The 274,632-nt window shown below is 56.1% G+C and overlaps 15 protein-coding genes across 24 annotated transcripts; 10 read left to right on the top strand and 5 right to left on the bottom strand.

Annotated features, from left to right (window-relative positions):
* Positions 1–20,076: 20,076 nt before the first annotated feature.
* On the top strand, positions 20,077–22,148 carry S1PR5 (sphingosine-1-phosphate receptor 5). The gene has a single exon (XM_075536417.1). It carries the CDS (start codon positions 20,090–20,092, stop codon positions 21,275–21,277), a length of 1,188 nt encoding a protein of 395 aa, XP_075392532.1. The 5' UTR covers positions 20,077–20,089; the 3' UTR covers positions 21,278–22,148.
* A 2,133-nt stretch (positions 22,149–24,281) lies between these two features.
* Positions 24,282–32,206, top strand: KEAP1 (kelch like ECH associated protein 1). 2 transcript variants are annotated; one of them, XM_075546930.1, is made up of 6 exons: positions 24,282–24,467; positions 26,592–27,277; positions 29,029–29,714; positions 30,731–30,936; positions 31,211–31,387; positions 31,529–32,206. In XM_075546930.1, the coding sequence occupies exons 2-6, from the start codon at positions 26,639–26,641 to the stop codon at positions 31,693–31,695; spliced, it is 1,875 nt and encodes a 624-aa protein (XP_075403045.1). In that variant the 5' UTR covers positions 24,282–24,467; positions 26,592–26,638; the 3' UTR covers positions 31,696–32,206. The 2 variants fall into 2 exon arrangements, with proteins under 2 accessions (XP_075403045.1, XP_075403037.1); XM_075546922.1 differs by lacking the exon at positions 24,282–24,467 and adding an exon at positions 24,715–24,829.
* Positions 32,207–57,353: 25,147 nt separating this feature from the next.
* PDE4A (phosphodiesterase 4A) lies at positions 57,354–97,601 on the bottom strand. 2 transcript variants are annotated; one of them, XM_075546902.1, is made up of 15 exons: positions 97,076–97,601; positions 76,870–77,064; positions 76,136–76,172; positions 75,976–76,046; positions 74,578–74,627; positions 74,284–74,396; positions 70,032–70,125; positions 66,898–67,124; positions 65,215–65,313; positions 64,961–65,125; positions 64,602–64,701; positions 64,352–64,506; positions 64,040–64,162; positions 63,532–63,714; positions 57,354–59,890 (listed from the first exon to the last, which is right to left on the bottom strand). In XM_075546902.1, exons 1-15 carry the CDS (start codon positions 97,387–97,389, stop codon positions 59,258–59,260), a joined length of 2,559 nt encoding a protein of 852 aa, XP_075403017.1. In that variant the 5' UTR covers positions 97,390–97,601; the 3' UTR covers positions 57,354–59,257. The 2 variants fall into 2 exon arrangements, with proteins under 2 accessions (XP_075403017.1, XP_075403024.1); XM_075546909.1 differs by lacking the exon at positions 97,076–97,601 and adding an exon at positions 87,502–87,794.
* An 11,515-nt stretch (positions 97,602–109,116) lies between these two features.
* On the top strand, positions 109,117–119,293 carry CDC37 (cell division cycle 37, HSP90 cochaperone). The gene is made up of 8 exons (XM_075546888.1): positions 109,117–109,284; positions 115,734–116,015; positions 116,283–116,391; positions 116,498–116,613; positions 116,694–116,816; positions 116,982–117,164; positions 117,248–117,319; positions 118,724–119,293. Exons 1-8 carry the CDS (start codon positions 109,183–109,185, stop codon positions 118,877–118,879), a joined length of 1,143 nt encoding a protein of 380 aa, XP_075403003.1. The 5' UTR covers positions 109,117–109,182; the 3' UTR covers positions 118,880–119,293.
* Positions 119,294–133,281: 13,988 nt separating this feature from the next.
* Positions 133,282–158,323, top strand: TYK2 (tyrosine kinase 2). Of its 6 annotated transcripts, none has more exons than XM_075546806.1 (26): positions 133,282–133,346; positions 135,253–135,391; positions 135,882–136,091; positions 142,032–142,155; positions 142,245–142,392; positions 142,690–142,853; positions 145,578–145,944; positions 146,371–146,544; positions 146,620–146,777; positions 149,010–149,118; positions 149,200–149,389; positions 149,473–149,576; positions 149,701–149,856; positions 149,943–150,030; positions 151,157–151,284; positions 151,924–152,059; positions 152,147–152,301; positions 152,731–152,881; positions 153,313–153,410; positions 154,226–154,418; positions 154,612–154,730; positions 155,005–155,177; positions 155,367–155,484; positions 155,931–156,041; positions 156,140–156,302; positions 158,243–158,323. In XM_075546806.1, exons 3-25 carry the CDS (start codon positions 135,896–135,898, stop codon positions 156,272–156,274), a joined length of 3,495 nt encoding a protein of 1,164 aa, XP_075402921.1. In that variant the 5' UTR covers positions 133,282–133,346; positions 135,253–135,391; positions 135,882–135,895; the 3' UTR covers positions 156,275–156,302; positions 158,243–158,323. The 6 variants fall into 6 exon arrangements, 5 of the variants coding, with proteins under 5 accessions (XP_075402921.1, XP_075402898.1, XP_075402912.1 ...); XM_075546783.1 differs by lacking the exon at positions 158,243–158,323 and adding an exon at positions 156,449–156,904; XM_075546790.1 differs by lacking the exons at positions 133,282–133,346; positions 158,243–158,323 and adding exons at positions 133,744–134,866; positions 156,449–156,904.
* A 5,479-nt stretch (positions 158,324–163,802) lies between these two features.
* On the top strand, positions 163,803–174,298 carry ICAM3 (intercellular adhesion molecule 3). Its single transcript, XM_075546853.1, has 7 exons — positions 163,803–163,884; positions 164,394–164,660; positions 171,725–172,036; positions 172,517–172,801; positions 173,096–173,350; positions 173,479–173,727; positions 173,812–174,298. The coding sequence occupies exons 1-7, from the start codon at positions 163,803–163,805 to the stop codon at positions 174,003–174,005; spliced, it is 1,644 nt and encodes a 547-aa protein (XP_075402968.1). The 3' UTR covers positions 174,006–174,298.
* Positions 174,299–174,322: 24 nt separating this feature from the next.
* Positions 174,323–184,780, top strand: RAVER1 (ribonucleoprotein, PTB binding 1). Of its 2 annotated transcripts, none has more exons than XM_075546841.1 (13): positions 174,323–174,581; positions 176,111–176,177; positions 177,987–178,456; positions 180,048–180,239; positions 180,319–180,439; positions 180,560–180,654; positions 181,246–181,330; positions 181,514–181,719; positions 181,809–182,087; positions 182,640–182,714; positions 183,051–183,182; positions 183,387–183,470; positions 183,560–184,780. In XM_075546841.1, the coding sequence occupies exons 1-13, from the start codon at positions 174,363–174,365 to the stop codon at positions 183,704–183,706; spliced, it is 2,172 nt and encodes a 723-aa protein (XP_075402956.1). In that variant the 5' UTR covers positions 174,323–174,362; the 3' UTR covers positions 183,707–184,780. The 2 variants fall into 2 exon arrangements, with proteins under 2 accessions (XP_075402956.1, XP_075402948.1); XM_075546833.1 differs by having other exon boundaries at positions 181,243–181,330.
* Positions 184,781–184,978: 198 nt separating this feature from the next.
* FDX2 (ferredoxin 2) lies at positions 184,979–190,153 on the top strand. Of its 2 annotated transcripts, none has more exons than XM_075546867.1 (5): positions 184,979–185,154; positions 185,247–185,304; positions 185,398–185,440; positions 189,403–189,490; positions 189,606–190,153. In XM_075546867.1, the coding sequence occupies exons 1-5, from the start codon at positions 185,019–185,021 to the stop codon at positions 190,058–190,060; spliced, it is 780 nt and encodes a 259-aa protein (XP_075402982.1). In that variant the 5' UTR covers positions 184,979–185,018; the 3' UTR covers positions 190,061–190,153. The 2 variants fall into 2 exon arrangements, with proteins under 2 accessions (XP_075402982.1, XP_075402990.1); XM_075546875.1 differs by having other exon boundaries at positions 184,990–185,154; positions 185,398–185,504; positions 189,569–189,956.
* Positions 190,154–190,321: 168 nt separating this feature from the next.
* Positions 190,322–194,129, top strand: ZGLP1 (zinc finger GATA like protein 1). Its single transcript, XM_075544219.1, has 6 exons — positions 190,322–190,760; positions 190,825–191,394; positions 192,985–193,058; positions 193,387–193,480; positions 193,655–193,780; positions 193,934–194,129. The coding sequence occupies exons 1-6, from the start codon at positions 190,354–190,356 to the stop codon at positions 194,091–194,093; spliced, it is 1,431 nt and encodes a 476-aa protein (XP_075400334.1). The 5' UTR covers positions 190,322–190,353; the 3' UTR covers positions 194,094–194,129.
* Positions 194,130–199,729: 5,600 nt separating this feature from the next.
* On the bottom strand, positions 199,730–205,687 carry ICAM5 (intercellular adhesion molecule 5). The gene is made up of 11 exons (XM_075546769.1): positions 205,612–205,687; positions 204,374–204,643; positions 203,880–204,200; positions 203,384–203,671; positions 202,837–203,091; positions 202,443–202,691; positions 201,898–202,143; positions 201,531–201,809; positions 201,195–201,440; positions 200,429–200,695; positions 199,730–200,159 (listed from the first exon to the last, which is right to left on the bottom strand). Exons 1-11 carry the CDS (start codon positions 205,685–205,687, stop codon positions 199,897–199,899), a joined length of 2,760 nt encoding a protein of 919 aa, XP_075402884.1. The 3' UTR covers positions 199,730–199,896.
* Positions 205,688–207,036: 1,349 nt separating this feature from the next.
* Positions 207,037–208,372, bottom strand: ICAM4 (intercellular adhesion molecule 4 (Landsteiner-Wiener blood group)). Its single transcript, XM_075546756.1, has 3 exons — positions 207,808–208,372; positions 207,382–207,687; positions 207,037–207,232 (listed from the first exon to the last, which is right to left on the bottom strand). Exons 1-3 carry the CDS (start codon positions 208,199–208,201, stop codon positions 207,114–207,116), a joined length of 819 nt encoding a protein of 272 aa, XP_075402871.1. The 5' UTR covers positions 208,202–208,372; the 3' UTR covers positions 207,037–207,113.
* Positions 208,373–208,592: 220 nt separating this feature from the next.
* ICAM1 (intercellular adhesion molecule 1) lies at positions 208,593–220,476 on the bottom strand. The gene is made up of 7 exons (XM_075546742.1): positions 220,255–220,476; positions 218,357–218,617; positions 211,733–212,044; positions 210,960–211,247; positions 210,278–210,544; positions 209,877–210,125; positions 208,593–209,789 (listed from the first exon to the last, which is right to left on the bottom strand). Exons 1-7 carry the CDS (start codon positions 220,304–220,306, stop codon positions 209,617–209,619), a joined length of 1,602 nt encoding a protein of 533 aa, XP_075402857.1. The 5' UTR covers positions 220,307–220,476; the 3' UTR covers positions 208,593–209,616.
* A 12,586-nt stretch (positions 220,477–233,062) lies between these two features.
* MRPL4 (mitochondrial ribosomal protein L4) lies at positions 233,063–239,713 on the bottom strand. Its single transcript, XM_075546730.1, has 9 exons — positions 239,443–239,713; positions 239,260–239,344; positions 239,024–239,174; positions 236,755–236,806; positions 235,454–235,571; positions 234,552–234,658; positions 234,363–234,472; positions 234,213–234,289; positions 233,063–233,276 (listed from the first exon to the last, which is right to left on the bottom strand). The coding sequence occupies exons 1-9, from the start codon at positions 239,503–239,505 to the stop codon at positions 233,077–233,079; spliced, it is 963 nt and encodes a 320-aa protein (XP_075402845.1). The 5' UTR covers positions 239,506–239,713; the 3' UTR covers positions 233,063–233,076.
* Positions 239,714–241,212: 1,499 nt separating this feature from the next.
* Positions 241,213–241,577, top strand: LOC142431457 (cytochrome c oxidase subunit 7B, mitochondrial). The gene has a single exon (XM_075536403.1). The coding sequence runs from the start codon at positions 241,295–241,297 to the stop codon at positions 241,532–241,534; it is 240 nt and encodes a 79-aa protein (XP_075392518.1). The 5' UTR covers positions 241,213–241,294; the 3' UTR covers positions 241,535–241,577.
* Positions 241,578–252,559: 10,982 nt separating this feature from the next.
* S1PR2 (sphingosine-1-phosphate receptor 2) lies at positions 252,560–260,913 on the top strand. Its single transcript, XM_075546719.1, has 2 exons — positions 252,560–252,778; positions 258,206–260,913. The coding sequence occupies exon 2, from the start codon at positions 258,248–258,250 to the stop codon at positions 259,304–259,306; it is 1,059 nt and encodes a 352-aa protein (XP_075402834.1). The 5' UTR covers positions 252,560–252,778; positions 258,206–258,247; the 3' UTR covers positions 259,307–260,913.
* The last annotated feature ends 13,719 nt before the right edge of the window (positions 260,914–274,632 follow it).

Below are 274,632 nucleotides of genomic sequence, written 5' to 3'. Positions count from 1 at the left end.
CAGGTCATCGAATCGAGAAAGCTAAGTGCCACAAGCAGGAGGATGGCTGGCTGAGTGGGAATCCCTTCAGGCATTTGTCCGGAGAGCTAGGTTTGCTGGCACAGTTAGAACTGAGACTAGTCAGGTCAAAGCTTCCTACTAGTGGAGTGGGATGCCTTTGAAGCCATACAACTAAAAGAGCTTCGTAACACTTTAAGGCAGGGCCAGACTGGGGACCCAGGGCTGGAGAGAGGTGTGTCTACAGGCATGGATGGCCAAGAAGGGGCTGTCCTGATTAAAGAACTGTATTCTGAGTGTTTCCGATCCTGAACTGTGGCCAGTTACTTCCCTAGCAAACCCCAGAGCTATGACAATGGTCTGTGAGGCCCGTGTGGCCGTTGCTATGAATCATGAAACAGTAGAGAGTGCTACAGGAGGACGTTTGGGATTAGGACTGGAAACAAACGTTTGTGGGTAACGCTCATCTCCTAGGAATGGGTCCTCCCCTGTGGATCTTGGTCCTTCTCCCCTCTTGTGATGTTAGAGGAGGTCAGAAGTCAGCCCTCCATCCTTTCTGCAAAAAGATGTCAAAGAAGGTGCATTCCAGAGCAGGTAACGGTGCTCAGGGGGACCCTGTCGACAGACCAAGACACAGAACCGTGAGCAGAACAAGGGAGTGTTGTGTGGCTTAAAATCAGGAAAGGCTGGATCTTATCATTGTCTTTACTCCATCTGTGTGCCGCGAAAATAACTCAAGAAACAGACCGAACGAAGAGGAATGCGGCAAGGGGGTTGGGGAGGGCTCCTTAACCGCCTGCAATCCCAGCTTGCTTGCTGAGTGCCAGGAGGATGGAAGGCACTTCCTGGTGAAGATCAAAAACTACAGCCTTCAGTGTGGCTTGCACCTCAACATAAAGAAAACAAAGAATCCTCAAGAAGACCACCGGATACGAGGAGAAAAAGATGCAAGTGGTGGAGGACTTCCTTTGACTTGGATCCACAATCAGCGCCCACGGAAGCAGCAGTCAAGCCATCAAACAGCACACTGCACTGGGCAAACCCGGTGTCGAAGATCTCTTTAACGTATTAAACAGCAAGGACGTAGCTTCGAAGACGAAGTGGCCTGAGCCAGGCCATTTTCTTTTCTTTAAATACTTTTATTGGGGGCTCTTACGTCTCTTATCGCAATCCAAACATTCATCCCGTGTGTCGAGCACATTGGCACATATGCCGCCATCATCATTTTCAAAGCATTCTCTTCCCACTTGAAGCCCTGATATCAGCTCCCCATTTCTTCCCCCTCCCTCCTCCGCCTGCTCTCCCTCTCAAGCCCTTGATAGGTTATCGATTATAATTTTCATATTTTACATCGTCCTCTGTCACCCCTCATCCACTTTTTCATTGTTTGTCCCCCTGGGAAGGTTGATCCTTGTGATCAATTCCCCCTTTCTCCCCGCACCCTCCCCTAATCCTCCTGGTATCTCTACTCTCCGTGTTGGCCCTGAGGGGTTTATCTATCCTGGATTCCCTGTGTTGCAGGCTCTTATCTGTAGCAGTGGGCATGCTCTGGTCTACTCTGATTTGTAAGGTAGAATGGAGGTCATGATAGTGGGGGGAAGGAAGCACCAAAGAAAGAGGGAAGTTGTGTGTTTCATTGGTGCTATGCTGCACCCCACTAGCTCATCTCCTCCCCATGACCCTTCTGTGAGGGGATGTCCAACTGTCTACAGATGGGCATTGGGTCTCCACTCCATGCTTCCCCCATTCACATCAGGAATGGTTTCATTCTGGGTCTTAGATGCCTGACACCTGATCCCATTGACAGAGCCATGTTATTCTCAATGGCCTCACACACATATGCGAGCCGGACAAAGAATGAAGGAGATGGAGGAGGAATCGATGCCCTGGAGTTGTGGTGCTGGTTAAGATTATTACACATAGCCACCAATAAAATGATTTACAAAAAAGAATATTTCATACACTACGGCTTACTAGAAGAACAAGCAAAACTGTGTTGAAAGAGGCATGGCCAGACCAGTCCTTAGACGTGGGATAAATGAGACCTTAGCTCATGGGCTTTGTACATGTTGTCACACGGGCCTCCTGAAGTTCTCAGCCTCCCTCACGCCGCGACCCTTTCACGTAGTTCCTCGTGTGGTGGTGACCCCCAACCATAACATTATTTTCGTTGCCGTTGCTGCTTCCTCACTGTCATTTTGCTACTGTGATGAATCGTCATGTAAGTCTCTGATAGGCAGGATGTATTTTCTTTTTTTTTTTTAACATTTTATTAGGGGCTCATACAATTCTTATCACAATCCATACATATACATACATCAATTGTATAAAGCACATCTATACATTCTTTGCCCTAATCATTTTCTTTTCTTTTTTTTTTTAACATTTTATTAGGGGCTCATACAACTCTTATCACAATCCATACATATACATACATCAATTCTATAAAGGACATCCATACATTCCCTGCCCCAATAATTCTCAAAGCATTTGCTCTCCACTTAAGCCCTTTGCATCAGGTCCTCTTTTTTTTTCCCCTCCCTCCCCGCTACCCCCTCCCTCATGTGCCCTTGGTAATTTATACATCATTATTTTGTCATATCTTGCCCTATCTGGAGTCTCCCTTCCCCCCCTTCCCTGCAGTCCCTCTCCCAGGAAGGAGGTCACATGTGGGTCCTTATAATCAGTTCCCCCTTTCCAACCCACCCGCCCTCCACTCTCCCAGCATCACCCCTCACACCCTTGGTCCTGAAGGTATCATCCATCCTAGATTCCCTGTGCCTCCAGCTACCATATGTACCAGTGTACAACCTCTGCCCTATCCAGCCCTGCAAGGTAGAATTCGGATCATGGTAGTTGGGGGAGGAAGCATCCAGGATCTGGGGGAAAGCTGTGTTCTTCATTGGTACTACCTCGCACCCTAATTGACCCATCTCCTCTCCTGAACCCCTCTGTGAGGGGATCTCCATTGGCCGACACTTGGGCCTTGGGTCTCCACTCTGCACTTCCCCCTTCATTCAATATGGTATATATATACACACATACATATACACATATATACATATACATACACACACATATATACATATACACACATATATCTTTTTTTTTTTGCATGATGCCTTATACCTAGTCCCTTTGGCACCTCGTGATCGCACTGGCCGGTGTGCTTCTTCCATGTGGGCTTTTTTGCTTCTGAGCTACATGGTCGCTTGTTCACCTTCAAGCTTTTAAGACCCCAGACACTATCTCTTTTGATAGCCGGGCACCATCAGCTTATGCACCCATTTGTCTGGCAGGACATATTTTCATTGTTACAAATTGGACGTCATGAAAGCATAGTGATTCATCACAAAAACAACATGTCATTAGATATTGTGCAATATTTATTTCTAATGACAAACAAAGGAAATGTTGTCTCGAAGCATGGTGTAGCATGAGTAACAGTCTTCACGCTGGAAGGACCTGTGTGGAGATGGAGAGAGGAGCGGTGTCTCAGTTCCTAAGACCATCGGAAGTAAGTGTTTTCCGGTGGTCTTAGGAGACCCCTGTGAAAGGGTTTTCCAATCCCCTGGGGGTCGCGACCCCCGGGTTGAGAAGCGCCGCTGTAGCAGGCCCTCCTGCTCGGTGAAGCAGAGAGTTACTGTCATCAGAGAAAGGCTCTCATCGGGCTGGACTGACCCGGGGGCTGCAACCCTGGCTTCAAACCGAGGGAGGCCAGTGAGGAGGCCCAGGCCTGGGTTGTGCTCCGCTCTGTTGGACGTAAGGCAGCTATGACTCAGCACAAGCTCCATGGCCCTGGCCAGCGACAGACTTGATGAAGCCGACTGCCATGTCTGCAGGGAGGCCGGTGAGTTCGAACCCCCTAACCTTTCGGTCAGCAGCTGAGCCCTTGACCTACCACAACATGGATGAGTTTTAACAGCATGGTGGTACATAGAAGAAACCAGTGACAAGAGATGACGCAGTCTACAATTCTATCCATACAGAATACCCCCAAATGCCCAAATAACCAAATTCACTGTCGTCGAGTCGATGCCTGACCCCCAGCGACCCTGTGGGACAGGGTAGAACAGACCCTGTCAGTTCCATTTCTGAGTCTGTCACTGTCTGCTTACAGGAGTGGAAAGCCCTTCCTTGCTCCCGAGGATCGGCTCGTGGACCGGCACTGCTGCCCTCGAGGATCATGTCAGGGAGTGGACCACAGTCCTCTTGTGACGTGTTGTCAACTCTGTCCACGAGGCCTGTGACCACAGTCCCATTCTGGAGGGAGCTCTTGAGACAGGATGAAGGTGGAGGGAACCGCTATGCCTCCAGGGCACCGATGAAGCACACAGACGAGGAAAACCTTAACAAACATCAAGGAAGTAGATTCGTCTTTTTCCAAGGCTGAGGGATTAGGAGAGAAGGGGAGTGGATGCTAATTGGTACCAGGTGTCTTTGTAAAAACATTTTTTTTTAAACATATCGTTTTCGTGTGGTTCAGAAAGCAGCATGATGAGGGTGTATCTGACTTCCTCCAGCTTCTCCGTTGCCACGAGGCAGAGGGCAGACCTGCCTCCACCTTCCATCTTTCTGTACCTCTTCGGACACCAGCCGTCCCTCCCATGACATGCTGCTTCTTTCCTGGGTTGGATCCTTCGTGGTGACGGCAACACAGAACTCACAGATCAAAGTCACAGTGACGGGGGCTGGGTGGCTAACGGTTTCCCACAAGCCAGGATCCGTAAGGACACTGATCCAGTAAGATAGTAAGAATATAGTCACTTATCCATAACAGCACCTGTGATCTCTTGGCTTCTCCCTCTGTAGGTCAGGAAGCCAGCCCACTCCTCTGGCCCCTCCTCTCCGCGCTGTTTCTCGACAGTGTCTCATGGTCAAGTCTTGGCCTGGCTCCTTTGCTCTGTCTCATGGTCTCCACGTCTCAGCCTCTGGTCTCGGCCTCCACTGCCACTTCAGGTCTGGAACAGGCTCCACCGGTGGCTCTTCTTCTGATGCTCCTGGGCTTTGCCGCCTGTTTCTGAGATGGCACTTACGCTCAGAGGCAAGTCTTTGATGGAGGTGGGGTTGTCTGCCAGCAGACTACAAACGGAAAAAAACGCACTGCCATCGAGTTGGCAGACTATACCTCCCCTAGGAAAACAAAAGGGTGGTTGCCTGAGTCCTGTCCTCTAGGAAGGTGGAGACGAAGGACACATTTCACCTTCACCTTGTGACCGAGAGCTCCCTCCGAAATGCAATTACAGCCACAGGCATAGGGGCCAGGGTTTACAATACATCACAAGAGGGACGATGGTTTACTCACTGTCACGGAGTCCTTTATGACTCATAGTAGTGGCCCTCGAGGACAGAGTAGAACTGTCCCCGTGGGTTTCCAAAGACTAACTCTTCCTTCTGTTGTGCAGAAGGTCGAGATGGGGGGAAGTGCAGAGTGGAGACCCAAGGCCCAAGTGTCGACCAATGGAGATCCCCTCATAGAGGGGTTTAGGAGAGGAGATGGGTTAATTAGGGTGTGAGGTAGTATCGATGAAGAACACAGCTTTCCCCCGGATCCTGGATGCTTCCTCCCCCCAACTACCATGATCCGAATTCTACCTTGCAGGGCTGGATAGGACAGAGGCTGTACACTGGTGCATATGAGGGTTGGAGGTACAGGGAATCCAGGGTGGATGATACCTTCAGGACCAAGGGTGTGAGGGACGATGCTGGGAGAGTGGAGGGTGAGTGGGTTGGAAAGGGGGAACTGATTACAAGGATCCACATGTGACCTCTTCCCTGGGAGAGGGACAGCAGAGAAGGGGGGAAGGGAGACTCCGGATAGGGCAAGATATGACAAAACAACGATGTATAAATTACCAAGGGCATATGAGGGAGGGGGGAAGGGGGAGGGAGGAGGGGAAAAAAAAGAGGACCTGATGCAAGGGGCTTAAGTGGAGAGCAAATGCCTTGAGAATGATTGGGGCAGGGAATGTATGGATGTGCTTTATACAATTGATGTATGTATATGTATGGATTGTGGTAAGAGTTGTATGAGTCCCTAATAAAATGTAAAAGAAGAAAAGAGAAAAAAATGATTAGGGCAAAGACTGTACAGATGTGCTTTATACAATTGATGTATGTATATATATGAACTGTGAAAAGAATTGTATGAGCCCCAATAAATTGTTAAAATTAAAAAAAAAAAAAAAAGAAGGTCGAGATGGGTCAGAACCGACTTGGTATCCTAGCCACAAACAGCAGCCGCTCTTTACCGGAATAGGAAGTCTCACCTGCGAACGCGACGCTGCAGTGGAGAATGACGAGGAATCCGCGAAACGTCTCACCACATGGATGAATGGTGGGGTGGGGAGCGGGGGGAACATTTTGCTGAGTGAAACAAGGCACTCACAGAAGGGCAAAAATTGTATGAGGGCACTATCATAAACCCTTAAGAACAGGTCTCTGTGCTCAGAAAGAAGCATTCTTGGATGGTTTGGGGGGGGTGTCGGGGAGAGGGAGATCACTTAGTAGAGAGTAGACATGGATTCACTTGGGGGGACGGCAGAGGCAATATACAATCAGGGGGAGGCCAATGCAACATGGCCAAGGCAAAGGAAGGTACTGGGAGGGCCCCAGGAGTCAAAGACAGTCACAGAAAACACTTATACAGGAGCCTGTCATGCAGGACGAACCCCACTGTACAGATGCATGCTTAGTTTTATATGTATGCTGAACCAGTAGGGGTGGTACATGGTAGCACCTGCCCTAGCCTGTGTTGGTTTGGGAGGAAAGTTCTACATACATATGTGTGTGTCCTGCAGAATATATATATATATATATATATATACATACACACGCACGCACACATACATATACATATATACATATATATGTTTATATGTATACACACACATAGATAGTATACCTTGACTTTCTTTTATATCAGGTGGTGGCCACAAGCAATCCCCCTTAAGAAAGTTGACAATTGGCTTCTCAGAACATTAAAAATAATATATATTTGATAATATATATTCATCTGATAAGTTCTTCTGCAATCCAAATATGCAATTGCTTGGAAAACAACAGTTAGGAAGGAAAAAGACAGGTTCCAACAAGGAGAACAGCACAGGGTGGATTATGGTTCGGATTTTACAGTTTTCCTAGTGTATCACCCATGTCAGAAATCTGCTCCTCGGCCAGTTGGCTGCTCGGAGCTTAAAGAAGTTCCTTCTCTTCCCTGGTTTCATTTCACCTGCTTTTTATTTTAATAGACAGCCTATTAGTGGTTACCAGAGTCAGTATAGAGAAAGTCAGGGCTGGAGGATAGGGGTGATGGAGAAACCACATGGATCATGGAACGGGAACTTGCAAACAGATTCTTGTCATTGCTGCCACTGAGGCTTAAGCCTGTAAATAACTGAACAGGCAAAAGTTGTACAGGGGGATGTGCAAGGGGACTTCAGAGTTTGTGGGAAACTTCCATCACTTTAAAACGTATCTGCCGTCATCCCTGGGGCCATTTCTAGCTGCTGATCCGTTTGCTGGGCAGCTCTTCCTCCTGCATGACCGGGACCAGGCCCTTCAGGAACCCTTATAGGGCTGAGAAGGGCTTGATAAGCTTGGCGAGGTGGGTCCTGCTTGGCTCTCTGTGGTCTCCAGGTCGTAGTCTGGCTGCTTGGTCATCTCAGGAGAGCTTAAGTCAGGTTGGCTCTGGCTTTGAGCTGAGGAGGTGCCAGGCGTCTTGGGCAGAAGACACCGCTGTATGGAAGGAAAGGAAACAAGGGGGGGGGGGTGTTTCTCATGTCACCTTCTTGATCCGTCCAATATGCTCTAATATCAACGAGGCCGTTCCCTTGGTGATCCCGAACACTGGCGTACCGCGTTTCCCCAGTCTGGATCCCGGCACCGTGTCTGCGCCTGCTGCTCGGCTGCAGGGAGGTGGGGGATGGGGGGGTGGGGGGGCAGGGCTCAGGGAGTTTCCCCCAGCCTTTTGCTTCTTTGCAGGTGTTTTGTCTGGGGCAACACGCTTTTTCCTCTGTTAGTTGACTTCACTCTCTAAATCCCTGCCAGGTGAGCTTGAAGAAACAGGTCCCCTTGAGTCAGGCATCGCTTTGTTCCTGCAGCCGCGCGGCCTCCTGCTTGCCGGCTCTTGACTCTGTCTGGCAGATTGTATCTAGCTACAGAGGAGCCCACAAATGGGGCAGAGTTGTGCCAACTGCTCCATCATCACCAAGCGAACCACTTGAGGGGATGGCCCCCTGGGTGGCGGGTGGAGGACCGCAGTCTTGGCACTCGGGGGGGACATCTGGGTCAACCGGCATAGCATAACCCGTGAAGACAATGTTCGCCATCCTACTTTGGCGAGTGCCAACTGGATTTGGGGGTTGTAGATTGGGCAGAGGGTTGACATTTCAGACCATCAAGTCTGTATGCAGCAGTTGGAATCCCTCATCAGCCTCCCCTCCTGTATTCCATCCCAGGGTCCCCACCTGACTTCCCTTCTCCCCCCAATGGATCTCCCTTTCACGCCAGTCTATCCATGCTTTTAAGGGAGCCCCAGCGGCTCTGGTTCCCATTGGGTTGCTAACCTCCAGTCTTGTCACCCTGGTAATCCATTGCTTCCTCTTCCCATCCTTGCCGCCTCTCCTCGGGAGCCTCCGAGCCTGGTGTGCAAGCCTTTGTCTTGACCTTTATCTTTCTAGTGGTGGAATCATGCAATACTTGAACTTTTGGTCGTTGACTGATTCCACCCAGCCTAGGGATCCGCACGTCCGTCCACGGGAAGAGGGGCTCCGTGGGTTCCTCGTGGTTTTTCAGGGAAGATGTTATTCCCCTACACAGTAGAATGGCCCAAACGTGATCTCTTTTTCTACTGATGGGGGGGCCCTTTCCAACGTCTTGCTCCTCGGAGCAGGGCAGCCATGACCACGGGAGTGCTTATCTCTGTCCATGTTCGGGCTCTTACCTCCTGAGAGTATACACCCAGCAGAGAGGTTGCTGGCTTGTGGGGAATTTCTATTCCCAGTTGTCTGAGGTAGCACCTTATCACGCTCCACCATCATGTGGCAGCTGGATCTTGAAAGCTTGGGAGGAACCATCTCCTCACACCAAGCTTCTTCTCAGAGCCCAGGAGAACCTTGCAGTGCACCGAGCCTGCACTCACACCACCTCCTCTGCCAGGCACACCCTTCCTGCCGCCTTTCTCATCATCTGGCCCCACCTTACTTCTGGCTCAAAACAAACCCAAACCCCAGGACTGTGAAGTCAGACCCTGCAGGGAAGAGTAGAATTGCCCTATGGAAGCAGGCAGCCATGCCTTCCTCCCACCTGATCGAAAACTGTCCCGGCCACTCCTGTGGGTCACTGCCGTGTCCTGTTTCCACCCCGCACCACGAGGGAGGGGAAAGCAGCCTCTTGCTTACAGCACTCAGTGACCTGCACTAGAATGTGAGTGTCCGTGGGCAGGCGGACAGCGAGTCCCCATTTCCAGGTGAGGAAACAGACTTCGAGAAATCACCCTGCCATCTTTGTTTCTGGTTCTCTCAGTCAGAGGTCTCGAGGGCTAGGCTGACCGTTTGATGTCCAAAGCCGCCTGGTGAGTTGTGGGCAAAGGTTAAAACAGGGCTTTGAGCCAGTTCAGTCCTGGCCAATGACGTGAAACTGGAACAGACTGTTAAAAACTGTGAGTGACCCAGAATCTAACTGGAACGGAGGAATGACAGATGGGAGCCACAGACTGGGGGACACGGCAGAGGCGTAGTGAGCGAGCCCTTCCAGGAGACCAACACATCCTGACCTTGCACTGCTGCCCGGACTGAGAAGAGCAACACACAAAAAGCAGCGCGGTAGACACTCATCTTTGAGCTGGGCGCCGTTGCTCTTGACTCAGTCAGGCAAGAGAGTTGGGTGCTACACAGTGAACACAGTGCCCTTGCTGGCACCGAGGAAGGTTTCGTTTCTAGCAGGGCTTTGACCTGTCATGTGTCCTGCTCTTTTTATGATGATTTGGGAATCCATACATATATCCTATCATTCCATAGTTCAGGCACGTCCATAGTTCAGGCAGCAGGATTGTCCATTTGCTACCACTGTTGTCAAACACTTATTTTCTACATGGACTCCTTGACATTGTCTCCCCTTCACCCTGCCGCCACCACTGTACCCACAATCCCTTATTCTATTTGTATCTCTATAGGTTCATCAGTCCTGAGTTTCAGAAACAGCAAGTCAAGAGGGTGACCCCCAATGGCCTAACCCCTCTGAGATAACCCCCTAATACGTACAACCAAACACCAAACAAAACAATATACCCAAAATACAGGACATTTTGGAAACCAGATCAGGTCCAGCATGATCTGGCGGTGGGGTGGTGGTGGTGGTTGTCGGAGAGTTTTAATTGTTCAAGTAAACTTTATACTTCTAATTCACTCTGTTTAGTAACCACTTTGCTCCCATCCCTCAATTGTGGATGGAGGGAATTCCCTGGAGGCATAGTTCCTATGTAGTTCTGCAAATGGACCTTGGGCTTCCACTGCCATGCACAGCCTTCTGCAAACCAGAGTCTACACTGTAGTCCCTCCTTCAACTTCCGCTTGTACGCTTCACAATCCCTCTGTGACTGAAGGTGGTGTGCTTCTTCCACGGGGACTTAGTTGACAGCTCACTTAGATGACTGCTTGTTTGGAGACAAGTCTTTAAGACACCAGATGCTCTTTTAACTAATAGCCAGACACCACCCAAGTTCTTCACCACATTTTGCTACAGCGCCCATATCTCCTGTGCTCCCTTCCCAAGAGCGAGTATCGAGCGAGGCCATGATGTAAAAACTAATAGTTCTTAAGTTGGAGTTAGTGTAAGTTAGTGTAAGCCCCAAACCCATCCCTGGATCTCTGTTTTTTGTTTGTTTGTTTTTTGTAATGTTTCTTGTTCTGTTAGCTTTCTGACTCACCCACATTTTAAAAAATGTGGACTCGCCTTGTTGTCACTTTCTCAGCCATGGCTGAACTGGGCAGAACCAATTTGAAGTCTTGGATTAAAACTACCCACAAAACCCACGGCGATCAAGCCAATTCTGACTTATCGCCACCCTCCACCCGTCTTCTGAGATGACACCTTTTTAAGCAGGGGAAGACAGCCTCATCTTTCTCCCCTGGAGCAGCTGGTGAGTTCGAACCATCAACCACGCAGGGAGCAGCCCAACACCCAGCCCACATCGCCCCCGGGGATCCTTCAACCCACTGGCAACAAGGACCGCATCGTTTGAGGGAGAGGCTTGGAGACAATGGGTACCTCCTGTTTCTCCTTCCAGTTCTGCCCACTCATTGACACGCCTGCCCGGGTCCTGCCTGGGCATCTTATGACTCTGGTGGTTTTTCGATTTCATCATTTCTTCTGTGCTTATTCACTGGGATTCTTCTGTACGAGAGACGTGTCCCTTGATTCCCGATTAATGATTTGTTTATTCAGCATCGACTTACATCAGTTAAGTATGGGCTCTTCCATAAGTAGTTGACTCTTTGGCTGAATTTCCAAAATGATGACTGTGTGTGTGTGTGTGTGTCACATTGTTCCGGTGTGGTCCTGTATGTGTGTGTGTGTCACATTGTTCTGGTGTGGTCCTGTGTGTGTGTGTCACATTGTTCCGGTGTGGTCCTGTGTGTGTGTGTGTGTATCACATTGTTCCGGTGTGGTCCCGTGTGTGTGTGTCACATTGTTCCGGTGTGGTCCTGTGTGTGTGTGTGTCACATTGTTCCGGTGTGGTCCTGTGTGTGTGTGTCACATTGTTCCGGTGTGGTCCTGTGTGTGTGTGTGTGTGTGTCACATTGTTCCGGTGTGGTCCTGTGTGTGTGTGTGTGTGTGTGTCACATTGTTCCGGTGTGGTCCTGTGTGTGTGTGTCACATTGTTCCGGTGTGGTCCTGTGTGTGTGTGTGTGTGTCACATTGTTCCGGTGTGGTCCTGTGTGTGTGTGTCACATTGTTCCGGTGTGGTCCTGTGTGTGTGTGTGTGTCACATTGTTCTGGTGTGGTCCTGTGTGTGTGTGTGTGTGTGTGTGTGTGTGTGTCACATTGTTCTGGTGTGGTCCCATGGGTGTTCTTCCCACAGGTCGGCTCCTGTGTCCCTTGGACATTTTTGCTTTGTTTCGAGCATGCTCCGACACCACAAGATGATCCCATCCTGCACGTTCATGTCGTGTTTGCCCTGCCCCAGCCCTAGGGGGTTAGCCACTTGCCCAGGGAGTCCTGGTTCCTTGAAGGGACACGGTATTTAAGAACCAAGATCTGGGTGTGCTCATTGCTGCGGGAGTGCCGTGGCTTCCGGCCCTCCATAGACGGCCACGGGAAATAGGTATGAAACCACGATGTCTCAGAAGAAAGGGGCTGGCAACACACTTCCCCAAAACCAGTCATGACAAACCTTTTACCCATAGTGCACCGTTCTATGCGGACACATGAGGCTGCCAGGGGTGGGAACCAACAGGATGCCAGCCCGTGTTTCCATGCACATCTCTGTCCTCTTTGTTTCTAGCTACCGTGACACAGGTGAGAGACGAAACTCAAAGGGACTCTTCTGGGGCTCTCGAGCTTGCTGCCTTTCACGGGCTTGGGCCTGGTCACTTCTTGCGTGCTGGTTTCAGCGAAAAGCACTTGAACTTTCCTTCTCTAGCAGATGTCTGGCCTTACCCAGGTTCTCCAGCATTTGCATCAAAACCCAACCAAACCAAACCGACTGTGGTCAAGTTCACTCTACGGCCTGCGGTGTTGAACCTCTGGCCTTTGGGTCAGTAGCTAAGCACCTAACCATTGCTGTCACCATGGCTCCTCTAGCTACACAAGCAGCAGGTGGCAATAAGTGAGTTCACACTGATAACTCAAGTAATCAAACAACCAAACTCACGGCCATCCAGTGGATTCCAACTCGTAGTGACCTTCGAGGACGGGTGGAGCCTCCCCTGTGGGTGACTGTGTTGGACAGGGTTCTCTAGAGAGACAAACCAGATTGCTAGTAATTATAAATAAATATATTTATAAAGATAGATATATAATACAAGAAATGAACCATTAAATTATATACAGATAGATAATACAAGAAATTAACAGTTAAATTATAAAGCAGTGAGACACTAGCAGTCCTTTAAGGCTTGAGAGCCGCCAGTTGCCAGTCCCCTTCTATAGAGAGAGCTGGGCATATATCCAGGCAGCAAACAGCAAGGCAAATCACCAACTGTCGGTCCCCAGCTACAGAGACGAACATTTCAATCATGTGGGATTAAAGGGATCTCAACTTACAGCGACACAGTCCACAGGCTAGGCATCCCACAGGTAGTGTACCCCTTTAAACTGAGGCACAGAACAACCAAGGTGAGGCTCACCGAGCCATTTATCCCTCTGCCCTTCAGTTAATCCTACTTGTGTTTATCAGCCAGGCTGGCACAATAAACTATAGCAGTGACTGAGACTGTAACCCTTGAAGGGAGAAGAAAGCCTCATCTTTCTCCTGTGAAGCAGCTGGCAGGTTTGAACTGATGACCTTGCAGTTAGCAGCCCAATAAGTAGCCACTACACCACTAAGGCTCCAGTCAGCCCCACAGTACTGAGTCTTTGCTTATCTGTAGCTTGCTCCTTCAATAGGGACTCACTTTCTCTACAGTCTTTACCTATTAAGTAATTGTGTACTTATTTGTTGTTGTTAGGTGCCATGGGATCCACTCTGACCCATGGAGACCCGCTTTGCAACAGAACCAAACTCTGTCCGGTCCTGCGCCAGCCCGGTTCCTCTGCCTGAGCCCATTGGTGCAGCCGCTGTGCCCATCCATCCGGTCAACGAGATTGCCCAAAGTCTGTAAGACAAGATCTCTCCATCCTTGCCTCTCAGGAGCGCTCTGGCCGTACTTCTTCCAACGCAGGTCGGTTTGTCCTTCCAGCAGCCCGCGGTACTTCTGATGTTCTTCGCCAGCACCACAATTCGAATGCGTCGATTCTTCTATGGTCTTCCTTATTCAATGTCCAACTGCCACATGCCTTTGAGGCCATGACCATGCTTGCTCTTCAAGGCTCTAAAGAGGTCTTGTACAGCAGAGTTACTTATTTACAACGTGCTTACGGATTTTCTTGTTGGCTCCATCCTAGAGCATAAGTGCTTTCAGAATTAACTTATATCCGCAGGGAGGGAGCCGTGGTGGCCCTGCGGGTTAAGATTGGAACTCATCAGCTCTGAGGGAGCAAGATGAAAGCGTGTGTGTGTGTGTGTGTGTGTGTGTGTGTGTGTGTGGCGGTTACATAATTGCGGGTCGACTTGAGGGTGTTAGGAGTGAAGGGCTGGAGTCAGCTTGTCAACGAGGTCGTAGCTTGATTGGAGGGCTACTGAGATAAATGACTCTCTGAAGGGGGCCTCCCTCTCTCTCTGTCTGCACCTTCCTGTGGACAAGCCACACTTGATGAGCTGGAGGAGCCGCGTGGAGACCCACGCCAGCGCCGAGATGCTTCCACCACCATTGGATCCACAAGACGGCCCCCACAGGACTGTGATCTTCCTGCCTTTTACATCACTGCAAGTGACTGCCTGCGTCTGAAGAGGGATTAATGGACTAGTATCGGACTTACGGACTTGATCTGGACCAGGCTGGGCTGTTTTCTCAATATACGATTGCTCTTTGATAGTCAGCTCTCTCTGACACACATTTCAGTGTCTCTGGCTTCGTATCTCTTGTCAGCCCAGGCTAACGCGGTTTGCTTCTGCAAAGATGTACAGTCTGGGAAGCCCTTTGTGGGTCAGTTCTACTCTGTCCCGAGCGCTTGCTGCTGCGGAGCCCATGCTGATTCATCGAGACTCCCTGGGGGGTTTCCAAGACTGTAGCTGTTGGCAGGAGCAGCCACCTCAGGGTTTCTCTCAAGGAGCTGCTGGTGGTTTCAGCCTGGTACAAACAAACCTGTGCGTGTGCATGTGCGTGTGTGCGTGTGTGTGTGTGTGTGGTGAGGGGAGCATGGAATTGGCCTTTGGGCACCACTTTGAGACCTGCCTGCTCTGGGACAGCTGTCAGAGAACCCACTTGCTGATAGGGAGGGGGCCCGTAGGAGGTTCCGGGTCAGACCTCTGGGTGGGGGTAGGGGAGGGGGCGTGGGAAGTATTGCTCTTGCAGGGGTGCGGACCCATTCGCTGAGAGTGGGCCCAGACTGGGCGGGAGGGCTCCTGTGGGCGGGGGCCCTTGGCAGCCGAACCTGCTGGGCAGGTGTGCTGGCCCAGGCATGCAGCGAGGGCAGGTAGTGGCAGGAGTGGGGAGGCTGCAGGCACACTTGGCCTCCAGATGGGACCAAGCTTGGTTGGAGGAGGGGGGGGGGCAGGGCTGGCTGGGCCTGAACTTCAAACTCAACAAAACTCAAGCTCATTGTCATCGAGTGAATTCCAAGTCAATGCCACCCTATCGGACAAGGTTAGAACTGCCCCTGAGAGTTTCCAAGACTCAACTGATTACAGGAGTAGAAAGCCTGGTCTTTCTCCCATGGAGCAGCTGGTGGTTTTGAACTGCCGACTTTTCGGTTAGCAACCTAATGCGTGACCACGAAAAAACAAAGAACAAAAACTCCATTGTCACCAAATAGTTTCTGACTCACGACGACCTTACAGGCCAGGGAAGAACTGCCCCCTGTGGGGTCTGAGACTGTCACTCCTTATGAGAGTAGAAAACATTATCTTGATCCAGCGTAGCGGTGGGTGGTTTGGAACTGCCAGCTGTCCGACTCATAACCACTGTGCGGCCAGGGCTCCTCAGACCTGAGCCTCGCTCCCCTGACTTCGGCCGGGGACACTGTGGTGGCCAATAGTGCCACACCTAACCGTGGCTGAGCTCTCGCTGTGTGCCAGATTCTGTGCGTCCTCAACTCACAGCTTAGGCCTGGGGGGGGGAGGGGTTAAGCCCATTTTACCAATGACCTGGCGCTGTTTGACAAAAAACAAACAACAACCGAAAATCCCTTATGCTAACAAACTGAAGTGCATTCTCTCCATTTCTATTACATTCAAAACAACAAACACTGCCATCCAGGCAATTCCAACCAAGTAGAATTGCCCCATGTGGATATCTGCGGGTGTAACACTTCAAGGGAACAGAAAGCAACATCTTTCTTCCAAGGAGCAGCTGGTGGCTTTGAACAGCAGACCTGGTGGTTAGCAGCCCTGCTGGGAACCCACAGTGGCCCCAGGGCTCCTATCCAGGGTTTATGGTTATTTTCAGGTGTCATCCACCGAGTCGGTTCCGAGCACAGCAACCCCCTTGTACAGCAGAAGGAAACACTGCCTGGTCCTGAGCCACCGGGACCATTGTCTTTGTGTCGGAGCCCATGGCTGCAGCTGTGGTGTCCCTCCGTCTCCTTCAGGGTCTTCCCCTTTTTTGCTGCCCCTCTACTTGACCAAGCATGATGTCCTTCTCCAGGGACTGGTCTCTCCGGGCAACATGTCGAAAGTACGTGCATGAGCAGTCTCGCCGTCCTGGCCTCTAAGGAGCACTCTGGCTGTCCTTCTTCCAAGACAGAATTGTTTGTTCTTTTGGCAGCCCGTGGTCCTTTCAATCGTCTTCACCAGCACCAAAATTCACATGCATCGATTCTTCTTCCATCTCCATAATTCAATAGGAATAATCACATCGTGATGTAACTGTCAGGTTGCACCGTTACAGGACTGCTGATCACAGAGAATCAAGGCCTAGCCAAGTCAGGATGCTTGAGGAGACACCATTCAGTCCATGGAAAGGCCAGGGAGGCTCACAAAGAGCATAGCTTGTCAGGGACAGTCGATGGCGAAGTGTCCGAGCAGGGATTTGAACCAAGGGCACCTGGCTTCAGAGTCTGCCCATCTCTGTACAAAGGAAGAGAGCACTCCTATCTTCCAGGAGAGGATGGCTAGTGCAGGGTCCCCCCTCTCCCCCCTGCATAGGGAGCCACAGGAAGGTTAGCAGCAGGGTAGAAGGCTGGTCTGACATTTCAGAAATATCCTGCTGCTGCCAGTGGGGAGGGATGGAGCTGGGAGATCTTCCGGAGACAGCTGAAGTATTCCCGAAAGGGGTGCTGGGGCCTGAGTCCCCAGGGGCCCAGTTCATGGGAAAGACTGGGAGGCAGTGCGGGTGATGGGCACTGGGCCCTGGGCACTGGGCCCTGGGCACATGGCAGGAAGAGGGGCCAGGAGGTGAGAATGCTGCCGCCTGGGAGGTGTGAAGGAGCTATCTCCCACAGTTGGGTGTGACTTCCCCATGAAGGAGGAGGGGAAGAAGGGTGACCTTTGTCCAGTGCCCCCTTGAATGGGGATCCTTCTTCATCAGGGAGGGCTTGGTGTGTGTGTGTGTGTGTGTGTGTGTGTGTGGTTGTTCTGAGGGTCCCTCTAAGCACTAAAGCTTTAACAACCATCCCCCAACTTTCTGGTGGGGGTGTCTTGGTCAAGCCTCATTGGCTGCGCTGCTCCCACAAGCATCTCTGATTGGTTGAAGCAAGGCTCCTCCTCCCCCCTCCCCCAGGGAGCCTTCAGCACTGGGCCTAAGGGGCATCCTAGAGAGACTACACAGGACATGACTGGCCCTAGGTGTCCCTCGAGGTCCCTCATCACGAGAGTCTCACAGTACCCACCCCCCAGCCCCCTGACACCCTCAGGTTCATCGCCCCTGGGGCACCCTCTCCCCACCCACTGCCACAGGGCCAAGATCGACAGGACCAAAGGTCACTGTCCCAGTGAAGGTTGTAACACCCAGGTCTTGCCCCACCTGCAGCCTGTGGACTTCTGGGCTCTGGATGAGGGAGCTGGACCTGGCCCGGGGCCCTGGGACCTGGTGGGTGGGCCATTCAGGATCAGCAGGACTGGCCATTTCCTAGGAGCGAGGCTGCTGGGACAGGCGTTGGACAAAGACTGGAGACAACTGTGGGAGAAAGACCAGAGCCGACCGCAGGCTAGAGAGACAGTGACCGTGAGACAGCCACAGAGACTGAGAGTTCGCATGAAGGAGATACAGATCTGACACTCACAATCTCTCTGCCTCTTGCTCAGCGGACACCTATTGGGCACCAACGGCAAATGCCAACTCCTGTCCCCATGTGGCTGACAGTCTGGTTCGATCACAGCCTAGAAACAGGAAAAATGCGTAAATCACATTGTCCAGTGCGACAAGGGTGGGAGAGACCTGGGACCTGACCCCAGGGGGTGAGATGAACCTCACCCGCCTTCTCTCGGGGCTGGAGGTTCCTGCCCGCCTTCGTCCGCCCTTCCCCCCATGGGTCCCAGGCCAAGGCCCTGGGCTAGGGGTCTCTGGCCACAGAGGCTCCCGATGCAGACCCCTGGTTCCCCGCGCTGTCCCAGCTTTCCCTCGGGGGGACGTACTTGGGTACTTGGAACTGAGGTGGGCGGTAGGTGGGGAGCGGCCAGAGGCCAGGCGCGGAGGACAGCGGGACCGCTGGTGGGGAGGGGCTGGAGAACCCTCCTCTCCTCGTGTCCCCAGGTCTCCCCAACTGCGAGGGCAGCCCAGGACTGGAGGAGGAGGCGCGGACTCGCCAGTGCCAGTCGCCGCCGGGGCGCGCTCCGCTGCCGCGGCGGGTGGCACAGGCTGGCAGCCTCGGGCTGGGTGCCCGGTCCCCGAGGGGAGGGGGCATTTGCTGCCGCCCGCGAAGTCCCGGCCGCGTCGGGCCCGCCCCGAGCCTCCCGCCTGCAGCCCCGCCCCCTCGCAGCAGCCGCTCTTTTTGCTCTGGGCTGCGCGGCGGCGGCGGCTGGGGCGCCCCGCGGAGCGCTAGGGTGAGTAGGACGCAGCGGGGCCAGGGGGCGCGGGGCTCGGGCTGGCCGGGGCGGAGGGTGCCCCTGGGTGCCCTCGTGGTCGGCCAGAACAACACCCCTTGCTGTGGGCTCCCGGGTCTTTCCCGAAGGCCTCCAGCGCGCGGGAAGCCGGCAGCGCTGGGCTGAGTGCGGGCCCCCGGGTGAGGGGAGTCGGGAGCCCGGAGCGCGTGGACCTCACCTTTCTGGGCAGCGCTACGGCCAGTTTCACTGCTTCAGTCCGGCCACCGGGCGAGTGGGCCGTGGGGTCCAGGCCGGAGCCGAGCGCTCGGCGCTGAGTCTCCAGCCGAGCTCGGGTCTGAGAGGTTTGGTGTCTCACCTCCCCACCCCCAGCGCGTGGAGCCCTGGACTCCTTGTCTGTCTGTCTATACGTGCGTGCCGTTCCCAGTGTGTGACTGAATCTGCCTTGCTTCCATGTGTCGTCGCGGGAACGGAGACTGGTCCCCTCCCTCCTTACTTCTGGGCCTCTCCTAGCTGTTCAGAGGGGCTTGCTCCGTGTCCGCTCTGAGCGGCACCTCGGGTTCTCAGAAGTAAAGTGGGAGTAAGGGGAGTCGTCCGGAGATGAAAGGGTGCGGACGCAGGTGGGAGGTGTCATTATGCTTTAATGACCTGTGTGCCCCTTCGGTGCGCCGTGGATGCTGCCGGCTGCCCTCTGGCACTGTCTGACAGCGTGGGCATCGGGAATGGATGAAGGGGCTTGGTCCCGCGCAGAGCCCTGCAGAGTGTGAGTTGCTGGGTGAGGTGGTGTGGGTGGAGGTGGGGAAATGTGGTTGTGTGCCCCCATTCGCAAGCGGCTGGATTTGTGTTTCTGTGTTGCTGGGCCGTGTGAGTGCATTTTCTTGCTTCCTCTGTGATTGGTAGGGCCCTGGTGGTGGCGTCGCAGTGGGTAAATGGTCAGGGACACCAGCCGCTCTGGGGTAGAATCTGGGTTGAGTTGGGTGGTGGGAGGCTCTTGACCTTTCTCTGTGTCTGTGCGTGTGAATCACTGAATTTGTGTGTAGCATCTGAGAATGATGGACTATGCCGCTGGGTATCCGGCTTGTGGGTGAGTTTTGGGTGTCCCTTTTGTGTGTCGCCCCAACCCCTTGTGTATGTCTATCTCTATGGGCACCCTGCTTCCATCTCCAGCACGCCCTTGGCCCCAGTGTGCATGTAGAAAGCGCGAGGGTTAGGATCCTTTCCCTGGGACGGGAAGCTGTGCGCTGTTCTGTGTCCAATTCCTAAGGCCGCGGGGATGGGGTGGGGTGGGGGGGCAGGAGGGCGATCAGCCTGACTCTGGGCCTGGCCTCTCCGCAGACTTGGGGTGGGCAGCCCATGGAGCCTGGGCTGCTGCGGCCGGCGCCGGTCAGCGAAGTCATCGTCCTGCACTACAACTACACTGGCAAGCTACGTGGCGCTCGCTACCAGCCGGGCGCGGGGCTGCGCGCCGACGCCGTCGTGTGCCTGGCCGTGTGCGCATTCATCGTATTGGAGAACTTGGCCGTGTTGGTCGTGCTGGGGCGCCACTCGCGCTTCCACGCGCCCATGTTCCTGCTCTTGGGCAGCCTCACGCTGTCTGACATGCTGGCCGGCGCGGCCTACGCCGCCAACATCCTCCTGTCCGGGCCGCTCACGCTACGCCTCTCGCCGGCGCTTTGGTTCGCGCGCGAGGGAGGAGTCTTCGTGGCGCTCGCCGCGTCGGTACTGAGTCTCCTGGCCATCGCGCTCGAGCGCCGCCTCACCATGGCGCGCCGGGGACCAGCTCCCGCCGCCCGTCGGGGTCGCACGTTAGCGCTGGCGGCCGCTGCTTGGGGCGTATCGCTGCTCATCGGACTGCTGCCGGCCTTCGGGTGGAACTGCCTGGGCCACCTGGAGTCCTGCTCCACTGTGCTGCCGCTCTACGCCAAGGCCTACGTGCTCTTCTGCGTGCTCGCCTTCGTCTGCATCCTGGCCGCCATCTGTGCGCTCTACGCGCGCATCTACTGCCAGGTGCACGCCAACGCGCGGCGCCTACGCGCGAGGCCCGGGGCTGGCGGAGGCTCCCTGCACCGAGCACGCGGCACGCCTCGCACGCTGGCGCTGCTGCGCACACTCAGCGTGGTGCTCCTGGCCTTTGTGGTGTGCTGGAGTCCCCTCTTCCTGCTGCTGCTGCTCGACGTGGCGTGCCCGGCGCGCGCCTGCCCGGTTCTCCTGCAGGCCGACCCCTTCTTGGGCCTGGCCATGGCCAATTCGCTTCTGAACCCCATTATTTACACGCTTACCAACCGCGACCTGCGCCATGCGCTCCTACGCCTGGTCTGCTGTGGCCGTCGCCCCTGTGGTCTAGGTCCCGGAGATTCCCAGATGCCCGGGAGTGCGGTGGGGGTTTCGGGCGGTCTGCGCCACTGGCTGCCTTCTGGCAGCTCCAGCCGTTCTGAGCGCTCGCTGCCCCGTCGGGATGGACTGGACACTAGCGGCTCCACTGGCAGCCCGGGCGCACCCACAGCCGCCCAGACCCTGGTGCCCGCGCCCTCTGCAGACTGACGCACGCAGGCCCACCACGCCTCCTCCCCGCGTGCAGACTTTTTCTTTTTAGGTAAAGGATGGAGTCGGCAAGGCAGCAGAAGGACGCAGACAGGGTAAATGTCAATGGAAGCAAAACCCCATTTCCTGCGAACTTATATGTACCAAGCATCACATCAGGCCCTAGGGACGCAACAGTGCACAAAACAGACAACGGGGTGCCTGAAGAAATACAGCAGACACGTCCGTCCGTGACAATGTGAAGGTGGTGTCCGTGATGAAGGACCTGAAGGAAGAGCCTTCTGGGTGGAAGGAACAGCAGGTGTGAAGCCCCCCCCCCTCCAGGCTGGTGTGTTTGGTGAAAACAAGGATCCTGGTGTGTGGGGATCAGTTCCCCAGTGGGGGGAGCAGCCAGAGACAATGGTAGGGAGGTGATCACATGTGTAGGGAGGAGGGCCTTGTGTATGTGTGGTTGGGGGAGGGGTGAGCAAGGGTGGTCTTGGGACTTGCTCAGTGACATGGGACATCAAAGGTTCTGGGCAGATAGAGGCTCCAGGTAACCAGGCTCAGGTGTTCACAGACTCCCCCTGGCCATCATGGAGACAGGTTATGGAGGGCCCAGGACTTGCGCTGGCCCAAGGAAACCATAACGCAGACCAGGCCCATACTGGATCCATTGTGGCAGCAGCTGAGAGACTTTCTGAGGAGTTGGGCAACATGGGGTGAGGGGAAGCAAAGAGTCAAGAGTGGCTCCCCCAGTTTGGAGGCCAGGAGCCAGGGACGGGCACCCCTTTGTTGTATCCATTCTGCCCAATCCTGCCTGAGCTTCTTAGTTCTTGGAGTACAGTGTCAGCTCCTTTGTTGTATGAAATAATACAAATAAACTTCAAATCCAGAGCAATTACAATGTATTGTACCAGCTAGTCACCTCCATTTGACAGATGATGTGACTGAGGTTCCAAGCCCTCAGTGGCCTCCCCGAGGGTTTGAGCAGGATTCCAGGCCTAGGGTGTCAAGCTCCCAGGCACAGGAGGCTGCACGTCTAGGTCTGGTTCCACTGGATGCTTTCCAATTTGCCATTCCCAGCCCCCTCCCCTGCCAAGGGCTGTATTCACAGCCTGGGGCACTGCCAGGCCCCTTTGTGCCCATAAAAGGCTTCAAGCAGTCTAGCAATGTCCCCAGACACATTCCTGACCCCTGAGCCACAGTGAAGCTCGTTGATCTGGCCCAGGGAAAGGTGGGGTTATTGGATCAACATTGCGGTGTGCCACCTGGCGGAGCAGTCTCAGAACTACAGGTGGCCAGACAAAGGTGATTCAGGCTGGGGTCCGGCTCTGAGGAGGGCCATCTCAGGTCTGGCCTACAGACTACACATCTGAAACAAACAACCTATTTCCTGAAACACATGCCCACACAAGCTTGGTGCCAAGGTGCTTTCAGGACTGGACCCAGTTCCTGAACTTCCAAGGGAACCTGGAATCTTGCACAAAGCACCTTGCCCCAATTGTCTGACCCAAACCCACTGAGTCCATTTCGACTCAGGGTGACCCTATAGGGAAGAACTGAAATGCTCCCTAAGCTTGCCAAGGCTGCAAATCTTGACAGGAGCAGAGTTTCAACTTTCAACCGGGGAGCCCGGTGGGTTCAAACTCTTGACCCTGTGGTGAGCAACCCAATGCATAACCAATTCGGCCGCCAGGACTCCTTTGATGGCGTGATGGTAAAGGCTGTACAGATTTTATCCACATGTCACAACAAACCCACCCCTGTTCCTGGGCACCTTCTAGATCCTCTGAGTAAATGAGCTGAGATGAACTTACTCCTGGTCTCATAACTTGGACATTGTTGCATGTTTTTTCACATGTCGTGTTCCTCTGTTCTTCTGTTTCTCAGTTGAGATGGATGGACACTTGCTCTTTCTAACTGGTAGCGGAGTATTTCATAGTGGCTGGGCCACTTCCTCCCCCCTAGGGAGAGTCCAATTCTCAGGGAGCAGTGACTAGCGTGCCACCTGCGGCAGGTGTGCCAGTGTATCTTGGGGGGCGACGAGGAGGGGTGGAACCCCACAAGGGGCACCGCTGGGTCACCGGGCGTGTATGTTTGCTTTTAGCATAAGCGAGCTTGCCGTGGGGCGAGCGCGAGGAGGCTGCGCTTGTCTCCGCCTAGGAAACAGCGCCCACTCTGGAGGGCTCCGGAAAAGCCGGTCGGGGCGAAGAGGGTGGAGGAAGCCCCCGCCCCTTGACTCCAGGTTCCGGTTTAATCCCAACCCAAACAAAACAGAACTCCCTGCCCTTGAGTCCATTCCAACTCGTGGACATCTCAGACCTCGGAAATTCGTAGACTCCTTTCTTAGATCAACAGCTCAGCTCAGCGTTTCCCCAACCTCCGTCCCTTCCTACCCTTTAGGTATGGCACGCAATGGATTCCAATTAGGCTAAACTTTAAAAAAATAATAAATACAAATAACATTTATTTAAAAGTTAACTCTATATCCTCTACGGCTTAACTTGCAACTCAGTACCCCTTGTCTTAAAAAAAGGGTGGGGAATATTCTAGATGGCTTGCTAAGCCTTCGCAAGGAGTATCCCCAAAAACCTAGCAGGGCGATGCTGTTGCTTTTCCTGGGAGGCCGTTTAGGAGCTGGGGAGAGGAGGGCCCGCAGGCTGGACCAGCTGCAGGCCAACTCCAGGAGCCTCTTAATAAACAGAAAATCGAGCTAAAGACAGACGACGCAGGTCGTGGTGGCGGGATCCTGCGCGCAGCACACAGCGCTGGCGTCGCGCTCTGTGCAGTTACGGGAAGGGGAGCGGGTCCCGGGGAGCGGGTCCCGGGGAGCTGCCGCGTGCGGAGAAGCGCGGACGATGACTCTTGCAGCATGGAGCACGGAGCGCGCCCGCTGCCCTCCGACGGGCATCCTACACCTGCGGGAAGGGCGGGGAATCGCCGCTCCTCCCCCGCCCTCTCCCCGCCTCCTTCCCGGGCGTCCCTAGGCAGCTCCCCACGCGACGCGGCCGGGACCCCCGAGCTGCACTGCCCCAGAGCCCAGGCCCCGCGACGGTGGCCGAACGCCCGCGGACCCCCGACGGCGGAGGTCTGCGGAGAAGGAGACGCCGCGGCCCCGCCGCTGCCCCTCTGGCTCCCGGAAGCGCCGCGGCGCCCCGGGCACCCCCCACCCTTCCGCGAGAGCTCCGGAGGCGACACGGGAGCCGGGGTGAGCGCGGGGAAGGGTGGTCGCGGGTTCCCGGGGCGGGGGCCGGGCACGCCAGGTGTCCCACTCCGCGCAGGACCTGCGCCGGGCGGCGGCGCGCCGTAATGGCGGGCGCTGCGGTCTGCACGCAGGGGCCGCGCGGCTGGCGACCGCAGGCGGGCGGGGGCGGGGGCGGGGGGCGGCCCTGGTCGCGTGCCCGGGGCGCCGCCGGAGGCCCCAGCCGCGGGGACTTTTATTCTGACACGGCGGGCCCCGCTCTGCTTAGTCATGGTGACCTGCGCGCTCCGCGCCTCCCCCCGGCGCGCGGCCATGGAGGCGCCCGAGCCCAGGCGGCGGAGGCGGAGCCCGAGCGCGGCCATGGCGGGGTGAGTGTGGCGGCCTGCGCCCGGGCTGCGGGCACAGCGGGCCCGAGCGCCCCGGCGACCGTACCCCAGGCCCGGGGAGCTGGGCAGCGCGGGCCCCCGCGCCTCGGGGTTCCCCGCGGGTCCGGATGGCCAGGGAGCGCGGCCCGGGACCAACCCCTTTGTTGGACGGCGCGCCCCGCGGGGTTTCCCTGGAGAGACCGGAGCGGGGTGGGAGGCCCGGGGAGCGCCACCCGCCCGGGGGCACGGGAACCCCGGGGTGGGTGCGGGCAGCGCCGAGTCTGTGCTCCGGGGCTGCTTGGCGAGAGGCCGCGACAGGGCCACTTCCTGCCTTCTCCAAGCCTTGGTGGCGACCCATGCGGGGCATGCGCAGTCCCCACTTGTCGCTTTGTCGGGGGAGTGCCTGGTGACCAGGGGGCACCAAAGGCTGAGAGGCTGCAGCGGGACCTCAGTTTGGGTCCTACCTAGATCCCAGCCGCACCCTGGTTTCCAAGAAAGAGGGTGCAGTTGGGTGGGCAGTCAGCCAGCCTCGCATTAACAGAGCCTGGCGCAGTGCCCGGCCCTGGACAGGAGGTGAGGGAGACACCAGGAAAGGGGGAGGGGGAAGATGGACAGGGGCTGAGATTTTAAGTGAACAGGATGGCCAGCTCACCAAAAAATCAAGGGGACCCCCTCCCTGACCTGTACTGTAAGGAAAGAGAAGGGAGGGGGAAGAGGGCCGAGGGAGTCCCTACAGGTGCCCCTTCCTCCCAACCAGCTGTTGTAGGCACCTTCCAAGATGCCTCTCAGACCTGACTCTCCAAGGCCCAGGGGCTTCTTCATTCATGCCCACCCTCCTCTTTGTTTGTCTCCCACTACATGCTCCCTCCTCCCCTTATTTATTCCTGGACCTTTCCAAGAAAGGAGCTTCGAGGACTAGAGGCTTTTTGTTGGGCCAGCAGTTCAAAACCACCGGTCACTCAGAGGGAGAAAGATGAGACTTTCTACTCCTGTAAAGGGTTACAGTCACGAAACCCCGCAAGGGCAGTTCCACACTGTTCTTCTGTAGGGTTGCTAGAGTCAGGATCCACTCAATGGCCAGCCTTTTGTTGTTGTTGGTTACTCCCCTCAAACCCCCCCCCAAACATCAGCTGCTGGAGGGCAGGATAGTGTGTCTCTTGCTCAGTGCTGGGTCCCTGTTGCCTAGAACAGCACCCAACATCTAGTAGGTCCTCCTGGCGTCGGAGGTGGATGCAGGGAGATTTGCGCGCCTCTAGGAAGAGCACTGCGCCCTGGGTGCTGGCGTAGGATGGGTTAGGCATTGGGCTGTGGACCACAAAGTCAGTCAGCAGTTCGAATCCAGCAGCTCGTGGGGTGGGGGTGAGGTAGAGGTGAATCTGTCTGCTCCTGCAAAGATTGACCGCCTTGGAAACCCACGGGGCAGTTCTCCATCCTCTAGAGTCGCTATGAGTCAGAATCGCCTTGATGGCAGTTTGGTTTTGAGTTTGAGGAAGAGCCGAGCCCCACGAAGGAAAGGGGGGCGGAGGCTGGCTGGGCAGGCACTCACAGGCTTCCGAGATCAGTTTCGCTCCTAGTGCCTCGGGGAGGCATCAGAGGATTCTGGGCAGGAAGGGACATAGAGGGCCGGTGTTTGAAGTCGGGGCTCCGGGGCTGGTCGGGCTGGGTTGGACACTGGTTGACTTGGGAAAGAAATTTATCCGGGCAGGGCTTTGTCTTACAAAGGGAGCTCTGGCCCGGCCCCCAGCCCTGTGCTCTCCTCCTCCAGGCCCCTGAGTGCCAGCACTGGTGGTGCCCTTCGTCTCCAAGAGGCCCATGCATCCGGCACCCGGGCGTAGCCGGGCTGGGGCCCCCAGCCGATTCCTGCCCCTGCAGCCACAGCGCCCCCAGGGGGCAGGGGACGTGGTGATGTACGCCTCCACTGAGTGCAAAGCCGAGGTGACGCCCTCCCAGCATGGCAACCGCACCTTCAGCTACACGCTGGAGGACCACACCAAGCAGGCCTTCGGCATCATGAACGAGCTGCGGCTCAGCCAGCAGCTGTGTGACGTCACACTGCAGGTCAAGTACGAGGACGCGCCGGCCGCCCAGTTCATGGCCCACAAGGTGGTGTTGGCCTCGTCCAGCCCCGTCTTCAAGGCCATGTTCACCAACGGGCTCCGGGAGCAGGGCATGGAGGTGGTGTCCATCGAGGGCATCCACCCCAAGGTCATGGAGCGCCTCATCGAGTTCGCCTACACGGCCTCCATCTCCATGGGCGAGAAGTGCGTCCTGCATGTCATGAACGGCGCCGTCATGTACCAGATCGACAGCGTCGTGCGCGCCTGCAGCGACTTCCTGGTGCAGCAGCTGGACCCCAGCAACGCCATCGGCATCGCCAACTTCGCCGAGCAGATCGGCTGTGCCGAGCTGCACCAGCGCGCCCGAGAATACATCCACATGCACTTCGGGGAGGTGAGCACGGGGCAGGCGGGCTGGAGGGCCTCCTCCAGATGCGAAGGGCTCAGAAGCCGGGTTCTGTCTGAACTTCTAGTCCCCACATCTGGGAGACTGGACGAGGGCCAGGGGGAAGTGGTTTGTATGTTGTGCTGCTAACTGCAAGGTCAGCAGTTCAAAACCACCAGCTGCTCCTTGAGAAAAAGACAAAGCTTTCTTACTCCTGTAAAGAGCTACAGCCCCAGAAGCCTTGGGGGATGTCCTACCCCATCCTGTAGCGTCGCTATGAGTCGGCCTCGACTTGGTGGCTGTGTTTGGTTTCTGTGCTCTGTGGTGTTTCAGAAACGGCGGGTGGAGGCAGGGGGCACGTCTGCAGTACCAGCCCGCAGGGAAGGAGAGATGCTGAGCAGCCTGCCCCAGCGGGTATTTCTTGAACCCCCAGGACGTGCAAACTGCAAGCCTGACCCCGAGCCCTGCTTCCCTGGGTCCCATCTGCGCTGTTCTTGGTGCACCAGTGGTGTAGCAGCTTAAAGCTCTCGGTCACCAACGCAAAGGTTGGCAGTTCAAACTCACCACCTCCAGAAAGATATGCAGCCTTAAAAACTGGCCCTGAGGGTCTTTCCGGCCATGGGTGAGTGGTGTCCCGAAGGCTGGTTTCTGGTTCCATTTTCATTTTCAAGCACAGGAAGTTCTCAGCAGACACTGGTTCCGGCGTGGCTGGCGACACCTGACATGACACACGCTTGAGTGACAGTGATAATGGCAGTGTGTTGGGCGCTTAGTGTGTGTGCCAGCCCCTCCTTACAGCCTTTAAGGCGCTGGCTCTGCCCACCTCTGGGGGTGAGGAAGTACTCCGGGCAGGCGGGAATTGCTCAATATGCCATGCCTTAGGGTGCCCAGGTTCTGCACCGCCCACCTCGGGGTCTTCTAAGCCCTCCTCTGATGCCTGGGCCAACCAAAGTCCAGGACATCGCCTATACAGGGTGGGCCAGACACTTGCCCAGGGTCACAGCCAGAAAGTGGGCAGGGAGGCAGAATGGCAGCTCCGGCAGGCACCTTCAAGAGCCTTCCCTTTCCCCGGGAACATTCTTTCCCATTTTTCTACACTCTGCCCTTTTCCTAACGTGGGATTGTGTTAGGAGACAAGAGGGCTCTCGGGGCATCTACTTCAAAAACCAGTGACACAAAAAGGCACAGGGCACGCTGTCACTTTGTGCGCACACACTATGTACCTGGCGAATAAAAGTAAAACATGTTTTATTTGAGCGGAGTCCCTGGCGACGGCACACATTACAGGACAGGATGGCTCCATGGGGTTTCTTGCAGCGGAGCTGGGCTGCCGACCACAAGGTCAGCAGTTCGAGCCCACCAGCCGCTCCGCGGGAGAAACATGAGACCTTCTGCTCCTCGGGGCGCCTGCAGCCTCAGAAGCTACAGGGGCAGTTCGGCCCTGCCCTATCGTGAGGCCACTAGGAGTCAGAGTTGATTGGAAATACTCTACTGAAACGGATCACCAGTCTTTTCTTCCTTGGTGCCACCCAGTCAGTCAGAGCTGCCACCTCTTGGTTAGCAGCTGCGCGCACTGTTCACGGCGCCTGCCACACCCGACACATGTCACGAACCCCTGTCCTCCCCACACCGTTTGGCTCCGGGTTACCCAGACGGGGAAATGGAGCCTGGGTCCGAGGCAAGCTGAGTGCCAGGTCCGAGGTGGTGGCGAGGGCCTGGAGGAGAGCCTGTGACGTCATGCCCCCCTCCCCCCCCCACAGGTGGCCAAGCAGGAGGAGTTCTTCAACCTGTCCCACTGCCAGCTGGTGACGCTCATCAGCAGGGATGACCTGAACGTGCGCTGCGAGTCTGAGGTCTTCCACGCCTGCATCAACTGGGTCAAGTACGACTGCGAGCAGCGGCGCTTCTACGTGCAGGCCCTGCTGCGAGCTGTGCGCTGCCACTCCCTCACGCCCCAATTCCTGCAGATGCAGCTGCAGAAGTGCGAGATCCTGCAGTCGGACTCGCGCTGCAAGGACTACCTGGTCCAGATCTTCCAGGAGCTGACGCTGCATAAGCCCACGCAGGTGATGCCCTGCCGGGCGCCCAAGGTGGGCCGGCTCATCTACACAGCCGGCGGCTACTTCCGCCAGTCGCTCAGCTACCTGGAGGCCTACAACCCCAGCGACGGCTCGTGGCTGCGGCTGGCCGACCTGCAGGTGCCGCGCAGCGGGCTGGCCGGCTGCGTGGTGGGCGGGCTACTGTACGCCGTGGGCGGCCGGAACAACTCGCCCGACGGCAACACGGACTCCAATGCTCTGGACTGCTACAATCCCATGACCAACCAGTGGTCCCCCTGCACCTCCATGACTGTGCCACGCAACCGCATCGGGGTCGGGGTCATCGATGGCCACATCTACGCCGTCGGCGGCTCCCACGGCTGCATCCACCACAACAGCGTGGAGAGGTGAGGCGGCCCAGGACTCCGAGGGGGGCCCAGGAGCCTCCCTATTGTCTGTCCGAGCGGCCTCTCTGCTCTGGGAGAGGGATCTTCCGGGCAGAAGTGGCACCCCACCGGAAGCTTTATGGCCAGTGACCTGGGATGGTGTGTTTGGGGCTGAGCGTTGCCCATTGGGCACGGCAGGTGGGAAAAGGAGTCTACCCACCTGGTAGGTAATGTGCAGATGTTGAGCGTGACCTTTCACAGTCGTCTGTCCAAATATTGTCACAGCCCACAGACAGGTGAGGTTCTCCATCTCCTGAGTGCAGGCTGCCATCCGCCCCACTGTGCCTGTGTTTGCCTGGCACAGCCTGGCCCCCTGCCTCCTCCTCCCTGGAGCGTGGCTGTGGGTGCAGTGCTTACCTGGAGAGCCTGTGAGGGGGAAGGCCCTCCACTGGTGATGCCTGCGATGTGGGGGAGAGGGGTTTCACACCAACACCCCAGGGGCTTCTGACATCAATGAGGATGAGTCACCCTAAGCAGACCGCTCTGGAGAAGGACAGGGACATGAGGGACAATTGCACTCCAAGCACAAGTGTGCCTGCTGACCCGGGCACCGCCTGGTTATTACAGTTGAAGTTCTGGGCACCTAGAGGGCTGGACCACTGTTTATTCCATGACACCGGGCACACCGCCTTACCTCTCTGATGTCCCATCTCCTGGTCGGTAAGGTGTGGGGCGATAATAGGGTCCATCTGTCCACTGGGCTGTCGGCACAGGGGAGCTGGGGGCACGATTCCATTGACACCGTGCCAGTGTACTGAGCCTCTGGGGTCGACCAGACATGGGGCGGGGGGCGGGGTAGCCTCCAGCAGACAATGGCTGTCAGCTTCAGTGGTCTCCTCCTGAGTAAGGGCTCTTGACCAGCCACCTTGTAGAACATTCGGAGGAGTAAAGGGTTGGCTGGTGTAGAGAGCCAGGAGCAGGAGGGGGCGATACTGTGCTGCAGTCTTCACCGCCTCGTGCGCCCTCTGCCTTTACAGGTATGAGCCCGAGCGGGACGAGTGGCACTTGGTGGCCCCCATGCTGACGCGGAGGATTGGCGTGGGCGTGGCTGTGCTCAACCGACTGCTCTATGCCATCGGGGGCTTTGACGGCACCAACCGCCTCAATTCGGCCGAGTGCTACTACCCGGAGAGGGACGAGTGGAGGATGACCACACCCATGAACACCATCCGGAGCGGGGCAGGTAGGAGGGGCCTGCGGGGAGGGTGCGGGCCACCAGGAAGACCACTCCCCAACCCCACCTCTCCCCTCCACACCCTCAGATGACAGCCATGCCTGAACTCTGCTGTTCATGCAGGAGAGCTACAGACCCCAAATTCCGGGTGCCCGTCCCACCCTCCCCCCAACCTTTCTGAAAAGTCTCCCCAAAGAGGTGTGGGTGGGCCCACCAGGGAAGGTGCTGGCCCCCGAGTCATGCCCTCACCCTACCCCCCACCCCCAATGTTGGTGTCATGTAGGTGTCTGCGTCCTGCACAACTGTATTTATGCTGCGGGGGGCTACAACGGCCAGGACCAGTTGAACAGCGTGGAACGCTATGACGTGGAGACGGAGACCTGGTCCTTTGTGGCTCCCATGATGCACCGGCGGAGCGCCTTGGGAATTACCGTGCACCAGGGGCGGATCTACGTCCTAGGTGAGACCCATGGGCAGGACTGCAGCATGGCACGCCCCCTCTGCCTGGCCCACCTCCTTCCATGCTCCCTGCCCCGTCCCTGGGGGAGGGGAAGGGAGGGACTCAGTGACTGTGACTGGCGGCCCCCTGCTCTCCCTATAGGAGGCTACGACGGCCACACCTTTCTGGACAGTGTGGAGTGTTACGACCCGGACACGGACACCTGGAGTGAAGTGACCCGCATGACATCAGGCCGGAGCGGGGTGGGGGTCGCCGTCACCATGGAACCTTGCCGAAAGCAGATCAGCCAGCAGAACTGCACATGTTGAGGCTGCCCACCCCGTTTACCCCCCTTAATTCTTGGGCGCGAAAAAAAAAAGGGGGAAAAAAGTCCAATTGAGAGTATTGTTTTCATATAAAAACAGACACAAGTCGAGGCAAGAGAGGGAAACCTCCTTATGCCCACCCGGAAGGCCGAGGCCCTCCGTGTTCCAAGGACAACGTGACAGGAAGGAGCCCACGCAGGAAGCCACCCAATCAAAGACTTCCATGAAGGCGCGAGGAAGCCGCCCACCGAGAAGCCCCTGCGAGCTGCCTCTGTCTCCCTCTGAGGCCCAAGCAGGTGCCCAGGCCAGTTGGGTGGCCCCCCCAGCGCCGGTGTGATTAGCCTGGTCGGGGCTCACCCACTGAGGTGTGGGGTATGAACCCCAGGGATGAACCTGTACATAGAACCGCGGGCTGTCTCCACGCAGGTCAGTCATTTTGTCAATAAACACCCTGTAACTTTCCCTTGAAATAAAGAACAAACTAACCAGTGTCTGCCACCGCTTCTCGGCTGGAGGCCTTCGACCCAGGGAACACAAAGGTCTCGGATTTCAGGCTGGTCTCTAAACCCGGTTTGAGCTTGGGCCACCATGCCCTGCTATGTAGGGCACCTCTTGGCCTGCTGGCTGCCACACAGGCCTCCCTTGTTTCAAGGACAGGTGTCTCCAAAGGCAATGGGGCCTCACGCTCATTTCTTTTATTTTTTTTATTTTAACAATTTATTGGGGCTGATACAATTCTTTTCACAGTTCATACATATACATACATCAATTGTATAAAGCACATCTGTACAGTCATTTCTTTTATTTTAAATATAAGTCAGCGGGATCTGATAATATGCCTGTCGAAGTCCTTCAGGCATCACCAGAAGGCATTCATTCATATTCGGGTGCTGTCAGTCCAGCCCCCCGTGTGTCAGTGTCACCGTGCTCTGGGCTGTTCACAGCTGGGACCTGCCAGGGGCCTTTCACATGCACCACACAGTCTCGTGTTCAAAGGCGGGTCATTCCCCCCCAGCCTGCCTTTCCAACCTGGTGGGACCCCGTCTAGACATTTGTTCATGTGCTCCAGTTACACCGACTGGACTTCTGTTGTATTTGGATCCTTGGGGATTCAGCCAGAAGTGTTCCCAAGAGAGAATCCTCAGGAATTGTTTTCAGCAAGGGGATTGCAGACACGGGTCTCTGAACAACATAGGCAGAAGCAGCTCATGGCCCAATCTTCCACCCATCAGCCAAGGGTGGCCACAAGGAGCAAACGAGATCCAGTCTGCCAGTAGCTTATGGAGACTTGGAGGCGCTGTCCGGTAAGCATTGAACTGGTATGGTGGGCGGTTCAAACCCGCCAGCTGCTCCTTGGGAGAAAGAAGAGGTGATCTACTCTGGAAAAGATTTACAGCTGCAGAAGCCACCGAGACGTTATGCGTCAGAACCAGCTCCGTGGGAGAGGGTTCCCGTTGGTTTGGTTTTCCAGGAGCAGAGAGAGGAAACACGGGATTCCCTCCGTCAGGTACCTCCCACCTCTGCACCGATCCTCAGCTCTGGAAGACTTAGAGAGTCTTGCCTCTGGTTCTCTGGCCCTTATCTTAAAAGTGTCTATGGAATAGGAAAAGATGTCCATGTCGACTGCGTGTCTGAGTCTGGGGAAGGACGGATTATAAATATACTATCGTTTCAAAGCGCATCTGCACATACTGTCTGTCACAGTCACACTGTGGGCCAAGAGAGGCAGACATGAACTACCCCTACCCCCACCCCCATCCCCCACAGAGAAGCAGAGGCTCAGGGAAGTGACTAGCCCAAGGCCATACAGCCAGGAAATACAGGGGTCCACATTTGACCTTCAGAGCCTGGCACCAAAGCCACCATTCGGGGGGATATTGGGTGGGGCCTGCTGGGTCAGCAAGGATCCCTGGCTGTGGCATGGGTTAAGGGTTGGGTTGCTACCAGCAAGGTCAGCACTTTGAACCCACCAGCTGCTTCAGGGGAGAAAGGGGAGGCTTTCTGCTCCTGTGAAGAGTTCCGGCCTGGGAAACCGGAAGGGACAGTTCTGCTCTGCCCTGTAGGGTCTCTCTGAGTCAGAAGCGAATCAATGGCAGAGTCTTTGGGCTTGAATTGGGTCAGTGAAGGATCCCTGGTGGTGCAGCAGTTAAGCACTCCACTGTTCACTGACCGGTCAGCCGATTTGCATCCACCAGCAAAATGAGGCAGTTGCCATCTGCTCAGAAACCTTACGGGGCAGTTCTGTCCTATAGGGCCACTGTAAATTAAGAATTGGCTCAATGACAGTGGGTTTGGTTTTGTGGGGTCTGCAGGCATAGTGAAAGTTCTGGAATCGGTGCTTTCCAGTTGCTCTTGGGGGTGTCACCCCTCTCCCAGTCAGGTTCTGCTGGGTGAGGGAAGCAGGTAGAAGACAGCAGTCCGTGAGTCAGCAGTCTGTGAGTCAGGCCTCTGCAGTTCCTCAAAAAGGTGGGCCCGACACCACGGCCGGACCTCACTGTTAAACTCCGCAAAAGAATCGTCCAAACTATGGGTCCTCGCTCTCCTAGCCACTGGAGCCGTGGCCGTGAATAAGACAGAAAGTCCCTCCCCTCCTGGGAATCTCAGCCCAGGAGGGCAGGGAGAAGCCTGACCAACACCCAAGGGTGCCTCAGGCCCTGCCAGATTGCGATCCCACACAGGCCCTGTGGGTTTCCCAGACTGCTAGTCTTTCCGAGCAGAAAGCCTCATCTTGTTCTCAGAGTGGCTGGTGGTCTAACTGCTGATCTTGTGGTTTGTAGCCTAATGGATAACGTACTGTGTTAGTCATGATAGACGAGAGAAACAAATCCACGGACACTCATCTGTGTGTAAGAAAGAACAATTGGCTATTGAGAAAACATCCCAGCCCCATCCAGATCAAGTCCATAAGTTTGATATTAGCCCATATGTCTGATCCCAATCTATAAAGTCTTCAGACTCATGAAACACATGCAGTGATGCCGAATGCAGAAAGAGCACAGGCCAATGGGTGGGAAGTTTTGTGGATCCAGTGGTGGTGTAAGCATGTCAGTGCTGGCAGGGGTCTCTACGTGACTTCTCCAGCCCAAGGCACTAGCTTAGCTCCATGTGTCTTGTCAGCTGCAATGTCTCCCAGGGAGTGAGCCGAGAGAGAGTGTGTCCCACCTCCAGGGAGGAATACGGGAGTTCCCAGAATCCTCAGGAGAAGGCCATGTCCAACAGAGGGGACTCATTGGCTATGACCTGATTGACAAGCTAAACTCCACCCCTTCCCTCTTAATCTTCTCAAACTGACACCAGATTATGTAACTCCCACACCCACTGTAACTCCTCTGCATGGAAGTGTGAGGTTGAAACAGTAACTACAGAGAGCAGGAGATGTACCAGGGTGCATTGCTCCACCACACTGTCTAGACATGGTTGTGGGAGCTAGGTGGAGAGTGACTCAGCAGGGACACAATGGATCAAGGATGATGAATAAATAAAACAGCGTTGATTGGACTGCTCATCAGCCGCTCCTTGGAGGAAAGATGTGACAGTCAGCTTCCATAAACAGTTACAGCCTCAGAAGCCCCATAGGGCAGTTTTACCCTGTGCTGTCGGGTCACTGTGAGCCACTGGGTCAGAATCCACTTGATGGCAGTGGGGATGGGTTTTGCTGTCGCTCAGAGTAGAGATAAGGGCAGTCTGGATTAGATAGGCGGCGGTGGGACTGGACTGGAGAAGCTCCTACAGGCGGAGAGACTGGATATGAAGAGTGGGGACTAGAGACATCCAGCAGCAGGAGGAAGCCTTGGCTGCAGTTAGAAGGGAAGGGAAATGGAGGTCCGTTTTAGGAGTGTGTTAGCCTGCATAGACTAGAGAAACAAATCCACAGAAACTCACATGTATATGAGTTTTAGACAAAGAGTAAGTGTGCATTCAAACCCCCTCCAGTCCAAGCCCATAAGTCCGACTTAGTCCATATGTCTGACACCGATCTACAAAGTCCTCCTCAAACTCACAAAATACACGTAATGATACCGAATGCAGGAGGAGATCACAGGCCAGTGGGTATAAAGTCTTTGGATCCAGTGGTGGTGTAAGCATCTCAGCGCTGGCAGGGGTGCTCCATGCGGCTGCTCCAGCACCCAGGGCTGCATCAGGGTAGGTCCATGTGGCTTCTCCTCAGTGATGTCTCACAGGAAGTGGAGCCTTGCCAGCTGAGGCAGACAACTAGCTAAGGCAGCCACACACCGGTCCAACCATCAGAGAGGAGGAGACAAGAGAACTAGAAAGGTGAAGCTCACCAAGCCATTTCTCTCTCCGCCCTTCAATTAATCCCACATGTGTTTATCGGCCAGGTTGGCAAAATAGACCTTAACTATCTCAAGGAGGGATGAACTTGAGACCCCAAGGCTTTAGGAAGGTGCCATGGGCCTTCAACATTTCCAACAAATGGTTCCCACAGGCTGTTCTTCATGTTCCAGGCAGAGAGAGTGGGGACCGGCTGCTGTGACTGTCTCATGGACCAGGAAGTCATGATCACATGTCCTGTGTAGCGGCAATCCCGGGGGGAGGCGGGGAGCATAGGAGCTTGATATGAGCCAGAGGCCCTGAGAAGGCTTCCTGAAGGACTGACATTGAGACGGGAATCCAAAGGACTTGTAAGTTGATAAGTTGTGTAAACCAGGTGAGAAAAGAGATGATTCTGCATAGATGGAGAGAGGTGTGTGTGGCATGGTCTGGGGACAGTTGAGGCTCAGAGGGAGGAAGGGCAGGAGGTGAGATGAGACTGAACAAAGGGATGCTTTGTGGTTAGGTGCCCTCCAGTCGGCCCTGGCCCGGAACAGCCTCTCTGCACGACAGAATGAAGCACTGCCCAGTCCTGGGCCACCTGCCTGTTGTTGCAGCCACTGTGTCTCTGTCACTGCCCCCCTGCTTCAGAAAGCATAATGTCCTTCTCCAGGGACTGCTCTCTCCGGTGGCATGTCCACAGTAAGCGAGAAGGAGGCTTGCCAACCTTGTCTCTACGGAGTATTCTGGCTGTCCTTTGTCCAAGACAGATCTGTTGGTTCTTTTGTTAGGCTAGTGCAATGGTTCTCAACCTGTGGGTTGCGACCCCTTTGGGGGTCAAATGACCGGTTCACAGGGATCGCTCGATTCATCACAGTAGCAAAATGACAGTTATGAAGTAGCAATGGAAATAATTTTATGGTTGGGGGTCCACCACCACATGAGGAACTGGGTTAAAGGGTCACAGCATGAGGAAGGGTGAGACGCACTGCTCTAGGGTACTTTCAGTGTTTTTTGCCAGACTATAGTTCAATACATCGATTCGTCTTCCGTCTTCTTTATCCAATGTTTACCTTGTTTATCCAATGCCATGTGTTCTTTGAGCGCTTGACTACTGTTTCCATGAGCACTGATTGTGGAGCCAAGCAAGACAAAAGCCTTGACCACTTCAATCTCTTCTCCATTTTCATCAGGATGTTACCTGTTGGTCCATTTGTGAGGATTTTGGTTTTGTTTGCATGGAGTTGAAATCCACACCGAAGGCTGCCATCCTTCATCTTCATCAGCAAGTGCTTCAGGTCCACCTCACTTTCAGCAAGCAAGGGAACAAAGAGATCGTTGGGCCAGCTTAGGTAAAGTCTCCGGGGACGTAGGCTTTTTTGTTTTAATTTTCAATTGTACATTATCTTTTTCGTAATATAATCTTTTCCTTTTTTAAAAATTCCCAAGTAAAATGGAAATCTGACTCCCCATTCAGGCCTCCTCCCCATCTGAAAATAAAATAAAATAAAATAAAATAAAAAGAATGCAGTCATGTTCTGTGGATGTGTTAGTCTGGGTACTTTAGAGAAACAAATCCACAGAAACTCATGTATAAGAGAGAGTTTTATATAAAGGTTAAGTACACATCAAGAAAACACCCCAACCCAGTGCTGCCCAAGCCCACAAGTCCAACATTAGCCCATATGTCCAACACCAATCCACAAAGTCCTCCTCCATCTCACAAACACACATTATGACACCGACTGCAGGAGGAAAGTCGAATCAGTGAACATGTAAGCATCTCAGCACTGTCAGGAGTCTCCACATGGCTGCTCCAGCACCCAAGGCTGCATCGAGGTAGGTCCATGTGGCTTCTCCTCAGGGATGTCTTGCAGGAAGTGAGCCTTGCCAGCTGAAGCAGGGAACTGGCTAAGGCAGCTGCACCCTGGTCCCACCATCACGAACAAGAGACCCGAGAACTAGAAAGGCGAGGCTCACGGAGCCATTTAGCCCTCCGCCCTTCAATTAACCGCACATGTGTTTATCGGCCAGGTTGGCACAATAAACTTTATCAGTGGGTTTCCTCCCAGCCATGACATCATATCACACACGAGTCCACCACGCACACTCTCCCTTGCAGTGGGTCTTGGGGATCCACCGACCGTGTCCCCTTCTCTTTGGCAGAGACACAATGTCCTGCTTCTCTCTTTTACACTGCGTGACTCTGGGTCTCCCTGTCACCAGCCAGCCTGCACCACCCACTCATAGTCATGTCTTTGAAGACCCAAGTGTTTCTCCCGGTGGCTTCTGAGAGGTGGCCCTCGCTCCAGGTGGAGCAGGCACGGCGCGTAGTTTTCGGATCACCTTCTGAGATGGTGTTCTCTAATTTCTTCCCAGCTGTTTGTTGAGACGTCTTGACGCACGTAGACACAGCCTCATTCCCAGTCCCCTGCCCTCGGTGCCGGTTCTGGGTCAGATTGCAGGTGAACTTCCGGCGTGTGGCTTCTGGAACCTTCCCCGTCCACTGGTTGAGGCTCCTGGATCTCCTGCCCTTAAATCCCACGTCTGCCTGAGTTGACCGTGGGTCTTGGTTGGCCAGAACCTGGAATTGTGACGGGTGGGATTTAAAAAGGCAGGTGTTCTCCTCAGACTTTGTGTTTTAACTCTCTTCCTGCCTCCATCTGGGCTGTGTGGTGTGTTCTATGAAGTAAGGACTTTGATTTGTTTTCAGATGGATGGCTGCCCAGCCCTTTATTTGCTTATTTTAGATGTTACTAGAGTTTTCATTTATTTGTGGAACATTGTTTGCTTTGAATAGCTTAGTTTCCTCCCACCTCACCCCCTTCCCCAGTAGTTATAGGGTTACACTTGCTACTTGTGTAGCAAGTGCAAAGTTTCCGGATGCTCCCACCGGGGCCTCAGCACAGCTTCTCCCATCTCCTATCAGTCAAGTAGTAGCAGGACTGCGGTACCTTTGCTACAAATGGCGAGTCGGTGGACACATTGTTACTAAAGACTGCAGGTTATAGCAGGACGAACCTTTCGGCTCGTACAGGTCCATGGCTATTGACAAATGCAAACTGTCTTGGACCGTGGTACCAATAGCAGACACATCATTTCACGGTTCCTCATACGCCCTGTGTTCCACCGGCTTATCCGTCCGCCCCTCCAGAACCATCGGCAAATGCTGGTCTCTTCTCTGTCTCTCCAGCTGAGGCTCTTTCAGAAGGTTAGGTATCGGTGGTATATAGATGGAATCGGTGGTGTATAGTCTTTCTAGACCGGCCTCACCCACGTCACCGTATCAACCATTTCCCTCGTCAGCCCAGCTCTTAAGGAGCAGCGCATCCTCTCACCGTGGCTTTGACATGCCATCCTGGAGGAAATAGGACACTAGATCCCCACATAGGCACGTGATTCAGTCATCTGTTTTTCTATTCCATTTGATGGCTCTGTTCCTTTTCGCGCCAATTCCATTGTTCTCCCTACTACAACGTTAGGATGTGTCTTCATATCAGCATAACAACCCCACCTCTCTCTCTCTTTCTTTTCCCACCTCCCCAAAATAGTCTTGGTGATTGTTGCTCTTCCCCAGGAGACGGGAAAGCCTTTGAGCAGTCTCCCGATGATGACTGGGTGGCGTGAAGATGCTCCAATCAGGAAGACGTGCTAGTTCTACGATATGAGGTCTCTCCACGCCAAAGCCTCAAATACCAGAACAGCTGTGAGGGGGACCCCCGGATGGGGTGGGTTGTCATTCTGTTGTTCACAGGTGGTGATGAGTCAGAACCATCTGGACTGTACCCCACAACAACAGAACCCCCACCCAAAACAACAACAACAATAAAACCAGGACATTTATCTATTAAATGAAGTCTTCTTTCATGTTGTCAGGAAAAAGCGTCGCTTCCGCAAAGAGCCTGCACAGGAGTTGGCTTGTGAGGGCTTTCTGGTTTTGTGGCTCTGGTCCGTGGGAACTTGACCCTCGGTCAAGAGGACAACTGTCGGCACAGAGATCGGTCTCCCTCTGGCCTGTCTGCTGAGTTATCTTGCTTCATTCCTCTCCTGTCCGTGCGTTCTGCAGGCGGTCAATCCACCCGCGAAGCGTGATAGCTGGCACGGCTTCATCCCTTTGGATCACGTGTTGGTGGCGGGTGCTTCCCAGAACGCACTAGAACCTCCTTACAATCAACGGTTCTTACTGGTAAGAGTGGCGATTGCTTCTAATGATCCATCGTTAACTCTGATGTTGGCTGAAAGATGTTCCGATTGGTCTAGTTGTGAGGAGCTGGGGCTTCTCCGCCCGGAAGGCTGCCATCCTTGATCTTCATCAGCAAGTGCGGCAAGTCTCCTGACTTTCAGCCAGCGAGGTTGTGTCATCCGCATCCCGTGGGTTGTTAGTAAGCCTTCCTCCACGTGTCTGTCCATCTGTCATCCTGTGAGAGTTTGATGCTGGAAGCCATCCATGTCTCTGGGTTTCAGATGCCAGCAGGGTCACCCACAATGAACAGGTTTCAGCACAGCTTCCAGATGAGAAACAGACAACGGAAGGACTTGGCTCCCCACTTTGGAGGAAGGAGCCGCTGAAAATCTATGCGTCCCTTCGAAATCATAAACAGGTGTTGGATTTTGTAGACTCTCACTTCGTAGGTGGGTAGGTAGATGACTGCCTTTGCATCGACTCCAAAGCAGTGACTGAAGTGCAGCAGAAGGAAGCGTTTCGGGTTCTGTGTTATCTTCATGGTGACTGAGGTGAATTGTTATGGCTAAGGTGTTGAGACAGTTAAAGTTTATTGTGCCAACCTGGCCGATAAGCACAGGTGGGGTTAATTGAAGGGCGGAGAGATAAATGGCTCCGTGAACCTCGCCTTTCTAGTTCTCGGGTCTCTTGCGTTGTGGTGGTTGGACCAGGGTGCAGCTGCCTTAGCCAGTTCCCTGCTTCCGCTGGCAAGGCTCACTTCCTGCAAGACATCCCCAAGGAGAAGCCGCATGGACCTATCCTGATGCAGCCCTTGGTGCTGGAGCAGCCATGTGGAGACCCCTGACAGTGCTCAGATGCTTACACATTCACTGATTCGGCTTTCCTCCTGCAGTGGGAGTCATTGCATCTGTTTTGTGAGATGGAGGACGACTTTGTGGATTGGCGTTGAACATATGGGTTAATGTTGGACTTGTGGGCTTGGGCAGCACTGGGTTGGGATGTTTTCTTGATGTGCACTTAACCTTTATATAAAACTCTCTCTTATACATGAGTTTCTGTGTATTTGTTTCTCTAAAGTACCCAGACTCACACAGGTGTCTAGCCATCTCACCAGCTAATGGTGTCACCAGCTAATGTGTCAAGCCATCTCCCTCACCCACACTAGCTCCCGACGTCTTCCTCAGACAAGGAGTGTGTCTCCAGACAGCCATTCTTCCCCATGACATGGCCAAAGCCAGCAAGTGGATGTTGTTCTGATTGATTCATCAGGTTGTTATTGGCTAATTGTTAGAAGGAGATTGCCAGGCCTTTCTTCCTAGTTGTCTGAGTCTGAAAATTCGTGGGAAACTCCCCCTAGGTGGGTGACCCTACTGGTATTTGAAATACTAGTGGCACAGCTTCCACCTCACAGCAGCCTGCAGGTCACCACAGTCGCACTAACTCACAGCCAACTGGTAGCACTCGTGGGCACCCACTGCTGTCTAGTCAGTTCTGACCCTCGGCGACCCTATAGAGAGAATAGAACTGGCTCCTTAGGGGTCCAGAGGCTGTCAATGTTGACAGAAACAGATTTCCTAAGAGCAGCTGGTGGGTTCAGATGACTGGCCTTGGGGTTAGCAGCCCGCTCGCTGCTCAACCCGCTGCGCCACCAGGGCCCCTTTTCCTCAGTAAAGAGGCTCCAGGGAGCTGCATGCCTCACAAGTTGCCAGGGGAGGCCGGGCCTGTGGTCCAGAGGCCACACATCGGAGGCTCACCGGTGTCCAGCAAGAACAGAGGAGGACAGGCGACATGGGAGAGACCCCACTAAAGCGGGAGGTGGCAGGAAGAGAGCCTCGGGGCCAGCGGCAATGGGAGAGGATAAACAAAGAACGGTCTCACAGGAGCCCAGTGGAGGGGAGGGAAACAAAGGAACAGCGAGCATTTTAAAGAGCACCATGATTCAAAGTACAGCGGTCCAGGAAGACATCGAACTCACGGCCATGGAGTCCATCCTGGCTCGCGGCGATCCTGTAGGACAGGGTAGAACTGCCCGGAGACCGTCGCTCTTCCAAAGAGCAGCTGGTGGATTTGAATCACTGACCTTGTGGTTAGCAGCCCAACACAGACCCCACTCCACCTCCGGGGCTCCTTCCAGGAACATAGATGTTCACATGCCCGCTGCATTTGCTGACTGGGAAGCAGTGAGCTTTTGGAGAACATTCCAGTAGACTTGGGGAGGTAAAGTGTTGGCTTCTTTTGCTCTGTATTTGCGCTGGCCTTCGAGCCGGCGCTGCTCCCGAAAGGCTGGGAGGCGGTGAAGGAAGCAGAGGAAGGGACCTCTGGTTTGAGGCAGTCGGCTGGAAACGGAGAAGGTAGGAGCGGAGAGAAGGGTTCAGGTAGAGCTTGGGTTTGACTTGTAGGAGTCTGAAGTGTGGAGAGTGTGTTTTGTAAACGGAAAGGGAATCCGGGTGGAGGGAGAGATACGGCCGGCGAAGGGAAGAGAGGGTGGGCTCCTGATGACCACGAGGAAGCAGCTTCTCTCCCACGGTGAGCTGGGTAATCGGCCCAGGCGACTTCCAGCTCTGTGCTTCCGCCTGTGTCGCACTGCGGGCGACAGACTCTGCCTTCAATGAAGGGAACCCTTTCTCCCTTGGGAGTTTTGAACGTATAAATATTGGTGGAAATACACACGGCAGGAGATGGACTTGAAGAAGAAATGTCATGGAGCCATTTCTCAAACTTGCTGCCTCGGAGCGGGCTCTGGCTCACAGGACAGGCTGGAACCGCCGCTGTGGGTTGCCGAGACTGCCACCCTGGTAGGAGTTAGGAAATGTCGTCTTTCTCCAGAAGGGCAGCTAGTGGTGTCCAGCCACCGACCTTGTCGTTAGCAGGCCAATGCGGAACCGCGACGCCCATAGGGCTCCTTCTTGACAGATGTCGAAAGGAATCGGAGTTTAGCCTCAAGCGAGCCCCATCTCTGGCTCCTACCACTGAGTCACTCCACCTTGGGCATCTGCTTCCTCACCTGTAAAACGGGATGGCACAGATCTTAGTACCAGGTGCTCAGTGGATGCACATTTGGTTGAATGGGAATGTGTACGTTCTGGAACATTCAGATGCCAGCGGTCTGATTGATCAAGGTTGTTGAAGTCAGAACCAGCATGGTGGTTACGGGTTCTGGGGTGAGCCCACTGGGCACTCTGGAGAAGAGAGATGAGGCAGTCCGCTTTTTTAAAGACTGCGCGGCCTTGGAAATCAGTATGAGTTGGAATTGATTTGATGGTAGTGGCTATGGGTTACAGTTAAAGCTAAAATAATAATGACAACGTCTCTTGAAAGTAGAGCTTTTGACTTGTGTTGTCTTGTTTGAAATTCCTTGCTGGCTCTCAGTACCTCTGAGAAGCAGGTGGTTTGGTGGCACCCATGACCTGGGATCTATACACAAAGTGAGTCTAGAACAGTGTTTCTCAACCTTCCTAAGGCCACGACTCTTTCATATAGTTCCTCATGTGGTGGTGACCCCCAAGCATAACATTCTTTTCTTTTTTTTTTCTTTTTAAACATTTTATTAGGGGCTCATACAATGTTTATCACAATGCATACATATATCAATTGTGTATAGCACATCTGCACATTCATTGTCCTCATCATTTTCTTTTTTTTTCTTTTTTTACATTTTATTAGGGACTCACACAACTCTTATCACAATCCATATATATACATACATCAATTGTATAAAGCACATCCATACATTCCCCGCCCCAATCATTCTCAAAGCATTCGCTCTCCACTTAAGCCCTTTGCATCAGGTCCTCTTTTTTTTTTCCCCTCCCTCCCCGCTCCCCCCTCCCAATGTGCCCTTGGTAATTTATACATCGTTATTTTGTCATATCTTGCCCTATCCGGAGTCTCCCTCCCCCCCCCTTCTCTGCTGTCCCTCTCCCAGTGAGGAGGTCACATGTGGACCCCTGTAATCAGTTCCCCATTTCCAACCCACTCGCCCTCCGCTCTCCCAGCATCGCCCCTCACACCCCTGGTCCTGAAGGTATCATCCACCCTGGATTCCCTGTGCCTCCAGCCCCCATATGCACCAGTGTACAACCTCTGCTCTATCCAGCCCTGCAAGGTAGAATTCGGATCATGGTAGTTGGGGGGAGGAAGCATCCAGGACCTGGGGGAAAGCTGTGTTCTTCATCGGTACTACCTCGCACCCTCATTGACCCATCTCCTCTCCTGAACCCCTCTGTGAGGGGATCTCCATTGGCCAACACTTGGGCCTTGGGTCTCCACTCTGCACTTCCCCCTTCATTCAATATGGTATATATATACATATATAGACACACACACATATATATATACACACATATATTTTTTTTGCATGATGCCTTTATACCTGGTCCCTTTGGCACCTTGTGATCACACTGGCTGGTGTGCTTCTTCCATGTGGGCTTTTTTGCTTCTGAGCTAGATGGCCGCTTGTTCACCTTCATGTCTTTAAGACCCCAGACACTATCTCTTTTGATAGCCGGGCACCATCAGCTTTCTAGCATAACATTATTTTCGTTGCTACTCCATAACTGTAGTTTTGTCATATAACTGTCTGATATGCAGAATATAGTTTCATGGTTACCAATTGAACATCATGAAAGCATAGTGATGAATCACCAAAACAATATGTCATTATATATTGCGAAATGTTTATTTCTAATGACAAATAAATGAAATTTTGTCTTGAAGCATGGTGTAACATGGGTAACAGTCTTCACGCCAGGTATTCATCTGTGGGCCTATCTGCATGTGGGCAGACCCGCCTGGAGATGGATAGAGGCACCGTGTCTTGGTTCCTGAGACCATCTGAAATATGTGTTTTCCGGTGCTCTTAGGCAACCCCTGTGAGAGCCGTTTGACCTCCGCCCCCCAGGGGTCGCGACCCACAGGTTGAGAACCACTGGTCTAGAAGGAGTTGGGCACCCTCTTGTGGACGTCTGGGCAAAACCAGGGGCTATTTCCAGAAGAGGAAGGAGAAGCCTCGGGGTGTGGAGAACGCCCTGATCTCGGCTTACTGCTTCTCCAAAGTGAGCCTCCTTCAAAAGCTGTGATAAATGACATCTCTTATCCATTTTCGACATCAAACAAAACGTCAAGTGCATCGTTTAAAGGCCACTTCCTCCTGCCAGCCCGAGCACCTCTTCCAGACCCTTTGGCTGCTCTGGGTCACAACGTGGAGTTTTAGGACGCCACCGTTTCAGCCGGGTCACCCGGGAACACGTTTTCGGACTACGGATCCCAGGAGCCTCTGGGATCGAACAGCCAGAGCCTGACAGCTGGGGTAGGAAGTTTGAAAGTGGGCAGTGGATGCTGACTTCACTTGCTGTCAGCTCCAGGGTCAGGAAAGAAGGAAGTGTTAGCAAGGGCGTGGTCCTTTTACTCCTCAACTCCCGGATTTTGTGTCTAGAGAGTCTTCTTATAATTCATCGCCTAGGTTCTCCCCTGACTCAGGCCGCTTCATCCTTCTCGTGGCCATCTCTCAGCTCCTCTGAAATATTCAGCGTTTTTCCTTTCTTACCTCTATGCCCACCTGCAATGTTTATCCGCCTGCTCTCTTTCTTAACATGTCAGAACACACTCGGGTACAACTGACATCCAGGCACCTACCCCGGGGAGTTCCCTCCCGCGCTCCCCAAACCGCAGCTCTGCGAAACCCTTCATCTGCGATCGCTGCAGACTAGGTTGCTTTTTCTAGTTTTCTACCAAGGAAACCATACGCTGTGGTATCCTTAGATAGGTAGGTTCGGGTGCGGAGCGCATCCGCTGACCCTATCAGAGAGGATGACCCTTAAATGGCCCCGAGGTCCAAGGTTATGGAGGCGGGGGGGAGCAGTGTCGCAGAGGAGGGGCTGCCAAGGCAGAGGCATTACTGAGATTTTTGTCACCTGTCACCCAGTGGTAACTTATTCCCTCACCCACAGCCATTGGGCAGACAGGGGGCTTGGTCTGTCTCAGCCAATGGGAGGGGGGGCGGGTCCTCGAGGGGCGGGCCTGGACCAGGAAGCTCCGCCCACCAGGGAAGTTCCACCCACATGGGGTGGGGGGGTGGGAGTATGTGACATCATGAATTATGGTGACATCAGCCCTAAGGGGGACACTGCCCCGCTCAAACCCATGGAAGGCGCTCTCAGGCTTTGCACATCCCTGTGGCCTGGGTGCTTATTAACACACAACTTGTCTGGCTCCACCTTCCTGATTCTGAGTCTGTGGGTCTGGGGAGGAGCCGCAAGCTGTTTTCTCCAGCACCCTTCATTCTGATGTGGGCGACTCTTGGAACAGAATTCCAGAAGCTCTCCCCTTTGCCTTTCTGGGATGGGCTGGTTTTCCGGGAACCCAGACCCTCTGGTTAACCCTGGGTCAGGATTTCATGACCTGAGAGCATCATGCCCCTTCACTCCCCCAAGCTCCTGCAGTGAATGGTACTGGGTGGATGCACCCTAGTGAAAATCTCACTCTTCTGTTCAAACCCCCCACCGGTGCGCATGTGCAGTCTGTCTGAGAAAGGCACGGATCCTTTCCAATCACTTACACTCCCCAAACAGGCTCTTGAGGAGGGAGCACTAGAGGGAGGCACTGGCTAGGTGGTTTAGATGGCCTGCTTAGAGGCTCCAGACACCTGCTTACCTTCCATCCAGCCAACGGTCCTTGAGAACCGCGGGTGAGACAGGCAGGCCCTAAGCTAGGTACTAAGGAGGCAATAGAGGCCAAGCTCCTAAGCCATGATCCACCCAGAACTTTAGACTTGGTACTCCAATTGGCCAGGGGAGGCCAGGTGTAACCCACACAAGGTGACACTGTCGGGGGTGGGGTGGGGATGACTCCAAAATGACCCTCTACAACATTTGTTTGTAAGGTGAAATCTTTTTAATAAACGAGCTCAGTGTTTGTTTACAAGGTGCTCTGGGGAGTTAGTGGGTTACACTCTGGACAGCCGAGCAGGTAGCTCTAGGAAACCACCAGTCAGTGGCTGCTGGGAGGAAGAGGAGCTTTCCGCTCCTGTGGAGTCCTGCCTGGGAAAGCTACAGGAGCAGCTCCACGCTGGCCGTTAGGGTTGTTGTGTGAGTTAGAATCAACTAGACGGCAGTGATTTTTTGAGTTCACAGGCAGTTACGGCCACATTGTGGTAAGGCCAGCTTCCAAGTCTCCCTATTCCTACATGGTGGAAAACTCTGGGTTCGTTCACTTTCCGAACCCCTCACTGCGCTCTGGGACTCAAGGCAATGCCTCCAATCATCATGGCTTTGTCTGCGCACACTACAAACGTGTGCTGTTGTCTGGGGTGCTGTCAATCAGTGTGTTTATAGTGGCGGGTTTTGTTAAAATTGCTGGCGTTTTAGCCACCACGTTGTAGTAATTCATATGTGTGAGCCCGTATCAATAACTTTTTTTTTGAGAATGAAACAGCCACTAAGGGAAGAGGAGAAAAATGACACAACGCGGTGTCTATTCAATGATTGTGTTGCGCCAACAATGTTGTAATTCAATGTGGAAATTTCATATAATTGAGAAATAATACATTAAGCAATTTATAATGAGATCCCAGATTAGTCTATGATTACTACAGATAACCAACATTAAGAATTTTGTCCACCACTGGAGTGTCATGGTCTTGTACTGAGCTGGCGTGTGTGTTGCTGTGAGCCTGGAAGCTAGGCCACGGGTCTCTTAAGGACCAGCAGGACCCATCTCTGAGGATGAGCTCCTTCTGATAACACGTGTGAAGTGAGTGAGGTGGATTCTTGCCTCTCACTTCTGAAGAGCCTTTTGGCTGTGGCGTCAGGATGGGAGGAAGGTGTGCATACGATACCATCTGGGTTGCTGAAAGTGGGGAGGTCTTGAAGAACGGACTGAAGAAGATCAAAGACTGTAGTCTTCAGTATGGATTACACCTCAACATAAAAAGCAAAAAAGAAAAATAAAAGAAAAAATTTTTAAAAAAAGAAAAACCAAAAAAAAAAAAGAAAAACCTTCACAACTGGTCCAATGAGCAACATCATGACAGATTGGCATTGCCACAGATTTCATTTTGCTTGGATATACCATCAATAGCCCTGGAAGCAGCAGTCAAACTACCGTATATCCTCAAGTATAAACCAAGTTTTAAAGCAAATTTTATGCCGTTTTCTGGTAAAATTAGTCGCCTTGGCTGATATTTGGGTCGGCTTATACTCGAGTATATACGGTACATATTGCATTGGGCAAATCTGCTGCAAAAGTTGTCTTTAAAGTGTTAAGAGACAAAGATGTTACTTTAAGCATTAAGTGATATTTTTTATTCCTTCCTATGCATACAAAAACTGGGTAAGGCAGACTGAGGAGGAATTGGTACTTTTGAACTACGGTGTTGGTGATGAATATTGAATATACCATGGTTGCCAGGAGAATCACCTTAAGCTTCACTTTAACAAGACCCAGGGCTATTCTCGTTTATTATCTGATTCAGGGGCAGGAACAACAATGACTTCGGGGTGCCATGTTCCAGACGCCGTACAGTACCACCGGGAGTGCAGCACACTGCTTCTGTCCTCCTGGAGTGGGATAAGCATTGGGCTGCTCATTGCAAGGCCCACTATTGAAACCCAGCAGTAGCTGTGAGGTAGAAGGAGGTCTGTCCGCTCCCGTAACAATTTACAGTCTTGAAAACCCTGTGGAGTGTGTTCTTTGGGCTTGCGCCGAGTTGAAATCAACTTGATGGCAGTGGGTTTGTTTGTTTGATCTTAGGGGAGGTAGACAGTCACATGATTATCCATTCATGTACTGCCATAAACCCTGACAAATGCTCAAGGAAGAACATAGTTTGCAAAGGTCACAAGCAACGTATGTTTCAGCCTTATTTATAAGCTATTTTTCTCCCCTGATTCTGCCTTGCTTAGCATTGGAGTTCCATGCCTGGAAGATCAACGCACAGTGGGACCTTCACAAACATTTGAATGCTGAGTAGACTAATTCACGGTCACAACGGATATGCAATAGCTCAGTGGCTGGATTCAAGTGGGTTGACCTGATGTTCTCAGATGCTTCAGCAAGTGTGGATTTTGCCAATACCGTGGAAGAGCAGTCGGTCAGGCAGGATTTCAGTGAAACATTCCGAAACCTCTTCTAGCTCCTTGTCACGGTGATCTTGAGACTTCATGAAGCAAAGTATCTGTGCATATCCAGTCATTCAATAAGTAGTTACTAAGGTTGTTGAGAACTTTGAGATACATACATGATTATATATATACTCATGTTATATACAATCAGCTTTAGAACCTTCCTGCAGCTGCTGTTTAGTGAGGAGGAATGGCTCTGGTTCCTGAAAGGACTGCTCATGGGACACCGTGAGTTCCTTTATTCGGCTACTTTCACTACCCCCCACCCCACTTTGAGGGGCGTGAGCTGAGTCTTGCATTCCAACTTCCCCGGCGGTGGACGTCACCACGGCCACCACCACTGGAGCTTTGGGACAAGTCAGTCTGGAATGGGGACGACAGGGACGTCCTCAGAACGAGCATATGAAGGGGGTGGGGGTGGGGTGCAGGCCGGGGCTCCTTCTGGGAAAGGGGAGGGGGCGCCTGGGTCCCTCCTCCGGAAGCGGGAACAGCAGGTGGGGAGCCCTTGAGAACTGAACGTCTGGGGTGGGGTTGCGGGGCCTGGCGGGGGTCTCCTTACGAAAGAAAGGGCAGTCTAGAACGTCCGTCCTCGGCAGGGTACCCTGGCACCCCGCCTGAGAAGGGACCCCGAGGAAGCTGGGGCTCCGTCAGGATGGGCACGAATCTCGGGAAGGAAGGGTCCACTCGGGTGTGACTCTCAAGAAAATGAGACGATGCCAGGGGTCCCCCTCGGGGAGGAGGCAGCATGCCAGGAAGCCCCTCGCAAAGGTGACAGGACCCCAGGGCCCCTCCTCAGGAGAGGGGACGACGCTGAGGTCGCCACGACGCTGGGCTCGCTCTCAGGAAGGGGCGTTATGCCGGCGCGCTCACTCGTCCACGGGCGCTCGCACCTCCCAGCTCCCGGGCTCCCACGGCGAAGCGGCCGCACATTTCATTGGCTGCTCCCTCGACTACTGGCCAATCACCGCGCGAGACGAAAGCGCCCGCCCTGGCCACGCCCCCATCCGGTCTGCGCGCGCCTTCCTGGTCCTGCTGTACTTCCGCAGCCCCGCTCTAGGGGGCGCGCCGGGACTGGCGCTCCCAGGTAAGGGATGGGCTGTGTTTAAAGGGTCGGCAGTTTGAAACCACCCGCAGCCCCGCGGGAGAGAGACTGGGCTTTCTACTCCCTTAAGCAGGAACATGCTCAGAAACCCACGAGCGGTCGCTATGAGGCTGCATGGACTGATAGCAGTTCTTTGGTCTGCTTTTTTGGTACCCGCCATACAGGTATGTGAGACGTGAGTGCCTAGCACACCTGGAGAGGGGAAAGCAACCTGCTGAGATCCAGATTCACTGCCATCAAATTCTGACTCACAGCCAGTGAGTCGCCCCTGTGAGCTTCCCAGACTAACTCTTTACAAGAGAGTCTGAGGAGTGGCTGGCGGTTTCGAACTGCTGACCTCGCGGTGAATAACCACCCTGACCCATAATCTCTGAGTCACAAGGCCTCGGCTGAGCTCGTCTTGAAGGACAGTGTTAACCAGAATCCAGAGTCGTGTGTGCTTATCCACCTTACTGTGCGCTGCCCAGGTAACAAGTGCCACCTGGTTATTTTTTCCCCAGTTATCAAATAACTTCTCTCTGATTGTTGAGGTAGTACTCACTCACTGTCTTGCACAATTTGGTCATGCTGTCAGGAGCGACCAGTCCCTGGAGAAGGACATCATGTTTGGTCAAGTGGAGGGGCAGTGAGGAAGGAGGCCTTCAACCAGGTGGGCCCACATGGTGGCTGCAACTATGGGCTCAGGCCGGGGAACCATGGAGAGGCTGGCGCAGGACCGGGTAGCGTTTTGTTCTGTTGTGCATGGGATCGCTATGGGTTGGAACCAATTCGGAAGAATGCAGAACACAAAAAACAAATCTCTTTAAGAACAACCACTAGAACAGTGGTTCTCAACCTTCCTCACGCCGAGACCTTTAAATATAGTTCTAACTCTGGTTCCTTTCCAGAATGTACTCGTCTTTGGTCCTTTACCAAGGGCGTCCTGGACATGGAGCTGTTTTGAGTTATAAATATAGTTCCTCATGCGGTGGTGACCCCCCCCAACCATAACATTATTTTTGTTGCTACTTCATCACTGTCATTTTGCTACTGTGATGAATTGGGTGACCTCTGTGAAAGTGTCGTTCGACCCCCATAGGGGTCGCGACCCACAGATCGAGACCCGCCGCACCAGAGAGATCCATTGTAAACATCCGACAGACAAGCTGCCTTTTCTATGCGCCTTTTGTTGAGTGCTATGTACTACGAAACTTGTGTAAATGTCTTCACTGTGAGCATCCTGTCCCATCAGTAGAAAGAGACCTGGCATGTTTGGGTTGCTGCTTCACTCAGGTGTCGCATCATGTAATGGCTCTCTGATACTGTTGGACATTCCACAATGCTCTGCCTGTGGTGGTGTAGTGCATTACGCGGGTGGGAGCTGTTAACCATGAGGCCGGCAGTTTGAACCCCTGTCCCCTCTGAAGGAGAAAGATGAGGTTTGATGGTGCTTTGAAGGTTTCCAGCCTCAGAAATCTTCAGGGCTGTTCTAGCCTGTCCAATAGGGTTGTTATGAGTCAGAATCAACTCGTTGGCAGTGAGTTTGTTTTTTTGGAATTTAATGTTGGACGTCTGGGATCTTTTAATAATTCTTCCCCATTCTGACCGAACTAGAGGAGGGACGTTTTTATTTCTGTATCTGATTGTTCCTTATTTATTTATTTATTTTTGATTGTTTCTTTAGGCTAAACAATTTTTTAAAAGGCAATGCCTTGTGAAAGAATGCCATTGAATTGTATACTGAAAAATGAGTTAAAAGAGCAAGTTTTGTTATATATTTTAAAAGAAACAAACAAAAAAAAAAAGGAAAAAAAATTCCATGACTGGGTCAAAGTCCGCACACACAATGGTTATGCTTTTGATCAATATTGCCAGATTGGTGGTGTGTACCAGCTTCTACCAATATCAGTGACGTATAGGAGTCAACCATTTGCTTAAAAAAAAAAATAGTGCCTGTGGCAGTTACATAATCTCATGTCAACTTGAGTTGACATTAAGAGTAAAGGGGTGGAATCTAGACTGTCAATCAGGTCACAGCCTGATGATGCTCATTGTGGGCGTGGCCTTCTCCTGAGGATTCTGGGAACTTTCTTTCTTCCTCCCTGGAAGCAGGCCACCCACACTCTCTCTCTGCTTTATCTTCCTATTGACAAGCCACATGGAGCCATGCTGAATGCAGCCAGAGCCCTGGAGATGCATCTACCACCAGTGGATCCACAAGACTTTGCACCCACCGGACCTGTGAGCTTCCTGCATTTCGCATCATTGCATGTGCTGCCTGAGTCTGAAGACTGATTATTGGACTGCTATTGGACTTAGCGACTTGATCTAGGCTGGACGGGGATGTTTTCTTAATAGTCAGTTACTCTTTAATATAAAGCTCTCTCACACACATAATGTGAGTGCCAGGGAGTTTGTTTCTCTGGACGACTGGGACTAACGCGGTACCTGATTTCATTTCCACTGCCCTTCTAAAAATAAGTGTTGAAGAGCCACCTAGTTGGGCAGAACAGAACCATCCGATAGGGTCTTCTTGCTCTTTGTTTTCCCATACGGTTTCTTAAGCTGTAAAGCTTTGGGGCCCTATGGCACGGGCTCTTCTTCCTCGGAGCAGCTGGTGGGTTTGAACCTCAGACCTTTAAGGTTAGCAGCTGAGCACTTGAGCTATTCTACCACTAGGGCTCCTTCCATAAGGGAACGTCTAGGGGGTGGGGGTAGGGTTTTCCTCTGGGTTCAAATCCACTCAAAGGCACGCACAGCCATCAGATCGATGCCGACTCACAGCACCCCTATAGGCTCGGGCCGACCTCCCCCTGAGAACATTGTCTTCTCTGCCAAATGGAACCGATGCCAGAACATTCCGAAAAGGCAGCCGGAGAGGCTGAGACCACCGTCTGGCACAGGTTCCCAAACTCCTTGGGTTCGCTCGCTCGCTGCTGACTCGGTGCCCCCGTGGGACAGGGCAGCTGCCCCTGTGGTTTCTGAACCTCACTCTTCTAGGATTGGAAGGTCTCTTCTTTCTTCGTATGAGCCGCTGGTGGTCTCCAACTGCTGATATTCTGATTGCAGCCCGATCAGTAACACTCTGCCACAAGGGTTCCTTAAGTGTCCTGCTGTCCCCTCTTAGGGGGAAAAAGTAAATGACTCACCACCCTCTGACAATTAAAAAAATTCACACTGCAGCCTGCAATCCAGGATAAAGTGTAGTTGTTGGCTTTCAGCGCCCCTGGGATTGTTCCAGCGCCCCAGGGATCTCCCACTTTGGTTAAAAAAAAAAAAAAAAAGACCATGTAATCGTTCCCAGCAGGCCTGGTCTTCTAAAGGCCAAAGGTTGGGGTGGGGGAGGGGAACGGGAACATTTGCCCAGGGCCTCACAGCCTGCAAGTGGCTGGTGTCAATTTCAGAGAATGAACCCACTCCACCCCTTCCCCAGCTCCCTTTGGTCTGTTCAGATTACAGGCCCTTCTGCTCTGGGTCACCTTCGCCTGAGGAAAGATGAACACCCCGCCGGGGGAATTTTCAACAGCCTGCCTAGGGTCACCCGCTGGCCCCCACCCTTTGACCCACATTCTCAGGCTGTCGCCACAGCCCCAAGCTGCTGTGGAGCTCTTCCAGAGCCGGAGGGTGTTTGGCGCATTTTGCACACCTATCTGTTCTTCTACCCTGGGGAAACTGAGGCCCGGAGCAAGAAGGTTGTCCAAGAACACACCACTACTCCCTGCACCCCACCCCCACCTTCGAGCCCTTTGCCCCTGACTCTGCTTCCCCGTCGTGGAACCACGTCCATGTCTCCCCTGGGCTCCCAGCGCAAAGTTCAGCTTCCCTAGAAACTTCCACCTAGTTTTCTAGAACCCTCTGTGTCCATGCTGGCCCGGGGCCCTCATCTGCGAGGAGTTTTATAACCACAGGCTGTGCCAAGTCCTCGACATTCGCTCTCCCACTGGACTGGCCAAGACCAAAGCCATGGGCAACACCACGCCGGTCGTCCTGTAAAGTCAAATGCAAAGCCCAGTCCCCCTGTTGCACTTCGCACATTTCAAGTACCTCCGCGCCGGCCAACACAGATATGAACGCTCCATGGTCACAGGACATTCCGAACCACGCTGGACATCTGAACGCAGGCTAACCCTACTTTAGCAATCATGCAACCGAGGAGCAGAAAGGTCAAGTTCAAAGTCACACAGCTAGCGCTGGGGTCCAAACCCAGAGGCCTTGGAAGCTAGGGCCCGATGGCACAGTTGGCGAGCCCATGACCCTTTTGTGGCTCCAGGCAAGCTGCCCTGGCTGTGTCCCAAACGCCTGCTCTGACCCTACAGGCTGCATTCCGCCCCTTCAGCACCTGCCTGTCTTTCACTCCTCGAAAGGGGTACACCCGGGAGGCAGCCAATATTCTAATCAGGAAACCCATAGTCAAAACACTTCGGTGCTTTGCGCATGCCCACCCTGGGTCAAGGGCAGGGTTGCCCGACTGAGCATTAAAGTGCACAAGCCTCTTTGGAGTCTGGAAGAGCAGGAAGTCACGTCGAGGCAGAAGGCGCGTCTGACTCGAACCACGGTCGTCCCATTCGTGTCCTTTGCATGTGAAAGTCGCACCGTGACTAAGACCAGAGAGGAATCGATGGGCTTGAACGGTGCTGCCAGAGAACACTGAGAAGTCCCGCGGACCACCAAAAGGACAGACACTTGTCTCGGACAGACAGACAGCATGCTCCTTAGAAGCCAGGGTGGCGAGACTGGGTCTCAAGTTGCTTAGGCTATGTCTACCAGGAGAGGCCAGTCCCTGGAAAGTAGAGGGGCAGCCCACAAGAGGCCCACCCTGGGTGAGATGGGCCTACCCAGTGGCCGTGACCGTGGGCACACCAACAGTCCTGAGGCTGGCACAGGGCCAGGCAGGGATTTCCTCTGGCACTCGGGGTCACCACTCAACAGGACTAACGCCACCAACATCTGTTTTTATCCACCGGGAACCCTGGTGGCTACTGGGCTACCTCATGAGCTGCTAACCACAAGGTCAGTGGTTCTAACCCCCCAGCGGGTCCTCTGTGGAAGATGAGGCTGGCTGCACCTATAAAAATAGGAGGTTTGGGAAACCCAAAAAGGGCAGTTCTCCTCGGTCCTGTTGGGTTGTGGTTCCAAGGTCAGAATCAACTAGAGGGCAGTAAGGGTTTAAATCTTCACCCCGCATTAGTGGCTTGGTTCCAGTAACGGTTGTCAGAAGTGTTTTATTGGTGAACTTGATAGTTTGTGAATTAGGCTACCCGTGGGGTTCGTGCCAGCCCATGGCTTCCCTATAGGACAGAGCAGAGCTGCCCCAAGGGGGTTCTGAGTCTGCCATCTCCTCGGAAGCAGACTGCTTCACAGAGCGTCAGGCGTGCTCGAACCAATCCTTTTGGTTGTCAGTCATGTGTTTTAACCACTGTACACCAGGGCTCCTTAATTAGCCCGATATGATTTTTTAAAAAAGGCTTCCAGGGATGGAATTAATGGCCTTCAAATAGGTGACCTGGCTGCGACTCACTTTCCAACCTTGTATAAACACACTAGAAACAGCTTGAACCCTGAGTGATCGGCGTCTAGCTAATACCCGAGAGCAGTGTGTCCCAAAGTGGGCCATAACCCCCGCTGAGGGGCGCCGGAACAATCCCGTGGGGCTGCAGAAGCAGATACCCACACTGTAACCTGGATCATGAGCTAGATTACAAAAGTTTACAATTGCAAGGGGGGGCACTGGATTTTAGTTTGTGTTTTCGGGAGCGGAGCGAGCTAGGCCAAATACGCTCGAGAACCTATGCTTTCTGGATTCCGGCTGCCTGATAGCCGTAAAGCTGAAGACCCAGGAGGAGTTGGTTTTACCTCACAGCAAGAAGCTAAGGCCACGTGGCGCTGTCCCCGAGGACACACCCCCTCCCCGCCCCAGCTGTGGCCCTCACAGAGCCAGACAGCCACATCTTTCTTCCCTGGAGCAGCTGGTGGGTCCTAAGTGCCCTCCCTCCTGTTTGCAGCAAAGCACCCCACCACTGCCACATCAAGGTTTCTTCCATGGCCTCAAGGCTCGAAACTACCCAGAATTCAAAAACACACACCAAGAAACCCTGCCACTGAGTCGACCCGGCTCACCGTGACCTTGCAGAATGGAGCAGGCTTGCCCTGTGCGTTGCTTAGACTGTCAGTCTTCACAGCAGTGACGTGTCCATCCTTCTCATGCAGCGCGGCTAGTGGTTCCCAACAGCCGACCCTCTGGTTAGCGGCCCCGGCCGTATCCCACTACCACACCCAGAATCCTTTCAACAGTTTAACAAACAGCCTGCCTCTGGGAAACTTCTTTTTTTTAAGCATGCAGGGTGACAGTTTCAACACGTGAGGGCTACAGGCCAGAAACCCAGAGTCTAAAGTAGTCTGCACCCTGCCCGGTCCTGTGAGGACCTTCAGGGGGTTCAGTCTCTCACGGCAAGCACCCAGTCAGCTCTCCCTCCGGGGGACTGTCAGGCAGGGTAGAACTGACCCTGTGGGTTTCTGAGACGGGAACTCTTTTATGGGAGGCCGAAGCCACCTTTCTCCCAAGGAGTGGCTGGTGGTTTCAAACGTGGGACCTTGTGGCTAGCAGCCCAGCAGGTACCCAACTCCCCCACTAGGGTTTCATAAACAGCACTCGCAGGTCTGCGTGCTTCTTTCTGTGACCGCATTCTTCCAATGTAATGTCGGCCCAAGACCTTTTATTCTAACCCGGCATGTTTCTAAGCCCAGACGCAGAGTGGTGTCAGGCTGCCAGACTGGCTCCCGCAGCCTCTGCATCAGGATATAGGGTCCAGACCCTCCCCTCCACCCACCCCATATCGTCAAAATTCCACCTGTTGGGCAGGGGAAGAGAGGATACAGGCACCCCCTCCCACACTCCCTCCCCCCTACCAAAAGGCGGTCTCCATTGGAGGGTTTCCCAGAAACGAGGTGGGGGGGTGGTGGAGGCGCAGGGGGCAAGAATGAAGCCATGTGAGCCAGGAAGGTCGGTGAAAGCCTCGGTTTAATCAGAGACATGATCGAAGGATTGGTTACCGATCAACAACACGCCGACTGATCGTCAAGTGGACAACACACACACACACACACACACACACACACGGCTCCCTGCACCCACCCTGGGAAGAGGGGGCCCTGGAAAGGGACTGTGGGCCCATCTTGCCCCACTCCCCGTCCCACCAGCTCCTGGGGGAGGGGGGCCTCCACGGGCTCTGCCCCCTGTGGGGGGGCTTGCCTTCCTGGGGTGGTCTGTGGGACAGTTCATGTAATTCAGCAGAACAGAAGGCTTCCTTCCGGAGGCCCTGCCTTCGTTCCCAGCCAGGTCTGGGGAGCAGCCAGGGAAGGGCACATTCTGATTTCCCTTTATGCATAAACCAACCTGACAGCAGGTGTAAAAGAACCAGAGAAAACACCGCCAACAAACGACCCACGGGGGCGCTGCGGAGACAGAAACTGCTTGTGCTACACAAATAAACCCTGTACAGCATTAAGGGGCTGGGTGCCCTCACCTCGGCGGGAGGGGGGCAAGGGGCGTAACAGATGGAAGTCTAGGCTGGAGGGGTGCGGGCTCAGGGCTACAGTACCGTATGCTCAGAAGTAAGGGGAGAGGGCAATACAAGAGTTCGCCCTGCCTTGCCAACCTGTAGAGCCAGGCTAGGGGGCATGAGAGAGAGAGAGGGGGCTGTGTTTTCTTCTAAGCAATCTTCATGGCTTGGGGGAAGAGCCAGGATGAGTAGGGCCGAGGGGGCACAGGGGAGGAAAGGCTGAGAAAAGACTCCGGTGCCAGGGTGGGAAGGAGTGCCCAGGAAGGGGAATGTGGGTATACATCTTTATTGCTTCCTCCCAGGGCGAAGGGATGGGCTACAGTCAGTCCCGAGGGGGCTGGGAGAATGAGGGGGGAGGCACCCCCAGGAGGGGAGCTCCTGACACCCCACCTTCACTCCAGATGTAGCTGGGAGCCACTGTAACACGCCCCTCTCCTATGGCCACAGGGTGGGGTGGGGGGGTCATTAAGGCAGAAACAAGAGGAGAAGCAGCTGGAAAGGGAGGGTGCAGGCCAGAGCTGCTGCTCCTCCCTCCCCCCAAAACGGAAACCATTCCAAATAAACTGGAAGGGGAAGAAAGGTGGTAAGTGGAGGGGGGGGGCAAGCCTTCCCCAAACCTCAGGCTCAAGGCTAGCCAGTGGGAATGACCCCTCCCCACCTTAAAATGAGCAGTACTCACCCCCCCACGCCCCCCCAGGCAGCGTAGCCTGGTTTGTGCAAAATGAAACGGAAGACTTAGTTGGGGAAGTCAGGTAGGGGCTGGGGCTGGGGCCTCCCACAGAGACCCCCCAACTCCGCCCAGAATGGCTATTCCTGACTAGGTTCCAAAGACCCTCCCCAATTCAGGAGAAAAGCGGGGTAGGGGTAATGGGCTGAGGGGTGGCGGGGACTCCACACCCCAGCTTGGGCCTGGGCTGTGAGGCCGGAAGACTAGAACCTGGGGTGAGGGGTGGGGAATTCAGGGAGCAGGGAACCTGGGTGCGGGACGGGGGAGAGCCTGGAGCAGGAGCATCTACAGTTGCTGTGTTTCATTCTTTTTTTGTTTTTTTCTTTTTTCTAAAAATGTTAACCCTTAAAATTAAAAAATAAAATAAAATCCCTTCCCAGACCTCAGCACCTCGTTCCCCAGTCCCACCACCTCCCCAAACCAATCATCCAAACTAACCAACAAAAAAAAGTCCCCATGGGTAGGGGTGCGGAGGAGAGGGGACAAAAAAAAAAGAGGAAAAAAAAAGTTACTTTTCCGTCTTCTTTTTTCTCAGGCCCGCGAGTTTCTGAGGCATAGGAGGCGGCGCTCGGGGAGTGCCGAGGGAGACCACCGTGGGGGGGGACAGGGTCTGGGGGCTGGGGTTCAGGGAGGGTCTCCATTTGAGCTCTGCCCGTTGGAGGCTGTAAGTGTGGCTGGGTCCCTTGGACACATCCCTGTGCACGGATGACACGCTCTCTTGGCAGCCTGGTGCTCCCTTCGGGACCCCCCCTCGGCCGCCATGGAGGGGAGGCCCTTGAAGCCCGGGGCCTCCTCTTCAGGGAGCGGGGTCCTCAAGGCAGGCTGAAAGGTGCATCCAAGGGACAGGGCCTGGGCGCTGCTGCAGCTTACGTCTTGGGTCTGGGCCTGGGCCGTCCTCTTCTCGGCTGGGGGGACTGGCGGGGCCATGTGCACTTCCTCCAGCTGGTAGCCCTGGGCCAGGGCCAGTTCTTGCACTGTGGATGCATCTTGGCTTGGGGCTGCCAGCTGGGCCTTCGTCACCTCCTCCTCCTCTTCCTCCTCCAGAGTCAGCTCAAACTGGAACTTGTCGGGGGCTGGCGGGTGGCCTGGGCCCCCGGGCTCGTCCTCCTCGGGGGGTGGCGAGGGACTCTGGCGAATGGCACTGTAGTACCAATCCCGGTTGTCTTCCAATGTGTCCAGGATCCCCTGGGCATCGGGGTGGACCAGGTCTGCCCACGTCTCCCACAGCGGGTGCACAATGTAGTCGATGAAGCCCACCTGCAGGGGCAGGGGTGGGGGAGAGGCAGAGGGAAGCATCACCAGGTGGTCTGCTGCGGCGGACAGGACAGCAGCACCTCCCCCACCCCCACCCCCCAGGTGGTGGCAGGTGGAGGAGGATGAAAAAGATGGCAGATACCAGCTGACCCAGGCATTTCACTTCTCCAGCTCCACCCTGGGAAAGCTCCGGTACAAGTGAGAGCGCGTGCGAGACAGAGAAATCACGTGTGAAAGTAAACAAAAACAACACAGTGTGCATCCGCGGGGGCTCGGTTTGTTTCCATCCCAGCAAGGAGACCTGGTGGAGCAGCGGGTGCCCCGCTGGGCTGCTAACCACCACAGTCACCAGCCGCCGAGGAAGAGAGAGGAGGCCTTTTACTCCCATACAGAATTAGAGTCCTGGTGGGGCCGGGAACTTTTTTTTATATATAAATTTTCAAGGGTTCATGAGGGAGGGAAAAACAAGGAGCTGATCCCAAGGGCTCAAGTCGAAAGAAAATGTTTTGAAAATGACGGTGGCAATGTATGTACAACTACGCTTGACACAGCGGATGGAGGGGTTAACTTTTTTTAAAAAAGATGGATGGGTGGATGGCGATAAGAGCTGTAAGAGCCCCCAATAAAATGACTTATTAAAAAGAATGACAGTGTCCAAAACCCACGGGGGCCCTTCTAGCCTGTGCTCTAGGGTCCCTTGGAGTAAGGATCGACTCGGTGGCAGTGAGAGACACCACAGGACCCATTCCAGGTGATGGTGACGAAGAAACCAGCGCGCGCGGTCACACCCTGGCACTCCATGGGCCTGTCTAGCTAACCACCCTGACTTCTTGTTCTCTCTTGCTTTCTTTAAAAAAACAGCCAACTAAATGAAATTTAAACCAACCAACCAGCCGTCCTCACTGCATGGAGCTGATTCTGGCTCAGGGAGAGGGACTGACGCAGCGGCTGCAACCATGGACTTGGACAGACTCGGGGTGGTGTGTGGTCCAAGGTGGAGCAGTGTTTCATTCTGCTACACAGCACAGTGGGTCGCCGTGAGTCGGAACTAACTCAAAGGCACTGCACACCACCACCACCGCCAGCACCACCACCAGCACCAGCAGCACCCGGTCGAGTGGTGTTAGGCTTTGAGCTGGTAGGCGTTTGCAGTAGCTTGCACAGGATACGCCTTGATTAATTTTTGTCCTCTCCTGTCCGTTAGTTTCCGTCAAGTTTATCCCAATGGCTGGCTACCTCCTGGCTGCAGAGCTGCTGCCGAGCCTGTTCCAGGCAGGTCAGAACCCTTCGGGGAGCAGATGACCAGGCCCGCTGTCCAAGGTGCCACTGGCACCGTCAACCTTTCAGCTAGGAGTCAAGTCTTGAGAGTTAGGCTGCTTTCTTTTTTTTAAGTTCTGTAGGATCTTAGGATTTCTCTGGATTCACACAGTGGCTGCAGCAGGGGGTTCAGCCCCGAGAACAATGGAGGATGGAGCAGAATCGGGTACCATTCTGTTCTGTTGTCCGTGGGGCCGCTTGCTCCGAGTCAGAAGCAAGTCCTCAATGCCCCCCTCCTTTCTTTCTTTTTTTTGTTGCTGCCCCTCTACTTTACCAAGCAGGGACTGGTTTCCCCTGAGAATGCAGTCAAAGTATGCGAGACAAAATCTCGCCACCTGGCTTGTAAGGAGCTTGCTGGCTCTGCCTCTTCCAGGACAGACGTGTCTGTTCTTCTGGCAGCCCACGACCCCGCCCATCTTCTTTGCCAGGACCATAACTCAGGTGCATCAATACTTCTCCCGTCTTCCGTATTCAATGGCCAACTTTCACATGCATAGGAGATGACTGAAAATGCACCCAGACAGTGACTAAATAGTACACCCGCTACTTTTATCCTCTGGGATGCTGAGTCCCGAGAAGGAAACGGAGGAACCACCCCGTGACCCTCGAAACATCCCCAGAAAAGTCGATAGCGGAAAACGAAGCACACGCGAAAGACACGCTCCGTAGAGTAAGTGGCTCACAACCACAATTGTAGAACTCACGCAGTGGCTCTCCAAAGGGTGGGAGTGAGGGCTATGGGCTTGGTCTTCTCCCTGTGTCGTTTGCAATCCCCTCAACACGCAAACCGAAGCTGTACAAGGCTGGTTCCTTCGGAAAACCAAGACTTCACTTCCCTGGGGACCCGTGATCAGAAGGGGCCAGTCCCCGGAGAAGGACATCAAACTTGGTCAAGGACGGGGGCCCTCGGGAGGAAGGACTGATACAGGGCCATGGGTTCATGTGCGGCCGGAACCGGGCAGTGTTTCCCTCTGTTGTATCTTGGTGAGCTCAGAGTTGGAACAGACTCACTGACACCTAACAACCCCAACGCGGACATGCGGCAATGCCTGGAGGTCATTGTGGCTGTCGCCGCTTGGTGGTGCAGCGCGGTGTTCCAGATATCTAGTGGGTGGAGCACAGAGAGGCTGCATCGACACCCTCCCCTGAGCAGGTGGCCCTGCCTGCAAGAACAAGGGAGCTTCCGATGTCGGCAGGGCTGAGGCTGAGAAACCTGGTCTGCCCGGGCAGACACGCCAAAGCCAGAGGGTGACGTTCACCCACTAGCAGCCTGGAAGAAGGGGCGGGAAAGACACCGGCACGTTTGCTCTTTCCAGATGAGTCTTTTACAACTAGGACGGCGTTCCTGCGTCGCCTGGCGCACGCACCAGTCACTGTGCCTCATTCTGAAATCTGCTGAAAACCAAGCAACTCGTCCCTGGGTGGTGCGAATGCTTCACACGCTCGGCAGCCAACCGGGAGGTTGGTGGTTCGAATCCACCCACAGGCACCTCGGAGGACGACAGTTCTGGGGACCTACTTACAAATCACCCACCCCGGATGGACACCCCTCTACATCAAACTCCTCTTTGGACCCTCGTGGAGTCACTATGAGTCAGCTGACTTGGCAGTAACTAGTTCAGGGTGGGATTTTTTTAAAATAATTTTTTAAGCGAGTAGTTACCACCATGGTGGAGGCCTGCAGGCTGCCATGCTGCTGAACAAGTGACAGCAGAGATTCCAGGTGAAGAACGAGGAAGAGAGGCCTGGGGATCCCCATGCTCCGCCCCCCACCTTATTTCTTATTCAAAAAAACCTGGAAAACTCTTTGAACCACACTGGTCCATCAATCCCTGCGGCTGTGCATGCGGCTGCCCTGGGTTAGCAGTGACTCGATGGCACCTAGCAACGGCTGACGTGTGACTGGGCTTACCAGCTGAACCACTCACTGCCATCATCGGGAGCTAGTGAGGCAGGGTGGTTGCAGTCTGACTCTTAATGACACTGGGGCAGGATACAATTGCTCCTGTGGGATTCTGAGACCGTAACTCTCTGCAGGAGTAGAAAGCCTTGTCTTTCTCCTACAGAGTGACCCGTGGTTTTGAACTGGTGACCTTGAGGTAGCGGCCCAAAAGTTAACCAGGAGGCCACCAGGGCTCCTAAAACGACATCAAGCTCTGTAACGAAGACTCGAAGGTGGGTCCTTATAGATATTCGTCTATCGGGTTCTCTCCACATTTGAGCCCCCAGAAAACCTGGCTGTATTTTTCCATCGAGAGAGGGCATGGTGCTGAGAAAGTGGGGGGGCTGGGCGGGCGCTCTGGGGCCAGGCCAGGTGGGTGGCGTACCTGGGACTTCTCCACGGAGGCCGTGTGCTTGTCGCACATGGGGCTGATCTCCATGCCGCGCTCCCGCTCGCGGTCGCCCTGCTGGAAGAACTCGGCCATGATGCGGTCCGTCCACTGCCGGTACAGCTCCAGCGGCTTGGTGGGGTTGCTGAGGTCAGCACAGTGCACCATGTTCCGGAGGACCTGCCAGGCGAGAGCCGGGGGCCTTCAGAGGCCGGTCCTGGGCCTCCTTATCAACCATCTGGGGGTCATCAAGGGGGGAGAAGCAGCGGGTGGCGCAGTAGGGAGCAGTGGGTAGGAGGGACAGGGGTGGAGGAGGGGGAGAGAGGTGGGAGCAGGGTGGGAGATGCAAAGGGACTGCAGGGAGGGGAGGGCAGGGGCATTGGGAGATGAGAGAAGATGGGGGCGGGAATGGGGGAGCCGGCATAGAGACGAGGAGGGGCAGCAGGCCAGGTGCTGAGGGACACGGAAAGGGTACAATCTCTCTATGGACTGCGGGGGACGCCACCTGGATTCGGTCAGCGTAGTTGTCCAACAGGAGGACCCCCGAGCTGGTCACTTTCTTGGTCTCCACCATGGTCTTCAGGTCAGCCAGCAGCGACATGTGCTTGGACATGTCTGTGGCCAGCACCTGGGGGGCAGGGGCTGGCTCATACACCCTTGAAGTCTTCGTGCCCGCAGCCCCCGCACACCCTCACTGGTCCCGCCTCTCCAAAGGACAGGGGCTCCTCTGGCCTTCAGAGGCTCATGGACCCTCTCCAGACTCCGCCCTGCCCCCCCGCAGCCCCGCCCTTCCTCCCTCAGGCCCCGCCCCGCCCACCATGTCGATGACCATCTTGCGCAGGCTCTGCCGCTGGCGCTTGCTGAGGTTCTGGAAGATGTCGCAGTTGTCGTCCTGCAGCAGCTTGAAGCCCACGGCCAGGTGGTGGTTCTCGAGCACCGACTCGTCGTTGTACATGAGGGCTAGCTCTGAATCTGCGGCCCGGGTCAAGGTCAGGGGCGGCGGCCAGGAGCCCTGACCATCCCCGCCGCCCCACCCCCATCGGTTCTGGCAGCCCCGGCCCACTCACTGGTGTTGATGAGGAATTGGTTGGAAACCCCAGGGTGGTCCACGTCGTGGATGGCAGCCGCAAAGAGGGCGGCCAGAATCTCCAGGTCCGTGAACACGGCCTGGGAGTGGAGAGGGGGGCAGAGAGAACTTGAGTTCAGGCAGGGAAGTAGGGATCAGAGAGGTGGGGTTCAGAGAGCATGACAAGAGGAGGAGGGGCTGGAGAGATGAAGGGGGGCCAGGGAGGAAGGAGGGCTCAGAGAGATGGGGGAGCCCCTGAGGGTATGAGAGAGGGGGCAGGGGCCAAGAGATACAGGGCATCGGAGCTGGGTGCTCAGGGAGGGCAAGGGGGTAGAGAGACATGGGGTGGGCGGGGCTCACGTCCAGCGCAGGTGTGGCCAGGAGCACATGGGTGGACTGCAGGACGTCGGCCGCGTGCAGGCTGTTGTGGTAGGCCACATCCCCGTGGTAGTGATCCTCCAGCGTCAGCATGTACGTCACCATGGTGTTCACAGGGATGTGGAACTTCTTCAGCAGATCCCGCTCCTGTGGGCAGGCCGGGGTGACCCTGAGCCCTCTCCCCGGCCCCCACCCCCACCACACCCCACCTCCACCCTGCCCCATTCAGCGCCCACCTGAAATATCGTGTACATGATGCAGCCCAGAGATCGGCCTCCGGCGTAATCTGACACGCAAAAGATGTTCAAGCCCCACTTGTTCAGGTTCTCCAGTTCCTGGTGGGGGCAGAGGGCACAGGGCAGAGGTCAGGAGCCTCCAAGCTGCAGAGAAGGCACCCTGGCCTTCCAGACCCTGCCCTGCGGCTTTGGAGCTCCTGAAACAGATGCTGGTGTGGGTAGCATGGTAGGGCTTTCTCAGAACTGACCTCCTGTGTCCTACTTGGGCTGACCACCCCGTGGCCCCAGCTGCCATCCATGATGTGTGACAACCGGTCAAGCACTGGGCTAAGCACCCGGTTGCACCTGGTTGTGAGGGGACAAAGGCCCAAAGAAGGAAATCGACCCACCAGTGGCAATGCTGGGAGGTGATGCCCCCACTGCCCCCACCCCCCAGCATAGCAGTTCCCCATGTTTCCCCAAATCCAGGCGCCCTGGTGGCAGGCACAGTGGGTATGCGTCGGGCTGCTGGACCGCAAGGTCAGCAGTTGATAACCACCAGCCGCTCCTTGGGAGAAAGACAGGGGGCAGTTCTACCCTGTCCTCCAGGGTCAGTAAGTTTTTGCTCTTCCTCAGTCCAGGGTCCACTCCAAATCATGGCGACCTCATGTGGCCAGATGTCCTCCACAAAGTTCTCAGGGACTAGATTTTCAGCAGCAGACCGCCAGGGTGGACCGCAGCACCTCTGGGTGGACTGGAACCACCAGCTGTTCAGGTCGTGGTGAGGTGCTGTCGAGTCCATTTGGACTCCGACTGACCCTGTCTGACTCATCCGTTTTCCTAGACTGTCATCTCGATAGGCTCAGAAGGCCAGGTCTTTCTTCCTACTGACACCGAACGGGTTCAAACACCCAGCCTTTCTGTATGTGCTCGGTGCTTAGCACCTTTCCTAGCACCCTGTAGGTGCACAAGGTGACTGAACAGAGGACGCACCAGTCCCTGGCATACAGAGATCTATAGTACAAAGCGGGGAGGAGTGGGGGGCACACACTTCAAAATGTGTGCACAAATATTTATTGCTTTATACATAAACCAGACCAGCACTTGCAGTTTTCTACACAAACGAAATCTGTGTGGAAACATAGACTGAAAAGATAACAACTTTCCCTGCACATGTTGAAGCTCCCTCGATGTGTCAGCTGAGTGAGCCACCGTGCTGAGACCCACACACTCCCCATTCCCCATCATCCAGGCCGTTCTGCATTCTGACTCGCAGCGACCCTACAGGACAGGGTAGAACTGACCCTCTGGGTGTCCAAGACTATCTTTTTACGGGGAGTCGAAAGCCTCAACTTTCTCCCACAGAGGGGTTGGCGGCTTCAAACTGGTGACCTTGAGTTAGCAGCCCAAAGAGCAATCACTAGACTCCCCAGGATTCCTTCTAAGACCCACAGTCGCTTCCTCTTCCAGAAGACATGGAGTGGGTGATGCCATCCACCCCTGGAGTCCCCCCAGCTCCAGGGCAGCCACGGCGGGTTCAACTCTCAGGCAAGAGAAGCCTGTGGGGTCTGGCTGTGGCCAGGGTCTGGCTGAGCCCACGCCCTTGCTCTGCGACCTGCCCCCACACCCGGACTTCTTTAGAATTCCAGGAAACCCTGACTCCTCTGCCCCCCTGACCCCCACCCCCCACCCGGCACCACCCACTTGAGCCAGGAGGTCCTCTTGATCGCTCTTCACGCCGAAGCGGGGGATGCTGGAGTTGTTCCGGCTGCTGCCGTGCCTCAGCTTCTTGACTCCGGTGATCTGCGACATGGGCTGGAGGTGCGCGGGGGGCGAGAGCTGCTGAGAGGGCTGGCGCTGCCACTCCGGTTGCTTCTTCTCATGATGGGCCTTCATCGTGGGGGATGGGATCTCCACTTCGTTCTGCTTGTCTGCACCAGCGGGGAGCCAGAGACAAGCATGAGCACCGGCGGTGGGGCAGCGGGGGTGGGGGGTGTGAGGTGAGGGGGCTCCCCTGATCCTCCGTGTCCACCACGACCAGAGGCCGGGGTGGAGGGGCTGCCTCACCAACTAGGGAAGACCTCTTCCGCCGGCTACTGGGATGGAAGCCAAAGGCAGGGTTCATGTTCTTCTGGGAGGTTGTGGGTTCTGAGGCCGGCCCGGCGCCCTGGGGAGACCCCCGTCCGATGGATAGGCTTGGAAGGGGGGTGGTGTGGGTGGTCAGGAAGCGGGGGGCCGTGATCAGGGACTGCCGAGGCTTGCTCCGGATGCCCCGAAGACCCTCTCGGGCTGGGAGGGTGTTCCCGGAGGTGGAGGGTGGCAGTGCTATATGGAGGGGCAGGGGAGGGGTGGTCTCGGGCTCCATTTCCCCTCCCCTGGGCTCCTGGCACAGCCTGCCTGGGGGCCAGCCCCGGCAGCACCTTTCTTGAGCTCGCCAGAGCCGCCAGAGCCCAGCCAGGGCCACCCATTGTGACCTGTGGTGGCCAGTCAATGGCAGTGGCTTAAGGGAGGACATTTGCATGCCCTTCTCCTATTGGCTGGACCCTCAGAATTCTGGACAACCACACCCTCTTGGGGGGAGGGCACTGAAACACTAAACCCTCCTCTAGAACTTTGACCACCCGTGGTGGTGGTGGTGATGGTGGTGGTGTGGTGGTGGTGGTGGTGGTGGTGGTGGGTGAAATCTCCCCAACCTGGGTGCTTTGGGGATCCAATTACAGAGGCCCTTGTAGCACAGTGGTTCAGTGGTCAGCTGTTCAAGTCCACCAGCCAGGGGCAGTTCTTGCTCTGCCTCTACAGGGCAGCTGAATCGGGACTCACTTGGAATGACCTCCAAGACACAGGGCTTGGATCTCCGGGGATGAGCTTAGGGACAGACGTGAGAGTGACTTTGAGGTCGCCTTGCACTCAGGGGTCCCCATGAATTTGGGGTAGCTGACTCTAGGCCCAAAGGGCCCTGGTGGCATAGTGGTGACATGGTGGGCTGCTAAGCTAACCTCAGGGTCAGCAGTGTGAAACCAACGACTTTCTACTCCCCTGAAGAGCTATAGTCTCAGAGACCACACGGGCAGGTCCTATAGGGTTGTTATGAGTCAGTATTGACTCAAGAGCCATTCTGTACCTAGGTACAGAGAGTGAGTAAAAAATCCTGAGTTAGGGCATTAAGAATGTCAGGGTCTCTAAACTGGGGATATCACTCCTAGCTTGGGAATGCTTGAGTTTGCAGGCTTGGAGCCAGGAGCCCTGGTGGCACAGTGGGTTAGGCACCCAACTACTCCGGGGAAGGTCGGCAGTTCAAAGCCGCCAGCTTGCTTCTGATGGCCACCTGGGAAGCTCAGGGGGACAGTTCTACTCTGTCCTTTGGTGTCTGTGAGCTGGCGTCGACTCCACAGCACCGGGGTTGGTTCTTTTCAGGGACTGAACTTGTTACTGTTAGGGGCCATCGGGTTGGTTTGGGCCCATAGCGACCCTATGCACAGCATAACCCTCTGCACAAACATGACCCGGCCCCACAGCATTCCCACAGCTGTCCCCCTGCTTCAGCCAAGTGTTGCAGCCTCTGTGTCTATTCATCTCCTGGAGGGCTTTCCACTTTGTTTTGTTTTTTAGTGATGGGCGCATGGGGGTGTTTGTCGTCTCTCAAGAGCCCAGGTGGCATCGTGTTTTAGCCATCGGGCTGCTCATCCCTAGGTCAACAGTTCGAACCTAGCAGCGGCTCCACAGGAGAAAGAGGAAGCTTTCTTCTCCCGTCCAAATGCGCAGCCTCAGGAACTCACTAGGGTCCGGTAGGGTTGCTGTGGGTTGCGATCAAGCCCATGGCAGTGAGCAGGTTTTGTGTTGAAGTTTGAGAACCTTCCTTATGGAGGTCGGGCATCCTTTTTGAATTTAGAAGGTTTTGCAACTTGAGGGAAGCAACTGAAGTTTGGAGAATGGATTGAATTTGGGGTTCTAGGGGGTTTCCCATTGAGCTGTAACCCGCAAGCTCCGCAGGTCAAAACCACCAGCCTCTCTATGACGTTGAGGGATTTTCTACCCTTGTAATGAGTTGCCGTCTCGGAAACCACCCTGTCCGGTAGGGTCACTATGAGTCGGTATTGACTCAAGCGCAGTGAGACTGAGTTTGGGGGACTTTTTGAGTTGAGGGGGTCTTGGTTGAGGTGAGCAGTGCCTTCTCTCTCTCCCTGACACAGAGTCGGCTCTGACTCTCAGTGACCCTATAGGACAGGGTAGAACTGTCCCTGTGGGATTCCGACATGGTAACTCTACGGGAGTAGAAAACCTCATCTTTCTGGTGCAGAGGGACTGGTGCTTTCAAACTACTGACTTGGCAGTTAAAAGCCAAAGCATAACCAATTATGCCACGAGGGCTCAAGAGTCTCGTAAGGTCTTCAAAAGCGCCCCAGTGGCACTTTAGGATAAGCAATGGGCTCCTAACCACAGGCCAGCTGTTTGAGCCCACTTGCTGCTCTGTGGGACAAAAGTGAGGCTCTCTGCTGCTGTATAGCTTGAAACCCTCTACAGGAAACCATCCTTGGTAGAATCCATACAAATGGGGAGCAACCTGTTGGCAATGGGTTTGGTGGGCGGCGATATAAAGAGCTCCGTTTAGTTCGGGGTCCTACAGAGGCTGGATGGGCCTTTCCACTTGGACGTGGTTTTTCATGTAAGCGTCCCACTGAGTTTGAGAGCTCTCTTGTTTGGTGACCTTGACCTTTGGGGAGGTCCGAGTTGGGGCTCCTGGGTAAATCTATGTGGGAGGGTGCAGGCTCTGGGGCAGCGCTCTCTGGCCCACCATGTGCCCCCCCCCGTGTACCCCCCACCTCAGGCCCAGCACTCACCCAGGAAGGTGGTAGAGATGTACTCAGAGACCTGGTTTCCTGACCTACTCATTTCAGACAGGTGTGTAAGCTCTCGGTTTAGCATCCTCTTGAACTGCAGTGAAGGAGCAAGGAGGGAGGGGATGAGGAGGGGGCTGGGGCGGGATATATGAGGGGGACCAGCCCTCCCTGCCAGGACATTCCTTCCTGAGGACCTCATGAACTCCTCTGGTTTTTCTGTATGGCTAGCAGAACACAGCCCCCTCTTGAGGCAGCCAGAGGGGAGGGGCCGGCCCATCCTCTTCTCCCCAGCTCTGGATGGGGTTTCCAGCAAACCACCCCCTCTCCATGCCTGAGGGAAGAAGAGCTCCCCCACCCACAAGGAGGAGCCAGAGGGGCACCTGTGGAGAGGAGGGACTCCTGGCTACCAAGAAGCCAATGGGTATCAGGAGAACATCATCACCATGGTGATGGGAGTCTCCTTAGCAACTCCCCTACCAACCAGCTGCTGAGTTGGGGAGGGGTGGGGGAGCCAGGAGGGAGGACTGAAGGCCAGGGCCTCTTAACCCTTGCTTTCCCAGAGCTACCCCTGACCCAGGGCTTCCCAGACATGCACCCCCAATCCCTGGGGGTCCTGGCTGGCTCCCACCCCCCACCTTCCTGTAGAGAGGATTGTAGTGTCTGAGCTCTGGTGAGAGATCTGGCCTGAGCAGGTTTGAATAGTGGGCTGAGAAAATGCTACATTGGCCAGTCAGGGGGGTCCCCACCCTGGCTTCCTCTCCCCCAACTTCAGGGAGGTGAACTGATGTACAGATCAGTGGAATCTACCCCACGCCGGGCATGGGGGCCACTGCTGGGCCCCCAGTGACATTCCACACAAGTCTCTTCTGTGACATTGTGCGGAGAGGAGAAAGGGCATTGGTTCCCTGTCCCCCAAGCTCAATCAAAGCACCCCCAAAGCAGGAGCACACTGCTCTCTTGCAATCAGGTGGGGTACTCGGCAGGAAGGTTGCCCCCCAGTAAGATGGGGTGCTCACTGCTCACAGTACTGCCTGGAGACCCTGGATAGACAGGCAGGCAGACACACAGCGGCACACAGCCACAGCCTCCCCCCGCCCCCTCCCCCGCCCCGTGTCGCACAGCCCCACACAGCCACAGGCGCTCACACCCACCAGGGTGCACAGACCCAGGCACTCACTGACACTTGGGGGTCACATGCCCCAGGAAAACCAGGCAGCTGTGGGCAAACAGATGGCCCAGCACAGCCTCCTGGTCCCAGTCCCAGCTCAGGCCACGCCAGCCAGACCCAGGCCATTGCAGACACAAGCATCTGGGACTGACCCAGTCACGCCAGCCAGGCAGCCAGGGATCCACACACCCACCCACCCCCACCCCCAGCAGGGCGGCCACACACCCCCAAGCGGCCTGCCAGCCACCACCAGCAATGCCCAGCCCTGGACCACACACAGACCCGTCACCAGGCTTCATTGCCAGGCCACACACGTGCACAGCTGCACACACAAGCCCAGATGGGGCCTGGAGAGACCCGAGCAGGAGGGCCTGGGAGCGCCTCTCTCTGCCCTCCCTCCCACCCCCTGCAGTCCCCTACCTGGTCCCACCAGCCCACCAGCCACGGCTTGGAGCAGGTCTCGCAGAAGAAATTGACCAAGGGCATGTTGGAGCCTTAGCCCTGCTTGGGACTGCCGCACACAGAGACTGGGCTTGGGGAATCCCGGGGCTAGTGGGGGGGGGGACGGGGGAGCGGGGTGCTGGGCAGGTGGGCAGTGGACAGGGAGCCGCGGAGGGGCCTGGGCCGGCCCAGCGGGGCTGGGGGCTCCCTTCCCCTCCGCGCTCCCAGTGGCAGCTCCGGTTACATGGTCTGCCAGTCCCTGGCCCTGGTGGGCCCCCCCACAGGAGCAGCTGGAGGCGCCCGGGGGTCCCTGCCCATGGGGGGGGAGGTGGGGGTCCCGGGAGGGAGGCTGCAGAGGCCCAGAGCTCCGTGTGTGCGTCTGTGTGTGTGTGTGCGTGCTCACTGCAGTACTGGCAGGCTGCATGCAGTGTCAGGTGGTGCTGAGAGGGGGGGGCATTAAAGGGGCATCAGAGCCCATGGCTGTGGCCCGGAGTCAGGTGGGCCGACGGGAGGTGGGTGGGGGGCACAGACAGGCCCTTTCCATGGACACACCCAGACTCCCCCACCCCGGCTCCCCTCCCCTCCCTCCAAAGACTCAGACACACAGACTTGGCTTCTGTGAAAACAGGCACACACCCAGATACTTAACACACACACACACACACACACACAGAGTCAACAACCCAACATGTTTATAGTCACACTCGCAAGCAGAGACACAGCGCCTTCGGACACACCCCTTCCAAGACACAGACACGTGTGGAGAAGCAAGCCTAGGGGCAAACAGCCAGACACTGGACACCAGACAGACACCCGCCCCCAGACACAGTCTCAGAGAAAGAAGCCCAGCTCCTCATGGTCCCTTGGAGGCAAGCTCAAAAGACACCAAAATCTCCTGCCCCCGAGCCTGCCCTGACTCGTGGTGACCTAGAGGACAGAGAAGAGGTGCCCCTTTGGGTTGTCAAGACTGTGGAGCCCTGCAGGACTAGACAGTCTCCTCTTTCTCCCTCAGTGCGGCTGGCCGGTTTGAACCGCTGATCTAGCACTTAGCAGCGCGTAGCCCGCTCACCACCGGGGTCCTTCGCTCTGACAGGACGCACAAGTGCACACACACAGACGCACCCTCAGATCCACGCCCAGAGGTGCAGTCACGCCTAGGGGCACACAATCTCCCTCAGGCTCGCATACCCTAAGTCTCCACCTGCACGTGAACACAGCCCAAAGACAAATACCCGCCTCCATTCACAGACATATGCACCCCCAACACAGGCACCCCAATTTCCTGATAGGCCACCCACGAGGTCTGCCACCGCAAGTCCAAGAAGTCTCATGCGCCCTGCCAGCTCTGAGTGAGTGGTGCCCCTGGACTTGTGCAGTGCGCAGTCTGCACAGGTGTCGGGGTGGGGGGCCCTCACGCCCTCTCCCGCAGCCTGGCAAAGACCCACACAGAGGTAGACCCATGCTAAAATTCATACCTGGGCCAACTCATACCCTCACACAAACCAAGGGCACACCTGACATGCTACCTCTCCGGGGCAAAGGCAGGCCTCTCCAGGGCAAAGGCAGGCGTCAGAGACCACAGTCACAGGTACACCCCCGCTGTCTCCACCAGCATAGGGCCCCACTGATCATGGGCTCCACGGACAGACACCCCAGTACAGTTCCCAGGTGTGGGGTGTCTGAACACACTTCTGGACTTGGGAGAAGTCAGTATCTGAAGAAGCCTTGGTGGCGCTGTGGGTTAGGTGTTGGGCTGCAAACTGCAAAGTCAGGGGTTCAAACCCACCAGCTGCTTCTCCAGAGAAAGACGAGGCTGGCTGATCACTGAGTCAGAATTGGGAGAAAGATGGAGTTTTCTACTCCCATAAAGAGTGATAGGCTCAGAAACCCACAGGGGCAGCCCCCTAGGGCCAGTATGCGTCCTCATTGACCCCATGGCACTGAGGTTCTTAAGAATCAGAACTGACAGAGGGACCAGACTGCACCCCAGTGCTCCAAGATGTGAATGCTAGGGAACCAGTGGAGAGGTCTGAGGGGCTGGCCCCAATCCCAACTATGTAGACAACTGCCCCTCCCCCCAGAAGAATTCACTTCAGAGGACAGCATTGAAGCTGCAGCTCCGGGAGAGGGACATGTCTGATCAGAGCACACAGGAGCAAACGAAGGGGGAGGAAGAGAGAGTGGAGCACATTCTGTCCCACCAAGCCTTGAGGATGATATCCCTGCTCAGAGCAGCCAATGCAGAGAGGACCATATGACCAGCCCCACTATGAGACACGACATCCCTCACTGACCCGTAGCCCTACAGGGGACAACACTGGAGACACAGCATGGGAATTGCACCCGATCCGATCCCACCACACCGAGGCAAAACACTAAGGGCGTGCACCAGAACAGCAAGGAGAGCAGAGTAATGAAGTCCCCAGGGAATACCAAAAATAGACTTTGGGACCAGGGCTTGGTGCCCCAACAGACTCGACCGAAAACACTCCTAAAGGCCAACAAACAGCCCTGGAACTAACTTTAAAAAAAAGAAAAAATGAATCAGCATTGACAAGGAAGGCAATGGGTTGGGTTGGGTGGGGTGTGGGGAGAAGATGTCCTGAAGCCCTGCCCCTCCAGGCCCCGTCCCCGGCTGCCCACCTTATGAGAGGCCATCTCGCTGACAGAGCGGTGGGTCTGCATGGTCTCCAGCTGCTCCAGGCACCAGTCCAACTCCTCCAACGTTTCCCGTGCCAACTGCTGACAGGTCTCCTCTGGGGGAAGGGCGGCAGGCTGTGGCTGCAGGTCCTGAGGGGTCCTGGCCCACGGGGATGGGGAGCTCAGGGGAGGGAGGTGCCCAGGGAGGAGGAGGTGGGGCAGGCACGCAGTGCAAGGTCCTCCCGCACTGGGATCGCAAGAAGGACGGTTGTCCAGCCCGGGGTTTCGTTTAGCTACCTGACAGCGTGGCCTTGCAGACAGGGGGTGGGCCGCTCAGCGGTGACCGCCTGCAGAGAAATGGGCCCCGGTGTCAGCTGGGGCCCCCCAACAGCCCCACCCTGACAACCCAGGAATAGTGCCCTCTGGAGTAAGCACACAAACGGGCAGCCCCTCCCTGAGCCCAGAACCCATCTTACAAGTGAGGAAACTGAGGCTGGGGAGATGAAGCCATGCGCCCCGATCCCCTCCAAGGCCACACAGCTGACCAGCTGGGCCAGATCTTGTGACTACAAAGTTTCTGTACCCCGGATTGCCACTTCTGGCTATTGGAACCTTCTGAGATTGGCTCTGTCCCCCACCCACCCCAGCCCAGAGGCCAGCCACCACCCCCTAGCTGCCACATAAGATTCCTTATTTATTGAGGAGCCCTGGTGGCGTGCTGGGTTACTGCGTGGGCCACTGACTATGGCTGTGGACTAAGCATCGGGCTACTAACCACAAGGTCGGCGGTTAAGGGCCACCAGCGGCAGCATCTGCTCCCGTTGAGACAGGCAGCTTCAGAAACCTTAGGGAGTCCTCGGGGATCACGAGCAGTGGGAACCAACTCGGCCGCAGTGGGTTCACGCAACTCAAGAACCCAACTCCCCGTCACTGGGCACATTGCCACTCAGAGCCACCTGAGCCTCCTCATTCTCTGCAGAGCGGCCCGTGGTTTCAAACTGCTGACCTTGCGGTTAGCCACGGAAACTCGTAACCCACTGCGCCACCAGGAGGCCGAGCGGGCTCACCACATGCTGGCAATGTGCTAGGGAGGGGGGGCCGTCGTGGGTCACGTGGGTGGGGCTCTAGCCACAGGCCAGCCACTCAGACCCACCAGGGGCTCTGTCTCTGCCACTGTCTCCGAGAAGGAGAGTCTCAGAACCCCCAGGGAGTGCTCTGCAGGCTCACCAACGACGGAATCAACCCAAACGCTGTGGCTTGGGTAATATTCTAGCCCTTTCTAGCCCTTGTCTCCGTGAGTCCTCCAAGCAGCTCTCTCCAGAGCTACTGAAATTCCCATTTTACACAGAGGGCGGAGCGGGGGTGGGGGGGGCTGGAAACAGAGAGGCCCCATGCAGAGCCATCTGCAAGGCAAACGGGCAACAGGGCCAGGAATGGCCTGTTTCTTTCTCTCTCTCTCTCTTTCTCTCTCTCTCTCTCTCTCTCTCTCTCTCTCTCTCTCTCTCTCTCTCTCTCTCTCTCTCTCTCACACACACACACACACCCTGCACACACTGTCCCTGACATTCCGTGGCTCGCTCTTTATAGAAGCTTCCAGCTCTTAAGTTCTGAGCCACGGCGGCTCCCTGCCTCCGAGGGAGGCCTGAACAGAGGCTCAGCAAGGGTGCCCAGGGCCGGGCTCCAGCCTCCACTTACTTGTGGCTGGGAATGGGCACATTGGTCAGGAGGGAGAAGTTGCTGCGGACGCTCCGGAGACTGGCCAGCACCTAAGGCAGAGATGCAATGAGGTGAGGAAGCAGCCCCCACCCCGCACCCTTTTCCCCCCCAGCAGGGGAGAGCTGGGGAAGGGTCTCACCTGGGCAAACGGGGTTACGATGAGGTCTTCGGCATGCCTGCAACCAAGGGCAGACGGTCAGGGCTGCCACAGCAGGGACCCCCGGGGCCCGGGCAGCCAGAGGAACAACTGTGTGTGGTGGATGCCCGAGAGGGGTGGCTGGGGGGCAGGAGAGGGATTGGGGACCTCACCAGGGCTTGGGCGGGGCCTGAAGGAAGGTAGGCAACAGGAGGGGCTGGGAACCTGGGCTTGGGGGTGCAGTGGGTGGGGAAGGGGTTAGGGGCAGGAAGGGCGCTGAGGCCCGGAAGTCGTCTCTATGGGGCAGGATGGAGAGCACCCAGTAGGTATGGTCAGGTGGGGTGGGGCTGTCTTGGAAAAGGCAGGATAAGGAGGGGTGGGGTTGAGTGGGGTGGGGGAGAAATTCAGACCCGGTAGTTGTGATCAGGGAGGGGTCAGAGTCGGGGGCTGCCCTCATTTCTGGGGCCAGAGCAGCCAGTAGGTAGGGACTAGGCTCACAGGGTCCAAACCACAGGGATATCAGTGGGTGGTGGGCCAGACAGAGGGTCCAGGGTGGGTGTTAGGCACAGAGATGGATGGGCACACAGACGACAAAGCAGCTCCTTGGGGGCTGCGGACCTCTCACTGTGGAGGGCAGGCTGTTGGGGAGGAGCTGGGCACCCACAGTCTTTGCCAGGACTGGCAGCTCGGGGAGGGACTTGGGGCACAGGTGGGGGAAGAGGGGAGGGGGTGCTCACGCTTCACTGGTGACCGACGAGTTCCGGGACATGGTCTTGGGCGACATGTCATAGTCGCTGTCCGAGCGGTAGAGGAAGGACTCTCGCCGCTGGCTGGTGGCCCCCCCGGCGTGCAGCACGAGGCCTGGGCTCGCCTGCGAGTCCAGGGGGCTGCGGCCGGGCGATGGTGTCGGCCCATTCTCGGAGGCCTCGAAGCTGCAAGGAGTGGGAAGAGGGGCGGGGAGGCTGAGCTGGTGGTGGGGAGGTCAAGACGGAGGAGGGGGCCAAAGGGAGACAGACCGAGACAGGTGGGGGACAGGGCGTTGTAGAGAGCAGACGGTTACTAAGGGCCTGAGGGTGTCAGGCTCCCTTGCAGGTAACTGGGGATGCAGAGGTGACTGACACAGACCATATCTGTGCCTCAGGGAGATGGCAAGAGGGGTCAGACAGGCTGTGGGACCCTCTTTGGGTCTGCTCTTCACACCCCCAATGAATTCGGAACCGCTCAGCCAGTCAGTTCCTGTCACCTCCTGCCACGACCAGCGTCACTGTCTTCTCCGATGGCCAGAGGAGCCTGTGAATGCTTGTGTCTGACCCCGTCCCTCCTCTGCTCAAACCTTCTCCTGCTCCCACAGCTCCCAGAACAAAAGGCCAAGTTCTCACTGTGACCTCACTTCCTTGCCCTCAGCTCCCCTCTCACCCAGCCACACTGGCCACCTCTATGTTCCAGAAACATCCAGGGCATTCCAGCCCCAGGGCCTTTGCACCTGCAGCATTCTTCCCCACCGATGTCTCCAAAGCTCCTGCCCACCCCACTCCATGTGTCCCACAGGAGAATTCTCTCTCTACAGGGTGGCCGGGCCCTTTGTATCCTGGCTCCGTGTCAGCCTGTTGAATGCAAGGTCAGGAGTTCGAACCACAGCCGCTCCACCACGGGAGAAAGACAAGGCTTCCTACTTCGGTCAAGAATTAGTCTTGGAAACCCACAGGGGCAGTTCCGCCCTGTCCTGTAGGGTCACTGTGAGCCAGAATGGACTCAATGGCAGAGAGTTGGTGTGGTTTGGCATTTTGTTTTTCCCCTTGGTTCTCGTGAAAGGAGGAGATTGCCAGGACTTCCTTCCGAGGGGACCAGGTGGGTCTCCACCAGCCATCTTCCAGTTGCCGGCTGAGTGCAAGCTGCTATCTCCCCACCCCCACCCAGTGCCCCTGTCCCCACCTAGGAACCTGTCTTCCCTGACTGATACACTATTAGAGTCCGGCTGGTGCAGTGGGTTATGAGTCAGGCTGCTAGCTGCAAGGGCTGCAGTTTGCAACCACGGGTCCTCCTGCAGGAGAAAGAGGCGGCTTTCTTCTCCCGTAAAGTTACAGTCTCCCCAAAACCCATCTGCAGAGGAACTAGTTAGATTAAGCCACTGGGAGACCCCCTACTAGCCCCAGGCCAGGGTCTCAAACGGTCTGACTATCAGACAGAGATCATTGTCATCCACAATCGCTGAGGACAAACGGGTGCATAAGCAAATGTGGTGAAGAAAGCTGACGGTGCCCAGCTGTGGAAAGATATAGCGCCTGGGGTCTTAGAGGCTTGAAGATAAACAAGCGGACATCTAGCTGAGAAGCAACAAAAGTTCACGTGGACAAAGCACACCTGCCTGTGTGATCACACAGGGTCAATGGGATCAGGTATCAAGCATCAAAGAACAAAAAAATCTTATCACTGTGAATGAGGGGGAGTACAGGAGTGGGGACCCATGCTCATGTGAAGGCAACTGGACATCCCCTTTTAGAAGGGTCATGGGGAGGAGACAAGCCAGACAGGGTGCAGTGTAGCAACGACATAACGTACAACTTTCCTCTAGTTCTTTAATGCTTCCTCCCCCCACTATCATGAGTCCGATTCTACCTTACAAATCCGGTTAGACCAGAGGATGTACACTGGTACAGATAAGAACTGGAAACACAGGGAATCCAGGACAGATGATCCCTGATCCCCTCAGGACCAGTGAGTGGTGAGAGTGGTGATACCTGGACGGTGGAGGAAGGTGGGGTAGAAAGGGGGAACTGAGCACAAGGATCTACATATAACCCCCTCCCTGGAGAATGGACAACAGAAAAGTTGGTGAAGGGAGACGTCGGACAGTGTAAGATATGACAAAATAATAATAATTTATAAATTATCAAGGGTTCATGAGGTAGCTGATACCAAGGGCTCAAGCAGAAAGCAAATGTTTAGAGAATGATGAAGGCAACAAATGTACAAATGTGCTCAACATGATGGATGTATAAATAAAATGATTTAAAACAATAAAATGATTTAAAACAAAAGAGAGAGAGAGATCATTGTCATTTTGACTATGCTGGATCGAACTTGATACTTGGTTGGTTAACCTCCCTATTGACCCAACCTGAATTTGTCCCAGGTATAAGTGTCTCTTGCGTGTTCCATGACAAAAATTTCTTCCCTGGTTTTTTAAATATTGATGGGGGTCTTTTCTTTCTTAGTCATTTTATATATATACATATATATACATACATACACACATATACATATATATATTTCCTTTTTTAAAAGAACTCAATAGATGCTTATTTAATGTAGAAGCAGCATCCAGAATATCATAATCAAATTATATATATACATATATATACACACCTAAGTACTTAATACATAATTTCTATAATATTAACAGAGAGGGGAATTTGCCAAGCATACCATTACTAAATATCTTGAATATTGGTTCATATTAATATATTTAGACTCATTCAATTTTATTTAAACTGCTGCACAGCTCTGTAATTTATTTAACTTGTTTCTTATTAAGGAAACATTCAGGTTGCTTTTTTGCCTCTAGCTATTATGTATGGGCACTTAGTACTTTTGCTTTCTTTTCAATGATTTTTCATTTATGTCTTTTAAAATCTTTATTTATTATTATTTTATTCTTACCACTTTATTTCTATTTTGTTTTTTATTGTTTCTATTGGGCTTCGCAGTTGGTGAAACACAGAGGAGCGGATGCATAGAGATGATAACGGATACAAGGGTTTATAGGAGTTGTAGGGATGGGGGGTGGGCGGTAGGGAGGGTGAGGGGCTTTTAGGAATAAACAGTGCAGGTGGGAGGGGGCGGGGAGCACTAGAACTGATTGTGATCGTGGAGGGGGGTACGTTCTAAAATGAATTGTAGTAATGACTGTACAATTCTTTTTGCTATGGTTGAACGATCGAGCTATTGAATTGTATGATACGTAGATCAGGTGCCAATGAAACTGTACAACACAGAAAGGGCCAGTCCCAGCCTCAGAGGCCCACGGGGACAGTTCCACTCTGTTCTCTAGGGTCACGATGAAGGAGAGTTGGCAGTGAGGTTTAGTTTGGTTTAAACCCAGCCTTTCGGATTTTCCTCCTCTTTTCTCTCGGTTTCCTTCCCTTCTGTGCAGTCTGCCTGTCTCTCTAACCTGCGCAGGGACTTTTGTGGAGTCCTCGGAGCCTAGAACAGAGCCTGGCAGGTTGGTGGCCTGTAAGTACCCCTGGGATGAGTCATGAAAATCACGGAACGAAAAGTCATCTTGGGAGACTTGAATCCTCAGTTAGGTCCCGGCTCGACTGACCACATCCTAGTGATGGCTTTTGTTTGAAACGTTCCTTTTTCAAAAAGCAAGGGAGGGAATGTCTGTACCGGACTGGGCCTGGAGAGGAATTAACACCGGGCCGAGTGGCAGCAAGGCCCTGAGCGGTGGCTTTAGCTGTGGTGATCGGGGCACGCTGGGGGGTGTCTGAGCAGGGTGTTGGGTTGACATGGACCTGGCTCAAGTCAAGGAACGGGAAGAGCACTCCAGCTACCAGGACTGGCAAGTGCAAAGGGCCTGAGGCAGGCAAAGGCTGGTTTCTGGAGAGCAGCAAAGAACTGGTTGGGGCCAGAGTGGGAATGGAGGTACTCACAGGCCAAGACAGAGGGCATTAGGACCCCTGTCTGGGGCCACTGGTGAGACAGAGGACCGCCCCCCACACACACCCCCAGGATGAGGCAGGGAGCCCCTGGTAGCCCACTGTGTGACTTAGGGCCAATGATAACTTCACTTTCTTCATTTAGCAAACGGGGACAACCACTCCCACCACCATCAGATTTGTCCAGGTGCCAGCCCTCAGACAGGTGAAAGTGTGGGAGCTTGAGGAAGAAATCATTAAAAGCACCAGGGACCATAAAACTCTCAGCAGCCCAGAAAATCTCTCCTTGGGGCGCAAACTCAGCAAGGCATTCGATGCGGGTGGAGAGCTGAGGCGCTATGACCCTGCCCCACGCTGTGGGGTCTCAGGAAGCCACTGCCCCCTCTGGTGTTGGAGAAACTGGCCCAATGGGTCAGGACTTTGGATTTGCTCCGATGGGGAGGGGGAGGGAGCAGGAAACCTCTCTTTCTACTCCCACATGTCAAGGGATTTGAACACTCCATCTGCTGTAAATGAACACCCCGAAGTCTCCTAGCTCCAGACAGAGGCCCCAGTTTCCCAATGTGGAGCCAGTCGGGGGGGGGGGGCTGTCACTGCCATCATTTTCCAGGTGAAGAAACTGAGGCACAGAAGACACCCTGATCGGCTCAGGGTCCCACAGCACAACTGTGGCAGTTAGACACCAGACCCGTCCTCAGCCACCACAATGTGAACTGCTTACCAACAACAGCACCCCCCTCACACACACACACGCCCTGCCCCCTGCTCTGCCTACGGCACCTCCACGTGAGCAGGGCAGCACCCGCAAATGTTCCTAGGGGCAGGGAGCCAAGAAACCGTGCAACTAGATGTTCCAATTTTCCAAGGAAATGCCTACTTTTAGTAGGCAAAAATGCAGACTTCTTAAATCGCTTAAAACAACAACAACCAACACCACCACTGACGACTGTTCTGTTTGGTCAGCAGAACCACATCAGGGCAAGACGGGTCTTTAAATGATTCCGGGGCCTGCAAACCTGCTCTGAAGACTGATGTGGACACGTGGGCAAACCTTTAACCACTGCTCAGTAATGGAGCCTAACTAATAAAACTCCATGTTAAAACAAACTGTGAAGTTTGTGCTGTGCCGAAGATACTGTCGAGTGAATGGAGAAAAAGGGAGATGAGGGAGGAAGAAGAGGAAGAAGAAGAAGAAAATAATAATGGGGAACAGGGGGGGATAAAGCTCCAGATTGAACAAAATGCCCTACAAAGGACATGTATCTAGAATACACTTAAAAAATATTTGAAACTCAATAATGAAACAGCTCAATTAAAATTCTCTTAAAAAAATGAACAAGAGATTTGAACAGATTGTTCACCAAAGAAAAGGAACAGATGGCAAATAAGCACAGGAAATAGAATGTATCCTTTGGGAAATGCAAATTGAAACCAGGAAATACTGTCCCGCCTACGAGACTCACTAAAACAAACAAACAAACAAACTGACGATATCAAGTGCTGGCAGGGCTAGGGAGCAACTGGAACACTCATCAATGACGGCGAGAGTGGAGAGTGTTGACAGCCACTTTCGGAAAACAACAACAACAACAAACGGCCTGGCAGCTTCCATGAAAATAAATACACACTTGCTACATGACCCAACAATCGCACTGCTGGATACTTTCCCAGGATAAATGAAAATATGTGTCCAAGTTAAAAACCCCCGTACACAAATGTGTCTAAGAGCTCTGTTTGTGATCATCAAATCCTAGAAACACCTGGTCCATGGACCAGTGCAGGGAGAGACAGGTACAACCTATACCATGGACTAGTGCTCAGTTCTACAAAAAGGAATGAACGACCTAAATTAGACGGAGGTCAACCTGGGTGCACGTGGGTGGTAACATGGAGGCATGTGTCAAACTGCATGGACATGTAAACGGCACAGCCTGAATTTTCATTCGGAAAATTGGCACTCGTCTGCTTCGTTGACTCTGCAGCGGCCTTTGTGTGAATCAGACAAATGAAGGGTAACACTGAAAGAAGACGGCGTTCCGGAACACTTCTGTGTACACAGAGCGAGACGTCTTCGAGCAAGCACCGCGAGAGTTGCGTGGTTTCAATTCCAGAACGGTGTGCGTCAGGGTTTCATCCTTCCATCAGACTGATTCAGTCTGTCTGCTAAACAACTAATCCAAGAAACCGCATTACAGGAAGGCGACCAGGCCGTCAGGATGGGAGGAAGGCTCACTAACAACCTGCAACAGGCAGCTGACACGACCTTGCTTGCCGAAAGTGAGGAGGATGTGCAGCATCAGGAGATCAAAGACTATCCAGCTAACAAAAATCCTCACCACTGGACCGATGAGCAACTTCACGGTAAATGGATAAACGGGCACAATGGCCAAGGGCTTCATTTAACTTGGATCTACAACCAACCAGGGAAGCAGAAGCCAGGAAATCGGAGCACGAATCACACTGGGCAAACCTGCTGCAAAAGACCTCCTTACAGTGTTAAAGAGGAAAGGGTGTCACTCTGAACCTTTGGGAGCCCCTGACCCAAGCCATGGCGTTTTCGATCGCCGCGCATGCATGTAAAAGCTGGACGAGGAAGAAAGAAGACTTTGATGATGTTGGCGTAGACTAGTAAACGTTTCACAGGCTGCCAGGAGAACAAACACATTTGGGTTGAAAGTAGGACAGCCAGAACGCTCTTTAGAATCAAGCGCGGCGAGACTATTTCATGTACTTTGGACATGTCACCAGACGAGAAAAGTCCGCGGAGGATGTCATGCTTCGGTGCGAAAAAGAGGAAGGATCGGCGTCAAAAAGGAGGACACCGATCCACAAGACGGGCTGACACAGGGACGGCACAGTGGGCTCACACCTAGGACCGACTGTGAAGATGGTGCAAGACGGGGCAGTGTCTCTTTCTGTGGTTACACAGGGTCGCTAGCAGCCGGAACCGACATGACAGCGTCGGACAACAATCCTGAAAAGCAATTTAATGAGCACGCTCATTGTGGACTCAATTAACCACTCCTGGGTCATCTGCTGGAGACGTCGCTGATGATGCCCGTGTACTGAGCACCTGCGGTGTGTGTGAGGTCAGACCCCTTTAGGTATACGATACAGGGAAACTTGTCGCCGCCGGTAGGCATAACCTGGGTCAAAAGGAAGACGCAGATGTTTCCCACTACAATAGCGAAGAGCACAGTGGTCAGGCGGCATCCTGTCAGAGGCGGAAACTGTCCAGCCCTGAACCTGGAACAAGACAGCTCCTCTATGGAGTTTCGGCTCTCCCAGATGTCACTCTAAGGAGACACTTTCTGAGCCCTGGCCGTGGGCTGGCACCACGGAACCCCTTCCTCCCATTTAACTCAGCTTTCCACCCACCCCACGAGGAGGGGTCTGTTACCAGCCCTGTACAATGAGGACACTGACAGGCATGGCGGGGCAGCCACGGGTTGGTGGCCTTGCTGGAGAACCATGGACCTATCTTCCAAAGTCCTGGCCTGGGTTTGGGGGTTCTGTTAGCAGGGACTGGACTGAGGGAGGGCCCCCCTCGGCCCCAGGAACCATAGCTGCCGTTTAGGGAGAATGAGCACCAGGCCCCAAGACGGTGCCCACGGATACGCCAGCCTCAGGGAATTCCACCCTGCGCAAGCAGCAGCCCAGAGGCCAGGATGGAAGAGCCAGCCCAGGGGGCCCTGCTGTGCGTGATGACAGGATCTGATGTCCTGAGACTGAGAAAGAGCAGAGGGAAGGGGGTGAGGGCTGGTGAGCTCGCAGTCCCAGCCAGGCCCCAGAATCAGCACCCTAGTCTATGAGTAGCCTCCCCTCGACTTACCATTGCTCACGGTGACCCAGAGTCACCCTGGAGGCTGCTACAGAGATGTCCCAATAAGACCCAGAGTCAGCCTGCCTGCCAACGAACCCTGACAGCCATCAGCGGGGCCAAATGACCTTCCCAAGACTCCCGGCCCCTGCTCAGGTGAAGCAGCTCCCCAATCCACCCCTTTGGGCCCCTGGGTACGCCCAGCTGGGCAGCAAATTGGGCCTCTGGAGGGAAGTGAACTTCAGGGAGCTCTGCTGCAGGGGCTGATGGGAAACAAACAAGCTGGTGTGGAGGCAGGGAAAGGGGACAAGTCACAGTCGATGATTAGAGAGAGAGAGAGAGAGAGAGACTAGCTGCTGTGGAATGTCACATGGCAGGCACATCTGAACAGCCCATTTTCCAGAGAAGGAAACTGAGGGAGAGAAGGTGATTTGTGATGGAACAAGGATTTGAACCCCAGGCAGCCAGGCTCCAAGCCACATTCTCTATCACTAGGTGTCTGTCTCCCCTGCTCCCTGCCCTCCTCCCACTGAGGAGGTGGCGGGGCAGCCCACATGGAAACGCCTGGCATTTGCCTTGGGAAGGTCACATGGAGGTTGAGGGTGACGTTGGTGTAAGTCTGCCAAGCAGGCATGTGGTGCCAGGTGACATGGCTGCTTATGCGGCTGGGTGTTGAAGGAGGGAGTGTGTGTGTGTGTGTGTGTGTGTGTGTGAGGGGGCTGGTGCCAGGGCATCTGGGTGCCCCCAGGGATTACCGTGGCCATGTGCACCTGTGGGTGTGAGGGAGAAAGGTCAGAGGTGCCTGAGCTGCGGAGAGGGTACCTGTGAGCTGCAAAGGTGGTATGACTGTCCCTAAGTGTCCCTGAATACACATCTATGTATCCTGGGTGCAGGTGGGAGCAGGGGCCAGGCCTGTGGGGACCTGTGGGATCTGGGGTCCAGTGGTGACACAGTGGATGTGAGGGGTCAGCTGGGGCTGCTGTGGTGTCAGCACACTGTGAGTCCATTGTAGGCCCCCCTGCCAGGAGACCCCATTATCCTTGTATGGTATGTGTTGTGCCACATCTGTGCACCCAGGCATCTGGAGGGGCTGGTGCAGGGAAACAGGGACAAAAGTAGGGATCCTTGAAACTTCTAGAAACTTAAAACTTCATCTTAACACTGCCCAGCTGATTCTCAATACACCCTCAGAAGGCCAGGAAGCTCCCCGCCCCACCCCCACCCGGCTTGGTTTTCAGCCTGGCAGCCCCGCAGTGAGGGAGAGGGGCAGGACAGGAAGACCTGGCTCCAGGCCTGAAGCCCAAGTGAGGAGCTGGGCACCCATAGTAACTGACATGGGGAGTGCTGGAGCCCAGGTTTGGGGGCGCTAAGCTGAGGAGACTCACACCTAGGGGAAGCAAAAGGGGGCAGAATTCCAGCATTCAAGCAACCAGTGGGGGCAGCCACCTTCAAGAAGCCCCCTCTTTAGAATCAGGGAAGTGGGGTGGAGCCCCAGCCAGGTCCTAGAATCCACTTGGGTAACCCCCCAGCCAGGTACACTGGGGTTTCCTCCCACCCCACCCCAGCACAGCCAGAGCGCTAATTCAGAAAGGCCCTGGCGACCGGCCACCCACCTGACGGATCTGCGTGGCAGGTGCCGCCGGGTGTCCTCGTCGCTGAAGGAGAAATGGATCAGAGGCTCATGGACCACGGGGGGCAGTGCCAGGGCCGGGGGCCGGGGCCGCGGCCGGGGCGCACCACCTGAGCGCATGGGGACTAGGCGCGCCGCGGGGGCGCACATGGGGCTGGGGTCCGGAGTGCAGCGTGCACTGCTCGCCGGCCGGCAGTGTCTGCGGCCGCTGGCGACAGCGGCGCCTCCGCCCTCCCGGTGACCCCCCCAGGGACAGCCCCCGGGCGTCCAGAGCGCCGGGGCGGGCTCCACGCTGCCCGCCCCGCTCCCTCAGGGCCCGGCAGATCTGGGCACACACCTCCCGCCGCCAGCCTCCGGGCGCCCAGGGCTCCGGTTCCCCAGCTCCGGCCCCCACCCCCACCGGCCCCGCCTTCCCGCTCTGACGTCGAGCTGGGCCGGCTGGAGGGCTCTGAACGCCAGGCGCCCTGGGGGAGCGGGACCTGCAGGGCCCGGTGACAAAACCCGGGGGAGGAGTAGTGCATGGGGGTGGGGGCTGGAAGCACAGAGACACTAAGATACAGAGACTCCCAGAGACGCCGTCCTGCCCACCCTGACTCCCATCTTCTCCCCTGTCCAGGAGCTGACCCTTGTCCTGGGTCATCTCCCCGCCTGCCTCCCTCGTGTCTCCACATTCACAGGTCCCCAACCAGGACATCAGAGGCGAGATGAAGGGGCAGACCGGGCTAGGCCTGCCCAGGTGGGCGAGAAGTCACCCACAAGCTCTCTGGCACCAGCTTGTGCCCTGGCCAGGCTGCCAGCCTGTGCCTTCCAGGATAAACAGACTCTGGGGGAAGCCAGATGGGATGTGTCCCCAGGCCCATCACCCCCAGGCTGTGCGCCCCTGCAGCCTGCACCCCACCCCCTGTTCTGGGCAGGTAGGAAAACAACTTGCCTTGCCCCCGCTTCGGTGAGGGGTGCACCTGGACGGCAACACCCAGAGGTCACAGCTGGCCCACAGACTGGCAAAACCGAACCCTTTCCCAGGTGACCCTGGCTGGCAAGTCCGCCTCACTCCCCGCAAGCCTGGCCAGGGCCGAGTGGCTTCAGATCTGTCGCATGTACTGAGCGCCTACTGCACGCCCTTTCCGACGTGGCCCCAGCACCCCAGCAGGGCAGGGGTGAATTCTGTCGCTGTCATCCAAGGGAGGCTGGGAGGGCGAGCCTCAGACTCCAGGACACGCGTGAGATGCCACGGAGACTCGCCCCTACAGCCACTTACCCTGCCCAGGTCAGACGGCTGAAATCCTGGAAGCTCCGAAGGAGCCGAAGGCGTCTGCGTAAAGTTGGGGACCGGCTGGGGAAAAAGACCGGAGAGGAGGGCGGCGAACGCAGGCGACGGGGCGCCAGCGGGCTCGGGGGCTCGGGCAGGAATGCCTCGTCCTCCGAGGCCGCCGCCGCCACCGAGAAGGCCGCCAGCTGCCGCTCCGGGATGCGACCCAGGCCGCGCGGCCCCGCCATGGCCGCGGAGGGCGCGTGGGGCGGCCCCTGCTGCCGGGCGCTGGGGAGCTGCGCCGCCCGCCCCGCGGCCCAAGCAGGCCGGCCGCCCAGCCCTCTTGGGCCCCGAGCCCCACCCTCTTGGCCGCCTCGGCCCTTCCGGCTTCGCGCTGGGGCCGCCCCCAGGGCGGAGCGGGGCCTGGGCACCCACGGGCTGTTGCGGGTCCCAGAGATGAGCCACCGTCCCTTTGGTGTCCCTACACTTGGCAGAAGTGTCTCTACAAGCACCAGCAACGACCCCCTAAATCGCTGGGGCTGTTCCACAAAGCCCCGTGGTGGAGAGGTCACACCGACCACAGGGAGGCCCCACAGCTCCTCCAACCTTTCCAAGGTCCCCATGTGCACAAACTTTAGGGGTGGTCTGCGAGACCCCCCATAGACTCTGGAGCCCACCCACATACCCCCCTAATTCTAGCACTGTCCTCACTGTGTCTGATAACAGTCCCCACAAGGCCCAGGGACATCCCCAAGAATCCCAGGACAAACCCACAAACCTCCTTGGGAACCCCTTCAAACCCCAGGAGCAATTCCATGGTTCCTTAAGAGCTCCCCCTAAGCTTCCAGGAGCACCCCACCATCCTTGAGACATACAGGGACATCCCCCCAGGTCACCCCTAGAATCCTGCCCAGCTAGAGTCACTTCCACTCACTCCAGGATGGTCCCTAGAATCCCAGAGTCCCTCAGGGGACCCTGGAACACTTCTGTATCCCTCAGGTGTCCCCCAGGACCTAAGCTCCTCCCTAGCACCCCTGAGATATCTCTACCAGTATAGAGACCCCCAACGCAACCCCAGTGATGGCTTTGAACTGTGGCTATGCATCCACCATCATAGAGATGCCACCAAAATCTTGGGGTCCCTCATAGACCGGAGGGGCACAACTAGCTTCTCCATGGCTTTGGAGCACTCTTACAACCGGAGGCCATCCCTAAAACTCAAGATGTACCCGAAATTCTTGGGGATCCCCCATGAATGCTCCAGACATGTTGCCACAGCTCTTGGAAACCTTAAGACACCCCTAAAATCCCCAAGCAGATCCACAGCCCCCGAGGCTCCCTAAGAACCTCCTCACCTCCTGCCAGCCCTGCAACTCCTCAGAATCTGGAGGGCGCCTTAGCGTCGGGGTCCCCAACAGTCAGAGAGGTGGTCCCGAGAATATCAGTGCTCTCCCACACACAGATGGAGGCTATTTGGGGCCCAGCAGTGTCCCCCCCTGCATGCTCCACCTTTTTGAGGTGCAGCCTCTAGAGCAGGGTCTTCCCATCTGTCCACACCCCTCTGTCCCCACATGGGGAAGAGGAGGAGCCTCATTTTAGGGGAGAAAAGGGGTTGAGTCTGCATTTGAAATCAGTATCTGCCTGCTTATCCCTCTCTCTCTGTCGACGGTCCCAGAGCGGGGGCCTGGGCTGGATCTTTCTTGTAATCAATCCTTTTATTGGGGGCTCTTGCAGCTCTCATAACAATCCACACATCAGTTGTATCAAGCACATTTGTACAGATGTTGTCATCATTTCTAAAACAGTTTCTTTCTGTCTGAGCCCTTGGTATCAGCTCCTCCATTTCCCCCCATTGGTCATTTATATGTTATTTATATTTTCATATTTTACACCATCCGCTGTCTCCCATCACCCACATTTATGTTGTTCATCCCCAGGGAGGTGTATGTCGATCATTGCAATCAGTTCCCCTTTTCGCACCCCACCTTCCCCTTCCCCTCCTGGTATGGCTACTCTCATTATTGGTCCTGGGGGGTTTACCTGTCCTGGATTCTGTGTGTCAAGAGTTCATATCTATGCCAGTGTACATGCTCTGGTCTAGCCAGATCTGTAAGATAGAACTGGGGTCATGATGGGGGGGGGAGGCATTAAAGAACTAGAGGGATGACTGCACCCTGACTGGCTCATTCCTTCCTTGTCACCCTTTCTTTGGAGGGGGGGGAGTGGAGACATTTTATTCCAAAAGCCAACAGATCAGTCACTCTCCATGCCCAAGTTCTGTCACCTGTGCTTGGGAGCAGAGCCTATGGTAATTTTCTGGGCTTAAGGTATCAATGGACACAGCGTTCATGAACTCGTCCAGTGGGTAGGGAGGGCACTTCCAGGAATGCTCTTGGCACCTGCTCCTCCCCATGGTAATACAGCTGCACAACCATTCCTTCGAGTCCTTATGCTGGCAGACTTCTATGGCCAGGTCGGCTGCAAATGGGGGCCATTTGTGGTCAAAGATGCCCAGGGCAATTAAGAGAGGTATGAGGGTGACATCATGAGCAGCATAGAGGTACAGCCTTCTGATCCCGCTAGGTGGAATGGCAGGCTTCACGGCTTCCAGTGGGTTGTTCTCCAGCATGTGGAGGAAAGGGCCGACGGTGAACTGAATGCTTTCCCTGTTTTCTTTTTGCAAGATGGACAGAAAAGTGTCGACAGCTCTCAGCTCTATCACCCCTGCAAATCTCTTCAGGGTGGGGCAGCTTGGGAGGCTGTGTACCTGCTCAGCAGACAGACTGTCCAGGAGACTAAGGAAGTCCACCTCGTCACTACTGCTCCTGCCCAACCCTTCCTTCACCTCTTTCAGATCCTCTGCGATTTCCAGCAGCAACGAGGCAGCCTGCCCTTGTGACCCTTTTGTGAAGGATGCCCAATTGTCTACAGATGGGCTTTGGGTCTCCATCCCAAGCCCCCTTGCTCGAATCAAAATGATTGTTTGGGGGTCTTCTGATGCCTGATACCTGATCCCATCAACACCTCGTGATCACACAAGCTGGTGTGCTTCCTCCCTGTGGGCTTTGTTGCTTCTCTGGCCTCTTGTTTAACTTCAAGTCTTTAAGACCCCAGACACTATCTCTTGTAATAGCCAGGCACCATCAGCTTTCTTTACCACATTAGCTTATGCACCCATTTTGTCTTCAGCGTGACATTTCTTGACTAAGTGACCTCGGGCAAGTCACCCAGCCTCAGTGTCCACTGCTGTCAAAGACCCAGCTGGTTGTTAGGCTCAGAGATATACCATACCAAACCCACTGCCACTGAGTGGATGCTAACTACCAAGTGGATGCTGAATTTTTGGGGGGGTTGTGTTTTTTCATAAAAGGGGAAGGTAGGTCAAATAAGTTTGGGAACCTATGTGACCTATAGCACCTTCACGAGTCAGTCAATCAACGAACATGATGGGTTTGGTGGTTTCATCCAATAAAACGCTTCCTGGGCATTCGGGAGCTCTGGGGGCCTAGCGGGTGTGGGTTGGGCTGCTAACCACAAGATTAGCAACAGTTCTGAAGCTAGGAGCCGCTCCGCAGGAGAAAGATGAGGCTTTCTACGCCCATACCGGGTTGTCTCAGACACCCACACACAGTTCTCCCTGTCCTGCAGGGGCCGCTCTAAGTCAGAATCAACTTGGTGGTGGCAGTATTTTATTTTGTTTGAGCCAACGCTCACATTTAACCTTCACAATGCCCCCTCCCAACCAGGTGAGAGGGCTGGCTCCCATGTTGCAGATGGGAAAACTGAGTCTTAGAAAGTAACTCGCTCAAGGTCACACAGCCAGTACATGGTTGAGCCAGATCAGCATTTCTCACCATTGATTGCATCATGCCCCACTCACCCCCACCCCCAAAACCAAACCTGTCACCATAGAGCAGATCTCAGCTCCTGCCAACCCTGGGTACTTCAGAGCAGCTCCACGGGGTTTTCTTAGCTATCATCTCTCTCATGGAAGTGGGGTGCCAGGACTTTCTTCCATGGTGCTGCTGAGTGGAGCTGAACAGCCAGCCGTCTGGGGAGTCGCCAAGAGCAAACCATTTGTGCTACCCAGGGACCTTGCCCCACTCAGGAGCCCCTTTAGATAGCCCCCTTCATCACCTCTCTCATGAACTAAGGCCACCACAGAGATACTATAGATTGCTTTATACATAAAAGTTAATTTGTCCGCGCTCCCCCACCCACTCACCTACAAGAACCAAATGTCTTCCCCTTAGGAAGAGAATGCAAGGTCTTTCAGGCTTGGCACTATTTCCCCCGCCCGCCCCCCCCAGCCTTGGCACTATTGATGTCTGGGACCAGAGAAACCTTTGTCCTGGAGGGCATCCTATGGATTGTAGGATGTTTACCATCATCCTTGCCCTCTACCCACTAGATGTCAGGAGCATCCCTGTTCGTTGTGACAGTTAATGTCTCCAGCTGTTGTTACACACGTTGGTTGCCTGGGAGGCACAGAAGTCCCTGAGTGACCATCATGCTCTAGACCAGCGGTTCTCAACCTGTGGGTCGCGACCCTTTGGGGGGGGGGGTTGAATGATCCTTTCCCAGGGATCACCCAATTCATAACAGCAGCAAAATGACAGTGATGAAGTAGCAACAAAAATAATTTTGTGGTGTGGGGGAGGGGGTCACCACACCATGAGGAACTGTATTAAAGTGTTGAGGCATTAGGAAGGTTGAGAACCACTGTTCTAGACTCACCTAGGCTGACCCCCTGGCCACCCAGACCCTGAGGTCCAGTTACAAACCAAAAGGAAGATCATTTGCCGCCAATAACCCATCCACTCTCTTTTTCGGAATCATCAGTCCAGAGATGAGAAGGGCGACACAGCCAGAGAGAGATGATGGTTCCGAGCTCCTGGCTCCAGAGGCAAGGACCTCAGCAGCTAGGAGCCCTGGTGGCAGAGTGGTTACTGACTGGGCTGCTAGCAGTTCTAAACCACGGGCCACTCTGTGGGAGAAAGACAGGGCTTTCTACTTCCTTAAAGAGTTACGGTCTCATAGGGGCAGTTCGACCCTGTCCTGTTGGGTTGCCAGTGCTTCAATGCCAGTGAGGTTTGCTGGTTGTTTTTAGGAGACACAGAAAGCCCTATGCAATTCAGACCTTGGCCATCACCTACAGGGCCCTACAAAAGCGGCTCCTTCCCCTCCCTAGGAGAGCCTCCTTTCCTTTCAGGCATTCTCTACCCCACCCCCACTCCACTTCCTCTATTCCAGCCCCCCTGGCTCCCTCCTCTCTCCCCGTGTACCAGACACTCTCAGCCCTCAACGCCTTGCCACTGGCTGTTCCTACTCCCTGGGACCTTCACACACACACACACACACACACACACACACACACACACACACACACACACCTTTCTGCTCTCCCTTAAATAGGGTTCTCTGTGCACATGTCAGCTCCTCCTAGAGGCAGGGCCCCTCTCACCTACATACCTTTACTCTCTGCTGGGACTGCCTCACCCACCCCTCTGAGAACTCCAGGATGGATGGTACTGGGTCTACATTGTTTTGCACCCTGGCCTGTAAGATGCCCCCCTCGACATTGGTGTGATGAGCGGATATGGTACAAACAAGGAAACGGGGCTCAGACACCTTAGAGTGCTGGGGAGAGAAGACTCCCGGGAGGAAAATGGCAAAACTTGGATGTGAACTTGTCCTTCCGCTGTCTCACCAAGCACTGCTGTCACCCACCAGTCTGCCCAAAGCCCCAGTTTCCGGCACCTCAGAGGAGCTTGTGGTCTTTTGACACCACGGAGAGATGAAGCGCCCTGGCAGTCACTGGCTTGGATGTGCAGCCTTGGGGACGCCTCCTTCCTCTCTGCGGATGTCACTTGGGGAAGTATGTCTTCAAAAGCAAGCTCTGACTGCCCAGCCCTGTTGCACACTCTCAGCCTTACCATAGTCCTCGAGAGGAGCAGTCTCACAGGAGTGTGTGTGTGAGTGAGGGAGGGGGAGGCCCCTCTTCTACTAAAGACAAAGCTGATGTTGGGCTAGAGCCAGCAGCCAGGGTCAGAAGTGACTCTCACCCAGCAGGTGAATTGCTGGAGTCAGAGATCTGACTTTTGGGGGTCTCAATTTTGCTGTGTGACCTTGGGCAAGTCATTGCGTCTCCGTTTTTGGCAGGTATGAGGAGCCAACGAAACATGTTGGTTGATTTTGGCTCCTGATGAACCCATGTGGGACAGAAGAGTACTGCCGTGGGGCGTTTCCGTGGCTGGAATCTGAACCGAAATAGCTCTCCAGGCCTTTTCTTCAGCGGCGTTCCAAGTGGGTTGTACATCAAGTGCACATCACAGGCTCCCGCCTAGGGACCTTAGATGCTGAGACTCAATAGCCAGACATGGATCCGGGTAAGGGCGCACAGACCCAGAGACACTCCCGCAACCAAGTTGCTCTCCTCTGCGTCCGCCAGGCGGCCCTCTCCGCCACCCAGGGCTGGAAGGGAGTGGAGGGGGATTGGGACAGCGCTCTAGTCCCAGCACAGGGAGGGCAAGCATCTCCCCCCGGAGTCTGCGGCCGGCCGGCCTGGCGCCCGCTCTCCGGGACGCTCAATAACCATGAAATAATAATCCGGGGCGCCGTGGCAGCGGCATCGGCGGCGGCTGCCACTTTGCTCCAAGACGGAACGTCCCAGAGGCTGATCCGGCTTGGGAGCGCACAGCCAGGCTGCGCCTTTCCCATCGTCATCCAGCAGGGTGCGCGCACGGAGACACCCTGAGAGAGGGGCGCGCTGGGGACCAGGGGAGGAGAGGACCGCAATGGAGACAGGGAGCAGGAGCAAGGGCCAAAAAGAGAAAGTCCAGCGCGGCTGCCTCCACCCGTCTCAGGGTCCAGGTTTTGTCAGCGTTCCTCTTGGTGGGGGAGAGTTTGGGGCACCCAGCCGGCGGGGGGCATACCCTGCCCGCGTCCATCCTTCTCTTCCTCATGCTCCATTTGCCTCCCGACCAGACCAAGCGTGGCAGGGCCGTGACTCAGCCCCGCAGGGCGCCAGGAGCCCTGCCTGGTACATCCGCAGGTCTGCAGGGGGCGGGCGGGCAGACGCCATCGAAGCCGGCAGTGTCTTCCTCTATATTCCTGTGATTCAAATCCGGGTGGCTCTGTGGGCCCCTCTTCAAGAGGCTGGGTGGACGCCTGCTTGGGGAGCACTGGGAAGCCCCAGCTTGTGCATTACTGGAGCCCCCTGCGAGAAGAGGTGGCTTGGCCCAAGGCCTATGTGAAGGAGGGGTTTTATCCAGTGGAGGTTTCTCAGTTCCCCCTTCCTCTTCTGTCTGGGGGAAGGCGCTGGCACCAGTGCCCCACCCTCCAGGCCGCCACCCACCCCCACCCCCACCAGGGCCCAGCTGTGGCTGGCACAGTCAGCCAGGGTGGCTCCACAGACCCAGCAAGAAGCAGGAACCTGAACCCCTGCTGGCGAGTGGCCTGGGGGGCTGGAGTTCCTGCTTTTTCCCTCCCTCCCAGAGGAGCACAGAGCATCCCATCTCCTTCCCCTGATGCCAGGTCCCAGAGCAGGGCCCTTGATGTGAAGCCCTTGATACACATTCTGGTGGTTCCTAGAGCTCTCCCCTCCCAGATGAGGGCCAGCCACAGCTTCACTGGACACAAGGGGTAAAACGGAGGCTTCACAGGCACCCTGCTTGCCGCCTCCTGGTGGTGTGAGGTGAGGCAAAAGGGATTTTGACTCTGGGCCTCAGTTTCCCCACATGTGCCAGAGGGACGCCTCCCCAGGCACCAGGGACGAGAATGTCCCTGGCAAGGCGCCCCAGAGTGAGCTATTAGGAGATGGTGCTAACACTGCTCACTCAGCCACTGTCCCCATGGGGTCGGCCCCCCAGGAGGCCGGAGGGAGGTTTCCCTGGGGCCTGCAGAGGGGGTGGGGCCCAGCTTCTAGTGCGTCCCACCCCCATCTTCCCAGTTCCAGGACAGTGACCTGTTTCAGTTTGGCCTGCAGGCCCTGGTCTTGGCATTTCCTGTTGATTCCAGTTTTGCTTTCCTTTAGCTTCTCTGGGAAACAGCAAGCTGCATGTATCGGACCCATCGTTTTTGCTTTCTGGTGGGGGCTGGGGGTGGGTGGGAGGCCTGTGCTGCTTGCTGAAGGATTCCCAAAAGATGTGAGGCCCAGAGAGGCAAAAAGTCCCTTCTCTTCCTCCAAGGAATTGTGGGTCACAGCCTGGAGGAACTCCGGGGGGGTGGGTGGTAAGCGGCTTCCATCACACTGTCATTGTGTTGGCCCATGCAGAGGGGTGGACTCATGGGCGTCAGGCTGAGAGAGCACTTGGACCAGCTTGTCAGTCATGAATCATGAGATCAGTCAGGCCTTAAAGCACCAAGGGAGCAGAGACAGAACCAGAGAACCGGTTTGGGAGGGTGGGAAGGGACATTTGGAGGTCAGAGAGCCCACCCACCTGTCAGCAGGCAGCCAGAGCAGCCATGAGGACATCCTGTAAGCTAGAGCACAGACCCCAGACCTAGGCACCCAGGCATCTGACAGCACGGTCACAGGGTCCCAACCAGTGGTCCAGAGACCACCGACAGTAACATGGACACAATCTCTCACTGGCCCCTACGCACCCCCCACCCCCCAGAGTATGCTGTCACAATGACTGCCCCAGGAATACACAAGGCCACCTTATCACAGTCACAGGGTCCCTGGAGCACACATTCACATTGGCACAATCAGTGTCACTGTGAAAACCAGGGAACCACAGAAGCCCAGGCCAAACACCCAATCAAGTCTGCCACAGCTAACCATCGTACCCATAGTCAGAGCCGAGGGTGGGAGGTGGGCAGACTCAGGTGGGTCAGAGGCCAGACATTCTCTCTCTCTCTCTCTCTCTCTCTCTCTCTCTCTCTCTCTCTCTCTCTCTCTCTCTCTCTCTCTCTCTCTCACACACACACACACACACACACACACACACACACACACACTACTGTCGCCTCAGAGGAGGCAGGAACCTCCCAAATTTTATGGTGGACCTGGGTCCTCTGTGCTGTTCTCTACACCTGGGCAGCTCTTGTCCTTAGAACCTCCAGACCCCAACAGTGAGTCCATGCAAGATGCCCCTTCTGGCCTTCCAATTCCAGCTGCTTCCAGGTGAGTCCACAAATGTCCTTTACCCCACACAGTCAGTCTTGCGCCTCTAGGTTGAGGCCCTCCAGCCTGGAGCAGAAATTGTGGTCCTAGTAGGCATGCCAAGCACAATGAATCTAACCAGGCTCAATTGCCTTCAGGACGACCCCTCCAAGAGCTGCCCTGCCTATCGGTCGCCCTGTACTGCTACCAACTGACCATCACACGTAACCTAGCGCTGCTAAGTTCACCCCTGGACAGGCTGCATGGGAAGCCGCCAGCACAATGCCGCGCCAGGAACTCTGCCCCGGACGCCCCCGCAGTAAATCAACCCCACCCCACCCCCAGCCATCACCCCCTCAATGCCAGGCACAATGACCCCACCCGTGTCACAGCGCCCCCTGCGGTTGGCGGGGCGTATCGCGCCCTGTCTGCGCGCTTCTACGCTCCGCGCGCGTCCCTAGTCCAGGGTCTTACCGCTTGCAGCTGCCTCCACCCGCGCCGCCGCTGCTAGTGCCGTGGAAGGACGAGGGCCAGGACATGCGGGACGTGCGCAAGCCCGGCCGGTCGCTGGTGTCCACGGCGTCGGCGCGCTCTATGGGCCGGTGTGGCGACCATTCGGGCTCCGCGCGCTCTGCGCTGTCGGAGTAGCCCCGCTGCTGGATCCGGATAGGGGTCCGAGGCTGCCTCCACAGGTGCTGGGGGGGCGGCTTCAGGGTAGCCTGGCCTTCCCGGGGCCCGGGCAGGGACAGAGACAAGCTCCTCTCCGAGGGGGCGGCCGGGGGCTCCATAGCGCCGGCCTCCACCTGCGCCCCCGGGGGCCCCGGCCTCTCCAAAATGCACTCCTCTCAGCTGCTCGCGAGCCGTCGCGTCCGGGGCCCCGCGGATGCGCCCGGCCTCGGTGGGGCCATGGCGCCCCGGGGACAGACCCGGGGGCGCAGCGGGCCGATCGCCCCCGGGCCGGGCGCCGCGGCTTCCAGTCGGCAGCCGGCGCTCAGCTCTGTGCTCGGCTGCGCTCTCCGCGTTCGGCGCCCGGCTAGGCGCCAACCCCTGCTCCCCCGCCCCGTCCCGCCCCTCCCCGCCCCCAGCCCGCCGCGGCTGTCAGCGCCGCCCCCCTCCTCCTCCTGGGTCCGGGCCAGTGGGGGGCAGCCACCCAAGAGGGGGCCCCTCCCCTCCCACGCAGAGCCCTGTTCCCGGCGGGGAGGGGCCGCCGGAACTCTGCTCTTTCCAGAGCGCCCAGCCTCGCCGCGGCGCGCACGGGCACTGAGGAGTTAAACGGTTAATCCGACCGGGAAGACGACACGCGACTGGTTGCCGGAGTGTCAGTCAGTCCGTCCATCATGACGGGGGCGGAGCCTAAGCTTGGCGTGTCCTCGCCGCTACCCCTGGTCGGGGGAGGCTGGGGGAGAGTGGGTCTGGGTGCGAATGGCGCGGTGGCCAGTGTGCTGGGAAACTCCTGCTGATGAGTCCGAGGAAAGGCTACGGTGTGTGTGTCCGAGGCGGGGGTTGCACACACGTGGCCCCCTCCGAGGGGTGTCTGTGGGGCTGGAAGTGTGAGTGTGTGTGTGTGAGTGTGTGTGTGTGCGCGCCCGCGCGCGCGCACGTGGTTGGCTGTTGCGGGCCGCCTGTTTCCCGGGATTTCTCGCTGTGTGTGTGTCTGTGTGTGAAGGATGTGTGCGCACGTGTGCTGCTCCTTGGAAGGATGCGCGGCTTTCCGGGATCAGGTTCGGTGGCCGCGGTGGGGGGGGGTCCCGTGCGTGCTCCCACGCGTTTGATGAGCGTTGGAGTCCGTGTGTGTTTGCAGTTGTCAAAACGCGCGCGATTCCGCCTCGAGTCTGTGATGTCCGTGGGCGTCTAAGCGTGTTGGCGGGTGTGTGTGTGTGGGGGGGGTTACCATCGGCCAACCTTGGGGATGGTTCAGAGGTGTGTCCCTTTTGGTCCCCTTGGGGTTCCTGGAGGACACCGCGGCCACTCCCGCCCACCACTCTCTTTATCTCTGTTTCTTGCAAAGTACATCTGCAGGAGGTAAATTGAGGCAGGTCCGCGGCAGTAGCGGGGCGCACCCGCGTGCCCTTTTTAGGCGAGTAAACAGCCGCGCCTCCTCCCCGCGGCCTCCGCCGGCAGAGCCCCCCTTCCGGCACCTAAATCGGGAGATGCCGTGACTCACGCTCCCGCCTCCCCCAGCGCCGCGCCGAGCGAGCTAGCTAGCGAGCAGCAAAGGAGGGGATTCGAGAGCCTCCCTCCCCGCGGGCCCCAGTAGAACTCCGCAGGCTGCTGGGCTGGGGGCGAGGGTACCCCTTCCCAAGGACCAATCAGGGGACGTCGCGAATCCGCTTGCTCGGGTGCTGGCCCCCAGAACTAGGACCCTAGGACCGCGCCCCCAGCGCCCCCTTCCACAGCATCCCGGGCACAGGCCGTGCGGTCTGCCACCGCCCCTCTCCCTCCGGTAATATATATATATATATATATATTTAAAACCTGCGCCTCTTCAACCCCCACAACCGCTTTCTCCTTGCCAGAGGCCCCCCTCCCGCCCTGCCGCCGCCCCGGCGTGGGTGCACGCAGGGCAAAAATATGCCCCCCTGTCCACAGCTGCCGGGTGTCGATGAGACTAGAAATGTGCCCCAAATTCTCGCGGGGACTCCCCCATTAAAGCCACACCAAACGATTTCAGGGAGAATTTGCAAGGACCCCAAGTTCATCGGAGGGGCTCTGCCCTGAGCCAGAATCTTTCAAGGGGTGGTGGTGGTGGACTCTGGAAGGGTTATGGGCACTCTCTGCATGATGTGGGAGGGGAGAGTCGGCCCCTCTCTGAGGCTGCCCAAGAGGAAAGGAGGCTGAAAGTCAGGGCTGTCTGTGGGTATGACCAGGAGGCAGAGTCTGGGGGCTGGGGAGGATGAGTGTCATCACCTCCCCGCATCTGGAAATGGTCCACAGGAGCAAGCAGAGGCCCTGATCTGCGCAGGTAGCAGTGGCTTGGGGAGAACAGTGGTGATGGGTGCAGGCCAGGGGCCTGGACTAGATCAGCTGTCCGCCTTTAAGACTCATTTGGGGCTAGAAGGGGGGTGGGGTCACCCTTGGAGGAAGCAGGTAAGACCAAGCAAGAAAGTATAGGCTGAGTCTGGAAGTGCAGCCCCTCTCAGGCTTCCTCCTCCCCAACAGAGAGAAAAATGGCTCCCAAGACCTCCTCCAGGAGATATGGGAGAAAGCGAACCCTTCCCAGAGGGGATACCCAGCCCTAGTGCCCTGGTCAGCAGCTCAGCTTGGGCAGGCCTGTGCATGTGGGAAGTTACAGGGGTCGGGAAATCAGAGCCCTCTTCCCTTGCTCCTGGCCCTTGCTGACTCAGGCCACTGCAAAATGGAAGAAGGGGTTCTGGGAGCTGGCGAGAGGCGCCTTGGGGGAGGGGTGCCACAAGCGGATGGTCAGGCTTTGGGAGAAGTTTCAGCTGGTTTTGCAAAATCGCAGGGAGCCTGGAGTGCTGGAAGGGCTGGTGGCTGGCTCTAGCCCAGTTGGCCTTGTTCCTCCTCCCTCCCCTGGCCCCTGTCCCTGGGGAGGGGGGCAGGTCCCCCTTGGGCCTACCTGTCGGCCCTGGTGATGGAGATCCTGGGCGGGATCAACAGCGGCAGCGTGGTGGGCCGTGATGGTAGAGTCGCCCCTGGGTCCGAGGGCTCAGTCTGGATCCAGCCCAGGCCAGGGCCAGATGAAAGGCGGCGGCGGGGACGGCGGAGGTCGGCCCCCAGCATGTTGGAGCTACTGAGCTCTGGGGTCTCCCGCAGCCTCTGAGGAGGAACGATGGTGGGATGGGGGCCTGGCCGGCCAATTCTGAACCCCACCCCCTAAGAATATCCCATCCAGCTGTTGGAGGGTGTGGCTGATGGTGGCTGGAGGGGGTGGGGGGATAGAGCTTCTGGACACCTCCCTCCCCATCTGGGGAATCCCTGCTCTGCCATTATATTTGTGGGGTTCCCTCTTGCTGTCCCAGGCCTGGAGTCCTGCATCCTCACATCTGGGCCACTGATGAATGGAATCAAGAGTATAAACTGAGGCACAGAGACCAGCCTCGTAGCTTTCAGACACCACGCTCCGGAAACAGCCCGCCCGGAACAGCAGAGGGCGTTCGTCTTCCCTGAGACCCTGGCTCTGCCCCAGTCAATCGCGGCCCCTCGCACCTCATCCCCTGTCCAAGCCACCGACAGGACACTGCGACTCCTCTTCATGCCGCCAGCCTAGAGCGCCGTAGGGGATGCAGGGGCCATGGCGAGTGGGCTAGCGCCTCCTGCAGGACCAAACCGAATGCATCCACCATTAGCGCCCCAAGGGGGTTCCCCGTACTATTGTGTCACCCCCCCCCATTTTGTTCTTCCAATACCAGACCATACGGAATCTTTAGACATGTTAATGATCCTTTTTAATCATAGGGTAATATGTGATATCGTTGTCAATTGCCTAAATGTAATTTCTCAGATTATATTAATTCCATTGACAAAATTGTTTGGTGGAATCTTTCCACATTGAGTTGCACGTTCTTAATTACATTCTTCGCAACTGAGCAGACCGTCTTTTGACTTTTTTCTCCTCGTCCTTTAATTGTTACTTCATTCTCAAAACAAAAATTTACAGGTTCGCAAATACACAGTACCAGAAGATCGTTGTAGCTAAAACACCAGAGATTTTGACAAACGCGGCGACTGTAAGCAACTGACAGTAATGACAACAGGCTTGTGCCTGGAGCAAAGGAGATCACGTGATTTGAATCCTCGTCGTAATTGGGTCATGACAGCTCTGACCAGAGCACTTTACCCAAAATCAACTTCCATCAAAGTTACTCACTGTAACCCAACAAGGCATAGTAGAATTCCTCCCTAGGGTTTCTGGGCTGTAAAAACTTAGGGAAGCAAACAACCTCAGTCTTTGTTCATCCCAGCAGCTGGTGGATTTGAACCGCTGACCCTGTGGTTAGCAACCCAATGCATACGCCACTAGGGCTCTGCGCGCATTTACGCAAACCGTAAATTAGTATGAATATTTACGCAAACCGTAAATTAGTATGAATGTTTTCATAAGCTGGGCTTATGAAAAATGGCTTGCTGGCTATTTTTAGTTTTAAAAAATCGTTGCCTGCGGACACATTGCACGGAAACTACGGGCATTTTGGCGTCACCTCCTCTGCCACTGTCACCCGGCGCCGTGCACACTGACCTCCCTGGCCCGCCTCCGTGACATCACTGCCTATGGGCCAGTCCGCAACTTGCTTAGACCCCCGAGTTGGTGCCTCTCCCCGGGCGTGACGTCAGCCGGCGGTTGACGCACTGCCCTGCGGTGACGTGGCCAGCCCGTTACCAGGGCTACGGCTGACGCACGGCTGGGCTCCGGGCCGCGTCAATGCCCGGCTCGGCCGCTGGGGGGCCGGAGCCGCGGCCGGGTTGCCCCAGCCCCCACCCGTCTTCCCGCGGGGGCTTCCCCGGCTGGGGATCCCGCCGGGACTGGGAGCTGCCAGAGCTGGCCGCGTGTGGCGCGTGGTCCGAACCGGGGGCCGGAGGAAGCGTCTCCGAGCTGTTGGGCTTTGATGCCTAAACCCGAAATAACTCCGCTGTGCGGGGGCCGGGCGCAGAGAGACGGCGGCTTGGGCACAGATGGGGGCCGCGCAGGCAGAGGCGCGCGGAGACAGACAGGGACGCGTGGAAATAGAAACAGACAGACAAGGATACAGACGCAGCTTGCTGCGATGGGTGCGCGCTGCTGCCGCCTTGGCAATGTCTAAAAGCCAGGCGAAGCTGGGGCCACACGGGTGCCCGCCCTTGCGCCGCAGATGACTCCTGAGGCCATAGGCTAGTGGCTTCGCGCCGAGCCTCAGTTTCTCCTCTGTGGACTGGAATGATCCTCGCTGAGGGAGTCCGTGTGAGAATGCAATGAGATCATATTTGCAGTCTCCCACGATAGTGTCTAGCACTCCGTACTGCAAACAAAACATAATGTAGCTGTGGAGTCACTGTGAACTCAGAAGGGACTCGGTACAGGACAGAGCGGAAGTGCCCCATTGGGATCCCAAACCTGTGATGAATCCTATGACCTCATCTCTCTTCTGCTGAATGGGCTGAGGGGTATGAACCACCCACCTTCTGGACAGCAGCTGAGCGCTTCAGTCACTGCGCCCACGGGCTTCCTGGCATTCAGTAATAATGTACTAGATGTCACAAACGTTATGAGCCTGAGGGAGCCTGTTACAGCTAACGCTCAGTCGTGTGTCTCTTCACTCCAAATCCTCGGTGGCTCCCACTTGCTTGGAAGAAAAGTCAAGTCTATTTTGCTTCACGATTGCATCCCCAGTGCTCAGAACAATGCCTGGAATATAGTAGGTGTTCAATAAGTATTTGTTCAAGGCCGGGTGATTATTTTGAGGACTGGGTAGTATGATATCTATAAGATTCTTAGCAGGTCTATCACAAACTACGGTAGGTGCTTTGCTTCCTTCTTTGATTTTTTTCTCTTTTTCTTGGCTTATTGCACGGCCAGCACCACTATTCAGTGTTAGCTAATAAAAGGGAATGCACACAGCTCTTACACTTATCCCCTATCATGTGGCCCCTTGATAAACACATGTTGAACAAATGGATGCATGTCGAAAGAAAATGGCCACCTCCAAGTTCTCAGCCCAAATGAGGCAGTCCAGTTCTGGGCTCCCCTCCATGGTCTCGAGTATTCTGACAGACTGACCCTGTAGGTTCTATTCCAGAACTGCCCCGAGAGTCTGCACAGCGACAAATCTTCATGGAAACACACGGTCTCTTTCTCAAACGGAGGAGCTGGTGGACTTGAACTGCCAACCTTTCAGTGCCCCCCCCCATGCTGCACCATTAGCAGTCCTGGCACACAGTCTTAACTCATGCTGAAAGATTTAAGGCGGCAGATAATGAGAGAGGCACCCAAGGACATCTACCGAGAGAAACGCCCCCCCCCCCCATAAGAATGACACCATTAGGTCTGCTTTAAATGCTGCCGGCCATGTAGCTGTGCCGCTTTGGGCAAACCACCCAATCTCTCTGGGCCTCACCTTCATCTGTAAAATAGATTGCACACTGGTACCCGCCCCATAGAGCTGTGGCCAGGATGAAGCCACGAGGCATATAATGTTCTGAGCGCCACCACCAGCCGCATGAACACAACAACTGTTGTCGCTGACTCATGTGGAGCCGGACACAAGAAACAGCAGTGCGCACACAGAGACCTCACCTCTTCCCATGCTCCGCCTTGCTCACTCTCCACCAGCCTCACTCCCCTCCTCAATGTCTCTCAAACACTGCAATCAAATGCCCACCCCAGGGCCTTTGCACTTGCGCTTCCCTTTGAATGAGAAACAATCTTCAGATTCCCAATGCTGCCCTGCTCCCACCACAGTCCTTGTTTTAGACTTACAACCTGAACAGATCAAACTCACTGCTGTCCAATCAATCTCGACTCATGGTGACCCTTTAAGACAGTGGTTCTCAACCTTCCTAATGCTGCGACCCTTTAATACAGTTCAATGTGGTGGTGACCCCCCTAACCATAAAATTAGTTTCATTGCTACTTCATCACTGTCATTGTGAAAAGATCGTTCGACCCCCCATGTTGAGAGCAGCTGCTCTAAAACAAGGTAGAACAGCTTCATAGGGCGCCAGAGGCTGTAAATCTGTATGGGAGCAGACAGCCTCATCTTGCTCAGGAAGTGTGGCTAGGGGCTTTGAACACCTACCTTACAGAGAGCAGCCCAACTCTTACCCCCCATGTCCCGCCAGGGCTCCTTTGAACAGTCTAATAAAATATACAACTTATTATTATTATTGTCTGTCCTTTGATGAGGATGCAAAACGGGTGGGAGTCTATTGGCCCCAGTGGGCACCAGGCATGCAGTAGGTGCCCCATAAGTAAATTTTGACTGAATGCATGGGCCAGGGGCCTTCCTTCCTTTGGCCTCTGTACCAACTCAACTCCCTCTAGAAGTCTTTCTGCTGAGGGAAAGCCCCCAGCCTCACTCTCTGACATCCATCTTTTCTGTTCCCCCTCTTTCCAGTACCTCAATTCCAGGAGGGCAGGGAATTTTTTTGGGGGGGAGCCTCCTTCTAGACAGGTGTGGTCATGCAGGCCCCAGCCCTCAGAAGGGCCCTGTCTTTGTTTAATGCTCTGCGCTGGCTGGCTTCTCACAGCGACCCTCAAGAACAGGGTAGAGCAGCCCCCGTGGGGTTTCGAGGCTGGAGCGCATGGTCTTGTCTTTCTCAGATAGAGCAGCTGACCGGAGTCGAATGGAATCAAGCAGATGGAGGTGAGAGAGTGCCTAAGTTTGAACACATTTTCATCTCATCCTGGGCCTTGCAAGCTCTACCAGTGGTCCTGGCTGTATGCCCAGTGCCTACCTGGGCACCAGGCCCATGGTGGTCCTCTAGGATTGGGGGACGCAGGAAAGAGTGGAGAAGTGGCTGTTCAGGGAAAGAGAGAGCAGTAGGGGCAAAGCACATCCCCTTTGCAGACATCAGAAGCCTGGAGTGGGAGGGATGCAGAGCCTGGGGAATTGGCTGGGTGCCCCTGGCGTGGGGGAGGGAGTTGCCTCTAAGCCCTCTTCTTCTCCCCCGGCCAGCTGGCCAACTGGTGAGGGGGGTCCAGATGGCAGAGGAGACTCACTGCACTGGCAGCTGACGCCGAGAGAGGCCTCACCGGCCACCCTGCCCGTGAGCAAGTTGGTTCCAGCTGCCTGGCAGCTCTTACTTTTGGAGGAGACATACAGCTGAATGTCCCCTAAGCGTTTTGTCCTGGGAAGGGACTCTCACCAAGCTCCATGAGCCCTTGGAGCTCCAGCCAGCTTGGGAAGGACCATGGGGACCCCAGGTACATGGGCACATCTGGGGCTTTGGGCATGGCTCCATGGGGGAGGGGGTTGCCATGGGGGAAGGGGTTGCCTTAGGTTTGTGCAAGTGTGCCTGGGTGGGTGGTGCTTTCTAAGAGTGTGAGAGTTATGTGGCCGAAACTGTACCTGCAGGAGCGTGCACAGGTGACGGGTGACACCACGTCAGTCCCTGTGGGTGTGTGACACCACGTCAGTCCCTGTGGGTGTGGGTACGCCCAGTTGGAAGTGAGTTGTGTTAGGGGAAGGGCTGAGAGCAAGCGAGCATGTGGATACCTGGGCAGCAGCATTTCCTGTATTCGAAAGGGAGGCTCTGGGTTAGGCCACCACTCCAAAACCACACGCACTGCCATCGAATTGATTCTGACTCAGAGGGACCCTGGAGGACAGGAGAGAACTGGCCCTGCGGCTTGCTGAGACGGTGTATCTTTAAGGGGCAGACAGCTTCCTCTTTCTCCCTCAGAGCAGCTGGTGGTTTCAAACAGCTGACCTTGCAGTTGGCAAGTTCAATGGGTAGCCCATCACCCCACTGGGGCGCCGAGGGTTCCGGCCAGTGTTTGGTACGAGTTCATCTGATGGCTTGTGTCTGGGTTTGAGTGCGCAAGAGTTATCCAACCCCACACCCACCTGGGAGTTTTTTTCCTGGATCCCACCTGAAGTGCCTCTCCTGTCCCCTCTGTCCCACTTTTCTCTCTCGTTACAGGCCCTTCCGCTCCATCTCAAGTCCCAATCACCACCTGTTAGGCATGTATTTGTTTATGCTGCTTCTGTTTCCTCCATGAGATGACAGCTCCAGGGAGCAGGGAGTCTGGTTCTCAGCACCTGGCACCCAGTAGGTGCTCAGTAAATATCCACTGGATGAATGGAAGCCGAGCTGTAGCTCTGTGGGGGGTGGGGCATGGCTACTGGCCGGGCATCAGGGATGTCTGCTGTGCCCTGCACTTCCTCCTGGCAGCTCGGCTCCTCTTGCCAGCTCTTCACCACTCTTTCCTTGCTGATAGCTACCCTGCAGTCAGCCCATGTGTAATCTGACAAAAATGCTGCCTGCTCCTGTCCCATCCCCATCTTCAGTTGCAGATGGGGCTCTTGTAATTCACAGGGTTTTTGTGTGTGTGGGGTTCCCCTCCCCTCCATTGACTGATTTCCAGAAGATTGTAAAAAAAAAGAAAAAAAATTAAATTAAAATTGAGTCAAAAAAGGAAATAGATCGCCAGTCCTTTCTTCCTAATCTGTCTTCCTCTGGAAGCCCTCCACAGACAAGACCGCTGATAGCTGTGCCTGAATCTATCCCATCTGCCTGCTCTCTTCCCTTCCCTGGGTGGAGGTCATGCTAATCCCCCTTTCCTGATCTAAAGTGCCCTGAACCGAACTTCCCCTTAATTCCCTCAACATTGATGGAGCACTCCGGGGTATCAGGCACTGTGCTGGCCCTGGCCCCAACGTAGCTCCGGACCCCAACATAGCTCAAAGCGGAGGCGCAAAGCAGTCGTGAGCAGGAAATCTCATTGAATCCTGGATGCTCCCTTCCCTGTGCCTTTCTTCCCTCTTTCTGCCGGCTGGGAGTTCAGTCTTCGCGGCCGTGCAGTCGCCTTGGGTATTTCTGTTTACAGAGCCATCTCTGCGCGCCCTCATCAGCCTGACACGTCGTCTGCAGTCTCTGTTTATTATCGCTGCGGCCCCGCAGCGCGGCCAGAGTGCTGGGCACTTGGGGAATCCGTGGGGAAAGGGGAGAAATGATGAAGCGGGGAAAGCTTAGCAAGCCTTCCCTCGCGAATTCCCGGGGTGTCATCACCCACTTCGCCGATGAGGAAACTGAGGTTCTGGAAGGCGAAGCCCTCCAGCGCGGTTCCCACCGCAGCGAGGTGGCTTGTGGCTGTGGGACGCAGCAGGGGAAGCAGGAGCAATGGAGAGGAGTCGGCCCAGCCTCCACCCTGCCCCGCAGGAACCAGACACTCGAGGGGGTGCACTGATGGCGGGGGAGTGGGGGCAGAGCAAAGCGATTCAAGGGGCCGTCTCTTCCAGCCCCCAGAGTGAAAGACGCTGTACTAGAAGATTAGGAAATGTTTGGAGCTGGAGAGGGGAGCTGCCTGGTCAGGTCCAGGGAGCTGGGATGAGGAGACCTGGTTGGTTCCCTGGGGCTCGGCAGCACCAAAGCCAGAGATAGTCCCGTGCATAGCAGGGAATCCCCTGCATCTGGGGGGTCGCCCATCAGCCAGCACACCGGGAGCCTGGAGGCTGGGCCATAGCCGGGAAAGCGCGGATGCTGCGGCCCGGCTTCCCTGCGCGGCTGGGGAACCCCCGCCCCCCACGATGAGAGCCCCCACCCTCCGCGGCGCCGGGTCCCCTCCCGGCCGCAGTTCGCAGCTCCAGGCTTACCTTGCAGGGGGCTGGGGAGAGAGTGTGCATGTGTGTGTGCGCGGTTGTGAGTCCCGCCCGGGTGTGGGTACGTGTGCGCGCGCGTGCCCGGGTCGTGACGGCCGCCGAGATGCTGGACAGCCCGGGCTGGAGGGGGAGGGGAGAGGGGGACTCCCCGCCCCCGCCCGCCTACTCCGGGGTTTGAATGGAAGGCGCGGGGGGGAGGGGCGGCAGCGGGAGGGCGCTTTTGTCTGGCTGGCCCCTCCCCCTCCCAGACGGGGAACCCCCGCCCGCCCACCGACAATCCCGGAGCTGTTTCCACCGATCCCAGTCGTCCTCCAATCACCAGCTGTTGGGAAGCCTGGGAAGAAGCTCCCTTCGCTCCGGGACTGGAGCGCGGCTCATCCCATCCCCCTGCCCCCGGGGCCCAGGCGCCCTTTAATCCGATCCTCTTAGTCCTCAACGGTAACCAGGCCTCTTATCCTGGGTCGGGACACCTGGAAGTCTGCAGCCGGGTCTTCCCAGCTCCGAGTCATGGAGTCGTTGGAGCCCCGGGAGCAGAAGGGGCCGAGACGCAGGGGAAGGAGCGTCGCGCGGCCGCCGAGGTGGGCGCGGAGGGAAGCCCCCCAACCACCTCGCTGCACTTCCCCGCCGGGCGCGGAGCCGGAGGCCTGGGGCCCTGCCGAGGCATTAGTGACACCCAGCGGCCACGCGTGGGGACGTCGCAGGCGCTAGCCCAAGAGGTGATGCCCGAGGGCGGGAAGAAGGAGGGGGGTGTGTTTTCGCGAAGATGTGTGTGTGTGTGTGTGTGTGTTTCCGAGAAGACTACAGCTGGTCTGGGAGCGGGAAACACAAGCCCTCGACGGTCGCACCTTGTCTCCCTCAGACGTCTTCCCAGCGCGGGGCGAACACCCTTCACGAGGGGTAGGGGCGGGGCGACTTGCCGAGGCCCCGCCTCCCGGAGTGGGCTCGTGCTGACGTCACGGGGCGTGGCTAAGGCGACAACCCCCGTCTACACGCCAGGGACCGCTGCAAACGCTCCCTTGGAAGCAGCGGGAAGTAAAGGGCTTTGCAGCTGGGGTGCCGGCCTGTGTGCCCTCAGGGGCGCCCCGTAGATCCCCCAGGCCCATTGAGGCAGGATCTCGGGCGGCGGGGGGGACGGGACTCTCCCGAGACCGAACACGTGCACAGGAGCCTTTAAGGCGCGCTCGGTCTCCAGCGCCGCCGTCGCGGTTGCTAGGAATGTGACGTCACGCGAGCGCGCGCGCCCGGGCGGAAGCGGAAGGGGCGGGGTTCCAGGGGCCGAGTCTCCGTCGCCGCGGGAGCCGGAGCGGGCTGGGCCGCTGAGGCAAGATGGTGGACTACAGCGTGTGGGACCACATCGAGGTGTCGGACGATGAAGACGAGACGCACCCCAACATCGACACAGCCAGCCTCTTCCGCTGGCGGCACCAGGTAGAGAACGCCCCCGCTCCCCCTCACCCCTCGCCGCTTCTGACGCCAAACAGCCAGGGACCTCACCTTTGGCTTTGGGACTCTCTCAGCGCCTGTGATTCTTTTTTTCTTTTAATCATTTTATTGGGGGGGGCTCATACAACTCATCACAATCCGTCCATTGTGTCAAGCACATCTGTACATTCGTTGCCCTCATCGTTCTCAAAACATTTGCTCTCTACTTAAGCCCCTGGCATCAGCTCTTCATTTTGCCCCTCCCTCCCTGCTCCACCCTCTCTCATGAACCCTTGATAATTTATAAATGGTTATTTTGTCATATCTTTCCCTGTCCGGCGTCTCCCTTCACCCACTTTTCTGTTGTGCGATCCCCCCAGGGAGGAGGTTATATGTAGATGCCTGTAATCGGTTCCCCCATTCCACCCCACCCTCTCTCCACCCTTCCGGTAATGCCAATCTCAGCACTGGTCCTGAAGGGATCATCTGCCCTGGATTCCCTGTGTTTCCAGTTGGTATCTGTACCAGTGTACATCCTCTGGTCCAGCCAGATTTGTAAGGTCGAGTTGGGATCATGATAGTGGGGGGGGGGGAGCATTTATTTAGGAATTTGAGGACAGTTGTATGTTTCATCGTTGCTACACTGCACCCTGCGTGGCTCGGCTCCTCCCCAAGACCCTCCTGTAAGGGGAGGTCCAGTTGTCTACAGATGGGCTTTGGGTCCGCACTCCCCCTCATTCACAATTATATGATTGCATCCGTGATTCCTATTAACATCCAAGGGCCTCTGGACTCAACTCCAGGACCACCAGGACCCAGCGGGTCTTCAGGCGATCTCCAAGAACCCGCTCTTAGCTGCGTGGGACTCGCTGTTGACCCTAAAGACGCGTATTGTAGTTTTCATTACCCGAGATCAGACTTGAAATTCCACCCCCCACCCCCAACCCTGTCTATTATCCTTTATTTACGCTTAAAATTCTGCCTCAGCGTCTGGGCCCTCAATTCAGGCAGGAGATCACAGTTGAGTTCCCACTTACCATCTGGGTTCCTGACTTAGGGTCTACCCTTTGATTCTCTTCTGGGACTCACTTGGAGGCTTCTTGACGGGGACCCTCAGTCAGATTGTCTGTTCCTGGCCTGGGTCTTTGAACCCGCACCAAGGCCCCTTCCCTAACAGTTAGATTCCTGACTCATCAGGACTGTCGAATAACGTTCCTAAATTCGACTGTGCAGAGTACACCTGCCCAGTAGGATTTGCAAGGATTTGACCTTTCTGGAGCAGATCGCCAGGCCTTAGTTTCTAGGCATCTCTGGATGGGTTTGAACTGCCAGTCTTTGCGGTAGCAGCCAGCACCTACCCACTGGCACAACCTCTGACCAGGGTCTGGGAACCTACCTAGTTTCACTCTACACTCCCAGCTTCTACAGCCTCCTTTCCCATTACAAGGGGAACCCCGCCCCCCACAGCTCCCTGCCTTGCCAGAGCCCCAGCCTCTGCTGACTGTTGCAGGCCCCTCCACAACAGGCCACTGGGTCCCCTCCAACCCTGAGTGTGCCCAAATGAAAGGGCTGATTTGTAGGCCTGCCAGGACTTTGTGCTGAGGGACCTCTGGGTGAACTGGAACCCTGCCCCTTTGCTTAGCAGCCGTGTGTTAACTGTTTGCACCATCCAGGGACACACCCACCCCCAACAGAATCCCAAGTTGAGACCTCCATCCTGTGGCCTGCCACCCCTCCCTCTCCTTGCCCAATTGGGCAACTTGCATAAGACTTAATGTTTGTGCCCCAAAACCAGAGTTCCCACACCCAACCTCCCATGCCTGTTGAACCCACTCACCCAGGTGGCAACTTCCAGTCATTGATGTAGAAATTTCTCAGATGGCACACCCCCTTCCTTACGGGATACCACAGCAACTTCATTCCCTAAAATGGCTGTAGTACCTGCTGGGCACGCCCCTGGAATGTGAGAAGAAAGTTCTAGCACTTCTGTTTCCTGCTGTGTGCCTCCTTTTACTAAATAGTTAGATTCTCCGCAAAGCTTGCAAGTATCTCCTCGGGAGTATCTATTTTAGTCACATAAAGAGGTTAATCTTTGCTTGCCTGCAGAGGGGATTTGCCTCCCACACCCCAGGGCAGCAAGTTCATGCTGCTGGGCCCTGGCAGCTACACCCTCCTCCCCCTTGGAGCCTTTTCCTGTCTGGCTGCTGAGCTCCGCCTCCTTCCTTATCTAAATAGCCTTGTGGCTGCAATAGAGGCGGGGCTTCCTTGTCCTCAGCCACAGGCTGGACTGGACTCACCTCCCAGTCTGTCCATTGCTGCCTGCCTGGCTGTCCAGTGACCTGAGGACCCTGCTCACCAGCCCCTCTCCCCCAACAGAAATGATGTAGCCTTGACTTTCTTGATGAGATTTTAGTCAGGAGGAGGTCGTGGGGGGAGGGGGGTGGTTAGATGCCTTCCAGTGAGCTTGGACCCATAGTGACTCTGGACTACAGAGGAAAACACTACCCCGCCCAGAGCCACCTTCACAATTGTCACGTTAGAGTCACTGTGTCCGTCCGCCTTGTGGAGGGCCTTCCTCTTGCCCTGCGCTTCCACTCTATCAGCCATGATGTCCTTCTCCGGGACTGGTCTCTCCTGACAACTTGTCAGAAATACATGAGCAGAGGCTCGCTGTCCTTGCCTCAGCCGAGCATCCTGGCTGTACCTCTGCGGAGACGGATTGGTTTATATATATATTTTTTCTGACAGCCCATAGTACTTTGAGCATTCCTCACCAGCACTATGATTTAAATGCATCAGTTCCTCTCCGGCCTTACTCCGTGTCCAACTTTCTCACACGCACATGATGTGATTGCAAATGCTCTGGCTTGGGTCGGGCCTCTAAGTAACTTCCTGGAACTTCAACACCCTGAACATGTCTGTGCAGCAGAGTTACCAGTGCAGTGCGTCACTGATCGCTTGATGGCTGTTTCCACGAGCATTGATTGTCCATCCAAGTGAAACAGAATCCGTGGCAACGCCCATCTCTTTCCTTTCAATCATGATGTTATCTGCTCGTTCCATTGTGCAGAGTCTGGGTTTGGTTTGGGCGAGATTGACAGTCTGTAAAGAGCTCCGCTCAGGCCCTGGGTGAAGCGCCCTTTTCTGGAGCAGAAAGTGGGCTGTGTCAGAAAGTAGCCTGGTGTCTTTTGACTTGGCATCACTGGCGCAGACAGCCTTGGATTCCCCACCTGGGAATCTGCTTAGTATCCACTCCTTGGCCTTGTGGGGACTATCTGATTTTATGGCTGCAGCTGTTCGGGGCAGCGGCTAGCATACTGCAAGCTCTCTATACAGCTTAGCTGTTGCCCTCACCACTGACAGATAGGCAGTTGGCGTCCATGATGAAAACTAGAAGGGATGAGGGGGAGGATTGCTTGCTGCTTTGGCTCCCTCGGTCTTGGGGATCTTTCTAGTAATCTGTACATCAGTGGGCCTCAGACTCCCCTCTGTATGGCAGAAGGACCGTGGTTCTGCCCTGCAGTCCCTGCTCCGTGCAGCCTGCTCTGGGCTTGGCCCCATGGCCACAGGGAGGGTCAGTGCTGACTGCCAGTGACCTAGAGGAGGACTGTTCCCCAGGGTTTCTTGGGCCACCTCCCTTTCCTCCCTCTCAACCTGTGGGGGGTTTGAACCGTCAGCCTGGTAGTTATCAGCCCCCACTGCCTAACCCACAGCGCCACCAGAGCCCCTTCTGTCTGCCTTGGGGGTCACTATTTCACTCTGGTCACACTGGTGGCCGTCCCAGCAGTGACAGCCTGGGCAGCCAGCGCCTGCTGTGCCTTTAGCCGGTGACAGTACTTCAGGTGGCCGGAGAGCTCCAGGGTGATGCAGCCACAGTGGAGAACAAGACAGGGCTCCTGTCTTGCCCGTGTGGAGGCCTGGGCTGCCTCCACCCATTATCCATCTCAGAACGTGAGCCTTCGGGCCTGCTGTGTCCAGTCTGTTGAGCTTGTCTTAACTTCTCACCCACTGTTGGCCCGGCCCTGTGCTAGAACTTTCTCTGCTGCAGCCTCAGAGAAGATTCAGAGGGAGTCAGCATATCACCGTGGAGGTGGTGATGGCCACAGTGGTGACCCGCGGGTGACAGCTCCTGAAAACTTGTGTTGGACGCAGTTTTGTCTTGTAAGCTTCCTTAGCCCTCGTATTGTGTTTTCTTGAATCACGTTCGGTCAGCAACAAAGAGAAGCCAGACGGGTGGGCCTGGTGGCTGCCACAGTGGGTATGGCGATGATGAGGGTGACACAGGCCTGGACAGGGTTTCGTTCTGGTCGCTATGTGTTGGAACCAGCTCCACAGCACGTAGCAACAGTGACTGCCCCCACGACAATCGTGTGAGGTCTCGCTTCCCAGAGGAGGGAGCCAAGGCAGGAACAGGTTTTGGTGTTCTCCAAATCATATTCCCGAGGGCCCCCCGGTTCCTGAGACCCCGCTCTGGGCTGCTGGTGGAGGCGAGCAAGTGAAACCCACAGACTGGCCAGGGTGCTAGGCCAGCCCCCAGAGAGAACATGTCCCCGGGGACAGAAGAGTGACGATGGCAACTCAGGGGGACATGCTCTGTGTGTCCATCCTGGCTCTGGCCTTGGGGCGTGACTAGTTGCCTTGACACCCCACCCCCACCCCCGCCTCCCACAGCCCTGCGAGGTGGGTGCTGTTGTCTGAGTGTGGGAAATGAGACAGAAGTTTGGAGAGTGACACCTTGCCATTGGTCATGGGATAGGACCCCAGTTCTGGGGCCCCACGGCTACCCCAGCACAGGGGATAGTCGTCTGACGAGACTCAGATAGCCAGCTGAGACCTGCACAACCTCTGGGAGGGGGTTCCAGACTGAAGAAGCAGCATGTGCAAGGCAGAGAGGCCACAAAGCTCTGGGCCTTTGGGGACAAGGGCCAGCAGCACCTGCCTAGTTCCCAGCGTTGGGGAGGAGGGCAGGACCCGCTCCGACTGGGAGCTTGAAGAGGAGGACCCTGACTGGACCCCGACAGGACCCTAACACTCCCAGATGGGGCGCTGCTGCCAGGGGGACCCTTTTCAGAGCTCTCCTGTCAGCCTCAGCGCCTGTGTTGGACAGACAACCATGGGGAGTGGCATCCAGGTCTGCCAACCGGGCCAGACGGGTGGGCTGGTCTGAGCAGACTTATTGGAGGCTGGGCAAGGTGTGAGCGTAAGGAGAGAGGAAGATGAGGGGCCGAGAGTCTGAGGAGCTGGGAGAGGGGCGTGGGCAGGATGCAGGTGGGATCTGAGCTGGGCCCATGAGGGCAGTGCTGGGCTGGAGACAGTAGGGCCTTGGGACCAGACTGCTGTGGTTATCAATTGCCACAAGTTGGCCCTGGCTCACAGTGACTGTCTGTGCACAGAGCCAGCTGCCTCCTGCGTTTCCAGGTGGGGACCTTTGGGGAGGAGCTCACCAGGCCTCTCTCCTCTGGCACCATTCGGTTGGCCCATCTGCTGACCTTTCAGCTCACAATCCAGCAAGCCGACCAGAGCCCACTGCCTTTGGGTATCAGAGACTGTTGGTCTGTGGTGGGGGCAGCCAGCCTCCTCTTTCTCTCGTGGAGCAGCTAGTGGGGTTGAACCGCCAGCCCTGTAGTCAGTAGCCGGTGCTTAACCCAGTCTTGCCAGCAGGGCTTCTTCACGCCAGATTAGAGGAACATCTAGAGGTGAAAAGTGTCAGGACCTGGCCGCAGAGCAGGAGGCGATGCCCTCATTGAAGGGGACCCAAGGCAGGACACACAGCCTTTGAGACAGGACATCCAGCCGCAGGTTGCTTGGAGGGGGTGGGGTTGTGGGCAGGGCACAGACTGTAGTGAGGGCAGCTCCAGGGGCACCAGGAAGGGCCCAGTATCTCATGCTTCATCCTGCAAGGGGCTCCTGTACCCCTGCTGTGTGCCCGGCTGGTCCCGGGCTCTGGAGACACAACAGAGCAAATCGCTGCCCGTGGAGAAGGGTCAGTGGCCTGGAGGTGATGCACAGGCCTCACAGCCTATTGACAGGTGCCCAGCAAGGGTGGTGGCAGTTGAACCAGATCTTGGGTTTTGGAGCAGGGGGAAGAAAGCGGAGGTAACGAGGTGGCTCTGGGTGGTAGCAGCCGTTGGTCTTCTAGGTGGACCATCAGGCCTTTCTTCTGTGGGGCCTCGGGGTAGACTTGACTCTCCAGCCCTCCCAACAAGGGAGTACGCTTGTGTGGACACCTGGGGAGGGCGTGACCCTGGCCAAGTGCTCAAGAAAAGGCAAGGCAAAGGCGAAGCAGCCAGCAAGGCTGGAATGGAGAGCCATGGGACCCCGTTTTTGCCCTGGGTGAGGTAGCAGGCCCGGAGCACTGTCAACAGAGAAGGGACGCATCCTGGCTCCAGGCAGGGGGCAGTGGGTGCAGCCCTGCCTGGGCCCTGGTGACAGGCCACTGACCCTTGCTCCTGCAGGCCCGCCTGGAGCGCATGGAGCAGTTCCAGAAGGAGAAGGAGGAGCTGGAGCGGGGCTGCCGCGAGAGCAAGCGCAAGGTGGCTGCGTGCCAGCGGAAGCTAAAGGAGCTGGAGGGGGCCGGGGGCGAGGCCAACCCCGGGGAGCTGGAGCGGCTGCAGTCGGAGGTGCAGCAGCTGCGCAAGGAGGAGCGGAGCTGGGAGCAGAAGCTGGAGGAGATGCGCAAGAAAGAGAAGAATGTGCCCTGGAACGTGGACACGCTCAGCAAGGACGGTTTCAGCAAGGTGTGCGCGCAGCGGGGGCCGGAGGCAGGCAGGGCTGGGGGCCTGCATGGAGGAAGCACCCCATCGGTCCCTCCTTTGATCTGCCAGAAGGCCCTAGTCCGAGGCCACACCTGCCACGGCCAAGTTCCCGCCTCCTTGATGCTCATGGCACCGCCACCACCTCGGGAGCTGATGGGATGGGCGAGGCGGCCGCGACCCGACCGGCTCTGCTCAGGGCTCGGCGGGGCGGCCAGGCCCCAGCCCACTCGCCCTCTCGCCCCACCACAGAGCATGGTCAACACAAAGCCCGAGCCGGCGGCCGAGGACTCGGAGGAGGCGAGGGAGCAGAAACACAAAACCTTCGTGGAGAAATACGAGCAGCAAATTAAACACTTTGGTAAGTTGCGTGTGCATGCGTGCCCGTGCGGATGGCAATGCCCCGGGTACCGGAGGCTGCCTTCCCTCCCAGGCCCCGCCAGCTCCCAGAGGATACCTCCCTGCAGGTATGCTCCACCGCTGGGACGATAGCCAGAAGTACCTGTCAGACAACGTCCACCTGGTGTGCGAGGAAACGGCCAACTACCTGGTCATCTGGTGCATCGACCTGGAGGTGGAGGAGGTGAGTGGTGCAGCTGGGGCTGGGAACCGCGACCAGAGCTGGCAGCCCTCAGGTGAGCATGGCTATCCTTCCTCCTGCAGAAATGCGCCCTCATGGAGCAGGTGGCCCATCAGACCATCGTGATGCAGTTCATCCTGGAGCTGGCCAAGAGCCTCAAGGTGGACCCCCGTGCCTGCTTCCGGCAGTTCTTCACCAAGATCAAGGTGGGGCTCTGCCCGTGCCCCCACAGGCGGGACTGGGGCAACAGGCAGCACGTGGGCCCAGATAGTCAGGAGGCCACCAGGCCCTTGGAGAGGCCATTAGACTAGGGGTGATCGGGGCTTGAGGGGAAACAGCAGGAGGTCCCTGACAGCCGCCCACCCCCACAGACAGCTGACCGGCAGTACATGGAGGGCTTCAACGACGAGCTGGGGGCCTTCAAGGAGCGTGTGCGCGGCCGTGCCAAGCTGCGCATCGAGAAGGCTGTGAAGGAGTACGAGGAGGAGGAGCGCAAGAAGAGGCTGGGCCCCGGCGGCCTGGACCCCGTGGAGGTCTACGAGTCTCTCCCTGAGGTGCGCGCCTGGGGCTGGCTGCGCTGGCTGGGCTGGGCCCCCCAGTCACCACAGACCTTGACCTGGCCCCTCTGCGTTCCCAGGAGCTGCAGAAATGCTTTGACGTGAAGGACGTGCAGATGCTGCAGGATGCCATCAGCAAGATGGACCCCACTGTGAGTCACCCCCAGCGCATGTGCGCACACATGCACCTCCAGGCTCCCCCCTGTGCCACCTGTCTCCTGTGATTGTCCCTGTCACAACGGCCATTTGTAAACACAGGCCCCAGTGACTCAGAGGGCCTGAGGGAGGGCGGGTGGGATGCAGAGTGGGGGCCAAACACACAGTAGGGAGAGTTGAGTGATAGTCTGCAGAGCCGGCAGTGTCCCTGGGTGGCACAGGGTTTGACGCGCTCGGCTGCTAACCAGGAGTTTGACTCCCGACCCAGGGCTCTCTTTGAGAGAAAGCCGAGCAGTGTGCTGCTGGAAAAATCACAGCCGAGTGCACAGTGGGCCACACACGAAGGCCCTGTCACCCGGGATCACTCCCTGGGAGCCGGACTCACTTGACGAACGACAACTGTTGGTTGCTGTTGTCCTCAAGCCAGCTGGTGGAGGAGGCCTCAGACTAGTTTGACCCTAGTTTTGCTACATGGCTTTCTGGTTCCCCATCTGTAAAACGATCTGGTTGTGGGATCTCTAGAAGCTTCCATGGGGATCTGAGTCTAAACCAGGGCGTGGCAGTTTGCCACACACAGGCCCGCTGCCCATTTCTTGTAAATGAAAGGTTTCTCAGCACATAGCCCCGCAGATCTGCTAGTGTGTCGTCTCCGGCTGTTTCCCCTGCTCGGTCTGGCTCAGGCGAGGAGCTACATTGCAGACACTCCGGGGGGGGGGGGGAGTGTGTGTGTGTGTGTGTGTGTGTGTGTGGTCGGAGGTGGTGGGGAGAGGTCAGCTTCTGTTTTCCCATGAACCCTCTTGTCTGGCTCACAAAGCCTAAAATATTCCCCACCCAGCCATTAAAAGAAAATGACCTCTCTGTTTCCAAAACTCCCCAAACTCGCTGCCATCCCGTCAATTTTGACTTACACCGCCTCTGACTTTTTAAGACTTTTTTTGACTATTTAGGACAGTAGAAAGCCAAGTCTTTTTCCGAAGGAGCAGCTGGTGGGTTTGAACTACGGACCTTTTGGTTAGCAGCCCAACGCATAACCACTGTACCAACAAGGCTCCTTTCAGCCTCAGGTTTAGTACCGAATTCAAAAGCGAATTAAAGTCGTCAGGGTGACAGTGGTGTTCCTCGGCCACACTCGCCGCATCCCAGTGCCCCTTAGCCGCCGGGTCAGGCAGCACAGAGCACAGACCATTCCCACCCTCACAGAAAGGCTTTGGGACACTTGCTCCGAGGGAGCGAGATGAGGCTGCGTGCCCCGGGAGCGACTCTGTGGCAGGCGTTGGGAGGTGAGAGGTCAAGGAGAGGAGCATCTCGGAAGAAGGCTTGGACATGTGAACGTGAGCTATCCGCCCCTCAGCGCTCGGGAGCCAGCACCTGCTGCTCATCAGCCCCCCTCCTCCCCACAGGACGCAAAGTACCACATGCAGCGCTGCATCGACTCGGGCCTCTGGGTTCCCAATTCCAAGTCCAGCGAGGCCAAGGAGCAGGAGGAGGCAGGGGCCACGGAGCCCTTGCTGGAAACTGACCCCAAGCCAGATGACGAGAAGGACGCCAGCGCCTAACCCAACTTAGTCACCACCACCCGCTTGCTTGCAGGCCCCCGCGCTCCCTTTATCAGACAGCAGAAATAGACGCCATCTTGCTAGCTCTCGGCTCCCCCCGACTTTCACTGCTCCCCCAGTCTCAAGCTGAGTGGGGAGGGTGGGGGCCCATCCTCCTTCCATCCTGCACTACCCACCCCAACCCCGAGCGTTCATCCAAGTCTGCTTTGAGTTGAGGGGCATCACTGCCTGCAGCTCCCCTCTCTTCCTCCCCTCCCCCATCAGCATTATGCCAAAGGCCTTGGGGTACAGAGAGGGATTCGGGTGGCAGGCCTGTGGGGAGCGACCCTAGTGAGGGGCCTGCTTCAGTCACCAGGAGCGCCTCCTCACTGTGGGCCCACTGTTGAGATCTTCCAATAAAGGATTTCAGATGCTGTGGGGGCTGTCGGCAGCTTTGTGGGGAGTGGCCTCTGGAGATGGCAGGTGGGGTGGGGGGTGTGATATGGAGGAGGTGCTGCCTACTCCTCAGCCATGGGCACCACCATCCCTCCAGGAACAGCGACCTCCACTTGGGGGGCTTAAGGAGACACTGCTTCCCAGACACCTTGAGCATGATCACGCCATGTCACCACGACTCAGCAACCAGAGGGTGCCAGTCATTGAGCCGCAGGGCCTGCCCACATTCCAATCCACTTGTTCCACAAGGACTTGGCATGCTGTCAGTGTGGCCCTGAGCCAGTGACTTCACCTCGGAGTCATCTGTGCCGAGTGACATCAGGGCCTGCCATGATGAGGGCCACGCACGCCGTGTTCCCCAGCAGGACCTTCCCTCCTGGGACTCCAGGGGGTGAAGCAATGGAGTCTTTCAGCCACAAGGCTAAAGATAAAGGGGTGCATGTGTGTCGCTGATGTCCTGTCTCCTACCAGGACAGCCCCCTCTGCAGCAATCCCTGACTCGCCTGATTCGTCATCCGCGGTGCCCAGCGGATCGCAGGCCCTCTGAAAGTAAGCCTGCCACCAGGGCACAAACCAGCCCTGCAGGACATCGTGCTCAGTAATGCGGAGGGGTGGTGAGAAAGAGGGACACTCAATGAGATGGATTGACACTGGGGTCGAGCCAACAGCTGTGCGGATGGCGCAGGGTGGGGTGGGCGTCTCTTCTGTTGTACAACTCAATGGAATATCAAGCAGCCACAGCCCTGTCTCTTAGGGGTCCTGGCACCACAGCCTCACAGTAAAGCTGTTCCAGAGGATTAAATAGCCACACTGGCCGCTGTCTAATCCTGCTGCCCTCTCGTTACAAAGTGGGCCATTGCACAGGGTTTCAGGAATAAATCACCGTGTCTTCCTTCTAAGGTGCTTTTCGGTGGACTTGAACCACCAACCTTTGGGATCGTAAATGGTAGTGTGCTGAGCCCTGGTAGTGTAGGTGTTTTACACTTTGGGTCGGAACTACCAGTCACTGTGGGATAAATACAAGACTACTCCCCTACAGTTACCTTCTTGGAAACTGCCCACGGGGGCAAGTCGCTGTTGGTACCTTGAACCCGGGTCCCAGGACACTCGCGTTGTTCACCACCAGATGGCGGTGGTGAGCCGCACAAACCGAATCCCTCCGCACCTAACAGCCCGTTGCCACGGTATCAAGACGGTCCCCCAGCCACCCCTGCCGGCGGGGATGGGGATCCATTCTCACTCCTAAGGGAGCCTTTGCACAACTGCCCCTTTGGGGTTCCAAGCCTCTCTCCATCGGCGTGTCTGGTGGGGTGGAATGGCTGACCTTGAGGAGCAGCCCAATGCTTAACCCACTGTGTCACCAGGGCGCCTAGAGCGGTGCTAGGGTTTTAAAAACTGGCGCCAGGACAGCAACCAGAGGGAGTGGGGATGTCCAGAGACGATCGCCAACTTGTTCCAAACGCAATCGCTGCCAGGGAGTCAATTCTGCCTCGTGAGAGCCTATAGGACCAGGTAGAACCACCTCTGGGTTTCCAAGGGGAACACTTGACAAGCGTGGACCACCTCATCTTTCTCCCAAGAAGGAACAGCTGGGGGTTTCAAACTGCTGGCCTTGGGTTTAACAACCCAACCGCTAGGCCACCTGGGGTCCCTAGACGGCCACCAGTTCCCAAAATGGGCAATACCGCACCCTGGGGGACAATGCAGCAGTCTGCCAAGCACACCTACACCTCACCCTGGATCATGGGCTACAGTGTAAAGTCTGATTGTCAGGGACGGCGTTCGATCATTCTCTTCCCTGAAAAGTAGGTGATAGGCCAAATGAGTTTGGCAACTATGAGGGGGTACCCTCCAAAAAAGGGGGGAAAGCTGCACTGGGAGGAGCTTTCTTAGTACTCTAGGTGAGCATCCAGCCACTCACTGGGTTAGTGCACCCAGTGGCATCACCTGGGAAGGTTCTCTCTGATCACAGTGAATTTTTTCATGAAAACAATTTCACTCGAACCTCATTTTTTAGCAGAATTGAGATAACGGCATGCAGCTGTGAAATTTTGTTTCCTGCTCAGGAAAGATGCTTCCGAAACTGTTGTGATGTTGAACACAGCTTTACCAGGACAGCGCGATAGGAAATACCCCAGTTTGCAAGTGGTTTTCTCATTTCAAAAGAGGTGAAATGTCGGTCGATTGATGACAAACCTCGTTTCTCGATGTCCGGTCAACTTCCTGAATGAACAAAAATGTCACCTGGTCGTGCATTTGGAGTTTGTTATAGCAGGTCAGACTGTTAATCAAGTTTTCTACTTAGAGATTCTGAAAAGATTGCACAACGGTGTGTGACAAAAAAGGCCCGATCTGTGACAGACGGGGACTGGTTTTACCACCACAGCAATGCACCTGCTCGTGCACCAGTTTTGGGCAAAAAACAGGATGCCTCTCTTGCCCCACGCAATTTATTTGCCTGACCTCGCTCCTTGTGACTTCTTTTTGTTTCCGAAAATGGAGAGGGACTTGAAAGGACAGCGATTTAAAGACCGTAGAAGAGGTGAAGAAGAAAAAAATGAGGGAAATGCTGTCAGTCGTCATCCAAACAGATGAGTTTGAAAAAAAATGTTTCCACGAATGGAATCGCAGATTTGACACATGTATTTAGTGTAATGTCTTTGAAGGCAATCAGGTTGTTTTGTAAAAAAAAAATTTTTTTAAATAAATAGCTTTGAGAAAAATTCCATTTTGGGGGGGAACCCCTCGTATATGAGCCATTTCTTGATACAAATCTCTTCAGACACTTCCCCCCACAATATAAGTATCACTGGTTTCATGTCTCTAGAGAACCCAGCCTAACACAGATGGGAATTCTAGGTGTAATTGTTTGGAGAACTGCCAAACTTTTCCCCAAGAGGCCATAGGTCTGGGGAATGTTTACATTTATCCAGACACCATTTGGGATGCCTGAAGCATTCCCTAGTGAAGCCAGTCCAGAAATCAGACCTCTGTGCAGTAGAAAGGAATAATTGCTTAGAAATTCCATAAAATGAAAGCCACAAGAGCGTTCACTCTGGGCCAGGCTCCTGACGAGGCCCCTGCCAAGTGTTCCCAGCATACCCCTGAGACAAGCATGTTCCACGGTCCGGAGGAGGAAGGCCGAGCCAGATGCATTGAAAGGACTTCTGAGGATCACACAGTGGCCTGAGCTGGGACTTGAACCCAGACCACCTGGCACCAGCCTACTCCCCTCTGTTTCCATTACAGACCAGGAGGATGTCCCATCTGCAACTCCTGAGGTGAGGTCTCCAAACTGTAAGTGCACACCCTCACTGAGGGAGCAGATCCACCGAGAAGCTTCCCTGGGAGAAATGCCCTAGGCACCAAGCTCAGGGCTGTTTGGGGATGAGGGGGGTGGGGGTAGGGGCTGACCAGTCCCTGAACTTGCCCATTCAAAAAGAAAACAAAAGTCTCTTGCTCTGAATGCACCAAGTCTTGGCCTTTCCAGTAGTCCCGTGGGTGGTGGAAAAGGTTTGAGGAAGCCCCACCCTCTTGTACTTTGCAAGTCTCCCTGAGTCCAGGGGAACCCCCACCCCACTCCCACATACACACACCAATGCCAGCTTCCTCTGGAAAACACACAGGCAGAGCAACCCCCGGCTCGCCCAGAACAGTTGGTCTTCACACCCAAAGTCTCATGTCATCAGATATCCCTTGCTCCTGCACAAGTCAGGACAGTGGCTCACTCTGCACTAGGCCCGGAGCCTCCTGGCTGGGCCTCCAAGGAGTCTGGGGAAGGAGACCCTGGCCCTGGGGACCACACTGGAGCCTTCTCAGCAGACAGCCTCTCCTTGGCCTTTGCGTCTTCCTCGTCACAAGGGGTGCTAGCCCTCTTCAGAAGGATCCAGAAGGTTATGGGCGTGGTCTGCACCCAGCAGTTGGCCCAGATACAGTGCTATTGTTCCTTTATTATTATAACTGAGATGATTGCCACTATTGTCCCTAATCACCCCAGCTGATATTTCCTGTGGCTTCCTGGGATGGCAGCCACCAGGCCTCTGTGTTGGCCTGCACTCCCAACGGAAGTTCCCCACCTCTTTCCCAGTCTGGCTATTGAGGAATCTGGCACCCTTGGCTTCCTCCTTCTGTACCCCGGCACCAAGAGGATGCTTTGGCCGGAAGGCTCTGGCCAGCCCCTCTGCAGCAAGCAGGGGGACAGCCTGAGACCCCACTCCTTACAGCCTGACCCATAGAACTCCCCCGTCATTCCCCCTCTCCTGGAGGAGCCCTGGTAGGGTTGGAGGGTCGATGGTGGGCTAATAACTGAAAGGTCAGCTATTCAAACCCACCAGCTGCTCCTTAGGAGAAAAGACGAGGCTGTCTGCTCCTGTAAAAATCGACATCCTTGGAAATCCCATGGGGTAGGTTTATTCTGTCCTATAGAGTTGTCAGGGAGCTAGAGGGAGAAACCAGGGGGTGTCCCTCTCCATGCCAAGGCCTCCCCGCCCCCTTACAGGAAGTAGGGAGCCAGTCAAGGCTAGAGGGCGCGCACAAATTCAGGCCTTTGAGACAGGAGGCCAGTACACTTGGGAGGACCCCAGTCTAGGCCAAGTGAGCTTAATTCAGCCCATGGGGTCAACCAGGACCTCGACCACGCCCCCCAGCGGAGGGCCCTGAAAAGTCGGAGCCAGGAGCCCACTGTGCTCTTTCGTGTTGAGGTTTCTCTGCATGTGGGCCTGAGGAGCCTGAGAGTGCTTGTGTCAAACCTGAAACTACTTCTGGCCTTGCTAAGAACGCACTTGGATCACAAGCCAGGCTTCGGCATGAATTCCTCCAAGAACCGAGGTATTTTGTACCCTAGAATCTAACAGAGTCATCTATAGTCAAGTCTGACACCGTGACTCCACGGCAGTGTGTGTGCCATGCCAGAGGAAGGAGCCCTGCTGGTACTGCAGGTTAAGTGATGGGCTGCTAACTGCAAGGTCAGCGGTTCAAACCCACTGGCCGCTGTGTGGGCGAAGGATGAGGCTGTCTGCTCCTGGCAAGAGTGACAGACTCAGAAACTCAAAGGGGCGTCCTACTTGTCCTTTGAGTCACAGTCAAGTGTGATAGGTGTGACAACCCCAGGGAACCTGGTGGCAGAGACTCAAAGCTGCTTCCGCTGTGAGGTCACAAAACTCAAGCGGGGGTCGTGAGAAGTTTGGCAAGCCAACAAAAAACGAACTCGAAATCAAGCGCAGAATGAACCCGAGGGGGTTCTGGCAATACTGGTCCATGTGGCACATGTCTTGGACGTCAAAGGGCTCCTGAGTGGGCAAAGTCTAAGCGCCCTGAATTCTAAAGTAAGGCAGGCGTGGCCCCCGGGCGCCACTGAGCCGTGTCTAGTCCCCTAGCAGCCTCCAGTCCCAGCTGGGGGAGGTCATTCCACGCGTTTGTTCACAGGAAGACGCGCAGACTTTCCTAGGGGAACGCTGGGACAAAGCAGACCGTGTGACCTTGCTGCCCTGCGTGTAGGAAGAGAAGAAACTGGAAAGACGGAAAACAAGATTTGGAGGACACTGTGTAGACCTGAGAGAACCCCCCCAAAAAAATGACCCGGAGCCTCAATAAATGGGGGAATTGGGATGCTATGTACAAGGACCGCCAAGAGAACAAACATCTGTCTTGGAAGAAGGATGGCCAGCATGCTCCTTAGATGCCACAATGGCAAGACGTCCTCTCATGTCCTCTGGACGTGTCGTCAGGAGAGACCCGTCCCTGCAGAAGGGCATCAGGCTTGGTGAAGCGGGGTGGGGGGTGAGGGGCAGAGAGAAGGAGGAAGGCCCGGGACAAGCCGGACGGACACCTGGCTGCACCAGTGACTCAGACATAAGAACCCTCGTGAGGAGGACGCTGGGGCCCGTTGTGCACAGGGTCACGATGAGCCGGAACCGCCTTCCTGCCACCTAAGCAGCAGCGTCTGGGACAGCCAGTGTCCTCTCCCTCCTGGGCCGGACATTCCAGGACGGAGGGCAGGCCCCCCAGTGCCACTGAAGCGAGCTTCTAGTGGAATGTCAGTGGGTGATGCGAGGTTTGCAGGAAAATGTGAGGACGGGGTGAGAGGGCTGTGCTGATTCAAGAAGCAGAGCTTCTCTTCCAGGAAGTGGGGAGGATACAGTTCTCAGCAAGGGTTGTTTGTCTCAGGCCCGGCTCATCACGGTTGCTCTGGTCCACCTCCTGGCCGCAGATTTCCCCTCATCCTGCATCTGCCTTGTAGCCACCTCCTGGACGCTGGATGAAAGATCATCTGAAGGAGTCGTGACTGGGATGTTGCCGTGGGCCGGTTTGTTCCGAGAAAGGGGATGTGTCAGATCCAAGGAATGTTCTAGAGTCACTTGCATCGTTGTGGGTGAATCGCAAGAATGTCGAGGGACCAGAAAAACAAAAAGTCTCATTGAGTAAATAAAGCTGAGCGACAGAAGGAAATGCTTGTCTAAAGTCTAAAAGCAGACCAAAGCAGCAGGTGAGAAGCTGAGAGTCTCAATAAAATGAAGGAGAAATCTGGGGAAGACTATTCCAGGGGAGGGCCACGGGTAGATTCCCACCTGGGTGGAAGTTTGGCCCATGCAGCTCGTAAGCAGCCACCTTGTGGGAGGCTGTCAGCGGAAGCTGATGTCTGGCTGGGGGGCTGAACGGGTCTCAGGGCAGGTCTTCCAAATTCAGAGCCTAGGAAGAGAGGCCTGGCAATCCACTTGTGAATATCAGCCAACCAAGAGTCTATGGACTAGGCGAATGGGACCTGACTCAGGTATTTGCAGACTCACTCTGGTTGGTTCAAGGTGGACAAACGGTGAGAAATGAGAGCAGGAGTCAGGGGACAGGCCAGAGACCCCTGCACTGGTCCAGGTCCACAAGGAGGGGACTGGACCAGTGGGTTGTGAGCAGCAAGCTGATGTTGAACCCCACAGGACTGACTGCTGAGCCAGAGGTGGGTGGGTGAGAAAGTGGGGAATCAGGAGCCCCCTGACAGAGGTCAAGGATATGTCCATCTTCTGTCTGGATCCCTTCTGGAAAGGAGTAAGCAAACACAAGGACATGTAGAGGGACACACTCAAAAAAAACAAACAAAAAAGAAATACACTGTTTGTGTCCCTCTCCTTTATTCTAAACAAAGGCCTGGAGACACTGGAGATGTCTCCACGTCCGTGGTCGGTGTAGACCAGTGGTTCTCAACCTTCCTCATGCCACAACCCTTTCATACAGTTCCTCATGTGGTGGTGACTCACACCCCCAGAACCATGAAATTATTTTCATTGTTACTTCATCACTATCATTTTGCTACTGTTAGGAATTGGGCGACCCCAAAGGGGTTGCGACCCACAGCTGCGTTTTCCTCCATTGTCCAGAGGAGTCCTTTTAACAACAGACTCCTGGTGTTCCCAATGCTCACCCCTGGCTGGGGACAGACTCCAAAACCAAGCTCACTGCCCTGGAGTCGATGCCAACTCACAGTGAGTCAGGGGGGCAGGGCAGAATTTCCCCAGGCTGGTTTCCGAGATTATATCTCTTTACAGGAGTAGAAAGCCCTATCCTTTTCCCACAGAGTGGCTGGTGGTTTCAAACCGCTGGCCTTATGACTGGCAGACCAAAGACATAGCCAGTACAGCAGCAGGGCTCCTGGAGGGCAGACTGGAAGAGCCGGCCTCTTCACAAAGACCCCGCCCTTCCTGGAAGGACCAGCTCCAGCTCTGGGCCACAAAAGTGACCACTCTGACTCCAGGAACAGCCTGACCTAGCTCTGCCCTGGGAACTCTAGGGCGTATTTGACTTACACATTGGGCTACCACCTTCAAGGTCAGTCCTTAGAACCCATCAGCTGCTCGGTGGTAGAAAGAGGCTTTACTGCTCCTGTGAAGATGTAGTCTCAGAAACCCACAAGGGGCGGTTCGATTCAGTTAATCAGAATTGACTGGATGGCGGTGAGTCTTGTTTTGTTTTTGAGCTCCACACCCCCCAATGTCCTGGGACTCGGTTTCTTCGTGGGCCTCTGTGAAATGGGGTTCAGGAGAGTCCCCAGTCAGAGGGGGGCCAGGATCAAGAGAGAAGTGGGGAAAGAACTCAGCACATAGAGCTCAGTAAATCTCGGAATCTGACGGGACAGACAAGCAGCTGACAAACTTGATCCACACACTGAGCAAATAATCAAGAAGCTGGCCTGATGAAGGAGAATGGCTGGAAGGCTCATTCATCGCCTGGCAACTGCAGGTGACACAGCCGTGCCCGCTGAGAGTCAAGAGGACTTGTTACTGAGGAAGATCAAGAACTGTAGCCTTTGGGATGGATTACACGTCACCATAAAGGGAGCAAAAATCCCCTGTGTGAGTCCAGGTGGACTAGAGAAACAAAGTCATAGACACGCATATGGGTATCAGAAAGAGCTTTACATTAAGAGTCATTGTATATTTAGAAAACATTCCAGCCCAGTCCAGATCAAGTCCATGAATCTGATACTAGCCCATATGTCCAATACCAGTGTGCAATTCCTCTTCAGACTCACGCAACCCATGCAATGACGCTGAGTACAGGAAGATCACAGGTCAGTGGGTGGAAAGTCTTGTGGATCCAGTGACGGTGGAAGCATCTTAGCGCTGGCGTGGGTCTCCACGTGGCTCCTTCAGTTCCAGGGCTCTGGCTCCATCAGTGTAGCTCCATGTGGCTTGTCAACAGGCATATGGAGCTGAGAGAATGTGTTACGCCTCTAAATGAGGTCATCAACCCGTGACCTGATTGACAGACTAAGCTCCACCCCTTCATTCTTCATAGTCTCAAATTGACACCAGATTATGTAACTACCACATCCTACTGGGCCAATAAGCCACAACATGATAAACTGAGAAAAGATGGAAGTTGTCAAGGATTTCAGCTTAGTTGGGCCACAATCGACAGCCATGGGAGGAGAAGTCAAGCAACCACATTAAAAGCTTTAGACCCATATCCCTTTTAAAAAAAATCATTTTATTGGAGGCTCATACAACTCTTATCACAATCCATCCATCCATCCATTGTGTTAAGTGCTTCTCAAAACATCATTCTCAAAACATCATTCTCAAAACATTTTTTTCATCATTCTCAAAACATTTTTTTCTACTTGAACCCTTGGTATCATCATCATTCTCAAAACATTTTTTTCTACTTGAACCCTTGGTATCAGCTCCTTATTTTTCCCCTCCCTTCTTTTCTCCCACCCCCTCAATATCTCTTTTTCTATGACTCCCTGTTTGGTCTGTTTGACTCTGTTACCCTTCTCTCTATCATCAACTTCTTTCAGCTTGCACATTCTGGTCACAAACACAACGTCCCTATTGTAAAGGCTCCTCGATAGGACACTCGGGTCTGAAAGCATTCACAGTCCATACACCGGTGTCTTCCAACTGACCATGGATCCAAAAATCTCCAGAAAGGAGCACATTAGATGGACCCACTGTCCTCCCCGGACCAACTTTCAAATCAAGGGCCACATCTAGAGAACACAACGCCATAGCTAGATCTCTGTCTACGGACAAAGGTAGGTGAGGGGATAGAAAGGGGTAAGAAGAAGTCAGAATCCTGGAAGTCTAAGAGACCAAAGACCCAGATGCCCCCAATGTAGGGAGCCCTGAAGTATTTTGGTCAAGAGACCCCGAACTGTTCCTTGTCGACACAGACACGAAAACCCCTTCCTATTTTTTCTTACACCCAAATTTCTTTCAGTTGACTAACAGGGCAGGACAAGGACCAGAAAACTGAACAGATCTGTTGCCAAAGGACCACTTTAGAGTGTTAGCCAAGAAAGCTAAGATGCGATGTCACTTGGAAGGCGAAGGCGTGTTTGACTCAAGCCGTTGTATTATTCTATGTATTCATTTTTAATCTTTTTTGTTGTTGCTGTGAATTGGCTGAAGACTTACGAAGCAAATCCGCTTTCCATGCAACGATTCAAACACATTCAGGCTCACGGCATTTGTTACAGTTCTCACAAGGTGGTCCCACCTGCCCCACGGCCCCCTGTGTTTCTTACTTCCGCCCCTCCGGCTCGCCCAGAGTTAGTCCTTGGGGAAATGCTGCCTTCTGGATCTCAAAGGGTTGATTATTCTAAGGACACGGTGTATCTCCCTAGGGTTCACGTTTCCCTTGTAGGCCGATTATTTGCCAAGTCATGGTATTTTCTTTCTTTCTTTAAAATCATTTTATTGGGGGCTCTTATAGCTCTTATCACAATCCATACATACATCCATTGTGTCAGGCACACTTGTACATATGTTGTCATCATCATTTTCAAAACATTTTCTATTTGAGCCCTTGGTATCAGCGCATCCCTCCCCCACCATCCCTCCCTCATGAACCCTTGATTTATAATATTTTTTCATGTCTTACACCGACCCATGTCTCCCTTCACCCACTTTTCTGTTGTCTGTCCCCTCGGAGGGGATTATATGCCAATCATTGCGATGGGTGCCCCCTCCCTCTCTTCTCCGTCCCCTCCTGGTGTCACTACTCTTATTGTTGGCCCTGAGGGGTTCATCTGTCCTGGATTCCCTGTGTTTGAGCTCTTATCTGTAACAGTGTACATGCTCTGATCCAGTAAGATTTGTAAGGTAGAATTGGAGTCATGATAGTGGGGGAAAGGAGCATTAAAGAACTAGAGGACAGTTGTATGTTTTTTTGGTGCTATACTGCCCCCTGACTGGCTTCTCTTCCTTGTGACCCTTCTATAAGGGGATGTCCAATTGTCTACAGATGGGCTTTGAGTCTCCACTCCACACTCCCCCTCATTCGCATCGATATGATTTTTTGCTTTGGGTCTTTGATGCCTCATAAGTCAAGGTATTTTCAATAATCTCATCTGCATGCAAAAGCAGGAAGTTGGCAAAGATTAAACATACCATGGATTTCCAGAAGAAAGAACACATTTGTCTTGCAAGAAATACAGCCCAAACACACTTTGTTATTTGTTGTTAGGTGCCTGTAAGTTGGGAGAAAGATGGGGCTTTCTACTCCCGAAAACAATTACAGTCTCAGAAACTCAGCGGGCAATCCTCCCCTTTTCTATAGGGTTGTTACGAATAAGCATTGACTTGCTGGAAGTGCAATTAATTTTCTTTTTTGGCCTTTAAATTGGCCCTGATTTGTTGCAACCCTGAGTACGAGAGAATGAAACATTGCCCAACTGCACGCCATCTTCACCATCTTCGCCACGTGTGAACCCATTGTTGCAGCCACTGTGCCAACCCATCTCACGATAGGTCTGCCTCTGGTTCAGTGATTTTCTACATCACCAACCATGACATCCTTCTCCTGATAACCATCCTCACTTCAGAGGATCGTGCTGGCTGCACCGCCTCCCGGACAGGTTTACTTGTTCTTCTGGCCATGTGGGCTGTCTGCAACAGTCTTTGTCAACAGCGTGATTAAAATGCATCGATTCTGCTCCAGTTTTCCTGATTCTTTGCCCAGCTCTCCCATGTATCTGAAGCGATTGAAAATGCTGAGGTTCTCATGGGGAGCTGATATCAGGGGCTAAGTGGGAAGCGAAGGCTTTGAAAATGAAGATGGCGGCATATGTGCAAAAGTGGTTGACACAGTGAAGGAATGTATGGATTGTGATAAGAGATGTAAGAGCCCTCAATGAAAGTATTTAATAATAATAATTTAAAAATTCACAACATATGGCATTCAGGTCAGATAAACCCCTCAGGAATAGAAACGGGAGTAGAGATATGAGGAGGGTAGGGGAAAGGTGAGAGAAGGGGGGAAGAAACCACAGGGGGAGAGAGCAGTCGGTGTAAAAGATGAAAATAACAATTTATCATTTATCAAGGGGTCATGGTGGGTGGGGGAGAGGAGCTGATAGGAAGGGCTCAAATAGAAAGTAAATGTTTTGAAAATAATGATGGCAACATATGTACAAATATGCTTAATACAATTGATGTATGGATGGTTATGAGCTGTAAGAGCCCCCAGTAAAATGATCTAAAAAAGAAAAAAATGCCGGGGCTCTCACCAGGTACCCCTAGTGTTCCAAGTGACATCTTCGCGCTTTAGCCTGTTAAAGAGACGATTTGCAGTCCATTTGCCCAATACAGCCGTTGGTTTTCCCGACTTCGTTGTGGAGCTAAGTAAAAGGAAATCTCGGACAATTTCCGTTGAGTCTCTGTCTGTCAAGATGCTGCTCGCTGGTCCAGTTGTGAAGTCAATAGCAGTGGAATTCTCCTTAGCTGAGAGGATGGTGCTCACCTGTTTGGGATCTGTTATTAGGAGGGACCACTCCCTAGAGGACATTGTGCTTGGTGCAGAGTCAGTGCAAGACGAAGACCCTTCGTGACTTGGATCGACACAGTAGCTGCCACAGCTCAAATGTAAGTATGGGCCCAAACATGATCATCGTGAGAATGGTGGGGGGACTGGGCAGCTCGTTCTTGTAAATGGGGTCACTATGGGCTGGAAACCCACTGGAGGGGGAGCCTGGAGAAGAATGAGAATTCCAGACACTGCAGTGTGCTCATGTGGAACTGGCACCTGGATCAAGAGGCTGTTGTGGGAACACAAGCAGGGAGACCTGCGTGGTTTAAAATCAAGGAAGTATCCTCTCACTAGACCTATTCAATCTGCATGCTGAGCAAATAATCAGAGAAGGTGGATTCCATGAAGAAGAATGCAGCATCAGGACTGGAGGCAGGCTTATTCATAACCTGCATTATATGCAGATGACACCGCCTTATTTGCTGACAAGTGAGGACCCGAAGCACTTGCGGATGGAGATGAAGGACTGCAGTCTTCAGAATGTATTACAAGTGGATGTAAAGACAGCAATCCCACACAACTGGACAATAGGTACCATCACGGGAAATGGAGAGAAGATTGACATTGCGGAGGATTTTGTCTTGCGTGAATCCATCTTCAATGCTTACAGAAGCAGTAGGCCAAAAGACATGTTGCATTGGGTAAATCTGCTGCACAAGATCTCTTGCCGAGTGTTGAAAAGTAAGGCTGTTACCTGCCCCAAGTCATGGTATCTTCAATCACCTCAATTGCATGTGAAAGTTGGACACTGAATAAGGAAGGCCGCAGAAGAACGGATGCCTTTGAATCGTGGTGTTAGTGAAGAATATTTGAAGTACCGCTGACTCCCAAAAGAACAAATATATCTGTGTTGGAAGACGTGTAGCCAGAATGCTCTTTAGATTTGGACATGTGGTCAGGGGAGCCCAGTCCCTGGAAAAGGCCATCAAGCTTGGTCAGGTGGAGGGGCAGTGAAAAAGAGGAAGATCCTCGAAAGAGGTCTTGACGCAGTGACTGCAGCAATGAGCTCAAACAGAAGAACATTTGTGAATAAGGTGCCGGACCAGGTGTTTCGTCCTGTGGGGTGTGGGGTCTCTGAGTCAGAACCGAGCAGACAGCACCGAACAACGAGGGCACAGAACCACCAGCACCACCATCACCTGGACAACCAGGGCAGGGCTGCAGGTAACTGGAAGAGAAAAGAGGGCAGGTGGGCAAGAATGGTTTCCGAGGCAGGAAGGGGGTCTTAGCCAGCCATGCGGGGCTGGCAGGGCAGACAGGGTGGAGAGGCAGGAAGGGGAGAATGAGGAGCCAGACGACAGAGGGGAAGGCTGCAGCTTTAGACGCCCAGGTGAGAGTCGGGGCGAGGACCGGAAGCCAGACTGCGGAACCGGTGGGCTTCTCGAGAGCCGCCCGCGCGGCACAGACCAGGCTCGGGCCGCCCAGCCCCGCGGGCCAGCCCCTCCTGGAAGCTGCCCGCCCGGCAGCCAATCGATGAGACTGTAGTACTTCCGGGTGCCGGCTCAGCCAATCCTCGCGGAACGAGCAGCGAGCCGGAGAACCAATCAGAGAGTCGTATGGAGGAAGGGGAAGAAAAGAGACCAATGGAAACACGTGAAGGCGGATAACGCAACCAATGAGCGTGCGTATTTCATGCGTCCAATGGGAGGCGGCCTCGGCGGGGGGCGAACGGGCGGTGGCTCCCGCCGAGAGGGGCGGGGACTGAAGTTCCAGCGGAAGTCCCCTGGGCAAGGTGAGTTTGGGGATTGGGCCTCCCGAGGGGCAGTGTCTGGTGGCTCAATGGTTAAGCGCTGGATTTTGGTGACAATCTACCAGTCGCTCGGTGGGAGAAAGATGTAGCGCTGTGCTTCCCTAAGGATGTCAGACTTGGAAATCCCGCGGGGGCAGTGTTCTGCCTTGTGGGGTCGCTTTGAGTAGCCGGCAAGGGATTTTTTTTTGGGGGGGGGTGGGGGATATAGGGAAGGGGTGACCCGGAGGTCATCAAGAAGGGCTTCAGCGGTGGGAGGCAGGGCAGCTGGCTGCGGTTGGGCATCTGCTGCTGTCTAGGCACCCGTTCCCGCCGACTGCCGTCCCAGTTTGAAAAGGTTCATGTCAAGAGCGCATCCCCATATCAGAGCTGGGTCCAAGGTCCAGTGGAGATGATGAAGGAGGGGGCGGCATTCCAGAAGGCCTAGCCCTAGAATCTCCTCTCAAACGCTGATAGACACTAAGACCCTAAAGCAAACCCACTCTCAGCAACCCCACAGGGACTCCATAGAACTGCACCCCAAGGTTTCTGGGACTCACAGTGAGCATGCGTAGACGAGAAGGAAGCACTGCTGGGCCCAGTGCCAATCTTTACTGAAAGCAGACAGCCCGGTCCTGACAGCCGGGCAGGGTTTTTTCTGCTCGAAGTAGAGTCACTGAGTTGGAATCCACTTCTCTGCACTTAACAACCCCATGAGCCAGTTACTGCATCTGGGCCTTGTGCCCAGCCCACTTCCTGCCAGTAGCTCTCCAGAAGAGGCGGAGGCTTCCGGCAACCCTTTTTCACCTTCCCATCATTGTCTGGGAGGAAGGCTTATTAACCTGTGAGATGCAGATGATAAAACTTTGCTTGCTGAAAGTGAGGAGGACTTGAAGCACTTGCTGATGAAGAGCAAGGCTGGCAGCCTTCAGTACAGATGACAGCTCAATGTCAGGAAGACCCGAATCCTCACAACTGGACCAATAGGAAACATCAGGATAAGTGGAGAAAAGATTGAATTCAAGGTTTTTGTTTGGATCCACAATCAATGCTGATGGAAGTCATCAAGAGATCAAAAGATCCATTGCATGAGGTAAATCCGCTGCACAAGACCTTCCTTTGGAGTACTGAAAAACAAGCGTATTACTTTGAGTTCTAAGATAGGCCCGACCCAGTCCATTGTATTTTCCATCGTCTCAGATGCATGTGAAAGGGGTTGGAATTAGTTAAAGCTGACCCAAGAAGAACTGATGTGTTTGAATTGTGGTGCTGGGGAAGAATATCGAAAGTCCCATGGACTGCTGAAAGGACAAACAGATCTGTCTTGGAAGAAGTACGGCCAGAGGGCTCCGTAGAGGCAAGGATGGCGAGACTTCGCCTTACGTACTTCGGACATATTGTCAGGAGACACCAGTTCCTGGAGAAGGACATCATGCTTGGTAGAAGAGCAACGGAAAAGAGGACGGCCCTGGACAAGATGCATTGACCCAGTGGCTGCAGCGATGGGCACAGGCCGAGGAACAATGGTAAGGATGGCCCAGGACTGCGCAGTGTTTCCTTCGGTCGTGCCGAGGGGTCGCTGTGGGTCAGAGCAGACTTGACACCTTAACAACAACATCAACAGCAACATCGTGGCCTTAAATCAGCAACATGGTGGTGGGACCACCCACAGCTCCTCTCTGACCACTCTGGAGGTCTCTGAATCCTTTGGCCCTGGGTCCTGCTCTCTAAAAGTCCTCGGGGCTGGGTTTCCTCGGAGTCAAGAGGGGCTGGGGACACCTTGGAGTTAGCCGTGGGAGGCAGGTGCCTGGGCCTGAAAGGAAACAGCATGAAGCTGAAACCCACCCTCGTGACTCAACCCCTTGCTTTCCTTAAAGTTGGTCTTTAATTTTTCCCCCCATACATGACCCAGTGACGCGATGCAGACAAGGCAGGGCCATCCTGTGATGGAGATATTCTCAGCACCTCCATCCTCCCGAGGGGGACGCTGGGGCCCCGAGTGACCGAGTGACTTGTCGGAGCTGCCACCAGGACCACCAGGACTGGCCCGGGTTAGCGTATACCCCATGGGCTTGGGTATTTGGGGGCCAGAGGGGAGCTTGAGATTGGTGCGAATTATCAGAGAGGGAGTGGGAGGTGGGCTTCTGTGAGCATGACTAGAGGAGGAGACTGGCCCCAGCCCCCTTGACTGGATGGGGAGACCGAGGCTGGGTCATGAAATCAGGCCCCTTAAGCAGCCAGCCACTCACCGAAAGTTCGAGCCCATCACTGGCTCTGCGGGAGGAAGGTAGGGCAGGGTGAGCCTTGGAAGCCGGAAGGGGCAGTTCTGCTCTGTCCTTCAGCGTCTCTGTGACCCAGCATCGACCGGAAAGAAATGGTGAAGGCCCCAGGGGGGCAGGGCCACAGGGTCCTTCTCAGGGCCCCAGCTGGGCAAGCAGAGGTGGAAGCAGGTGGAGGCCCTACACAGTGGGAAAGTTGGGATAGGGTGGAGTCCGGCCAGAATGGGTGAGACCCAACTGACAGGCAACCCTCCTTTTGCAGCCTCGGGGTGCAGCATGCCTCTGTGCCAGTGGGGGGCCACTGCCCGCGGCAGCAGGGCCTCTGGGGACCGAGCTCAGGCCGTGGGCACGGGAGGCAGCTTGCGTGTACTTCTGCACTGGGCCGGGCCGGATGGCGGGGAGCCCTGGGTCACCTTCAGCGAGGGCTCCCTGACAGCCGAGGACATCTGTCTCCACATCGCACACAGACTGGGTGAGTCACGGGCCAGTGGGTCATCAGCCCCATGGTTGAAGGGGACTGGGGGTGGGGAGCAACCCTGTAGCAGGGGAGCCCCGTGCCCATGCATTCACCTGCCTGCCTGTCAGTTTATTCAGCCAGTGCTGCCTTAGCATGCCCCCCCCCCGCCCCAGCCTAGTGGGGAAGCACCATAAATACACAGTGGGAAAGTGTGCAGGAAGCCTGAGGCTTTGCAGAAACTCGGCCACCGAGGAGGGGCCTCGGGGCTCGTCGGAAAAGGCCTCCCTCAGAAGGTGCTATTGGAACCAAAGCGTGGGGCAGGAGGGAGGGCGGGCGCTCTGGCCATATCGCAGGAGAGAGGGAAGAGCCAGTGCAAAGGCCCTGGGGTGGGGGTGAGGGGTCCCCAGAGCAAGAACAGAGCTGGCAAGGGGCAGACGAGAGGAGGGGAGGGTGGAGAGGCTGTACAAGTCGGTTTTTACTCCGAGGGAGCTGGGAGCCTTGGAGGGCACTGCCCTGACTCAAGTGAACAGCGGGGAGGGGGGGGAAGGGAGGAGAATTGAGGGCGGGGGGGGGGAGAGTGGGCAGGGGGAGACGCAGGAGGGGTGGGAGGAGACTCTCTCCTAGGTGGGAGCTGGCTGGGGAGAAGTGGGGGTGGGGACACGGTATCTTAACAGTGCCTTGCTTCAAGGCCAGGGAGAAGAGTTTAGAGTTTCTTTGGTCATTTTCCTTCTTAAGGAAACGTCTCCTTGTGTGGTAGGTGACAGTGCACAGACACTCGGTGTCCATTCCACCCTTCTGACAAAGGCCATTCCTGGCCTCCTCACCATGTGCATTCTCCTGGTTCCCTTTCTTCCGTGGGGCGAATGGCCCCCTCATCTTAGCTTTGGGGGTCAGTGTTGAACGTGTGCCTCATAGGGTCGATTGAGTAAGAGCCTGCCTGCCTGCCTCGTGGTAGTGAGGGTATTGTTTGTCTTAATAAGCCAGCTTATGGTTCGGTAGCAAGGTGAACTTCAGGAGTACCTCAGGGCACCTTGGGACAGTAGCATGGGGGCTTCCTCTCGTTGATCTTGGGTCAGTGGGTGTCTTTGGGGGCTGTGGGGTTGGTTTAGCTTACAGCAACCCTGTGTTCAGCAGCACCAAACCCCTCCCGGCACTGCGCCAGCCTCACGTCCTTAGGCCCGAGTGCCTTGTGGCAGCCCGTGTGTGTTATTCCGTGCTGTGAGGGGGCCTTCCTCCTTTTTGCTGCCCCTCTCCAGGGACTGCCCCTTCCCGATGACCTGTCCAAAAGACTGAGAGTCCACCATGCTCGCTTCCAAGGAGCCTTCCAGCTGGACTTCTCCGGGAACGGATTTGTCCCGTCAGCTGACAGCCCACCGGCACATTCCGCCTCCTAACACCGTCATTCGAATGCCCCCGTCCTTCATGGTCTTCCTCATTCCCTGTCCGGCCCGTGCATGAGGGTGAGGTGATGGACTACGCCAGGGCTTGGGTGTCAGGGGCGCCTTAGTCCACAGAGGCCTGGCCTTCTTTAGGAATTGTGTGAGGAGCCTTATTCCCAAAAGCTTCTCTTGGGTCCCTTGCCCAAAGGGGTTGGTCATGGGAGCCGGACACCATCTAGTTCTTCTGGTCTCAGAGTAGAAGAGGCCATGCTTGATGCCGCCCCTGAGTCCAAGAAACCACCTTCCACTTTCACTCCGATTCCCGTCCTTCCGTCTTGCTCAGATGGGTAGAAACCAAGAGACAAGGAATGTGGGTTTCAGGTTCTCCAGTGGGTCCCAGGTAAACCCGAGGCCCGCAAGGGCTTAGAGCGCCTGAGATGCACTTCATGGGGGTGAGGAGAGGAAGTCCATCCACTTCCACCCCCCTGGAAAGTCCCCTGAGGTCCTACTCACTGCCTCCCATGGGACCCGGGCCCTCCAGGGAGGGGCCGCACGGCCCTGTACTTTCCCATCCATCCGTGGCTGGCTCCTCAGAGACGTGGTGGGATTGCCAGAGGGGAGGAGACATGCTTGGCAGAGGGACCTGCAGGTGCAGGGAGCCCAGAGCACGTGGCCTGTTTGAGGAAGCAGACGACATCCAACCCAGCTGGCACATCGACCGGAGAGTTTCAGGGAAGTGGGAACTGAAACCACAGCGCAGCCGACAGGGGCCGGCTCGGGAGGACGCTCCCGAGGGCGCTGGGCTGGGCCTTCCCAGGGAGCAGGAGGGAGCCCTGGAAGGCTTGAGGAGAGAGAGAGAGAGATGGGTTCTTTAGAACATTCTTGTCACCAGGGAGACATTCTCCTGGGGCTGGTGCAGGGGGTGAGGTGGGGGAGGGCAGGGCAGGACAGGCGGAGGCCCTAACGTTGGGGAGCAATCTGACATTCTCTAAGGACATTGGAAGGAGTCCTGGTGACACCTGGTGAAGTGCTTGACTGGGAACCAAAAGGCGGCAGTTCGAACCCGCCAACCACACCACAGGAAAGGCTGCTGCGGTCTGCTTCGGTGGAAAAGACAGCCGTGGACACCCTAGGGGGCCAGTTCTGGTCTGTCTGACAGGGTCAACTCAATGTCAACAGGTTTGGTGTTTTGATTGCATTCAATTATCATTCTTTAAACTCTCTGCCTTCCAGGCGAGGCCGACTCATAGAGATCCTGTAGGGCAGGGTAGAACTGCCCTATGCATTCCTCAAGGGCAAGAAATTCCACTTCTCAGAATGGCCCCCTGGAGACACTCAGCTTGTGTGACCCAGGAGATGCAGACAAGGGCGTTTAGGACCGCCACGTGTACCTCGTCCATCAACAGGAAGAAGCACGGCATAGTTGAACACTGGAGTACTAAACGGCCAGGAAAAAGGAACAACCCACAGCTCCCCACAATGTGGACGAAGCTTTTAAAGTTTGTAACATTGAAGAAGGCTTCTTTAAAAATGTCCAGAGGCAAGGATGTTTCTTTGAGTACTAGGGCACGTCAGGCCCGGGTCACAGTATTTCAGTGGCCTCCTCCCTCTTCGATGACAGGTGGAAATGGAATAAGGAAGGTTGAAGAGGAATGGATGCATTTGAATTATGGTGCTGGCCAAGTAGGAGATTGAAAGTACCACAGAGTGCCGAAAGAACAGGCAGGTCGGCCCTGGAGGAAGCAAGGCCCAAACGATCCTTAGAAGGGAGGCGGGCGATCCTTTGTCGCCTTTGTCACGTTCTTTGGACGTGTTGTCCAGAGAGGCCAGTTCCTGGAGAAGGACATCCTGCTCGGGGACGTCGGGGGGCAGCAAAAAGGAGAAAGCCCCTAGGCAAGAGGCCCTGGCAGGGTGGCTGCCACACCGGCTGGAGCATCACAATGTGCGGTCGGCGCGGGACCGGCAACGCTTCGTTCTGTTGTGGGTAGGGCCCCGGTGGGTCGGAACCTCCAGCAACATTGAAGACTAGTGTCAATGTTGGCTTCACTAGCTGCCATCGAGCTGGCTCTGACTTACGGTGGCCCCACACTGAACAGAAAACAACCCAGTCCGGTGCCATCCTCACAATCACTGGTCAGCTCGTGTATCTTGAGTTGGGGCTGCTGACCACAAGGTCAGCAGTTCGAAACCAGCAGCCACTCCGAGGGAGAAAGAGGAGGCTGTCCTACCCTTCCCTAGAGGGTCAGCAGGAGACAGAGTTGACTCAGTGGCAGTGAGTGTGAGCTTTTATGTCAGAGTCTGTCGCCCTCTCCCCTAGCTCTTCATCGGCTGCTTTCTGGAAGCAGCTCTCCAGGTCCATGCTCCTGGTCTCCCATCCTGGGGGAGCTCCACTGAAACCTGTCAAACTGGCGGCCGCCACAGCGGGGCCAACTGCCTCGACCTAGAGGAGACAGGAATGAGACGTCTGCGATGGCAACGTGACAGACCTAGGTCTCTGCGGGCCCTTTGGGGAGAAGGAAGGAAGAGCAAGTCAGTTGACTGGATGTGGGTGTTTAGAAGTGATTCTGTCATGGGGAGATGAGCCAGTCAGCATGCAGCATAGCATCAACGAAGCATAAAGCTTTCCTCTAGTTCTTAAACGCTTCTTCCCCGCCACTATCATGATCCCAATTCTACCTCACAAATCTGGCTAGATCAGAGCATGTACACAGGTACAGATAGGAACTGGAAACACAGGGAATCCAGGAGAGATAAACCTCTCAGGACCAGTATTGATACCAGGAGGGGAAGGGGAAGGGGAAGGGGAAGATAAAAGGGGAACTGATCACAGTGATCTCCCCATAACCCCCTCCCAGGGGGACAGACAACAGAAAAGTGGGTGAAGGGAGACATCAGTCAGTGTAAGACATGAAAAAATAATAATTTATAAGTTATCAAGGGTTCATGAGAAAGGGACGGGGGAGGGAGGGGGGGAAAGAAGCTGATACCAAGGACTCGAGTAGAAAGAAAATGCTTTGAAAAAAAAAAAATGAATGAATGAATGAAAACATTTTGAGAATGTTGATGGCAACAAATGTACAAGTGTGCTTGACACAGTGGATGGATGGATGGGTTGTGATGAGTTGTATGAGCCCCCAGTAAAATGATTGGGGGGAAAAAAGTGATTCTGAGTGGACTCTGCTGATAAACCTTTGATACCAAGAAGAATTAAGCCTGTGGCTGGGGTGGGGGTGCTGGACAACCTGGAGACTGCGAGACTCCCGAGGAGGCCGGCGTGGGTAGATCCTAGCCAAGTGGGCGATGCAGACAGAGCAGAACTCGAGCTGATGGAGGGCCTGGAAGGAAGCAAAGGTCATGTTTCCGGCTTGAAGAACTGGCCAGGTTTAGGGACTGCAGATGAGGCCTGTATGGCACAGGGTACATTGAAGGGGGCCTGTGGTGTCCCCGAAGAGACAACTGAGAGGGAGCTGGATGCGGCTTCTGTCGCCGGGAAGAGACCAGGCAACGTGCCAGTGGTTTGCAGAATCGTGAGTCAGCCTAGGATGGGTCTTGCTGCTGTAACAAACTTCCCCATAACCCTCTCAGCTCGAGACAGTCCGTGTGTCCGTCTTAGTGATCAACTGCTGCTGTCACAGAAATGCCACCAAGAAGGGCTTTCATAAGCAGAGTCTTACGTTTCTCACAGTTAGGAGGCGGGGCGTCTGAATTCAAACCCCAAAACCAAACTCCCGGCCATGCAGGGCAGGGCAGCACTGCCCTGTGAGTTTCCAAGGCTGTCACTCTTCGTGGGAGCAGAAAGCCCCATCTTTCTCCTGTGACGGGCAGGTGGTTTCGAACTGCTGGCCTTGCAGTTAGAAGCCCAACCTGTAACCCACTCTGCCCTCAGGGCTCCTCAGCGCTGTACTCAGGGAAGGCTTTCTCTCGGAGTCTCTGAAGGAAGGCCCTGGTCTCGCCACAGCTTCTGTCCCAGCGGTCTTCAGGAAGCTTGGCCTTTGTCTCCCAGGGCCTCGCCCTGCTTTCTTCATCCTGACTTAACCTGCTCTTTTACAAGACTGATTTCAGACCCCCTACACTAACGCCTTTCCCACTGACAGGATAAGAACAGCCCATCCCAAATGGAATACAATCACAAGCACAGGCTCTTCATGTACAGCTCGTGTTGTAGGGGACATTAGACTTGATTGCCCAATCAAATCTCGTGCCTGGCAGGTGGTTCACCCCTCAAAGCTTTGCAACCCAGCCCAAGGGGCCCCCACCATCCCTGGGACCTAGAAGGCGACTGGAGGACGGAGTGGCCAGCCCAGAAATGTGCAGACCCTTTTATGCCCGCATCCCATTGACCAGAAGGCATCCAATGGCTGCATCCTAGCTGCAAGGGAGGCTGGGAAGTGTAGTCTTCCTGTGAAGCTTCAGCCTGGGCATTACACTGAGCTATCTGCTAACCCATGAGCCAGAGAAGAAGAGCCAGCGGGGAAGAGGCCCAGGGAGGGCGTGTGAAGGAGGCAGAGGGGCTGGGGCTCTTGGGGCCGATGGCCACAGGAGGTCTGAGTCCTGGCCTTGTCTTGCCCTGTTCCAGGCATCACCCCTTCCTGCTTCAATCTGTTCGCCCTCTTCAATGCCCAGGCCCACGTCTGGCTGCCCCCAAGCCACATCCTGGAGGTCCCCAGAGACAGCAGCCTCATCCTGCACTTCCGTATGAGGTGGGCCCATGCATGTATACACACACACACACACTCCTGCCCTGGCTCCATTGCAGGGCAGCCCGTGATGCCCCATCTCCTGCCTGCAGGTTTTATTTCCGGAACTGGCATGGCATGAATTCTCAGGAGCCGACTGTGTACCGTTGCGGGCCCCCTGGGGCCCAGGCTTCCTCCCATCCAGCAGAGGGGGGACTGCAGTTCCTAGACCCAGCTTCCTTTGAGTACATCTTTGAGCAGGTGTGAGCAAGGCTGTTTGGGGTGAAGGGAGGGGGAGTATATCCTATCAGTGGGAAACTCGGGTGCGCATGAGGAACCCCCACTTTCCTCCCCAATTCAGTATTGACAGCAGATTTCATGGCCTGCCGTCAGGGATGCTTTGCCTCAGCTGGGACTCCGGGAGTTACAAGGGAATAAGTGCCAGGATTGATTAGTGCTGTCTGTTCTTGCTGTGTGTTGGCTTTGTCCCTTCCCTCTCCAAGGTGTCCTGAAGGCCCTTCAATGCTTTCCTCCCTTCTTTGCCGACCCCACCCCCAGGGCAAGCACGAGTTTGTGAATGATGTGGTCTCCCTGGGGGAGCTGTCCAGCGAGGAGCAGATCCGCCACTTCAAGAATGAGAGCCTGGGCATGGCTTTCCTGCACCTCTGCCACCTGGCTCTCTGCCTCGGTGTCCCCCTGGAGGAGGTGGCCAAGAAGACCAGGTGTCCGGGAATGGGGCAGGGCTGGTGCAGGGGGTGTGACCCGATCTCAGGGGCGACACGTGATAAAAGGAATCACCGAAGGCCCAAGTCCAGGGTTTCAGATGTCCAGACTGTGACGGTTATGCAGGAAGGAGCAGCGGGGCTGGTCAGGGCGGGGATGGGGAGTCAGGGAAGGTGCTTCCAGAGAAGGGGCTCTAAGACCTGAGGCCGGTGAAAGAGGGAGCAGTGACCTGGGGAAGAGCATTCCAAGCAGAGGGAAGAGCCAGTGCAAAGACCCGAGGCTGGGTGGTGCCCCGCCTGTTGGAGGGACAGTGAGGAGGCCAGCACAGCTGGAGCAGAGGGAGCTGGGGGCAGGGCAGGAGGAGAGGGGATTGGGGAAAGCCTCAGAGCCCCTTGGATTTGAGAACTCATTAAAATAAAAGAGCAGGAAGGAGGCGGGAGTCTGGGGAGGTGGAAGCCACTTAGCTCCAGGGACAGACAACCCCAGGGATCCCTGCATTGCCAGGAGGCCTGGGACAATCAGGACAGGCTGCCTGGAGGAGGCAGCCCAAGACTGGGTCAAGGACATAGTTCCCGATCCCTGCATCCACTTGGTGGCAGTCAGGTGTTGTTGTTGTGTTTTGGTTGTGCTGGCAGGGAGTCCCGGTGGCATAGTGGTTAGGTGTTGAGCTGCTAACCGCAAGCAAGGTCAGCAGTTTGAAGCCATCAGCCACTCCTTGGGAGGAAGATGAGGCTTTCTACTCCTGTAAAAACCCACAGGGGCAGTTCTGCCCTGCCTTATAGGAACACCCTGAGTCAGGATTGACTGGGTGGCAGTGATTTGGTTGTGGTTTGGTTGTGCCACCAGGAGTCCTGGTGTCACTGCGGTAAACTCTCTAACACGGGCATCCTCAAACTAGGGCCCGCGGGTCACATGCGGCCCGCCGAGGACATTTATCCGGCCCGCTGGGTGTTTTTGCCCCATTTGTTTTTTCACTTCAAAATAAGATATGTGCAGTGTGCACGGGAATTTGTTCAGTTTTTTTTTTTAACTATAGTCCGTCCCTCTAACGGGCCTGAGGGACAGTGAACTGGCCCCCTGTTTACAAAGTTTGAGGACCCCTGACCTAGAAGGTCAGAGGTTCAAGCCCCCAGACACTCTGTAAGGGGACGCTGCGGCCACCTGCTCCTGTGAAGCTGACAGCTGTGACGTCCCGGTGGGCCAGAATCAACTGGACGGCAACGGGGCCGGTTTGGGGTGTAGGTTTGACTCCTCTGCTGAGACTGGAAGGGAGAGCAGGTGTCATCCAGGTGCAGACAGCCTTGGCCATGGAGGGAACAGGCCCTCCCTTGGCCCAGAGGCAAAGGTGGTAAAGGGCCGGCCTCTCTCTATGGGAACTGAACGTAGAAAGCTATGCCTTCATCACAGGCCTGCCCTCTGAGGGTGCTGGGGAGCCCTGGAAGATTGGGAATAAGGGCAGGAGCCCTGGGCAGTAAGGGACCTGGAGACCATGGTACAGGGACCTGGGATGGAGGCTGGAGGCCAGGGGGAGAAGGGCACACGTGGAGGACCAAGAACAGGGCTATATCGGGGGCCAGAGGGGCCCCGTGGAACTGTGCCTGCCTGTTTTGTTAATGGTGAAACTGTCCACCATCAAAAGTACCCCATCTCAGTGATTGCCTCACGGACACTTCAGAGCCCATCTACAGCCGTCCAGCAGAGCCACCCCACAGAGTGTCCAAGGCTGTCAGTCTCTGTGGGAGCAGGAGCCCAGGTGGCACAGTGGGTACATGTTGGGCTGCCAACTGCAAGATCCGCAGTTCATGTCCACCGGCCGCTCTGCGGGAGAAAGAAGAGGCTTTCTCCTCCAGCAAAGCGTTACAGTCTCAGAGATGCAGAGGTAGCTTTACCCTGCCCTCTAGGGTCACTATGAGCTGGCACAGACTCGATGGCAGCGGGTTTGGGGGTTATAATGAGCCGGAATCGCCTCACAGGCAAGAGGAGAGTCATTCTGATGTCCTGTTTCAAGGAGCCCTCGTGGCATCGTGGTTATGAGTTGGATGGCTAACTGCAAGGTCTGCAGTTCAAGTCCACCGGCCCCTCCGGGAGAAAGACAAAGCTCTCTACTCCCATCTCAGAAACCCACAGGGGCAGATCTACCCTGTCCTACAGGGTCCCTATGCGTCAGAGTCGATGCTGGTCTATCGATAGTTGAAAGATTAGCGACGTCTCCCACCCTGCGGAGTCGATCCAAACAACCCCGTGTGTGTCGGAATGGACTTGTCAGTGGCTGGTTCTCCGGAAGGTCTGCAGGTGCCCTTGAGTCTTCCAGTTGGCAGTCAGGCTAACATGTGCTGGGCAGCAGTGCTGGGCGGCATCTGAAGCACTGTGTGCCAAGACTCCTTTCATTCACCTGCCCTAGGGGTGGGCACTGGGGGGGCTGTTACAGGTGAGGATGGAGGAAGTTGTCTGAGAGCTGCTTACAGCCCAGTCCAGTCCAGCTGTCTGCTCCAGAGACCTGAGCTGCCTCCCTCTCCCCCCAGGCTCCTTGGCCCCTCTCTCTCTACCCTGACAGCCCAGCACCCTGTGTCTGGGCTCTGAGGCCCCATGACCCCTGGAGAAGTCCTGACTAACCCCACATCCTCCAACGAGACCCCTGACCAGTGGCCCCCCCATGTCCCTGAGCCTGGCCCCTAGCCCCCCCACCACCACCAGGCCCTGACAGCCCTGCATCTGCCCCCCAGTTTCAAGGACTGCATCCCGCGCTCCTTCCGGCACCACATCCGGCAGCGGAGCGCGCTGACACGGCTACGTCTGCGCAACATCTTCCGCCGGTTCCTGCGAGCCTTCCAGCCCGGCAGCCTCTCCCAGCAGCTCGTCATGGTCAAGTACCTGGCCACGCTCGAGCAGCTGGCACCCCGCTTTGCCGCCGAGCACGTGCCCGTGTGCCACCTGGAGCTGCTGGCCCAGGCTGAGGGGGCGTCCAGCTGCACCCTGGGCTCCGGGCAGCCCCCTGGGGACCCGGGCCCTGAGCCTGCCACCGGACCCCCTACCCACGAATTGCTGGTGACGGGCACTGCGGGCATTCAGTGGCGGCCAGTACAGGCAGAGGTGAGCAGGGTGCTGGGGGTGGGGGAGGTCCATGTGGGGTGAGCAGGGCCCTCCATGGCAGGCCAGTGTTTGAATCTGTGTGTGGGTATAGCAGGGAGAGCCATCTTCCCCATGTGACTGCTGGAACCTGGCTTTGTGGGGGTGTCGGGGTGTCTGTCCACCCCCTGGGGTCTGTTTCTTAGGGAATGACTGGTTTCTGGACCCCATCCATTCAGAGTGCCCCTTTGCCCGACTCTGGATAGCACACACCTGGGAGGGAGTTAGAGGCCTTCTCTGCCCTGCTGGAAGTCTGGCCCAGGAACATGTATTTGGGGGGAGTGGTCTGCGCTCCTGCCCACCCCGATGGGGCGTGGTCAGTAGGCAGATGACCGAGGAGGCTGCTCAGCGCCCACCCACCCATCCTCTGGCCCATGGGCTGGTTTCCAGGGCTCTGGTTGCAGCAGGGATCCACCAGCCAGCCCTGCCCGGAAGAAGGGCGAGGCCCAAGAGGCGGCTGAGCAGCCAGCACCCTGGGCCTCCTTCTGCAACTTCCAGGACATCAGCCACCTTGTGGTGAAGGAACAACGTGTCAGCGTTTGTCGGCAGGACAACACACGCCTGGTGGGGCCTGGGCAAGGGACGGCGGGGAGGGGGCGGCAGAGCCAGGACACCCCCCTGACAGCCCCCTGCCTGCAGGAGCTGACCCTGCCTTCCCGGGCCGAGGCCCTGTCCTTGGTGTCCCTGGTGGATGGCTACTTTCGCCTGACAGTCGACTCCAGCCACTACCTGTGCCACGAGGTGGCTCCTCCCCGGCTGGTGATGAGCATCCAGGATGGTGTCCATGGCCCCCTGCTGTGAGTGCCCCCCCCCGCACCACGACTGCCAGCCAGACTGAGCTGGAGGGACTGCGTACCCAAAACGTGGTGTGTGCACATGCATGTCTGAGGAAAAGGGTTTGCAGGTGCATGCTCGCGGCTGCATGTCCACATGCACGATGCCACGTGTGGGTATGTGTGGTGTGTGCGGGCATGTGCCACACTCCAGGGTGGCAGGGAGAGCATAGGGGCGACTGCCCTCGAGCATGTGGGTTTGGGCTATCATTATGGATACCGGTTGTTTTTCTGTAGCTTTAAAAATTGGGCAATTTAGACTTATTGGTAGATTTGTATTTTGCATCTTCCACTGTATTGGGGGTAATAGAAGGAGCCCTTAAAATAAATTAAATAAATAAATAAATAAAAGGAGCCCTAGGGGTGCTGTGGGTTAGGTGGTGGACTGCGAAGCCCAAGGCCAGCAGTTCAAACCCACCAGCTGATCTGCAGCAGAAAGAGGAGGCTGGCCTTGCCCATAAAGATTAACATTCGCTCAAACCAAGAAACAACCCACTGCCATGGAGTCGATGCCGACTCATGGTGACCCTCTAGGACAGAGCAGAACTGCCCCTGTGGGTTTCTGAGGCTGTAACCTTTGATGGGAACAGAGAGCCTCATCTTTCTTCTGCAGAGTGGCTGGTGGTTTTGAACTGCAGACCTTGAGGTTAAGCAGCTCACTCGTATCCACTATCCCATTCCAAGAAACCCTCTCTAGGGTCGCCAGGAGTCAGAGCTGACTCGGTGGCCACAGCTTTTGGTTGAGAGCAGCTGTAGCCAGATCCCACACACAGTGGGCCTTTTAAAGACCAGAAAGTGATGACCTCGTGGGCTTGGGGGCCAAGTTCACACCAGGGTGGGTGTCGGCCCTGTCGACGTCTTCTTCCTTGTTGCCGGCCCTGGGGTCTTCCTTGGTCTTCCCCTGGTGTCTGTTGTCCCCCACGTACATCTCTGGGTCCCTTCTGCCCATGTGGTGATGGAGACATGATGACATCTAGGACCCTCCACACACACACGCCAGGTGGCCAGGTGACGTCCTCTGATGCTCCCTGGCTGGTGGTCTGCAGAAACACGTCCTGTGACACGCCTCCATGCCCATAGGAAAGACCTTGTATCAAGAAGCAATCAGGTGGGGAGCAGCTCAGACCCCCAGGTCGGATGCTCGTCCACAGGCCCCTCTTCAGACTCCAGCAGCCCTCGGGGTCAGGGACAGGGTCCCAGTGAGCAGGAAGGTGTAGGAATCAGTGACAAGGGGAGGATCCCAGGCTTCCACACCCCCCAAGGAGGCATCATCAGACTGGGACCTGATTGACAGGACAGATCCCATTCCTACCCAGGAATGTTTGGTCGACACAGAATCATCCAACCACCACACAGGCCCAAGGGACAGGGCTCAGGATGTGTTTGAAAGGACCAGTGGCCAGCGGAGGGCAGGGTGGGTGTGGGCTGGGGGCACTGTGTACTGCAGATCCCCGTGGCTAGTCAGGGAGTGCGTGGGGTCTTGCACCTCTTGCAGCCCTGGCAATGTGCACGTCATCTCTCGGCGGCTCGGTGGCGTGTGTGGCGTGTGTGGCTGCGTGTGAAGGCTCTGATAGTGCTTCTGTCTGTCGTTGATCACCTGGTGTGTGTGGCTGCTGCCAGGCCAGGATCTGTGGTGACCCGCCTGTCCCATCGTGGGCGCTGTTCCTAGGGACCCCCTTCTCCCACTGGGACCCTGGGACTCCACTCCCAGAGGGAGTGCAGGTCTCATGACGCTGGTCCTCAGAGGGAGGCGAAGGCCCATGACTGTCACCACTAGGTGGGGGACATTGCCGCGGGTCTGTGGGCCATGCCAGGGTGGGAACCACTGCTCTGTCTGGCCATACCGATGCACCACATGAGCAGCTGTGGCTGGGGGTGGGTATGTGACCAGCTACCGAGTCTGTGGCCCCCTGGGAGCGGCTGTAGCTGTGGCTGGGGGTGTCAGTCTGGCATCTGTGTGACTTAGCCCGAGGCGGTCTCCCCGTCTCAGAGCAACTGTGACACACAGCTGTTACCTGCGGCGTGTCTGCATCCCTGTGACATGCTACATCCGGATGTGTGTGTGTGTCAGCATCAGCATCACCACGAGTGGCCGTGTCTGACATTTGTCTCCCAGCGGACTCATTCTGAGTACCCAGATGTGGGTCCAGCAGTGACCCCGGGGGACCTGATAGAGCCCCTTTGTCCTCTGCTCAGGGATCCCTTTGTGCTGGCCAAGCTCCGGCCCGAGGACGGTCACTATCTCATCCACTGGAGCACCAGGCACCTCTACCGCTTGATCCTCACGGTGGCCCAGCAAGAGCAGGTGGGCCCGGGCAGGGCCTGGGCTGAGGTGGGCGCACCCATGCCTGGTGCCCCACTCACCAACACCCCTGCTTGCCCCCAGGCACCCAGCTCGGGGAGCGTGCGCCTGCGGAAGTTCACGGTGGAGCTGCAGGCCGGAGCCTTCAGATTGGAGGGCTGGGACCAGGCCTTCCCCAGCATCGGGGCGCTGAGGGCTGCCCTACAAGACTGCTGCTTGAGTGCCGGGGATCACTGCTTCTCTCTGCGCCACTACTGCCTGCCCAGGCCAGGAGGTACCCAGGGACAGGGTAGGGCCGGGGGGCCAGTGGGGGATCTCCACCCAGGAGCCCTCAGTGACACAGTTCCCCACTCCCAGAGCTCTCCAACCTTATCATCATGCGGGGGCCTCAAGCTAACACCCGGCCCCTCAACATCGGCCAGCTCAGCTTCTACCGGGTGCACCCGGACCAGATCACCCAGGTGTGTGGGGGAGGGGAGGGGGCTGCGGCACCAGGGCCAGATCCCCCAGGTGTGTGTAGTGGGGGCTGGGGGGGTGTTGTGGCTAGCTGCCTCCATGGTCCCGTTGTCTACTGCCCCCCCTCAGCTTGCCCACTTGGGCCAGGGCACTAGGACCAACGTGTATGAGGGCCTCCTGCGTGTGGGGGACGGGGACCCCGAGGAGGACCAGGAGCACGGCGGGGCCCAGGAGCTCCGAGTGGTGCTCAAGGTGCTGGAGCCCCAGCACCATGACATGGCCTTGGTGAGTGGGCGTGGCTGAGGGTAGGGGGATGGGGTGGGGTCTGAGGGGGGGGAAATCTTCAGACCCCTTACGGTTCTGTCCCACAGGCCTTCTATGAGATCGCCAGCCTCATGAGCCAGGTCTCCCACACACACCTGGCCTTTGTGCACGGTGTCTGCGTGCAAGGCTCTGAGAGTGAGTGCCTGCCTCTGCCCCCAGTGAGACCCCAACTCCCTGCACCCCTTCCCCTCCACTACACTCCTCCTAAGGACACCCTAACTTTCCCCTGCACCCCTTCCCTGAATATACCCCCATCCTATATGCACTCTTGTTCTCTGACAATACCCTATTCCTCTCCTGCACCCCATACCTGAACCAACTCTCCCCTGTACCCCACTCCCTGATAATACCCCAATTTTCCCTCTGCACCCCTTTCCGCTATGACACCACAACCTTCCCCTGCATGCTTTTCTCTAACAGCACCCCTGCTCTCCCCTGCACCCCATTCCCTCATGATATCCCAACTTTCCCTAGATCCCCATCCCCTGTTGGCACCCCAGTCCTCCCCCTTTCCCCTGAGGTTACTTAGACTCGGTCCCTGTCCCGAGGTACACTGACCATCACCCTCCTGCAGTGCTCCCCGCAGCTGCACCTAGCTTCTTGACTTCATTGAGATCCCCACCTTCTGCCTACAGCAGCGGCTCTCAACCTGTGGGTCGTACGCAGCCCCTTTGGGGGTCAAACGACCCTTTCACAGGGGTCGCCCGATTCATCACAGTAGCGAAATGACAGTGATAAAGTAGCAACGAAAATCATCTTATGGTTGGGGGGGGTCACCATGTGAGGAAGGGTTGAAGCATGATGAGGATGGTTGAGAACCGCTGACCTAAAACAGCTTCTCCAGCTCGCAGCTCCTCCCTGATCCTGGGTCACCCAGCCCCCAGCTCCCCTCTCACCCCAGTGACCTAGCCCTGCAGTGCTACCCAGATAGGAACCCACCACACCTCTACCCCTAATGCAGGCCCCTCAAAGCCCCAGGACCGGGTCCTCCCCCCCGCCCCCAGCACCAACTCTCTCCCTTGCTTCTCACCCCAATTCCGGGCCTCTCAACCTCATTCCAGCCCCACTCTGCCTTTAGGCCCTCCCCCCAGTCACATGCTCTTCTGCACCATTCCTCAGCACCTTCTAGATCAACCCAGCCCAGCCCCCCACCCTGCCCTGCCCAGGCTCTGCCCTGACACCCTCCCCACCCAGTCCCAGCCCAAGCCCCTCCCAGGGTGGGTGCCTGTGGGCAGTCCTTGCAGCAGCTGGGCCTTTGCAGACATCCTGGTAACCGAGTACGTGGAGCACGGCCCCCTGGACGTGTGGCTGTGGCGGGAGAGGGGCCGTGTGCCTGTGGCCTGGAAGGTGGCAGTGGCCCAGCAGCTAGCCAGCGCCCTCAGCTACCTGGTGTGTGGCCTGGGAGTGGCCGAGGGGACCCTTGGGGGGGGGGGGTCCTGGGAGATCTTTGCAGCACCCAGCAGAGTCCCCAAACTGCTCAGCGCACGGCCCTGTGCCTCTCCCAGCTCCCCAGCCTGGCACCTCAGGCCCTGTGCTGCACACTCAAGCCAGTCAGCCCAGCTTCTGAGTGGGACCCCTGGGGTAGGGACGGGGCAGGCCCAATCCTAGGCCCTCAGGATGCAGCAAAACCGTAACCAAACCATCATCTTTGTCCCTGGGGAAACTAGTGTGCTGAGTGACAGCTAAGAAGGTGAGCAGAGCTGGGGGGGGGGGCGTGCGGTGCAGGGAGGAGCTGGCCAGCTGAGGAAGGTGCCGTGAGGGCGGAGCTCCAAGCAGAGGGGGCAGCTGAGCAAGCCGAGGCCCTGGAGAAAACCACTTGGCATGGGTCTGCGGACAGCAGGGACAGGGGTCCTCTGGCCTGCCCTTTCCAATGCTGGCCACCAGCTCTGTCCCCAGTGCTACCTGGTCATCCTGACAATGTACTGATAGTCCAATAATGCCAAGGACTGTCCCTGTGGTAGCTGCCTGGGATGGGGCTTGTACCCACCCCCACCGTGACACCCAAACTGCACCCACCCCATCTCCCAGGAGGACAAGCACCTGGTTCACGGCAGCGTGTGTGGCCGGCACATCCTGCTGGCTCGGCCTGGCCTGGCGGAAGGCAGCAGCCCCTTCATCAAGCTGAGCGACCCCGGCGTGGGCCTGGCCGTGCTCTCCAGAGAGGGTGAGGCCCCGCGCTGGTTGGGCACAGGGCCACAGGGTGGTCTCCCCATGCCCCTCACCCTCAGTGACCTCTGACCCCAACCCCCAGAGCGGGTGGAGCGGATCCCCTGGCTGGCCCCCGAGTGTCTACCTGGTGGGGCTCTGAGCCTGAGCCCTGCGGTCGACAAGTGGGGCTTCGGTGTCACCCTGCTGGAGATCTGCTTTGACGGCGAGGCCCCCCTGCAGGGCCGCAGCCCCTCTGAGGTATGTTGGAGGACCCCCGCCCTCCCCCCAGAGAAGGCCTGGGGCTTCCCTCACTGAGAGGCACTGGGCCCTACGTAGTCCCATCAGCCAGAGGCAATTGTCATTTCTCAAGAGGTGGCCCCAGAGAGCCAGTAAGGGCTGTGGTGCCAAGGGTGCCCTTTGAGGCTCCCCAAGGCCCCACCAGGGCTGCCAGAGATGGTGGTGAGAGGGACAGCGGGCAGGAGCCTCCAGGGGTTGGCCAAAGCTGCAGGCCAGCAGGGCCCCTGCTCTTCGGCTATCTTTGCTCCCAGCCCAGCCTCAGTTGGCTCTTCTGTAAAATGGGAATAAGCAGGGCCTAGACCAGGCCAGTGCAGCCTCCGCCTTGACTCAGGAGAAAGTGGCCACAGCCCAGGAACCGGGCACTGACCCTTGAGAGTCCCCTCCCCGCAGAAAGAGCGCTTCTATCAGAAGCGGCAGCAGCTGCCCGAGCCCTCGAGCCCAGAGCTGGCCACCCTCACCAGGCAGTGCCTGACATACGATCCAGCCCAGCGGCCCTCCTTCCGCACCGTCCTGCGGGACCTCACGAGGCTGCAGCCGCACAGTAAGCCTCACCCATAGCGCCCGGGGAGGGGGGGGGCGGCCCAGCAGGCTGGGTGAAGCAGGGTGCCTTGGGGGCGTGTCCTTTACTAATTCACGCCATGACCAGCAGCTGCTGGGAGCCCGTCCCCAACGTGGGGTGGAGGGTGGAGTTAGATGGGACGGGTGGTGGGGACCCCTCACTCCATGGAAGGCCTGTGCCCTCCAGTCTCGGAATGTTCCAGGTGTGGCCCTGGGTGCAGCGGGCCTGGGCACCTTGGATAGGAATTGGAATTTTCCAGTTGCGGTGGGTGAGGGGCGGAGAAAGGAGGGTCGTTTTACCTCTGGGATGGGATGCTGAGGGAGCATCTTGGGGTTCCCCTGTACCACACACAAACGCGGGTCTGCCAGGAAAGAAAGGCCTGGGCCTGGCCTGACCCCCTGCGTACCTTCCAGATCTTTCTGACGTCTTGGCTGTGAGCCCCAACTCGCTGGCAACCGACCCCACCGTTTTCCACAAGCGCTATTTGAAAAAAATCCGGGATCTGGGTGAGGTGAGGGCGGGGCCTTAGAGCCCGGGGTGGGGTCTGAGCTGGTGGGGGTGGAGTTCGGGGCGTAGTGACTCCAAGTCGCGCCTGCAGGAGGTGCTCCTGGAGTGTGGACGTGGCCTCGAGGTGGGCAGGGCTCCGCCTAGAACAGCCGCTCTCAACCTATGGGTCGGGACCCATTTGGGGGTGGGTCAAAGGACTCTTTCACAGGAGTCGCCTGAGACCATGGGAAAACACAAGTATTTCACTATATACAATTACATATTGCTTGTGATTAATCACTAGGCTTTAATTCGGCTCAATTGGTAACAATGAAAATACATCCTGCATATCTGCTATTTACATGAAGATTCATCACAGTGACAAAATGACAGTGATGAAATGTGAAAGGGTCGCGGCGCGAGGAAGCCTGAAAAGCCCACTGCCATCCAGTTGATCCCTACAAGGCAGAGTAGAATTGCGCCTTCCTGTTTCTAGAACTAAGTCTTGGGAACAGCCAGCCTCCCCGTGCTTCCAAGAAGCAGCAGATGGGTGTGAACAGCGAGCGCCCTTGGCAATTAACAGACACCCCCACCCCCGCTGCCCATTCCAACCTCGCGATTCGGATGGAGTAGAATTGCCCCTTAGGGTTTCCGAGGCTCCTGGAGCGGCCAGTAGGTTTGAACTGCCAGCCTTGTACCTAACAGCCCAGTGCCGATTCCCTCCGCCACCTGAACCCCCCACCCCCGAGTAGAATTGCACACTTGGCAAAATGGGGCGGGCTCCGGGAGCATGGCCCCGGCGGGCCTCGGGATGGGTCTGATGCCCACGCGCCCCGCCAGGGCCACTTCGGTAAGGTGACCTTGTACTGCTACGACCCAACCAACGACGGCACCGGCGAGATGGTCGCCGTGAAGGCCCTGAAGGCGGGCAGCGGCCCCCAGCTCCGCGCCGGCTGGAGGCGCGAGATCGACATTCTGCGCACGCTCTACCACGAGCACGTGGTCAAGTACAAGGGCTGCTGCGAAGACCCAGGTGGGCGGGCCAGCTGGGCCCTTTGGGCGGGTTGAGCTGGCAGGGGGCGGGGTCCAGGATGGGCCTGGCTAGGAGGCCCCGCCCACCCGTGGCTGGGGCGGAGCCTGGGGGCCCAGCGGTGGCGCTGCAGGGCGCAGACTGGCACGGCGGGCCTTCCCTGACATGTCCCCATGGGTGCCCCTCTCGGCTGCAGGCGAGAAGTCCATGCAGCTGGTCATGGAGTATGTGCCTCTGGGCAGCCTCCGGGACTACCTGCCCCGGCACCACGTGGGCCTGGCCCACCTGCTACTCTTCGCCCGGCAGATCTGCGAGGTGGGGCCCGCACCCGCTCGCCCATCTTGCTGCAGGTCTTTTCGCTTAGTCCCTGACCCCTCCCGAGCTCCGCCCACTTACTCTTTCAGCCACGCCTATCGTTCCCTCGCCAGGGCCCGCCCCACCTTCTGGGCCAGGCCCCCTTTCGCTTGGGCCCTTCTGCCAGCCAGCCTGCTCTCCTGGCAGGGCCTCGTGCCCGGCCCCCAGCCGTACTGATCCCTATGTTCAGTGCCTACCCCAGGGCCCTCGCTGACCAGAACCGCCCCACCCCCAGGGCATGGCCTACCTGCACGCCCAGCACTACATCCATCGAGACCTGGCCGCGCGCAACGTACTGCTGGACCACGGCAGGCTGGTCAAGATTGGGGATTTTGGCCTGGCCAAAGCCGTCCCAGAAGGCCACGATTACTACCGCGTGCGCGAGGATGGGGACAGCCCTGCGTTCTGGTGACCAGGAGGGGCGAGGGAGGGTGCCAGGGTCGCCTGCAGCTGGCAGGGTGGAGGAGATCCATGTTGGTCCCAAAGAAACGACTCCCTCCCCGGGTGGGTCTCCAGCAGGGGCCAGGGGAGGCCCTTAACCACAGCCAGAGCCTGTGCTGACCTCTTACCTAGGTACATTCCTGCCCTCTCTCCCAGGTATGCCCCCGAGTGCCTGAAGGAGTCCAAGTTCTACTATGCGTCTGACGTGTGGTCCTTCGGGGTCACCCTCTACGAGCTGCTGACCCGCTGTGACTCCAGCCAGAGCCCTCCTTCGGTTAGCACTGGGCGCCTACCCCCACCGTGGAGTTCATCAGAGGTGTTAGGAAGAAGGACATTGAGATTCCAGGCTCCCACCTGTCTCAGCTCCCTCCCGGCCCCGCCTGACCCGTAAAAACAGGTCACTCCCGATGTTAGTGGCAGAATTCTCACTCCTTCCGGTGAGGCTTTCTACTCCGGAACAGCCAGCTCGCCTCAGACGTCTCTGAATGTTAGTTTCTCAGACTTTCACCATAGGCCCAGCCAATGGAGGCTGTTACCTCCGCGTTATACAGGTGGAGAAATTCCCGAGGCCCAGTGAGGCGAAGTCCTAATCCAAGGCCCTGTAGCTGCGAAGGGGAGTGGGTTAGAACCCACTCACTAATCAGCCCTGCCCACAGTGTGGGCCCTTGACCACTGAGCAGTGCTGCCTCCTGAACTGGATTTGTCGGGTGTCTCCCTTAGAAATTCATGGAACTCATTGGCTTCAACCCGGGCCAGATGACGGTGCTGAGGCTCACGGAGTTACTGGAACAAGGAGAGCGGTTGCCTCGACCAGAGGCATGTCCCTGCGAGGTGAGCCCACCTCCATCCCCTGCCCCGACCTGCCTGCCGGCTGTGGAGGGAGCAGGACCCACGCCACCCCAACCCCTGTCCGGTTTTGCCTTCCCCAGATCTATCACCTCATGAAGCACTGCTGGGAAAAGGAGGCCTCCTTCCGCCCGACCTTCCAGAACCTCATCCCCATCCTCAACACTGTTCAGAAGAAATACCAAGGCCAGGCCCCCTCGGTGTTCAACCTGGGCTGAAGCCCCTTGGCGGCTCCTGTCTCAGGAGGTGGGACCACCATACCTACCCCTGTGCCGGTCTCCTTTCTGGAGACCCTGGCCGCAGGGACTCTCCTGCCTTGGCCCTGAACCTGACGCGGGCCTCGGCCCTAAGTAGGATTGAAGTCAATCCTCTTGCCTTCTTCCCGTTCCCAGCTGACTCAAAGCTCCGTTCTCTGCTGGAGGCTCGGGCCCTGGGAACCCTGGTCCAGCCAGAAGCGCTGGCTGAGGGCTGCTCTGGAGGACAGCAGGCAGCAGGAGGCACTGGCCGAGGCAGCTGGGCTGCTGTTACACCGTATCTTGCCTCGGGGAAACCGGCCAGCACTGAGGCCCGTGCCGGACACGGAAGGCCCTCAGAAACCACTTGTGGAGTGGACGCTCTGAGGTCCCACGTGCCCTGTAGATCCGACTCGACGAGCGTTACCCTTCCTCCCTCTGGGGCCTCCAGTGAATGGCTTCCTCTTTCTGGGCCCCCATTCTCATCTCGTCAATGGGGACCTTCCTGTTTGCTACCTTAAGGGCCGGATGTAAAGCACTAACAAGGTCATGTGTGTGCAATGCTTAGCGAGAGATTGCAGACCGGAAGTGCTCAATAAACATTCCATGTTCTTATCGTGGTGGTGGTTGCCAGCGCTGGAGCTGCTGATATGTCAGCAAACGTGAGAAAGGCAGGCAGTGCCGTCCTCCCCACCCCTCCACCCCCGCCCCCATCCCCACGGCATGCCTGGAGAGACCGCTGCGTACTGCACCCCTTCTCGCCAGACTTACTACTTTAACGGCAGCCACTGTTTAAAAACAGTTTCCAAAATGAACTTTTCACCATCCTTTTTTTTAAAATTATTTTTAAGAGAAAAAAACCTCTTTTTGAGGCAGTTCGAGTTCAGTGGTAGACTCCTCACCCTTCATGCAGACAACCTGGGTTCAGTCCCCAGCCAGGGCACCTCAGGCACAGCCGCCACCACCCCTAACTGTTTGTCCCTGGAGACTTTCGGGTGGCTAAGATGCTGAACGAGTGTCTGCGGAGCTTCTTGGCTAAAAATGGACTAGGAAGAAAGGCCTGGCGACCAATGAAAACCTCGTGGATCGTAGCAGTTTGATCCATTAGCAATCAATCGTGCAGGTAGGGGACAGGCTCACCACGAATCCGAGGGCTGCCTGGATGGAGCTGACAACCAACCACAGTATGGGAACGGAGTCCCCTGGTTCACCGTGGGAAACCATACACAGGGCGATGTGTACCTCCCTATCGGTGCCTATGTTTTTAGTGACCGAGTGTGCATTACGACTTGTTTTCATTCATAATTACATAAGCGAGCCAAAGGTCATGGTCCTTTCCTTTATTGGTTTGCTTAAAAAAAAAAAAGGTTAAATGCAAAAAACTATCTTCATGGTCCAAAGTCGAAAAAGAACAGGCAGTAATACGTCTCCTCCTGTGGTCCTTCAGCCAGCCTCCAGGGAAGAGCCCACTGTCCTCTTCCTGCTTATTTCTTAGATTTGCTTCCAGAGAATTTTCCAGGTACAAGGAAATGTGTATTTGGCTGAGTTCTCTGGAGAAGCAAAACTAGTGGGGAAATTGTATAACTGTAGAAGCAAGGAAGTTGAGTCTAGTTCTAGTCCATGGGTCAGCTGTTACCTGGAAACTTCTCCTGACTCATGTAGCTATGGGGGCCGCTAGTCCAGGACACCCACAGACTGGTGGGTGCAAAGGTGGATGGATCCGCATCCAGCGGATCCGAGGGCTGCAGGCCAGTTGGCAGGCTGCTGAAGGCAGACAATATGGCAGGCAATTTGGCCCAAGTCGAAAGAACCAGTGGAAGTTACATAATGTGGTGTCAACTTGAGCCCATTAAGACTGAAGGGGTGGAGTTTAGCCTGTCAAACAGGCCGCAGCTTGATGACCTAATTCGAAAGCACAACACACTCTCTCTGCTTCACATTCCTGTTGACAAGCCATAAGGAGAGACCCTGATGGAGCCAGAGCCCTGGAGCTGGACGAGCCACATGGAGACCCACACCAGCGCTGAGATGCTTCCACTGCCACTGGATCCACAAGACTTTCCACCCACAGGCTTGTGAGCTTCCTGCATTACGCATCATTGCCTAGCTGCGTGAGTCTAAAGAGGAAATTACAGACTGATATCGGATATAGGGACTGATATTGGACTTAATGCACTTGATCTGGTCTGGGCGGGGATGCTTTCTTAATGTACAATTGCTCTTTGATATAAAGGTTTCTCTTACACACATAAGAGCAGGGGCCCTCAAACTACGGCCCGCGGGGCTACATGCAGCCCACCGAGGACATTTATCCGACCTGCCCAGTATTTTTGCTGCCGCTGCCTGACCTGCTTAGCAGCCAACTCATCCGGGGCCCATAGTAATTTGTTCATAGTTTTTTTTTTAAACTATAGTCCGGCCCTCCAACGGTCTGAGTGACAGTGAACTGGCCCCCTGTTTAAAAAGTTTGAGGAGCCCTGCATAAGAGTCTGCTTGGATTTGTTTCCCTAGTCTACCCAGACTAACACAGAACCAAAGGTCAATGAGCCAGATCCAGCAAGAAGCGCCCCACAGCATCGACATATGGGAAGTGGGTCACTCTCCAAGAAACAGTACCTGAGCCTGAGGACTGTAGTCTGACAGCTGATGGGTGGCTCACGCCCGATCCCATTATGACGCTAATTAGACTGTGTTAGGTCACACCGTGGGGACTACTGGACCTGAACTGCCACACCACTGAGTCCTGGCTCAGCCAAGCTGATACAAACTTAACTCTCACACCTGTACACGGGCCTGCTTTCCCACCCTTTAGAGAGATAGAGCTGCTCTTCTGTAGCTTGCTTTTTTCCCATTTGTTCTGTCATTAAACCTGGCAGCGATCTCCCGGGCTACAGCATCCGAATGACTTCTCTCTAGTTTAGGCTTGTGTAGAAGGCCCCTGTGTGGTACAAACAGTTTGTGCTCAATTGCTAACCCCAAACCTTGCCGGTCCAAGCCCACCCGATAGCACCATGGGACAGAGGCCTGTCCATATCCTTCCGGAAAGATGACAGGAAGCCTTTGGTGTTTTCTCAGTAGCCCATTGGTTAAATGCGATCTGCCTGTGTCCCCCACTGAAGCCCCAGTGACACTGGGGGGAACGCACTGGCCTGTCAACAGCAAGGTGAGGGGTTCAAACTCACCAACCAGACCACGGGAGAAGGATGAAGCTCTGCCCCCACAAAGCTTTACAGGTCACACCCCCAAGGGATGTCTTTTCAAACGATTGACTGCTTGTAGCAGATCGTTTCTTGGAAGTGGTTACAATTAGATTTCATCGTGGGAAATTACTACCTCTTAACGAGTCAAACCACTGAGAACCCAGGCCCAGGCAAGTTGACCCAAAACCTGGTCTACTGCGCCCACCTTATCTTGTCTTTCTCCCTTCCTTTCCACATTTGGCACACCCACTAAGGAAGCCAGGGTGTGGGTCCGCTGGACTTTGCTGCTGTCCTTGCTCAAGTTCCCCTGAACTTCCGATATGTTTCAGTTCCTTCTGAACCGTCTATAAACCCTGGGTCAGATTCATTTTCGCTTTCTGGGCAAGCCCTTTCCTCAGCAGGAGGCCTGCCATACCTGGCTGCCCTTCCTTTGAGAACATCCCTCGGAATGCCATTAGGAGGCAGTTGTTAGCTCCCAGCATTGCACAAACCTCTGGACATCCAAGAAGATGGGAACATTGCACATTAACAACCCCTAGATCAGGGGTCCTCAAGCCACAGCCCGCGGGCCACATGCGGCCCGCCAGGGACATTTATCCGGCCCGCTGGCTGTTTTTGCCCCGTTTTGTTTTTCACTTCAAAATAAGATGTGTGCAGTGTGCATAGGAATTTGTTCATAGCTTAAAAAACAAACAAACTATAGTCCGGCCCTCTGACAGTCTGAGGGACAGTGAACTGGCCCCGTTTAAAAAGTTTGAGGACTCCTGCCTTAGTCTGCCATGAGTCTGCTGCTGGTAGTGCTGTTACGTGAAAAGCCGGAGGTGAGAGTCCATCCTGAGGTGCCTCGGAAGAAAGGCCTGGCGGTCCGCTCCCCCAAACTCAGCCACTGGAAATCCTGTGGGGTGGCAGAGGTCGCCACACTGGCATTGGGGTCAACCGGATAGCAACTGGCCCAGCGTAGTTTGTCAGGCAGGCCGCGTCTCTCCACCTGCCGTCCCTCTGCCTTGGCTCATGTAGTCGGTGTGAATCTGTCTCCCTGGAGAGCGTGCCTTCCCAGTGGACTTTTCCGGGAGCTCTCCTGCTAGAGCTTCACCAGGCTTGCTCTCGGCTGGTCCTTTCCTGGAGCAGTCTCCCCACCGGAAGGAGTCCGGGGGACTTCACAAGAGGAGATTTGTCACTGCCAGGCCTCGTCCCCTTCACCTTCCAGCTCCCTGCGCCTCCTGGGGCAAGTCCTGTCTCGCTTCTGAGCTTGTTTCCTCCGCTGGCAGAGGGAGAAAACCAGGGGCCTCCTGGGCTTCTCGGGAGGGTGCCGTTGGTGTACCAAGCTCTATAGGCATGGCGAAATTCTCAATTCTCACATCCCCCCCTCCCACCGTGGCAGGGCGACATCAGGTTACCACTGAGGAGGTGACTAAGGCAGCTCAGGCTTGAGCCTGGGGACTCCATGGGGCCGCTCCCACCCCCCCCCCTGCTGCGTACACTGGGGTTCAGTCCTGGCCCCTCTAGAAGGTGGTTGTTAGGTATCATAGAGCCAGCCCCAGGGGGACCCCCGCGAACCACGCACGGCATGAAACGTTGCTTGGTCCGGGCCCCATCACCCCGGATAAACCCACGGGTGTAGCCACTGTGGGTATAACTGGTGCCTTCCCAGGGGCCCAGCTCCCAGCCTTGAACTAGACAGCAGCCTCTTGAGACCAACAGGGTGTTCACTCGGCTCCCTTTCAGAGGAAGCGACGCATTTGAATGAAGGGGCTGAAGTTAGGTTCTGACACTGACACTGGGGTTTGACTTCAGGGAAGGCCGTCCTGTGTGTCAAAGAAACGCCGCCCAGGCAGAAGGAACCGTGTGCACAAAGGCTCCGAGGAGGGGACCGGGCCGGCTTGCAGCGCAGCAGAGGGCAGTGTGGCTGCCACCAAGAGAGGAGAGGAGGCTGGGAGGAGCTGGTCGGTCCAAGAAGCAGCTCGACTCAGGCAAGGAGGCGGGCGGGAGGGTTGGAAGCAGAGGGCGTGATGGCATTTGAGCTGTCCTGGAAATGGGTCCTCGGGTGCGGTCAACTGAGCATGTGGACGAGTGTGTTTCGCCTTATTTCTACACTGGCAACCAGGGCCCGGAAACCAGCCTGCGTTTCAGAAAGATCGCCCTGGTTCCCAGAGAGAAAAGTTTCTAATACACATCCTCCAAGGCCGAAAATGTGCACCCCCCCAAAAAAAATATAGTCCTCCATTAAGGAGCAGCTGTAAAGGAGCTACCATCACAGATGAACCATCCCTGTGTCTGGCTACCTCACTATGCCTGAAGGTAATGATTCTATAGCCAGCCCGCTGAGAAACAGTAGCAAACTCTTCTGAGACAGATCAGATGGCTCCCCGGGGGAGGGCCTAGGGTGTTTGAGGTCAACTAGCCAACTAGCACTAGGTCGAGAGGATGACTCCATTCATTGCCCGTTTATGATGTTGCCTGCGTATGATCGTACCCATCGGCTACGTATAGGTTCGCTGTATGACGTGTATGCCTTTCGAACGGTCTGTGAGCCCCTTATAGATTCATTCACCCTCTGGAAAATGCATTCACGCTCTTGGTCCTGACATGGGACAAGGAGCCCCTGTGCCCCGCTGTCTGTCTGCCTTTAATATTTTCCACAATCTTAAAGTCGCTCCTGAGGACCTGTGCCCCGATAATTAAGAACTATGGGAAGGGGACTGTCAGGGGGACAAGCAATGGAGCGGGGAACCACTGGGCAAGGGTGTGTGTGTGTGTATGTGTGTGTGTGTGTGTGTGGCCTCAGGGAAGGGGAAAGTGGATGACTGCAGGGCCCCCGCAAGGTTATAGTGTCGGGGCCGGGGCCAGACCAAGGCAGCCACGTGTCCCAGCTTCTCATGAAGACAGATGACCTGGCTGAACTTCAAAGCACCTGCCTTCAGCATTTCACAGAGCTGAGCTCGCCGCCGGACAGAACACAGCCCCCCCTCTCCCTAGCATTGTTTCCTAGGAACAGCATGATTTACTAACAAAACATCACCTGGCCTGAGACTCACAACCGCAGCACAAAGAAGACCTCCCTTCCCCTTACCAGCCCATACGGCCTTGGCTCAAGCCCTGTATATGTCCCACTGCCCGCTGCCAGGCGCGGTTTCCCTGACCTAAATCACTGGGTATCAAAACCCGCTGGGGGCGGGGGGGCTCATGATGCCCCCGTCCTCCTCTGCTTTCCCTTCTCTCCTGGGAGTTCTTTCCCTGCCTCAATAAAATCTCCACTCCACATTCCTGGCCAAATTCTATGTCTTCTGCACCTCCGTGTTGCCAACCTCTCATACAGATCTGGAATCCGAGGCACAGCAAGCTGGTGGACAGGAGAGATCGGAGAGGAGGGAGAGAAACGGAGGAGAAAAGGCACTTTTCTTGGAGAGCAGAGGCCAGCTGATGGAGGAAGGAGTGGGCCTCCAGTCAGGGGTGAAGACCAGTTACAAGTGGCATCTTCCTCACAGTGACGCGACTCGTTCCTGAACACCCTGGTTTGGCACTGCATGCGGGGAGTGCGGGGCGGGGGTGCTCCCCGAGATCTTCAGCGGTAAAGATACCAGGGCTGAGCACCTGGTACACGGTCCATAAACGCGGCTCAGCAGAGGGCTCGGATGCAGGAGCCATGGTGAAGACGGCACCGCGGACCGGCCACAGTGTTTCCTTCTGTTGGGCATAAGGTGGCCACGGGTCCCCAGCCGAGCTGGTGGCACCTAACAGCAGCAGGCGGTCCTTCACCAACATCCCCAAATCCCTTCTTTGTCCCCCACCCCAGGAATGTCAAGTCGTCTTGAGTCTGTGCTTAGAAATGCCTTCCCGTCACCCCTTTGGAAAATTTGGCCAGAAATCTCACCTTACCCCTTCAAGTGCATAGGTCCCCCAGAACTTCCTCCTGAGAGCCTATCACTGAGGTTGTTACCCAAGTTCAGGAAGGAAGTATCTCATCACCGCCACCCCCTCCCACTGCCAGCTTTGTACTGAGAATAGAGGAAACTGGTTACCGAAACATTTCCTACGGGTTCACTAGGGAGTCAGCCTGCAGTTGAGGTCAGGCCTGGGGGAGTCTTGCCAGTACCCAATGCCCCCCTGGGCCTGACTCCTGCCCAGGGAGTGTCCACTCACCACCATCCGAGCTCAGAGCATATCTCTGCCCTCCCTGGGCCTGGGCACATGTAGCCCTTGATTTCTGCAATCCTAACAGCCACTTCCGTTCCCCGGGGGCCCGCCTCCTCCCTCCCTTCACGACTGCAGGCCCCTCCCCAGGGCACCTTCTTTTCCCCCAAAAGCTGGCTACCATGATGCCCGCTGGGCCCCTGGTTCAAGCCCACCAGTCTCTGCCTGGCCTCCTGCTGCTGGTTTGCTATCTGCTGTCTCCAGGTGAGGGGTGGGGGCTTAGGGGACTGGCAGGTGGGGGCTGGGGGGCAGAGAAAACCCAGGTGCCTGCATCCTGCTGGCTGCTGGCCACAGTGTCCCCTTCCTGGAACCCATATGAGTCTTCGGGAGAAAGTTGGGGCTTCCTAAGCAGGCCTCGAGGCTCTCGGCAGCCTGGTCCCCTCGCGTGACTGGTGCCCCGGGTGCCCACACACACTGTGACCCTTGGGGACCCTGGGCCCTTGCCCGTGCTGTTCCTTCTGCCAAGAACAACCCTTCCCTTCGCCTCGCCCAGCTCTTCTCCCTTCACCACTGCCTGTGGGGATCCCCTCCCCAGGCTGGACCAGGCTGTCCCTCAGGCCTCCTATCCCTGGTCCATCTGTCTTCCCCGTTCTGAGTGCAGGCCCCTACCCTAGCCAGTGGCTTCCTCTCCTCTCCCAGAACAAGGAGGGGGTTAGTAGGGGTGGGCTGGGGGTGACAGGAGCGGGCAGCACAACTTTTCTATGCCCCTGCAGGGAGCCAAGGGCAGTTGTCCCCGCTGCGGGTGGAGCCCCGGGACCCAGTGGTGTTCACCGGGGAGGCGGTCACGGTGAACTGCAGTGCTGACTGCCCGGATGCCAGGAACGTTGTCTTGGAGACGGAGTTGCTGAAGGAGCCTGTGGGCAGAGGTCCGAGCTGGGTAGCCTTCCGCCTGAGCAATGTGACAGCCGACAAAGAGATCCTCTGTGCCGGCTTCTGCAATGGCTCTCAGGTCATCCTTTCGACTAACATCACGGTGTACGGTGAGGGGACAGGGCTGCTGGTCAGGGGGGCGGGATGGGTGGATGGACGGGGAGTTCGCAGGAATGGACCAAGGCTGTGACCTAGGATTGGACCTGAGTGTGTGTGTGTGTGTGTGTGTGTGTGTGTGTGTGAGAGAGAGAGAGAGAGAGAGAGAAAGAGAGAGAGAGAGAGAGAGAGAGAGAGAGAGAGAGAGCAGACTAGAGAGACAGGCACAGAACTAAAACAAGATCAAGCGATGCAGCTTCATTGTTTGGCAGGGTTGGGCCCAGGGACAGCCGTGACATTCATTTTTTGGGCCTCAGGCAGCATTTTTTCTCCTTTTATCTGTTTCTTTTCCTGGCAGGGAGGACTTCATACGATTCAATCCCCCCTCCCCCAAAGTATATAAACCCCACACCAAGCTCACGGCCATCCAGCCCATGCCGACTCACAGTGACCCTAGAGGACAGGGTAGACCTGACTCTAAGTTGCTGAGCCTGGACTGATTACAGGCGTAGAAAGCCCCGGCTTTCTCCCAAGGGGCGGCTGGTGGTTTCGAACTGTGGACCTTGTGTATTGCAGCCCGACTCCTAACCACTCTGCCAGGAGGGCTCCTCCTAAAGTACACACCCTATAAAGCAGAAAGTTCCAGAGACGTGGGCCTCCTGCTGACTGCATACGGGCCCTGTTCTAAGGTCTCCACGTGGATGCGGCGTATTGGCTCAGTCAGGCCTCACAAGAGCACTCTCCCCTGAGTGGGGGGTGCAGAGGAGGAATCTGAGACTCGGAGAGGTGTGAAGCCTCTTACCTGTGTTAGCCAGCATCGCACGGTCTGCTCTTCCCAAGGACTCTTTCTCCCTAGACACCCCTTCCCATCCTGGTTTGTTTCTCTCAGCTGTGAATGGGGAAACAATCGAACAGAGTAGACAGTAGCAGGGGGGAGAGAGACAGGGCTTTCTACTCCCATAGTTACAAGCCCAGAAGCCCACAGCGGCAGTTCTGCCCCATCCTATAGGGTCGCTACCAGGAGCTGGTGGTGTCGTGGTTATGCATTGGGCTGGGATTCGCATGGCTGTCAGTTCAAAAGCACCAGCAGCTCCTTGAGAGAACGACTGGGCTTTCTACTCCTGTAAGGACAGTCCTGGAGCCCAGAGGGGGTCGCTACGAGTCGGCATCCACTTGACGGCCGTGAGTCAGAGGCGTTAACAGAGCAGGTCATATGCGGGCTCAGAGGGTGAGCGTGTGGTGTAGTGCAGGCTGCGTGAGAGTATGCCCCTGGGGACCCGCGTATGTGCACCGTGAGCTAGTTTCTCATGTACTTATGTGTTTGTGCCTAAGCTCGTGTGCCTCAGTGTCTCTGTGTGCCTCAGTGTCGGCCTCGCTTGTGTAGCTGTATGTGCTAGTGTCTGTGCGGGTGGCTGTGTGTGCGTCTGCCTGTGAAGGCTGTACACCAGCATCTGTGTTCGGTGGGTTTCTACATGCAAGTGTATGTGTATATCATGGCAGTATCCATGTGAACGTGTCTGTGTCTAAGTGAACAGGCTTGTCTGAGCCATTATCTGTGTCCACCTACATGTCTTGGTACCAGAAGAAAAAATCAAATCTGTCTCGGAAGAGGTACAGCCAGAATGCTCCTGAGACACAAGGACGGTGGTACTCCCCCCCCCCCCCCCCCCGCACTTTGGACATGTTATCCGAAGCCACCGCTCCCTGGAGCATGGCATCATGCTTGATGACGTGGACTAATGGGCCATGTAAACCCAGTGGTCTCTACATGAGAGTAGAACTAGGTGGTGCCCGGCTACCACCATTTCTGCTCTGAAAAGGACCACATTTGAAAGTCCTGAACAGGGTGGGAGAAAACTATGGAACAAAACTCAAAATCATAAAAGAGACGAAGCCGACTGGTCAGAAAGGAACCGCTGAGACCTTCAAGCCTGTAGCCCTGAGTCACCCCTAAGGCGACCCAAGCCAGAATGTAGGTGTAGAGCTAAACGAACCCCTGTGTTAGAACAAACAACCATTTAAAGGAGAAGAAGGCTGATCCAAGGACAAAGTTAACAGGGTGAGGAAAGGTGGAGGGATGGAAACAGGAAACTCTTGGAGGAAGTGGGAGAGGCCATGACACGTCAATGGATTGCCACCACGCTGAACGGTGTGTAGGCATCGCTGCATGGGAAACTCTGAATTAGGGTGTGTAAGAATGATTTCAGCCACGCGGAGACCCCCGCCAGCGCGAAGATGCTTCCACCACCACCGGATCCACAGGATTGTCCACCCACTGGCCTGTGATCTTCGGCACTCGGCGTCATTGCATGTGTTGTGAGTCTGGAGGAAAATTTATGGTATTGGACATAAGGGCTAATATCTGGCTGATGGCCTTGATCTGGACTGGATTGGGATGTTTTCTTGATGAACAATTACTCTTTATATAAAGCTCTTTCCTATAAGCATAAAAAACAACAACAGAAGAATGTTTTCAAATGGAAAACTAAGATCTGCCCTTGAACCTTGCTGGGGTGACACACGGGCAGCTGCAACAACGAGTTTCACACATGGTCACAATGGTGAGCATGGTACCACACCAAGCAGCGTTTCCTTCCCTGGTACCGGGGGTTCCCAGGAGACGGAACCAACTGAGGACGCCTAGCAACAAAACAAACCACACGCTGGACTGCACTGTGGGGAGGATTACACAACCCTTATGAATGTTTCAACTGTGGAACCATATATGCGTGTTACGTAAAAAAAAAGTTAAATTGTTTTTTAATGTGAAGAAGTTTCAGTAATCCATTTCCTTCTATCTCCTTCAAGTTTGCTAGATTGTTATTTCTCTCCCCACATCCCCGACCTCCAGGAAAATAGAGCAAAGTGCCTGCTTTTCTTTTTCTTTCTTTTTTTCAAAATCATTTTTGTGGATTTGTACAGATCTTATTACAATCCATCCATCCATGTGTCAAGCACATCGCTACATATGTTGCCATTATCATTTTCAAAATGTTTTCTTTCTACTATGTGCCTGGTTTTCTTTCTTTTTTAAGATTTCATATCAATATTAGGTCTTGACATAAAATCTTAATAATATTGACTTAATATCTTTTTTTAAACCATTTTATTGGGGGCTCATACAACTCTTATCACAATCCACACATACATCAATTGTGTAAAGCACATTTGTACATTCACTGCCCTCAAAACTCCAAATACATTTGCTCTACACTTAAGTCCTTGGCATCTGCTCCTCATTTTCCCCTCTCTCCCCACCCCCACCACTTCCTCATGAACCCTTGATAATTTATAAATTATTATTTTGTTATATCTTACACTGTCCGACGTCTCCCTTCACCCACTTTTCTGTTGTCCGTCCCCCAGGGAGGAGGCCATATGTAGATCCTTGCAATCAGTTCCCCCTTTCCACCTCACCTTCTCTCCACCTCCCGCTATCACCACTCTTGGCACTGGTCCCGAAGGGATCATCAGTCCTGGATTCCCTGTGTTCCCAGTTCCCATGCGCACCAGTGTACATCCTCTGATGTGGTATGAGTTTGGGGGGAGCCAGTCCCCCCCACTAATCATGGGTTGAGTAAGCACAATTGTACAGCTGATATATATATTACAGTAAAGTCATCGAGAGCATGAGAGATAGAAGTAATGGAGTCAGACACATTTCATGGTAGCATGCTCACCTCAGCCCCGCTTGATGGTCCACGTGGAAAGAGGGGGAAGGGAAGGGAAGGAGGGCAAGGGGAAAGGGAAACAGGGGAGAAGAGGGAGCCGAGGAGAGGTGGGGGTGGGGAGAGTCTGAGAGATCTCTATTGCTAGCCCAGGCCTCTGTACCTTGGGGCGTGCAAGCTCACTTATTACAGGTAAAGACAAAAGTCACAGGAAGGGGTTGCACTATAGGTTATACAGCAATGAGAGGGGGACAATCTAGGGACATACACCCAATAGGAAGAGGAGGGATTGGGGGTACACATGTGGCAAGATGGGTGGATCCTAGAGTCAGGATGGCAGCTGGATATCCATTAAGGACCATTAGCAGTAGGGTGTAAACCCCACCTACAGGAACCAAGCTAATGGTTGCAAGCTTCAGGGAAAAATAGTCCATTGTCCCCAGGAGCAGGGAGCAGGCCCTCCCTGTGGTGTGGGGAGACAGCAGTCTGGCATGATTGCCTTCAGGGAGGATGTCTGTCTGTAAGCACCTGACCTCCCCCCACACTCTGACCTAGCCAGATTTGTAAGGTAGAATTGGGATCATGATAGTGGGAGGGGAGGAAGCATTAGGAACTAGAGGAAAGTTGTATGTTTCATCATTCTACACTGCACCCTGACTGGCTCGTCTCCTCCTCGCGACCCTTCTGTAAGGGGATGTCTAGTTGCCTACAGATGGGTCTTGGGTCCCCAATCTGCACTCCTCCTCATTCACAATGATTTGATTTTTTGTTCTTTGATGCCTGATACCTCATCCCTTCAACATCTCCTGGTCACACAGGCTGATGTGCTTCTTCCATGTGGGCTTTGTTACTTCTGAACTAGATGGTCACTTGTTTACCTTCAAGCCTTTAAGTCCCCAGATGCTGTATCTTTTGATAGCCGGCCACCATCGGCTTTCTTCACCACATTTGCTTATGCACCTGCTTTGTCTTCAGCGATCATGTTGGGAAGGTGAGCATCATGCAATGCCAGTTTAATAGAACAAAATGTTCTTGCATTGAGGGAGTACTTGAGTGGAGGCCCAATGTCCATCTGCTACCTTAATACTAAGCTTATAATATATGCACATAGATCTATTTCCCCATCCTCATAAATATATTTAAATATGTACATGCCTTTATTTAGAAAGGGCATTATAATGCCCTTTGCCTCCTAGCTCTTTCCTCTATTTCCTTTTCCTTTCCTCTTGTCCCACTATCATGCTCAGCCTTCATTTGGGTTTCAGTAATTCCTCTCTGTTATATTACCCTTGATCATGCCCTACCAGGCCTCCTACATCACTGATTTGGATCCCTTGTTGTTCCCTTGTCCCTGGGTTTGTTAATACCACTTCCTTTTCCCCAACCTCCCCCTCTCCCATGTCCCCTAGACCGTGGAATTCCTTTGTTTCTCCTCCAGATAGTTCATCCAGCCTATCTTATTTAGACAGACCTGCGGAGATAACAACATGCACAAAAACAAGACAGAGCAAAACAAAGCAACAACAACAAAAAGCAAATGACAAAAAAAAAAACAAAAACCACCAACAACAAAAACGAAAAGCCTGTAGATAGTTCAAGGACTGTTTGTTGGCCTTTAGTAGTGTTTTCCAGTCGAGTCTGATGGGGTTCTAAGCCCTGGCCCCAAAGTCTCTTTTTGGTATTCCTTGGGGACTTCATTGCTCTGCTCCCCTTGCTGTTCTGTTGCACGCCCTTAGTGTTTTGCCTTGGTGTGGTGGGATCGGATCAGGCGCAGTGCCAGGTTTTCTAACCAAATGAATATCTGACTTTTCAACTAACAAAGATTCCTATAAACCAAAAAATTCAAACTCACTGCCATCAAGTGGATGCTGACCCATACTCACCCTGTAGGATACAGTGGACCACCCCTGTGGGGTCCCGAAACTGGAACTCTTTACAAGATGAGAAAGCCCCATCGCTCTTCCAAGGAGCAGTGGTTTTGAACTGCTGACCTCGTGGATCAAGAGCAGCCCAACACAAAACCACTGTGCCACCCACCAGAGCTCCTCCTAAAGATGCCTATGGGCACGTAAAAACCAAACACACACCCTGTACAGCTGCACGTGTTTGTCTATGTGTCTGTCCCGTTTCTGGGTGAATGGTCATGTGTGTGTGTCTGTAAGATTGGTCATGATTGTGCCTTGGGAGTGGACCTGCCTGTGTGTGTATGGCCCTCTGCTGACATGGCCTGGGAGGCTTCTGTCCAGTTCTGGGCCCAAAACACTTGTCCTGGCCCGTGAGAACCAACTGACCAAATGCGTACAGCCCTTCCCAACTCTGCATCAGGTGTTAGCTTGAGTTCTGCCACGGTGAGGGTGTTTACACTGCAGCAAATGGAAAACGCATTAAGTCTGGGTTTTCCTTCATCCTACCTCCCTGGGGGTGGGGTGGGGGGTTCCAGTGACCAGCATTTCCCAATTCACAGGAGTCTCAGATTCGTGACTCCTGGGGTTAAGATGGTGGCTGCCTTGTTAAATATTCTAAAATGAGAAATGTCCAGATGTTAACTATTTCCCCATCTCAGTCAGTTCTGGGTCTCTGGGCCAGGGCTCAAGTTATCCAAGGGTGACAGGGGGCTAGGGGCAGGCAGCTGCTGATGGGAGCAGACTGGGCTAGGAGGCCCAACCCCCAGCCCCAAACATTCTGGCCACGTGTGGCATGGAGCAGGTGAACCGAGGCCTGGGTGCCGGGGAACTGAGTGGGGAGGCCTGGGGCCCTGGGGTCAGTGCTTTAAGAAGCATCTGGTTGTGATGGACAGATCCGCTCTAAGAACCCACCGGTAGAGAAGACAGCCTTGGACATGGGGCAGTTCTACTCTGCCATACAGGATACCTTCACTGTGAGTCAGGACTGACTTCGTGGCAGTGGATTTTGGAGCAAGCCCTGGTGGAAGTGGCCACAGCCAAGGACTGGTCCAGGGGCTGGGCCCGAGGCCAAGAGGCGTGACAGCCAAGAAGGCTGGTGGGAAATGCACCTTCCAGCCTGGGTCCAGCCACTTCCTAGTTGTCTCTTGTGGCCATCCTGAAGAGGAAAGAAGAGGGCAGAGGATCCCAGGCTGCAGGCAGGCCACACCTGGCCATTCCAAGGCAAACCCTAAATAGCAACAGGAACCTTTTAGATGCCTCTGCATGTTCTAAGTGGGGACACACGTTCTCCCCCTCTTTCCTCCCTTTTTCTCCTGCACAGAGACCCTTGCCAAGAGGAAATCGCATTTTTATTTAAGGGTTTGGCGAGGCGTCTGACAACTCAGGAAACAATAATAAGGGCACTAAGGATGACAGCAAACAATGCACCAGGTCGCCTGCCGTCTTCCCCCATCCCTGGGCTGGGGGTACAGAGCCCCCTGACAACTGCCTCCCCTTCACCCGCAGAGTTCCCGGAACGCGTGGAGCTGGCGCCCCTGCCCGCCTGGCAGCCGGTCGGAGACAACCTCACCCTGCGCTGCGAGGTGACCGGCGGCGCGCCCCGGGCGCATCTCAGCGTGCTGCTGCTCCGCGGGGAGCAGGAGCTAGGCCGGCAGCCCACCCTCGGCCTCGGGGAGCCCACCCGGGCCTCCTTCACGGTGCGCGCGCGCAGGGAGGACCACGGCGCCAACTTCTCCTGCCGCGCCCAGCTGGACCTGCGCTCCCGAGGCCTGGCTCTCTTCCAGAACAGCTCCACCTCCAGGCAGCTCCGGACCTTCGGTGTGGCCTTGGGGCGGGGTCATGACCATGGGGTGGGAGGGACCCCTGGCTGCAGGGTCCTCTGGGAGGAGCATGCCAGTAGCCCCTGGAGTGGGGTCTCCTGGGGTGGGGCCCTGACAGGGTCTTTTGAGAAGGCTGTGGTCCCGGCCAAAGAGCGAGCCCTTGTAGCATAGTGGTCAGCAGTTTGAAACCACCAGCCCGTCTGAGGCAGAAAGACGAGGCTTTCTACTTCCGGAATGAGTGCTAGTCTCAGCCAGAGGAGGGGCAGTTCCACTCTGCCCCATAGGTTTGCTGAGTCAGATGCACCAGGTAGCAGTGGGTGTGCAACTGGGGGGGAATGACCCCAGCCAAGCGGTGGGTGGGCCCCAGGACCCAGTGATTCACGCTCCTGAACAGTGTGTCCCGAAGAGGACATTCTAAACGCCCAGGAAAGGGCAACAGGTCATGTCTGCCACCCTCACATCCCCCTCTTCTCCCCAGCCTTACCAAGGACTCGGCCGATCCTCACTGGACCCCGGATCCTGGAGGTGGGCAGAGAGTCCACCGTGACCTGTACCTTGGAAGGGGTGTTCCCAGTCTGGGAGGCCCAGGTCTACATGGCGCTGGGGGACCAGATACTGAACCCCAACATCATGAGCCGCGGGGACACGCTTGAGGCCACAGCCACAGCCACAGCACTGGAAGCACAGGAAGACGCCCAGATGGCCTGCAACGTGACCTTGGGGGGCGCGAGCCGAGAGATCCTGGAGAACGTGACCTTGTACAGTAAGAGGGGGGCATGGCAGAAAGAAGGCAGATGAGGTCCAGGTGGCTGCAGAGAGGTCTAAGTTGACCTTTAAAAAAGATGCTGCACGGTGTGGGAACTTGAATAACCTTTAGCAGCGCTTGAGGGCCAAAATTGGGGAAGGGTTCACAGGTGGGTGAAGGCAGGAAGGGAATGGGCCTTAGGGGCTGAAAGACAGGGTCTGAGAACCCTAAGAGGGGCGGAGCTGGTGCGGAAGTGGTTGATCCATTATCAGGGGCACAGTCAACGGACTCCATGACCATGTCCACTCTTAGGTTTCTGGGGGCCCATCCTGAACTTGAGCAACGCTACCGCCCGCGAGGGGACCACGGTGAATGTGACTTGTGTGGCCGGGCACCGAGTTCAAGTTACATTGGATGGGGCTCCGATCCGAGCGATGGGGGTGCCTGCCCAGCTTCGGCTGACCGCCATGGAGAGCGATGATGGGCGCAACTTCTCCTGCCAGGCCAGGCTTCAGGTGGGCGGGGAAACCCTGCTCAAGAACCGGAGTGTCCAGCTGCATGTCCTGTGTGAGTTGGTGACCCTGACCTTTGATCCCTGGGGGTGTGGTCCCTTCCCAACCTAGGTACTTGCTCCCCAACCGGCTATTGTGCTTTGGGTATTGTGGGTGTGTCTGAGGAACATGGTTGTCCCACAGACGGCCCCAAAATTGACGGGACCCAGTGCCCCCAGCACGTGACATGGAAAGTTAGAAGCCGCCAGGTCCTGTGGTGCCAGGCTCGGGGCAACCCAGCTCCTACGCTGCAGTGTTTGCAAGAAAGCTCCAGTCTCCGTGTGCCTGTGGGAATTCCCATCACCGTCAAGTCCAAACATAAAGGCACCTACCAATGCCAGGCTGTCAGCGCCCTGGGCAAAACTACCATGAAGGTGGTGCTAGAAGTTCACGGTAAGCCGAGGCAGGGCTGCGGGTCTGCATGGGCAGGGGCAGGAGGACCTGGGCTCGGTTTTCACTCCTAGCTTCTCTGTACAGATGGGAAGGCCAGTTCAGTCACCATCGCCTTGGTGGTGTTGGTGGTCCTGGGCCTGGTGACCATCTCAGCGGCATTGCTCTACATCTACTGCGGAAAGAAGCAGAGCGGCATCTACCACGTGAGGCAGGGGGGCACTTCGCTGCCCCTCACGTCTAGGCAGCCCCAAAGGCTAGCAGAGGAGGAGACGTCCTGAGCTGCGGGCCTCCTGGATCCCCGAGCCGAAGACCCCCGGGGTGCTGGCTGCGTCGCCCAGAGCACAATCAATAAAAGCCTTCAACTCCTGAGTCAGTAGCTTGATTCCACAGGCGCCCCTGGGGCTCGCCTCACGCGCGGCGCGTTCCCAGCAGCTTTGATTGGCGGATGAGGGCGCGACCTGCGGCGCTCCGCCGGGGCGGGAACGCCGCGAGGTCGGCTGGGCCTCAGCCAATGGGCTGAGGGCTTTGGCCAGGAGGCGGGGCTTCCCTCAGCCAATTGGCGCGCGCGCCCACGTTGCCGCTCTATGCCGCTCCTCCCCGGCTCGCTGGTCCCAGAAGGCGCCGGGCTTCCCAAGATGGCGGCCGACGTGTCCGTTACTCACCGGCCCCCGCTGAGCCCGGAGGCTGAGGCCGAAACGGAGGCCGGCGATGCTTCGGAGCGCCGGGTGCCCGAGGAGGAGCTGCCGCCGCTGGATCCGGACGAGATCCGGAAACGCCTGGAACACACCGAGCGCCAGTTCCGTAACCGCCGCAAGATACTGATCCGGGGCCTCCCCGGGGACGTGACCAACCAGGTAGGGGGGCGGGGGGCACGGGGTGGGAGCGTGGCGGGAAATACCACCCTGCGCGTGCGCGGGGGAGGGGATAGGGCACCGCGAACCCCGGCGTGGGTGGGACTGCCAGCGGGAGGGTCCTAGCGCGGGATCCACGCGGGGGCCGGGAGCGACCAAGTGTGGCTGTGGGGGGCGGTGATGGAGGCAGAAATCCAGACGAGGCGCCCGCGGGGTGTTGCTAAGGCGACCACTGGGCTTGGGCGAGCCTCAACTGAAGGGGGCGGGGAGCTGGTGGGGGCGGGCAGCCTGAGCCAGTTGGGGCGGGGGAGATTGTGAACGGGCAGTTCCGTCTGGAACGCGTGGGAACCCAATGGCTCCCACCGCGGAGTGTGCTTTCCCCCCTCCCCCCGCCACCTTAGCGTGGCGGGACCTGGTCCCTGGAAGTTTCACGTTTCCCTGGATTCTGCCCCTTCCATGTCAAGCATTTACGCACTCCTGTCTGAGCCAGATCCGGAAGTTGGCGGTGGGGGAAGGGGGCTGGCTCCCTTCCCTCCAAGCCTCGGGAATTCTCTTGGAAAAAGGCATTTCCAGTCTCCAGGACCTGCGGGACAGGGGGCCCTGAGTTCTGCAGGGCCCCCTCCCCCAGGCTGATCCCACAGCCAGGAGCGCCCTAAAGCAGGCCTCCCGGGAGCAGGGCGGCTTTATGCTCTTTGGACCCAGAAATGGAATCCAGTTTGCCCTACCCTGGTGAAACAAGTACTTCCTCCCCATGCCGCTCACTTAAGCCCTCCAGCACACCTGCCGCCGGTCCGGCCGCAGGTGGACCTGCCTTTGACTGGTGGAGCTGCAGGCGTGTTGGAGGGGCCTGAAGCGGGGACAGACCTCCGTAGGCACAGGCTGCCTTGTTTCCCGAGCCAGCCCTCCCACTGCCTACCATTTCGGCTGGGAACACGCTGTTTCACTGGCAGGTCTGGCATTAGCGCCTCGCCCTCGCAGCTGGTTATTGAGAGGGCCACCAGTGCCAACGGGCAGCATGTGGCGCCGCAGTGTGTGAGCTTACCAATAGAACAGGGGCTCCCCACTCAGGTAGCCACAGGTGGCATTCCTGCTTCTCTGCCTAGCGCCAGGACCTGCAAGCAAGTTCCTTCACTCACTAGTCTCTGTTTTCTCACCTGCCCAATGGGTTTGTTCATCGCTAACTTGGAGGGACGCTGAGAAAGGTGGAGCATTTTCCCTGCAAGCCGAGGTTCAGCCAACTTAGATGACTTTGCTGGGAGCAACCCTTCCAGCTCAGGCCCAGCTGACTCTTCCCAGTCTGGTCTGGTTAAGTGTGCCCGCACGCCCTGGGCCCGAGCCTGGCCACAGGAGGGCCTGGGCAAGTGGCTGCCCCGAGCTGTTTTCCCATGTGTGAGGGGGTGGAAGTGGAGGCAGGTCACTGTGCTGCCTTCAGAGCAGGTCACGGGGTGCTGGGGTCGCCCGGGAGCACTTAGTTAGCGGCACCCTGCCCCATCCACCCATGATTCCATGTTTGGCTTTTGTCCCCCCTGCAGGAAGTGCATGACCTGCTCAGCGACTATGAGCTCAAGTACTGTTTTGTGGACAAGTACAAAGGGACAGGTTTGTGGGGCTCCGGGGTGGGCGCGTGCTGGGAAGATTACCCCCACCCCAAAGCTGGGAGGGTCCTGGGCCAGCTTTTCCCATCCTGAGATCCAAGCCAGCATCACCCCCAGGTCAGCAGAGAAGGTATCCCTACCTGCCTCTGGTCACATGTCTCCTTGATGTTGGTGCTCCAGGCTCCCCAGCCCGCTCGTGCGGCTCTGAGCTCCGCTGTGCCGGGTCCCTAGTCTTCACCGCAGTAACGCCGCAGTGCTCTCCACCTCTGTTGCACTCCCCCTGCCGTCTCTGCCTGGTTTGCAGTCTCCCATGTAACCCGCTGCCTCCACCAGTGTGCCCCCCCTCATCCACCCCAGCCAGCCCCCATCCAACAGTCAAGCTCCTTCCTTGACCTTGTCTGGTCCGTGATCTCCAGAGAATTCACCTGAGGCACCTCCTGAAGTGACTGTGAGGCTGTGTCCCAGCCTCACCAACTCCGTGTGCCCACAAGGTTCCAGACTGTTACTGTGCCACTGCCTTTAGCTGTTTGTGCCCCATGCAGGCAGGACTCGGTGGCTTCCCACAGCACTCTGGGTGCCCCCTCCCAGGCTGTTGATGCCGGCTCAGCAGACAGGCGCCTGCCCGAGGGCCAGCTCTGCTGAGGAGGGAAGTCCTCTGTGGGCAGGTGCCTGCCTGTATTTGTTGAGATTAGATCTTCCAGCGGCCTTGGTTTTCTGGCGGTCACATGGTGGGAGCCCCTCGAGACCTGGCTGGCTAGGAGGCAGGTTGGGGGAGTGCTTCAAAGGCTGGGCCCCTGGAGGCGATCAGGCCTGGCTTCTCGCCCTAGTCTGGCCTTCTGCGGTGACAGGCGAGTGGTTCCTTTCCTGGGCCTCCGTCCTTCAGCGGTCCCACCTACCTGCTCAGGCGGAAATCGGGCTGCCTGGCACAGAGTAGGTGCTTGGCAGGCTGGGCTGAACACCTATGGCTGTCAGGCACGAGAGACTTCATTCAGCTCGTGTCACTTTTGGACAGATGGGCATTCGTCACGAGCTGAGGTTGGGGATGCGGTGGCCGAATGGTTGCCGGTTGGCCTGCATTTCCAAGCCCAGCAGTCCTTCAGAGAGAGTCGAGGCTTTGTCCTCTCGGAAAGAATAGCCTCTACCCTGTCCTTGGGTTGCTAGTCGGTGTCAACTCAGTGCGTGCTGGGGACACAGCTGTGACCCCAGCAGGTGATCAGGTCAGGGGGCAGGAGGTCATTCAGCTGTCACCATACACGGAGGGGGAGAGGCTACGTATGGGGACCAGAAGCCTCGAGGCCCTGTGGGAGCAGTCAGATCTGAGTCTGCTTTGGATGTCACTTTGGAAGCTCTGGGGGGCTTTGGGGGCAGTGAGGCAGAGACTGAGGCAGGCTCCCAGGGGGCACAGGGGACTCGGTAGCCAGCCTGCCCAGAGTCCAGGTCTTCTGCAACACCCCCCGCCCCCACCAACCCGTGGGAGAGTCATCCAGTGGTCTCAAGGAGTGGCGGGACCGGCTGTTGCATTGCCACTGCGCTCAGCGCGCTACATTGCCAGCAGAGCGGTACGTCAGCTGAGGCCCTTACCTAGGCAAGGGCCGGGGTTTCTTTCAGAGCCACTGGCCACAGGCTCTGAACCTTGATGCCAGTGAGCCCGTGTCACACAGCAGGTACACCTGTGACTCATGGGAACCAGCCAGCGCCTGGCTGTTAAGGGGGTAGGGTCCCTCCCTGGGTGTGTGGTTCTGCCGCGTGTGTGTGTACATTGCTTTCCCCACCCACCCACCCCCCATTGACCCTTGCTCCCCTCCTACCACAGCCTTCGTGACGCTGCTGAATGGGGAGCAGGCTGAGGCGGCCATCAGCGCCTTCCATCAGACTCGCCTGCGGGAGCGGGAGCTGTCTGTGCAGCTGCAACCCACCGACGCGCTGCTCTGCGTGGCCAACCTGCCGCCCAGCCTGACGCAGCAGCAGTTCGAGGAGCTGGTGCGGCCCTTCGGCAGCCTAGAGCGCTGCTTCCTGGTCTACAACGAGCGCTCGGGCCACTCCAAGGGCTACGGCTTCGCCGAGTACATGAAGAAGGACTCCGCCGCCCGCGCCAAGTCCGACCTGCTGGGCAAGCCGCTGGGCCCGCGCACCCTCTATGTGCACTGGACCGACGCCGGGCAGCTGACCCCTGCCCTTCTCCACTCCCGCTGCCTCTGTGTCGACCACCTGCCGCCAGGCTTCAGTGATGTGGACGCCCTGCGCAAGGCGCTCTCCACCATCCACACCCCTACCTTCTGCCAGGTGAGCTCAGTGCCGGGGGTGGGGGTGCGGTGCCGGGTCCAAAGGACCCAAAGGGACTGTTAGGGCATCGTTCACCTACTCTGGCCACCTAGTGCCCTTGTCGGGAAAGCCAGGATATGTTAGTCAAGCCGGATGGCGGGGGTTCTCGCGTAGACCCTGCCAGCCTCAGTCTACCCCCGAGGACTCTGCAGGCGGCACTAGCTGATTGTGAAGCCCAAGGGCACCCTCAGCAGAGGTGGCTAGGCACTCTGGGTCCCGAGGCAGCCCAGGGTGCCTCCCCAGGGTGGACCATCACTCTAGGTGTCCTGGAGGGGTGGGACCAATGGAGACCAGAGCCTCGGTCCCTCTGGTCAAGGTCTGGGTGGCCTTAGACGCCCTCCGACACCTCCAAGTCTCTGGGTCCTTGTGTCCTGTGGGTTTGACTGTTGGTTCTGGTTTGTGCTCCCCCCAGCCTTCCTGTGCTTGTAGAGCAGGGCTGCATCTGCAGAGTTTCCATGGCTGGTGTCTCCAACGGAGGTTGCCAGCCCTTTGTTCCGAGCTGCTCGGGGGGTGTGTGTGTGCTGCAGTATTGTCTGGAGAGACGTTGGTTTTCTCGATGCTCTTAGACGTATGTGAAGAGCTGTCTGTTCAGAAGTAGTTTCTACGGGGAGGCAGCCCAACCCACGTCCATGGATGGGTCCCGTGCTAGCACCTTGTGCACCCTCTCTGGTCTGGCCTTGCCTTGTCGTCCCCACTTGGTTTATGTTGGGGGGTCTTTCCATGGTCAGATGGAAGGGTCCTCGTTTCTACCAGTGAGCAGTTGTGTGCAGTCCGAGCCTGGCCCATGGGGAGAGCGCAGCAGAGGTGGGCTCTGGAGGGCTTCCGTTGGTTGATTTTTCAGTCGATCGCCAGGCCTTTCCTCTAAGGACTGTGGGACAGACCCGAGACACCAGCCTTCGGCGTGCTCACCTGTTTCTGCCACCCACAGACCCCACTGGGCCTCAGCTATAAGGGGTGGAGCCTGGCATGGCTTCCTGTACAGTGCAGAGTAGCCAGGCCAGTCGCTAAGGGTGGCTCGAGGGCCAGGTGTGAATCAGCCTACTGCAGTTGCCAGCAGCTAAGTGTCTAGAAACCCTGAGACCCGTCTCTGAGCCTGTGGTCGACTCACTCGTTACCAAAACAAGACGGGATCTGCCAAGGGGCTTGCTGATCTTTGCCCTAGTGGCTCATGCAGAGCCCTGTCAGCCAAAACAGTCTCAGTTTTGGATGACTTCAGGCCCCGGGCTTCTAGCTCCAGGGCCAGGCTTACCCTCCGAGCCTCTGGCTGAGCCGGTGGCCTGGGGATGTGCTCATGAGATAGGCGAGCTTGGGAATCCCCACCCAAGCCCTTTGTGGCACTAGTGTGAAGGCCTCCGCTCTGCCTTCTCCTAGATGTGGGCCCACTGACCCAGCCTCAGCTTCCTCCCCTGGGAAATGCTCAGGGTGCAGGGTACTAGGGGTGAATGGGGACCAGGGTGAGGGCAGGGCTCAGGACAGTGCCTCTGGGGCTCACTCCCCTGGTGTCCAATCACTGATGACCCCTCACTGGGCCGGGCCCTCTGCCTCCCCACAGTTGGCGTATGGCCAGGACGGGCAGCTGAAGGGCTTCGCTGTGCTGGAGTATGAGACGGCTGAGGTGGCAGAGGAGGTGCAACAGCAGGCCCACGGGCTGGCCCTGGCAGGCAGCCGCCTGCGGGTCTCCTTCTGTGCACCCGGGCCCCCAGGCCGCAGCATGCTGGCTGCACTCATCGCCGCCCAGGCCACAGTGAGTACCCCAAGGGGGGGGTGGGAGGTTGCGTCCCAGCCTAGGTTCTGAACTGTCTCTAACCTCCTGCCTTCTTCAGGCCCTTAATCGGGGCAAGGGGCTCCTCCCTGAGCCCAGCATCCTGCAGCTGCTCCACAATCTGGGCCCATCGGCTTCCCTGCAGCTGCTGCTGAACCCCGTGCTCCATGGTGGCAAACAGGGTAAGGCCCCACACCCTGTCTTGCCCCAGCCTCCTTTCACGCTCTACTGTGCCAAACGGGTGGTGGTAGAGGTCCCTGCCCATCCAGGACCACTGCCCACTTTTCTGGGTCTCCTCCCAGGCCTCCTAGGCGCACCGCCAGCCATGCCGCTGCTGAACGGGCCAGCCCTGTCCACGGCGCTGCTCCAGCTGGCCCTGCAGACCCAGGGTCAGAAGGTAACTGCCCACCTTGGACCCTGGGGCTCCTCCCCCATGCATAGCACCTGGCAGTAGCCACTTGGGGTCTCACGTGCCCTGGCCTGTGGTTCAGCCCTGTTTCAGGATACTCCCCTCGCCACCCCTTAGGGCAGGGCTTCCTTTCCCCTCCCTGAGCATGCTCCTGACCTGGATGACCCAAGCTGGGTCTAAGGACTGACCACCCTACCAGGTGTGGGGCTGTGACCCCTTCTGCCAGACAGACGACAGCTCTGGTTTTCAGCTTTCGGTCTCAGGACAAAAGTACCAACCCCTCAGCCACCCCACCGCACCCACACAACCCTTCCCTGAGGTGGGTGTGTCTGGTTGTAACTGAAACAGGGTGAGTGTGTGTTGTGTGCTCCGTCAAGTGGCTGAAGGTCACTGTCATTGTGTGTGGGATGGCAGACTGACAAAGAGTGACTTTAATCCATATTCCCTGCCCGTGTTACACTCGGGCCAGGGCGGGCCATATAGCAGGCCTGGGCAGCAGTTGGTTGAGCAGACAGGTGTGGCCAGGCATGCTGGACAGTCATCATCCACAATGCCAACTGACTGCTTTGTTCCTAGAAGCCTGGCATCCTAGGCGATTCTCCCCTGGGCCCCCTGCAGCCTGGAGCTCCTCCGGCCCAGCCCCTCCTTGGAGAACTGTCTGCAGGTGAGAGAGCCTCACCGCTCATGTCCCCTGCTCAGCCCCCTTTCTTCCAGGGAGTGTCTTGCTCCCAGTGAGTGGCCTTGGTCCAGGGGTCTCGTCTGTCTGTCGGTGTCCCTGCCTAGCTCTAGGGTACCTGGGAGATGGGACCCTGTGTAACTGGGCCGCTGACCTCGCACCTATATGTAGGAGGGGGGCTGCCCCCTGAGCTGCCGTCCCGGCGAGGGAAGCCACCACCTCTGCTGCCATCGCTGCTGGGCCCCTCTGCAAGTGACCGGGAGGCCCTTGGGCTGGCCCCACCAGCCACCCAGCTCACTCCACCCTCCGCCTCCACGGGGCTCCGGGGCAGTGCCCTCAGAGGCCTCCAGAAAGACCCTCTGCCAACACCCCCAGGGGTAAGGCTCCCGGACCCTTCACCGCCCCCCCAAGCTGGGCCAGCCCCCTCCCCTCTGCTGGAGTCTCACAAATACAACCCCTGCCACAGGTCTCGCTGCTGGGGGAACCCCCTAAGGACTTCCGGATCCCCCTGAATCCCTACCTGAACCTCCACAGTCTACTCCCAGCCAGCAATCTGGCGGGTAAGGAGGCCCGAGGCTGGGGGCCTGCAGGGAGGAGCCGCCGCCCAGATGAGGGCCCCTTGCCTCCCCACCCGGTCCCTGGAGGGGGGGCCAGCAAAGCCTTCCACCTGAAGTCCCGCCTGCTCAGCCCTCGCCTTCCCCCTGAGCCAGGGCTGCCTGATGGCTGCGGCTTCGACTACCCCTCGGTAAGTGCCCTCTCTACCTGCACCAGGCTGGCCACAGCCCCTCCCTCCGAAATCTCCACGGAGTCCGCTCAGCCCTGCCTTCTATCTGCCTGCACCCATCTGCCTGTCTTCCTCTCAAGAAGCCTTATCTTGCTCCCCCAGAGGCTGCGCAGCCTCCTTGCTCGCACCTCCGTTCCTCCATTCCTCTTCCTGAATCAGCTACTGTCCGGGCTTCTAATCTCCAGGTTGGAAGCTGTAAGCCGTCTACTTGTATGCCATCTCTTCCATTCCCCCTTACTATTTATTTAAAATAAAAGTAACCCTCCTGAAACACACGGGACTCACACAGGCGGGGCTCCCAGCTTATATTGCCAGCCCTATGCCTGGCCCTGGCGCCATGCCCTTTGGCATGTGGGTATTATATAGCTTGACTTGGTCGGCCTGGAACATCCTCTCTCGCCCCCATGCTAGGCACTGAGGTGGGGTGGGTGTCCTTGGTGGTAGCCAGGCCCTGGAGCGGGAGGGAGGGGCATGCAGGCCCCAACCCACCATGCTGTCCCCACTTTTGTTCAGGACGTGGGGCCTCGGCGGCTCCTCTCCCTCCCACGAGAACCTGCCCCAGGGCCACATGGGCCCAGTCGACTCAAGGTAAGGGCCACTATGCCCCCCACACCGAGTGTCTCAGCAAGCTCCTGCTACAGAGCTTGTTCCCCTCCCATGTGACTGAAGACTCCAGACATCTTAGTTCCCACCGTGCTCGGGTGGGTGGTTCTCTGCAAGTCCGGTGAACCCCATTCGAGTGGTTAGTAGACTGCTGATGGGGCCTCGGTGGGAAATGGTGCTCAGTCACGTGCCCATGGCCCCAGGGTTCCCTGCAGACAAGGGGCGCCGCTGGCAGCACTGTCCTTTGGTGGAGGCGCTGCAGGGTGTGGCCATGGGCATGGTGAGTGCCGCCTCCCTCACTCGACTCACCCTTCTCTGCAGATGTCCCCCCCACCCAGCAGCTTCAGCGAGCGGAGTGGTGGGGGGCCCCTCTCACACTTCTATTCTGGCTCGCCCACTTCCTACTTCACCAGTGGCTTGCAGGCTGGCCTCAAGCAGAGCCACCTCAGCAAGGTGAGGCACTCCCAGGCCGAGACTGTTGGAACTCCTGCCGGGGGACTGCCCAAGGGGGCGCAGTCTGGGCTCCTTTGCCCCCAGAAGTCCAGTTGGTGGGTGGGAGTGGTGGCAGACGAGAAAGTAGAGGCTCTGACCAGATCTAAATGAACCCCGCCCCTGTTCTTACAGCCACGAGAAATGACATTTCTTTATTTCTCTCAGGCGGTCGGCTCTTCTCCACTGGGCTCTGGAGAAGGGCTCCTGGGCCTGAGCCCCGGGCCCAATGGCCACAGCCACCTGCTGAAGGTACGGGCAGTGGGGCTGGGACCCCCAGGGCTGGAGAGCTGTGGCCCTGGGCAGCCCCTGATCTCCCACCCCCTACCCTCTGTCTCTAGACCCCCCTGGGTGGCCAGAAGCGCAGCTTCTCCCACCTGCTGCCCTCACCGGAGCCCAGCCCAGAAGGCAGCTACGTGGGCCAGCACTCCCAGGGCCTGGGTGGCCACTACGCTGACTCGTACCTGAAGCGGAAGCGAATTTTCTGAGTGGCTGGCCGGCCCCAAGATGGTCATGGCCGGCCCCAAGATGGTCCACTGCTGGGTTTTCTGGTGTCTGTTCTGTTTTCTTTTGGTGATAGAAAATCTCCAAAAGACTTTTCTGACCAATTAGCCAGCGTCTGGGTGCGTGTGTCTGGGGGCCATCCTGCACCTCTGACCTGCTCTGGACACCGAAGCCCTGCAGCCTTAAGAGAGAGCCCCCGTCTGGGCTCTCTCCCCTCCTCTGCCACTGTTGGTCTCTGGGGTCCTCCTGCCTCGTCACTGCCGAGTGCCTTGGTGGTCTCCCTGACCTCCCTTGAAGATCAGAGACTGCCCTTTCTTTTTTTAACTTCAACCATTGACTTTTTTCCTTTTCTAATTTTTAATGTTTTGGGTTTTTAAGGGGGGGAAAAGACAACCCCAGCTTGGACACTCAGTCCCGTGTCCTCACTGTTCGGTTCAAGGCCTGGCTCTTTCCTCCATGTCTTGCAGGCCAGGGCCTGGCCTACACCCCACCCTGGTCCTTGGTTCCCAACTCCTTGCCCCCATCCCCATGCCTTCTGATGCCTTAAAGCCAGGCTCCAGGCCCCACCCACCAGAGCATCTCAGACACCAAGCTGGGAAGCTTGGCTCAGGACCAAACAGCTCTGGCCTGGGGACTGGGCTGCTCTGCCCAGGGTACCCCCAGGGTACCTGCCCCAAGGACAGGAGAGCCAAGCCACCCTCACCTTTGCTCCCAGAGCCAACCCTCACCGACAGCGCTAGTGACACCCCTGCAGTCTGTCTGGGAGTGGCCAGCACTATGCTCACTGAGCCCCGCCTTCCCACAAGACAATTGCTACTTCTGTCCCAGGCCAGATCCCTGGAACTGGCCTCCCCCATTGGCCCAGTGCCCCCAAATTATCAGTTGTATGCAGATAAGCTTGCCTGTCTGCCTGAGGTGACCTGCCCCTGACCAGCTGGCCCACCTCTTCCCACCCTCAGATTCCAGCCACCTCCACTCCAGGGATGTCCTCTTCCCCAACCCCTACACACCTTTGCTGAATTAAAGTTTGTCTAAGTAAATGGTTTTAAAGAAAACAAGGTTACCTGGCTGGTTCTTGGGAGTAAATGGGTGGGTGGGAGGTCTGGGAATGCGTTACAGGTCTCCGGGTGTCCGACTGGCTTGTGCGCCCAACCCCTCCGCACCCATGTAGCCAAGTGTCGGGTGGTCACCCTGCCCGGTGAAGGCAACTGCGCTTGTATTCCGGACATTACGGGGCATTCCGCAGCGCGGGCCGGTTGTGCGCATGCTCAGTCGCTGCGTCACGTGACGCCTGTCATGGCCGCCACCGCGGCCCGGGTGGGCGTGCAAACAGGCATGTTGCTGCGAGCGACCCGGTGGAGCCGACCGGAGCGCTGTGCAGGGGCCCGGGAGGTGGCGACGCCGGCGGCAGCCCGGGAGTTCCGGGCCACAGGTGCTCAGGGTGCCCGGCAGGGTGCCCGGGGTGGGCGGCGCGAGCCGGCTGCTGCGGGCAGGGTGCGACGCACCCGCTCTCCTGTTTTCCAGGCGCCCGCCCCGCGGGGGAGGAGGAAGCGGCCGGTGGCCCCGAGCAGTCCGGGGACGTGTGAGTGCTGGGGGGAGCCCGCCCCGACCCCCGCCCCTACCTCCACGCCGGCCCTTTCCCCAATTGGGCTTCCGCACCCCCGTGTGTCTCCAGGGTGAACGTGGTGTTGATAGACCGGGCAGGCCAACGGATCCCGGTGAGCGGCAGAGTCGGGGACAATGTGCTTCACCTGGCCCAGCGCCACGGGGTCGACCTGGAAGGTGGGAACCTGGCGCAGAGAATTGGGGGGGGGGGGGGACACGTTTCCAAAGGCTGTGTCTTAACTCACTGCTGCGCCTTCCCACCACACGTGGACCACTTTCCAAATGTCCTCTGGGCCTCTACCCAGCCCAGCTCCTGAACGTCTTCATCCGCCCTTAATTACAAGACATAAAACAACCGCTCTCCCGAGCCGGGGGTTTCCCCCTCCCTCCTTCCTTCTTTACTTCCTACCATACTGTTCCTCCATCAGCCAGGCCCATCCCAGCCTCAGGACTTTTGCTCTTGGGTTTCCTTCTCGCCCTGCATGTCTCAGTGTAAATGACGTTTTAACAATTCCATCCCTCTTAAATTTTTTTTAACTCACTGCTACGGAGCCGTAACAACTCATAGTGAGTCTATAGTGTTCTATAGGAATGCCTTGTGAGTTCCCAAGATTGCAATTCTTTACCGGCCCTCAAGCAAGCCCCATCTTTCTTGCTTGAAGTGGCTGGTGGTTTCAAACTGTAGACCTTTCCATTAGCAGCCCAATACAGACCAAATGTGCCGTTTGGGCTCCTTCCCATCCCCCTTAACTTCACTGCCATCAAGTCAAAGCTGACTCATAGTGACATCCGGTGAGTTTCCTAGACTGTAACTGTTGATGGGAACAGAAAAGCCAGTCTTTCTCCTGTGGAGCTGCTGGGGGTTTTGAACTGCCGACCATGAGGAACACAGCCCAACACATAACCATTATGCCACCAGTTAGCCCAGCTAAAATTCTCATACCCTGAGCAGTGTATCATTTGCATGTTTGCCATTCTTGGGGCACTTGTCACATCTGCTGCTTCATCCACCTCCATGCTAAGCAGCAGATTCGCCACTCATCTGTGGTCAGTCCTGGGATGTAAAGAGGCCTGATGGCCCTGCTGGTTAGGTGTTGGGCCGCTCCCCCGCCCTCCCCAGGGTGAGGGGGAAAGATGAGGCAGTCAGCTCTTGAGAAGTCTCACAGGCTTGGAACCCCCATCCAGGGTTGCTGGGAGTCAGAAGCCGCTGGATGGCAGTGGGTTTGGGTTCTTGTCTGAAAGTTCAAACAAAAACCCCGTGGTGTGGAGTCGATTCCTCGTGATTGCATCGGTGGCCCCAGAACGGACCCACCCCACAGGTTCTCCATGGCTGTGAGCTCTGTGGAGGAAGTCTTGCCATCCTTGCCTCTAAGGAGCACTCTGGCCGCACTTCATCCTCTGACATACTTTGGACATGGTAACCTGGAGGAGCAGTGGAAAAGAGGAAGGCCCGCAACAAGACGGACCCACACAGTGGCTGCAACAAGGGCTCAAACAACAATGGGGAGGATGACGCCGTAGGACCAGTCAGAGCTTCGTTCTGTTGCGCATAAGGTCACTGTATGACTCGATGACCCTAACAACTCATCTCTCTGCAAGAAGACGGCTTTCTCCGGTGGAGCAGCCGGTAGGTTCCAATCTCCAGCCTCGTGGTTAGCAGTCATGCACTCTAAGCCCTGTTCAATCATTGGCTGAAGCACTTGCTAACCAAAAGGTGTTTGGTTCTAACATGCGCAATGGCTCTGCAGAGGAAAGCCCTGGTGATGTGTTCCTGCCAAGACTACGGCTAAGATAGCTCATGGAGGAGTTAAACTCTGATCTGTGGGTGTGTGATCGGCTCCATGTCCCCCAATTTGAACATGTTGTCACTATTGTGTGCTGTTGAGTCAGTTCCAATTCATAGTGACTGTACCGTAGAAACCCACCCCACCCCCATCTGCATCAGCCTCAGAACTGCCCTTATGTTGGAGCCTTGTTGCAGGCACTGTGCTGATCCATCTAGGCAAGGACCTTCCTCTTTGTCCACTGCCCTTCTACTTCACCAAGCAAGATGTCCTGCTCCAGGGATTGGTCTCTCCAGAGCAACTTGTCCAAAGTACATAAGTAGGTGAGACCACCGAGGACCATGCTGGCTGGACTTCTTCCCAGACAGGTCTGTTTGTCCTGGCAGTCCGTGGTACTTTATTAGTATTTGTTGCAGCCATGATAGCAGGTACTATTCTAAACATGCTAACACATACTCACGGATTGGGTTTCCTGGAAACTCTGTGACATGGGGGTGGGGGGCTCTTACTTTCCTATTGTAGATTGGGAAACCGAGCCCCAGGCTAAGTGACCCGGCCGAAGGTTAAGTAAGTGGCAAAACTAGATTCAGACCCCATCCATTTTCATGATTCTGTGCTGCCCTTCTTGGAATTGAGCACCTACTGTGTGCCAGGCACTGTGCTGGGAGACAGCGGTACAAAACGGGCAAGACCCCTGTCAGCTTTCACCAATGCCCAATAACCCACTGCCATCAAGTCAATTCCGAACTCCTGGGAGCTCCGGTGTGGGAGTAAACAGCTTCATCTTTCCCCCTCGGAGCAGTTGGTGCCCTTGAACCTCCATGGTTGCAGACAGCAGCCCACTGCGCCGCCCGCCACAGTCCAGTAATTCCCTGAGTAAGGAACCGCAGGAGCAGCTGGGAAGAGCAGCCTGTAGGAGAAGGCACAGGGTGTGGCCCGCAGTGGGGTGGGCACCTGATCTGAGCACTAAAAGATGTCGGGGTGGAGTCCTATGCTGGAACGCACCCAGGCCCTGAACGGCCTCGTATCGCCGGGAAGGCAGACCCTGGCTGGCAGCCCAGGGTGGGCGGCTAGAAGACAAATTTGACAGACATGCTTAGCTTCAAATGTTGCCTCTTGTCAGCTGTGGGGCCCTGGGAGGACTTAGCTTCTCTGGGCCTCGGTGTCCTCGGCTATAAGATGGGATGGTTTTGTGTCTTATCTCATTGGGTGGCGGGAGGAAGAATTGGTCTCGTGCATGTGGTTAGTAGGCAGCAATCAGCCGTGATCACTTTGTGACCCGTGCCTTGTGAGGAGGAGGCCAACCAGCTGAGAAAGGCGCACCATCTAGTCGATGCCGACTCCTAGTATCCCTTTAAGACAGGGTAAAGTACCCTGTGCGTTTCCAGGATTAACTCTGAGGGGAAAGCCTCTTCTTTCTCCCTCGGAGCGACTGGTGGTTTCGAACTACTGACTTGGTGGTTAACAGCCCAATAATGACTATGCCACCAGGACTCCTTTGGAGGAGAGCCCTGGGTACCACTTGGGAGTTTCAAAGTTCAGACATGTCGTCTCCAGGAAGCCAGGCAGATGAGTCACAAGAGCCCCTGGGGTGACCCTTCCAGGCATTGGGGAAGATGCTGCTGGGTCTGGAGGCTGCCCTTCCAGCTCCGTCCTCATTGCAGGCCGTGTCTGGGCAAGGGAGGAGAGTCGGGAGAGCCCAGCAGGGTCCTCGTCACTTCCGGCCAAGGGCCCTTGAACCTCTGCAGTGTGCCAGGCGCAGTGCTTGGGGCACAGAGGAGTAGGCCTATGCAGAACAGGCAAGCCCAGAGGTCACGATGAGCGGGGGCAGGATGGGGAGTGGAGGAACAGCCCGGTCCCCAAACCCAAGTGAGTCGTGGTGGGCAGAGCAGTCCAGGCCCAGGGAACAGGTTCCAAGGCCGCGTGTTGTCAGTAGGGAGGGGTAGGGGTTTTATCTCTGGAGGGTTGTAAGCCAGGAGAGACATCCCCATTGGGCATTGAGCTCCGTGGGCCCAAGGGCAAATGGGCACCAAGAAAGACAAGGGTTCTGTGGACTGAAGTCCACCCCTGGGCCCCACTGCCGGAGCCACTGGGAGTCTGAACAAGAGAGGCCTGAACCTTTATGGAGATGCCTTCCTCCCAGCAACACGGAGGTCAAGTCCATGCCCCGTCACGTACCCAGCCAGGTCCTCACCTCCTGGGGAGCCCTTGGGAAGCGGGACGCCCCTGCAGTGGCCCAGGAGGGAAGCCTGAGCCACCCCCAGTGACGCCCCCGCCCTCGCTCCCCCCAGGGGCCTGTGAGGCCTCGCTGGCCTGCTCCACCTGCCACGTGTACGTCAGCAAGGACCACCTGGATCTTCTGCCTCCGCCCGACGAGAGGTGAGCTGGTGGGCACCCGGGGGCCCCCCTCTTTGCCTGCCCCATCCCAGCCCCGCTCACGCACCCCGCTCCCCGCAGGGAAGACGACATGCTGGACCTGGCCCCCCTCCTGCAGGAGAACTCCCGGCTGGGCTGCCAGATCCTGCTGACGCGCGAGCTGGAGGGGGCCGAGTTCACCCTGCCCAAGATCACCCGCAACTTCTACGTGGACGGCCACGTCCCCAAGCCCCACTGACACGGGCAGCCGCCCGCACGCGGGCCCGGGGCCCGAGCCTGAGGACGCAGAGCCCGCCGCGCCCGGGGCAGGCCGGGAGCCACCGGAACCGGAACCAGGGGCCACAGCCCCAGTGGAGGAGGCGGGGGAGGGGCCCCCACGGGGGCGTCCCCCCCCAAAACCCCCAGCCAGCGGATGGGATGCGCTGGGGGGTGGGAGTCTCTTGCGGCCCCAATAAAGCTGTTGCGCCGACTTGCAGCATCCGCGTGTCCTTGGGGGGCCGCGGGGCGCCCGGCTGGTCGGATGGACAGACGGACGGACGTCCGCAGGCGCAGCCCGGGAGGCGGCCCGCGTGAGGCTGCGTGGCCAAGTCCCGCCCCCGGGCCGCGGAGGGATCCGATCGATCGCAGGGCTCGAGGGCACCTGTGCCCCGAGGGGCTGTGCGGCGAGCCGGAGGCAGGGGCGCGGCGCGGCCACCAGCGCCCACCACGCAAAGCCACCCCGCCACGCACGCCCTTCCTCCACTCAGATGGGGCTCCTGCCATCGCCAGGCCCCCGAACGCGGGCCCCGCGGGCCACGCCCCTCCAGGTGGGGCTCCGAGGGTGGGAGTGAGGGGAACGAGGGACTGCGCCCCCCCCACCGGGCGCCATGGAGGCCCAGCCGTCCCCAGACTTCTCCCTGCTGCTGCTGCTGCTGCGAGAGCTGCTGGCGCCACCCTGTCTGGGACCCGAGCGGCCCCCCACCCCCCTGTCCAAGCAGGAGCCCGTGCCCCCCGGATGTGGATGCAGGTGCGTGAGAAGCAGCCCCCTCCCCCAGCTCTCCGCCCCTCCCCGCCTCGCCCTCGGTGGTCAAGTGGTCTTGGGGTTACCCAGGGGTCATCGTGTTAGTTACCAGGAGTTTCGAAGGGATCACTTGGGGTCATGTAAATCCGAGGTCATGCAAAGCGCGCCGGCCGCCCCCCTCCGCGCCTCGGCTCTCAGGTACATCCAGCCCCCCCACCCCACCCCACTCTCGGCGCACCCCCTTCCCCGCGTCCCCCAGATCACTCAGGGGTGGTAATGCAATCACACTTCTAACAAAAGCCCAGACGCTGTGACCCTCGGTTCAGCCACCCCGCAGCCTTAGGCTGGGCTGGGAACCCTGGCCATCACCTAGCTGCTCTGGGCCGCGGTCTCTTCTCGGTGACATGGCGCTGCCCTTAGACGACTGGAGCGAGGGCGGGTGGACTGTCATCCCCCGGGGGGAGGCCAGGAACAGGGTCCGGCGCACAGGCGGCCCGCTGAGGAGAGATTCCACACAATCTGAGTCCCAGGGAGGGTGGAAACCTGCCCAGAGCACAGCTCCAAACCTGGTGAGGGCACGGGGTGACCCTGCTGTCCCTGTCCTCAGGTCCCCCTCGCCTGTGCGCCCGGCCTCTGTCTCCACCTTGTGTTTCCTCCAGTCCGGGAGGTCCTGCTGGGAGCCCCTGGCTCTGGGGTCCCTGGCTAGGGACATCCAAAAAATGGCCACCCCAGCCAGCCAGGGGCCGCCCAGGACCCCCCCAGCCCCCTCGGCCCTGCCCAAGAGGAGACCTAGGAAGCAGCCGAAGCCCCTCCGGGGCACAGAGAAGGTGGACCCTGCATTCACGGGGGTGACCCTGAAGTTTCAGATAAAGCCGGACTCCAGCCTACAGATCATACCTAGCTACAGGTAGGGACGGCCTCAGGTGAGGTTTGCTTCGTCAGGTGGTAGTAGCAGACAAGATGGGGAGAGGGGTCAAGCAGGTGCTGGGGCAGGTGTGTCCACTCATCTGACCTGAAACTCCATCCCCTTCTAGAAGGTCGAGAGGAGGCCCAGGGGCGTCTTGCCCAGTCACCCCACGGGAGGCCTCAGGCAGCTTCCTGAGCCCCTTCCAAGCCTGTCTCCTGACGTGGTCTTGACCACGGCTCTCAATCTTATGCCTGACTCAGTGCAACCTCGAGGGGGTCACGTAGAATGGCTTTACATTCTACCTTTCTAAGGCTGTACATCTTTCCAGAGGCAGATTACCCGCCCAGCAGCTGGTGGGTTGGAACCAGCCTCTCAGGGAATAGCAGAGCGCCTCCACCACCAGGGCACTTTGATAAGGATCCTGGGCAGCCCGCTGCCACTGTCTCCCCACTAACTCAGCACCACCCAGTGGGCCGGAGTCGAGCTGCTTCCAAGGCTGTAAATCTTTAGGGACGCGGATGTCTCTTGTGGAGCAGCTGGTGGGTTTGAACTGCTCCCCTCGTGGCCAGCAGTCCAGCGCTTAACTCAACACCGCCAGAGCTCGCCGATCTCATGGGCGTGACACAGATTATATCATATGATTTGGTTGATAAATAACAGCCGTAATAATAAGAGGTATCCGCCCGGGTTTTATGTATAAGAACCCTCTGACGCCCATTTTGCAGGTGAGGAAACTGAGGCACAGAGATTGAGATAACTTGCCTCCGGCCCCACCAGGGAACATTAGGATTTGAACCTGGTGGGCAGGATCAGGCCTCAAAAGAAACAGACAAACTCACGTTCATTGAGGGGAGGCAAACCCATAGTGACCCCGTGGGACAGTGTGACCGCCGGAGGCAGTGTTCTGAGAATGTGACTGTTTACGGGAGTGGAAAGCCCCTCTTTCTCCCACAGAGCGCCTGGTGGTTTCAAACGCCCAACTCGTAACCACTGTGCTTCTTAACAACAATGACTCACTAAGTGAGAGTTTAACAGCAGTTCTGCAGCCTCCTCATGCCGCAGCCCTTTCATACAGTTCCTCACGTGGTGGTGACCCCAAGCATGATTTTTGTTGCTACGTCATCACTGTCATTTCACTACTGTTCTGAATCGGGCGACCCCTGTGAAAAGGTCGTTCGACCTCCCAAGGGGTTGCGACCCACAGGTTGAGAACCAACTGTGTTTCCTGGTCTAGTAGCCTAGACTAAAGACACATCGTTCTTACTGCACTGGAGGCTCCTGGGAGGGAGCACACGGTTTGCCCTCGACCACTAACGTCATGACCAGCGGTTCAGACCCACCAGAGGCACAGTGGAAGCAAGGCCTGGCAGTCAGCCCAGAAAACCCTGGGAAGCCCATCTCTGCCCACACAGGCTCGCCATGAGTCAGCGTCCACACCAGGGCAAAGAGCTTTGGGCTGATGAGAATTGGATGCAACCCCTAGGCTGGAGAGATCTTTGGGAGGAGGGGGTGCTATCCTGGGGCAGAGCAAAGAGCCCCCCAACACTGATTGATGTCTTGTTTCCCCCTCCCCCCACACCTGACCTGCAGCCGACCGGCTCAGGAGCCCCCTCCAGGTCCTGCCTGGGGCCCTGAGGTCATGAGGGGAGGCAGTGAGACTCTGGGTGAGTCCTGGGGTTTGCAATGCTATAAATATTTAGGGGACAGATTCCCTGCCCTTGTCTTCATCCTTCCCCTTTCTAACCAATCCCGCTTCTCCATTTAGACCATCCCGAGGTGTCACAGCACCCGCCACCCCCCACCCCCCCACCGCTGAGTCACCCCGCCCCCAGCTTCCTCCACTGAGAGGCTTTGCCATCTGTCTCCATGCCTGCCTTTTCCTCTGCTGGGGATCCAGGGCTGGCACAGAGCTGAAACCCACCCCTTAAGCTGCCCCCACCTCGGGGCTTCCTGTACCCCCTCACATTTGACCTTTGACCTCTGACCCTGCAGGGGCCAGGCGCTGTGCTTCCTGTAAGACCCAGAGGACCCCGCTCTGGAGAGATGCTGAGGATGGGACCCCTCTCTGCAATGCCTGTGGTATCAGGTCCTCAGATTGGAGGCGGGAGGTCCCCCCTGCCTCCCACCCCCTACTTAGCCAGCATGAGACAGTGGGAAGGGAAAACACCTGCCTCTGGGGGGCAAGTGGCTTGCTTGTGGCGGTTTCTGGGGCCCCGCTGCATCCTGAATGGTAGTTTCTTGTTCCCATCCTCCCCCTCAGGTACAAGAAGTATGGTACCCGGTGCTTCACCTGCTGGTTGGTGCCCAGGAAGAGTGTGCAGCCCAAGAAGCTCTGTGGAAGATGTGGGGTGTCCTTGGGCTCCCACCAAGGCCCACCTCAGGAAGGGTGAGACCTTGCCCACCCGGCCAAGCTTCTGTTTCTGCTTCCCCAGGAGAGGCAGCAAAGGAGCCTGGGTGTCCTGAGGGCCATTTCTAGAAGGGGGAGGGGCCAGGGCCCGGCCACAGTTCTGATCAGCTGGCTTCCTCTCTGCTCCTCCAGACACAAGAATCCTAAATGGAAGATTCTGGCCCCAGGCCCCAGAACCCCTCAGGGAGAAGAAAGGACGGAGGCCTCTGTCCCCGGGGAACATGAAACCCCTCCTCAATCCCTGCTCCAATCATTGTGGGCCGCACCCACGCTCCGGAAATGCTCGAAGTAGCAGTCATGGTCTCTGGAACAATAGTGGCAATAAAGAGTTAAGCATCGTTGAGAGGAAGGACAGTCTGACTTGGGCACCCTGTCTGGGTCCCCCACCTTCCTTTTCTCCAGCCCAGGCACACGGCGCAGGTGTGTGCCCACTGGGGCTCTGCAGGAGGGGCTGAGTAGTCACAGGCAGCTTGACCACAAAGTCGAGTCCAGGGAAACGGCTTGCCCACCAGCCACGTGCACAGACACACACAGACTCGAGACAAGCACTGGCAAAATCACAAGACGGGCACAGGGGAGACTGATAGAGACAGACAATGGAGTCATTCCATGTGCCCACAGAGTGCCCCCCACTGGGCAGGCCAGTCCGGTCCTACCAGACCTTTCTTATGCGCACCAACCCCTGCTGAAGGCAGGCCCTAAAGCAGTGGTGGAGAAAGGCCTGGGGCCCAGACCCCCCCCCCTCAGTCCAAGGATTCCTGACTCGTCCCTCCCTTTCTCCTCAGACCGCCTGATGACTGCCACCACCTCATCACTTGCTGAGGCTCAGCTTCACTGTGGCCTCCTCCAAGAAGTCTTCCTGGACCACGCAGTCCATAGCCCCACCCTCAGTTCCGTTCCATCTCTGTGGCAGCCCCTTTGGGCTCCTCCTTGTCAGGACCCATCCCCATCGCGTCAGTCCCATAGCAGCCCTGTGTACACTTAAAGCTAAACACTGCCCGGCCGGGTGTCACCCTCACAGCTGTTAGGTTTGAGCCCATCTGTGCAGTCGCTATATCCGTCCATCTCCTTGAGGGGGGTTTCTTTGGTGGTGGTGGTCTTTTGGTGTTTGGGTTTTTTTGGCTCTCTCCCAAGTGTGCCGCCCTTCTCCAAGGACTTGTCCCTTCTGATGACAACTCCAAAGTCCGTGTGACGAGGGGGTCTCACCACCCCGGCTTCTGAGGAACTAAATTTTCCAACACAGACTTTCCCGTTCTCCCGGCAGGCCAGGGGACAGTTAACATTCTGCACTCCCCCCAGAAGCCAGGTCTATCCATTTTCCTCCGAGCCTCCTTGTCCGGCTGTCCCATGCATGGGAGGGGATTGAAAAATACCGTGGCTTGGTCTTTGAAGTGACGCCTTCGCTCTCTTTAAAATACCTTAAAAAGATCGGCGGCGGTGGCTGCAGACTTGCCCAATGCCACGCACTGGTGGATTTCCTTCCGGAAAAGACGTGAGATTCTGGGGTCGGTGTGCTCTGGTCCAGGGTTATGGCGTTCACATGCAACACCCCCTCTGGACTCTGACCCTCTGTGAGGTGCAGTCCCACCTCCTCTGTGCCCTTGCCCATCACACCCACCGCTAGGCGTCAGCTCCAACTCATGGTGGCTTTGTAGGCCAGAGCAGAACTGCTCCTTAGGGTTTCCAAGGCTTAGTGGGATAAGCACGAGCCAGCGAACTACAAGGTCAGTGGTTCCATTCCTCCAGGTGCTCAGCCACAGGAAGAACGATGTGGCTGTCGGCTCCGGTAAAGATTTCCAACCTGAGCAACCCTGGAGAACAGCTGGACTCCTCTGTCACCCAGGGGGTTAGGGATCAGTGGAGTTTGGCTCGGGGGACTCTGGAAGCAGACTGCCGCATCTTGCTCTAAGGAGCAGCTGGTGGGTTCCAATCATCAACGTTTTGGTTAGCAGCCAAGCGCATCACCACCCTCCCTGCCACCAGGGCGCCTGTCTGAGCATCACAGGCCTTCCCAGGGGTTGGCATAGAGAAGTCTTTCAGGAATACACATGCAAGTCTTCAAGACTGTTGGCTAACTCTTGGCTGTTTGTATCTGTTCATCTAGCCTGTAGAAGCCCTAGTGGCCCAACGGTTAAGTGCTCAGCTGCTCCACACCTGGGCATGGGCAGATGTTTATGACCACGCTGATTTCCCGAGTGATTCCTCAGGCTTGGCTGGTGGCATCGTGAATCCGCATTGGGCTGCTCACCCAAGGGTCTAGCAATTCGAATCCACCAGCCCACCTCTTGAGGGGAAGACATGGCTCTTGACTCCCCACAAAGAATTAGTCTTGAAAACTCACGGGGCAGTCAGTTCTACCGTGTCCTATGGGGTCAACACAAGTCCGTATTGGACCAATGACAGTCTGTTTCTTGGGTGTGCGCACTGTGGTCCAGCGTGGGAAACCAAGAGATCAGGGTGGGAGGGAGAGAGCGCAGGACACGTGCCTTCAAACCCACCTGCGTCTCTATGCAAGACAGAGAATGTGATTCACTTCCACAGAGATTGAACGGACTGGAAAACCCCTGGGGCAGTCCTGTGTCCCACGGGATCCCCGTGAGTTGGAGTCCACTCGATGGCAGTACGTTTGGTGTGGGTTGATTCAACATTGATGGAGCCACTCCTGTCACCAGGGCTTCCGCGGAGAGCCTCTGCAGTGCATGGAACCAAGATCCCCCACTGTAGTGGGGCTGATGCCATAGGCTGGCGACAGAGCGGTTCCACTGCACGTCTACTGGCATTCCGTGTAGTGGTCCACGTTACAGAAAGCAACAAAGCCCGCCAGGAGATACAGGTTTGGCAGGCAGGGCTACCTCAGCCTGGGGGTGGGGTGGGGTGTGGGAATCATTAAGGCCCTCGGAGGAAGTGACCTCTGTGGGTAAAGACCTCATGGGCAGCCCTGAATGGACACTGCATGGACAATGGCCAGAGGCTGGCCAGATTTGGTCACAGTTCAAGGAATGGGGAGGATGCCAGGGGCGGTGCTGGAGTAAATAAAACACGGGATGTGTGAGGCGTAGAGGCTGCAGACCGAACCTCACCCAGCCTCACTGCCTTCTGGACCAGGCCCCAGTGGTGCCTCTGGCAACCTGTGTCTTGTTAAGTTGGGGTTTAAGTGAAGGGATGAGAGCTGGCCGGTCCAGCTTCCTCGGCAGGCCTTTTTGTTCCTGTTTTTGAGGGAGGAAGCAAGCTGGGGGAGGGGACCCAGCTGCTGTCTCCTTATGCTTTTGAGAGGTATTAGAAGAATGGGGGTGTGCAGCAGAGTTAAGATGGGCCAAGTACAGAGACTGGTTAGGTAAACCGAGCCACAATAGCTGGGCGCAGGATGGAGGTATTGAGCGTGGGTCTTGGGTGCAGACCTGAATAAAAAGGACATCTCAGGGTGCCCACCCAGCCCTGCAGCCACTGCCAACATCTACCATCGTGGTAAGCAATTTGGGCCCCACCCATCCTGGCAAGGTGGCCTCAGTTCTGTCCATAGGGGCTCTGTGGAGAAGCCCCTCCCTGAGCCCTCCCCCCACCGCCAGGATTGAGTCCCATCAGGCAGGCGCTAATGAGCATGAACAAGAACGGAAGGAAGAGATAAGGGCCCATGAGGCAGAGGAAGGAGTTAGCCCCCACCCTTGTTCATAGGTCTCTGAGAGCAGGAAACGGGCACTAGAGGTCAAGCAGCAGGTTCCAAGTCACACCAGGAAAGTCCGGCCCTTAAAAATAGAGGTGGGGGAGAGGGACCAGACTTCAACCCGAAGCATGGAACCAGTAGAGAGGTCTGAGGGGCTGGCCCCAGTCCCACCTATGTGGACAGCCGCCCCTTCCCCCAGAGGAATTCACTTCAGAGGACGGCACTGAAGCTACAGCACAGGGAGAAGGACATGTCTGATCAGAGCACACGGGAGCAAACATAGGGGGAGGAAGAGAGAGTGGAGCACATCGTGGCCCACCAAGCCTTGAGGATGATATCCCTGCTCAGAGCAGCCAGTGCACAGAGAAGACCATATGGTTGGCCCACTATGAGACACGACATCCCTCACTGACCCATAGCCCTACAGGGGACAACACTGAAGACACAGCGTGGGAATTGCACCCAATCTGACTTCCACCACACCGAGGCAAAACACAAAGGGTGTGCAACAGAAAAGCAAGGGGAGCAGAGCAAGGAAATCCTGACAGAATACCAAAAATAGACTTTGGGGACAGAATGTGGCACCCCATCAGACTCAACTGAAAACACTCCTAAAGGTCAACAGACTTTGAACTGTTTACAGGGTAGGGTTTTTTGCCATTGGTTTTTTGTTGTTTTATACTGTCTTGTTTTTTGTGCGTATTATTGTCTCTGTGTTGGGATAAACAATCTGGAAGAGAAAACAACGGGACCCACGGTTCCAGGGGGACAGGGGAGAAGAGGGAAGGAAGTGGTGTTAACAAACCCAGGACAAGGGAACAAGTGATCCAAAATCGGTGGCAAGGAGGGTGTGAGGCCTGGTAGGGCTTGATCAAGGACGTGTAACAGGAATTACTGAAACCCAAATGAAGGCTGAGCATGATAGTGGGACAAGAGGAAAGTAAAAGGAAATAGAGGAAAGAACTAGGAGGCAAAGGGCATTTATAGAGGACCAAATACAGGCCTGTATATGTAAATATATTTATATATGAGGATGGGGAACTAGATCTATGTGCATATATTTATAGGTTTAGTATTAAGGTAGCAGATGGACATTGGGCCTCCACTCAAGTGCTCCCTCAATGCAAGAATACTTTGATCTATTAAACTGACATTCCATGATGCTCACCTTCCCAACAAGATTGCTGAAGACAAAGCGGGTCCATAAGCAAATGTGAAGAAAGCTGATGGTGCTCAGCTCCCCAAAGAGATAGCGTCTGGGGTCTTAAAGGCTTGAAGATTAACAAGCGGCCATCTAGCTGAGAAGCAACAAAGCCCACATGGAAGAAGCACACCAGCCTGTGTGATCACAAGGTGTTGATGGAATCAGGTATCAGACATCAGAGAACAAAAAATCACATCACTGTGAATGAGGGGGAGTGCAGAGTGAGAACCCAAAGCCCATCTGTAGACAACTGGACATCCCCTTACAGAAGAGTTGCGGAGAGGAGACTAGCCAGTCAAGGTGCAGTGTAGCAAAGATGAAACATATAACTTTCCTCTTGTTCCTAAATGCTTCCTCCCCCCCCACCCTCCATTATCATGATCCCAATTCTACCTTATAAATCTGGATAGACCATAGGATGTACACTGTTACAGATAGGAACTGGAAACAGGGACTGCAGGTCAGATGACACTGGTGATACCATGAGGGTGGGAAGGTGAGGTAGAAAGGGGGAACCAAGAAGACCTGATGCCAAGGGCTTAAGTGGAGAGCAAATGTTTTGAAAATGATGTGGGCAATGAATGTACAGATGTGATTTACACAATTGATGTATGTATGGATTGTCATGAGAGTTGTATGAGCCCCTAATAAAACCTTTAAAAAAGAAAGGGGGAACCAATTACAAGGATCTACATATAATCCTCTCCCTAAAAAAAATAAATAAATAACCCTCTCCCTGGAGGACAGACAACAGAAAAGTGGATGAAGGTAGACGTTGGACTGTGTAAGACATGACAGTCATAATTTATAAATTATCAAGGGTTCATGAGGGAGGGGGTGCGGTGAGGAAGGGGGGAAATGAGCTGATACCAAGGGCTCGAGTAGAAAGTAAATGTGTTGAGAAAGATGAGGGCAACAAATGTACCAATGTGCTTGACAGAATGGATGGATGGATTGTGCTAAGAGTTGTATGAGCCCCCAGTAACATAATTTTAAAAACCTGCAGGATCGAGATTTGAACAGTGGGCTGGTTTTCACAGGGCAGACACAGAAGCAGGGGTCCTTTATAAAAACTTTATTGGGGGGAGGGGGTTTAGAAAATAGGAGTGTGTCCCCCTAGAGTTCGAATAAATAAATAAATAAATGAGTAAACAAATAGAGCAACAGACAAGCCCCTCTGTCTGTCTGGGAGGCGCGGCGTCCCCGGGCCTGCGGGGAGAGGGGCTGGGCTCAAGCCTCAGTCAGCTGGATGGCGAAGACCTCGCCCCCCGCCGGCGCCTCGGCGGAGCCCGTCCCCTCGGGTCCACCTTCTGCGCCTGGGGCTCCGCCCGCGCCGTTGAGGCACACGGCCTCCCCGGAGCTCTCGGCCTCTTGCACGTTGTACTCGCCCTTCTTGCAGGCCGTGGACTGCACGTAGAAGGCCAGGCCGGCCCCGGCGGCCAGCAGCGCTGCGCCCCCCGCCGCGCCCCCCACGGCGATCCACAGCCACGGACCTGCGGGGAGAGAGCTAGTTGGGGCTCCCCATCTTCCCTGTGCCCTGCTTCCATAGTGGGGGTCCAAGTGTCCATCACACAGACCGGCCCGCCCCCAAAGCCCTGGAGGGCACTTCCAAGCTCCACCCAGCCCGGGCGCACCGACTTCCACCTGGGCTCACTCAGGTCTTGGGGTGAGGGCTGCAAAGGAGGCAGAGGCGTAACCCGACACTCCAAGCCCAGGTCACGCCCCCTGCAGATTCTCCGCCCCCCGGCCAGCCGCCACTCACCCGCCACGCGCACTGTGATGCGCCGCGCGTGGCGCCCGTGGGCGTTGGTGGCCTCGCACTCGTACTCGCCGCCGTGGCTGCCCAGGGCGCCCGCCACGCTCAGCGTGCTATTGTTGCTGGACAGACCGATGTTGGAGGCCCCCGGGGGCGCGCGCCAGCTGATCTGGGCTGGGGGCCACGCCTCGGCGCGGCAGGTCAGCGTGAAGTTCCCGCCAGGCCGCACTCCTCCGGAGGGCGAGGCTGCCAACTCAGCCACCACCGGGCGGTCTGCAGAGAACAGGGCGCTGGAAAGAGGCTCAGCTGCAGGCCAAGCATCCTTCCTCCGCCCACTGCCAGCCGGCTGGAACCCCTCCCCCCTCGGGTGGGGGCGGGGCGAGGAGCCTCTTTCCCCAATAAACTGGCTGGATCCGGACTGTAGTGGGGACTAGAATTCCCACCGACCGGAAGGAAGATGCTTTTCCACCGAATGGGAGATAGGGACCCGCGTCCATATCCTAGCCCGGGATTTAAGGGGAACAGGCTCTTTTGCTTACGTTGGACCCAGTCCTATAGGGTCGCTGACTTGGAATCAACTGGAAGGCAGTGGGTTTGGTTGGGGGGTCCCTGTTCCCTGGAGGTTTTTTATCATCCACGGTTTAGGTGGTGAATCCTTGCCCAGAGAAAAGCCCAGCGGAGATGCCCCATGCACCCCTTGGGGTCCTTCACCACGGAGATTCACTTTTCTGGGGCTTCTGGCCCGCCCGCTGGCACTGCCGCCCATACTCACATTCCACGCCCACAGTGACAGTCCGGGCGTCCGTGCCGTGCGCGTTGGTGGCCACGCAGAGGTAGGTGCCCGCGTCTTTTCGGGACACGCGCTGTCCCTCCGGCCGGGGCCGGGACCTGCCCTCCTTGGAGCACCGCACCAGTGGGGACGGGCGGCCCCGGGAAACACAGTCAAGCGCGACCACCTGGGCCCCTTCCAACCACGTCTGGTTACTCGGGCAGGTGGATTCGTCCATCTCCGGTGGCGCTGCAAAGTAGCAGGGGATGGGTGGTGCTGGTCGAGTCCGGACGCCCCTCCACCCTCTCTCTACCCGCCGCCCTCCTGGGCTCCGCTCACACTCAGCGCTCACGACGACCGTCTTGACCACTGAGCCGTGCGGGTTAGTGGCGTTGCAGATGTAGATGCCCGGTGCCAGGGCACTGGGGGTCCCGGGGGCTCTTGGAGTGGGCGCGGGGGATACCAGCGGCAGCATCAGTCCCTCGCTGGTGCCCCCGGAGCCGACGCACTCCAGACTTGGCTCTGGCTTCCCATCGACCTCACAGGAAAACGGCTGCCCAGACCCTTCCACCCATGTCCAATTGCTGGGGCAGCTCAGCTCCTCAAATCTGGGGCCATCTGGGGGTCAGCGGTGACACAGGGGCAGCAAGTCAGGCCCGGGGTTGTCCTGACAAAGCCCGTCGCGCCCCGTCGCGCCCCCACTCACATTCCACCGTGATAGTCACTGTTTTGGTCGCTGAACCTCGCACGTTGGCGGCTTCACAGCGGTAAGTGCCTGCGTGCTCCCGGGCCACGCGCAGCAGGCCCTCAAAGACCTCTTCCTTCTCATCGGCGCGCACACACATCACAGTGGGCGGCGGGATCCCATGGGCCACACAGCTTAGCGAGGCCTCTGCTCCCTCCAGCCACGTAATGCGTTCTGGGCAGCCCACGACATCCAACGATGGTGCGTCTGCGGGGCGGGAACAGTCCGTATTGGGGGTTGGGAACTGGCATGATGTCCTTAGACCTTTTTCCTTCCCAAGGCCTCAGAGAAGGGAGGGGGCAGGTTGTGTTTCGTAGAGGGACACTAAGCCAAAGGGAGGCTGCACCATCAAACCATGTCCCACAAAGCGCCCACTGGACCCATCCGTGCCTTCTCCAGGGTCTGTCTGTCTCCAACCATCCGCCTAAATCTATGACCCAGATCCCTATGGGCACACCCTAGACCTGAGAACAAGGCTGGCATGCACCAGGCGCACGCCCACTCACACTCCACCATCAACCTCACGTCCTTGACCGCCTCGCCCTGGGCATTGGCCGCTGTGCAGCGGTAGGTGCCGGCGAGTGCTCGAGAGACCGGACCTAGCCGGCCGAGCGCCAGCACCGCCCCGCTGTCCCGCCGGGCGCAGTGCACCGAGGGCGCGGGGTTTCCGCGGGCCTCGCAGCGCAACGTCTGCTCCAGGCCTTCCAGCCACGTCCAGCTCCTGGGACAGTCCGAATCGTCCAACCGGGGTGCATCTGCGAGCAGAAGGGGAAACAGCTAGGCGTGAACCCTGAAGAAAGTCCCCGCCTCCATGCTACCGCTCGGAACTCGGCAGGTCCTGGGAAATGTGTTCGGGTGGGCGGGGCGGGGGCGGAGCCGAGAGGGTAAAGCTCATCTCACAGAGGACTCGGAGCTCTGCGCTCCCGTTCTTGCTCAAGGTCTCCCCGTCCACCTCGAGGGTGGCCTCGCAGAAGAAGGTGCGCTTGTCATCATTCTCGGTGGCGTTTAGCTGGAGCTGGGCAGGATGCCCCGGGGTCACGGCTTGAATTCCATCCAGTGTGACCAAGGCTCGGGTCCCAGCTGTGCAGGTAACCGTCACCGTCGTCCCCTCGGGAGCTAATTGCTCGCTCAGGGTTAGGAGGGGCGCCTGGAAAACTGGGGACCAGACAGAAGCATGGAATCCACCGACCACGCCCCTCCTACCCTTCAATGCCAACCCCCTGACGTCAAAATCCTGGTAGCGCAGCAACCAAATCCACGGCAGCCAACTCGAAGCGCATAGGCTCCGCCCCCATATGCCCCGCCCCTTCTAGGCTCTGGGCCCGCGTCTGCTCCGCAATTCTCCTATGGAGGGCCGCCCCTTATCCTCACGCCCCGCCTTCGCGTTCCCCTGATCCCGCCCCCGAACCGTAGAGGTTCCCGCCCCTCCCTCTCCCCACCCTCTTACGGTAGACGGTCACGTTCTCCCGGGTCTCGCGGCTTTCGCCTCCCAAGATCACGTTGCAGACCAGCTGCCTGGTGCCCTCTTCCTCTGCTTTCGCTGTAACTGTGGCAGTGGCCGTGAGCGCGTCCCCGTCGCGCGTGACTTCAGGATGCAGGGTCTTGTCTCCCAGAGCCAGGTAGACCTGGGCCTCCGAGGCTGGGAAAAGTCTGTCGAAGGCGCAGCTCACTGGCTCTTCCAAGCCCACTTCCAAGAGCCGGGGAGCGGACAGGCGCGGGGGCTCGGGAGACAGGACTGGGGTGGGGGCGGGGAACAGGAGAGTTTGAACTTTACATGTAATTGGGCACAGGATGAGCGCTAAGCGTTTGCATGCACTATTACTTAACCATCACAATCATCCTGCAGGCAGAGACAAATAACTTTCAGCTATTGAAGTCAAGATTAGAATTTAAGTCTCGTCTGTGTGACCCCACTGGGTTTCCCCCTCCCTACACCCACTCACCAAAGATCCGGAGCTGTCTAGGGGCCGAGCTGTTTTCAAACAGTCCCAGCCCGTGTGGCCGCAGGTCCAGCTCCGCGCGGCAAGAGAAATTGGCCTCGTGGTCTTCCCTCCGCGCCAGCACCGTGGCAGCGAGCACCGCGCCCCGCGCTCGGGGCGGTTCCCCTGTGAAACTCCGGCGGATCAGCTCCTGGGAGCCCCGCAGCAGGGTCAGCGTGAGGCTCCCACGGGGTCCCGCACCCGGAACCCTGCAGCTCAGGGTGAAGTTCTCGCCCGCGGGCTGCCACGGGGGCAGCGGCACCAGCTCTACGCGATCCGGTCGCTCTGCAGAGGAACATGCCTTGGATTTAGCGGCCCAAGGTGAGGGGGGGGTGAACCAAGTGGGGCGGAGACCTGGAGGGAGGACCTTGGTGGCGGGGTGGGGGTGGGAGAGAGTGGTACCCAGGAGAAGGAGCCTGGAAGGAGGGAGCAGAGGCTGAACGTGGTGGAGGACTCACGGAAGGTACGGATGAGCCCACGCGCCTGCAAAGTGCGCCGCGCGCATCGGAAGAAGCAGACAGGCTGGGTCTCAGGCTCGCGGATGTCCACTAGCTGCCGTGCCAGCCAACGCAAACCCCTCTGGGTCCCATTCCGGCGCAGCGAGGTCTCCAAGCCACCGCGCTCCGGCCGTGGGCAGTTGGTGCTGCAATTCAGCCACAGCGACCCCCCGCGCTCCACAAGCGCCACGCGGGGCTGCAGGTCAGCCCAGAAGGGCTCCTGCGCGACCGCTGCGCGAGGAAATACAGGACTCAGCCTGGGGGAGCTCCTCTCCGAAATCTGAGCGCCCCTACCGGAATCAGGGATCCCAGGCAAAGGCGCAGAGGCCAAAGTCAGGACTGAGCCGAGAAGTCCCGCGTCCAGCCCAGACCTCAGATTCGGAGACCCCCTTCAGGGTCCGAACCTCCAGGTTGCCTCTGGGACATGGGGACGGAAAGCGCTGGTCTCCAGGGCTCGTAAAGCGGTGGCTAATGGGGGAGGGGAAGAGGGTCGTTGGCACACAGCAACACTCTGGGGGGCGGAGGGAGGGAGAACCCACCGGGTGGGGGGAAGGGGAAAGAATGGGTTCTCAAGAACCCTGGCACATCGCGAGGGGGGGGTGCGGAGACTAAGGTTGGGGCGAGGGCAAAGGAGAACTGAAGCCCAGTCAAGGATAACAGCGGCCCCCAAATCCTGATGAAGAACATGGGAAGAAGGCTCAGGGCTCGACAGGTGCAAGGGACAGCGGGATAGGATAGTCCAAGGGTCCCATTGCCAGGACTGGTGGGGGGGCCGCGGGGATAGCGCCTCTGAGTCACCATAGTAGGACAGCTTGGGTCGTTGTAGACGGCAAGTGAGGAGGATGACAGCCTGTGGACCACGGTGCCTAGCACAGCCCCAAGGAGGTACCCTCGGGAAGGGGCAGGAGAGACCTGGGGGCCTCCAGATTCGAGCTTGGGTGAGGTGAGGAAGAGCATTCGGGATCTCTGGGGGCGGAGAGAGGCAGCACAGAGACTTGGGCACTCGGGGAGCGGGGTCTCAGGTGAGTGCTGGGAGGAGGGATGGGGAGATGGAAGACCTCAGGAAGAAGTGTGGGAGCGAAGAGCAGGCGGAGCCGGGAGTGGCACGCGGCCGCTTCTCAGGTCCGGGAACTCCGCCCTCCGCCCTGTACACAGACACACACACACATACACACCCCCGGGTCGGGATCAGCTCTTACCTGAGAGACGGAGGAGGCTCAGGGCAGCCCAAAGGCCGAGAAGCGCCTGGCGCAGCCCTGGCCAGGGCCCTGGCATCGCCGCCACTGGGGAAGCGCAGGAGGCAAGCGCAGCGCGAGCAAGGAGCTAGGCTAGAGGACGGCGCGGCGCGGCGGGTGGGGTGTGGGGGAGGCAGAGTTGCGCTCGGGGATTGGCTTAACGTTGGTAACTTGGTTTCCAAGGAGGGGGCGGCAGCAGAGGCGGCGGGGGGCGGGAGGGTGAGCGTGCGCCAGGCTTCGGGCCTTGGTGACGGCGAGCCGGCAGAAGCGAGCGACCTCCCGGGTCTACACGGAGGCTCGCGGGAGCGCCGGGAGCCCTCCGGGGGCGGCTGCGCGCTCCCGCGTCATCCCCCGCGGAGATCGGCGACGCTGAGTTGCCCCTTTTCCAAACCCTACCCAGGCTCTACCTTAGATGCTATGCTAATGAGCTGGTCTCCAAGCTCCGCCCCTATGTTTAGTCCCTCCCACCAGCGCCCCTTAGGTGGAGACTGATTTGGGTGCTAGGAGAGGTCCAGGAGGCATAGAATGAGGAGGGGAGAGTTCTAGGTGAGGGCGCGGGGCTGTCCCCTTCACCGATCCTTCCATGGGAAGCTGAGGGTTACAGCCACCTCCTTTAGTCCCTCTCACGCTAGACCCTGCACGCGACAGAGGGGGAGGGGACAAGAGTGCCAGCGAGCCGATGGGGACACGTGTGCATGCGCGCAGCAGCTTCTCGGGCGTCTAAATTAGGGTCGGCTCGGCTCCGGGTCTGTATTTACCCAGCGTGCAGCAGGCACGTGTCTCCGCGGCGTGTGTGAGCATCAGCAGCCCAGGAGGCGCCCCAGGCGGGGGGCTTTGGATCAAGCGGGCTCTGCCCAGCACCCAGAGCAGTCCCGATCTGGGGTCCACAGGAGCCCGAGCGAGCAATTGTAATGATTTTAAACACCGCATCTGAACCCCTAGCCTGGACACCCCCACCCCATGTGCCCACTGTAGCCCAAGGACTCTGAGACACGGGTCTGTAAGCCCCCCATGCAGAACATCTGATGATCGCTTCTCTGGGCTGAAGCCTCTTCGCTGTATCTCTCAATTTGTCCTTGTGACCCCCTACCCATTTGGGTCTCACCTGAACTCTGTGTGTGTTGGGGGGGGAAGGGGGTGGCGGGCCACACCTTTCTGGCTCTACCTTTGTCCTCCAGGAAAGCCCGGGATCTAAAGTGGAGGGGGGAGAGGGAAAGAAGCCACACCACCAATTGCAGCTGAGGCTGGCAAACAGGAAAAGCCAGGCCTCGAACCAGAGCTCTGAGTAATACAGAGAATTTGGAAGAAGTCATGGTGGCCGAGTCAGAGTAGTGGATGCTTCCTCAGAGGGGGTGCACGCGTGGGGGACAACAGCGTTTATTGATCAGGATAGGGTTCCCAAAAAGGCTTTCCAGATTCCCCCTACCCCCTCTTTGGCTCATCTACAGTGGACCACTCCCCGGGCACTACATCTGGGCCCGCATTGCCAGGTACTTGTGCAGGTAGGTGGCTCCCACGATGAGTAGGATCCCCAGAAGGGCTGCGATGGACGCTAAGGACAAGGCTGTGGACTTGGTGTTCCAAGCTGAGGGTGGGGAAGCAGAAATCAGAAACAGAACACTTGGAAGTCCAGGGTACGGCGCACACAAGGATCAGGAGGTGATCCTCTGGGGCCAGGAGGTTCCCCGTTCCCCACCCTCTCTCCAAAGCCACAGGGCTACAGAGGTGCCTCACCAAGGGCGCTCAGCGTGATGGGCGCCGAGCTGCTGCGGACCACCAAGCCACTGAGATTAAGGCGAGCGTGGCAAGTTATGGACTGCCAGAGGTGGCGGACCCCTGGGGACAACTCATAGGTCAGCGTCACATTGGCCAGATTCGGGCCCGTGAAGTCCTTCAGGTTCTCAGAGTAGATGACTCGGCCACCTTGCCGCAGCATCACCACCAGGAAGCCCACAGGAAACACGTGTGTCACGTGGCAGCGTAGCATGTACTTGCTGCCCACTGACACAGGAGGCTCCAGGATCACACTCTTGGGTCGCTCTAAGACAAGAGGAATGCATAACCAGACCTGCCGGAGTCCCCTAGTGCCACCATCCACCCAACCTCCCTTCATCCCCCACCCCCCTAAAGCAGTCCCCGTTGGGCGCCCTTAACCCTCACTGTAGGCGGTGACTCTGGCCGTGGCCCAACGAGTTTCCCCTTCACAGGTGATGAAGCAACGCACGGCTGAGCTCCAGGCCCTCACATCCAGCAGCTGGTAGGCCATCCAGCCGGGCCCGCGGAGTGTCTTGCCCTGCCGCAGCCGGGTGATGAGTCCGGAGCCCTCTGGCAGGGGGCAGCTGCTGCTGCAGTTGAGCCACACGGAGTCCCCAGGTGGCACGGCCACCACCTCGGGACTTAAACGCACCCAGAACTGTGCTGAGGTCCCTGAGGGCAAGGCAGGGCTGCCCTCGGGGCCTTTCGTCCAGGCCGCCCGGCGCCCCAGTGCACTCCCACCTCCCAAGTATGCCGCTGTCAGCAAAAGCAACAGCGAGAGGGCGAGCAGAGACCTCATGGCAGAGAGCCCAAACTGAGGGGCCACAGGCCAGGGAACCACTGCTGGCCCTCAAGATAAGAGAGTCACCAGGCCCGCCTCTCTGCCCCACCCAGAGCAGCAGAGGCCCCCTGGAGGGCCTGGGAACCCTGCAGCCAGCCAATACTGGCCTCCCTCAGCTCAAACATGGATTTCAGAACCCCCATTGCGGACCAAAAGCCAATGGCTCTTCCGGAGCCTGTCTTCTATGAAGGTGGTCAAGAGACTGAGAACTGGAGCGGAGCCCCAGGGCTGGGCCTTGGCTGGAGGCCCTCTCTCAGTGGAAGAAGTGGGAGGGCAGGCCCCCCGAGCGAGTGATTAGAAAAAGTTCCAGCTGGACTGGACGTGACAGCTCCCCTCAAGTCACACAAGGTTTGGACCAGATTAAAACACTTTATTCAATAGTGAGGCTTCCAGGACTGGGTGGGGAGACTTTGAAACTTTGGCCTCCCTTCCCACTGCGGACTGCCACCGCCTCCTTGCCTGGTCCCAGAGATGGAAACCAGAAGGGTAGGCAGGGCAGAGGCATACAGGGTTTGGACATGGCTTGGGGGCAGGGGGACCCCGTGTTTTAGCTGCTAATGAGCACCCTTATTTTGGTGTGGCCTTCAAATGTTATTGGGAACACTCGCAGAGAGGCACTGGGGTGAGGGAGGTGGCTAACAGGTCAGTGTCAGGGCTGGGGGTGCAGGAAGGTAAGGGTTTAGTGGGTCCACTCTGGACATGCCGGCAGGCTGGTTCCGATGGTGCCTTTGTGCAAGGTCACCCCCTGCTCTGGGAGGGGAGAGGAAGCCATCGTGGGACCAGTGGAGTGAAGGATGGCTGTCCGTGTTTACGGCCGGGCACCCTTGTACAGGGCACAGGCAGTACAATTGTCCCTGGCGGCCCTGAATGAGGTCAGACTGAAGGCTCCCTGAGAGCAAGAAGGGACACTGGCCTTCTTCACTATTCTAGCCGACATGAGAGACACAATAAATAGCAGGGAACAAAAAAAGAATAAATATGTCATCAAGAAGTGGGGTCTTCAGTGGACAGGAGTGCAGGGCTGTGTTTCAGAGCCAAGTGTGTCTGTGGCCAGGCCACTTTGCCTGGTGGAATGTGGGCCCTCCCAGGCTAGTGTCACCATTTCCTGGCTGGGTGTCCCCACATTGGGGTGTGTCTTTCACATCCCACCCCACCCCCTGCTAGGTCCGGCATCATCTCTAGTTTAGCTCCCTCCTCTTGGCTCATTCCTGTGGCTACAGGCCAGGTGGGAGGTCTGGGGGAGGGGGGAGGCATGGTCCTTGGTATGCCGGTGCCTGGACACCAAGCACTGTGTGTCAACAGCAGCCAGTCTCCCGTCCTCTGTCCGCCATGCTGGCTAATGAGGTGGTGCAGCCGCCAGGCCTGGCCTGGGCTCAGGGTGGCGTGGCTGGTGTATTCAGCTTCATGGAGGCTGCTTCCTGGGCCTTCTGTAGCCTGTACTTCCTGATCTTTCTCTGACGGTTGTAAAGGTAGGCAGTCGTGAGAGACGTGCCCACGATCACCGCCGTTAATACTGTAAGGATGATAACCAAGTGGTACTTCTGGTCTGCGGGGACAAAATGAGGGCGGTGAGGACGAAGGCTGAGCCCAGCCCCGTGCCCCACCCCGCCCAGGCACCTGTCTGGGTACTCACACAGCACGGTTACTACCACATGCTGGGTGACCTCCCCACGGCTGCTCACGGCTCGGCAGAGATAGGAGCCTGCATAGTCCCTCGTGACAGGCCTCAAGTCCCCGACGGGCAGCAAGAAGTTGTCCCCTTTTCGGCGACAGGTCACTTGGGGACGTGGGTTCCCCCAGGCCTGGCACTTCAGGGTCTGCTCGGAGCCTTCTTGCCACGTCCAGTTGCTTGGACAGTCCCTCTCGTCGATTCGGGGGCCATCTGGAGAAGCCAAGCAAGATGAGGGGTGGGGGCCATCACAGACCGGGGGCCTCCTCGCACCCAGGACTGAAGGGCCCTGGGGTGTCGTGGGGGACTGGCTTTGCAGGACAGGCTCTTGGAAGCCGGGCCTCAGAAGTCATCGTCCTACTCACACAGGACACGGAGCTCCTGGGTCTGGTTCTTGTGCAGCGCCACCCCGGCCACCTCCAGGGCAGCGAAGCAGATGAAGCTGCGGCCGTTGTCCTCGGCGCTGGCATTAAGCCGGAAGTGGGCCCTGTGGTCCGAGGACTGAGTTGGGGTTAGGGCTGGAACCCCACTCAGCGTCACCACGGCTGCCGCATGTGCCTCACACGCCACGTTCACCTCCGTCCCTTCGGAGACCTCTACCTGACTCAATGTCAGGTTGGGCTCCGGGAAGCCTGGGGGTGGAGCATGCCGTGAGACTCAGGCTGTGGTAGGGAGCCCCCCCTCTCCACCTCCTTCGTTCTGCCTTTTACCAGTTCCCTCTTGCAATCATTTGTCTGTTTTTTAACTTTTATTGTATGTGCGGTGAAGGTTGACAGGTCATACCATCCATTTTGCACCCAACAATTCCTACACATTTTGTCGCTCCCCTCCGTAGACCCCCTCACTTATCCCACTGCCTCCCCAGGTTTCCCGTTCCCATGTTAACCCTTTCCGAATTCTCGGACCTGGCCCATGGGTAGATTGCTGCCCTTTTAATCCTAAAGGGTCGATGATGCTAACGTGGGTGGTGTTCCCTTCCAGACCGGAAGAGTGACTAAGGGCCACAGTCTCTACCCGCCCAGGAAGCCTGGCCTTTGCCCTTCTTACTGTAGATGGTCACTGTCTCTCTGGTCTGCTGACTCTGGTTGCCCAAGAATACAGAACAGGTCAGCGGCTGGGTCTCCTGCTCATCGCTGTCCGCCATGACTGAGGCTGTGACCGAGAGTGGGGCCGCATCGGGCACAGTCACAGGGTTCAGTATCTGGTCCCCCAGTGCCATGTAGACCTGGGCCTCCCAGACTGGGAACACCCCTTCCAAGGTGCAGGTCACGGTGGACTCTCTGCCCACCTCCAGGATCCGGGGGGCGGTGAGGATCGGCCGGGTCCCTGGTAAGGCTGGGGAGAAGAGGGGGATGTGAGGGTGGCGGACAGATGACCTGTTGCCCTTTCCTGGGCGTTTAGAATACCCTCTTCGGAGGACACTGCAAGAGCGTGAATCACTGGGTACCGGGGCCGCCCACCGCTTGGCTGGGGTCATTCCCCCCCAGTTGCACACCCACTGCTACCTGGTGCATCTGACTCAGCAACCCTATGGGGCAGAGTGGAACTGCCCCTCCTCTGGCTGAGACTAGCGCTCATTCCGGAAGTAGAAAGCCTCGTCTTTCTGCCTCAGACGGGCTGGTGGTTTCAAACTGCTGACCACTATGCTACGAGGGCTCGCTCTTTGGCCGGGACAACAGCCTTCTCAAAAGACCCTGTGGCTGTCAGGGTCCCACCCCAGGAGACCCCACTCCAGGGGCTACTGGCATGCTCCTCCCAGAGGACCCTGCAGCCAGGGGCCCCTCCCACCCCATGGTCATGACCGAGCCCCAAGGCCGCACCGAAGGTCCGGAGCTGCCTGGAGGTGGAGCTGTTCTGGAAGAGAGCCAGGCCTCGGGAGCGCAGGTCCAGCTGGGCGCGGCAGGAGAAGTTGGCGCCGTGGTCCTCCCTGCGCGGGCGCACCGTGAAGGAGGCCCGGGCGGGCTCCCCGAGGCCCAGGGCGGGCTGCCGGCCTAGCTCCTGCTCCCCGCGGAGCAGCAGCACGCTGAGATGCGCCCGGGGCGCGCCGCCGGTCACCTCGCAGCGCAGGGTGAGGTTGTCTCCGACCGGCTGCCAGGCGGGCAGAGGCAACAGCTCCACGCGCTCCGGGAGCCCTAAGGAGAGAAGGGGTGTGTGTGTGAGCCGGAGGGCGTCCTCTGCCCACAGGAGATGCCAGGGCCCGGGATGCACCAGTCCTGGCATCGCCCCTCCCTCTAAATGCCGCCCTCCCCGTCAACAAGCCCTGCCATCTAGACCAGACAGGAATGCAGAGGCGTGTCTCTAGAAAATCGCGTCTGTGGAGATCTGTCTTCAGTTGCTCAATGATCTCCCACAGCTGGCAATGGAAACAGACGGCTGCAGGGAAACTGCTCATTGGCGCTCCCCCCACCCCCCCAAGAGGCTCCCAGGGCGGGTTCCAGCCCTCCACAACCTTGGGCTGGAATGTGATAGAGCTTCCCAGAGCCAGGGGCGTGGGCCACAGGTGTTTGTCAAGTGGACTAGACATTCTTTATTCATTACAGCATCTTCTACTGAAAAGGGAGCCCCAAGATTCAGGTCATGCCTGGGGCTGCCGTTCAAATCCACACACCAGGCGGGGCCTATGCTCAGACAGAAGGAGAGACTGACACCCTTGGAAACCCCCAGTGGCAGTTCTAGATTGTTCTATCCGCTTACTCAGATGGAATGGACTTAGGGGCAGGTGAGTTTGGTTTGGGCAGAATGAAAAATGGGATGGGGGTGGGACCTGCAAGTTCCACCACCAAGGCATCAGCCTGGTCAGTTAAACCTGAAGCCAGGTCCACTAAGTGTCATCCAAAAAGGTCCTGGCCATCACCCCCCTCCACCTCTGTCCCGATGGCACCCACCATCTTCTCACAGACAGGCGGGCTTCACAAGAGCGTGGAAGAACGGAATGAGAGATAAGGGAGTTGTCCCACAGACTTTTGGAAGCTTCCAGGCACCAGGTAAGGAGCCCGGTGGCGGTGGCGTAGTGGGCTTGGTGTTGGACTATTAACTGCAAAACTGGCTCAGTTCAAACCTACCAGCTGCTCCCAGGGAGAACGATGGAGGCTTTCTGAGCCTGTAAACATTCACACTGCTGGAAAGCCTTCAGAGGGCTGCTTATGAGTTGGAATCGACTCGCTGATAGTGGGTTGTATTGGTTTGGGTTCACATACAACGGATGGCTCGAGAACCACAAAGCCACACAAAATACCATCGAACCTCAAGCCTCTTATCAAAGAGAAGCGCTTCCTGCTGTCAGATTCAAACCAGAACCCAGCTGCTCACTGCCTTTGAGTCCCTAAAGCAGAACCGCTCCTGTAGGCTTTCAAGGCTGTGACTCTTTACAGGAGTTTAAAGCCCCGCTGTCTTTCTTTCTCAGAGTGGCTGGGGGTTTGAACTGCTGGCCTTGTGGTTAGCTGGCTGACCTGTTACCACTAGGCCACCGGGGCACCTAGTCATCACACTGTGGGTGAACTAATTAAATGTTTGTCCAGGATGGCCTTCAGATGATGCCCTAACGATCCAAATGGCCCTTAGCAGGAGAAAGGGTCTCCTACCAACAGAACCGCCTCAGGTCCCTGCCTTCTCCTTTCTCTCCCAGAGAATGCCAGGCTCCAGGAGGGTGGGATTTCTGTCTGTTGTGTTCCCTGCTGGGCCTGGCACACAATCTCACTGACTACCAACAAGGTCACTTCAACTCAGAGCAGCCCTGGAAGGGGGAGGAGAACCCCCCTCCCCCTGTGGGTTTCTGAGGCCAGAAATCCTTAACAAGCTTTCTCTCTCTCTCTCCCACGGAGAGGCCGGTAGGTTCAAACCATTGACCTTGTGGTTCACACACTGGGTAGCCAGGGCTTGTTGTTGTTAGGAGCCATAGAATCGGCTCCGACCCATAGCAACCCGATGCACAACAGAACAAAACACTGCGCGGTCTTGCGCCACCGTTGCAAGTGTTTCTATGGCTGAGCCCACTGATGTAGCCAGGTGTCAATTCATCTCATCCAGAGCCTTCCTCTTTTTTTTCCCGATGCCCCTCTACTTTACCAAACGTGATGTCCTTCTCCAAGGCCTGGTCTCTCCTGCCAGTATGTCCAAAGTCTGTAAGATGAAGTTTTGCCATCCTTGCCCCTAAGGAACGCTCTGGCCTTCTTCCAGGACAGATGGGTTTGTCCTTTCAGCAGTTCCTGGTGCTTTGATTCTTCTCCAGCAGCTCCCTTCAAACGTACCCTACTTCTTCAGTCCTCCTTATTAGTGTCCAATTTCCATATGCGGGAGGCAATGGAGACGACCAGGGCTTGGGTCAGGAGCGCCTCAGTCCTCAAAGCAACATCCTTGCTCTGTAATACTCTAAAGCAGTGGTTCTCAACCTTCCTAATGCCGCGACCCGTTAATACAGTTCCTCATGTGGTGGTGACCCCCAGCCATAAAATTATTTTAGTCGCTACTTCATTACTGTAATGTTGCTGCTGTTATGAATCATCCTGTAAATATCTGATATGCAGGATGTATTTCCATTGTTATAATTGGACATAATTAAAGTGTACTGGTTAATCACAAAATCATATGAAATTATGTATTGTGAAATATTTATGTATTCCGATGGCCTTAGGTGACTCCTGTGAAAGGGTCGTTCGACCCCCAAAGGGGTCATAACCCACAGGTTGAGAACCGCTGCCCTTGACTGCTGCTTCCATCAAGATTGTGAATCCAGGCAAGACAAAATCCTTGACAACTTCATCCTTTTCTCCATTGAGCATGATGTTACCTTTTGGTCCAGTTGTGGAGATTTGGATCTTCTTTACATTGAGTTGTAATCCCTACTGTAGGCTACCGTCTCTGATCTTCATCAGCAAGTGCTTCAGGTTCTCCGCTCTTTCTAGCAAGCAAAATGGTGTCATCTGCATACTGTAGCTTGTTAAGAAGCCTTCCTCCAATCCGGATGCCACATTCTTTTCCATATAATCCAGCCTTTCTGATGATTTCCTCAGCGTGGATTGAACAAGGATGGGAGATAATACAACCTCTCACCATACACTTACCAAGGGTGCACACCTTTCCTGATTTTAAACCATGCCAGGATCCCTTCTTCTGTTCACACAACTGCCTCTTGATCCAGGTAGGAGTCCCTCGTGAGCATCAACGAAGCGCTCTGGAATTCCCATTCTTCTCACAGGTATCCACAATTTATTATGGTCCGCACAGTCGAATGCTCTTACATAGCCAATGAAACGAGTAAAACCTTTCTGGAATTCTCTGTTTTGAATCAAGATTCATCTGACATCAGCTATGATATCTCTTGGTTCACATCCTCCTCTGAATCCGGCCTGAACCTCTGGCAGCTCCCTGTCCATGCTGCAACCGTTGTTGGATGATCTTCAGCAAAATTTTACTTGCATGTGATATTGATGATATTGTTCCATAAAATGAGCATTCTCTTAGGCCACCTTTCTGTGGAATGGCCACAGATATGGATCTCTTCCAGTCAGTTGGGCAACGAGCTGTCTTTCAAATTCCCCGGCAGGGATGAGCTTGCTGAAATATTTCAATTGGCGTTCCATCAATTCCTAGAGCCTTGCTTTCGGGTAACGTATCCAGTGCGGTTTGAACTTCTTCCTTTAGCACCATTAGATTTTGCTCATAGGCTACCTCCAGGGCACAGTCAAACGGAAAAGAAAAAAAAAACCTCACTGCCAATCAGTCGACTCTGACCCACGGCCACTCTATTGGACACAGAAGAACTGTGGGTTTCCAAGGCTGTCAATCAGGAGTGGGGAAGGTCCAACTTGGAGACCACGTAACGTGTAAAACCAATACTAGCTAACTTCACAACCTCACCAAAGAGAAGCAGTTCCAGCCGTCACATTCTCACTCGCTGCCATGGGGTCGATTCTGACCCATAGCGACCCTGTGGGTTTGGTCCCCAGCCCTGCTGACTCTTTAACATGGGCAGACGACATGTGACGTTTGCAGAACCTCAGTTTTCTGAGCTGTGAAAGAGGCTACTCTAGACTCTTGGGGGGACGCTATTCTGAACTCCTGTTGCGGTGGAAGTTTTGTCTGGGGGGGTGCGAAGGAGAAGTGTTCTAAAATTCAATTGTGGCCCCGGCTGTCACATTTTCCTAGCTGTTCCCCCGTCATAGGTGGCTGGGAGGGTAAGCAAATGGCATCTCCCCATAAGGCTGTTGAAAATCAAACCAAGAAAGGGTGGCGAGGCCCCCTAGATTTCTGGCTCTGAGTCCCACAGGCTGCGGCCAATTTCAACTTGTGGAGCCGGAAGGCCCCTCAGGGCTCAGCCCCAGTGGACTCCAGCTATTCCCGAAGGCCAGCCTTGACAACTGGGGCCAGGAACAGGGGGAAGGGCCTCTTCCAAATTACCCCCACCCCTGTAACTCTGCTCTTTCCCCAATTCCTTTGATTCCACTCTGCAAATATTTGTCTGCCCCTCCCTTCCTGCACATGGCCTGGACACGGCACAGGGCCACCGAGTCCCTGGGCCCACGGCCTTCAGCCTTCTAAATCCCCGGCCTGCTGCGGCTCACACACTCTCCTTGGCTCCCCATTGCCCGGAAAGGAAGGTCCTAGCTCCTTGGCCCTAGCCTTCAAGGCCCTGGCAGCCTCAAGTCCTGGCTCCAGCCAACCAACTCTCGCTCATCAACACTGCCCCCGGATGAGGACGTTTCCTCCCTGGGCTGCCCAGGATGCCTGTCTTTACCAGGTCAGGATCACCTGCTGCAGGAACAGCCCCTTGCCCTTTCCAGAAGAGCTGAAACCACCCAGCCAGGCGCCCTCATTTCTCTTTGTGAATTCCTTTTATTGTTGCTGTTGGTTTTTGTTTTTTTTTTTTACAAAACTGTTTCTAATTATTGTTAGGAGTCAGCTGACCTGAGATAGCCTGCTTGGTGACTGCTCTTCTTGCCGGGAGGGGGGCAAACTCACGTGACAGGGTGGCACTGCCCCATCGGGTTTGCTTAGCTGCGTTCTTTAGGGAAATTGCCTGCCAGGCCTTTCTCCTGCGGACCCTCTGGAAGAGCTCAAGCCTCACCCCTTTCTGTTAGCCAGCAGAGTGCTTTGCCTTTGTGCCCAGGAACGGGAGAGCCTCCCTGAAATCCTTCTGAAGTGACCCCCACCCCAACTCCCCACCTTGGCCTCTCTTGCTGTTGGCATGCTGACCCCCCGAGCCCATCTCACAGAGAGGAGCCCATCCCGCAGGCTGAGGCACCAAGGGCGAGGCGTGGGAGCTCCTGGACTCAGCCATCCGGGCTGTGATGCGGAAATTCTGTTCTAGAAGGTCTCCCAGCTCACCGAAGGGGTTTTCAGGGGCTACTGGGAATGTCTGGGGACTTTCCCCTTCTCGGAAGGTGACAGGTTCTATTCAAACACCCCTAAGCCAGAAACAAAACCCCTGTTTGCCCAAAGGCTGGCTCTGCTCAGACACCGTGTCGGGGAGGGCTCCTTCCGCCCCACTGCACTGATACACCCGTTCTGAGAGGTCTCACATGACAGAGAAGGAAACTGAGCAGCTGCATCCCCAAGGTCACCCAGTGGCTAGTGACAACCCAAGGCTACCCAATTCCAAGGCCACTCTCTCCCTCCCTTCCTCGACCCCCTTCACTTTCTCTCTCGGCTTCTTTTTTTTTTCTTTAAAATTTGAATCGTAACTATTTCTTTTTGCCCTTGCTCACAGCTCAAAGCCCCCAAAGGAGACAAGGGGACAGAGAGAACCCACCCCCTGTCTTCTCCCCAGGACCCAGCCAAGGAATACTGCGCCATGTCTCATGCTTCCGCTCAGGACTCTCTCGGTCCTTAAGACAAGAGGGGACCAGTGTGTTCACACTGGACACATGTTGGGCCAGAAACCAAAGCCACTGCCATCGGGTCCATTCTGAATGAGGGCTCCCAGGGGTGTTCTTGGCTGTCATCTCTGTGCATGTGAATGCCAGGCCTTTCTTCCACTCCACCAGGTGGATGAAACCCACCCACTTTCCAGTTAGTCTTTGAGTGCATCATTTTGAGAACCAATGCCAAAACCCCTGCTCCGGGGAGATGATGTGTTTCCTTCCACTCCTGCCAGCCGCGTCCGGAGAGTCCCTGCTCCCCCACAGCGCTGCCAGCATAGCTATTACCCAATCTTTTGTCAATCTGTGCAGAATGGCAGGGCGGGGTGCATTTTCTTTCCCTGACTCCCACCCAGGGCCTTGTCGCTTACATGCTTCACGAGCAAGACCCAGCGAGCCGGCTCTCCCTTCGGTGCCAGATCCCTGCCAAGGTCCCCCGAAGAGGAACCTCCAAGCGACACTGGGCCTCTCCGTCCTAACCCGCCCTTTCATCATGGGCCCCCCAATGCTGCCACCCAAGCGACAAAGCCGCCTCCGCTGCCCACGGCTTTCCCCTGTCCACCCGCCCCTCCGCCACCGCGCACTCACTGTAAACGGTGAGGTTGGTTGAAGCTTCAGACTGCATGGCGTGGCAGTTTGTGAAGCATATCAGGCTGCTGTCTTCCAAGACATTGCTCAGTTCATAGGCCTTCCAGTGGGTCCCATAGCCCACCTCTTTCTTGTTCCACACGGTCTCCAGGCCGAGGGTGTCAGGCTTGTCACAGGTGGTGCTACAATTTACTTGCAAGGAGCCTCCCTGGGGTAGGATGGCCTCCAGAGGATCCACAAATGTTTGGGCACCTCCAGACCCTGGAACAAAAAGGGGGGGGTCATTTGAGGAGAGGGGAGACATGAAGACATGATGAGAGAAGGGGGCCAACTGTGTGCCCGGCTTGGGCTGGGTGCCGCAGAGACACAGCTGTGAAGAAGGCTTATCTTGAGGGAGAGAGAGACGTGGAGTGAGCTAAGCAGAGAGTGAATGACTAATATTAACACGAATTTTGCCACAATGAAAACAAGTCCATAAAGCAGCCAGGACCTTGGTGACAGGCTGATGTCAGCAGTGCTAAGCCATCTCTCCAGAGAAAAGGGAAGTGAGTTCCAAACCAAGGGAACAGCAAGTGCAAAGGCCCGAAGCACAGCGGTGTGACGACCGCCCGCGGAGGCGGAGAGGCAGCTCAGCACGGATGAGCTTGTGGGCAGTGCAGGCAGACCTAAGGGCAAGTTTGCTATTCTGAGATGGATGGGGAGCAGGAGAGGGACAAGCAGTCAGTGTCCCCCTCGCTCTTCCCCCCCAGGAAGAGGATGGGACCCAGCAAGAACAAAACCCACTGACAGGAATCCTCCCCCGGCTGGCTCCCCACTCCCTTGGCAAATGGTGTCCCCTCTCTGGGCCTTCATTTTCCCCATGTGTAAGCTGGGTGAGTACAATCGCCGCCCACCCCTCACTAAGGTCAGGGACTCTTATGTAAGGCTTTGCGTAAGGAAGGGTGTGGGCGTTACTGCCCCTGCCAACTAACCCAGAGGCTACCTCCCTCCCACTGCCCCCCTGCCCTTGTCCCTAAAGGTTGTCAAGCCTTTGTGGCTCCTGTCCCCTTCGGGGGTTGAATGATCCTTTCACAGGGGTCGCCGGATTCATCACAGTAGCAAACTGATAGTGATGAAGTGGCAACAAAAATAATTTTATGGTTGGGGGTGGGGTCACCACCACATGATGGAGGCATTAGGAAGGTTGAGAACCACTGCTTCTAGGCAAAGGTAGAGGTGTGTGGAAACATTGGGCTGTCCCCCGAGGGAATTCTGGGAGCATTCCCGCTTCACCAGAGGCTCCGAGAGGACTTCCTCAGCTGGGAAGTGTTAGCTCCAACTCCAATCTTGTACCTGACAGATCCCAGCATCAAGCTGGTCACCAATCCCATCTCCTCCAGGCCCTAACTCTCCCCTGGCTGCCCAGCCAGCTGGTCCAGCAGTCTGGATGGGAAGGGAAACCGCCCAAAGGCTGCAAGACCTCTCAGCTTTAGCGTCTTGGCCAGCCAGCCCTGGAATTCCCCCAAGCAGAAGCAGGTCTGGACTTCCCCGCAGGGGTGGGGGGATGAGGAACACGACATGGGGTGGGGAGGGGAGAATGAGGGGAGGCAGAGACATGGCCTTGGACTATGTCCTCCCCTGGGTCTGGAGCCAAGGCACCTCGCTGGGTCAGGCACACGCTATGAGGTAGCCCCCAGACCTGTCTCCATTCTATGTTGGGAAATCAGAAAGCAGCCGCAGCTGTAGATTGTGGCTACACCTGGGGAGGTGACTGCAGACCCTCCTGAGTGAGTCCAGTAAAGGTCACCGGGCAACCCACCTGGGGGTCTAAGTACCGATGGAGAGCGGGGGACAGTCCTCTCACCATACCAAAGGTGTAGCCCAGGTCCCCGGAGCTGCCCACCTGCACCCCAACTCACCTGGGAGCAGAGCGCAGAGCAGGGCCAGGAAGGCGGCGCCGCAGGGAGCCATAGCGAGCCGGGCGGTGGCCGGAGACGACTCCCGGGTGCTGGGCGCAGAGTGCTGCGAGCGACTGGGACGCGGAGGGCAGCGCGGGTCCCTTTATAGCGCCGGGTCTCTGGGGGCCTGGGGGCGGTGCTGCCTTCCCGGAAACCTCCCGCCTTCCCCTCCAGACCCAGGGCTCTGGCATTTCCGGACTGGAGGGTGCTCGGCGCGCGCCGGGTCGTCCTCTCCACTGGCCCAGGGAACACCGGAATTTCCAAACTGAAGTAATGAGGGCGGCCACCGCCGTGGCGTCGGCGAGGCGGCGGGCTGGGGGGTCCCCCGACGCCCAGGTATCCGGGCCCCCCTGCGGGGCTAAACTGGACGCCCCCGCTGGCCCCGTTGCTCAGCGCGGACGGCATACCGGAGCCACGCGTGCCCGTTGTACAGATGGGTAAAGCGAGGCTCCGAGCAGAGGGGGCTGGAACCCAGCGCTAATCCCCCAGCGCGTGCACCTCAAAAGGAGCTCCGGGATCCCCGCCAGGTGCCCTCCATTCGAGGGGGCCCCTCCCGCACGGGACATATTGGGCCCTCCCCGGCGCTTCCAGCGAAGTGGCCACAGCAAGCCCAGGCACCTGGGGGCGCTGAACCCCAGGGTGGGCTGTACTTGTAGTAGGGTAACTGGCATCCTTGCGTCCCGGGGTGAGGAAGTCCGTGCCCCACCCCCACGCCTCGCTTCCCCTTTCCTCTTCTAGGAAAAGGAAACTCCATGGCTCCAGTGCCAGGCTCCCTGGAGAAACGGAGGGAGCAGCCCAAGCCTTGACCTAGGGGGTGAGAGGGGACAGGGAATCAGAAGCAGCCCCCAGGTCCCACGTGGAACGGGGTACCCCAAATCCCGCGTGTGCCTCTGGCAGCCTGAGTTCCGCGCTAACACCTGCCAGTTTGCGGCACTGGCTGGAGCAGGACGGTTAGGAAGGGGGGGGGGATGTCTTTAGGCTTCGGGGCTCATTCTAGGATGCGGGAAGTCACCTCCCCCCTCCAGTCACGCCTGCGTGTGTGACCCCAAGACCTAGTGTCCACCTCATGCAGGCTGGGGACCCAGGGGTCTCCTAGCACAAAAGCAGTGCTGCCCAAGGCTTCCTGTTGTGGGGCACGGGCGGCGTCGCCATGGAGACCTCTTGGGGAGCGAGGGAGGTAGGCAGCAGAAGGGAAGAGCCGGGAGGCAGGCCTTTCCTGCAGGGAGGGGGGCTGCCAGTCACCCACCATCCTGAAATGGGCCCCGTTCCCAGTCCCGGTTGTTCCTAAGGAATTTCCACGGGGATCTTTCTGTTAGAAGGACTTGGGGAGGTGCTGAATCCCCGCCTCGGAAAGGCCTGGGCAAAGGGCAGGGTGGTCACGGCACCTCGGAGGCTCCGGGAAAATCCTGCGCGGTCAGTTATTTTCGGCTGGGGTTTTCTCCAACTCGGCTGGCCTCCCCTGGGCCCCGGGGCCTGGCCCGAGGCGTGGGGGTGGCGCGCGCCCTGGCGGCGCAGGTCACACTTGCAGTGGCAAAAGCTTCCTTCCCACGGGGCACATCCGAAAACCAGGCTCACTGACCTTGAGTCATAGCTGCCGGGTGCAGGAGACTAACTGTGGATGGTTGGAGAAAGCGCAGCTTGTCTCCCGGAGCTGCTGCTGGTGTCGAACCGCCAACCCTGAGGATCGCAGGCCAACGCATGGCCACTCCACCACGAGGAGCCCTACTGAGTACTGGCCACCGTAAAGAAAGGAAAGAAACCCTGGTGGAGCCGTGGGCAAACGCTTGTCTGCCAAAGGAAAGGCTGGCAGCCAGCCCACCCACCGTCCGGAGGGAGAAAGGTGAGGCGGTTGGCTTCTGTAAGGATGTGTGTTAGGTGCTGTGACTCAGAGACAGACAGGAAGAAAACACTGCTGTCGTGTTTGAGCCCAGGAGAGCCCTTGGTGGTCCAGTAGTTAAACATTGGGCTTTGACCCACAAGGTCGGCGGTTTGAAACCCCCAGCTACCTCTGGGAAGAAAGACATCCAACGCACAAGGGCAGTTCCACCCTGTCCTCTAGAGTCACCATGAGTCATGGGGCCGGCGCCGGTGACTTTCTGCGTTTGAGCCTTCTGTGGTGGCCACAGTGAGGATCCATCCCTCTCCTTGAGGGTGTTCTTCATTGGTGAGCACTGGCTCCTTCTGATAACCTGCAAAATGTGACATGAAGTCTTCCCATCCTCCCTGCGCAGGAGCAGGCTAGCCATCCTCACAGCCAAGAAACATTCTGCTGGACGTCTTCCAAGACAGAGTGCCTCCTCCTCCCGCTGGCAGCCCCTGGCATATTGCATGTTCTCGCCAGCATCATCATCCACAGGCATCAGTTCTGCACCCTTCCTGATTCGTTCTCCAGCGTGCACATGCCTAGGAGGCCGTGGGAAACATCCTGGCCGGGCGTGGGGGCTCTTTAATCCTCAACGTGAATGCCTTGATTTCCAGGTCTGAGCCGATTGCTGCAGTCACCATGTCGGTCCAGCTCACTGAAGGCCTTCCTCTGGTTGTGCCACCGTCCGCTTTACCGAGCAAGATGACCTTGCCACCCCAACTGTGTTAGCCTGGGGCCTTTAGAGAAGCAAATCCACAGAAACTCATGTAGAAGAGAGAGTTTTATATAAAGGGTAAGTGCACATTAAGAAAACATCCCAACCCAGTGCTGCCCACGCCCACAAGTCCAACATTAACCCATTAGTCCAACACCAATCTACAAAATCCTCCTCCATCTCAAAGCAGACACAATGATGCCGACTGCAGGAGGGAAGCCGAGTGAGTGAGCGTGTCAGCATCTCAGCACTGGCAGGGGTCTGCACACGGCTGCTTCAACACCCAGGGCTGCATCAGGGTAGGTCCATGTGACTTCTCCTCAGGGATGTCTTGCAGGAAGTGAGCCTTGACAGCTGACGCAGGGAACTGGCTAAGGCAGCTGCACCCTGGTCCGACCATCAGAAAGCAAGAGACCTGAGAACTAGAAAGGTGAGGCTCACTGAGCCATTTATCCCTCCGCCCTTCAATTAGCCCCACATGTGTTTATCAGCCAGGTTGGCACAATAAGCTACCTCACCAATAAAGGACTGGCTAGGACTATGCAAATTCGAGGTGTTGGTGACTTTTCAAAGGAATTGGATAGCTTGCTAATAGTGTACATAAGCTATATGACACCCATGGGGGCTGGGCCTGTTAGGTAGCTTAGCCTAGGGAACTGGGAAGTCCATTACGCATGCCCAGGAGAGCCAGCAAAAGACAAAAGCTGAATTTTCCCGCCGGTGGGCTTGGATGGGCGTTACACCTGGAGCAGCCCACCTGGGCCGGGTGATTGCAATTCAGCCAATGGGATCGACCTGGGGTCGTTTACCACACCTCCCCTGGGAACCTTTAAAAGGAGGGACCTGAAGGGAGAGGCGCGCTCTTGGGCTCTTGGGCGCCTGGTCTCTTGGTCTTGTCTTGCTTGGGCGGTCTGGTGGTCTTCGTGGGAGGAGAGAGATCCTTGCGTGTCCCGGAGCAGTCTCTGCCAGGCCGCAAGGTCAAAGGAATCCTATGGGTGCCGCGTAAAACCTGATGCTTCTTTGAACTTTCATTAAATTCACTTGGATCACGAGCCCGGCTTCGGCGTGAAATCTTTCTCGCGTGGAGCTAAGGACCGAGGCTGAGATTTAGGCCGGAGAGAGAAACCTAACAGGCCCAGGCAAACAAGGTGTATGGCGCCATAATGAAGGTCAGCGTGGCCATCCGCTAGGCTTAAAAGGAGTTGCCCTGGAAGCAGGAAGGGGGAATCTCACTCCCATCAGAACCAAAGAGCCTGGGTGGGGGTGGGGAGTACAGTTTTCCCCAGGCTCCTCAGTCCCTGCATCAAACCTCCTCTGTCCAAGCGCTGGGGAGCTATGGCGCCAGACAAGTGAGAGGGAAGTAGAGGCAGCAGAACCCAGAGCATAAGATATGACATTGGGCAGGAGGCTGGCTTGTGGTGGGAGTCCCTCAGAGGCACTGGTCTAGGAAGCTAGGTTTGCCAACCCACAGAAATCTAGCAGATCACCTTCCGTCTGAGGCTCACTGACTGAGTGGAGCGCCTTTGAGGTACTTCTCAGTGGGGAAACAGAGCTTTGTAATATTGCCTGAGGAGGACACGGGTAGAGGGGCTGCTTGGCTGAGAGGCCAAGGGCCAGAGCGAGACATGCCTATGAGCACGGCTGAGAAGAGGCCGTCCTACAGATCCGTAACCTTGAGCATTCTTTTGTTTTTGTAATCGTTTTATTAGGGGCTCATACAACTCTTATCACAAACCATACATACATCAATTGTGTAAAGCACATCTGTACATTCATTGCCCCCATCATTCTTAAAACATCCCTCTCTAGCCAAGCTCCTGGCATCAGCTCCTCATTTTCCCCCTCCCTCCCTGCTCCCCTCTCGGGCATTCTTGATCCTGATTTGTAACCCTAAGAAACCCAATAACCATGAGTGTGAGTTCTTCCTTTTTTTTTTTTATTATTACTTTTCTTTCTTTTAATTTGATACTTTTATTGGGGGCTCTTATATCTCTTATCACAATCCATACATTCCTCCAGTGTGTCAAGCACATTTGAACATATGCCGCCATCATCATTTTCAAAGCATTCTCTTCCCACCCAAGCCCCTGAAATCAGCTCCTCATTTCTTTCCCCTCCCTCCCCCAAGTTTGTGAGTTCTGTGTGGCCATCATATTGAATTATTGAACCTAGCAGAAAAGCAGAGCGTGTCCTGAGAGGAATGATTGGTGTCGGAGCTGAGAAAGAACACTGGAAGGTGGAATCAGCGCGGAGCTGATGTTAACTTTGATTCTCCTTTGTCCTCAGAGAAGAGCACACAACACGCCCAAGCCCTTTTGATAGCGATATCCCTGGTTTCACATTCTCATCGGAACCTGGCCAAGTGTTCTGGCGGTTCCCTCTCAAGGTCCTGCTTCGACTGGTTTTCAATCATCTGCAGCAACATTTTGTTTGCGTGTGATAGTCACAGTATTGTGGGGTACTTCTGGCTTTTGTTGGGTCACGTTATTGGGAATGGGCCCAAACATGGATCTCGTGCTGTCAGTGGGCCAATTTCTGGACATAGATAAGCACACCCTTCCAGCGCTGCTCCTGTTTGTTGAAACATCTTGAAGGGCATTCTGTCAATCCCTGGCGCCTTGTTTTGTCACTGATGCCTGTGGCAGTTACATAAACTGGTGTCAATTGGGGATTTGAGAGGATTAAGAGTCAAGGGCTGAAACCTAGTCTGTCAATCGAATCATAGCCAATGAGGCCTCTGTGTGGGCATGGCCTTCTTCTGAGGATTCTGGTAACTCCTGAATTTCCTCTCTGGAGGCGAGAGACACACTTTTCTCTCTCGGCTCCCTCCTTTGGAGACTCTCTACTGACGAGGCTGACTCCCTATGAAACATCCCTGAAGAGAAGCCACATGGATCTACCTGAATGCAGCCCTGGGTGCTGGAGAAGCCACGTGGAGACCCCTGACAGTGCTGAGATGCTTACACTGCCACTGGATCCACAAGACTTATCACCCACTGGCCTGTGATCTTCCATTGGATGTGTTTCATGAGTCAGAAGAGGGCTTTATAGATTGGTATCAGACATAGGGGCTAATATTGGACTTAAGAACTTGATCTGGACTGGGTTGGGATGTTTTCTCAACATTCAACTGCTCTTGTATATAAACCTCTTTCTTATACCCAGATGGGTCTCCCTGGGGTTGTTTCTCTAGGCTGCCCAGACTAACACAATGCCTTCCATGCCACTTGGGTTCCTTCCTTCGATACCTCGGATTCTCGATCATGTGCTATTTCCTGACGTGAGAGACACGAAAGACAGCGATGTCAGAAGAGACGCTGAAGCCTGCTCCTGACTGCGGAGCAGCTGAAGCGCTGGGCAGAAAGGGTGGCATGGGAGAGCTGCACAGGAGATTGCGAAGAGCGGCTCAAGAAGACATAGGAGCAAAACGAAGCGTGAGACCGGGTGTTGGAAACCACACATGGAGAACAGGCTCCGCACTCGTGACGCTATAAAAAGAGGAGAAAACTCAAGCCTCCAGTTGCCATGCTGAAGGGTTTCTACACACACACACACCAACACAAAGTAATTAAACTCACTGCCATCCACTCTACGTCGACTCACAGGGGCCCTATTGGACAGGCTAGGACTGCCCCTTGTGGGTTTCCGAGGTTGTAACTCTTTATGGGAGTAGAAAGCCGGGTCCTTCTCCTGCAGAACAGCTAGTGGTTTCGAACTGCTGACCTAGGGATGAGCATCCCCGTGCGTAAACGATGGTGCCACCGAGCCTCTTTTTGAGCAGCACTAGGAGCCTTATAAGAACATGGAAGGCCCCCCCACCACCTAATTCACAATGTAAAATTATAGAAGAAAAGGGAAGGGGTACACCGATTCACGGCACCCAACAGAACTGGTCGACGTCCCACCACAGAGATTACACCCTTGGAGCTGGGAATGAGGTGGGTGCCCAAAGGAGGCAGGTACCCCAACTCGTGTCCACAGGCACCCTCTGGCCATTGTGAAGGTGACGTCCAGACTTGAGGGCAGCTCTAGCTCTCAGCATCCTGCAGGGCCACTCTGAGTTGGAATCCTTGCAGCAGCAACAATGGCAGTGGGTGTGGGTACAGGTGAGGTGGGTTAGGCAAGGCTCCAGGTGCTAGGGCAAAAACACTCACTAGAACAGACAACCTGTCTCTGCCGACCATGCCCCCTCCACCTCCACCTCCACCTCCACCTCCACCTCCAACATCATATTGGGGTCCCGATTTTTAACAGTTTTCCCCGCATCCCGCAACCTTTTAAAAAGTCCTGATTTTTAAAAAGAATACACGACAAGCTAGGGTATAGTTTTCGGCTATTTCACCAGGATATGAGTTTTATCAATGGTGTCTTTACCAATGTTAAAATCTGGTCACCTTATAAATGCTTCCCTATCAACCCCCCCCCCCCCCACTATCATGATCTCAATTCCACCTTACAAATCCGGCTGGATCGGAGGATGTACACTGATACAGATAGGAACTGGAAACACAGGGAATCCAGGACAGATGAACCCCTCAGGACCAATAATGAGACTAGAGATACCAGGAGGGTTAGGGAAAGGTGGGGGAGAAAGGGGGAACCGATTACAAGGATCTACATATAACCTGCTCCCTGGGGGGTGGACAACAGAAAAGTGGGTGAAGGGAGACGTCAGACAGTGTAAGAAATAACAAAATGATCATTTATAAATTATCAAGGGTTCATGGGGAGGGGTAAAATGAGGAGCTGATACCAAGGGCTCAAGTAGAAGCAAATGTTTTCAGAAAGATGATGGCAACAAATGTACAAATGTGCTTGAGACAATGGATGGATGGATTTTGGTAAGGTTGTACGAGTCCCCAATAAAATGATTTTTTAAAATCTGGGGAAGGGTCACCGAGAAGGCAACTTTTGGGAAACGGTGAGGAGGAAGCTGTGGCAACATCTGGGGGTGGGGGTGCTCATGCACCAGGGAGAAGGAACAGCAAAGCCAAAGACCTAACGGTGGTCTAGAACCAAGGCCTGTGAGGGGCCAAGGAGGCTAGGGCAGGGGAGGAGGGGAGAAGGGGAGAGCAGAGACTTGATAGGTTGTGTGTGTCAGTCCAGTGGACCAGTCCAGATCAAGTCCAGAAGTCTGATATTAGCCTCTATGTCCGACACCAGTCTATAAACTCCTCTTCAGACTCATGCAACTAACACATGCAATGGAAGATCACAGGCCATTGGGTGGGAGGTCTTGTGGGCCCAGTGGCAGTGGAAGTATCACATCTCAATGCTGGCGTGGATCTCCACGTGGTTCCATCAGCCTAGCTCCATGTGTCTTGTCAACAGGAAGACAAAGCAGAGGGTCCTTGTGTTGAGCTATTTATCTCCATTGGGCCGCCAAATGAGCTCATCAAGCTGCAACCTGATTGACAGGCTAGACTCTGCCCCTTGTTAATGAGGAGGTGGAAATCCCAGAGGAGGGAGGTACCCTGACTCGTGTGACATCCTCTGACCATTGTCAAGGTTACAGCCAGGGGTTAGAAGGGTCGGGGAAAGTTACATGTTTCATCGGTGCTATACTACACCCTGGCTGACTCATCTCTTCCTTGTGACCCTTCTGTAAGGGAATGTTCAATTGTCTACAGATGAACACTGGGTCTCCACTCCATGCTCCCCCTCATTCACATTGATATAATTTTTGTTCTGGGTCTTTGATGCCTGATTCCTGCTCCCATCGACACCTCATGATCACACAGGCTGGTGTGCTTCTTTTCATGTGGGCTTAGTTGCTTTTCAGCTAGATGGCCACTTGTTTATCTTCAAGCTTTTAAGACCCCAGATGCCATATCTTTTTCTTTTCTTTTTTAGATGCCATATCTTTCGATAGCCGGGCACCATCAGTTTTCTTCATCACATTTTGTCTTCAGCGATTGTGTCGAGAAGGTGAGCATCATGGAATGCCAGGTTATTAGAACAAAGTGTTCTTTCGTTGAGGAAGTACTTGGGTCGAGGCCCAATGTCCATCTGCTATCTTGATATTTAACATATACATATATGTACATAGATCTATTTCCCTATCATTATATATATGTATTTACATATGTACATGCCTGTATTTAGACCTCTATAGAAACATACAACTTTCCTCTAGTTATTTAATGTCCCACCCACCCTACAGTATCATGATCCCAATCCTACCTTACAAATCTGGTTAGACCAGAGGATGTACATGGATGCAGATAAGAGCTGGAAACACATGGAATGCAGGACACATAAACCCCTCAGGACCAATAATGAGTAATGATACCAGGAGGGGAAGGGGAAGGTGAGGGGAGAAAGCGGGAACCCATCACAATGATCTGCAGATAACCCCCTCCCTGGGGGACGGACAACAGAAAAGTGGGTGAAGGGAGACATCGGTCAGTGTAAGACATGAAAAAAATAAGTATAAATTATCAAAGGTTCGTGAGGGGAGAAGGGTGGGGGAGGGAGTAGGGGAAATGAGGAGCTGATACCAAGGGCTCAAGTAGAAAGCAAATGTTTTGAAAATGATGATAGCAACAGATGTACCCATGTGCTTGACACTATGTATGTATGTATTGTGAGAAGAGCTGTACGAGCCCCCAATAAAATTATTTTTTAATAGGGGGGGGAAAGGGAAGAGGCCCAGTGAAGAGGAGGTACCAGTGCTGAGGGCTTTGCTGGGCGGTGAGGGTGGAGGAGAGGCCTGAGACTGGCGTGGTCTGGGAACAAACAGTGGGGGAGCATATGCCCCCAGTCTTACACCCCATTGGCATTTCCTCCGAGGAAAAGGGAAGCAGATACTCCCCTAGGCCTGGGTCACTACTGCCAGGAAGGGCCGGGCTTCCTCCATGGAGCTGAACTGTCTTGGGCAGGTCAAGGAAGGGACCCATCGCAGAGCTGAGGCACCAGGATCCAACGCCTGAACCTCAGGGCTCCCTTGGCCTGGAGTGCTTCCGCACCCCACTCCCCATCCTGGGCATGACCGGCCCCTCCCTCCTGTGGCCCGAGCCATCCTGGGTCCTGTCCCACCCTCCTGGTCACTTGTCCTAACGGACTTTCGTGATGAACTCCTTCCTTGCTGAATTCTTTTGATTTACTTGGGTGTTGCCTCCATGGGTGTGGGCTCCAGGAGGGGGGGACCCTTTCGCCCCCCAGCCTGGACTCAAACGTCTGGCCTCTAGAGGTGGCTGACCCATGTTTCTGTTGCCTCTGAGCCCTCCGCCCATGCTGTTCCCCTGCCTGGAAGGTCGCTTCTCCCTGCGTTTACCAGTGGTACTCAGGGGTCTTCACTCACAGGCTTTGAGCAGATTGGGGTGTGAACCCAGACTTTGCCGTTTCCCAGCTGTTTGTGTTTGGGGTCCCCCCTCCGCCCCATCCCCCAAAAGCAGGCTCGATGGCAGTGTTTTTTTGTTTGATACCAATCAGGTAGCTATGAGCCAGAAGTACTGACTATGGGTTTGTTTGTGTTTGTGGTGGGAGGAGTTACACACACACACACACACACACACACACACACACACACACACGGGATAGTTTTCCAGATAAGGTATCTCTGAGGGATTTGCTCATAGAACTTGGCACAGCTCAACCGCAGGAGTCTGTTTGTCTGGTGTGTGGGGGGCAGAGGGGGGGGACGACTGGGTTTGAGGCTCTCACGTCTCCTTATTCCCAAGTCCTTGTTCCTTCCAGGCTTCTGATTCCGCTTACCAGCCCTAGGGTGCAATGGAAGAAGGGATGGCATACGAATTGCCTCGTCGTGTAACCTGGACCCTCCCTCGCCCGTGGACGGCTATCTTGGTGGGGGGGGGGCGGAATCTGGCCCCGGGCCCGGCTGAGAATGTGGACAGACCCCAGTGCCACTGACCTTCACTGGTGTCGCAGTGGCTCAGGTCTCTCTGGCTGCACCCCTGGGTGGGGATTCTTCCGGCTGGAACCGGCCTGTGCAGGGGTTGGCTGGGGAGAAGGGGAGCAGGCAGCTGCTTCTTGGCTGGTGAGTGGGCTTGTACTTGGGGGCGGGGGTCATATGAAATTCCTTCTTAGCGTTCTGGGGGGCTTCTTGGAGTTTCTCTGGCAGGACTGGGGATCTATTTTGATCTGGATGGTGGGTCTTCCCCGAGTCCCCGGGGGTCTGCCACCACCACCACCCCGTCTGTCCTGATGTGCAGGCTGAACCCCAACACAGGTGCCTTCACATCGCCTGCCGCCCCCCTCTGGTTCCCTGGGGACTCGGTTTTCTTGGGCCAGAGACAACCTGAGTTGTAGGGGTGCTGCCCTCGGGGCACCTTAGAGCACTGTCTCCCCCTTCCCTCTGGGCTCTGGGTGAGATTGAGACTTGCAGGCAGTACTGGCTCTCCTCAAGAAGCAGGCTTTCCTCAGCCCTTTCTTACTCCTCCTGCCTTAGAAAAATATTTCATTCTAGATTAGGGCACCCATCGGCCGTCCAGGTCTCGGGACACCCAGCTCACTGGCCCCTGGTGCCTCACACCTGCTGCAGAACGCGCTGCTGCAGAGCCGACTGACCGAGGGCGCCCTCGTGTGCCGGCAAGGAGCGCTGCTCGGCAGGGTTTTGGGAGTTGGTAGGGCTCCTCCTCCAGGTGGGCTGGGATCTCATCTCAACGGTTTGCACCACCTGGTGGCGTAGCAGGGCGTAGTGGTTTCGAGTTGGGCTGTGATCTGCATGGCCAGCAGTTCAAAACCACCAGCAGCTCCTTGGGAGAAAGACTGGGCTTTCTACTCCTGTAATCAGTTGAGTCTTGGAAACTCGCAGGGGTCCATGTGTCAGCACTGGATGGCGGGGCGTTTGGCGGGGCGTGGCACTGGGTGAACCACAAAGCTGTCCGGTTCACCAACAGCCCCTGAGGGAGAAAGGGGATTCTCCCTCCCCGTGGAGTTAAGAGGTCTGTCCTGTCCTATAGGGTCCCTGGGTTGGAACTGACTTGAGGCTTTCAGGTAACCCACTCAGTAATCTTACAGAGGAGTTGGCAGATCAAACCCACCAGCCATTCCTTGGTAGAAAAATGAGGCTCTGCTCCCTGTATTCTGGCCTAGGGATTCCACTGTGGCGGCTCTACCCTGTGCACGTCTGGGAGTGGAAATTACCTCAATGGTGGTGGGTAGTGGGTGGGGGCTCCCACAGACTCCCCCCCCCCAAATGTTTGAATGTACATTCTAGTTCATACCCCATCTACCGAGCACTTCTCATACCCTTCATGTGCGGGGCGGGAGGGATGGGGGTGATGTGCCCCCCAGCAGGGGGTACCAGGCAAAGTGACCATTTCTTATGCAAATTCAAATAGGTGTGGGCCTGGGCTGGTATGGTTTCCTGTCCATGTTTCCAGTTCTCACCTGAGCGGGGCTGCAAGCTGGTGGGACAGGGGCAGGTCTTGCTAGACCGTGGTGGGGACAGGAGTTGCCAAGAGGCACACCTGAAGCAGGGAACAGCTGGACATCATCAGCCGAGGTGACAAACCCTGCCCTGGCTCATCATTCACCCAAACCAAACGGCTTTGTTTTGGACTTGAGTGAATCTGGAATTTTTGCAAGATTCAATTAACGTTCCCTTGAGGATTCCCAAAGAATGTGTGTCCGCTGCAGAGGCATTCACAGTAGGCGGGGGAATTGCTGTGGCTTCACAGGGGAGGCCCCGTGTGATGTCATGGTGCGTTCTGATTGGGGGCCCCGGTGGCCTTGTGGTGGCGAGTTAGGCTGCCACCCAGGAGGTCGGCAGTTTGAAACCACCAGCCGAGAAGTTAGTCTTGCAAACTCCCGGGGGCAGCCCTCCCATCTTACAGGGTCGCTTGCAGTCAGCATCGACTCTGTGGCAGTTCTGGGGGCAGCAGGCTGAAGAGTTAGGCTCCTGGCCTGGGCGTGAAGGAATGCATTGATTAGCACGGTGGGGACGTTTGCTTCCCTCACTCAATCCTGGGGGGAAACCGTAGGGTCTCTCGTGGCACCGAGCCCACACCCTGGGCGAGACGGGGGCGGGTACCACTGACCTTTCTGTCAGGAGCGTGGCGGCTGTGCACTGCGCACGTGGCAGGCGTGGCGGTGCCTGGGAGCCCCCAGTGAGCACTAGTCGGTGATTCGCTGCTCAAGTCGGTCCGGTGGGACCTGGTCCACCAAAAGCCACGATTCACAAGCGGGATGGCAACCAGCCACCCGCTTATCTTTCTGGACGCTGGTTAAAAAGTAGCATTTATTTCTGTAAAACGGGCGGGGAGCCGGGCGCCGGTGGGGGCGCTTGGCAGAGCTGAGGGCCGTGGCGGTAGGGCAGGCGGAAGGGGTAGAGCGGCGTGTAGCGCGAATCGTGCCAGAGCAGCTTGTCCTCGAGGAAGGCGACGGTGCGCAGCGTCAGGACCAGCGTCTGGTGCTTGAGCATGCTGTACACGTTCAGGCCTGGGGGCGGGGCCAGTGAGGTCCAGGTGGATGCCCCACCCTTGCCCCGCCCCTCCTGGTCTAGGGGTTCAGGAGCCAGGCCGCTGGGCTTCAAGTCCTAGTGGCAAGACCCTGGACGGGAGACTGCCCACCACGCAGAGCTGCTGACAGGCGGAGAGCGCCCGCAACCCGTTCCCAGAACCTGCTGGGCTTGGCCGGGCGCTGCCCTGCACTCCGGGTCAGGGGGAGACAGACCATGAGCTTGTCACATGATACACTAGCGGGAAACTAGAGGGGCCAGGGCGGAAGTGGGCAGGGTGCGACCAGGCTGGGCAGCTGGTGCAGGTCCCAGAGCCTCTGGGAAGCCTTGGGCTTTTATTCCAAGGGAGGTAGGTGCCAGGGAGGATTCTAGGTCTGGACTCGGGCACATGTGGCCATGCTGGGAGGACAGCCTGAGGTGGAGAATGGGAACCGGGGTGCATGGCGGTGGGGGACAGAGGAGGCCAGAGCAGGGCGGTCAGAAGGGGCTGGGTTCTGCATAGGTTTAAGGCAGAGCAGCTGGGCAGGGGGAGTCACCAGAGACGGCCGTCCCTGGCCTGAGCCCCTGGAAGGCAGCGTGTTTGTGTGTGGTGTGGGGGTGAGTGGGGCAGGGGCAGCTGGGTGGACCACAACAGGACTCGACACGGCACGCGTCTGAAACCCTGCCACTGGGCTGCAGACTGCGGGGAGGGGTCTGGGGACGATCAGTGTGGTCACAGATGAGGTGCACTCAGCCAGCGTCTCGCCTCTCCCATCCCAGCCAGGAACTTTCAGACGTGACTTGGTGGCAACTCAAAACCCTCTCTTTGCCCTCAGGTCCGTTCGGGGAAGCAGAGGGGTGGGGCTGGAGCGTGACTGAGCCTGCAGCATCCCTGCCCGCCCGCCCGGCACTGGCACCCGGGGCCCCAGGCGGCTCACCCACAGCTGGGATCAGGTTGAAGGTTTTCAGGCCAGAGGCAGCCAATACCATGTTCTGCGGCATCTCCTCATGGGCCCTGTAACCAGAATGACGTGAGTCCCACCCCCAGGGCAGGGTGCTCCACCCTGCTCCTGCCCCTGCCCCCTCACCAGTCCACCAGCAGCACGGAGTCCCCCCAGCGGCGGTACTGGGCCAGCTCTGCCAGGTACTGGGGGTCTGAGGTCGGCAGCTCCAGGGAGTCCACGATGTGCAAGTGGTCCTGCAGAGATGACGGCTGAGGTGCCATGCCCCGGGGACCAGGGCCCCCCGGGGTCCAGCAGGGGCTGGGCGGGGTGTACCTGGGCCAGCTTGACCGTCAGCGCCACCTTCAGGCCCTGCACGCGCACCTTCATGGGCAGCATGTAGTAGTAACTGGTGGGACCCCGGGGGCCGTGGGTCACGCCTCCTGTGGGGACAAAGGGGTGGGCAGACAGGTAGGGTGAGAGCAGGTAGGGGTGGAGGGGAGACCGGGTTCAGTGCCTTTGCCCTCCGGTGCCTTGGCATCCTCAATGGCTGAACACCGAGACATGTCGGCTCCTAGTACACGGGACTCCATGTGGTGGGGCGGCCTTGGCTATGCTGGCGGTGTCGACCAGCGCAGAACATGAACTGCATGACTAAGCTATGAAAACTGCCTGGGTCTCCTGGGAAAACCTGAGGGCTGAGCGCGTCCTGGGCGTGCTGGCCCTACTGGGCCCCCGAGGGAGGGCCAGACCCGATCGTGGCCTCACACTGGTCATTTCCTGGCCTGGCCGGGGAGACACATGCTGGAAGAAATCAGGAACTAGGGCCTAGAGCGGGCAGTGCCTGAAGCTGGGGGGGCGGGGGGGAAGGGACAGAGCCTGGAGGAGGCATGGCCCAGAGACACTTGATGGAGGAGGGGAGTGAGCTATGCCCACGGGCAGTGACCTTTCCTCCTCCCAGTCCTGCCAGCTGCTAGGGCCTCGAGGGCAGAAGCAAGGTGTTCACATGTCACTCATAGGCTCCGGGCAGCCGGGACGTTCATGGAGACTCCGCTGGCTGCTGAGTGAAGGGTGGCCCCCAGGAAGAAAGAGGGCCCAGTGTGGTGGTGGCCACAGTCCTGAGCTGTGGGGGAGGGAGGCCCTGCATCCTGGGGCCAGTTCCATGTGTGCAGTGAGCATGTGGGACTGGCTACGTGCTGCTCTGTCCCCCCAACCCCAAGCCCTGGTCACCCTCTCACCTCCGCGCCAGAGTGGGGAGCGGATGCTGCCGTGTCGGGCACGCCCGCTGCCCTTCTGCTGCCATGGCTTCCGGCCGCCGCCCTGCACCTCTGCCCTCGTCTTGGTCTTGGCATAGCTCTGTGGGTGCAAAGCGAGGGGGAGGTTGTGTTTGCCAGGCCCGGGGCATCAAGCAGCCATTGGTTGCCTCCCATGTGGTGGTGAGTGGGGAAGACCAATCCTCCCCGGGGGTGGAGGGAGCCAGACCCAAGGCACAGTGATTGGGGAAGATGAGATAGAGGAATTAGAGGGACCCCCTCCCCACATACACTCTAAACCCAGGAGGTGCTCAATGTCAGCCCTACAAAGACAGGTTCTACCACCTGGAAACCAGGGTATCAGCCCAATAAATGTCAGGTGATGTCACCTAGCACACAATAGGTCCACCCGGCACCCAGTAGGTGCTGTCTTCTGCATATTGCTGTTTCTTGAGCGAATTAACGTGGCTACAGCTGAAAGGCAGGCAAGATACTGGAAAGATCCAGCGGGAGGGGACCGGAGAGGGAGGGGGTGGAGGAGGTGGTGGTGGTGGAGGTGATGGTGGAGGTGGTGGTGTGTGTGTGTGTGTGGTGGGGGTCACAAAGAGCTTCCAGTGCTGGGCGGAAAGCTTATTCCAAGGACAGATGGGGGCCAGGGAAGGTAGAGAGAGGACATGGTGGACCTCACCATGGCCAAGGGAAAGGCAGAGGCTGATAACAGCTTCTTCCAAATTCTCCGCTGTTCTCCTTGGGCCTCTGGAGCTACCTGGGCCCCGTTTGGCCCTGCCCCAGGGCCTATGTGCCTACTGTCCCCCTCCCCCCTTCTTGGTCCCGTGGCCCCCTTATTGGTTAACTTCTACCACAGGCCTGCCTGAGGTTAAATGCCATGAGGGCTGTGATGGGCCCAGAGGAGCTCAGGGAAGGCTCCCTGGAGGAGGTGAGGCCCTGACAGACACCTGGAGGGGGAGGGGAGTAAGCCAGGCAAATGGGAGGGGAACTCTAGTCAGTTGCCAGGCCCTGGAATTCAGGAGCTGGGACACTCAGGATGATCCCTGCGGCTGCTGGGGGAGTGCACATGGCATGAGGAGATGAGGAACAGGAAGTTCTAGGTTCCAGCTTTGGGCAGGGCCCTCCCCTGGTGCTGCAGAGACTCCCAGAAAGGGAGCCAATCAGTAACCAAGCTGGGAGAGAGAACCCGCCCCCAGGCCTGAGGGACAGAGAAGACATCCCACCCCCTCGACCGGGTAGCGTGCCCCCCTCCCACCTTACCCCTCTCGGGGACTCACGATTCTCCTGAAGTTCCTCTGCCAGACAGCGACCTGGTGCAAAATGTCCAACCTGTAGAGATGGAGAGAGGAGGTCCCCCCGTCTCTGCTCAAGCCCCTCCCACAGCTCCCCACCTACTGGAGGGCTCCCAGGCACCTCCCTGCAGTCCCCTAGGGCCCCATGCCACCTGCCCCTGGTCCTCCCTGGGAGGAGGTGTCCAGCTTCAAAGGCTTTGCCCACACCCTGAGATGCTCTCCTGACTGCTTCCTCCACAGCCGGGGGATTTCAGGACGCACCGTATCTGAAACGTCCTCCTTCTTCTTTCACAGGGTGGCCTGTTTCTTCCCTACTGTTACACCTGAGGACCCAGGTCCACCTGCCCCAAGCCATGGCATTTCCAATCACCTCACAAGCACGTGACGGCTGAAAGAGGCGGCTGGAGAAGAAGTCTCACGGTGCTGGCAAGAAATACTGAAAAGCACCACCATGCTGCCGGCAGAACAAGCCCATCTTGGAGGAAGAACAGTCAGAATGTTCCTGAGAAGCAGGATGGCCAGACTTCACGGCACACACTTTGGGCCTCCTATCTGCAAAGGCCAACCCATGGACTGAGTGACCCTTTAGGAGGGAGCAGCACTGCCCCCTGGGGTCTCTAAGGCTTTAGATCTTCACAGGAGCAGATAGCCTCGTCTTTCTTCCTAGAAGTAACTGGTGGGCCCAAACCATGGACCCCATGGTTAGAAGCTCCATGTGCAATCCACACCACCACCAGGGCTCCTTCAGAACAGACTCGTCCCTAGAGAAGGCATGCATAGTAACACAGAGTCGCTGCCAAAAAGAGTTAAGACTCTTGACAAGGTGGATTGGCACAGCAGGAACTGGGAGGATGGTGCAGTACGGGATGGTGGTTTTGTCCTCTTGAACATCAGGGTGCTATGAGTTGGTGCCGACTCGACACCACCTAACAACCACCATTACAACTCATTGCATGCCAGCTTCCTCAGGGACTGGCTTACCCTCCTTAGCTCCAAACTGTTCGACGTGCAGCTACGTGGAGCCTCTTGTGGCCATTGAACACCTGAGAAGCGGTCAGTGTTGCATACCAAATGACAACAGTCCAGACAGATTGCCTCACAAAGATGTATTATTCAAAGCGACCCCACCAGTCTCCTTCCACTTTTCAAAAGCGTGGCTACTAGGAAATTGATACCTATATCCGTGGCCATATTCTGTAGCTCCAGCTGCCTGGGCCTTTGGCCAGGGCCCTGCTTGGACATCTACGGCCCGGGGGCCAATCTGGCCTGCTGTTTCTGTAACAGAAGTTTTCACTTACAAGGTTTCATAAAGTTGCTCTTGCTGGTTTATGCGTAGTCCGTGACTCGATAGCAACTGGTCTCTTTGTGGGTTTTTTTTCTTCGAATTTTAATGAGCGTGTAAACCAAAACGCTTCCGTTTCAGAACGAAAACAAAACCCCAGATCATAGAAACAGTTACAGAGATTGCATCTACCTTAGCAAAACACACGCGTGCGCAGTCCGAGGATGTAGCTGATTCTCGGTGGCAATATGTTTGCTGCCTTCGGTACCGAGAACATTATGGAGTTTATGCAGGGTCCTAAAGTTCACCTGGATTATTTGAAGGACTCCATCATCCATTCTCTATCATTACAGGTTATCTCTACAATCCACAGTTATATCTTTATAGGTTATCTTCAGTTTAGAGTTAGTGTGGCGTCCAGTTGACACATGGATTGACACGGTGGGTGGTCGCTACAAAACCTCAAACCTAAGGACAATTGTCAGGATGGCGCGGGCCAAGTGGGCGGTGTTTCATTCTGCTGTGGGTCGCAAGGGACTCAAAGTCACCTAACAACAATGCAAATAATCTAGGAGTCACTAACTTTTTCTTAACTCTTTACTTTAGGCACGAGGAACCCTGGAGGTATACTCCTAAAGCTTCCAGGGAACCACAAGGTCAGCAGTTCGAAACCACCAAGCACTCTCCGGGACAGAGAGGAGGTTTTCTACTCCCACAGAGTTATAGTCCAGACCCTGTCCGATGGGGTCACTATGAGTCAGAATCCACTTAATGGCGGGGACTGAGTTTTTTGAGTCACCACTAGAAGGCGGCACTGCTCAACCTCATCAGCCCTCTTTGACAGGTGGAGAAACTGAGGCTCAGCAGCCAGAGAGAGCACATTACCAAGTGTAGAAGACCAAGTCATCCTGAATCCTCACTCGCCGGCCACCTAGTTCATCATTACAGCCCTGTGCACCGAGCGATGCTCACCTGGGCGCCGTGGCGAAGACGTCCGGGTGCAGGTCGGCCAGGCCCACTCGCTCCTGATCGAAGTCCCGCAGGGACTCAACCCAGGCCTGCACGGGGCGCCGGCTCGCGGGCACTGGGAGCTCGCACCTGCGCAGCACAGGCGTCAGGGAACCTAGAGCGATAAGGAAAGTGGGGTTGAGGGTCAAGATCAGCGGTCCCAGTGGGTGCCCTTTCCCGGGCCAGGTCGGTAGCCTTACCTGCATTCTCCACCGGTGCATTCTCCACCGGTGCAGGCTCCACCGCCGGCAGCGGCGCTGCCTCTTCCGCCAGCGAGCTCAGGCCCTGCAAACGGTGTACGAGAGTGAGCAGTGGCCCTGCACGCCCCCCCACACACACACCCGATCTTTGCTCGTGACCGCATCCGCGGCTCCCGGCCTCACCCGGCAGCCGGCGGGTCCAGCCCGAGCCCAGGCCCGCGCCCCGGCCCGGACTAGCTGCAGCATAGCGGTGCGGCGCCCGGCGCCACGAGAGGTCAGGCTTCCTCCAGGCGCGCGCGGCGCCGCGCGATGACGTCACGCACGCACGCGACGCGCCCCGCCCCCTGGGACTCGGCGCGGGACGACGGGCGCGACAGAGTGAGGGCGGGGAGGCCCGGTCTAATACGATCCTATCGCTTCAACTCCCTAGATGCCACTTCTTATTTAGGGGATCCAGGGCCGTCTGCGACTCCAGCGCAAGAAGCCCCGCCCCCACAGGCCGCGCCCCTTTGGGCCTTGGGCCCACCGGCCGGCGGAGGCGCACGCTGCTCACTCAGCCAATGAGCGTTAAGCCCGGGAGAATGGAGGCGGGCGGGGGGGGCGGGCACCTACGGGAAGAGAACCAATCACTAGGTCGCTTGGTGTCGATCACGCCTCTTGGACCACGCCCCCGCGTAACGTCCCAGGTACTACATCCAATTAGGTGGAATTTCCTTTTTTAATCTCTGTGAACTCTCTACCTCCCAGGGACACCCCTTGGAATCCTAAAACAACAGCCAAACGAGTCCAGCCGATTTTGACTCATGGCGTCCCTATCGGACGGGATAGAACTAATTATAGATTTCTGTGACTGCCACCCGTTTCTCCCGCGGTGCAGCTGGTGACTTCCAACTGCCGCAGACCTTTTGCCTAGCAAGTGAGGAGTGGTCTGCCTCACCTTAACCGGGAGAGTTCATTTGGAGCCTTTAGATGCTGCTGTAGAGGTTGCTTTCTTCTTTTAAAAAATTATTAGAAATAAATCATTTTGGGGGGGCTCTTACAGCTCTTACAACAATCCACACATCAATTGTATCAAGCGCATTCGTACATATGTTTTTGCCTTCTGCATTTTCAATATTTTCTTTCTGTTTGAGCCTTTGATATCAGCTCCTCTTTTTTCCTCCTTCCCTCCCCTCACCCACACACCCACCCAGATGTTGCTTTCTTCTGGCGGCAGCCTCGAACTTCCGAAAACGGGGGTGTGGGGCTGTTGTCATCGGACACCCCACAGTGAGCCAGTACCCCTCACCTCCGAAGATGGTGTCCAGTGCTCTCTTGACGGGAACAGAAAGCCTCCTCTTTGTAGCACGGAGGGGCCGGTGATTCCAAACTGCAGACCCAGCAGACCAGCCACTGTGCCCCACCAGAGCACCTTCGAGAGCACCGCTATGCCCCCGCCCCTGCCCCTCAAACCCCCTACTCAGACACCGGGTCTCTGCGTCTCTCTAGGACGCTCCTTCGGGACTAGGGCCAATTGTGGGTACCACAAACATCATTCCCCTGGCAAACGAAACCACACACTCCTATGTAGGTTGTCACCTTCACAGTGTGGCCTAGAGGAGGCGCCACGAACCCAGATCAGGACCACCAGTTGAGTGGCAGTGCCCCAGGCAGCACCAGGTGACTTCAGTTTAAAGCAAGAAGTCCATCAGGCCTGCTCTTGAGCTGTGAGACTATTATTATTGAAGGGGGGGGGTTCTGTCACGCAGGCAGGAACCCCGGGGGGGGGGGCAGGCCCCAGAGGATCCCCATACTCTACTAAAGAGGTGGTTCTTTTCTATCTTTAATTTTTTTCTGCTTGGATACAGACGGGTAGCATTTATTGAATGCTTCTTGAAACTCCATTTTCTTTCAGTTTTTTAAATCATTTTATTCGGGACTCTTACAGCTCTTAGAACATTTCATACGGTTTTTCTGACCTCTCTGCAAGGGTACCGGACGCGGGTTCTCCAGAGCCAGCCGCTGCAGTTGCCGCAGTTCTGTGAACTTCTTCGCGATGTTTCCCTTGGCCAAAAACGCACTAAGCCGTCTTCAAATGCGAAGCATTCAGCAAGCAATGGCAAGGCATAGCCACCAGAAACGGGCACCTGATTTCCATGACAAATATGGCAATGCTATTTTAGCTGGTGGAGCCACTTTCTGTATTGCTGTATGGACATACACAGCAACACAAATTGGAATCGAATGGAACCTGTCCCCTGTTGGCAGAGTTACCCCAAAGGAATGGAGAGAATAGAAATTAAATCAGCTGGTGGTGTAATAATTGTTTCAAAATCAACTTTTAAAATGATTCAAGTAAAAGCACCACATATGCATTAACATATGGCATTATTGAAGAAATAAAATACATTTGAAACTAAAAAAAAAAAAAGAACATTTCATACATCAATTGTATCAGGTATATTTGTACATATAGGACCATCCTAATTTTCTAAATGTTTACTTTCGATTTTAGCCCTTGGTATCAGCTCCTCCTCCCCACCCACCCCCTGCCTCCTCGTGACCCTTTGATACATTATAAATTATTGTTTTCATATCTTACACCAACCATTGTCTCCCTTCACCCACATTTCTGTTGTTCATCCCCTTGGGGATGGAGGGCGGATATATGCGTCAATCACTGCGATCCGTTTCCTGTTCCTCCCCAAGTGGGTTCTTGTGTGCACATGAGGTATAACTTTTGATCTGCATTTTTGGGAAGTAACAATAGAACCCACCAAGGATTCTGTTGTGCGTTCTATAGCTACAAGAATCACCAGGCGTATCTGTTGAAAACCCCCATCTGCTTTGGAACTCATAAAATTCTTTAGTTTGTAGAATTGCTTTTATTCCTTTTATGTCTTCAGAGCTAAGTCACACACCTGGCAAAGGAAAAAAAAACAACAAAAGATAAGACAAAAAGTCTGTCTCCCCTAAACTCTTGTCCTCTGTCTCCCCAGTTCCCCTCCCAGAAGCCACCGCCATCCCCAGCTGTGTGTGTCTGCACTCAGACGGAACCGGTTTATGATTCCACAGACAGATTTTGCATATCTATCCTGTGCCAGCAAGTTTCGATTTTATGTGGTAAGTAAATGAAGCAGCGTTTACTTGCCTATTATTAGGTCATTTATTCAGCCCCTATTGTGTTCTGCAGGGACCACTCAGGGCTGGCAGCTGAGGGATCAGAAGTGGGGGGTGGCAGTTAGCTTCGGAGAAACCCCTAAGTGAGGGGATTTCCTTGAGGCTTGTAACCTGAGAACTAAGGCTTGAGGATCCAGCCTGAGTTTACTGAGAGGAGAAAGTGCCTTCCAAGTTTGGAGAAGAAAAAGCAGCTGGAATGGGCCAGGAGTAGGGAGAGTTGGTGGGGAAGGGGCAGCGGGGCTTGGGCCGTGAAGTGAGGGGGAAGGGTAGCTGGATCTTTCTGGCCCCAAGTGCTTGGCTGCCTGTCCTCCTAGTCAACAGCACCCCCTCAGAACCTCTGTGGTGGATTCCCTCAGTCGGCAGCACCCTATCCCCAGAGCTCTCCAACTCTTGCTCCCAGTCTTCCTCGTGGTCTCAGATACCACCTCCCCAGAGACGCCCACCCTGTTGAAAAACACTGTCCCCACCTCTGGCTCTTCTGGTCCCCTTCCCAGCTCTCTCCTAAGTCTTTGAAATAGTGTTTATTGTCTAGATGCCTATACTAACCCACTTCCATTGAGTCCGTTTTGATTCAAGCGACTGTACAGGACTCTGCAGAACTCTTCCACATGGCTTCTGAGCCTGTGGCACAGTGGTCACGTGCTGGGTGTAAGACTGCTGACCTCAAGATCAGCAGTTCCAGACCACCAGTGGCTTCATTCTTGAGCGGGAGAAGAGGGTTTCTGTAGTTCTACTCTGCCCGCGAGGGTCATTATGAGTGAGCGGTGACTGGATGGGCAGTGACTTTGGTTTGGGTTTTTAAATCTTCACAGGAGGATCGCTTCATCTTTCCTGCTGGCTGGGGGGCTTGCGCTGCTGGCCCTCGGGTTAGCAGCCCATGTGGAATCCATCGTACCCCCAGAGCTCCCTTCTGGAGTCCTGTGTTGTGCGTAGGTGCCATTGGGTTGGGCCTGAGTTACAGCAACCCGCCGTACAACAGAACCCAACATGCCTGGGCCTGGACCAGCCTGGACACTGTTGCTGTGTTCAAGCCCATTGTTAACAGCCGCGTGTCAGCCCGTCTCCCTGAAGATCTTCCTCTTTTTTTTTTGCTGTCCTTCTAGAATCCCATACTGGGATCATTTTCTGCTGTCTGAGTGCCTTTTTGTTTTTGTCACTGGAAGGCAAATTCCCCTCGGACAGGAATTTCCTCTTAGTTCTGGTGGTAGCCTAGCCCCAGCACGCGGCATTGTGTCTGGGGCTCAGTAGGCATTCGTGGGATGAATTATTTTCACTCATCCTATTACCAAGGAACAGAGAAAGCCCTCCATGTCCCCAATGGCTCATGTCCTTGAGGTCACTGGGCACACTTCCTGTGTTCAATAAATGCATCATTACTGAATGGCCCTGGGGCCACATGGACGCAGGTTCAAATTCCGAGGCTGCCACTGATGGGATGGGTGTCCCTGGGCTAGAGGTTTCTTCTTTGGGAGCCATGGCCTTCTAATCTGCTGTACAAAAGTCACACACAGGCACACACCCCCTCACTCCTCACAGTCAGTTATCACCACAGTTGCCAGAAGGTGCCTGTGAGCACCAGCGTCAGGTCATGTCCCTCCTCTGCTCAGAAACCTTCCCTGGCTCCTACCTCACTCAGAACAAAGGCCCAAGTCCTCCTGAGGCCCACCGGCCTTGCCAAGTTTGACTGTCATCTCTCTGGCATCCCCAGGACCCACCAATCATGCTCTGCCGATTCTGGGGGCCCCTTCGCCCTGGAACACTCGCCCCCAAGATTGCTCCATGGCTCCCTCCTCTCCTCCTCCCCTCCCTTCTTCAGGCCTTTAGTCAAATGTCCCCATCCAGGTCACAATAGCGCCTCCTCCTCATCCACTTTCCCATTTCATTTCCCTCCCCCAAGCCACGCCACATTGAACTAGACCTTGCCGTTTTCTTACCGATCCCCTGCCTGCTCTGTCTGCCCCACTGGAACATCCGCTCCTTGAGGGCAGGGGTTCTCCGTGCCTCGCCCTGCTGGGCCCCACGGCTGAGAAGGGGGCCCCACTCTGCAGCAGGTCTCCCCCACCAGCCTGTTGACCCTGAGGCTTAACTAAAGGTGAGGTCATGACCTGGAGACCGGTGGGCTGTGCGGGTCAAAGTCTGATCGGTTTGGCCCAAGGCTGGGTAGGGGTCAAAGGCTGGTGGATCAAAGGCTCAGTCACAGGTGACCTCTGCCCACCAGTAGGAGCTTGGGGCCAGTGTCAGCCTTGTGGCCAGAGAGAAGCTTCCCTGGCCACCAGCAGCACAGCTACTTAGGGAACACAAATCAGCAACTACAGCCCCCCCCACCCTAGGCCTTTCCCTCCCCCTCCTCCCCATGACTCTACAGGGGGAGTCACAAAGGTCAAGGGTCAGGGCTAGCATATTGGGGAGATAGCCTCCAATAGGGGGAGTGGGATGTAGGGGCTGGCCTGATGGGGGATGGGGGAGTTGCCTGAAGCGCCCCTCCCCCACTCAACTGTCAAAACATCTCAGGTGAAAGTTTGCTTTCTGCTCCAACTGTGGGCAACTGCCAAGCCCCCAGGCAGGGGAGAGTCTCCCCCGGTGGCAGCTGCTCGCCACCACTGGTCCCCGGGGATGGCACTGATTTGCATGGAGGTGTCTATTCTTTGCAGGGGCCTGAGCAACTGATAGTGTAGGCCGTGAAGGGAGGGCTGAGCAAAGACCCCGAAGGAGTCTGCTGGCATCCCTGAGCACACACTCCAGTGCTTGGGGCTCAGCTTCCTCCTCGGTCACACCCACTGCCTGGCGACCCTGGAGGACAGAGTGGAGCTGTTCCCGTGGGTTTCCCAGGCTACTGTCTTTGTGGAATCCGACTGTCTGATCTTTCTCCCATGGAGGAGATACTGGGCTCGAAACGGACCTTTCTGTTAGTGCCGAGTGCTTAGCCATCACTTCACCAGGGCTCCTGTCCCCTATCATGGGGTATAATTGGCCCTGCCTCTCGTGGCCCGTGCCAGGATGGGGCCTGGGTGCCCCCCGCTGATCCCTGTCCTGCCTGGCTAGTGGCTGGCTCCGTGCGTACGTACACTACAGTTCCTCGTCCACTGACCTCTGTGTGGATTTAGCCAGTGGGAGGCCCTGAAAGGAGATTGGGGGTGGGAAGAGGGGAAAGCCAAGGGATTTCTTCTCCTTGTCACCTCTGCTCTATGGCTTGTCTATATAACCAGCCCCTGTATTAAATCCCTCCTGTTTGAGATCCTGGAATTTCCCTGACTTGGCCCTGAAGGCTATAGGCTTCTGTGAGCTTTTCCCCACTCTCCTTCTGTCCGTTGAACAATAATCTACACCCCCACGCCAACTCACTGCCATCAAGTTGATTCAGATTTATCACGACCACATGCAGGGTTTCCAGGGCTGGGAAGCATTCCAAGAGCAGACAGCCGCATCTTACTCCTACCTCTCTTCCCCCCCACCCCCGGGAGTTGCTGGTGGGTTTGTACTGCTGACCATGTGGGTAGCAGGTCAGTGCTCACCAACAGCACACCGGCACTCCTGAGGAATAATTTAGACACCATCCAGTTCCTCCTTTTTATTGTTCAACTCGGCAAGTCCTGACAAACAGTCATGTAACTACACCACTACAATAAAGAGTGGGGACCCTCTAGCTCCAACAAAGCTCCAGTGCCCGTCGTCATCCATGCCCCCCGCTGCCCCCAGGCCCCAGTATCCTCCCTAGCTTTACCTTTTCTGGGAGGTCCTGTGGGACCGCTGGGTGGTACAAACAAATGGTTATGCACTCCGCTGCTAGCCAGTGGGACAGAAGTTTGAGTCCACCCAGAGGTGCCTTGGGAGAAGGTTCTCCGCTTCCCAAAGGTCATCACTCAAACGACTCATGGCCACCAAGTTGCTGCTGACTCAACATTGACCCTACGGGACAGGGTAGAGCTGCCCCCCGTGGTTTTCCAAGACTGTAACTCTTTATGGGCGTAGAGAGCCTCCTCTTTCTCCCTTGGAGCGGCTGGTGGTTTCAAACTGGTGGCCTTGGGGCTAGCAGGCCAACACGTACCCTCTGTGCCACCAGCAGGGCTCCTTCCAGAAGGTCAGAGCCATTGAAAACCTGTGGAGCACAGTTCTGCTCAGACCCACCAGGAGTTGAGAGTCGTGAATCAGAAAGGAGTTTGTGCATTTGTTTCGCTAGCAGGTGAAGCGTTCGGCTACTAGCCTAAGGTCCGTGGTTTTAGCCCTTTTCTGGAAGAAAGAGGTGGCAGGCAATTGGCTTCCTTAAAGAGGACGCCCTGAGGACCCCTGTGGGGGCAGCTCTTTGACCCGTGGGGTTGAGAAGACTTAGAATCAACTCCTTGGCAGTGGGCCGGGTAACAGGTAAGCTTTCAGTGAGCCTACATTTGTCAAAGTCTGAGGCCACTACCTGTGGTGGTGGTGGGGAAGGGGCCCTAGAGCTTGTGTGCGGTGGATCCTGTGTACAACAGAGTAAAACACTGCCCAGTTCTGCGCCATCCCAGTGTTTGAGCCCATTGATGGCGCCACGGTGTCGATCCATCCTGGAGGGTTCTGTACATGGCAGCTGTCATCATGTGCTGAGGAGTGGACCTCTTGGTTGCTTCGCTTCCCCAGGTCCCTGTCTCTGCCTGCAGACATCGCCCGCCTCCCTAGGCCGGAAGAGAGAGCTCACCCCTCCCAGGCCTGAAGGGCCAAGGCTCCATCTGGTGCAGACGTGGCAGGGCCTGGCCTCCACCGGGAACATCCACACCCTATCCCTGCAGTCGAAAGTGGGCCCCAAGCCCACTAGAGAGGCAGCTGCAGCTCCTCTGTCTGCCAAGAACAGCATCTGGAAAGCTTCTCTACAGCCCAGGGGCCCCTCCCCCAGCGCCCCCCCCCACCCAGTGCTGGGCTGATGGTGAGAAAGTGGGGACCTGTCTCAGACACTTCTCCCCATGCAGTTCCTCCTGCCCAAATCCCAGAACTGGGAGTGAGGCCCAGGGAAGACAGCGGGCAGGCCGGCCTGGATGCAGTGGGGCATTCAGAATATTCGGGGCTCCTGGGGTGATGCAAACAATTAACATGCTTGGCCGCTGCTAACTAAAAGGTTGACAGTTTGGCTCCAATCAGAGGTGTCTCAGAAGAAAGGCCTGGTGATGATCCTTGAAAAACCTCCAAGGAGCATAGTCCATTAGGACAGATATGCTGTACAGAGGACTGTCCTGCGTTGAAACAAACTCAACAAGGACTGGATTGGACTGGACCGGATCAGACTGGGCTGGACATAATATATGGGATGAAGGTGGGATCAGAGGGGTCCACCACCCCCCACTCACCTGGGGCACAGAGAAGAACAATCCTCACCTTACCATTGATGGATGTGGTCTGAGCCCGGACAGTGGGACAGGGGTGGGGGTCATTGAGTCAAGGGCTGGGGCAGTGGGAGTGCTCCAGATGAAACAAGAAGGCAGAGAGGCAGGGTTGTTGGGTGAGGCTGGTAGCTCGCGTTCAAAGCTCACCCCTGCTGCGGGCCTCAGTCTCCTCGTCTTTCAAATGGGGTGCTAATAATCACCGCCGGTTCTTGGGGTTGGGAGGTCAGTCGCAGGACCGCGCCCAGCTCGCGAGGCAGAACATTAGCCATTATTGTCAGAGACCCTATAATTAGTAGAGCCTGGTCCAAGCCTCTTCCTTCCCCTGCCTGGGAGCGCCCCAAGAAAAAAGGCCCCATTTCCTTCCTCATCCACTGTTCCCTCACACTGGGGCTCCCTAGGGCAGGCTCAACTCCCTTCCTGACCCCTAGACCGTCAGGAAGTCCAGACCTCCCGAGTTTTCCATTTCTCCAGCCGGTTCCCTTCGCTGACCCCACAGAGACCTCCTGCTGCCTCCGAAGCAGGAGGGAGGCGGAAGTTGCCTGTCCTTGTGGCTGGCTGTGCGTCTCTGGGGACATTACCTTTGTCTGGGAGCCCGTGGTCCTCTTGATAGACGACCGGATATGTCTATGGCCTTGACATCACCCCCACCCCCAGGTCCCCCAGGAGCTGGCAAATTGCTGAGCCAGCCGAGGCAGTTGTGTGTGTGTGGGGGGGCACTTCCTCCCCAGCCTTCAGGTCCCCACAGATTTGAGATTTCCGCTTCGATAGCTCCTCAGCAAGGAGAGGACCCAGTTTTCTTTGTGCATGGTCCCCTGCAGACCTGACACCTGGTTTCTAGAGGTTGCCCAGGCAACGTGGGGAACTGCACCCCCCCCCAAGTTAGCAGAGGATGTGGTGAGAGGTCTTCACAAAGCCTTAGTGGACCCCTCTGTTTTCTCTCAGTAACCAACTGATGGGGAATCATCATCCTAATATCCAACAGATGCCCTGCCTGGGAACATGGGAGTGAGGGAGCCCAAGGTCAGGGTTGAGTCAGAAGGGGACCTTGAGGTCCAGGTTGGGATTGAGGGGGGCCCCCAGGTCTGGGTTGGGTGTGAGGGGGCTTCAAAGTCTGGTATGGCTCTTAGGGGACCTTTAGGCCTTGGTTGAGCTGGAGAGAGAACCAAGATTTGGGTCAGGTCAGAGGGGGCCTAGAGGTCTGGGTTGAATTCAAGGGGACCCCATAATCAGGATTGGGTCTGAGGGGACCTTTGAGATCTGACTCAGAAAAAGGAGCCATGGCTGGTCAGAAGTCACTCGTGCCGCTTACTGTTTTTAAGTTTTATTGACATTTCATCCACACAGCACACAATTTAATAGTTCAATCCGGACAAGAAGAGTTGTACAATCACCACCACACTTGAGGACATCCCCCAGCCTTCTGCCTTTCCTCATCTCCCCGCAAAGCCCCACACTCCTGAGCGTCAGCTGTCTGGGCTCTCGATCTGCTCCATCGACTCGCAGCTGGTGGACTGCAGGAACTCACGGCAGCTCTACCGTATGTGCCCAGAGCCTGGGCCCGCGGGCTACACAACCCGTCGGACCACGTTTGCTAGTTGCTCTTCATGTGAAATTCCTTAGGAATGCCTTGAGAGCATGCTTGCTCTTAAGAGTTTGTTAATAGAAATATGCTGAATGGCAGTGATGTGTTTATTAACATTCTTGTTCACGAGTACTTCTTTATTGCTACTGTTATTATTACAGGCTTCTCACAACTGGAAGCCTGGACCCTTGTTACCTTTTATTTGACTTTTCATGTCTTTGCAAATGTTTGGAATTGCTGATCCAAGGTACTCGTAGAGCAAGCATTCTGTGAAAAATCCGGGTCCCCCTCTTACTCAGCTTCTCAAGTCCGAGGGTAATTGCTGTGACAGGTGGCTTGGGTCCCCCCCCCCGGCCCCCCAGAGATGCAGCCACAGGCAAATGTGTGTGTATTTATACAGTCCTTCGCAACCCCAGACCAACTCACGGCCATCGAATCTATTCCGGCCCTGCAGGGCAGAGTAGAACTGTGAGTTTCTGAGGCTATAAATCTTTACAGAATCAGAAAGTCTCAACTTTCCCAGTGGTTGGATGGGGCCGAACTGCCGACCTTGCAATCACCAGCCTAATGCCTAACCTACCACCTACGAGGGCTTCTAGCCCTTAGAAACCTACCCCGCCACCTGTAAATGTGGGCAAAGAAAACCTAGTGGTCTCCACTGGATTTTTTTCTTCTTTCCCAACTGAACACGCTCGTTGGAGAGGCTTCGTTACAACAGCTGTAAACAGCACCATTTGGGGTTTTTCGGGGGGTTGTTTCTGGTTTCTCCGGCAAGCTGACTTTATTTCCCCTCTCTGGGAGTTTTGCTTCTCAGACACTCTTTATGGAAGAGCTCATCCAGCTACTCCCTCATTTTTATTGGATCCAGCCTTCCCACTTTACGTTTTCCTTTCTTGTTGGGGTCGGACGTGCAGGCACATGTTACAATAATCAACAGATATAAAAAGATTCCCAGGGTGAAGTCGGCTTCCCTGCCCCCTGTGGCTCCCCAGTTCTCCATTCCCTTCTCAAGGAGGTGATGATTCTGGGGTTTTGCCAGTCTTTTCTTCCTTCGACTTTCTGGCTGGCTCGCTCCTGGGCACATGCAGTAGAACATCAGCGCCTCCAGGGCAGGGGTTTGTGTGTTGTTTTCCTGATCTGGCTCTCGTCCTTAGCATCATGCGTGGCCTCAAATCAAACAAAAAGCAGTTGCTGTAATCAGTCCTATGGATGGCCCTGATGACATAGTGGGCTGCTAACTGCAAGGTCAGCAGTTCGAAACCACCAGCCACTCTGCAGGGGGAAAACAGATGGGCTTTCTACTCTTGCAAAGAGTTCCAGTCTTGGGCATGCACAGGGGCGGTTCTTCCCTGTTCCATAGGGTCACGGTGAGTTGGAACCGACTCGACCGTGAGCTTGTTGCTTCGTAGTCAGTCCTGACTCCCGGTAACTCCATCTGAATGCAGGGTAAGGATTGTGCTCAAGAAGAGTTTTCACGGAAGTAGATAGGCAGGTCTCTCCTGAGCAGCCTCTGGGAAGAGTTCAAATCTTTCTGCTAGTGGCCAGGGGCCATTTAAGGGACTCAAGGCACTTGTTACTGCTACCATAGTCGAGTCCAACGCACCGGGGGTCCCGTGTGCTCAGAGGAGAGCTGTCCTAGGATTCCCAAGGCTGTGACCTTCAAGCAGCCCTGGAGGGGTAGTGGTGATGCGGAGGGCTGTAACCAGCACTTCAAAGCTATTGGCAGTTCTGCAGGAGAATGACTGAGCTTTCTACTCCGGCATTACAGTTGAGGAAACCCACAGGGGGTCACTGGGAGTCAGCATCGACTCCGTGGCAGTGAGCTTGGATTTTTGGGAAGCAGATCACTGGGTCTGCCTCCCGAGGGACCTCTGGGTAGGTTCAAACTCCCAACGTCCAGTTAGCAGTCAGCATGCTTAAGTTACTTGCTAAGTGAACATGTAAGCACATTATGGATAACCAAAGACCCCACAGTCACTTCCACTGAGTTGATTCTGACTTGTCAGGAGCCTATACAGCAGCGTAGAACTGCCCCTTTGGGTTTTCTGAGACTTGAATGAATGTTGTGGGAACAGACAGCCTCATCTTTCTCCCTGGGAACAGCTGGTGGGGTGGAACCACTGACCTTGTAGTTAGCCATTCAGCGGCTTAGCCCACTAAGCCACCAAAGCTCCTTAGCTCACACATACATCTTCACAAATGGTGACATGGTTTCTGGGAGCCTTACACAAAGCTGTCTCCCATAAGCATGACGAGCCATTTTCCTGGAGTCAATTCTGGCAGACCCCCCCCCCCCCCGTGTGGCAGAATCGAACTGGGTTCTGTAGGGTTTTTCGAGGCTGAGTTTTTTTGAGAAGTAGATCACCAGGCCTTTCTTCCAAAGTGCTTCTGACTGTACTCGACCCTCCAACCTTTGGGTTAGGCGTCCAGCTCTCAGAAGGCAGGCCGACATCCTGGTTTTTCCTTGTTTACTGAGAGTGCCCGGGGTTCCCCAAACAATGTGGAGCACCCAGGCTCGAGAAGCCGGAAGTGTAGTCTCTCAGAAGCTGGGCACGCTGGCATGTGAGTGAGGGAAAGAGGGAGAGTGCAGAGAGCCAGGGAGAAGGCTGGATCTCCTGTGGGAAGCCTTCCAGGCAACTCCAGCCAGCACCTTGACGGATTGCTGGATCACTAGGGCCACAGACGGGGGTGGGGTGGGGGGGACACAGCTCCTGAACTCCAGGGTCTTGTCAAAGCAGAGAGCAAGCTTTCCGACTTGGCGGCCTGACCCTCAGGGATTACTGGATTCTCGGTCGAAGACACTCAGTGTCGTCAGGTGCCATGGAGTCTGTTCCATGCACAACACAATGGAACACTGCCCAGGTCTCCACCACCCTCACAGCTGGCATGTCCAACTCACCATCACCCAGTAGGCATTCGTAGACGCTTGCCCGGTGGACCCGTTGTCGGTAATTCACGGCTGGTTGTTGACTGAGGCTAGGGTCAAGAGCAGACCTGGAATCAGGACAAGTGGTCAGAAGGTGGAGGCCACCTGGCCAGGCAAGCCACGTCGTTCGGTTGGTGCTGCATGACGTCACGCCCCGGGCCGGCTCTCACGGGTGGGGGCGGGGCGGGGCGGGAGGTGGGCGGGGGGCGGCGGACAAAGGGGCCCTGCGCACCGCCCCCGTCGGCCCTTTTGCGGGGCCCCGGCTGGCCACATCTGGAATTCATTGCCTCCGCCGCCGGAAAGGGGCGGAGAGGAGGGCGGAGAGAGCTGGGGGCACTGAGGCGGTGGCTCTCTCCGCCCCGCCTCCGTCCGTCCGTCCGTGGTCCCCAGCCCCGGGACGCTGTCGAGCCCGGCGGGCAACCCCAGCCCGAGCCGCGGCCGCCCCGGGGACTCAGACGCCGAGTCCCCTCCGGCCAGGGCAGGGACCCCGGCCGGCCACGCCAGGTGAGCACGCGTGGTGGGTGGAACGGGCCGGGAGGCAGAAAGGGCGGACCCGGTCCCCTAAGTTGGGTCGATATAAGGGGGTGGTAGGGAGGGGGGGAGCCGGCCAGGGGCCGGGGGCGCACTGAGGCACGCACGCACGCGCCGCCTGTGCGCCTGCGCCTGCTGCACCAGAAGGTGGTCCCGTGTGTCTTCCCCACGACCCCAGGCGGCACCCCCTGCCTCGGCAGAGAACCCCCGAACCCCAGGACTTTGCTCCCCGCCTTCCCCAGCGGCAGGAAGTTGGCGCCGAGGAGAAGGCGAAATCCCAACTCTTTGGGCTGGAGACGCTGGGAGGGAGCCGGTGCACCCCAAGGCTGGGGAGGGGGGGAGGCATGCGAGAGGCGCCGCGAGCCCCTCCTGCTGACCAGGCCAGTGAGAAGGCCAAAGATGCAGTGCGTGGTTGAGCCTCCGAGCCGAGGCGTGGAGCCCCCCCGCCCCCCGGCCCAGGGCCATCGCCCGCTGCCTGGAAGTCAGGGCCTCTGCCTCAGTTTCCCAGAGCTGGGAGTCCTCGTGGGGGCGGGGCTCTGTTCCGAAAGGACACGGAGCGTGAGCCCCGGTCGGTTCCCCCGGGGTCGGTTCCCCCGGGGCCCGGGAGGGCTTGCGCTTGCGTTCGCGTGGGGAGGCTTCTGCGTGGTCCCTGCTTGGCGAGCGCCGGGACTTCGCCCCCTCCTGAGGCTCGGGCTGACTCACCCGGGGATTTCCACCCCCTTCACCCACCCGTCTGTGCCCCCGTCAGACGCTCTGGGCACCGCGCGGAGCCCACGGTCCCCCCAGTGGTGTGACACGGACGCGGCGCTTGTGCGGTGCGGCTGCGGTGCCACCTCCACCCCATCCTAGATCTCCAGGCGGAAGCCTCTGCGAGGCGGCGGGGGGCGACCCCCACCGCGCCCGGCCCCCTTTGGAGGTGTGGGGTTCCGCGCGCGAGTGGCGGGTCGCGGAAGGGAAGGGAGAAGGCGCGGCCCCAGGGCGAGTGTGGATACCGCGCATTCCTCAGCCAGATAAAGACAGCAAGAGAGCAGCCGGTGGGCGGGACCTGCAGCTGTCTCCACGGCGACGCGGGGCTTCACTGCGGGGTGGGGGGGCACCCAGAGGACCGAGGTGGCGCCAGGTCGCCTGGCTGTGGCTTTGGGCCTGCGCGGCGCCTTGGCTCCTCCACCGTCAGGGCCCCAGCTGCTGTGGCCTTTTGGGCCCATTCATTCCCAGTGTCGCCTGAGCGCCTACTGTGTGCCAGGACTTGCTGTGGGCACTGGGACCCGAGTTGTTGCTGGCCGCCAGCACTTGCATTTGACCGTCAGAGCCAGACAGAAAGCCAGTCATAATTTCCGATTGCAGCCCGTGGTACAGCCGGTTGCTGAGGCTGGGGGAAAGTGGAGAGGAAGACTGGGGCGCAGGGGAGGCCCCTCTGACACAGTGATTTTTCATCAGAAACCTGAAGGATGGTTGTTTGTGTGTGTGTGTGTGTGTGTGTGTGTGTGTCTGCGAGAACACAAGGCAAAGTGAGAAACAGCAGGGCAGAGGCCCAGAGGTGGGAGAGGGGGCAGGGATGTGGGTAGCTGGTACAGCAGGACATTCAGGAGAAACAGTGCCTTATAGCCAGGCCTGACATTCCTCCCCAGTTCACTTATCTGGAACCCCACCTTTAAGATAGCTTTGCCATCTTTATCAGCTCAGAAACGCGACGGCAAGTCTGTTCATCTTTTACTTAACACATGGTGGCACTACATGAAAATGACAGCCGTGCCTTCCCGCTATCACTTAACGAACACAGATGGGCTCAAGTCAACCCTCCAGGTCCCTGTCACCCCACACCCGCCACCCCTGTTTCTTCTCTTCCTGCACTGACTGAGCAGGATCACACAGTCTGCCTCCTCTCACAGACACGCTCACATGGGAAAGCCTGCGAACTGCTGAAAGATCTCTGACAGCTGGGCCTGCAGGCTGCCAAGGGGACTAGACACTGCTCAGTGGCGCCCCCTCACCCTCTCCCCCATTCAAATGGTGCCCAAGGCAGGTGCCAATGCCTGCCATACCTCAGCTATCCCTCTGGGCAGGTAGGCGGCCAATGAGGCTGCAGCAGAGTGATTTCTGGGAAACGTGAGGGGGGAGATTGGGTGAGCAGGGACCACCCCTTCAGGACAGTGGGGAGCCCTGGAAGAATTTGGAGCTGGGGGTGATCCACCAAATACGTAACTTTTGAATCACCCCCTGGCAGCAGGGCAGGACCTGGCCTCCGGAAGATAATCAAAAGAGAGCAGGGGTGGGGCATGGGACGGACGCAGCTGCTCCTGAGGGACTAGCAGGGACATCTCCTACCTTCCCGGCGCCTGATTTCTAGCTACACAGCTGCATCTCCTGCCATTCTTCCATCCTAAACCTGCCACTGGGTTATGCACGCTCCATAAGCGTGAGGCCTGGCCTGGCGGTTCGGAGCCCAGTGTCCTCTTCCCGAGACTGCCCTGTGAAGGTGGACACGGGAGACAGACACTGTGCCGAACCAGCCTGAGGGGGCAAGGGGGCGGGGTAGAAACCAAGGCCTCTGCCTGCTTGCGGGCTGGCGAGTCCTCTGCCAGCCCCAGCCTCTTGACCCAGCTTCCTCTTTCTGGGAAACAGACCATCCTCAAGTTCCCGCCTTCTGTTCGCCAGTCAGCAGGGAAAATGGGGGGTGGGGGCCCAGTTTCCCGTCTCCAACTGCTTTTCCCTTTGCAGATGCTTGGACTGGAAACTGGACACCGCCCTGGGGTGTGTGTGTGTGTGTGTGTGTGTGTGCAGTGAGTGGGGGACGGGGCCATGTGCCCCCAGGGAAGACAGACTTTTGGGTTGGTTTCCTGGGGTTCCAGGGCAGGGCTCACTTCTTATTTCTCCAGGAATCCGCTGTCAATCTTTGTCTTGGTCACCAGACTGGGGAGAGGTGGAGGCACACGCCCCCTCCGCGTGGGCTCTGCGGTGGGAGTGGGACACGCCCCGGGCTCCTTGAGCCAGCTAGTGTGGTTCCCAGGCCTGTCACTGAAGCCTTAATTTCCCATTATGAACCCAAGGGGCCCGGCGGCCCAGGGCAGGCCCGGGAGGTCTGCTGGAGGGTGACCCAGCGGTCAGGCCGCGCAAACGTCCTCCAGGGACCTCGCAAAGGCTGTGCCCGCTGCCGCCGTGCAGACCGCCCCCAACCGGCCAATCACAGGCGCGGGGGCAGCATCTGGGCCCAGGGGCGCGCCGCTCCGTGACCCGCGCAGGGTGCAGGCTGCTTCCGGCCGATGGCCAGTCCAGTAAGACAGCGACCTGAAGCAGGCCAGCCCGGGGCCGGCTGCGGGGGGCAGAGGGCATCGGGGCGCCCAGGGCCCCGTCCGTCCGGCGGGAAAACAAGGAGCCTCTTTGTGGCAATCTGGGAGGGGCGGCCCGTCCCCAGGGACGTGCACAAACCCTTCTCTGTTTCCAAACTAGGACGGATGTCCCTCTGCGGGGGGGATGGTGGGGGGGAGCGGGGAGCAGCTGCCTCCGTAGAGCCAGGGGCAGGGTGTGCGCCTCCAAGGGGATGGGCGGGTTTGAGATGGCCATGCGACCCCGGAAACCCCTCCTCACCCTCTGATCCCCGGAACCGGCCGAACCAGCCTTTTCTGGAAGGTGCTCCCGGTGTGCGCGCGCCGCACACTCAGTCCTTGCCGGGGCGGGTTTCTTAGAGACCTGGGAGGGCTCTTCCCAAGCCCTCTCCAAGCAGCCAGCGCCTGGGCTTCCTCCCCGGAGGTCCCCCTTGTGAAAGGCTAACTGCACTCTCTGGGGACCCCTGCCCTGCCCCCAAGTGGGGGAAGGCTGCAGTATGTATGACTTGGCCTCTGCCCACGCGAGTCGCTCTTGCCCCTCCCCCCGCGACTCAGTTTTCCCTGCGAGGGCGGTGACTCAAGCTTCCGTGGAAACCAATGCCAGCCCCCCCCCATGCTGCATGCCCCCCACCCCTCGCATGACTTCAGAGCAGCTGCCCTGTCCTCTTAACCAGCCAGGACCTCCCAGACGTTCTCCTGTGACTCCCCCATTCCATCGCCCCCTCCCAGCCTGCCCTGCACCGGATGTGACTGGATAGTGCGTTCTCCACCCCCTCTTGTTTCAGGGGCCTCACATCTGGATCTCATCCTGGCCACCGACCACGGGGTTGCCAGCGCCCTGCCCACCCCCTTGGGACCCTCTCCCCGGGCAGAGCTAGATGGTGCTGATGAGAACAGGCTGTTGGGACTCTCGGTGCCTGGCTCAGTCAGCGTCTCCACACAAACTGTTGGGGGTGGGGGTGGGGGGTGCACAGTCCAGAGCTCTGTGTGTGGTGGGAAGAGGAGAGCACTAATAATACATTAGCCTCGTAATACATGCTGAGCCTGCCTTGCGCCTCAGTTGAACAAATTTGTTCGGAGTCCTTGGGTCTGCTCCCACACAGAGTGACCTGATGTCCACCAGAACGAAACACCACCGGACCCTCCATCCTCCCTCACAGTCGTTCTTACGTTGTAGCCACTGTGTCCACCCCTGCCACAGAGGGGCCTTCCCTGTCTTCACTGCCCCTCTCCTTGACCAAGCATGAGGTCCTGCTCCAGGGACTGGTCTGGCCTGGTAACGTGTGCAAAGTCTGTGGGACAAAGCCTCGCCATCCTTGCCTCTAAGGACCCTCCTGGCCGTACCTCTTCCAACGCAGATTTGTCCTTTTTCTTCGCCGTTGGCCCATTCGCTATTGGTTGCCGATGAAATCCATGTGAAGTGGGCTTTCTTCTCCCTGCTATACAGATGACGGCATGGAGGCCCACTTTATCCAAAGTCTCCCCAGTGTGCCAGGGGTGGAGTGGGGATGAACCCTGCACTCCTGTAAGGTGGCATGACCTCGGGGCGGCCCTGGTGTCTCCTGGAGACCTCACTTTGGGAGCACCCATGGCCTCCAGGCTTCAGCCCAGCCTGAAATCCTGAGCAGTGGGTGGTAATGAGCAGGGCAGGGTGCAATCAGCCGCGTCTATCTCTGTGGCCCGGGTCAGCAGGTCACCCGAGGCGCCGAGGCTTCCTGCCGGGGAAAGGAGATGGGCCCTCCAGGCCCCGTCCCAGGCACTCTCTCCAGGCAGCCGTGGGGAAGCTGCAAGGTCCCGGGCTGCTTCTCTGTAGAAAGACGCCATCATGTGAGAAGTAGCTGGAGGCTGCCAGCCTCGCCGACTCAGCCCCGTCTCTCCTTTGAGTTTGGGCAAGTGAATTGACCTCTCTAGGTCCCCCACGTCAAATGGGGATCCTGCTCATTCTGAGAGCGGGGGAATCACTCACCAGGAAGGGGCAGCGCTGGGACTCAAACCACAGCCATCCATCCGAGGTCACAGCTCAGGCCCCATCCACGACGCTGACCTGCCTGTCTGTCTCCCTCTCTCCTCTCTGTAGCTCTGACAGCCTCATGGCCCCAGCCGACCATTAAGCCCCACCATGGGCAGCCTGTACTCGGAGTACCTGAGCCCCAGCAAGGTCCTGGAACACTACAATTACACAAAGGAGACTCTGGACACGCAGGAGACACCGTCCCGCCAGGTGGCCTCGGCCCTCATCATCCTCCTCTGTTGCGCCATCGTGCTGGAAAACCTCCTGGTGCTAATGGCCGTGGCCCGCAACAGCAAGTTCCACTCAGCCATGTACCTGTTCCTGGGCAACCTGGCCGCCTCCGACCTGCTGGCGGGCGTGGCCTTCATCGCCAACACCTTGCTCTCGGGGCCTGTCACGCTGGGGCTGACCCCCGTGCAGTGGTTCGCCCGCGAGGGTTCGGCCTTCATCACGCTCTCCGCCTCCGTCTTCAGCCTCCTGGCCATTGCCATCGAGCGCCACGTGGCCATCGCCAAGGTCAAGCTCTACGGCAGCGACAAGAGCTGCCGCATGCTGCTGCTCATCGCGGCCTCCTGGCTCATCTCGCTGGCGCTGGGCGGGCTGCCCATCCTGGGCTGGAACTGCCTGGGCCGCCTGGACGACTGCTCCACCGTCCTGCCGCTCTACGCCAAGCAGTACGTGCTCTGCGTGGTGACCATCTTCTCGGTCATCCTGCTGGCCATCGTGGCCCTGTACATCCGCATCTACTGCGTGGTCCGCTCCAGCCACGCCGACGTGGCCGGCCCGCAGACGCTGGCCCTGCTGAAGACGGTCACCATCGTGCTGGGCGTATTCATCATCTGCTGGCTGCCTGCCTTCAGCATCCTCCTCCTGGACTACGCCTGCACCGTCCGGGCCTGCCCTGTCCTCTACAAGGCCCACTACTTCTTCGCCTTCGCCACCCTCAATTCGCTGCTCAATCCAGTCATCTACACGTGGCGCAGCCGGGACCTGCGGCGGGAGGTGCTGCGGCCACTGCAGTGCTGGCGGAGGGCGGCGGGGGTGTCGGGTCGCCGGGGCGGGACGCCGGGCCACCGGCTCCTGCCCCTGCGCAGCTCCAGCTCCTTGGAGAGGGGCACGCACATGCCCACCTCGCCCACCTTTCTGGAGGGCAACACGGTGGTCTGAAAAGGCTGGGTAGACTGACCAGCAGGTTGATGGCAGAAGCCCTCGGGGGGAGGTGCTGGGTAACCTCAGACAGAGAGGAGGGGGCTGCCTGACAGACAGGATGCCTCCACCCTGCAGACCTGGGCGGCACTGGACCTCTTCTACAGCGGATGGCAGAGCCGTCACAAGGTCTTAGAGGCCCACACCAGTGTGGCCATGGGGCCAGGTAGCCTGGAAAGGGTCAAGGTGACTGCAGGTGGGCACCCCACAGGAGCTCGAGGCAGGAGCCATGGGACAACCAACCGGTGCAGAGGTTTCCACATCCTGACAACTGTCCGAACGAGAGTCCTGGCGGTGCAGGGGCTGTGCGCTGCACTGCTAACCTCAAGGGCATCAGTTCGAAACCACCATCTGTTCCTCGGGAGCGAGACGAGGCTTTCTACTCCTGCCAAGAGTGGCTGTCGTCGGAAGCCCACAGGGGCAGTGCCACCCTGTCCTACAGGGTCGCCGTGAGTCGGTATCGACTCGACTCGATGGCGGTGAGAGCCATCCACTGACCCTCTGGCCAGACACATCTTTAAACTGCCCCTCCTGCTGCCTTCTGGCAACCTCAGGCCGCTGCCTGGGAACCTCACCCAGGGGCTGGCCACTCCTCCCTGGCCTCTGGCGCCACCGGGGCTGCAGTGCCTGAGCCCAAATCCCCAGCTTCCCCAAATTTCACCAGCTGCCACTTTGGCGACTTCTTCCCTTTCCTCTCACCCCTCAAGATGCCAGGAAACCACAGGGTGAGGGTGAGGGTGGGGTGGGGGTGGGGGCACGAGCCCCATTCTCAGACCTCATTGGCTCGTTGCACTATTGGGGCTCTACAGAATCACCAAAGGCTGGAAAAGCCGGTTTGGGAGAGAGGAAGCCCAGGGAGGGTTTGGGGCCTCCCAGTAGGGCAGGGTAGAACCTGAGAAAGTTCTGAGGGAGATATTTGCACAGGAGCCCCCCAAAACGAAACCATCCCCAAGCGACTCCCATTTCCAGCCACAGCCAAGGTACCTGGTACCCTAAACCAAGCAGCTCTTAGCCGCAGTGGCTCCCTCCCTTCAAGTTGTATTGAACGGGAGCATGGCGGTCAAGGTGACCAAGGAGATAATGTCCTGGGGACTCGCTCTCTCCCAAACTGTCCCCAGAAGGATTTTGTGAAATCCTGTGGGTGAATGCAAGAGACATTACGGTACAAATGTATATTTATGTGTCTGTGTGTGCGTGTGTACAAGTGTGGTATTCCCGAGCCAGCTCCCAGCAGGCTTTCCCCAGAATGGATGCTGTCCTGTGTCCTCATGTCTGTCTGTCTATCTGTGTTGAAGCTGCCAAAGTTGGGGAGGGCTGCGGCCTAACCCTGCACAGCCCCGTAGTAATTGCTGGCCTGCCTCCCCGCTTGAAAGCTGGGGTACAGCTCACCTGGGGAGGGGGGCGGAAACCTCAATGCCTCCAACACATGAATGCAAAGGCCTGAGGGACCTTTTGGGGGGCAAGGAGCCAGTCGGGGGCTTGTCTCCCCTCATAGAGCTCCCCAGATGCCCCCTCTTCCCCATGCCGCAGACCCAGGTCTGGGCCAATAAACGGTTCAGTGACTGCTCTCTGATGGTGACTGTCTCTCTGAAGTCGCAGTTCCCCACGCCCACCCCCCTCAAATGGTGGCTGGGATGCCCTTCTGACCCCCACTCCTGACCCCATTGGATCCAGGACTCCAGTGTGACTTTGGGGTCCGCACCAACTTCTCCCCCACATCAGCTGTTTGCCAGTGATGAATTCAGCCTGAGGCTTCCCTACTTTCCCTGGGATAGGGGATGGGGGAGTTCAGTGGGCTCCACTTGGGGAGGGGGCGCCCCTTCTGTATCCCAAGCTCCTATCCTCACTTCCCTTTTCCGGGAGGCTGAGAGGCTGTTTTATAGGGATACCCAGCAGGCCTAGGTAATCCTAACTCAGTCCCCGCCCTCCCAAATAGGGGCACACTTCCATCTAACGCTTTACAGGAGCTGAGGGGAAGGAGGCAAGGGGGAGAAGAGGGACACTCCAAACTTCAGAGAGGTTAAGCCAGTTGCTCAGGGTCACACAGTCAGGAGGGCAGTGCCAGGCCAAATCAGAACCCAGGCAGGCTCCCTGGGCATCACCAGGCTAGAGAGGGGGGGGGGGAGGCGGGAGCCGGCGTCTGAGAAACCCACCCAGAGGCAGGAGCAGCCCAGATGGCATGCAGCTGGGAGATGGGTCCCTGCTCTACTCTGAGGATTCCTCCCTCCCTACCCGCCTCCTCCCAGGCTGGGGCCCAGCGGCTCCTTTGAAGCCAGATTGGAGCTTTGATGGGGGTGGAGGAGGCGGGGCCCCTAAACTGAAGCCCCACCCAGCAACACCAGTACTAACAAGCAGGCCAAGGGGAGAGGAGGCCTAGAGAGGCCAACTGCCACCTAAGGACACCCCCCCCATGCCTTAGCACTCCGACCCCCCACTGGAATTCCCTTCCCAGCAGGAACTGGAAGACTGCTACAGCTTGGAAACCTGAGCCTGCCTTCCCCAGGACTGGTGGGAGTGCAGACTAGGCCACAATAAATTTCCCCCAGTACCATTGCACTTTCTCCCCCTCCTCAAGGCCTTTGTTCAGACATCGCTTCTTCCGAAAGGCCTGCCCTGACCACTCCCTGCCCTTGCTAGCTAAGCCCTCACCGGCTTATGACCTGGTGGTGGCCTTGTTCAGTGTCCCATCAAGTTGGTTTCTGAATCACAGCAACGTGATGCACACGGAAGGAAACACTGCCCAGGTCTGCGCCCTCCTCTCAACTGTTCTTAGGGTGGATCCCACTGTTGCAGCCGCTGGGTCCGTCCCTCTGGCTGGGGGCCTCGCTCATTTTCGCTGCCCCTCTACCTGACCGAGCGTGATGCCCTTCTCCGGAGAGTGCTCTCGGGACAGCGTGCGTGTGTGTGTGTGTGTGTGTGTGTGTGTGTCTCCAAAGTATGTGAGATGAAGTCCCGCCACTCTTGCAATGAAGGCGCCTTCGGCCTGTCAAGTGGACAGATTCGTTGGATTTTTTGGCACTTTACAGTGCTTTCAATATTCTGCAGAACCACAATTAAAACGCATCGATTCGTCTGTGACCTTCCTTATTCAATGTCCGACTTTCACATGCATAGAAGGCGATGGAAAGTGCCATGGTGGGGTCAGGTGCACGTCTTCGCTTTGCGAGACTCTAAAAGGTCCTTGTGAGGCAGATTTACCTAATACAGTGAGTCTTCTGATTGCTAGACTGCTGCTTCTTTGAGCACGACTCGCATGCATGTATCGATGCAGCCGTCTCCTGTGTGAATGCGAGCAACCTGAGGGTCAAGCTGCATCACTCTACCACTAGCAGGGTGCATCACACTGGGCATGTTCCCACCTCAGGGCCTTTGCACCTGCCGTTTCCTTTCGTCTTGTCTCGAATGCTCTTCCCTTAGAAATCCACGTGGCTGCTCTCTCCAACGTCAAGTCGACACTCAGAGATCATGTGCTGAGGGAGTCCTCGGGCCATGCTGCCTACGCAGTTCAGTGTCATATTTTTCCTTTCGTGTCACTTGCTCTTCTTAACCACCTAGACATCCGTTGGCCTTGGAGTCGATTCCGACTCATGGCGTGCGGTCTTCTTTCTTTCCTTTTGATCTCAAAGCCATCCTTCCAGGGGCCATCCAGCCTCCGTGGCTCCACGACTGGATTGCACAAGAGAATTTGGCACACTGCTCTGCAGTTCTCCCCCTTTTGATCTGGATGCTTCTGGAGAATTTCAGTGTAGCGATTTACTTCGTATGTCTCTTTTTAACCATAGCCTTTGTGACCATGGGTGGGGCCACGCCTATTGGGTGCAGAATCTTTCATCCAAATGCTTGGTGAATAGTAGCCAAGCGTCATGCTGTTGGCTGGCCTCCTGGCTGTTTATGGAGGCAATTGGCCATACATTCCACATCCTCCTCCTCCTATTCCTGCCTCTCCTTGCTACTCTATGGCTCCAGGCAAACCAAGACAGAGTTGTCATGCCTTGCAAACTTGTAAGACCCCAGGCACTTCACGATCAACTGGGAGGTAGAACTGAAGCACTACACACATGGTTAGACCAATTAACTGCGTCCTGTGAAACCATAACCCTAACCCTGGCCATGAGAAGGGATAACGATGCACGCACGATGGGATCCTTTTTGCTTTTGCATTGCTTAAGAAAAAAAAGACCATGAAACAGCTCAAAGCATGGATGGAACTGGGGACCATTGCGCTGCATGAAATTGTTCTTGTTGTTCGGTCCCATGGAGCTGGTTCTGACCCATAGTGACCCTCTGTGCAACAGAACCAAACATCCACCTGGTCCAGTACCGTCCTCACAATTATTCTCACGTGTGAACCCATTGTCGCCACCGGGTCAGTCCATCTTGTCCATCTGTTTCACTGCCCCTCTGCTTTACCAAGCACGCTGTCCTCCAGGGACTGGTCTCTCGACAACCTGTCCAAAGACAAAATCTTGTCATCCTTGCCTCTAAGGAGCATTCTGGCTGGATTTCTTCCAAGACAGACTTGTTTGTTCTTTTGGCCGTCTGTAGTACTCTCAATATCCTTCGCCAGCACCATAATTGGTCCATCACAAAAGGACAAATATTGTATGAGACCACTATTATAAAGAGACGAAAAAACAAACAAAAACTTTCACAGCAAAGAGAACAGCTCAGGGGAGGTCCCAAAGAGAACAGCTCAGGGGAGGTCCCAAAGAGAACAGCTCAGGGGAGGTCCCAGTGCCGGGGAGGGCAAGGGAGGGAAGAAAGAGCAACCAGCTAGAAGTGTGAGGTGTCTCAGCTGGGTGGAGGGTAGGATGGGACTCCACAGAGGCAGAAGAGCCATCAGGGGAGGAGGTGGGCTAGACTGCGGGGGACGGTGATGAATCACTGGAGGCAGAGGTGAGGGTTTTAAAATGTAAGCCGCACCCCCCCCCCCACCTAACCGTCAATCACATAAAAGGAAGAAGATCCAGCTGGCTGACAGTCAAATGTTGAAGCCTAGGGCGGAATGGACAAAAAAACCACCTCCTTCCCCTTTCCGGTGTTAGAGACCTTCCAACTCTGCACCTGGAAGAACTTGTTCAGAGGGGAATGCCCAGGCCCTACCCTCAGATTCTGATTGAGTAGGTGTGGAGGGAAGTCCCTCGGGTGGGGGCATACGCACTGCTCAAGCGCCCACTGAAAAATGGGGAAGGTGCCTGCACTCAAACACACCTTGAAGGAAAGGCCAGGCCACCACCGGCCCTGCCCACCCCATGGAACGAGCTCTCCTCTGCCCACTAGCGAGTTGAAACCCACTCAACAAGCAAGGCTTTTGTTGCTGCTTTTAGTACGCATCCCCAGGGATTCCAAACACCCGGCCTGAGCGCCACATTCTGGGGAAGCTTCTCGAATGGATGATTTAGACCAACTCAGCCCAGCAGAGCCCTCTGGAATGATGGAAAGACAGGGCCCTCCCTGCGCTGACCACACGGCTGCCCTAGAATGTGGCTAGTGGGGGAGGAGGGAGAGAAAAGACATATTGCATTGCACGGGACAATCTGTTTAAATAGCCGCACGTGGCTGGTGGCCACCATACTGGACGGCAACTTTTAGAATCCCCGTCTTTGATTGGGCAACCTCTGAGCAGCTGAACTCTTGGCGTTTAAAAGAAAAGGATCGCCATTTAAAACAACAATGACGAACACAAGTCTTACATTAGTATGATCAGTGCTATGGTAGTCTCGACATATAGCGACAGCCGTTTTGGGGTTTTTTTCTTTTAATTGTAATATCAGGAATAGGCTCCGCTGCAGATGACAGGAATTACAACACTGGAGTGATTTAAATAAGCGTGAAACGGATCGATGGTTCATATCCAAGGACGTCAGAGGAAGTTGGTTTAAAGAAGGTAGGACAACTGGCCACAGGCCAGGATATTCCTAATTGATGGATCTTTCTAGGAGCCCTGGTGGTGTAGTGGTTGCACATTGGGCTGAGATCTGTGTGGTTGGCAGTTTGAGACCACCAGCGGCTCCTTGAGAGAGAGACTGGGCTTTCTACTGCCCTAAGTAGTTAACGTCTTGGGAAATCCACAGCAAGCCGCTGTGAGTCAGCATGGATTTATATGGCAGTGAGTTTGGTTTTGGGTTGTCTAATGTATCATCTATCTGTCTATCTATCTATCACCTGTTGTCTCCCTACCAGTCTGTCTTCCGAGCCATTTGCGAGTAAGTGGGGGCCACTGTGCCCCTTCATTTCTAAATACTTCAGTGAGTTTTCTAAGAACACGGATGTTTTCAATATAACCTTGGTGCAATTACCCAAGGCAGGCACCCTATTAGTCGTAATCATGGTCCACCAATTGACTCACTCACTGCCCTTGAGAGCAGAAGAAAACCCGGTCATCGGCAGGGTGCCATCTTCACGCTCTCCAGCGGCCTTCAATGGGAACAGCCCTGCGCTCTTTATTTGTCTTTCAAGACCTTGACGTTTTCGAAAAAGCCGACTAGTTAGCAGTTACATCCCCCAGCCTGCCTCTGTCTCCTAGTTCCTGGTGCTGGGAGTTGGCCATCCCACTCTGAGCAGGAATTCCACCCAAATGCTGTTGCTCCCTGCTGGAGCCTCCTAGCAACGGGCAACCCGGCTGCCAATCAGATGCTAACTTTGGCCCCTTGGTCAAGGTGGTTGTCAGTGCTGGGGAGGCACTTGGAGACCCTGTAGCTATTCTGTGACTCGTCATACTTGTCATACTTCCACTGTTGCCTGTATCCTTTATTATGCGCCAGATATTTGAAGCAGATGGAAGACGGCAAATCTTTTCTTCTGGAAACTGTCGCCTTTTTATTCAGAAGAAAAAAACCGATGACTTAAAAGCAAACACACAAACAAAAACACCACATTTAACCACAACGCCACGCCATGGTTATACTTATCCAGAGGATCATTCGTCAGTGATACATTTCCTCCACCATGTTCATCTGTAGCTCTAGATTAGAATCTAAAAGCAAAAAAAAAAAATCAATCTAAACAAGCTCCTCATGTGAGTATTCAGTTAATCCTTAAAAAAAAAATCTCACTAACAATCTTTAATTCTTTTTCTTGTCTTTTTTCTTTTAGAATTTAACTTCGTAGCTGAGATCATGAGAGTACATAGGGAAACATCCACCAGTTCATCTGTGGCGACAAGTACATTTTAAGTGACATTGAGTACATATTCTTCACGTTGCGCAATTCACATCCTCCCTTTCTGAGCTGTTCCTTCCCGGTGAACACAGTCATTGCTCCTCCCGCACCCAGGCGTTGCTATCTAATCTTTGGAGACGCCGTGGTCCCACCTACATAGTTCTTGAAGGAGCATGATGCTCAGGGCGGGCCTTTCTCTTACTATCGCAGCTAAACCACTGTTGAGCTTGAAGGAGATTTCGGGGGACACTTTTGGCTTAAAGCTGAAAGATTATCTCAGGGCAATAGACTTAGGCATTCATTCACCCTCTGAGTCCATGAAAATGTGATATTCCCTTCTTTTTTTATGAAGTGTTGGTTTTTCCCCCCCCCACAGAATCTTGGATCAAAATGCGCAGTGGTGGTAGCCGGGCACCATCTAGTTCTTCTGGTCTCACAGCAAAAGAGGCTGTTGTTCAGGCGATGAGTCACACCTTCCATTTCCTCCTCCTGATCCTGCCTTTCCTTTTTTTTTCTCCTTTGTGCCTGGTGAATAGAGGCCAGTTATGTTCCCTTCAATGGCCACTTGCAAGCTTGTAAGACCCCAGGCACTGTGCCACAAACAGGGAGGTAGAACAGAAACACTAAACACATTATTAGGCCAATTAACTAGGATGCCAATGAAACCATGACCCTAAACCTCCAAACCAAGAAACAAAACCCCACCAAGTATTTAGTTGTGGATAGGTAGTTATTCTCCCCCCCCACACCCATAATTGTTATCAATATATCTATCAGACAGCTTTTTGCCAATTCAGCCTTTCTGTAGGAGTACAACTCGTGGACAGCAATGACATGAATTGGCTGCACAATCCCCCCTTCATCAATGCGATTCTTTCATCACTGCCAATTGAAACTCAGTACTCCATACGCAAAAACCTTCTCCTTCCCTCCTTCCCTCCCACTCCTGGTCACCACGAATACATTTTGGTTTTCTTGCATTTGCATGTTCTAGTCTTTTTATATAAGTGAGGGAGGGCATACAGTGATCAACTTAGTCCACTTGCCATAATGTCTTCCAGAGGAGTTCTGGACGTGGCATAATGGTTACACGAGGACCTGTGATCCACAAGGTCCGCAGTTGGGAACCACAAGCTGCTTCTTGAGAGCTAGATGGGGGCTTTCTGCTCCCTTAAAGCGTCACCGTCTTAGATACCCACAGGGATCGTTGTGCCTTGTCCTAGAGGGTCTCTATGAGTCAGCAGCGACTCGATGGTAGTAAGAGAATATCTTCCATTTGCAGCATGTATTCACAACTTCAGTTCTCATGTTGGCTGAGTAGTATTCCATTGAATAGACATACCACATTTTGTCCATCCATCCGCTGATGGATGACCATTGGTGTCTCAGGATCTTTTTTTTTTAAAATAATTTATTAGGGGCTCATACAGCTCTTATCACTATCCATACATATACATACATTAATTGTATAAAGCACATCCATACATTCCCTGCCCCAATCATTCTCAAAGCATTTGCTCTCCACTTAAGCCCTTTGCATCAGGTCCTCTTTCCCCCCCCCCTCCCCTTTCCCCCCTCCCTCATGTGCCCTTGGTAATTTATACATTGTTATTTTGTCATATCTTGCCCTATCCGGAATCTCCCACCGCCCCCCCCCTTCTCTGCCGTCCATCTCCCAGGGAGGAGGTCACATGTGGATCCTTGTAATCAGTTCCCTCTTTCCAACCCACTCGCCCTCCACTCTCCCAGCATAGTCCCTCACACCCTTGGTCCTGAAGGTATAATCCACCCTGGATTCCCTGTGCCTCCAGCTTTCATATGTACCAGTGTACAGCCTCTGCCCTATCCAGCCCTGCAAGGTAGAATTCGGATCATGGTAGTTGGGGGGAGGAAGCATCCAGGATCTGGAGGAAAGCTGTGTTCTTCATCGGTACTACCTCGCACCCTCATTGACCCATCTCCTCTCCTGAACCCCTCTGTGAGGGGATCTCCATTGGTTGGGTGTCTCAGGATCTTATGTACAACCCATGGTCACACATACCCCCATGTGAAATCAAGCATATTAAATTCTGGAGGTCCACACAAAGGCTTGTACTGCCCTGTGGTGGCGCAGAACCATGCGGTGTTATGTTCTGCTGTGCACAGGTCGCTAAGGGTGACTCAATGGCACCTACCAACTGCAACTGACAAATGGGAGCCCCTTTCCCGGGTGCTCTAAAACATTCCGTCTTTATGATAAAGATGTTTCTGATTGTCCGGAAGTGTCTCTTTAATTTATGTTTTTAATGCTTAGAGAGGTACGTTACACACTCCATACGAAGACCAACATTTGACTGACACTGGATACGACCTGCATACCTGGCTCTTTAGAATGATGTACCTACTCACCCTAAAGGCAGATTACCACATAGAACTCCCTCGTCACCTGGGGCCTGCCCGGATCCCTAGGGATGGATCGCTGGGTTGTATGGTCCTTTTAAAGGAGCGCATCCTTGGAGTGCCAGGTTAAGTGGGCAGCTGTTAACCAAAAGGTAGTCGGATCCATGTGTCGCTCACCTTGCCACGGGCCGCTTTGGCTCCCAATCATGGCCTTGAACCCCCCTGGGGCAGTTCCACTGTGTCCCGCAGGACCTCTGTGAGCCACAATCAAGGAGAATGGCTTGGTTTGGGCTCAAGGGCTAATGGCCGCTAGGTAGCTGTAATGATTTGACGACAGCCTTCGGAGAAGCAGCTGTGGTTTAATTGATGGCAATTTCTGGGCAGAGGCTCCTCAGGTGAGAGGCTTCTCCTTCGCTCCATAAATAGGGCAGGCACAGACTCCATCCTTACTACTCACCGTGGTGATGGAGACGCTCTCCGTGGGACCGGGAGCCCGTGCTGTGTGGAAGGTGGGTGACACGCCAAGTTCTACCAACCCTTGTTTTCTTGCCTCGGGTCTGGTGGCTACCACGAGGCAGGGACTGTGGGGTTTGGGCAGGCTGAAGGACTGGGGTGAATTGAGGAGAGCCAGGCAGGGCTCAAGTGGCTTGGGAAGAAGGAAGCCCGCACTTGAAGTGGGTGAGAGAAGTACTTCAATGACTTACAGAAACGGAATCGCACGGTACACGCTGTTCTAAGCCTGCCTTCCCCTGCAAAGGGTCATGGTTTTTTTTTTGAGGTTAATTGGGACTGCTGCTTGGGGTCCAGAGAACCTGGGTGTTGTCTGTTAGCCATGGCTGGTCCTCGGGCCAAAGCCAGCCCACAGACTGGTGTGGACAGGAGATGAAGAGTGGTTTGGGCTTTCTGTATGTTTGCTGTTGTTGTTGTTGATATTGGGGTTTCATCTCAGTTGTGTTATTGGTGGTCATGTTCTGGAAGTTGTGTTAAATGTTCTTCTAATTCTCAGAATCTGAAACCCAGGATTGATGAACCTATAGGGACAGCAAGTAGAATAAAGATTTTTTTTGGGGGGGGCAGGGAATAAAAAGGAGCTGATGTCAAGGAGTCTGGGAAGAAAAAGAATGTTTGGAAACTGTGGTAACAATAGTACAATACTGCTTGCTGTGATTGAACTATGGAATGATATATGTATTTACTCCTAGTTAAAAAAAAGGTTTGAATTGTTTTTTTAAAGTTCTGAGTAGAAGTGGAGAATAAGAGCAAGAGCAATCTCTTGTGATACATGAAAATGATACAGAATTCAGATGTTAGTGTTCATAAAGTTTTATTGGCACACAGCCACGCCTGCTTGTTAGGGCTTATCTGTGGTTGCTTTGATTGAAGGGCACAGGAGTCTAGTTACATGGCAGAGAGAGCCTACGGCTCATTAGGTTTTAAATTTTAACTATTTGGCCCTTGACACGAAAAGTTTGCACCTCCACGGGAAGTACTCCATTGTGAAATTCGGTGATATCATTATTGGGCGTTCACCCCAAGCCCGCAGTTCAAACCCGCGATCTGCTCCTGTCAAGATGTACTCAACTCAATGCCATCGACTTGATTCTGAATCACAGAGACCTGTAGGATACAGTAGGAACCCACCTTTGTGGGTTTCCAAGACTAACTCTTTCTAGTAGATTTAAAAACCAAACCAAACCCAGAAGCTACCACTGAACAGTTCCGTGGCATGCAGACAGACGTCTACTATGTGTGTTCTTCAAGCATGAGTGTAAACTCATCCAGGAGGGAAACCGCAAGCTAGCGCGTCAGGGACACGTGTGCTCTGTCTGTTACGTGTCTGTGTTCTTCTCATAGCAGCCTCGAGTCAGGGAATGCAATGCCACCTGGTCCTGAGCAGTCCTCGAAGTCCCTGTCACGTTTGGGCCCATTGTGCCAGTCCCTGTGGCAACCATTCTTGTGCAGGGTGGGACCTCGGACGTTATTAAGCACAATGTCATGCTCTCCAGGGACCGGTTCCCTCCTGATGACGTGGCCAACGCATGGAAGGCAAGCCTGTGAGTGGTAGGAGATGCCGAAGGATCATGTTCCAAAGAGGCTATGCCATTTTTCACTTCACCTAGCTACATCCGGGAGGTCTGATCCTGCCAACACATTTCCGTCTCTAACAAACAACCATTTAGAAACGGTAACGGGAGTAACGATTCCCTGAAGTTACGGGAAGAGGAGGTGGGGGGAGGGGGCACTGAATAACAGAACTGTAGGTGAACAGATACATGGATAGTATAAGGCCAATATATATATATATAAAATCAAACAAGTGTTCCAGGGGAGGGGTGGGGGATAGAGGGGAGCTGATATCAAAGAATTCAAGAAAAGAAAATGTTTTGAAACTGATGATGGCAGCAGCTATACAATGATGCTTGATCTAAGTGAACTAGGGATTGTTATGATATCTGTAAGAGCTCCCAATAAAACTATTAATGAAATAAAAACATCGAAGAAAAAAAAACCCATAGCCCCTTGGGATGAGGGGAGGGGGAGTTAGTGGTATGATACTACATTGAAAGTTGTTTTTTTTTTTAAAACTCAGAATACTTCTGTTACTATGACCATACTGAAGGAGCCCTGGTAGCGCAGTGGCTAAAGTGCTGCTCTGTGGGAGAAAGATGGCAGTTGACTCCCATCAACATTTACAGCCTCAGGAACGCCAGGACAGTTGGTCACTGAGTCAGAACGGACGCGATGGCAGTGGGATAGGGGATGGGTAGACTTAGACTGGCTGTTAGGAGCCCTGGTGGTGCAGCAGGGTGTGCGTTGGGCTGCTCACTGCCAAGTCAGCAGTTTGAAACCAGCAGCAGCTCCTCGGAAGGTAGATGAGGTTTTCTGTTCCCGTTGACTTACGCCTCAGAAGCCCACAGGGGTTGCTATGAGCCAGAACTGACTCGATGGCAGTGGGTAAGACAGAGTGTCAAAAAGAAAAACTTTGCATTATCACCAGGTGCAATATCTTGAGCCAAAAAGTACATAAATAAGATTTAAGACATTAAGGAGTAGTTAATTAATGACCTTAATGATTTCCTACTCAGGATAGTTGAGCTGGTGGCCAGGTGTAGGGGGTTTATGTTGTGTTCCTGAGATGACTAATTCACCAGACTAGGGCAGTTGAGTATGCTTCTTCTGCGAAGTATTGGCTGTTTGGGATGTCCTCTTGGTGAATTGCCTGTTTACATTCTTTTGTCCACCTCATAAAGGGTTTGGCTGTCTTTTCCTTAATTAGGAAGAGTCATTTGATACACTGTCGATAGAAGTCCTTTGGCAGGCATCTGCTGTGGTTGCCTTTCCGTGCTATCTTTTGATGTACAGAAATTCATTGGGATAGAGTGCGTTATTCTCCTTTGTGATGAACATGCTGTGGCCTGTCCAACATTTGCCTAACCCAAGGTCGTGAAGCTGTGTGCTTTCTTTTTTTTTGCCGTGTGCTTTCATAAAAATAATTGAAACATTTTTATTGTGGTCAATCGATATAAAAATTGGCTATTTTAACCACTTTAAATAAATTAGGGGCTCATACAGCTTGTATCGCCATCCATCCATCCATCCATCCATCCATCCATCCATCCATCCATCCATCCATCCATCCATCCATCGTGTCAAGCACATTTGCACATGTTGCCTTCATCGTTTTCAGAACATTTTCTATTTGAGCCCTTGGTATCAGCTCATTCCCCCTCCCCCCTCTAGTTTAATCACTTTTAAGTGGCATGTGAGTGATCTCCACATTTTTACAGCTTTCTTGGCTTGCCTTCCCAAGTGGTGTGAGGAAAGGGTCAAGGTTCACTTTTCTCCTACCCGCTCCTCCAAAGGCCCTCGCCCTTGGAAGACATCTTCCTTTCCCCACAGTGCTGCCAGGTTTCGCTTAACATAACAGTCACGTAGGTCTAACCTTCCACGAGGGCCCACAGAGACTCAGAAAAATCCCTCCTTTTGTCATGTCTCCCATCCTCTAGTCAATATTTGTGATTCCAGGAACTGATAATGGTTTCTTTCCCACCCTTCTAGGTATAGAAGAGTAATTATATGTGCATAATGTCCCTGACTGTTTTCATTATAATACACAGGTGTGTGTGTGTGTGTGTGACAGTGACTAAGTGGTTGGGGGGAGGGTGGCTTCTGGCAAGTCTCAGCTTACCATCACAGGAGCACAACACAAGGCCTCAGAAGGGCCTTGTTCTCTAGGACACGGTGACCTTTTTCACAAGCACATCACTGGGCCTGACTTCTGGGGCACCTTTTGGGTGGGTTTGAACCACCAACTTCTCAGCTAGCAGTTGAGTGTGAACAGCTTCCACCATCCCAGGAAATCCAGCTACCACAAACACTGGCCACGGTAACACCACTTTTTCATAAAACACCATGCATCCTGTTCTACACCTTACATGGCTCTTCACTTAATGATACAACTCTCTTGTGTGTGAGTCGGTGAGACGACAAGGTCTGATAACGCTGGTTAAAATACACTGTATTTCAGTGGATAGCTGGCTTCTCCCTTTGTTTGCTACAGATGAAGCTGCAGTGAAGAACCATGCCGGCATCTCATATCCCACGTATGTATCTTTGGAGAAATAGAATTAAAAATACAAAATGATGGCAACAAATGTACAAGTGTGCTCAACACAATGGATGGGTGGACGCATTGTGATAAGAGTTGTACGAGCCCCCAATAAAATGATAAAATAATTTTTAAAATAGAATTAAAAAGCAAAATATGACATTCCCCCCGCCCCAATACTTGTTTCTGTGCAGTTGGGTTTGACTCCTAACAACCCCAGAGGAGACAGTAGATAGATCAGGGCAGCTGAGCGCAGGTATTGTGTACCCGGGATTTGAGTTCGGCTCCTACCAACTCTCTAACAGAAGTGCCAGCCTAAGGTGACCAGATTTTAATATTGGTAAAGCGGGACACCATTGATAAAACTCATCTCCTGGCGAAATAGCCACATGGCAGCTGAAAACCGTATCCCCTAGCTTGTCGTGCATTCTCTCCAAAAATCGGGACTTTTTAAAAACGCTGCGGGACGCGGGACAAATTGTTAAAAATAGGGACTGTCCCGCCAAAAGCGGGACAACTGGTTTCCAAGACACAGAAGGCCTGTTGGCCCAGTGGCTTCACCATCAAGCTGCCCAGTGAAGGGTCCAACAGCGGTTCAAGCCCAACAAAGCTCCATGGAGGAAACATGGCGCCGGCACTCCTTGGGCGGTGGGGTGAACTTGAAATCTGTCACGGGAGCAAACTGCCAGGTCTCTTCTGTGGGTTGTAGAGGGTTTGAACTGCTGACCTGTCCAAGGTGAGAGCAGCAGCGTGCTTCTGTAGTGCCTTTGCATGCTACTGCCTCTGCTAGAGGTCAGTTTGGTGACTAATTCTCCCTCCCCCGCCCCCCCCCCTTCCCCAGCATCCAGGGTGACTCAGCTCCGGCCTTTTGACTGACCGTGGCTTGGGCCACGTGGCCAGTTCTCCTGTTTGGTCGGCTGACCTTGGATGGGGCTGACCCACCCCAGAGTTCCCTGTTCTGGCGCGGAGCCGGAGGAATGTGGTCTGGGAGGCAGAGAGCTAGGCCCTGCTACATTGCTTGGGTGAGGGGCTTGGGAAACACGACTTGGAGGCGGCAGGGGCCCGAGAGGAGAGGAGAGAGTGAATGCCCACACAGTGGAAAGTGGGTTTTTTCAGTTTTTGTTTGAAAGCGCCAGCA

The sequence above is a fragment of the Tenrec ecaudatus genome, chromosome 1 (genome assembly GCF_050624435.1).
Source record: "Tenrec ecaudatus isolate mTenEca1 chromosome 1, mTenEca1.hap1, whole genome shotgun sequence".
NCBI classification, from domain to species: domain Eukaryota; kingdom Metazoa; phylum Chordata; class Mammalia; order Afrosoricida; family Tenrecidae; genus Tenrec; species Tenrec ecaudatus.
Note: the sequence above shows the minus strand (reverse complement) of the source record. Positions and strands in the feature narration are given on the sequence as shown.

What these genes read in the sequence shown, in the direction of transcription:
- RAVER1 (XM_075546833.1), top strand. Translation starts at nt 174,363, where the DNA reads ATGGCGGCCGACGTGTCCGTTACTCACCGGCCCCCGCTGAGCCCGGAG. An exon ending in GGACAAGTACAAAGGGACAG is followed by an intron (nt 176,178 to 177,986) that starts GTTTGTGGGGCT and finishes CTCCTACCACAG; the next exon opens with CCTTCGTGACGCTGCTGAAT. An exon ending in GCTCCATGGTGGCAAACAGG is followed by an intron (nt 180,440 to 180,559) that starts GTAAGGCCCCAC and finishes GTCTCCTCCCAG; the next exon opens with GCCTCCTAGGCGCACCGCCA.
- ICAM5 (XM_075546769.1), bottom strand. Translation starts at nt 205,687, where the DNA reads ATGCCAGGGCCCTGGCCAGGGCTGCGCCAGGCGCTTCTCGGCCTTTGG. An exon ending in CGTGAGGTTGATGGTGGAGT is followed by an intron (nt 202,144 to 202,442) that starts GTGAGTGGGCGT and finishes CCCGCCCCGCAG; the next exon opens with ACGCACCATCGTTGGATGTC. An exon ending in AGTGACTATCACGGTGGAAT is followed by an intron (nt 201,810 to 201,897) that starts GTGAGTGGGGGC and finishes GCTGACCCCCAG; the next exon opens with ATGGCCCCAGATTTGAGGAG.
- CDC37 (XM_075546888.1), top strand. Translation starts at nt 109,183, where the DNA reads ATGGTGGACTACAGCGTGTGGGACCACATCGAGGTGTCGGACGATGAA. An exon ending in TCTTCCGCTGGCGGCACCAG is followed by an intron (nt 109,285 to 115,733) that starts GTAGAGAACGCC and finishes TTGCTCCTGCAG; the next exon opens with GCCCGCCTGGAGCGCATGGA. An exon ending in GCAAGGACGGTTTCAGCAAG is followed by an intron (nt 116,016 to 116,282) that starts GTGTGCGCGCAG and finishes GCCCCACCACAG; the next exon opens with AGCATGGTCAACACAAAGCC.
- TYK2 (XM_075546806.1), top strand. Translation starts at nt 135,896, where the DNA reads ATGCCTCTGTGCCAGTGGGGGGCCACTGCCCGCGGCAGCAGGGCCTCT. An exon ending in ACCCGGACCAGATCACCCAG is followed by an intron (nt 149,577 to 149,700) that starts GTGTGTGGGGGA and finishes GCCCCCCCTCAG; the next exon opens with CTTGCCCACTTGGGCCAGGG. An exon ending in CTGCGTGCAAGGCTCTGAGA is followed by an intron (nt 150,031 to 151,156) that starts GTGAGTGCCTGC and finishes GGGCCTTTGCAG; the next exon opens with ACATCCTGGTAACCGAGTAC.
- ICAM4 (XM_075546756.1), bottom strand. Translation starts at nt 208,201, where the DNA reads ATGAGGTCTCTGCTCGCCCTCTCGCTGTTGCTTTTGCTGACAGCGGCA. An exon ending in GGCCAGAGTCACCGCCTACA is followed by an intron (nt 207,688 to 207,807) that starts GTGAGGGTTAAG and finishes CTCTTGTCTTAG; the next exon opens with AGCGACCCAAGAGTGTGATC. An exon ending in CATCACGCTGAGCGCCCTTG is followed by an intron (nt 207,233 to 207,381) that starts GTGAGGCACCTC and finishes CCCCACCCTCAG; the next exon opens with CTTGGAACACCAAGTCCACA.
- MRPL4 (XM_075546730.1), bottom strand. Translation starts at nt 239,505, where the DNA reads ATGCTGCAGCTAGTCCGGGCCGGGGCGCGGGCCTGGGCTCGGGCTGGA. An exon ending in TCCGTGCTGCTGGTGGACTG is followed by an intron (nt 234,290 to 234,362) that starts GTGAGGGGGCAG and finishes TTCTGGTTACAG; the next exon opens with GGCCCATGAGGAGATGCCGC. An exon ending in CAACCTGATCCCAGCTGTGG is followed by an intron (nt 233,277 to 234,212) that starts GTGAGCCGCCTG and finishes CCCCGCCCCCAG; the next exon opens with GCCTGAACGTGTACAGCATG.
- KEAP1 (XM_075546930.1), top strand. Translation starts at nt 26,639, where the DNA reads ATGCATCCGGCACCCGGGCGTAGCCGGGCTGGGGCCCCCAGCCGATTC. An exon ending in CACCATCCGGAGCGGGGCAG is followed by an intron (nt 30,937 to 31,210) that starts GTAGGAGGGGCC and finishes GGTGTCATGTAG; the next exon opens with GTGTCTGCGTCCTGCACAAC. An exon ending in GGGGCGGATCTACGTCCTAG is followed by an intron (nt 31,388 to 31,528) that starts GTGAGACCCATG and finishes CTCTCCCTATAG; the next exon opens with GAGGCTACGACGGCCACACC.
- ICAM3 (XM_075546853.1), top strand. Translation starts at nt 163,803, where the DNA reads ATGATGCCCGCTGGGCCCCTGGTTCAAGCCCACCAGTCTCTGCCTGGC. An exon ending in GACTAACATCACGGTGTACG is followed by an intron (nt 164,661 to 171,724) that starts GTGAGGGGACAG and finishes CTTCACCCGCAG; the next exon opens with AGTTCCCGGAACGCGTGGAG. An exon ending in TGTCCAGCTGCATGTCCTGT is followed by an intron (nt 173,351 to 173,478) that starts GTGAGTTGGTGA and finishes GTTGTCCCACAG; the next exon opens with ACGGCCCCAAAATTGACGGG.
- FDX2 (XM_075546867.1), top strand. Translation starts at nt 185,019, where the DNA reads ATGGCCGCCACCGCGGCCCGGGTGGGCGTGCAAACAGGCATGTTGCTG. An exon ending in CCGGGAGTTCCGGGCCACAG is followed by an intron (nt 185,155 to 185,246) that starts GTGCTCAGGGTG and finishes CCTGTTTTCCAG; the next exon opens with GCGCCCGCCCCGCGGGGGAG. An exon ending in CCCGAGCAGTCCGGGGACGT is followed by an intron (nt 185,305 to 185,397) that starts GTGAGTGCTGGG and finishes GTGTGTCTCCAG; the next exon opens with GGTGAACGTGGTGTTGATAG.
- S1PR5 (XM_075536417.1), top strand. Translation starts at nt 20,090, where the DNA reads ATGGAGCCTGGGCTGCTGCGGCCGGCGCCGGTCAGCGAAGTCATCGTC.
- ZGLP1 (XM_075544219.1), top strand. Translation starts at nt 190,354, where the DNA reads ATGGAGGCCCAGCCGTCCCCAGACTTCTCCCTGCTGCTGCTGCTGCTG. An exon ending in CCCCAGATCACTCAGGGGTG is followed by an intron (nt 190,761 to 190,824) that starts GTAATGCAATCA and finishes GCCACCCCGCAG; the next exon opens with CCTTAGGCTGGGCTGGGAAC. An exon ending in CAAGGCCCACCTCAGGAAGG is followed by an intron (nt 193,781 to 193,933) that starts GTGAGACCTTGC and finishes CTGCTCCTCCAG; the next exon opens with ACACAAGAATCCTAAATGGA.
- PDE4A (XM_075546902.1), bottom strand. Translation starts at nt 97,389, where the DNA reads ATGGAGCCCCCGGCCGCCCCCTCGGAGAGGAGCTTGTCTCTGTCCCTG. An exon ending in TCGTAACCCCGTTTGCCCAG is followed by an intron (nt 76,047 to 76,135) that starts GTGAGACCCTTC and finishes TCTCTGCCTTAG; the next exon opens with GTGCTGGCCAGTCTCCGGAG. An exon ending in AAGAGGACCTCCTGGCTCAA is followed by an intron (nt 65,314 to 66,897) that starts GTGGGTGGTGCC and finishes TGCCCCCACCAG; the next exon opens with GAACTGGAGAACCTGAACAA.
- ICAM1 (XM_075546742.1), bottom strand. Translation starts at nt 220,306, where the DNA reads ATGGCTCCCTGCGGCGCCGCCTTCCTGGCCCTGCTCTGCGCTCTGCTC. An exon ending in AGAGACAGTGACCATCTACA is followed by an intron (nt 210,545 to 210,959) that starts GTAAGAAGGGCA and finishes CTCCACCCCCAG; the next exon opens with GCTTCCCGGAGCCCAACCTG. An exon ending in TGTGGTAGTAACCGTGCTGT is followed by an intron (nt 209,790 to 209,876) that starts GTGAGTACCCAG and finishes TTGTCCCCGCAG; the next exon opens with ACCAGAAGTACCACTTGGTT.
- LOC142431457 (XM_075536403.1), top strand. Translation starts at nt 241,295, where the DNA reads ATGTTTCCCTTGGCCAAAAACGCACTAAGCCGTCTTCAAATGCGAAGC.
- S1PR2 (XM_075546719.1), top strand. Translation starts at nt 258,248, where the DNA reads ATGGGCAGCCTGTACTCGGAGTACCTGAGCCCCAGCAAGGTCCTGGAA.